The 288,358-nt window shown below is 42.9% G+C and overlaps 1 protein-coding gene across 1 annotated transcript; it reads right to left on the bottom strand.

Moving 5' to 3' along the window:
- Positions 1-36,177: 36,177 nt before the first annotated feature.
- On the bottom strand, positions 36,178-185,206 carry LOC126482011 (venom carboxylesterase-6-like). The gene is made up of 9 exons (XM_050105979.1): positions 184,976-185,206; positions 164,103-164,237; positions 156,079-156,253; positions 132,736-132,921; positions 103,450-103,655; positions 75,388-75,571; positions 62,588-62,772; positions 62,328-62,451; positions 36,178-36,341 (listed from the first exon to the last, which is right to left on the bottom strand). Exons 1-9 carry the CDS (start codon positions 185,204-185,206, stop codon positions 36,178-36,180), a joined length of 1,590 nt encoding a protein of 529 aa, XP_049961936.1.
- Between the last annotated feature and the right edge of the window lie 103,152 nt (positions 185,207-288,358).

Genomic DNA, 288,358 nt, shown 5'->3' on the forward strand with positions numbered 1-288,358 from the left:
TAACTGATAGCGGTTATTATTCTACACCTTATAAAAGGACAGTTCCAGAGTTCAAGTATATCCATTCTGGATAAAATACTTTTAAGATTAGTTGTAACTGACATTGCTGGAGACGTGAAGATAATTTGAGTGATGTTTAGTGTGATAATATTAGCAAACGCTAACGGTTGGTTGATATGAAAAGCTGAAAAATAATTATATATCTGTCATTCACTAATTTTTCAGTCAAAAGAAAAGGAAGAAATTATTTATTGTGTTTTGTAATTATTATTTAGAATGGCATGAACATTAATGTTACTGCAGAGTAATAGGCAAATATAAACTAATAGGGACAAAAGTTTTAAATATATACGGATTAAGATTTGGAGCAGGACGTAACTAACTGTTGCTACATCTGAATGTCAAGATTCTTAATTATTTGTTATAATTTCGCGAGACTGATCTGCATTTTGCAGACTACCAATTATTGCAAAAAAGTTCGAAGTGGAAGTAGTTTCCGGTAGCTGCAATGTGGAATACTGCTCTGATTTAATTAGACAAGCTAAAACATTGTTTTAATGTTTAAAATGAAAGAAAAGTTCAAGAAAATAATTTACAAACCGCATTTCGAAATCCATACATATTATAAAAATTTTTGGAAGGCGACTGTCAACAGCCGTCAAGTGATGTATAAAATGCGTCTTTGACCAGCATCCACTATTATTTTAAACCCAAATATTGACCAATTTGAGCCATGGACCATCTTCACGGATGATGGTTAAAATGGTTTAAGCCACAAGATTACATTCGTCATTACTTACATAATGTGTAGATAATGTCATGATTATCACTATACGACACAGGACTTTTAGAAGCAGACATTCTAAAACAAGTGTACACACAGCAGTACTGAAGAGAAGATCTAATTGACAGTACAACCTCTAAACCTGGAGGGATTAGCGGAAGTGCCTTGGTGCAAACGCGTTGTTTGTTGTCCCCATTTCAGTTTATGCGATAATTACTTCATCGTCCCTGTGCTTTTATTCCATTGCTGAACTGTTGCAATGCTTGTTAGACGTGCTCCTTGAATATGAGATCTTGTGAATGTCTCACTGTATCACTGACAGTTACATTACATTGATAAATGCTTCTCGGATTTCTTGCCGTCCGATGTTTATGTAACCTCACGCTTTCAACAACTTTCTTTGTTGTTAATGCCACGAGTTATCGGTCGTATTAGCAGGTTGTGTGGCATTTTCTGTCAACTACAGGGTGCACTCGCGTTAGTGTGACCACCTCATATATTCGAGGTCAACGTGCAATGACCATTCACAGACGGCAGGTAGCAGCTCGAGCAATGGCGATTGTATCCACTGGCGGAAAAGAATCGCAACACCAAAAAATAATTAATGTAGAGCAATTTACTTATTTATTTATTTAATCGTATGGCTAGGGCCACTTTGGCGACCTGCAGTCGATGAGTATGATAGGATGACGATGAGGACAGCACAACACCCAGTCCCTGGGCGGAGAAAATTCCCCGACCCAGCCGGGAATCGAACCCGGGCCCAGAGGATTGCCAATCCGTCACGTTGCGTTTGTTCTGGGCGGACGCCACAAGACATCCGTTCAAGTTGATCGTTAATTCATTGACTCAGTTTTTTTTTTTTTATTACAGAGAGCGCACAGCCCTCTGACCGAACACGCTGAGCTACCGTGCCGGCGGGTATTCAGCTACCGGGGACGGCCATGTAGGGTAATGAAATTTTGGGAATACATTTGTCTAGGTAACATATTTAAGTGACTAACATCGCAAGATCACAGGTTAATGATAGCGCGGGGTAAGCCATTACAAATGTGAAATGCTGGTGGTGTAACCGCCAGAATGTTGAATGCAAATATGTAAACGTGCTTGCATTGTGTTGCACATGTGAAGAATATCATTTTGTGGCATGGCGGTGGTTTGGTATCATGGAATGCACGCTACCGAACGTCTGGTTCATACCTATCCTTGAAGTAATCCATTTTTAGCAGTTCATTGTGTCACTGTGGTGACTACTGCTGCTAGAATTGCTGCTGCAATACAATGCTCCAGAGCTATACGCCGAACACGATGGACTTACCTCTCGGTTGTGCCTTTCCCCGTCCGGAGCCGCTCCTCTTGCGATGGTGCATTCTCATGACCAACGCTGCCATCAGTCATGTGCAGTGGCTACGTTCCTGCCAAGTCTTTTGGCAGTATCGCATAAGGAACATCTAGCTTCTCATTCAAACTCAATGAGGTGTCGGTAATGGGGTTTTTGTCACCTTAAAGGCATTCTTGACTAAAATCAATTCATCACATTTAATCTCAAAGGTAATTAACATTCACGACCATTACAGCGTGAATTTGAAGTAAACCTGATTTGCATCCTCATCATGGCGCTAATAGTGCTGCTCTTATATGACTGGCGGGAAATTTGTATACACATCAAGCTTCAGATGTAGAAACACGCCTACCAACTTTGTTTCTATCGTCACTCCTTTTTGACGAAGCGATTTTTTTCCGTCATTGTATGCTGAGGTGAAAATACTGAAATCGTGTCAGACCTGATCTTGCCCTGCGTAATGTAACAACTCAACGTGGCGTGGGCTCAACACGTCGCTAGAAGTCCCCTGCGGAGCCATGCTGCACCGTCCGTGGAAGGCCTTGAAGGCCAACGGTACCAACCGGCCGCCGTTTCATCCTCAGCCCGGAGGCGTCACCAGATGCGGAAACGGAAGAGCATGTGGTCAGCACACCGCTCTCCGGCCGTTGTCGGTTTTCGTGACCGATGCCACTATTCCTAAACCAAGTAGCTCTTCAATTGACCTTACAAGGACTGAGTGCATCCCACTTGCCAACAACACTCGGCAGACCCGGATGTTGACCTAAGTGCTAGTCAAGCCCTACAGCTCGTAAGTCCTGTGATATGACGTGAACCGGTGTTACCACTGTGGCGAGGACATTGATACTGTCCGTATGATCATCCATAATTACGAAAGTGTTACCGGTGTAGAATTTTGTGCACCAACTGGTCTCTCGATGTCCCATAAATGTTCGATGGGTTTCATGTCGGGCGCCGTGGGTGGCCAACTCATACACTTGAACTGTCCAGAATTTTCTTCAAACAAATGGCGAATGACTGTTATCCATAAAAATTCAATCGTTGTTTGGGAACATGAAGTCCATGAATGGCTACAAATGGTCTGCAAGTAGCCGAATATAACCGTTTCCATCAATTATCCACGTGAACACAGCCCACATCATTATGGCGCCACCTCCAGCTTGCACAGTGCCGTTCTGTGATAAAAATACTGAAATAAGTTCGCTCAAGAATCTAATTTAAATCAGCCTATCCCAGAGACATGGAATATCAGTTCAGTATCATTCAGTCGAAGTGTTAATGAGGTTGCACCTTGCATTGCTATAATTTCGAACAATGTTTCTGATCATGGGGATCAAGTTATGTCGTCAACTCAATAATCTGACAAAACGCTGCAGAAATTAGCGGATAACCACTTTCATGTTGGTAGTTAGGCTGGTAATGTTACAGTGCAGGTACACGTGTAAAAACTGTTGCAACAGACGACGGCAGCAGTGCACCTCATTTGCATGCGCTGTTCGTGAAGCAATGCATGGGAATGCACACATCGGGTTCCCGTCACGGCTTGTCACACGCTCGTGAGTTCCATTACTGCAGCTGGGACTTGAAGCTAATTAACTTTTGGATATTGGCTGCCTTCTGCTGCTGATGCAGCTGTAGGACCTAGCAAGGTGGCTGCCTTGACGCGAGTTTCTGAATAATGGTGAAATGTATAGTACCGTTAGCAATACCGCTGTTGGTACGACACAACATATTTATGTTACGATTAAACGCTATCTATTTAATGCAGTGGAAATGTGTTTATTTGCTACTATCTCGTCAATAAGTGATATTTTACTATAAAAATACAGCGACCAGCCACTTTTTTTTATTGCGTTTTATTTATGCCAATATGCATTTCGGGTTTGCACCCATCTTCAGCTGGCAAATTACATGTATCTTCAGTTTCTACAGTGGTAAAATATCGACAGCAGTTTGGATGCTGCAGCTGGCATTCTCCTCTCCTTGTTTTTTCTTGGCCTTTCTTCTTTTTTGTAACACCACAAACACTTTTTGTCACGTATTTTACACAGGCACACCGCGTTATCCGCCATATGATTATCCACGGCCATGGAGCTCAACCGTCCAAATAAAATGGACAAATTGTTATCGTCAATACGTGTCGTAGATGTTAGGAGACAAACTGTTGCACGAAGGCAAACCAAAAAAGGTATTGGTCTAGCAGTGAACCATTATATTCTTGAGTTCACTTATTTTTGCAATATAGCCATTTTTGTCAAAGTTGTTCGTTCAGTATTTTTCCAGGAGTGGATAGCACTCTTGAATTGCGGTTTTGGAAGGTCTGCAAAATAACAATATGCAACTGGCTTGTCCTCTTTTTGTTTCATCCACGGATTCCATAGATGGAGGAATAGATGGAACTTAAGGGATGGCAAATGTACAGTAAATCATATTTAAAATCCCTCTGTTTTTTCCCTGAGAAAACACCTTTGTAGAAAGACGTAGTGCGTAGTGAAAGACAATTCCTTTCTTTTGCTATCCTGTACACATTTGAAGTATCTTTCAAAGCATTTGCCACTCGAATATTAGGATAGCACTCGCCAACTATTATTTTATCTTTCGAATGGTAACTGATAATAAGAATCCTTTTTCCATCCATAAAAGCTAATTTTCGTCAAATGAGAGTGTCCTCGGCTTCCACCCAGCATTCAATTTTTTCATTTCAGGTTGTGGATCCATGTCGGTTCTTTTGTAACAAAACAACGCACATAATTAGTAGTCCTAAAAGTGGAAGAATCGGTAATGACCAACCGCATGAGGCTGACGACGGCAATGTAAATCATTGCATTACTGTCATATAATGTTCATACATAGCAAATGCGGCTATGTTATTGAAGAAACGTCATGATGATCTCTCCACTGGCAAAACTTGCTATAGAATCCTCTATTTGGGTCTCCGACAAGCATTTGCCAAGTTATGGGTAATCACTAGAAAAAGGTAGAAAAACAATCGAAAAGTTAACATGTAACGAGTAGACTGTGAAATGTCTGAAGGCTAAATATGGTACTGAAGCAATAAAATGTGGAAAGGGAAGTACAAAAACTAAATCTACGTACAGTGTGAACATTAATAAGACCGACAAACTGCAGGGACGGATTCCTCTTTGGCAACAGAGGAAAAAAGATCCCATGAACATGTGTCTGGAAATGTACCGTTGCCACGGTATATGGCTCTGACGAATGAGTCTCCTCTGATTGCGTGCCATATTTTGCTTGTGTGTTGCAGGCTGTGTGATTGTCACAGGGTACTGTAAGCCGCAGAATGGACCAGTATTCATGCCAGAAACAAGCAAAGATGATGTCTGTGTACGGCCAAGCAGATGGAAGCGGGCGAGAGGCAGCACGGCTGTACCAAAACAAGTACCCTCAGAGACACCAACCACATTATACTATATCTCAAGCCCTTTCGGGGCGTTTATGTGATCAAGGGTCCTTTCAGACTGACGAACGTGCAGGGAGGCGGCGGACTGTGTGCATCAAATCTGGAGGACCGGATTCTACGAGACATTGAGACGTACCCTAGTACCAGCTCCAGGCAAGTGGCCCCCTAACAAGGGGTAAACCAAAGTACGATCATGTGTAGTATCCCGCATGACAACCGTTACTATCCATATCATCTGTTGTGAAGTGGATGCGATCCTGCTCTGTACTGTTTTCCGCAACCATTTGTTGTCGTTGCACACACACCGTCCGTTTCCGGACACATGTTCATAGGATTTTTTCTTCCATTTCCAGTCAGGAATCCGTTTCTGCAGTATTTTCAATGTTCAATTTGTACATCAGGAGTCATTAAAGTTAATGAAGAGAAGGTATGCACTTCTGGTTAGGTAAACATAGCATATTACTCTATATTAACAGGATCAGAAGATTGTACAACTGGAGTAGGATTCGTTATGACCAGGAAGGTAGGCTACAGAGTCTGTTGCTGTGAACAGATCTGTGATAGAAGTATTTTCATCAGAATCGACAAGAAAACCAGCCACAGTTCATGTACACAAGACGTCCCATGAGGAATGGATATGACAGGAATGATCTCAGAAAGCAAAAAATTCTAATAAACATGGGCTCTACGATGTATACCTTAAGAGCTATGAGCACTTCTTCTTCTTCGATACCGTGGAACAAATCTTTTCTACTGTAAGTTCTTTGCTTTCATATTTTGAGAGGAGATAATATGGACCAAAATAAGAAAATTATGTCCTGTAAACATAGGCTCTAAAGAGATATGAGCACATTTTTATCTTACCAAACGTGATCCACATATCTTCTACTTAAGACATGGCCATAGCTCTAGCTTATATTTTAGAGCCTTTTTTTCTTGTTTTCGTCCACAATACCTCATCCCAAAATACAGAGTACAAAAAGCTTGCAGTAGAAGAGATATGTTTCACAGTAGCGAAAATGTAAAAAGTATGCATTTTAAAGTCCATCTTTACTTGACGTTTTCGCTTCGAATGATCATTCCTGTCATATTCCTGAATACTGACCATTCTTCCAGGGACACCTTGTACATACGGATGCTATAAGCAGAAGATGAAGTGGTACAGAGAATATATGGGAGTGCTGAACGGATGGCTTATTATGAAAATTTCATCATCAAGGGGGGTTGGAATTTTGGGGAAAGAATAAAAAGAAGTTACGGGGGAATATGCGGTCGTTAACAGCAATGAGAGAGGAGAAAGTCTCATTGAGTTCTGAAATAAACTGCAGCCAGTAATGGCAAATACGACCTTCAAGTATCACGAGAGGGTGAGATACACTTCAAAAAGGCCCGGAAACTGGGGAAGATACTGGCTGAATTACGTCATATGATACAGGGATTTCGAGTTTAGGTACTGGACCGTAAGACGTAGACTCAGATCGCAACTCAGTACTAACGAAAACTAGGCTGAGTTTGAGAAGATCGTTAGGAAGAATCGGAGTGTAAAGAAGTAGGATACTGAAGTATTCACGAAAGATGTGCTTTTGAAGTCTTCTGGGGCTGTTGATATTGTTATAATGAATAGGTATACAACACTAGGAATGGATATCCCCCTAAAAGCAATCTCAGATACTGGACATACAAATATAAGTACAAGGAATATGCGACCATACCTTCCTCATGGGACTTTATACAGACATAGCTCTAATGGTTATTGGAGACTCAGAGAGGAGATGGTCGCCTTTACTTTCATGTCTATCAAGATCTAACAAAGTCATCGATCTCCACTCCATTTTCGACGTGGTTCAGCAAAAGCAATGCAATTTTCTAATAGAAACGTAGTGTCTGTTGCAGATGTCAACATTAGAATAAATAGCAGCAACAGAGGCTGACTTTTCATTTTCAGTCATCAGTCCTCGAAGTAGTGACATCTTTTGAGAAAATATAGTGAGATGAACCTTTAAATGAAACTCATAATTAACAATACTGTATTTATTATTTTTAGCGCAATAATATAATGAGAATCGCATGTAGTTTGAATGACTATGATCTTCTTGCTGCCACATTAACATTTACCGTCAAATATTCAAAGTCTGATTTTCGTCCTAAATATTTCAAAGCCCAGAGCTGCCTACATAAAATTGAATACTCGCACAAGCTTGTGTATTTGCACTCGACGAGTAACATAAATAATTCGTTTAAGCGATGGTCGGAAATGTTTCAAGGTCCAGATACACTCGAAAATATTTCAAGGTCCAGTTATAATCGGAATATTTCTGTCCCACAACCTAGTAACTATCACCGTTTCCCCAACGATATTTCAGAGTCCAATACCAGCAGGAATATTTATGATTCCCACAAGATTGCAAACTAGCAGGATTTGTCCAAGGTCACGCACGAAGGCATTTCACTGCTCATCTCTCGACTCTAATATGAGTGTCCACAATACTGCCCAGCAAATGACTGTCTGCAAGAGCGCAACTCTCGCCTGTTTCTTGTCGAAGTCACCGTTTTTCAGTTCCACTGAAGTTAGATGTTTCCAGAATGAAATTTAAGTCTTGCAGAGGAGTGTGTGCTGATATGAAACTTCCAGGCAGTTTAAAACTGAGTGCAGAACCGACACTGGAACAACTCCGTACCTTCATGACACGCCTTCACAGCATTACTTCCGTCAGTACCTCGTCTTCTACATTCCGGACTTCACAGAAGTTCTCCTGAGCACTTGGCCCAGACGTTATTTATTTTCTTAATTTAAATTACGAGTAGCACTACTATCTACATGTTTATGGCACTGTAGCTCCTAAACTAATGTTGGGCTACATCGTTCAGCATATACTTGTCTGTTTCAGAACGACGAGACACTTAATCTGATAGTTTCATCTCTCATATAGCTATGGTGCTTCATGCACTTTCTATTATGCTTGTGAATTTAAAACGGCTGTTAGATGGCCACTTGTTTTCGCAGCAGGAGCGAAGAACTGCTCCGTCCGCATCTTAAGGCTATTCTCTATAGCGGCATGGTGTAGAATTTACTTTTCAGCATTGCCTACTTCTGCTGAGGGTGAGGTGAATGTGTATCATCTTTGTTATCAATGTAACATGGGAGTGTGCGGGCACAGGATTAATAACTTATTTGGGGCAGTATTTCATTTTCTTCAATGTGCACTGCTTCCCCACGGGTCGAGCATTGCGATGGGCCGCTGTTAACGATCTCTTGGGTCTTGCGGAGCCCCAAATCCCTAATAAGGGGTTCGTCGATGCGACAGCCCTGGTGTAGAAATGGCTTGCAATGTGCTAGTGTTGCTGGAGCACTTCCAGCTCTTCAGCTGCTTCATGAAGGTATCGGTGTGGGAACTGAGGCTGCACATGGAACATCCAGCGTAGAATTTTGTTCTGCAACGACTGGAGGCGCTGTAGGTGAGTGTTCGCTGTGTCATCCCAGCCCTGTAGGTGTGAGGTGGCAGATGTACATCCCGAAGATGAGGAGTCCTCTGGCTATTGACAGGTCTGATCCCTCATTGATTATTGGATACAACGCCTCAATATGTTGGCTGACCTGGGCTCTGACGTCTTCTAAATAGGCCTTCCAAGTGAGATTCTTGCCAAGGAGCACTCCAAGGTATCGAACTGATGTTCTCGACTGCAGTTCTGTGCCATTCAATCGGAGGAGGCGGTTGGGCAAGGTGCGTCGTGTGGTGAAGATGATGGCCCGTGTCTTCAGGGCACTGAAGCACATGCACCACTTCATTGCCTATTCTTCATGGCAGGCGCTCTGGAGGTGTGGGAATAGGATTTCTCAGCAGCGACTGCGGGTGTAGATCATCTTGGTGTCCATGTGAATGGCCTTCTCAACCCCTGATGGTGAGGAGAGGGCAGATGTATAGATCGAGTAGAGTACCAGTCCAACCACTGAACCCAGCGGGACTCCTATGTGGATAGGATGGGCGGCGGAGAGTGCATCATCCACCCTGACAGCAAAGGTGCGGTATTGTAAGTATGAGGCGATGAGTTTGATGTATGCCCTCGGAAAGCCAACGGCATTCAGCTTCCAGATGAGGCCTGGAGCCATACACTGTCAAAGGCCTTCGTGACGTCATGAAGGACAGCGTGGCAAAACTCCTTTTTGTTGATGGCGGTGGTAATATATTCTACAGCTTGGAGAATTTGCCGGGTGGTAGAGTGCCCAGCACAGAAGTCAAACGTAATGGAAGACAAGATGTGTTGCAGGTCGATGATGATTTGGAGCCGCTTGACCAGGAGACTCTCAAACAACTTGCTGACATGGGGTAGAAGACTGATCGGCCGATAGCTTGTGGGATCTTACCTATTCTTGCCGGGCTTAGACACAGTCACCACAATGGAGTGCTTCCACGCTGCCGTGCATTCAGGGTTCAAATGGCTCTGAGCACTATGGGACTCAACATCTTAGGTCATAAGTCCCCTAGAACTTAGAACTACTTAAACCTAACTAACCTAAGGACATCACACACACCCATGCCCGAGACAGGATTCGAACCTGCGACCGTAGTAGTCCTGCGGTTCCGGACTGCAGCGCCAGAACCGCTATACCACCGCGGCCGGCCCGTGCATTCAGCCAAGATGAGTATCCAATTGAAGATGGCTACCAGTCGTGCCATGGCAGTTCACAGGAGATGTTTCAAGGCACATCCCATAATGTCATTGCATCCCAGGCATTATTAGCAGGTAAAGCCTGGATGCCTTCCTCGGCTTCTTCAACGGTAATTGGTGGAATGGTGTCATCTTCGTTGTCGCCATCTTCATCATGTAGGAGGGCCTCAGCTTCCTGTTCTATGGTAGCAACACGTTGAGGATCCACACCATCATCTAGAGGCAGGAAGTTGGATTCAACGTGGCTGCCAACATCTTAGCATTGTCCCCTGGCCTGTAGCCAGTGGGGCCGTCCAATGTAAGCAGTGGAATCCTGGTTCGTTGGTTAGTGAAGAACCGGATCGACTAGCAGTTCATGGGTTCAGGGGGAAGGACTGGAGCTTCGCTGCCCACTGCTGGTTTTTGCGGGCGATAATGCTGGCCTTGATGTCCCGCCAGAGTTGATTGTTCCGGCGTGTGAGGTCCCTGTTGTGGGTGAAGCGCGACTCGCGGCAATTTCTGTTTCTTGTCCAGATGGTATCGCGGAGGGTGGTGATACAGTCCAAGCATCAGGAGGTGTGGCGACTTTGGAGGGGGTGTAGCCAGTTCCAGTGCTTAGGTGATGGCAGCAGTGAGATGTTCCACTGATGCCTGTGTGATGTCATCGTCCGCATGGGTGACGTCGACGAGGTGGGTGACGTCGACGAGGTGGGCGACGTACTCGCTAAAGCGGTCCCATTTAGTGCGCCTGAGGTTGAGGCAGCCTGATTAGTGGTCTGGCGCTACTTGCAGGAGGAACAGGACCTACAGATGATTAGGGTTGAGGTCGTGGATCACCTTGGCTGTCATAAATTCTGGGATTTGGCCCAGACGAGAACCCCTTCCCCCCACCCCTCTGTTTCATGAATGAGCTTGTGCAAGTGATATTGCTCGTTGGCCAAGGGGCATATCGTCACAAAGGTAACTGCCAAGAATCTTGGATAACAGAAGGCATTGTACTGTATTCTATTGAACTGAGGACCGAGAAACGATGGAGAGGCTTCGTCCCCGCTGTAGCACGCTGTGGTAAGAACCCAGGTTTATTGTATGGTGCGGCCCCCAGAGCCCCCCCCCCCCTCCCTCCCCCAGGATCGTCTCACACCAGACAAGTGTAACCCTAATGTTTGCATGGTAGAGTAATTATGGTGTATGCATACGTAGAGAAAGTGTTTGCGCAGCAGTCACCGACATAGTGTAACTGAGGCCGAATAAGGGGAACCAGTCCGCATTCGCCGAGGCAGATGGAAAACCGCTTTAAAAACCATCCACAGACTGGCTGGCACACCGGACCTCGACTCTAATCCGCCGGACGGATTCGTGCCAGGGACCGTCACGCTTTCCCGCCAGGAAAGCAGTGCGTTAGACCGCACAGCTAACCAAGCTGGCTAACAGAATACATACTTCAATTAACCGACAAAATAATAAAATACAAAATTGTTCTGGAAAAGAAAGGAATACAGAAATATAGGTCTTTTATAAATGAAATCAGTGAGAAATACCGAGAGTAAAAGCCTCAGAAAAAATGTGAAGAAATCTGAGAAAGAAATTTTCGTAAGGAGAACACATTCAACAAAAAGGAAAGTCAAATCAACGTTCAGTAAAGTTAAATGCAAAGAATGCAAGAAGAGGTCCAGAGTTAATGACACAGGAGAGAGTAGTTAAGTAATGCATTGAAAGCCTCTACGAGAAATTGTAGTATGGCAAGATAAAAGAGCAAATGGGACATAGAAGACATAGGGGAACTAGTATTGCAGTTTAACATAACTTTCAAAGGCTAGATATTGAACAAGGCTTAGATAAAATTAATTCCAAATTTCTAAAGTAATTAGGGGAAGTGGCAACCAAACTACTATACTGGTTTCTTCAAAGAATCTGTGAGTCTGGAAATATGTCATCAGACTTCCGGAAAAATATCATGTACCAAATCCCGAAGATACCAAGAACAGAGAAGTACGAGAATTACTGCTGAGTCAGTCAGCTCAGTCAGTAGTCATACGACTTCCGTGTACGAGCAGGTGTACGTGATTTTCTTGAGTGTAAAAGTTGGCTTTGATATATATATATATATATATATATATATATATATATATATATATATATATATATATATATATGTGTGTGTGTGTGTGTGTGTGTGTGTGTGTCTGTGTGTGTGTGTGTGTGTGTGGGTGAGTGTATGAGTGTGTGTGCATGTACCAATGTATCAGTTACTGTTTTGTAGGCTGTCATTATTGTTACATTCACGTCTGTTTCTATTGTGGTGTGGTGGTGGTTTTCTTGTTGGAGGTGTTCTGTGAATGTTGAATTGCTGGTGCCTTATTTTCATGTTCATTGTATCTTATTTCAAATTATTTACTGGTCAGTTCTTGGTACAGAGCATCGCAATTGTTACAGTGAATTTGCTAAATACCAGATTTTTATATGGTAGTGTCATTTTCTTTATTTAAACATTTTTGTATAGAATTACAACTTGGTAGGCTATCTTTATTTTCTGTTTCTTTGAGATGTTATGAATTTCGTTATCCTGTTTGTTTGCTTATGTGAGTGTATACGAGTTTTTCTGTAGAGTTTTATTGGATTTGTGTTGTGTTTGGCTTTACTTATTTAGCTTCTTTCATTTTTGCTTTTTTCTGGATTTTTTATTCAATTTTGCAGCCAGAGATTCTTGGTATCAGCTGCTTTTCGCTGTTTGTGTTATTACGTCTAGCTTGCCTAGTGGTACTGTGTTTAATGTGTAGAGCATGTATGTATGAGACTCTTGTTTCTGAGACTTTGATGGTTCGATGATTCGTGTAGTACTATGTCTATTGTTGAAAGTTCTCCTTTAAATGCTGAATGTGGTCTGTTGTTAATCTTTGTGGTAATTATATCTATGGTTTTCATTGGTGATGCTCGTTCTTTCTCAAACGTGAACTTTATATTTTTGTGCAGTGTGTTTTTTTCTGTGTCAAGCTGGTTTACTTCATTTCTGATTCACCTATCAAGTAGAGGATGAAACTCATTTATATCCATCAGTAAGGTCTATTATACTTTCCTGGTATTGTTTTCTGGAATATGCTACACTTTTTTTGTCCGCAGAGATATTTTCTAACTTCCCTTCAATGAGGGATCAAGTTGGTACTCCTTCCACTTGTAGGTAGAATTCCTTATCATATTCAACGAAGTTTTTACTTTAATAAAGTCTTGGAATACGCTTGTTTCTGAGATACACTGAAGCGCCAAAGAAAGTGGTATAGGCATGCGTACTATAATACAGAGTTACGAAAACAGGCAGAATACGGTGCTGCTGTCGGCAACGCCTATACAACACAAGTGTCTGCAGCTGTTAGATCGGTTACTGCTGCTACAATGGCAGGTTATCAAGATTTGAGTTTGGGCGTCGTGTTATAGTTGGCGCACGAGCGATGAGATACATCTTCTCCGCAGTAGCCATGATGTGGGAGTTTTCCCGTACGACCATTTCAGGAATCCCCCGGGAATATCAGGAATCCGGTAGAACATAAAATCCCCGACGTCGCTGAGACCGGAGAAAGATCCTGCAAGAACGAGACCAACAACGACCGAAGGGAATTGTTCAACGTGACAGAAGTGCAACCCTTCCGCAAATTGCTGCAAATTTAATATTGGACCATCAACAAGTGTCAGCGTGCAAACCATGCAACGGAACATAATCGACATGGGCTTTCGGAGCCGAAGGCCCACGCGTGTACCCTTGATGACTGCACGACACAAAGAGTTATGCCTCTTTGGTGCCCTTTAACACCGACTTTGGACTGTTGATGACTGGAAACATGTTGCCTGGTCGGACGAGTCTCATTTGAAACTGTATCGAGTGGGTGGACGTGTACGGTTAGTGAAACAACCTAATGAATTCATGAACCCTGCAATTCAGCAGCGGACTGTTCAAGCTGGTAGAGGCTATGTATGGTTGTGGGGTGTGTGCAGTTGGAGTAATATGGGACTCTTGATATGTCTAGATGCGACTCTGGCAGGTGAGACGTACGTAAATGTCCTATCTCGTCGTCTGCATCCATTCATGTCCATTCTGCATTCCGACGGTCTTGTACAACTCCAGCAGGACAATGCGACTCCCCACAAGTTCAGAATTGCTAAGGAGTGCCTCCAGGAACACTTTTCTGAGTTTAAAAACTTCCGCTGGCCCCCAAAAATGAACAATATTTAACACATCTGGGATGTCTTGCAAAGTGTTGTTCACAAGAGATCTCCACCCTGTCATACTCTTACGGATTTATGGACAGCCCTTCAGGATTCATGGTGTCAGTTCCGTCCAGCACTTCAGACTTTAGACAAGTCCACGCCACGTCGTGTTGCGGCACTTCTACGTGCTCCCCGAGGCCCTACACGATATTAGGCAGGTGTACCAGTTTATTTGGCTCTTCAGTGTATGTCCCTGTGGTAATTGATTATAAGCATTTAGGTCTTTACTGTTATGTTGTTAGGTTCCTGGACTGGGATTGAGGAATGGTGGCTTCCTAGGTCAAATGAGAGCAGGATAGCTGTATTCAGGATCTGTATATCTTTCACTTGCTCTGTGTTTTCCACCTGCCATTTTGTAATTTGTACTGTTGTGCGAGTTTGTTTAACATATGCGTGGAAATGGTGAATGTGGGTGCGTTACTGTAATTCACAGTTGGTCTGAAAGGTGTGTATTTTTGGTTGGCTTCGCGTTTTAGAGCATTACGTTTTGTATGTGTTATATGAGCTGTTTGTCTGTCATCAAGTGTATGTTTTACAGGCTTCAGAACATTTTTCATTTTGGTGTCGAAGCTGTTTTTAAGGACTAACTTTAGTTGTAAGATTTTCTTCAGTGTAATGAATACTTGTGTTTGTTAATGTAGTCTTGTTTGTCCATGATAATCTCATTGTCTGCCTTGATTGTGATTGTGTTTGTGTATTTTTCCAACGGTTTTTAGAATTTTATATTCTGTAAGTATCTCTGTATGTTCAAGATGCTAGTGTCCTTCTTGAAAAATTACGTTCTCAGCTCTATAATCAAATTTTCTATGTACTGTTCATTTACTTTTAAATGTAGCCTACATTACGTTTTAAACAGACTTGCAACTAATAGTATATTCGGCCACACGTCAAATATCGAATAATCTCTTGGCTTTCTAGTCGAAGACACGAATATTAGACAAAATTATTCGGCCGGCGTTAAGCAGTAAAACTTTTATCGACGTGTTTGTTTCTCAATCGTTTGTTCACACGTACATATACTTCCCTCCCTCCCATGCCGCGCCGTCCCGCACAGTGAATCATTACCGCGCCCCGTGTTTTGTTGACAAGTTTAGTCTGATACACATCGTCAATACGTAAGCACATTTTATCGCACTGTCTACGTTTTGATTTGTTTAAAAGTGAAATTTTTAAGGTCTAACTAATAATAATCGATTATTGTTTCTAAAAAATTGCGTAGAAGGACATACTTCGAGGACGATGAACATAACTCGAAAAGTGTTGTCTGTAAATTGTACGAAATAAAAATTTCTCGGGGTGACGTTGGAAAGAAGGTGAATACATTAGGAAAGTTAAATCACTTGAAAAATAAACACCGAAACAAACGTCGTAAGTTACAGACTCCGCTTCCTAAGGGGCAAGAATTACAGATCAAGATACAGATGTAGGTAAACCTTCTACTTCACAAAAGCAGCTAAGTCTTGAAGAATGTGCTGAAATACGTAAACTATGGGATATTAATGATCCCAACGCTAAAAAATACCATTTCATAATTGCCGAAATGATAGGACTTAGAATGAGGCGGTAAACGTTGTGGAAACGCTGGTTGTAGAAGACTGCGCTTTGCTACAGTATGAAATACCAAGTTGGCTTTACTTTTGAGACAAAATAATTCCAGAAATATATCATAAGATGGAAGAGGCGGTTAAAAGATTGCTTTCAGAGACATTATATTACAGTGATATGCGTCACGTGGACGTGCTTGCTTATGAAAACAATTTTTCTAAAGTTCTACCACGAATTTTTATTGAAAGTGAATTCAGTCTCAAACATGCAGTATTGAGAATCAAATATTTTAAGGGACAGCATACAGCAGAAACCATAGTAATTAGTTTACAGGAAATTGCAAGTTTATAGGACTTCGAGCTGGCAAAAATTCATGTTGTTAATAATGCAGACTTAGCCTCACTGCATTGTTTCATTCATACTCTTCAGTTAATTGTTAACGATTCTTTGAAGGCTCAGTCAAATGTGACTCAAATGATAGCAACAGGTCGGAGGATAGTAACTGATCATTCTGGCACTGCACAAGAAGTATTACATTCTGTCCGAAAAGATTTGGATCTCCTTCAGCATGAATTGGTGCAAGACGTCACAAAGTGGTGAAATTCCATCTATTATATGCTTGCAAGGTTAGCGGAATAAAAACGGGCCGTTTCACTCTATCTCACGGGTCGTTATTTTATCAATCTGACTTCTGCACAATGGGAGCTTTTGGAGCAACTTTTGAAATTATTGCAACCTTTTAAGGAAATAACAAAAATTACAAGTTCCGGATACGGTTGCGTATCTGACATTATTCTGTATGTTGTTACATTAATGCGATACTGCGATAAAACGAGCATACCATAGCAAAGACCCACATTAAACCAGGTAGGCTTGCCATACAACAATGGTTGCAACTGTAGGGGTGTTGATAAAATATCGATATATTGATATACCAATATTTTCCACGAATTAACAATATATATCGGGATACTTTTTCACCGATAAACAGATACATCGATATCAAAATGGCAATATCGACTGCAGATATTTTATTTCATACCACATTTTTTTCGCAATTTTCGATAAGAATTTGAAGCTGTAGTAGAACATAACTTTAATTTGGCTGTGTGAAAGAGTCTTACTACTATTTTTTAACTTTCATTACGTAGAGTCTTTCTCTTTGACTGTGTGAAGCAAGTATAGGTGGCACAAAGAAGAAGCTAAGAAGAAGACCGATTGCACCGAGGGGTAGGAGGGGATGGCAGTGTGAATGGAATAATAACATATCCAACGTGAAGAAATAGCACATCAGCTGCGTTAAAAAACAATTTTTAACGCAGTTAGTGTGCTATTTTCTTCAAACCGGCATTCTTCGAAAAGAGTTGCTGAAAGAAATGAACAAAAATCAGGACAACAGGATTGGTCTTTGCGCTGTAAGGAGACGTGTGAGGGGAAATGCTGACGTAATCGACGCTCGATGCTACCAACCGGAACTGTAACGTTTAACTTCACCACACAATTTTTCCGAAATGAAAAAGCAGGGAATTCGACATGAAGTGTTGCAGACAAATCCGATAAGTGACGAAACCGAACGACAGACCCATCGGACACCTCAGCAAATGGTTATGGACAGGTGTGAACCTCCAGCCTCTTCCTTTCAATTCTTGTTCTAAGTGGAATAAGCAGGCTACTAGCGTGCTCGTCTATAGAATACCTAATGATAAATCAATGGGCCGGCCGCTGTGGCCGAGCGGTTCTAGGCGCTTCAGTTTGGAACCGCGCGACCACTACGGTCGCAGGTTCGAATCCTGCCTCGGGCATGGATGTGTGTGATGTCCTTAGGTTAGTTAGGTTTAAATAGTTCTAAGTCTAGGGGACTGGATTCCCGGCGGGGTCAGGGATTTTCTCTGCCTCGTGATGACTGGGTGTTGTGTGATGTCCTTAGGTTAGTTAGGTTTAAGTAGTTCTAAGTTCTAGGGGACTGATGACCATAGATGTTAAGTCCCATAGTGCTCAGAGCCATTTTTTTCCTAGGGACTGATGACCTCAGATGTTAAGTCCCATAGTGCTGAGAACCATTTTTTGATAAATCAATACTTAAATATATAGCTCTAAAACTGGCAGTGTATTTACAATGTGTAGACGATATGGTTTTTTTCTTTTTTGCCGGTACGTCGTTAGTTTCTCCGTCGATATATCGTAATTTCTTTTCGATACATCAAGGACCATAATGACTTTTTTTTAAATATCGATTTACTATATTTCAGTCCTAATTGCAAGAACGATTTGAAGAAGTCACAAAGAGTAAAAATCATTTGGTGGCGACCGCTTTAGACTCAAGCATTAAAATGAGTGTTTTCACCAGCCAGTTGCAAAGAGTAAAAGTCAGGCAGGATATTTTGATCGACAACCTAAAGATGAACTGTGGAAGGGGCAGCGACGATAGCGCGAATTCGTCATCTATTCGTGTAAAGAGGATGAGAACCGAAGAGTAGCGTCTAAGCTAGACTATTCACTCATCTTTTATGGATTACTTCGATGAGGTGGTTGCAGAAAAGAACCGCAGCTCACACCGGGACACTGAAAGAAAAAACGCAGTTCTAACTGAAATAGTATTAAGAACATACCACGCTATGGTAATCCATACATATGGTGGTAAGCAAGAACAGATAAGTTTCCGTATTTAGTAAACCTTGCACCAAAAGATTCGTTGGATCCAAGAAGTAGTGTGTATTGAGAGCGTCTTTTTTCTGAAGGTGGGAGTGTCTACGAGAAGAAAAGGAGAAAACTACTACCCATAAATGCAGAAAAATTAGTCTTTCTGCACCATAATGTTCCACTTCTAAATTTCAATTACGAGAATTCAAGTGCTTAGACGTTTATTATTTTCAGTATGTGCCCACAGAATATACATATGTATTTTATTTTATACCTGTTTTCTGTTAATTTTTGTAATTCGGAAGCTAGTTATGAACCTACGAATACTTTGATGATTACAAGAAAAGTACATTGTTATTACAAAATAAATCAATAGTTTCATTTTAGCAACTTTCTGACTACAACAAAACATCTTACTTAAGTATGCGCTATGCGGCGCAGCAGTACCTAGATTTTCGGTATTCGACCGAATAGGATAAAATTAGCCGAATAGTCCGAATACCGAATAATAGCCAAATATTCGTTGCAAGTCTAGTTTTAAATCTTTCTGTAATAGCTGTGTTTTTCATGATTAAGGTTGCCTTCTGATAAGTTTATAAGTCGTGCTAAGAATTTGTGTGTGTTTTTCTGCCTGTTTTTTGTTTGAGTGTATTTTTTGGGGTGTATGTGATTTTAATTTCTTTTTGCATCTTTATTTTGTCTTTCTATGTTATTACAGGTGTGGTCTACAGCTTTGTCCACTAAACAGAAGAACAGGGCTATTCCTACTGTGAGCTAAGTGCAAGAGTGTTTCATACAATTCACATTTCAGATAACATGCGAAAGTATACAGTTATCACTGTTACCAGATCACATGTTTGACGAACGCCTGTAAATGCATAGCATTTCTTAACTATATATCTCTCTGTATGTATTTCCATGTAGGGAGTTTATCTATTCTTAGTCCACTATACTTAGTTTCAGTTAACTGCTCAGTGTCTTTATTTTCAATGAGTGTTCGTTCTGTATATGTTGGGTAGTTTTTGGGTAATATTAAAGTCATATAGCTATTTTATCCATATTGTACAAAAAGCTGTTTTTGCCGAATGAATGTTAGACCCTTTCATTGTTGTCTACTAAGTTGCCTCTCACTTGGTAAGAAGAAATTTTGCAGCTAAAAGGTAAGCTACGTCAGTGAGGAACACAGGTATTGTTGACAGTTGGCTTTAGTGCATTAATGAACCGAAAGAAGATGAGTCACCTTATGCTTGATAATTCAGAGGCTCCTAAGGTGGTATTACTTTTTCTTGCATCAAGTATTATATCTATACCAGCTGCTGTGTGTTTGACAGATAGCAGATATATTCACTTTTGAAGTTACGTAGTTACGTATTACATATGAGTGGGAGTATGGTGCGACGCAAGAGCATCAATCGTCTCTGTGATAAGAGATAGATTCAATAACAGTGTATAATCAAATTTTTGTAATGGATATTAACATTCATATGCATTTGCATCCCATGTCGTCTGCCTGTTCGACATGCGAGAGTAGTGAGTAAGCTTTTCATTTCTCATAAAGAGTTTTTCACTTCTCGCTTGTAATCTGGCTATCGTGTTAGCCAAAGATGTAATGTTGACTGTGTGTCATTAAGACAAGTGATGATCGAACTGCGCAGGATCCACCTTGCGCGAGAGAGAGAGAATTAACTCTTTATAATTTTTTAATTACAAATCTCCTCTCAGATTAACTCTTTAAGTCATATTTTATAAATTGATTGATGAAATTAATAACTAGAATTTTTCTTAAGTGCTGGTTCTTCTCCGCCCACATGGCTCACGTATTGCCGGTTAGCCATCATGTTGTCGTGCTTATTCTTCACATAGATGCAATATTTTACAATAGTACGAGATTTCTGTATGTGTAATTCTTTGGGAATTAGCGTGCGAAGACTTTGATTGGAGTTTCTCTCCGTGTTCTCTTGTATGAATTCAAATGCAGTTATTGTGGCTAAATCTTGGCTGTTTAAATCATGAGGAATTCGTTACGTTGAAGTATATGGTCAGCTTCTCACATCTTGGAAAGTAATATGTCGTTGTAAATTGAAGATTTCACGTATCATATGAAGCCTTGTGATCACGAAGTCCTTTGCCTTCCAAGTTGTGATTAAAGCGGCTTGAATCCGTGTTGACTCTACAAAAGAGGGATGCTCTGTCATATGGCTTAGGAATTTCTGATTATTTTAGTCAATTTCGATATATTTGTGCGACTAACTTTTAGAAAATGAAATCTTAGTGGCCCACTTGTGTACAGAATACGATGTAGTGCCTCAGGACGCGTTTCATAGAATGACCAGTGTGTTACTAATCATTTCTTCTGTTATTGTTTCTATTACTAAATACGTATAAATTAATATACACTTCATATTTTGTTTCGAACATGAGAGTTCCCTTGCTCCCAATTGTTTTTGACTCGTATTACTCTACATGCGAGGTATGATGAATATGTGTAGAATTAAAATAATTGTAGTCTAAACATGGAGCGTGAGAATAACGCATTCGTATTTCCCTTTACTTGGATCTTATTAATCTGTATCGAAAACGATAACTCTTGCTCTTGTTCGTCACATACCGTCAGTGTCTGCAGCATCGATCCTTTTCGTCAAAATGGACTTCCTGTTTTAAGATTAATTATTATTGCGGGCAGAGAATTATAAGAGAATATTAAGATTAAAAGGTGCAAAATCTTACAGTCCACATGTTAAGGACCTAGCTAGTCCACTGCATGATAACTTGCTGCGAGAAACGACACTGTATCACTTTCCTTTTAGTATTTTTTAAGCGTGAAGCAGGCTCCAAACAAGACTGCAGGTAGACGTCAAATTCAGTTCCACTTTTCTGTTAAGATGTTTTAGACTTGGTTGGGTACCTAATCAGATAGCCCGGGTTGTCTGTGTGTGGTCCGGAGTGCTCCTTTGGTTGAAGCGCAACAAGGTAATTCCGTTGCGACTCATGATCTCATCTCTTGTACATCTTTATTGGGCTTTAATGATTAATCTTTTGAGGGACAAATTTTTTCCCGTTGCACTTACATAATCTCTCTTACATCTTGTTATTCAGATGCGATATTCCATTTTACTCTTATGCGATATACGAGGGGGCCCCCCAATGAACCATGGACCTTGCCGTTGGTGGGGAGGCTTGCGTGCCTCAGCGATACAGATAGCCGTACCGTAGGTGCAACCACAACGGAGGGGTATCTGTTGAGAGGCCAGACAAACGTGTGGTTCCTGAAGAGGGGCAGCAGCCTTTTCAGTAGTTGCAAGGGCAACAGTCTGGATGATTGACTGATCTGGCCTTGTAACAATAACCAAAACGGCCTTGCTGTGCTGGTACTGCGAACGGCTGAAAGCAAGGGGAAACTACAGCCGTAATTTTTCCCGAGGGCATGCAGCTTTACTGTATGATTACATGATGATGGCGTCCTCTTGGGTAAAATATTCCGGAGGTAAAATAGTCCCCCATTCGGATCTCCAGGCGGGGACTACTCAAGAGGATGTCATTATCAGGAGAAAGAAAACTGGCGTTCTACGGATCGGAGCGTGGAATGTCAGATCCCTTAATCGGGCAGGTAGGTTAGAAAATTTAAAAAGGGAAATGGATAGGTTGAAGTTAGATATAGTGGGAATTAGTGAAGTTCGGTGGCAGGAGGAACAAGACTTCTGGTCAGGTGACTACAGGGTTATAAACACAAAATCAAATAGGGGTAATGCAGGAGTAGGTTTAATAATGAATAGGAAAATAGGAATGCTGGTAAGCTACTACAAACAGCATAGTGAACGCATTATTGTGGCCAAGATAGATACGAAGCCCACACCTACTACAGTAGTACAAGTTTATATGCCAACTAGCTCTGCAGATGACGATGAAATTGAAGAAATGTATGATGAAATAAAAGAAATTATTCAGATTGTGAAGGGAGACGAAAATTTAATAGTCATGGGTGACTGGAATTCGAGTGTAGGAAAAGGGAGAGAAGGAAACATAGTAGGTGAATATGGATTGGGGGACAGAAATGAAAGAGGAAGCCGCCTGGTAGAATTTTGCACAGAGCACAACATAATCATAACTAACACTTGGTTTAAGAATCATGAAAGAAGGTTGTATACATGGAAGAACCCTGGAGATACTAAAAGGTATCAGATAGATTATATAATGGTAAGACAGAGATTTAGGAACCAGGTTTTAAATTGTAAGACATTTCCAGGGGCAGATGTGGACTCTGACCACAATCTATTGGTTATGACCTGTAGATTAAAACTGAAGAAACTGCAAAAAGGTGGGAATTTAAGGAGATGGGACCTGGATAAACTAAAAGAACCAGAGGTTGTACAGAGATTCAGGGAGAGCATAAGGGAGCAATTGACACGAATGGGGGAAATAAATACAGTAGAAGAAGAATGGATAGCTTTGAGGGATGAAGTAGTGAAGGCAGCAGAGGATCAAGTAGGTAAAAAGACGAGGGCTAGTAGAAATCCTTGGGTAACAGAAGAAATATTGAATTTAATTGATGAAAGGAGAAAATGTAAAAATGCAGTAAGTGAAACAGGCAAAAAGGAATACAAACGTCTCAAAAACGAGATCGACAGGAAGTGCAAAATGGCTAAGCAGGAATGGCTAGAGGACAAATGTAAGGATGTAGAGGCCTATCTCACTAGGGGTAAGATAGATACCGCCTACAGGAAAATTAAAGAGACCTTTGGAGATAAGAGAACGACTTGTATGAATATCAAGAGCTCAGATGGAAACCCAGTTCTAAGCAAAGAAGGGAAAGCAGAAAGGTGGAAGGAGTATATAGAGGGTCTATACAAGGGCGATGTACTTGAGGACAATATTATGGAAATGGAAGAGGATGTAGATGAAGATGAAATGGGAGATACGATACTGCGTGAAGAGTTTGACAGAGCACTGAAAGACCTGAGTCGAAACAAGGCCCCCGGAGTAGACAATATTCCATTGGAACTACTGACGGCCGTGGGAGAGCCAGTCCTGACAAAACTCTACCATCTGGTGAGCAAGATGTATGAAACAGGCGAAATACCCTCAGACTTCAAGAAGAATATAATAATTCCAATCCCAAAGAAAGCAGGTGTTGACAGATGTGAAAATTACCGAACTATCAGTTTAATAAGTCACAGCTGCAAAATACTAACACGAATTCTTTACAGACGAATGGAAAAACTAGTAGAAGCCAACCTCGGGGAAGATCAGTTTGGATTCCGTAGAAACACTGGAACACGTGAGGCAATACTGACCTTACGATTTATCTTAGAAGAAAGATTAAGGAAAGGCAAACCTACGTTTCTAGCATTTGTAGACTTAGAGAAAGCTTTTGACAATGTTGACTGGAATACTCTCTTTCAAATTCTAAAGGTGGCAGGGGTGAAATACAGGGAGCGAAAAGCTATTTACAATTTGTACAGAAACCAGATGGCAGTTATAAGAGTCGAGGGAGATGAAAGGGAAGCATTGGTTGGGAAGGGAGTAAGACAGGGTTGTAGCCTCTCCCCGATGTTGTTCAATCTGTATATTGAACAAGCAGTACAGGAAACAAAAGAAAAATTCGGAGTAGGTATTAAAATTCATGGAGAAGAAATAAAAACTTTGAGGTTCGCCGATGACATTGTAATTCTGTCAGAGACAGCAAAGGACTTGGAAGAGCAGTTGAATGGAATGGACAGTGTCTTGAAAGGAGGATATAAGATGAACATCAACAAAAGCAAAACAAGGATAATGGAATGTAGTCTAATTAAGTCGGGTGATGCTGAGGGAATTAGATTAGGAAATGAGACACTTAAAGTAGTAAAGGAGTTTTGCTATTTGGGGAGCAAAATAACTGATGATGGTCGAAGTAGAGAGGACATAAAATGTAGGCTGGCAATGGCAAGGAAATCGTTTCTGAAGAAGAGAAATTTGTTAACATCGAGTATAGATTTAAGTGTCAGGAAGTCATTTCTGAAAGTATTTGTATGGAGTGTAGCCATGTATGGAAGTGAAACATGGACGATAAATAGTTTGGACAAGAAGAGAATAGAAGCTTTCGAAATGTGGTGCTACAGAAGAATGCTGAAGATAAGGTGGGTAGATCACGTAACTAATGGGGAGGTACTGAATAGGATTGGGGAGAAGAGAAGTTTGTGGCACAACTTGACTAGAAGAAGGGATCGGTTGGTAGGACATGTCCTGAGGCATCAAGGGATCACGAATTTAGCATTGGAGGGCAGCGTGGAGGGTAAAAATCGTAGAGGGAGACCAAGAGATGAATACACTAAGCAGATTCAGAAGGATGTAGGTTGCAGTAGGTACTGGGAGATGAAAAAGCTTGCACAGGATAGAGTAGCATGGAGAGCTGCATCAAACCAGTCTCAGGACTGAAGACCACAACAACAACAACATACGAGGGGGAGTTGGAAAATAAGTTTCCCTTGTCGACTGTGGGCAGAGTTGTGTGATATGGGCGGAAGACGACACGGCAGGTGAAGGCGTACGTGCAAGACACCGATATACCATTGGGTAGAGGTCTACCGCGATCAAGCAGATAGTGCTGTCGCAGTGTCTGCGCAAAGCGGAGGCCAGCCGCTCGGTCTTTTCCCGGAGCTACGGAGAGAAGGTGCGTTGGATTCGTAGTCAAAGGAGGAAGTTAGAGCTGTTATCCGCTATGAATGAGCACGTGGAGTATCAGGCACAGAAATTCATAACCAACGTGTTGAGGTGTATGGGTCAGGTGTGATGTTGAGGCAAATGGTGCGGAGACGGTGCCAGCAATTCAGTGATGGACGTCAGCAAGTGCAGGACACACCGAGACCTGGACGGACGCGAACGGCCACTACAGATGGAAATGTCAGGAAGGTGGACGACATGATTAAAGCGAACCGGCTTATCGCCATCGATGGAGTAGCGGCAGAACTTGGAATCGGACGTGAGCGAGCTCACAAAATCATCCACGACATTCTTCGATAGAGGAAGATGTCAGCACGATGGGTGCCCCGCCAACTGACCCCGACACACATGGAACAACGCATGGCGTTCAGCCTGGAACAGCTCGAGCGTGACCATGAATCTGGCAACGACCTTCTGTTTAGGATTGTGACGCGGGATGAAACGTGGGTCCACCATTACACGTCCGAATCGAAGGCCGCTTCCATGGAGTGGAAACATCCGTCATCATCTGTCCGAAAGAAGTCCAAAAGCAGTCCGTCTGCAGATAGAGTGCTACTCACCGTTTTCTGGGACACCAAAGGAGTTTTGCTGCTGGACTTTCTGGAGGATGCAACGATCAATGCTGTGCGGTGCTGTGCCACTCTGTCGAAATTGAAAGAGGTGATTCGGAAAAAGCGGCCTGGCCTTCTCAGATCTGGCGTTCTGCTGTTGGATGACAATGCGAGACCACACACGGCGATAGCAATGCAAAACCATATTGCAACTCTTGGTTGGGAGCGCCTACACCATCCGCCTTACAGTACGGATCTCGCACCAAGTGACTTCCACCCGTTCCTGCTTTGAAGAAGACTCTCGGCGGAAGGCGCTTTGGCAGCAATGCTGACGTCAAACAAGCCGTTCAACGCTTCTTCCGTATGCAACGCCCTGATTTTTTCCTGGAAGGATTTTTAAAGCTTATAAAGCGGTGTGGCAAATGTCTCTATGTACTTGGATATTATGTAGAAATATAAGGACATGTCTTATCTTTAAAGCGGTGTGGCAAATGTCTCTATGTACTTGGATATTATGTAGAAAAATAAGGACATGTCTTATCTTTAATGTCTCGTTCTCATATTTTTTTTTTTTTTTCCTTTCACACACAACTCTGCCCACAGTCGACAGGGAAAACTTATTTTCCAACTCCCCCTCGTATATTGCGCTTCATTATTCAATATCAGACAAATGTACTTGTACACTCAATATCAGTCAGATGTGTCTACGTATTCAATATCACCTGGATGCAGCTGAATATTCCATGATAATCAGACCAACTTTCAACAACTTAAAATAAGTTCAACATTAAACTATAGAACTTTGAACTTAAAACATAAATGGAAACTTTGACTGTTTCAGTACCTTCGTGAACGTAGGCGTGCACAATTTAACCAAAATTTTCTGCGAAATTGTGCCGTGGGCGAAACCCTCCCGAATGTTATTTTGTATTTTCCCGACTTTGTGCCCCTCTGGTGGAGTTGGTGGCGGTATAGCTCCTCTTTGCCAGAAAGAAACTTGTGGTATGAACGTGGTAAGCTAAGCGGCGCGTGCGAGGCAGCGAAGAGTTTTTTTGTTTGTATCGGAAAATGTCTTGTCTGGACATGGAGTGACAGAGCAGCCTCGTTGTTGTTCTTGACGACCGATTCTTAGGAAAGAACCACCTCTTTTCGACTGACGTGTTCGCTGATCGCACTGTTCCGGTGTTCGTAGACGTGTTGGCAGTGAACGGTATCTACGCTTTCGGATCCTGTATCCGTTGTCAGGAAGAGATTGTCGGTCAAAGCAAAGCTAGAAGGTCTGTACAGCCTTCACTATACTACCGCTGCACCCTGGCTACATTTATGGACGACTACTTGTTCACTCCATGCGAAGCTGAGTGGTTCCACTATTCAATAGCTGGTGATCAGTTTATCTGTTCATTTGGTGAAAGTTGTCATTCGCCGCGCGGTATTAGCCGAGCGGTCTACGGGCGCTGGGGTCATGGACTGTGCGGCTGATCCCGGCGGGCATGGGTGTGTGTGTTTGTCCTTAGGATAATTTAGGTTAAGTAGTGTCTAAGCTTATGGACTGATGACCTTAGCAGTTAAGTCCCATAAGATTTCACACACATTTGAATTTGAACAAAGTTGTCATTGAGCTTGCCCTCGTGGGCGTCACTTGTGTTGTGCATATGTGTGGGATCGGTGGTAACTGATTTATGTTTCAGGTTTCATCGTGTGAATTTAGTGATATGTATGATTTATCACCAAGAAGTGCAGGATTGAAGTGTGAAACAAAATATGTTTGCAAGCTTGCGGCACTGTAAACTCGCCGAGGTAGCCGTTAAAGAATTCTAATGCAGCAGATCAGTCTTTGAGTTAAATAATCAGCTTTTGTAACTGAACAATTCGCGTTTCCTTATTTGGCGTTCACCTGAAGGCGCTCAGCGTCTAGTTTTGAAATTGTCTGGTACTTCTGAACGGTACTTGAGTACATCTTAATTTGTGCCACGAGTAAAATTGGTGTGAGTAAAACTTGTGAGTATGGGGTCCGCTGTAATTCTTACTGTGAATTTAAAGTTCTGTTGCTGAATTGATTTTGGCTGAAGATTGTTTTGAAATTTGAATTGATGTCAATTTATCATTATAAATTTTTCAATTTATCATTACAAATTTTGTTTACGAGTTCACTATATGCATTTTTAAGATAGGTTTGGAAATTTAAATTTTAATGTCAAGTAGTTACCTAGTTTGAGCCGAATGTTTTAATTGATGTCGTTGTAATTATCTTTAGCTTAAATTTGACACCATTGTATCACCGCTATTTGCCATCAATACTGGATCAGGATTAATACTTAGTTAAGGGTTTATAATGACTACATAAAAAAAACGGAGTTGGGCAACAAATGTTAATGTAAATGTTGAGTAGGAATTTCTTGTTTCTAAATTTATTTTAAAAACATGTCTGAATTAATGTTATCCCGGCATATTACGACTTCGTAAACCTTTTAACAAACCACATATGGTTTGAGACAACTGCTGCAAGTATTTAGTTGAATGTAACCTGTAAGTCACATTTGACATACCTTTTTCTTGAAGTGCACAGACACAGGAAGTTCTCGTTGGTAACTCTTCGTTGCTTTATAAAGGCCAAAGATTTCGATGTAGGGCACTCGGCTCGCAATAGTCGAAAGGCGCCTTAAATCTGGCTGTGAAGATACGTATATCTTACTTTTGTATCCCTACGGAAGGCTAATTCAAGATTAGAAAAGAATCAGCACCTGATTATGAATGGGCGGACATGCGTTTGTTTTACGGTACCTCAAATGCTATTGGATTCAAACAAGACATTAAACAGAAAGTTTCGGCATCGAACTCTCTCGGGTAATTATTAGTTCTGTGATGAGACCGATCTGTTTGCAAAGCAAGTAAATAAACAATACTTATCAGAGATATTTGTTCTAGATATGCAGTGGACTGGTTTTCATTACTTAGCGATAAGTATTGTCCTCAATGGGCTTTAGAAACAAACAAGTGCTGTTCCTAAAAGGCGAAATTTGAAGCATTTCGTGATCTGTCTCAAGTGCTGTGAACCATGAACTGTAACCTATTCGTCAGTTGTCAAAGAAGTAATATTTTGTTCGAGGAACTGATCTGTTTTAGTGCTCTGCTTTCAAATTACAGGAATATTTTTGTTACTTATGTGTCCCTAAAGATGAAAGAGAAAACAGCTGTTATGCGATGTAAATCAGTCAGAACGTATTATGGGTTAAACCTTCGAATGCCATGGCAACCAGTTTAAGAATGTTTTCAAAGTGTCAACTCAGTGTATCGCTTATCATAAGATATTTTCAAAAACTGTCATGTGTTATTTTGTTCAGTAGCTGGTCATATGCACTATTTTATGCTTATGACTAACTATTATGTGTGTTACATCTGCGAAAACAGCCTGTTTGATCATTTTCTCATAAGCCCAGGTACGATGGTTGCGACTAAATTGCGTGACTACCACCTGTTGTTTATACTTCATCGCATTCTCAGTTTGCACGCTACTCTGTCTTCCGTCGCAGATCAAGTACTTCTCACACACAAGTTCTCACAAGTACTTCTCACACACAAGTTCTCATCTAATATCTTAAACTGTATTAATCAACAAAGCAGAAACACTTTCAAAGTCCTTCTCCGGTGTTGTGGCACTCTTCTGTAATGACGGAGTAAATGCTCACCTCTCATTTCAGCTAGTCCTTTCTCTCGTACGTTTTCAGCCACTCACCTCGTCATCTTGGTTATCTTTCCACCATTCTCCCACATCCCCCCCCCCCCCCCCCCGCGCCCTCTACTGCCTATCCCCTCACGTCCATTGCTGCCGCAGCAATCAGACTAAACCATCTAACTCTAAATTATCTGTATCCTGTTTCAAACCATTAATTTTTTTTTCCTTTGTAGCTATTATTGTTCATGGGAGTGCAGAATCTCACGGCGACAACATTGAATTAAATATTATCGGGCCTCGACCCACACCATGTAGCTACAATTCCACGATCTTTAGACCAAGGACTCCTCAAGAAAAATGAGAAAGGCATACCAGCAGCTCAGAAGCAGACATTTCGCTTGATAATGGCCGAGGAGTCATCGTGGAAAGCTCATGGTATTTTAACAACATGATGCGGCTGGAGGCCAGAGAACATTTTATTCATTATTGTTTTCACTATTTCCATCATCTTTTTCTAAGACTGCATTCTAAATATAGGACCTTTTGCGAAACGTATGCCGAATTAATATAATACGAAATCGAAGAATAGTAATACGTAATAAAGACCTCATTGGCGTTCACATGCCACAATATATACATTACCTCAGTGCAGTCGTGATTGTCAGGCTCTTATGAACATTTTAGGTTTGTTTATAAATGATTTAAAACCCTCAAACATTGGCTCAGGTGCCTTTTTTTATGTATGTGAACTGAGTATCTAAGTTCTCACAGACAGAAATTTAGGACTGTTGATAGTTACCTCGCTTTTAATTGTAAAAGGTGGTACTAATAATAACACTCAGCATGCGCGTTGATACATCATACTACAACAGTCGTTTACAATAGATTTAACATGGAGTTGGCTTCTTCGAGAGCCATGAGATAATGCGGTTCTTTTGTCCTTGTTTTCACAGGGTGTTTGGGATGGAAACATCGTGTAATACACTGCCAACCTACCGCCGGCCACCTCATAGCATGGCATCACCTCACTTAGCATTTGCTACTTACATAGTGTGTAAAGCTTTCAGGTTCCACCCTGATGCATTTACATCAAAATGAAGATTCCTTATGAAAAGCGTGGCTAATTAATGTAGACATCGTTAGTAGTTTATTTTTTTCATTATACTGAAGAAAGTACAATTTCAATGGTCGCGAGTGGCATGGCTATGGTGATTCTTGCAAACTTTGTTTGTGTTTGTGACGATACATGATCCAGGTCATTGACCTTTCTATCACCTCACCTCCCCTCCCCTCCCCCTACCATCCCCCTCCCCTCCTCCTACACTCTCCTTCCTCACCTCTCCACTCAATTTGTTGCACAAAACGGGTTGTGCAGAACAGGTTAGAATATTACACACATTATCAACTAAAGGTTGACGGCAAATGTTTTAAATAGACTTTAAACTCTAGCACAGTAAAACACAAGAATCTACACTGTCCAGTCACACTTATGAATAATCACCTTTTGTAGCGCAAAACGAGCAAGAAGAGGGTCAATGATGTTCTGGAAGGTACCAATAGGATGTGGAGCCATGCCGACTCCAGTGCTGAACCCAAATGCACTAGGTTTCTCGGCTGAGGATACATGGCGCGAACAGCCTGATAGAGGTAGTCTGGCAGATTCTCGATTGGGTTTAAATTCAGAGAGTTTGGAGCCCAGAGGAGCACGGTAAACTCATGAATGAGCAGTTTGATACAGTTCTGCTTAACGTGTGAGCCAGCGTGCATGGCTGCTGTCTGCGACGGCGTGCAACACTGCAACACAAGTTGTGATGCGCGCTCTGTCACGGTACGCCTTTCATTTGGCGATTTTGGTGATATATTGATATGAGCTGATCAAGCTCGTAACAACTGTTTATGTGTTGAAATGCCACACTTTTCCGCAGCATACCTCCCAGCGACAAAACGCCTGCTTCGTACTTGGGTTTCACTGCAACTTTGCTATCAAGTCAGTTCTGTCTCGAAGGTTACAAAACGATTACAGTCCTTTCTGTGCAGAACATTCCTACTCTTTACTGAACAAAACAGGCTGTATCAGGTTTTACTAACAGTTATAGGCCCAATTAGACCATCTTCAGATTTGTCACTGAAATACTGGACTGTCGCCACTACCAGCGTCAGTTGATGTGCCACGCGAAAGATAAGAGAAATATTGAGGTATTCACCCACGGCCTCTTTGAGAGCCCTGTAGTTTAACACCTAGTGTGGTCAATGAAATAATAGAAATTTTAAGCCGGCCGCGGTGACCGAGCGGTTCTAGGCGCTTCAGTCCGGAACCGGGCGACTGCTACGGTCGCAGTTTCGAATCCTGCCTCGGGCATGGATGTGTCTGATGTCCTTAGGTTAGTTAGGTTTAAGTAGTTCTAAGTTCTAGGGGACTGATGACCTCAGATGTTAAGTCCCATAGTGCTCTGAGCCATTTGAACCATTTTTGAACAATTTTAAATGAAGATTCTTACTTTCCATTACCCAATCTACTTTTAAAAAAGCAGTTACAGAAAGTTGAAATTCATTTATATTTCAAAACAGAACCCTGTCTAGCCAATCTGTTGATGGTAATCAGTCTATCGGCAGTACGTTCTGCAGGACGTTTCACGATGTTTTGATGATTTGAAATTTGAATAACACAAAAATTAATTGCGAAACGTTAAGTTAAGCATTTTTCACAAGATACAACATTTATTCAAGTTTACTTATGACATACTACATCTGAAAAATGATGAGCACTAGCGGCAACACAATACTCGAGGCGCTTCACCAAGTTTATTAACATATCTTTCGTAACTACTGGAGGAATTCTGGTAATTTCATCTTGAATTCGATCTTTTAACAGTTGCAAGCTTCTAGGCTGGTCGGAGTTCACTCTCGCTTTCAAAAATCCAGTAGGTAATAGTCTAGCACGGAGTTCGGATGCTTTGCCGAGGGCTAGCTCACTTTCGATTCGATGCGCTGGCAGTTGCACGGAAGTTTCTTAACAAGTTTACTATTGTTCCACAAGCAGGAACTGGACGTCGCGGCTGGTTCTTGAAATAGTTTCGAAAGCCACGTTGCACACGCAGGACACATTCGCCGTAGCGAAAATAGTACTCCTTGAACGCACGATGTTGCTTAGAGCAGTACGACATGGTTACTGACCTGTATATGGGATGAAACTTGACACTCCACACTATTAATAGACGGTGCTATCGTCGCTGTATCTTGTTTTAGCGCGCGTTATTAAAATTTGATACTGTCAGAACATTGTGAAACAATCTGTACCTGCTCTAAAGTACAGATTCAAGCGGATTTATGCGGTCACTACGAGATTTACGAGACATAAGACGCTTTGAAATGGGAAAAACTGAGTGCTGTCCCTCTGCACAACCGGAAACCGTTACACACGAGTCCTGCTCTGGATTCCGCTATCATGATGCACTGCTTCTCGTAGGGACTGTTCAGTCAAACAATGAAAGTGAGAGAAAAAGATGCCTTCGCTTTGTTCATAAGTGTAAACGAAATATAAATCGTTTACATATTTAAAATTTGGCATCCCATCAAAATGAATGCACCTACCCTGCCCTATACACTTAAAATGGGGAGATTCATTGTAGGATTTCATTCCAAAGGAAGGTATGAGCTGCTTGACAAAATGATGAAAATAAAGAGAGACGAGGCATCTCCTCTGTAAGACCTGTACCTTATATGAGAAAGTTGTAGAGACATCTGCACGTTCACTATGCATCTTTTATAAAACTACTCGGACAATGTTAGCAATATGTACCTATCATCTACAATGTGCTTCTTACCTGCTTCTTACATGTGGTGGACTGCTGCTCTAAGATGTCCCATATAGCAAGCTGTAGAAAATCATACTATAAGCCAGTCGCCATTCCTAGACTAAATACAATAGTCCAAGATTACTAGATAAGTAGATTTTTGTGATTGTTTTGTAATATACCCCTCAGCATATCATTCTCACATGAATTACCCTTTAAGTCTGTTTCACTCTTCACAAATTCTCTTCCTGTCTCTTTAAGTCTTCCTACTGCATTCTTCCAGTTGATCTGTTTTCTAAATTTAATTATAGAAGTATTACCTTTTTCTTTAAATTTGTTGGCAGTGGATTTTGTAATGATTTTTTGCTTTTTTTTTAAATACTCCAATTCCCAATTCATATTGTTCATTTCCACTCCCTATATGATACATTCAAAGTCACTATTACACAATGATTTATTGTTAATCTCACGTATTTCATTCAAATGTCTTGTCGTTGGTAATCACGTTCCCCTACCACAAGGGTACTTTTGCACAAACAATGCACGTAAGTCTTAATTATTATCATGGACAACGTTGAAAGATTGTAACTCATTTAAATTTATGTCATTCTGTAGTGATATTCAACACATTAAATGTTTCTTTAGTTGTTTGTATAATTTCCTGTATATTGATCTCCCATGCGGTTGTGACGGTCACTCTGACGCTACAAATCCTGTGACATCGCCTGTAATGGACACAGTTGCTGACATCTGTGTATACTGTCCACGTGCCTATCTGCGAGGCTTAGTTGCCGCCCATCTGAGTACGCGGAATGAAATTTGCAAAGATTTTATACCCTGGTATGTACATGTCCCAAGTTTACTATCCTTGCCAGGTGCGCGGGAAAATTGCGCCGTAGTGTCACACGTTCATTCATCGGCCACCAAAGTTCACAACTTTGCATTTTCCTGTACCACTACTAGTCGTTTCCTCTCCTGTCCCATTCACAAACAGAACGAGTGAGAAACGACGGTATATTTACCTCCGTAACAGCTCTCATCTCTCTTATCTTCGTAGATCATAAGTGAAATGTACGTTGGGGACAGTAGAATCGTTTTGCAGTCAGCTTCAAATGCTGTTTCTCTAAGTTTTCTGAAAAGTCTTTTCGCGAAAATGTCGTCTTCGCACCAGGGATTCCCATTTGAGTTCAGGGACGAATCTCCCCATACTCGTATGTTGAGCTGACCTTCCGGTAACAAATCTATCACCAATCTTCTGAATTGCTTCCATGTCTTCCTTTAATCCGGCAATACTCAAGAATGAGTCACAACGGTGGTCTATACCCTGTCTCCTTTATAGAACTTTCTAAAACTGTCCCAGTGAACCGAAATCGACCTTTTTCCTTACCTACTGTCGCCCTTACGAACTCACTCTATTTCAAATCGCTTTGCTATGCCCAGATATTTAATCGACGTAACTATGTGAAGCAACACACGGTTGACACTGTACTGTTATGATACACATTCCCCCACATCAATTTTCGATATTACTTATGATACACGTTAGATACTAATGGTCCCAGAGTGGAACACTGTGACACCTCACAACTTTGTATCAGTTCGTGTCGGAATCAAATCTGTTTCCTATTTGTTTACATTTTTGAGGATCCTATATATCGTCACATGTCAAGATGTTTGTCATTATGTATAACATTCTAGAGTGAACTCATCAGTTTGCTTCATCGCAGAAGCTATGTTGCAGCCACCTCTGGTTTAACCAAGGCAGAATTCCAAAATGCCGGCCGGTGTGGCCGAGCGCTTCTAGGCGCTACAGTCTGGAACCGCGCTACCGCTACGGTCGCAGGTTCGAATCCTGCCTCGGGCATGGATGTGTGTGATGTCTTTAGGTTAGTTAGGTTGAACTAGTTCTAAGTTCTAGGGGACTGATGACCTCAGAAGTTAAGTCCCATAGTGCACAGAGCCATTTTTGAATTCCAAAATGATCGTTGCCCGCTGATAGTTTTGAATAATGGATAATTGTTTTTGCTGGGCGCGAGCACTTAGCGAGGCTGTCAAGGAGAGTAGAGTCTGCGGGTCCGAAGCTAGCGGTTGGCTTGAAACGATAAGTGGGCCGGCACCGTTCGAACGAAAGTGCTGACTGTTTGGAACATGATTACCAAAAATGTTCAAACGTGTGTGAAATCTTATGGGACTTAACTGCTAAGGTCATCAGTCCCTAAGCTTACACACTACTTAACCTAAATTATCCTAAGGACAAACACACACACCCATGCCCGAGGGAGTACTCGAACCTCCGCCGGGATCATGAACATGATTACCCACGCCTTGTTTGTTCACGTCAGAGTTTCAGTGTGAAAAGATGGATGTCATACAGTGGCGTGTGGAATATTGCTAAACTATGGATTTTTAAAAGCGTTTCCTATGAGTATAAGTAGTGTCTTCAGGAATAAACCGTTAAGTACGTGATCTGCTAACAACAACTAGAGACCGTCGTTATTCGCTTCCTTAAATTATCAGTCACTGGAATATGTGTCTTTAAATTAACGGAGTTGAGAGAGATAACAGCATCGTCGTAATATAGCACGCGTTCAGTAGTCGTGCTGTTCATTGAAGAGCAAGCTTCTGTTTTCTAATTTTAAATATGAAATGAATCATTCTTCAGTTTTTTTCTCTCCGTAACAACTACGAAGATTTTAAACTTTTTTTTTTTTTTTTGTAATTTTCTCTTCGGCAGCTCAAGACTGTTTGAAGCCTGACTGTACCAATACAACACACACAAAACCATTTCTTAACGCTGCCAGAGCTACGGCGTGGGAAGCTGGTGACGTCAGAGGGCGCCGTCGGGAACACTTGCGGCAGCGTCTTGCGCCCCCTCCCACACAGCGCAGCCGGCGCCGCCATGCATCACGGCCGCGGCGCTCCACCCCAGCCTGAAATATGCGCGCGTCCTCGGCTCTCGCGATCCGACGGCGACGGTGACGGCGCCTACACCTGTTACAGCCGCCCACATTAATCACGTCTCAAAAGCCACTCCGAGCGGAGAAAACTGTTTTCGCCGTCCGCGTAACACTTCCTCCTCTCTGGCTTCACTTTTTGTTTGCTCGTCCATCAAAAGACCACGAGTCCGACACAGCGCATAACATATATTCAATCGTGCTCTTAAATTCTCCTCATTTTTACCAATTTGTTATTACATTCTTATAATGTCCGTGTGCAAGGAGAAACTAAAGTTTAGCCTTCTTTTTCTTTTAGAGGGGATCGTCCATCCGGTTTGTCTCTCAAATTTCAGTCTCTCCACTTACAGTGAATGACCCTCAATTATTTGTTCCACACAGCGTATTCCAGGAGGAATAGTCCTCTCCCTCTCCCCCCCCCCCCCCTCCTCCCTCTTTCCGGTGCTTTCGGTAATATTTTTTCTCGTTCCATTAGTTCATAGGTTCCAGTTTCATTGCCGCGTTTTAATATGTGACTATCGCTTTTTGGAAAATTTCCGAATAGGAAGGATTGGGACGAGATTGTAAAAATGTTTTGACCACTATAATGTAAGTATTCAGTCTTGCAGACACTTTTTATCACTGTGATATGGTCTTTGCGTAATATCATTTACGGCTTCTTTCTTTTTTTAAATTTAGATTTGCACCTGGTGATGTGCATGAAACAGTCAGTATTAAGGGGGGTAGGACGTCAAACGAGCCGATTTGCAGCAGGAGAGGAACCACAGGACATTTTAATTTCTACTGTCTATACTTTTACAAATAAATTCATAAAACTTTGTCAGCATGACAAAGAAGGATTGAGGACTCACATTCATAGCAGTGGAAGTTCAAAAACGTGGCAAAATACCTTTTTTTTACATGTGAAATTTCATCATTTTTTCACTTACTACTGGCTGCATTTGTTTCTGTAAGTACACTTTTCTTCCTAAGTAAGAGAGATTCTTCGATGAATTTTGCACAGCATACAAGCAGTACTTACAGGTGTATAAAACTCTAGAATTTTCCAAATCTATTAAAAACTGTGGTAAAAATTGAGATAATTAACTATAAAATTTTAGTTTTTTCTGAACAAGAAGTTTAAAATGTAACAGTTCGTTCATTTTATGATAAATTAAATAAACTCTAGAGTTTCATACACATGTAACTATAGTTTGTATGCTGTGCAAAATTCATCGAAGAATCTCTCTTACTTAGGAAGAAAAGTGTACCTATAGCAACAAATTCAGTCAGTAGTAAGTGAAAAAAAGATGAAATTTCACATGTAAAAAATGTATTTTGTTATGTTTTTGGGTTTCCACTGCTGTGAGTATGAATTCTGAATCCTTCCTGATCATGCTTTCAAAGTTTTATGAATTTATTTGTAAAAGTATAGACAGTGGAAATTAAAATGTCCTGTGGTGCCTCTCCTGTTCCAAGTCGGGCCGTTTGACGTCCTACCCCCCTTAAGCAATATGACAGAAACGCTTATTTGAAACAAAAAACTTCTGATAGACGTATGTTCCTGTTCCGAGTAGTTTCCGAAATAGAACACATTTCAAGTACATTGTTATTTTCAGACCTAACTGGATAACGCACAACTGGTTTGAATCGTAGTTAACAAACAGAATGCGGACGTCGTATTCAGTAATTCAGACAATGTTGGAAAGATAGAACTTTTTAGTGACTGAGAGCAAATCACAAAGGGAGACCCACAGACCACGTTCAGCTCCCGCGAAACAGCCAGGCAGCCAGTCAGAAAGATGTCAAATTCCGCACATCGCGCTGGGCCAGCAGAAGGCAGTGATATCGCCAGCCTAGAAACGATTAACTCCACCATAGCCGCCCCCGCTGCTGCCGGCCAGACCGCCGCCCACCCCTGCTGTGCAACCAACACGTCTCGAGCGCGGGCACCGGACACTCAATAGCTCGGCGCGTCTCGACTGTGTCATCGATTCGATGATTGTAGCTAGGAACACTAACTTTTTCATTGCCCGTGCTTAGCGTTCAGGATAAATGTGCTCCATAGTGGCTTTTCGGAACTTTAACTTTCGTTCTACAAAAAAAATGGTTCAAATGGCTCTGAGTGCTATGGCACTTAACTTCTGAGGTCATCAGTCCCCTATAACTTAGAGCTACTTAAACCTAACTAACCTAAGGACATCACACACATCCATGCCCGAGGCAGGATTTGAACCTGCGACCGAAGCGGTTCCAGATTGTAGCGCGTAGAACCGCTTGGCCACTCCGGCCGGCTTTTGTTCTACAAGTTATATGGCACAGGGAGGGACTTGATTGTTTGTTTTCCAGTTACTGACGTTAGGCAAGATGCTGTTTTTTACTACAGTGTCCAAGAATAACTCTTCTCCATAGCAAATTTCCTGAGGAAGTATTTAATTTCTATGGCGTCAACTGATTAATTTTGAAATACACTTTAAGTTTTTTGTGTTGTTGTTAATAGTTAGGTGTATGTGTGTTTATGATGACCACGATACGGAAATTAGTGTGAAATTTGCCTCACAACTTCGTGTGATCCACCACGTTCCACATTATGTATGTATGTATTAAACAGGGGATCTACAGACGACGGAGATGCTTCGTCCCGCCGTAGCCCTCAGTGGTTCACAACGCCACAACAGGCCACAGCATTCCACCCACTCCACCACCGCCCCACACCGAACCCAGTGTTATTGCGAGGTTCGGTCCCCAGTGGAACCTCCGGGAACATCTCATACCAGACGAGTATAACCCAAATGTTTGCATGGTAGAGTAATTATGGTGTACGCGTACGTGCAACCGGGTTTGCGCAGCAATCGCCGACTCAGTGTAACTGAGGCGGAATTAAGGGAACTAGCCCGTATTCGGCGAAGTAGATGGAAAACCTCCTTAAAAACTATCCACAGGTTGGCCGGCACACCGGACCTAGACACTAATCCTCCGGCCGGCCGTGGTGGCCGAGGGTTCTAGCCGCTACAGTCTGGAACCGCGCGACCGCTACGGTCGCAGGTTCTATTCCTGTCTCAGGCATGGATGTGTGTGATGTCCTTAGGTTAGTTAGGGTTGTTGTTGTTGTTGTTGTCTTCAGTCCTGAGACTGGTTTGATGCACCTCTCCATGCTACTCTATCCTGTGCAAGCTTCTTCATCTCCCAATACTTACTGCAGCCTACATCCTTCTGAATCTGCTTAGTGTATTCATCTCTTGGTCTCCCTCTATGATTTTTACCCTCCACGCTGCCCTCCAAGGCTAAATTTGTGATCCCTTGATGCCTCAGAACACGTCCTACCAACCGGTCCCTCCTTCTTGTCAAGTTGTGCCACAAACTCCTCTTCTCCCCAATTCTATTCAATACCTCCTCATTAGTTATGTCAGCTACCCATCTAATCTTCAGCATTCTTCTGTAGCGCCACATTTCGAAAACCTCTATTCTCTTCTTGTCCAAACTATTTATCGTCCACGTTTCACTTCCATACATAGCTACACTCCATACAAATACTTTCAGAAACGACTTCCTGACACTTCAATCTATACTCGATGTTAACAAAATTTCTCTTCTTCAGAAACGCTTTCCTTGCCATTGCCAGTCTGCTCTTTATATCATCTCTACTTCGACCATCATCAGTTATTTTGCTCCCCAAATAGCAAAACTCCTTTACTACTTTAAGTGTCTCACTTCCTAATCTAATTCCCTCAGCATCACCCGACTTAATTCGACTACATTCCATTATCCTAGTTTTGCTTTTGTTGATGTTCATCTTATATTCTCCTTTCAAGACACTGTCCATTCCGTTCAACTGCTCTTCTAAGTCCTTTGCTGTCTCTGACAGAATTACAATGTCATCGGCGAACCTCAACGTTTCTATTTCTTCTCCATCGACTTTAATACCTACTCCGAATTTTTCTTTTGTTTTCTTTACTGCTTCCTCAATATACAGATTGAATAACATCGGGGACAGGCTACAAAACTGTCTCACTCCCTTCCCAACCGCTAATTTCCTTTCATGCCCCTGCCATCAGATTTCTGTAAAAATTGTAAATAGCCCTTCGCTCCCTGTATTTTACCCCTGCCACCTTCAGAATTTGAAAGAGAGTATTCCAGTCAACATTTTCAAAAGCTTTCTCTAAGTCTACAAATGCTAGAAATGTAGGTTTGCCTTTCCTTAATCTATTTTCTAAGATAAGTCGTAGGGTCAGTATTGCCTCACGTGTTCCAACATTTCTGCGGAATCCAAACTGATCTTCGCCGAGGTTGGATTCTACCAGTTTTTCCATTCGCCTGTAAAGAATTCGCGTTAGTATTTTGCAGCTTTGACTTATTAAACTGATAGTTCGGTAATTTTCACATCTGTCAACACCTGCTTTCTTTGGGATTGGAATTATTCTATTCTTCTTGAAGTCTGAGGGTATTTAGCCTGTCTCATACATCTTGCTCACCAGATGGTAGAGTTTTGTCAGGACTGGATCTCCCAAGGCCGTCAGTAGTTCCAACGGAATGTTGTCTACTCCTGGGGCCTTGTTTCGACTCAGGTCTTTCAGTGCTCTGTCAGACTCTTCACGTAGTATCATATCTCCCATTTCATCTTCATCTACATCCTCTTCCATCTCCATAATATTGTCCTCAAGTACATCGCCCTTGTATAGACCCTTTATATACTCCTTCCACCTTTCTGCTTTCCCGTTTTTGCTTAGAACTGGGTTTCCATCTGAGCTCTTGATATTCATACAAATGGCTCTCTTTTCTCCAAAGGTCTCTTTAATTTTCCTGTAGGCAGTATCCATCTTACCCCTAATGAGATAAGCCTCTACATCCTTACATTTGTCCTCTAACCATCCCTGCTTAGCCATTTTGTACTTCCTGTCGATCTCCTTTTTGCCTGCTTCATTTACTGCATTTGTATATATTCTCCTTTCATCAATTAAATTCAATATTTCTTCTGTTACCCAAGGATTTCTACTAGCCCTCGTCTTTTTACCTACTTGATCCTCTGCCACCTTCACTACTTCATCCCTCAGAGCTACCCATTCTTCTTCTACTGTATTTCTTTCCTCCATTCCTGTCAATTGTTCCCTTATGCTCTCCCTGAAACTCTGTACAACCTCTGGTTTAGTCAGTTTATCCAGGTCCCATCTCCTTAAATTCCCACCTTTTTGCAGTTTCTTCAGTTTTAATCTGCAGTTCATAACCAATAGATTGTGGTCAGAGTCCACATCTGCCCCTGGAAATGTCTTACAATTTAAAACCTGGTTCCTAAATCTCTGTCTTACCGTTATATAATCTATCTGATACCTTCTGGTATCTCCAGGATTCTTCCATGTATACAACCTCCTTTTATGATTCTTGAACCAAGTGTTAGCTATGATTAAGTTATGCTCTGTGCAAAATTCTACCAGGCGGCTTCCTCTTTCATTTCTCTCCCCCAATCCATATTCACCCACTATGTTTCCTTCTCTCCCTTTTTCTACTCTCGAATTCCAGTCACCCATGACTATTAAATTTTCGTCTCCCTTCACTACCTGAATAATTTCTTTTATCTCATCACACATTTCATCAATTTCTTCATCATCTGCAGAGCTAGTTGGCATATAAACTTGTACTACTGTAGTAGGCATGGCCTTCGTGTCTATCTTGGCCACAATAATGCGTTCACTATGATGTTTGTAGTAGCTTACCCGCACTCCTATTTTTTTATTCATTATTAAACCTACTTCTGCATTACCCCTATTTGATTTTGTATTTATAACCTTGTATTCACCTGACCAAAAGTCTTGTTCCTCCTGCCACCGAACTTCACTAATTCCCACTGTATCTAACTTCAACCTATCCATTTCCCTTTTTAAATTTTCTAACCTACCTGCCCGATTAAGGGATCTGACATTCCACGCTACGATCCGAAGAATGCGAGTTTTCTTTCTCCTGATAACGACGTCCTCTTGAGTAGTCCCCGCCCGGAGATCCGAATGGGGGACTAGTTTACCTCCGGAATATTTTATCCAAGAGGACGCCATCATCATTTAACCATACAGTAAAGCTGCATGCCCTCGGGAAAAATTACGGCTGTAGTTTCCCCTTTCTTTCAGCCGTTCGCAGTACCAGCACAGCACGGCCGTTTTGGTTAGTGTTGCAAGGCCAAATCATTCAATCATCCAGACTGTTGCCCCTGCAACTACTGAAAAGACTGCTGCCGCTCTTCAGGAACCACACGTTTGTCTGGCCTCTCAACAGATACCCCTCCGTTGTGGTTGCACCTATGGTACGGCCATCTGTATCGCTGAGGCATGCAAGCCTCCCCACCAACGGCGAGGTCCATGGTTCATGGGGGTTTAGGTTTAAGTAGTTCTAAGTTGTAGGGGACTGATGACCTCAGAAGTTAAGTCCAATAGTGCTCAGAGCCATTTGAACTAATCCTCCGGGCGGATTCGTGCCGCGGACCGGCACGCCTTTCCACTCGGGAAGCAACACTTTAAGACTGCGCGGCTAGCCGGGCGGGCACCACATTCCATTACCTGTGTATCAGGATGACAGCCTTCGAGTTCAAGGGCCCACACGATGAGATAGAGTTATGTTGCACTTTTGTTTAGTTAAAAGTTTGATAGAAAATGAAACAAGCAAATAATTTTTTTAGTATTTGCTATGGAATTATTAGTGTTGCACGCAATGTTACCAGGTGTTAATCTCTATGACCTCTTAACAGTGTCAAAAGTAAATGTAACTAGTCATTCTACAAAAGAGGAAACTCTCAATTAAGTCGACGATGAGGAATAAATCGACAAAAGAATAAACGCGATTTATTGTAACAAACTCTATACGGTCGATAGAAAGGAGATCAGGTTTCTCCAAGTAGCCCCGAAAAGACTCCAAGTACGAATCGAAAACTGTGATGTTTGATATTTCCAAATAATTCACCACTTTGTTTTTCTCCCTTGATAGAATGTCATTTGCACTGAGGTGAACAAGGAATTCATACTTGGAAACTTTGCGTTCTTTATAAAAGTAATTAATTTACCGAAAAGTTTACAGTGAACACAAATAATTACATGTCGTATCCCTCTTGGGGAATGTAACAGCAGAGAAATCACAGCTCCACTCTGAGCTTTTTCGGATCGACCTCTTCCTCCGTTTTGTTCTCAGCCTTTTTAAGCCTCTCTTCCTCCTCCTCTCGCTCCCTCCACGCTTTCTGCTGCTTCTCTTTCTCCGCCTTTTCCGCTTCGTCTTCTTCTCTCCTGATGTCACCCAAGATACTCTCCCAAAACTGCATCCGCTCAGGATACAATCCGCCATCTACTACTACCATTTTCTCAGTCAGATGCATGTATGAGAAATTGTTGTACAGGGCGTCGATCCACATAATGTCTTCCAGTTCTTCAAACTCCTCGTATGTTGGATCACTGTAACAACCAAACCATGAATGTAAACAAAGCGATTCAGATGCTTCTTAGTTACAGCGTAGGCTGGTATAGTAGCTGGCCTCTGGTAATCACGAAGCTTAAAATAAACTAAGATTTGACGACGGTGGGCATCAACCGCTCGCTGTAGCTGCTTCGAAATAATTACTGGTAATGAGATCAAAAGCATACATTCTTTTTTTTTTCAATAACTATAATAATGACGATACATGTAACCTCCAGAAAAACTGAAAGACCAAGTGACGCCTGAAATTCATGATCGAGCAGTTGAAAAGATACGGTAAGTCTAAATTTAGATGACTTGGCTCAAAATAGCAAACGAGCTTGGTACCGTAATGGTTAGCATATTGGAATCGCATTCGGGAGGTTCATGGTTCAAGTCCCCGTCCGGCCATCCAGGGAGTGTTCCTTCCTCATTCTTACGTAATTCGAGCTTGTGCTTCGTCTCTAGTGTCCTCATTGAGCACAAATCTTCCTTTTCCTTACAAACAGCATGCTGGAGATTTTTCATGAATTCTCAGGAAAGGCAAGGATTAATTATATGATGATCTTCGTATCAAAATATAGTGATACAAATGAAAAATGCTCCTGTCGTAGAACAACAAAAGGCGAACATCTCCTGGCAGAGAGGGGTGTGAAAGAAGGGAACAAGTTCATCGATTTATCTGACAGGTTCAGAGACATTTAAATCAAAACATCTTGACAATACGATGTGCTTCGTCAAGTAAAGTAACACGATTCATGATGTCGTCCTACCAGGACTCCCAGAAATTTTATACCACCAGAAAAACTTTTTTGTGATTACATCTATGTTCATCTACCATATGATCTCGTATACTGTTTACTGTGGTGACTCTTCTAGATTAGCGCACAGAATCAGGGACTTTAGAGTATAAATTGCAAGAAGCAGGTGTGTAAGCATCTTGCTGTTAGGTGACCTCGCTACGCCGGACAATAGGGTTAATGTGTAAATAAGCGCGTATATGTCATGCTGTATTTGATGTAAATGTCTTTGAAGCTGCCCGATAAGTTTGTAAAGCTACTTCGCTTCTTTCACATCCCTGACTCTGACCAGAACATACTCACCTTTCTTGTGCTATGATAGGAGCATTTTTCATCCTGGTTCCCACCCTTATTTTGACTTTAGATCGCCATTGCTTGGCAACCGATGTAGACTCGGATGACGACTGAGCATTTTGAACCTTGTTGCTTACATCGTGGCAATGGATAAATCTTTCACAAAGCAACAGGAAAATAATTAATTACATGTATCTTACTACCTTCTTGCGAAATTTTAGCCGATTCGCACAAGTCTGAAACAGATGTACCGCGCATAAACAGACTCACGAAAACCCGCGTGATTTGCACGTAAAATCCGAATGAAGCTAGATTTCTGAAAGCAAGTTTTCGATTTTATTGTAGGAATACGTTTTTTTACTTATTATTTTTTATTTACTTTTTCATTTATCTCAATCACTTTAAACCGTTTCCGTGCATTCATTTCTAATATGAATAAATTTTACGTGCTACATTTAGCTCGACTTTAAGCCATCGCATCTCGACAACGGATAAAGATTGACGGATAATAAAAAAATCTTTGGAGTTTATCCATTTATTCACCTTAGTGCAATGTCTTAATCGATTCCTACAAGTTTAAAGAATAGAAGTGGCCAGAAAAACAATTTTTTGCCCGTATTTGCACGTAAAATTCCAACGGTCCACATACAAATGGTGCCATTAGCCAAGCATTAATTTCAGCCCAATTAGCATCTCTTTCAAGAGTAAGAAAACGAGAAACACAATTTTCCTGGACGCCAGCTCCTATTCGTCGTTCAGACCTCGCTTAACACAGTAATATAGCTACAATAGACAAGTGTTCAAATGGCTTTACAAATGGCAGCTGATCCGGGCTAAACTAAAACTTTTCACCTCATGCTCCCACCTCCAATGGAAACCGAGCACTAAGATCCCCCCAAATCGCGATTATGAGCACGGCCTTCTGAAATACATTTGTTACAGCGCTTCCGCAATGTAACGACAAAAGAGTATGGTTCAAATGACTCTGAGTACTATGGGACTTAACATCTGAGGTCATCAGTCCCCTAGAACTTAGAACTACTTAAACCTAACTAACCTAAGCACATCCATCACACACATCTATGCCCGAGGCAGGAATCGAACCTGCGACCGTAGCTGTCGCGCGGTTCCAGACTGAAGCGCCTAGAACCGCACGGCCACACCGGCCAAAAGAGTATCTGTGTTCTGTCCGTGTTCATTCAGAATTTTGACTGTACGTTTTACGATTAACATTCATCTTCAAAAAAATGGAAGCTTGAGTATTCTATGACATTTCGCGAATGCAGCCGGATGATGTCGACATCTGGCAACGATATTTCGCCTGACAACCATTAAGCCATCTTCATTACAATGTTTAATACAATCACCTGACGATGCCTGAATGGTTGTCAACCGAAATATCGTGCCAAATGTCGATGTCATCCGGCTGCAATCTCGAAATCTCATAGAATAATGTGTCAGGAATGCATTACTCAATCACTTAACTATTAATCCTTCCATCAGATATTGCACAAGGTAGTAATAATACAGCGGTATAGTTCCCGCAAAGGCGCAGCGCGTAAAACAATGAATCAGTATTAAAACATTTTGAAAGACAGGAAGGAAAAAGTACGTCGCAGTCAGCGCACAACATACGCACATGCGTCGGTCAACCTACTGGTGTCAAATACACAACGACTTGTGCTGTAATGTGAGAGTAGAACGACTAGGTTTCTCCTTAGTGCGTTGCAGAGAGAATTCTAGAGGGAGGATAATGATAATACGTCGGTGAAATCTTTTCTACATCACTTCAGGAGCTCGTTGTTCGTACATCTTGCTTCTCGATTTGTGAAGAGTGACGTAAAAGACCGAATTAATTAGGCAGATTTGTAACTCTCTCTAGCCGTCCGGACACTAAATTATGTTTAATAGTGAGATAAGAAATAGTAACAAAATGCTCCTCGAAAACATGCTTCGAACGGTACTCGTGTACACCTATGAGGAATGAATCAGAGAACTGTTCTGGAGATCGAATGCTCCTATCGCCGCGGAAAATGGAATGTTATGTTATGTTATGTTATGTTAACTGGGGATCTGGGAACGACGGAGAGGATCCGTCCCCGCCGCAGCCGCAGTAGTCCACAACCCCACGACGGCTACCGCAGTCCACTTCACCCCTCCGCCGCCCCACACCGAACCCAGGGTTATTGTGCGGTTCGGCCCCCGGTGGAACCGCCAGGGAACGTCGCACACCAGACGAATGTAACGCCTATGTTTGTTTGGTAGAGTAATGGTGATGTACGCGTACGTGGAGAACTTGTTTGCGCAGCAGTCGCCGACATAGTATAGCTGAGGCGGAATAAGGGGAACCAGCCCACATTCGCCGAGGCAGATGGAAACCGCCTAAAAAGCATCCACAGACTTGCCAGCTCACCGAACCTCGACACAAATCCGCCGGGCGGAATCGAGCCGGGGTCCAGCGATCCTTCCCGCCCGGGAAGCCGTGCGTTAGACCGCACGGCCAACCGGGCGGGCGGAGAATGGAATACTTCGATGTGCCACGTTTCTGGAACGTCGCTGGACTCTTTACTGGCCACACGCGAGACGGTGATTGAGATAACGTGAGGGGTGCAGGCACAGGGCTTTTCACTCGACACAGTGTCAAGTAGTCCCTGGGATTCTGGTAAAAACCGTTACTGTTTGTAACAAACGGTATGGGCAATAATACAGTGGTGTGCAAAACTGAATGGCGAAAGCAACGTTCGAGTGATGTGGTATTACGAAGTAACGTAGCTCAATGAGACTTCGACCATACATAGAAAGAATTGCTACAGTATAGTACAGAGGATAGTTGTAACAAATGCGCAGTGATACGAAGAGAAATGACTTTTTTATAAATACGCAGTGATACGAACAGAAATGACATTTTTATTGAAAGACAATAATTCCACAGAACTCTCTGAGATTCATATTGGTCTCCTGGACATTACGAAAGGTGGAACGTCGTTTTAACAGGATGTGTAATCACAAAGAACAACAGTGACTGCTCTGAAATGTGCTGCTATGGTTCAAATGGCTCTGAGCACTATGGGACTTAACAGCTGTGGTCATCAGTCCCCTAGAACTTAGAACTACTTAAACCTAGGATATCACACACATCCATGCCCGAGGCAGGATTCGAACCTGCGACCTGTGCTGCTATGCTGGCCTCATGATCGATAAGGAGTTTTTGTGGTAAGGCGTTCCATTATGTCTTCCAGCCGGACGCTGTGGCCGAGCGGTTCTAGGCGCTTCAGTCCGGAACCGCGCTGCTGCTACGGTCGCAGGTTCGAATCCTGCCTCGGGCATGGATGTGTGTTATGTCCTTAGGATAGTTATGATTAAGTAGTTCTAAATCTAGGGGACTGATGACCTGATATGTTAAGTTCCATAGTGCTCAGAGCCATTTGAACCACGTTAGGTCTTCCAGTCCTCCACCAGCGCAGTTGACGACTGTTGGATGGTCGTTGGTGGATGCTGACATGCTGCAGTACGACTTCCCATCGCATCTGTCACATGCTCGATGGGATTTAAGTAGGAGAAAAGATCTGGGCAGTCCATTCGCTGAATATCCTCTCGTTGCAAGAGCTTCTCAACCTACACTGTTCGATATGCGGTCATTCACAGTCATCCGTAAAAAAGAAGTCAGCGCCGAATGCACCCCTGAAAAAACGCACATGGGGGATGGGTACACTGTCATAACAATGTTGACCGGTGAGATTTGGAAGACAGTGAACCCACGCAGCATTATTCCGCCTCACACCTTAACACCGGGATCACCACGATCATATTCGACAATGTTGCTGCGTGCATTACGTGTTCCCATCTTTCACCAGAATCACTACTCAGATTGATGTGCTCTCGTTCGAGAAGAGCACATGACCCAGTCCTCATTGGTCTAGTCCCCGTGCTCTTGGCACCATCGCACACTGTGCGACCAGGGTGTTGGTGTCAACGGAACACAACGTAATGGTCGTCGGGAAGAGGTACCACTACCCTGCAGTCTCCGTGTCACTGTGGAGTCTTGTTAAATGTGTTTGCATCTGCATCGCAGATTTACATGAGTACGTTCTTGCATATTCCACAATGTAGCGGTCACTTGCTGCTGCAGTTGATCGCTGGTCGCAGCAGCGCCTGTGGCTCGGAACGCTCCCAATACACGTGAAATAATGCTGTGAGTAATATCGAAGTCCTTGCTACACTCGTCACACTTCTTCCTTCTTCCACTTCCTCGATGACTCTTATCGCGTGTGAAGTCACCAAACGTTGTCTCTGGGCCTTGATGTAATGAAGAACACCGGCACTGCGACTGGTCGCTGATTGACGTACACTGTCTTCTCCCGTTCGTTCAAGTGCCAGTGTTGTGAGGCCAGCCCCATTTGGTGCTATAGTCACACTGACCTCACGGCGTGCGATGTCCAGCTTTCTGTGCGCGGCTGGGGAACCTCCGGGAACATGCTGTAGCACTTTCATTCATTACCAATGTTATGGTACTTTGTTTATCTCGTCCCTAAATTTCGCAGAGCAGTGTAGAGCAGTGTAGCAGTGAGGAGGATCCCTGTTGATTAAGATCGAATGTAACAGCATACAAGCAGGTGAGAGTGCAGAAAATCAATCATCTTTCAAAGCCTAGATAATAACAATTAGTGAGCAGTTATTCCATCAAGAATCACTTCCTCGTTTTGGTTACAGAAGTCACCGTCGTATAACTCAGAGCAGGGCACAGAGATTCTGATCAGCGTAACACCATCCCCAACCGGCGCCATAAATTGTGAAACAGGCCGTCTTAATTGTGGAGTGGCAGTATACGTTGCTGAAGACCTATGCTCCCAGCTTGCCACCGTACACTGTTCGTCCTGGCGTGGGAGGTGTTTACACAGGGTGAAATAGGGTCTCTATTATGACTGTCATTGTTTCACAGCGGTGGGACATATAGCAATCAAGAATACAGGTATCTACCTATCGGATCATCCATTTGTTCGTCTACAGATCCCTGCAGACCACCTACACTTTCAACAAGATACTGCATCGTCTCACCGCTCTCGTACTGAGATTGGGGAACACACATCACGAAAATATTGGTGCTAAAGTGGCATCGCAAATTTATTAAGCTCATGTGGGACGCCGTTGAGCGAAATGTACTCTACTTTGACCCACGTCTGACCGATTTCAGTGAGTTCAGGACGATGGTACAGCAGACATATGAAATCCTTGAGACTACACGGCCCTGCCAGCATCAGAGCGAAACGGGGTGCTAAATCTTACCAGTCGTATACCTGTGACTTATTGCTTACACGGCGCATATCGTGACAATCAACGTGTCTTTGGATTCCAGTTCTTGCAGTTTACGTGGGCGGCATACCCAAAGCCTACAATTTAATTATAACGCTATTATACACTCTAAGTTACTTTCTCTCTCTCTCTCTATCTCTCTCTCTCTCTCTCTCTCTCTCACACACACACACACACACACACACACACACACACACACGCCCGCGTGCGCGCATACACACACAGAACACCACGAAAGAATTATACCAATGGGACGTGATTCTGGAGACGTGATGTATATGTACAGACAAACAGATTTTTATTATTTCAGAAAAATTGGATGATTTATTCAAAAGAAAGAGCTTCACAAATTCAGCAAGTCAATTAGGCGTCGGTCCACTTCTGGCCCATATGCAGCCAGTTATTCGGCTTGGTGCTTATTGATAGAGTTGTTGGGGGTCCTCCTGAGGGATATCGTGCAAAATTATGTTCAGTTGGCGGATTGTATCGTCAAAATCAGGAGTTGGTTGGAGGGCCCTGCCCACAACGCTCCAGATGTTCTCATCTGGCGAGACATTCGGATATCTTGCCAGCCAAGGTAGGGTTTGGCAAGCACAAAGACAAGCAGTAGAAACTCTCACCGTATGCTGCCGGGTATTATCTTGCTTAAATATACACATCAAAAAAAGTTTTGCATCACCCCAGTTCCCAGAATTCCTGAAGACAGGCGTTGACAGTGGATATTGTATAACAGACACAGTCCCTCCAACTGTTCAGAGATGTCACTAAACCAGCCCAAAGACGTAAACAATGATGCACGACCAGCATCTATTAGACGTAGGGGGTCCGACAGACGATCAGTTCCAGTCATTCCACCAGGAAGCAGGTACACGGCTTGTGTTGTTTGTAGTTCAACCATGCCTAGACGGGCAGTACCGTGGTTCGATCGCGTCCACATTGTTAATTTGAGCCAGGAAGGGCTCTCAACAAGGGAAGTGTCCAGGCGTCTCGGAGTGAACCAAAGCGATGTTGTTCGGACGTGGAGGAGATACAGAGAGACAGGGACTGTCGATGACATGCCTCGCTCAGGCCGCCCAAAGGCTACTACTGCAGTGGATGACAGCTACCTACGGATTATGGCTCGGAGGAACCCTGATAGAAATGTCACTACGTTGAATAATGCTTTTCGTGCAGCCATAGGACGTCGTGTTACGACTAAAACTGTGCGCAATAGGCTGCATGATGCGCAACTTCACTTCGGACGTCCATAGCGAGGTCCATCTTTGCAACCACGACACCATGCAGCGTGGTACAGATGGGCCCAACAACATGAAGAATGGACCGCTCAGGATTGGCATCCTGTTCTCTTCAGCGATGAGTGTCGCATATGGCTTCAACCAGATAATCGTCGGAGGCGTGTTTGGGGGCAACCCGGTTAGGATGGCCCGCATCTCGTGGTCGTGCGGTAGCGTTCTCGCTTCCCACGCCCGGGTTCCCGGGTTCGATTCCCGGCGGGGTCAGGGATTTTCTCTGCCTCGTGATGGCTGGGTGTTGTGTGATGTCCTTAGGTTAGTTAGGTTTAACTAGTTCTAAGTTCTAGGGGACTGATGACCATAGATGTTAAGTCCCATAGTGCTCAGAGCCATTTGAACCATTTGAATCGGTTAGGATGAACGCCTTAGACACATTGCCCAGCGAGTGCAGCAAGGTGGAAGTTCCCTGCTGTTTGAGAGTGGCATTATGTACGCCGCTGGTGGTCATGGAAGGGGCCGTAACGGCTGTGCGATACGTGAATGCCATCCTCCGACCGATAGTGCAACCATATCGGCAGCATATTGGCGAGGCATTCGTCTTCATGGACGACAGTTCGCGCCCCCATCGTGCACTTATTGTGAATAACTTCCTTCAGAATAACTACATTGCTCGACTAGAGTGGCCAGCATGTTCTCCAGACATGAACCCTATCGAACATGCCTGGGATAGATAGAAAAGGCCTGTTTGTGAACGACGAGACCCACCAAACACTCTGAGGGATCTAGGCCGAATCGCCGTTGAGGAGTGGGACAATCTGGGCCAACAGTGCCTTGATGAACTTGTGGATAGTATGCAACGACGATTACAGGCATGCATCAATGCAATGGGTATTAGAGGTACCGGTATGTACAGCTTTCTGGACCACCACCTCTGAAGGTCTCACTGTATGGTGGTACAACATGCAATGTGTGGTTTTCATGAGCAGTAAAAAGGGCGGAAATTACGTTTATGTTGATCTCTCTTCCAATTTTCTGTACAGGTTCCGGAACACTCGGAACCGAGGTGATGCAAAACTTTTTTGATTTGTGTATAAGATCAGGATGGATTTCCATGGTGACAAAAAAAACGGGGCGTACAATATCGTTAATGTACGCTATTCTGTAAGGGTGTCGTGGATGAAAACCAGAGGGGCCCTGATGTGAAAAGAAATCGCTCCCCAGACCAGCACTCCTGTTTGTCGGGACGTATGGTGAGCGACAGTTAGGATGGTACCTACCGCTGGCTGGGACGTCTACAGGCCCGTCTTCGCTGGTCATCGAGGCTCAGTTCGAAGCAGGACTCACTACTGAAGACAATTCTACTACAGTCAATGAGATAACAGGAAGAAGACGTTTCTGGAGAGGCCCTGGACAACGATGGGGTACCAACCCGACTGTCAAACGCCGTAAAACCCTACATCCCTACAATCAGGGATGATGATCTCGGATGCCATTTCTGTTAAATTATCCAGTTTTTCCGAAATTGAAGCCATATATTTGTACATGTACTTCACATCTACTGATTCCCGTCCCATTAGGATAATTCCTTCGTGGTGCGTCTATTTTTTTTTTCTTTCCTAAACTGTATTATCTGGAGTGACAACTGAAATTTTCTACCCGGATCAGGACTCTGATGTCTGATGTCATGTTTCATTTAGAGTTTATTCGAGGTGTATCACTATTATATTGCTAATCCACCGTGAGTAGATCTCTTGGGACAACGAAATAGGCAAGCGTGCGCATGTATACCATCTACGGTCTAAAATTATATTTGAAGGAAATGGGCACAACAGGATATTCTGTCTTGAAAGTGGTTATTCAACGATAATACAGGCAAACTTTCATAAGGCACGCTAGCACACAGCGCGGTGTTACACTGTACAGATGTAAAATGTTTGCCTGGACAAGTCAGGCCAAGAAGTGGGCTTCCTTAGCAATTGTGAAAGCAGAAGGTGAAATGGACGAAGGGTAATGTTTCATTCCTGTACGATTTCAAACAGGGCCTGACCGAGTGTTCTTTTATGCCGCTAGCCAGTCTTGGGGGCCAGGAGGTGGTCAAATGAAATGAGTTACTTTGAACATACCAAACCAGGTTCCAAATAAAAGAAGAAGCACGCATTCCTGACAAATTTTACTTTGAGCACGCACCGGAAGTAGCCGCGTTTCTAGCTCGTACTTGTGTACAAAAATATGGAAAGATCGCGAATCTCAGGATATTACGACGTCCAACGCGGTGTAGGAAAACCGTTGGTATTCATAATTGCTTCTAGACGCCTCGGAATATGCAGGTCCTGTGTAGTTTTCGAGGGAATCCTATACAATTCTTCCTGTAAAGTAGTGACAAGTTCGAGTAACCATGATAAACGTAAATAGCGATTGTGGATAGCGATCACGCACCCTTCTTTTGAAAGTAGACCATAAAGGCTTAATAATAGTGAGGTCTGATGACTGTGCTAGACAGGGAAGATGTGACAGTGCGTCCTCTTCGTCGCAAGACCAGTTCTGGACGATACAACAATGTGCGCAGAGGCCCTCTAGACTTGGAATACAGCGTCACTATAGGGGAGCCACCATTGTACGAGGAACGTACTCGAGCAACCAGATTGGTCACATAATCCTTTGCAGTAGAGCGACTTTGCAGAGTAACCATGGGGCTGACGGTATACCACGACAGGGCTGCCCGTATCATCACCAAATTCTCGGCACGTTTCACACTTCGGGCGTAAGCTCGGCCAGAAGTTGTGAACAATGTGAATCAAGATTGATCCGACCAAATGGTTCTTCCATTGCTCCACAGCGCAGGAGCACCACGTTTTCCTGCTACGGTCATTTGCGTATCTGATGAAAGGTTTGGGAATTCTAGCTCGCTCAGCCTGCAGAGCTCCCTTCGTGTTGTTTTGGTTTTGATAGGGTTCGCTACTGCGACATTCAGCTCTGCGGTGACGTTTGCATCTTTTGCCCCCTTCTTTTCGTCATTCCTCTTCAGTGGCCGTACGTCACGTTCACAATTTCGTCCGCTTTGTGGCTTGGCGAGGGATGTTTTTACGATTTTCCCATACGCAATATAAATTTTCGATAATATGGGCACAATGCTCTCACAACTACACAGAACACCGTTCTGATAACAACAGACATTACAACGTACTGAGGACATTGCACGAGTGCCCTTCGTGGTAAAAAAAAAAACACAGTCTACAGGCCGGGGCAGCGTCTCCTTTTATGTCGAAGTAAGTATTTCTCGCGATATTTACATATTTATGTCCAACCACTCTCTTTGTCAAGAATCTCTTCCACATGAAACAGTCCCACGATATAGTAAGATCACTCACAAAAAGGGTAAAATAAATAACGCACGGAATTACGGACCAATTCCACCAACTTACGTAAGAGTCCCACAGTACATTTTAAGCTGAAACATTAAAACATTACGGAAAGAAAGAGCGCAGATTCAAGAATAATCAGTCTTTTGAAGCACCGCTTGCACTAATCACAACTTGTTACTGGCAGGACGCTGGAAACCTACGCAAATGGTAAAGATAAGAATGCAATGAGCGAAACGAATGAAATAAATGTTCTGGCCTCAAAGAAATTGCGGGGACGCCTGGAACAAATCAGAGCAGCTTCGTTCATATTTTGAGTGTAAACAGTCCTCCATTGTCATATGTCACTTCACCATCAGATTACCCAGCGGTATTACAGAAGCTGTATGGAATTCAGTCACTCAGGACAACTGGTTCTTTCTTCAAACAATTCTCTGTATCGAAATACGTAGGTGTATGTGGTACCAGCACGATGGGAGCCCGTCTCACCGCTCACCTGTAGCTAGGAAATCGCTCACCCAGCTCTTCCCCGATCGCTGGATCGTGAAGGTTAGCTTCCACCTGCATGTTCACTTGAGTTGACACAGCTGAACTTTTCACTGTGGGGTAAGCTCAACAATGAATTCAGTATACAACTTCCGACGACCCAAGACCCAGTCTCTCCTGAAATTCTTTCACCAGTGACTGAAAACGTGTAGTGCAATAGACATAGGGTGTTCCGAGCACTTGATGAAATAAACGTAATTTTATTCAAATTGGGCTCCAAGCACTTTCTTTTCAGAGTTCATTATCCTTACTATTTATAAGTGAAGTGTGTACCACGTAATCATGTGAATCTTCATGTGACGCTATTACGCAACAATCTTTATACCTCACATTCCCGTGTCACAAATCCATTGTTTGTGGCATTTACTCTTCCTTTCAAGGTTTCGGTAGAAGCATGAGCAGAATTCGTGCCGCAGACAAACAGTGAATCAGCTTTCGCTCCACGTCAGCTGCCTTCCAGTTGCAGTGGCAATCCAACCACATACAGGCAACTGTGATTATCATGTTTGCAACTACACTTTTCGCAACTATTCCGAATTTGTGAGTAGCGTCTCTAAGATTCCCCATCAGCTGGACGTGACAATTCCCTATGATAACACGCTCTCCCGTGTAAGACGCCAATTGGGTTTGGTCCAAAACAGATAAACGCAAAGTTCTAAATATTGTAGCTTCTCCGTAACTACTTATCGAACTTCGGACAGTGCAGTGCAGTTGAAATCGTCTTCTCGAAATCTACTGGAATAATAGAGCAGAAATTTCACTGAAGCGCCAAAGAAACTGGTATAGGCATGCGTATTCGAATACAGAGATATGTAAAGAGGCAAAACACGGCAATGCGGTCGGCGACGCCTATATAAGACAAGTGTCTGGCGCAGTTGTTACATCGGTTACCGCTTTACACTGGCATGTTAGCAAGATTTAAGTGAGTTCGAACGAGGTGCTATAGTCGGACAAGAGGCATGGGACAGCATCTCCCAAGTACCGATGAAGTGGGGATTTTACGCTTCCACCATTTCATGAGTGTACCATGAATATCAAGAATCCAATAAAACATCAAATCTCCGATATCGCTGCCACTGCAAAAAAAAAAATCCTGCAAGAAAGGGGCCAATGACGACTGCAGAGAATCGTTCAACGTAACAGAAGTGAAACCCTTCGTCAAATTGCTGCAGATTTTAATGCTGAGCCATCAACAAGTGTCAGCGTGCGAGACATTCAACGAAACTTCATCGATGCGGCTATCGGAGCCGAAGGCCTACTCGTGTACCCTTGATGACTGCACGACACAAAGCTTTACACCTCACCTGGGCCCGTCAACACCGACATTGGACTGTTGATGAATGGAATCATGTTGCCTGGTCGGACGAGTCTCGTTTCAAATTGTATCGGGCGGGTGGACGTGAATCTATGAACCCTGCATGTCAGCAGGGTACTGCTCAACCTGGTGGAGGCTCTGTAATGGTGTGAGGCGTGAGCAGTTGGAGTGATATGGGACCCAGGTACGTCTAGATACGACTCTGACAGGTGACACGTACGTCAAGCATTCTGTCTGATAACCTGCATCCATTCATGTCCATTGTGCATTCCGACGGACTTGGACAATTTCAGCAGGACAATGCGACACCCCCACAGTCTAGAATTGCTACGGAGTGGCTCCATGAACACTCCTCTGAGTTTAAGCACTTCCACTGGCTACAAAACTCACCAGACATGAACATGATTAAGCATATCTGGAATACATTGCAACGTGCAGTTCAGAGGAGATCTCCATCCCCTCGTACTCTCACGGATTTATGGACAACCCTGCAGGATTCATAGTGTCAGTTCGCTCCAGCACTACTTCTGACATTAGTCGAGTCCATGTCAGGTCGTGTTGCGGCACTTCTGCGTGGGGACCCTGTACGATATTAGGCACGTATACCAGTTTCTTTGGCCCTTCAGTGCAGTGTAGCTCCAGCTGAAAAACCAAAGTTGCTAACGGTACTTCTATAATTAATACGGAAATGTCAAGAGACGTTTAGTGAGAAATGGATGCAAACAGAATCTGGTCATCTTGAATGGTACCGCAAATATTGGGAAAAGATCAGCTTAGTCAAATCACAAAATAGAAACACCACTCCACATGTAAAATAATGTAAGCTTACATGAAAATAACCTGACAGACAGAAGGAAAAACCCCAAAAACTCGCCTGAGAGACAGAGCTGCCTAGATGAGAGAGGAACGCACACGTAATTATTGACTGACTAAAAGAGTTTGAAACAATAACAATTTTCATAACCATACTACAAAAAAATATATATACAGAGTAATTCGTACCTTTCTCCTGCAAAGTTCACAATGAATTGTACAAGCCGGTCCACTTGCTTGTACTCCTCCTCCGTATACGTCTTTCTCGATCCATCGGAAACTTCTGGGAACAGGAGCCGTACGTCGGAGCCGCGAGGTACTCCTGCGACAAGACATCCACAAACTTTTGTAAATCTGTTGTCGTTATGAGTATAAGCGATGCACGACGGGTTAGAGACAGATACTTTCAAGACGACCGTAAATGTAGACAAAAGAAATACGCATGTTACTGAGTCTATCTCATTTCAGTACAACGAAGCGTAACGCTAAAAACAAAAAAAAAAAACAAAAAACAAAAAAAAAGTACGAGATTCAATGAGGTTGCAAGTAGTCCAGCAAACAATCTGACAACATATCGCTAAGAGAAGAGAATCCAGTGAATCAGATCACACACACCAGAAATCATCGTCGATGCCGAAAGTTTGCTTCTTCCGTTCCAAAGTCCTCAGCTTCACCGAGGTTATACACATTCGCGACTGCTTCGAAACCCTGCTTGGATTCCATTTTAACGCCCCTGTTGCAATTACTGTGCTCTTCGTATGTCTCGTGGCTACAGCTCGTGACAAAGAGCTGATTAATGTGATCTCTGTAGCGTTTGTATTCGACAACTGCAGTGTGGACACGCCGTAAATGATGCAGCATCTCCGCAAGCGGCGCCTGTCAGGTGAGTATACTGCTCCATTCCGCTTTGTTTTAATCACTTCGCTGAAACTCTATACTTCCACTTGAATAAGTGAATTTCTTTCAACATCACAGGAACTTCTATTTTCCGGAAAATGACTATAAGTACTACATGTGTGGACATAATTTGTTGTAAGCGAATGTTTCGCTTTTGTCTGATAATACACCATTTATGAATCTTGTGAATCTGCTAGTCATAATTGGCTGATACATGGGTTTGTTTCTTCATTGACATGTGCTTCCCAAGTCGTTATATTCCTTTGTCTTCAAACGTAGTCGGGACTGGTGGTCTAGCGATAAAAAAAAGAGCGCTTGACTGGAAACCAAGAAGTGACGCGATCGAACCCCGGTCGGATCTTGGATTTTTTAGTGTGCTTATTAACCCAGCCTTCATCCTCCAAAGACTCGTGGTTCGGATTCCACGTTAAACTGTAAGTCGCCTTTCCCCGTTTGGATAACTGGGTAGGCGGGGCTACACAAGTCGCCGAAGTGGCTTCTAAGTGTAAGACTCGCACCAGGCCAGTGAGAAACACGAAATTATTGTTATTATTATTATTATCATCGTCAAACATCAGTTGTACACAAATGCAAAGTTTTGCAGAATGACGACCTTGATGTGTGGCATAACAAACGGATTTTCGTACTTTAAAATGGTTTTTATTTGTTTTATCCGTTCGGGTTGTGCTGTATCCCTTAAACTACAGCGGAACAAGATACTTTTGCGACGACTTTAAACGAAATCGCTGCCTTATTTTTGAAGACTGTCATGACCAATGAAATAATCAGTCTTCTCGACAAAAGGTACTGCCAACAAAAGTTATAGCGAATTCTTATGGCTGGAATATGCCTTTCTCATAATTACCCGAGATTTAGAAATGTGTGTGAAAGAACATCACCAGATGTTCCAAAATTATCGGATCAAAATTATACCGAATCTGTGAAATCTTAAATTGAGAATTTTCAGATGAGGAAGTAAAAGCTAAAAATGAATATTTAGATTTTCTGTTGGAATAAACAGCTTACACCTTGTGGCAACAGCTTAAGCTCATAACAATTGTTCAAAGTGACGACTATCAGTCTCAATGCGTGCTTTACGACATAGGCAATCGGTAGAACTGACCTCTAGGTTCAGATTCGTTCGTCCTTGGTACTGTTTATGACAGGAGGTGTAGTCGCTATTTTCACCAGTGCTCTCCATAATCTGTTCTTCGAAGTGACATGAAACTTCTCCCACGCGATTCGAGACCATTTCGTCAAATTCTTCTCACTAAAGCATTAGTCGAGTTGGTCTATTGCGACTTTTTGATCCATCAGTCTTCTCTTTGGTCTACCAATGTTCCTTCTTCCTTCAGGGACGCACTGTAGAAGTTGTTTTGGAATGCTGTCGTCGCCCATTCATCCTACACCCTCTTTCCGTTGTTTACTGTATTGCTTAGTCTTTCCATTTAAGTTGTAAATTTTTAATTTCTTATGGATGATCTCTTTTTTTTTAATCTATCTCTTTTTGATACTCCCTGGTCAGTTCTCAAAAATCTCATATTACGATTCTAGATTTGACAGTTCAGTTTTCACTTTCGTACAGAAAGGTATGGGTAAACTTTCAGAAAACATTCCTCACACTTAGAGGAATAAAACATTTCATACATACATTAGTCTAGAGAAGCTTTATTTCTTTGTTATACATCATTTTCTATTTCACTTCATAATCATGGAAAACACATAGAAACCAAACAAACCAGTATCACATGAAACGTTTTCTCATATGAAATGTTCCAAATACCCTCTTTGTTGCCGGCTGGGTGGTTCTAGGCGCTTCAGTCCGGAACCGCGCTGCTGCTACGGACGCAGGTTAGAATCCTACCTCGGCCATGGCTGTGTGTGATGTCCTTAGGTTAGTTAGGTTTAAGGTGTTCTAAGTCTAGGGGACTGATAACCCCAGATATTAAGTCCCATAGTGCTCAGAGGCATTTGATCTGAACCCTCTTTGTTACGTTTAGTTAAAATGTACAGTAAGTTGTAATTCTTTGTTTCATCGTCAGTGTTTGTTGTTCCAAGTGGACGATGGTAACGTTCACATGCCACTAACTTCATTGCTTGCACGGACATGCGTCTGTCTCTAAATACAAGATACTGTGAGAGATGTGTAGCTACAGGTGGATCAATTCCTTGGGCTCCGCGCTCTCCGGTCCTAAACCCACTAGACTTTTAACTGTGTGGGCGCCGACCGCTGTGGCCGAGCGGTGCTAGGCGCTTCAGTCCGGAACCGCGCTGCTGCTACGGTCGCAGGTTCGAATCCTGCCTCGAGCATGGATGTGTCTGATGTCATTAGGTCAGTTAGGTTTAAGTAGTTCTAAGTTCTAGGGGACTGATGACCTCAGATGTTAAGTCCGAAGTGCTTAGAGGCATTTGAACCATTTGAACTGTGTGGGCATTTGAAAGCTCTTGTGTATGGAACCCCGCTACAATTCGCACGGAGCCTATGTGTCCGTACTGTGGAAACCTGTGAAACAGTACGCAATTCTCCAGGGATACATCACCGCACCAATGATTCAATGAGACAGCGAGTTGATACATGTGTCCACGATAACGGAGGACATTTTGAACGTTTCATTTAGGAAAATGTTTCTTACTGTGCTGATAAGGTTCTTTTTCTGAGTGTTCCTCGCTATTAATGCAGTTATGAAGAGAATTGGAAAATGAGCTCTAACATGGAAATAAAGCGTTTTCAGACCCATATCCATATTACATACTTTCTTCCCCTATACCTTTTTGTTACACTCTGTATAGTTCACGGGGAACTGACATATCTTTATAAAATTTTAGCACTGTGATCATTCGTACTTTTCTGCTTGACGTTCTTCTGGTGGTGCCACACATTATATTGAATCTCTTAACTCTCTGTTTCCTCAGTATCAGCTTCGCTGAGAGATGATATACCACAGCCCAAAAAATCCGAAGGTGTTAACGTTTTCAATAGTTATGTTTTCTGATATGAATTTACATCTTACGTATTAAAGGTTGTGAGCTGTGCAAACAGCTATTTGTCGAGTATCTTGGTCAGCCCCAGTTTCTCGCAAGTGTAAGTTTTCTGATTCTGTTGAATATTATTGCTATGCCCTCGAAATTATTATTATTCTTAGTAACCTAATTCACAAATTATTTGACATGGATTCATCAATACGTTATTTTCGTTATCGAGTTCTCCTGCTGGTGGAATCCGCTCATGCCGGACAAGACTGGTCGCGTCATAACATTCAATGTATTTGCGCGTTTCGTGGTGATACGAACAAGAACGATACAAAGGTTGTAAACCCTCTTTGCGCAGTGTAAAAATCAAAATGTTGTTTGCGTATAAGCGTGGCTGAAAGACGAATAATTTTTTCTCCCCGCAGCCATACACATATACGATGAAATGAAACGTATTCCGACATCGGCCGCAATTGGGCACTGAAATAAATTCCATGGCGACAAGCGAAAATTTGTGCCAGATAGAGATTCTAACACGGGTTTCCCACTTTAAGAGAGCGGTCGTCGCCTTAACTGCTTCGGCTATCCAAGCACGCTGTCCGTTTGACACAAATTCCCAACTTGTCGCACACTATTAACATAGCGCCCACTGTCCTCCATAGTCACTGATCGCCGCATCACGCTGGATTCCCGCAGAAGTTCAGGGGAGAAGAACACTCGTATATAAATATGTATATGGCTTGTCACCCATTAAGATTATTTGAGTGCGAATGCACTCCCACTCCTGAACACCTGCTGGAATCCAGTGTGATGCAGCGAGAGAAGTGTGTGTTGGATAGGGGACGCAATGTAAATAGTGCAGCAAGTTGGGAATTTGGGTCATACCAAAGGTGTGCTCGGATAGTCGAAGGGGTTAAGGTGACCGCTCGCATGAAGTGGGAAATCCTGAGTCGATTCCCGGCCTGCACTTTTTGCCATTGAATTCATTTCACTGTCCACTTGCAGCCGATGATAGAATTTATTCCACTTCATCACGAACAAATCTGATTTAATATTTCAGTGGTTCTTACATGAGAAACTTACCAAGCTCTTTGCTATCCTTCGGCTTCCAGCCAAAGTTGTACACAAACATTGGGGTCTCCGTGTGGTTGGTATGCAGTTCAATGCTTCGGCTCACGCCGTACAGCGTCTGGTAGTCGCCTATCATCTGGAAACGGAAAAAGGCACGTTGCAGCCCATAGGTAACTAACAGTGAAGTATAGTATCCGTGTCAGGGAAACTGTGCAGTCGATTGTGTACCAGCAGTGTAGCCATAGCGATCAAAGAACAGCGGAAGCACTTACGTCGACCAGTCTGCCGACTGTGGTCTGGTCCAGCGCCGCCCCCTGCATGTAGAAGTCCCAGATGCGGTGGCCGATAGACGCTGCCCTGTCCTCGCCGCCCTCGATCACCATACCCAGGTATTTGGGCAGGAACTTACCCGGCTCTTCGTTCAGCTGAGACGTCAGTTCGGGTGAGTCGAGTATCGCTGCCGGAAAGAAGAACGAATAACAATGAAAGCAGAGGCAGTATTCAGTTTGAGAAATAAACTACTGTGTACCGAAGGTGCCTTACGTTTCACGCGGAAGATGCCACGTGTTTTTTTTTTTTTTTTATTATTGATTTATTTTTTCCGTCCCTCACACGGACAATGGAGTGAAGTAACTTGATGCCTGTTATCAGACAAACGGAACTTGAAGTTTAGATTGGCTTGAACAGCCAAAAGCTTTAGCAGGTGTGGTTTTTTGAGACACAGTATGCTCTGAACTTCATTGGACCATAGAATCTACTCATCCGGCCAATCACAGAAAATTCGAATTAAGGCCTTCATAGGGTTTCGTACAGCAATATTGGAAAACGGAACCCTTAAGGATCACCTTCCATAACAAATTTTGCTTCAAGTACCGTTAATTTCAAAAGATTTCTAAATGCTGCTGAAAAGAAAATAATAAAGGATACAAACAGCCCATCTCCACGTGGCGGGACACGGACAGCGGTGAGAGTGAAGACGGGAGCCGGGGCTTCACTACTTAACTGTCTCGGACCCAGCAGCGAGTCACAGCGGCCAGTTGTCTTAATAAAGACCCACCATAAGAAACCATTAGGTGGTTCAGAAAAACTGGCAGCACGTGAACAAGAAAACAACAAAAAGTGTCCGTCTGTCTTTCTGTCTGCCCAATTGTTTACAACTCTTTTTCTCGGGATGGGATAGATGTACCAAGTTCAAATTTATGTCACATACTAGGATCTACGGTCTCTTTGTAATATAAAACACTTAATCTTGCAAGTCAGTGCACTCAAAATGTTCGTTTATTTACGTCATATATTCTGATAATCGCAAACTCACACATGAAAACCTAAATGCCCTTCCCTTGATCGCGACTCATATACGAGGGTTGGAACTTGAATAGTGGCAACTATTTATTCACAACAGATACATAAGAGTTACATGTTTGCACCTGTTACTGTTCCTCAAAGTAGTCACCAGCGTTGTGTAGAGCCCGTTGCCAGTGGTGTGGAACGCGTAGTATACCGTTAGCAGAGCCTGTTCTGTTGCTGGTGCGAATGGAACGGTCTACCGCCTGTCGAATCTCTGGAACAATACTGAAACGAATGCCACGAAGTGGTTCCTTCATCTCCGGAGTCAAATCAAAGTCACAAGGACTTAAGTCCGGGGAGTATGGTGGATGGTACAGTACTTCCCAGTCCCATCAACCGAACAGAGCAGCCACAGCTTGCGCTGTATGCGCCCGCGCATGGTCGTGCTAAATGATGGGTGGCTTGCGCAGAAAGTGTCGCAGCTTCTTTCGCAAAGCTGTTCGCAAGTGATGCTCCAAAAACGAACAGTAATACTCTGCATTGAGGGTCTGCCGTGGAGGAACATAATGCGTCAGGATAAAACCATCACAGTCGTACACGAGAATCACCATAACTTTCACCCCACTCGGGCTCTGACGCACTTTCGACTTTCACGGCGACCCATAATGACGGCATTCGTTGGATTGGCATTTCAGTTTTGGCTTCGTAGCGTTCGCTTCAGAACTGTTCCAGGGATGCGACACGCAGTAGACCGCTCCATTCGCACCATCAGCAGAACAGGCTCTGCTAACGGAATACTACGCCTTCCACATCGCCGGCAGCGGGTTCCACAGAACGCTGGTGGCTGCTTTGAAGGACAGTAAGAGGTGCAAACATGTAACTCTTTTGTATCGGTTGTGAATAAATAGTTGCCACCAGTCAAGTTCCAACCCTCGTAATTTGATAAGAAACAAGGTTTCACAGTACAACTAGAGGAAAAAATCCTAAAATTGTTGATTTGTAATTATATGACGCGGAAGCGTTTGAATTCCCTGGTCCCTTATATTGCCATCATCGATATCGATAACAAGCCAAACTCGTCGAGGTTCTCGATTCCCGGGATGGGTGAGCCAGCAGTACACATAACTAAGTTTGTACGGAACCCTCAGAGGAAGAGCTCTACTCGCACTTGGTCAGTCTTTTGGTACTTCATGTTCGCTTCTTCTGCCTTTTCTAGCAGAGTCTGAACTGTTAGACTAGGAGCTGGTTTCCGTATGCATACATGATACTACTCTCTCCGCTGTCAGATTGTCTCCCGCTAGATCGCTTATATCGATCTCTCGTTCTGTGCGCTAAAACCCTATAGATTTATGGCATAACCCAGCGATCTGCTGGAGAATAACTGCCAACCTTTTTCCACAATGAAACAGTTTATGAGTATTGCGTCTGTATTTACGGCCGTACTTTACAAAATACGGGACTGCGAAGTGCATGACCTTCTCATTGTACTACGTGTTAGCATTTTTTCCCGTTGTATTTCCTTCCTGAGCGTCAGAAAACTTACTCCTTAAACGCATTTGTGTGAATTGTGTAATCTCATCTCCACAGACCCTACGGTCACGATTTGATGGGGGCGAAGCATAGCGCATTTGAGTCGCTCATTTCCGAAACGTCCTTTATCCAATTTTTGTGGAAATTGAGTTATTGTTACCATAGCACTCATCAAATTTTTTTACATCGTATTAAACTATATTTTTCGTTCAAAACTTCCTTTAAACCATTACAAATTAATAATAAAATCATGAAATATGCCTATTTAGTTTCAGAATGTCCATTATTCTATCCAACATGGCGGACTCATCTACCGTTAATTTTTGTAACAAAACGACCTATATCCTTTGCCTTTTTCTAAGCAGTGTGTCATTTTTTTTCAAAAGTGACTTACACACAATGCAACTACCAACCATTTTAAAGAATAGGGTAATTTAAAATCATTATATAAGGTATTTTTCTAGTGAAACGTGTTGTGGTAGAACTGGCGGTCAGCTGAAGCTAAGTTTTGTTTACTGTTGACGATAGGTTACGTTTTTTGTTTATTGTGAAGTTGGTGCTTGTTTTGTGTGTTCACCAAGGCGTTTTTTCTAGTTTTTATTGTCAAAATTCTTACCAGTAATTGAAATTAGGCTGTTTTTAAGCGTCCTTCTGCGTTTAAAGTGAGCTTCTTGTTTTAAAAGTGTACTGTACAGGCAGTTGATAAACTTTGTGGTTAACCAGTGGAGGAACTACAACCTCAAACTACTGAATAACAGGTTATGGAGGGACCGAAGATACTCTATGCCAGAAGAACAAAGAAAGGAAACGAATAAAGGATCCAGACAAATGGAAAAAGACAATAGAGAAGCGGAAGCTCTACACGTCAAAGACTTTGCCAAGACTACCACATTGCCTTAATTCTGATCAAGTTTTTAAGTGTAATCAGCATGCAAAGCAAGATGTTCGTAAGTTTCGTGGATGCTTTAATTCTTCCAAGAATAAAATTGTTCGGGATAACAATATACTTAAATATACACCTAAACGGAGGAGAACTAATGAAGATGAACGGAAACAAATCACTGAAAATTGTAATCGCTATCTAATCCCACATATCAAATCTGGAAACACTTCTTTGGTTCGGGTATGTAAGAAATCCTTTTGTGGTGTACTTGGTGTTAGTGAGAAAAGAGCTCAACGAGTTTCTAAGAGACATTTCCACTCTACTAATCTAGCTGTAGAGAATAGAGGAGGAGAGAATAAGTCTAAGCTGTTTGAGGCTTAAAGTCATTCTGTAAAGTCATTCATAGAGAGCCTCCGCACACTTGAAAAACATTACTGCAGAAACATTAGAATTACAAGAGAGTATTTTTCGAGCCCTCTTTCAATAAGTAAGTTTCACAATTCAAGAATGGAAACTGATCTTCAAGTTCCATATTCATATTTTTATGAAATATTTGTCAAAGATTTTAGCCTAAGCTTTGGCTTTCCTGCTGTGGACAAGTGATCCAAATGCATCCAGTTTCAGTTGAAATTAGACAGTGGGAACAAATCGGTTGAAATTGATTTCAGTTTCCACAAAAAAAAGGGCAGAAGCATTCTTTAATTTACTGAAAACTGAAAATGAAATCACCCTATCCTTTGACTGTCAAAAGAATTTGGTTTTAGCCAAAATCCCTGACCAGGCAGCTTACTATAGTCGACAGTTCTATTTATTTAACTTTACTATCTGCCAAGGTACATCTAAAGATAAGCAGACAAAAGACCCTGTTTTTATATATCACTGGACAGAATCAGACTTCAAAAAAGGTTCGAATGAAATTGCATCAGCAATTTTTCATAGGCTAAATAATACTTGCTTGGAAGGAGTGACCAATGTAAGGCTTTTTGCGGATGTTTGTGAAGGACAAAACCGGAACAGCTCAATGATGATTATGCTTCAATACTGGTTGGTAAATGAAGCGCAACCAAATATTAAAGTCATTGTTTTAGTATTCCCTGTACCAGGTCATTCGTATATGCCGCCTGATCGTGTATTTGGCAGAATTGAAAAGGATAATCAAAATTATGACACTATTATTAAGCCTGAGAAATACACTGAAATCTTTAAGGAATGTGGAACTGCTTTCAGTATGACTGAGACCTGTAATATTTTTGATTGGAAGAAGGTGCGCGAAAATTACCAAAAGAAACCTGGATATTGGCACTTTAAATTTTCAACTGCTAAAAGATTTATTATAACACTAGGCAATGTGCCAACGTGTGAAGTACTTGTTGCAGGTGAACCTTGGTATAACACCAATCTCTGAAAGGCGAAAAAAATACTCAAACCTGGATTTAAAGTCCAAAACTTTGAACTACCGTTATTACTACCAGGAGTAACAGTAAAAGAGTTGAAAGTGAAAGAAGTCAACAATCTTCTGGCTCTTCACTCTGGGGAAAACTGGACTCAAAATGAAGACCTGGCCTCCTAAAAAATTATTATATTCAATCTAGTACAGAATAGACCTGAAGAACAACCTGATGATGAAAACGCTGGTGGACACATGGGCGATGAAAATGGCTTTCAATTACTTCACAGCAGTTAATAGGACAAATCCAGATTTAAATAAATAAAGGACTACCCTTAAGGCGCTTTTAAAATTATGTTTCCTGTAATGTGTGTAGGTTTAATGTAATGTTATTTTTTAATAATTTTCTGGTAAATGTATGTTTCTGTCTGTTTCCCAAACTTATCCAGAAATCATTTCAGTTGGTTTAAAAATACCTACAGACATGGATTCCACAAAAATTAAATTATATACGTTTACTAAACAAACACTGTTTATAATTTTCCCCTATTTTCTTTTTGAAACTGTCTCTTATCCAATGTTTTTATTTTCAAAATGTCTCTTCTCCATATTCTGGTTCCAAAACGTCCCTTCCAAGAGTTTTTTATTTACAACAAAATTTTGAAATAAGTTATTTTATGATTTTTTTTAAAAAATAGATAACTAAGAAACATGCAGAAAAAATATCAAGTTTATAAATACAACAAAAATTGTTAAATACGTTTTTTTTTTCTGCCGGCCGCGGTGGCCGTGCGGTTCTAGGCGCTACAGTCCGGAGCCACGCTGCTGCTACGGTCGCAGGTTCGAATCCTGCCTCGGGCATGGGTGTGAGTGATGTCCTTAGGTTAGTTAGGTTTAAGTATTTCTAAGTTCTAGGGGACTAATGACCACAGCAGTTTAGTCCCATAGTGCTCAGAGCCATTTTGAACGTTTTTTTTTCTAATTGCCGAAATTTATGCCGATTGGATAAAGGACATTTAGGAACTAAGCAACTTATTTGTAGATTCCTTACTTGATAGAGGTTCTTGAAACTTTGTAAGTAGACTTTCGATGGATACGTGAAATCTCTTTTCAACCGTCTGCCAATTCAGGTTTATCAGAATTTCCGTGACTTCTCCGTGAGTCATACGGACTTGTCACCGCTCTTCTTTGTATACGTGCAACATTCCTTGTTAACCATATTTGGTAAGTACTCCACACAATTGAACAATATTCTCAGGTGGGACGCGCAAGTATATTGCAAGCAGTATTCTTTGCAGAGTGAATATTGCCAGTTACCAAGCAACGAACAGAAGTATGCCGCCTCCTATGAGCGCTGATACGACAACCCAATCATTCCTTTATCTGCCCCGATAATATACTGCAAAGACGATGTTTACGTCTCAGGTACTTTCCACAGACCTGAGGTGACAAAAGTCATGGAATAGCGATATGCACATATACAGACGGCGATAGTATCACATACACGAGGTACAAGAGAGCAGTGCATTGGCGGGGCTGTACTCGTTCATGTGAAAAGTTTTCCGATGTGATTGTGGCCACCCTAGAGGAATTAACAGATTCTGATATGGGGGAAATACCAAATTTCAGGCATTACCTCTCACCACTGACAGCGCAATGGCCTACGACCGTCACTTAACGACCGAGAGTAGGGCCTTTACATAGAGCTGTCAGTAGCAAAACACAAGCCAAACTACATGCAATAACCGCAGAAATCATTTTGGGACCTACGACGAACGTATCGGTTGGAACAGTGTGACGAAATATGGCGTTAATGGGTTATGGCATCAGACGCCCGACGCGAGTGCCTGTGCTGACATCACGACATCGCTAGCATGGCCTCTCTTGTACCCTTAACCATATAGGCTGGATCCTAGACGACTGGAAAATAGTGCCTCGTCAGATGAGTCCCGATTTCAGTTGGTAAGAGCTGATAGTCGGGTTCGAGTGTGGTGCAGACCCCCGGAGCCATGGATCCAAGTTGTCAACAAGACACTGTGCAAGCTGGTGGTGGCTCCATAGTGGTGTGAGATGTGTTTACATCTCATGGACTCTGTCCTCTAGACCGACTGAACCGGTCATTGGCTGGAAATGATTATTTTCGACTACTTGGAGATCATTTGCAGCCATTCATGGACATCACGTCGGTGATGTTCGGCTACTTGCAGACAGGCTATTTTCAGCCATTCATGAACATCATGTTCCTAAAGAAAGGTAAAGTTTTTATTGATAACAGTGCGCCATGTCACCGGGTCACAATTGTTAGCGATTGGATTGAAGAACATTCTGGACAATTCGAGCGAATGATTTGGCCACCCAGATCGCCGGGAATGAATCCTATCGAACATTTATGGTACATAATCGAGAGGTGAATTCGTGCACAAAATCCTACACCGGTAGCTCTTTCGCAATTATAGATATCTAAATATGGCTTAATATTTCAGCAGGGAACTTCCAACGGCTTGTTGAGTCCGTGCACGTTGAGTTTCAGCACTACGCCGGGAAATTAGACGTCCAATATGATATTAGAAGGTATCCCATGACTTTCGACACCTCAGTGTATAAAAAGCATTGAAAAACATGAAATGTACGTTAAATGTAAAGAATACGTAATGAAGGACCAATTAACTCTTTAAGGTTCATTTAATCCCCTCTGCTCTACATTCAAAAATGTTCAAATGTATGTGAATTACTAAGGGACCAAACTGCTGAGGTCATCGGTCCCTAGACTTTTACAATACTTAAACTAACGTATGCTAAGAACAACACACACACACACACATGCCCCAGTGGATTCGAAACTCCGGCGGGAGGGGTCGCGCAATCAGTGACATGGCGCCTTTAACCACGCGGCCACTCCGAGCGGCTGTTCTGCATTTTTAACGTGCTTGCTGATCAGCTGCAAAGATAAACAGCAGATACAAACTGCAAGTTGTAGGAAATATAACGTGAGAGTAATATCTAGGTAGAAAACAATTATAAGACAATGATGTGTCACAATTGGTTTCTTATTTTCATGCAATTCATTGGTTTATTAATTTCAAGTGACGAAATTTATTAACAGTTCACGAACAGAGATTTGTCTTGACAAGAGCAGTTACCGTTCAAGCAGTATCGGAGAGGAATCGCAGCAACTCCCAACCATCGACTTGGAAACTGGTTCCCATTCAAAGAGAAATTAGCAAATTATGACATAACAAGGAAAAAGCAGCGAACTTTTTTCGGAACCATGTTGGATAAATTTAGGCTCTTGTAAACGGGAAAGATTGCATGACCAATTTACTGATAGCATCGCACATTTTGCATGGTTATCACTAGAATAAGAGATATTAGGAAGCATAATGACGCATATAGATAGTATTTTCCCCTGACTCAACACGTTAATTGAGTAGAGCAATACTGGTACGAAATATGCTCCGCCATCCAATTTACAGTAGGGTGCCGAGTGTGTACCAAAGGGAGAGCCTCTGAATGCAGAAGAACGGTTTACTGACTTTTTGTGAAATATTATAACCAATAAAGCAAACAGATAAACTGAAGAAATTCAAGGACTGACGAGTGCTACCGATATTACATCACTAGCGTAGAGGGCACTGGAACTTGTTACTATGACATACCTGTAAGTCACAAGTCCGTGGCAAAAAGTAGTTTAGTATATAAAGTGTGGTGATGTTGAAGTTAATTGTTTGTTGCAGTTGTCGAAAACTTTTGTCACTTTTGTCAGAGATATTAATTGTTTAATTTTGTACAAATAGGAAAATATTTATGATGTTAAATAATCGATTTGAAATTGGATTGTAACTTCACTGAAGAACTGACCTAATCTTGTATGTGAGGGTAGACTTTCCCGGCCTATACTGCTGATGAAACCTTTTCGAGTTTCCGTCCTGGTGGGTGCGTCGAAATTCTGCGACGTGAACTCTATAATGCACGTACATATGGAATGGCCAACTGTCTAGTCTCACTTCTGAAACCCATATAGGGACACTGCAGGCATCACATGAGGAACTCTGAGCAGTATATGGCCTTACTGAAGGAGATGCAGCTGCCGAAGTATGTTCCGCTGGTGATCTTCGACGTAACATCTCTTTTCACACGAGCAGCATTTGAAGAAACCTTGGTAGTGTTAGCACACCATTTTGAGCCCCAAACGGTCCAGTCTACTTCAAATTTGGTGGAGAGTTCTACGAACAAGTCAATGGAGTAGCCATGGACTCACCACTTGCTCTCGCAATTGCTAGTTTCTATATGGCGCTCTTCGAGGGGATAGCACTAAAATATCTGCACGGCTGAAACATAAATACTTCTTCTGTAACGTCTAAGATACCTTCGTTGTGTGGGACCATGGGAAAAAGGCCCTGAACGAGTACCTGGACGACCTGAACAGCATCCATCAAGACATACTGTTCACGATCGAAACAGAACAGAATGAATTTCTTCCATTTTTGGACATTTAATAAGAAGAAAAGCAGACGGTAAACTGGAACACGCAGTCTACAGATGGAAGGCTCACACGGATCTGTACCTTCGTGCAACGCGCTGCCGGCCTCTGTGGCCGAGCGGTTCTAGGCGCTTCAGTCGGGAACCGCGCTGCTGCTACGGTCGAAGGTTCGAATCCTGCCTCGGGAATGGATGTGTGTGATGTCCTGAGGTTAGTTAGGTTTAAGTACTTCTAAGTCTAGGGGATTGATGACCTCAGATGTGAAGTCCCATAGTGCTTACAGCCATTTTTGCAACGCGCTGTCATCATCAGGCGAGGTGGTACACGGATTCGGTAACGATTCTAGTACACAAGGCACGTTCCATTTGCGACAAAGACAGCTTTTCAGCTGTGCTTCAACACCTTAAAGATGTGTTTCACCAAAACGGGTACAGCGAACCGCACATTATACGTGCACTAGAGAGAACGAATTATACGGTCGTCCGCAAAGAAGAGGTAAAGAAATAGGAAGAGAAACCCGCCTTTGTACAGTATGTTGGGCTTCCCTTAGAAAAATTGAGAGAATTCTTGGAAGAGACGACGTTAAGGCCATCTTCCGACCACCAAGAAAAACGAAAGATACGGTTGAGTCGGTAAAGGACAAACTACAACTGCAAAAACCAGTATATGTATATAGCGTCCCTTGCGAGAGTGAGAACCAATAAATCGGGCAAACACCTAGCACATGGCAACGCTGCAAGGAGCACATTACATGCGTACTTCTGGGCCATAAAGATAAATCAATAGTGGTAGAACGTTGCCTCAACGAGGAGCAAACGTTCGAATTTGAGAAAACAAAAATGTTGTGCCGAGCTAACGGCTTGTGGAAGCGTCGTAAAAGTAACAATCTAGATAAGGCTCCATGACTATCTGGTCAACAGGGATGAGGGCTACCAACTAAATTTGGCGTGGTACCCTGCAATAGCAGCTATGCGCTATGAGCGCACTCAGCAGCCAACATTCGCCAATCTGAGCAGACTGAATGCTCCGAAAGACGTATGGCGGTCCGCGTCCTGACCTCCTCACGATTTCATCACCTCTCCTTATCCACGTCGATAAAATAACCATCACCATTATTTTACCGACAGCCACCCACTGCAGGGACACTAAAGCATGTACGTCACTACGAAAGCAGATGGTGCCTGCTATACATCGACTCAGGCGATGTAAGTTTCCCATGCTCAAATTCATTTAATATGTATACTCCTAAGAACTTCTGTGTGGTGTGTAATCACAGGTTACGCATAAATGAATTAACGTCTGCACTGAGCTACCTTGCGAAACATTACAATGACTTTGTTAAAGAATAGTTTTGAGGAAGACAAGCACAATTCTCCTCCTTTTCAAGCATCACTTCACCTACCAGTGGTTTCCATTCTTGCTCACATCATTCTTCATAGAAGTGGAATTGGTTCTGCCGTTAGCTTCATCACGACTCAACAGGGTGTGAAGGGCGTACATGTGTTTTCCTAACAGGAAAGTCTTGACATTATCTTAAAATGTAATTCCCTGTTCAGACACTGGAGACCACGCGCTGCTCTACACCTACATCTATATCTACATACAGATTCCACAAGCCACCATACGGTGCGTGGCGGAGGGTACACTGTAACACCACTAGCTTCCTTCAGTGCTCCATACGCAAACAGAGAGACGGAAAGACAGCTATCTGTATGCCTCCGTATGAGCGCCAATTTCTCGTGTCTTATGTTCGGGTCCTTGCGTGAAATGTATGTTTACGGCAGTAGGATCACTTTGCAGTCAGTTTCAGATGCCAGTTTTTTTAAATTTTCCCCGTAGTATTCGGCGTAAAGAACGTCGCCTTCCGTCGGGGTATCCTCATTTGACTTCCCGAAGCATCCCCGTAACTCTTGCGTGTTGTTCGAACGTACTGGTAACAACTCTATCGGCTCGCCTCTGAATTGCTTCAATATTCCCGAAACACTCGATCAGTACTCAAGAGTAGATCGCATTATCGTCGGAAATGCGGTCTCCTTTACAGATGAACCACACTATCGTAAAATTCTCTGAATAAACGAAGTCGACCATTCGCCACTATGTCACTGGATGCAATACTAGGAGCATTTGGTCAATACATCATCCTACCAACCATTGTCAGTGTTCGGTTCTCGAAGCAGCGACTTCATTTTCAATTGATCTCAATTGGTCTCGTGATGCTGATTTCACCTCGTTCCAATCCTCCCAAAAAGAATAAACTCTTGGGACTACCGGGAATTGTACTCACATATTCTTCAGAATGTTAGCCACTACAATCATTCCGCTAAATAGATGGATCTCCTCATTACGTAGCCTCGAGAAAAGAATTCTCCAATGTCGAGTCGACTGCCCTGTAGGCATCAAAGTGCAGCTTTATCTTATACCCGTCTCTGACACTAGCTCAGAGATAACGGATAGTGAGAATCAGGCGTTGTGATCAGTAGCACGCTGCGCTACCTTACAGTATAATGTACAGCTGTGTCATCAGCAGTGATGGCTCCCGTCTCGAAGTTTCAGAACAGCTTGGGGAAGAAACCGTTGGAATGACAACACCTTTGGAAACAGAGTTCCATCTGGGGAGTAGAGTGCAAGGAGCACTGTGACTTACGGCGTGTAGGCCATTCTACTGTAATATACAGCATACTGCATATGTAGCACATAACATTCTATACTTAAGACTGCGAAATGCTGACCAGTGGTATCAGCGTTGAGTTGCTGTAGACTGGGCTGACGTAATTATCAGTGATGTGGCACCTTACACGTGACAGCAAGGTGACGTGAAACTGAGTGTTCGTGTCTCATTGGCTGTGAGGAGTCCTACAATATATGGAAGCAAAGCGAAGACCCTGATTGGTGGAGAGGATTCTTTTTGCGGCTTGCAGGCCAAAAACTCGGTTGCGGGGCAACAGTGAGTCGAGCGGGGACATACGGTGCTGGTAGATGCATGCCGAACGCGGTCGTCACAAACTTCTAAAGATTAGTTAAATCTTAAAATACGACGCGGTAAATTGGAATCCAATCGCGATGATGTCGAGAGACTTGGTCGTGAGCGTGTATTAATGTTTGTACGATCGTAGTGTATCATTTCATTTACGTGTTGGATTTAGGAAAATGGTACAACATCTACGTACAGTGAAGTCTGGAGTACACCTGGATTAATATCCAGCACCAAAGTGATTTATGACGTTATTTAACAGCGAATAGTTAGGTCCTTTCCAGACTCCTCTTGGTATGACTTTACAACACACAGTACATCAGCGCCACGAGCCAGCGGCCTGCGCTACATACTGCGAAGGAGGGACAATCATCTACACAAGATTCCAGGTAGGAGTTAATATACATACAGTTTATGTGATGTGTAAATGACTTCCAACAGGAGCCTTCCGTGTATTGTCACTATAACACAAATATACACCGTAGCGTGCCTTACTTGGTAATACTGGCGCCTCGTGCTGAGGGCGACACTCACCCAGCGCCTGCTGGAGCCCCTCGTGGCTGGTGGTGCCGATGAGCCAGGGCGGCTGGTCCTGCAACTTGCGCCTGCCCAGGGCCTGCACCATGTCGGTGACGGGCTGCGGAACGAACGAGATGTTGCGGCCCAGGAACGGCTCCGTCACGGGCACGAAGGGCCACGCCGGCCGGCCGAACCCGTCCTGCAATCAGGCACGCGCACCTCCTGTAGCGTCAGAAAATTTCTCACAGTTACAACGGAGCGACGGATAGGAACTCGACATCGTAGCCTGTCAGGAATTATCTCAATAACTCACTTTCGACTAGAGATATAACGATGCATTTTGAAAATAAACGGGTATTCACTGGACAAATATATTTTACTAGAACTGACATGTGATTACATTTTCACGCGCTTTGGGTGCATAGATCCTGAGAAATCAGTACCCAGAACAACCACCTCTGGCCGTAATAACGGTCTTGATACGCCTGGGCAATGAGTCAATCAGAGATTGGATGGCGTGTACAGGTACAGCTGCCCATGTAGCTTCGACAATATACCACCGTTCATCAAGAGTAGTGACTGGCGTATTGTGACGAGCCAGTTGCTCGGCCACCATTGACCAGACGTTTTCAGTTGGTGAGATATCTGGAGAATATGCTGGCCAGGGCAGCAGTCGAATATTTCCTGTATCCAGAAAGGCCCGTACAGGACCTGTAACATGCGGTCGTGCATTATCCTGCTGAAATGTAGGGTTTCGCAGGGATCGAATGAAGGGTAGAGCCACGGGTCGTAACACGTCTGAAATGTAACGTCCACTGTTCAAAGTGCCGTCAATGCGAACAGGAGTTGACTGAGACGTGTAACCAATGGCACCCCGTACCACCACGCCGGGTGATACGCCAGTATGGAGATGACGAATACACGCTTCCAATGTGCGTTCACAGCGATGTCGCCAAACACGGATGCGACCATCATGATGCTGTGAACAGAACCTGGATTCATCCGAGAAAATGACGTTTTGCCATTCGTGCCCCCAGGTTCCTCTGAGTACACCACCGCAGGCGCTCCTGTCTGTGGTGGAGTGTCAAGGGTAACCGCAGCGATGGTCTCCGAGCTGATAGCCCATGCTGCTGCAAAAGTCGTCGAACTCTTCGTGCAGATGGTTTTTGTCTTGCAAACATCCCCACCTGTTGACTCAGGCATCGAGACGTGGCTGCACGGTCCGTTACAGTCGTGCGGATAAGATGCCTGTCATCTCGACTGCTAGTGATACGAGGCCGTTTGGATCCAGCACAGCGTTCCTTATTACCCTCCTGAACCCACCGATTCCATATTCTGCTAACAGTCATTACATCTCGACCAACGCTAGCAGCAATGTCGCGATACGATAAACCGCAATCGCTATAGGCTACAATCCGACCTTTATCAAACTCGGAAATGTGATGGTACGCATTTCTCCTCCTTACACGAGGCATCACAACAACGTTTCACCATGTAACGCCGGTCAACTGCTGTTTGTGAATAAGAAATCGGTTGGAAACTTTCCTCATGTCAGCACGTTGTAGGTGTCGCCACCGGCGCCAACCTTGTGTGAATGCTCTGAAAAGCTAATCATTTGCATATCAGAGCATCTTCTTCCTGTCGGTTAAATTTCGCGTCTGTAGCACGTCGTCATCGTGGTGTAGCAATTTTAATGGCCAGTAGTGTACTTCTGTCACTGCTTCACGTGTCCTCAGCGCCGTAGGCATCATAAATCTCGCGTTGGGCAGTGGTCACAATATTTGACTCGTCAGTGTATTTTGGCCCCTCTAGAGGCGAGCTATTGTATTTGGCGAGAGGATTTCAACATATAGAGTCTACTAGGACTGCAGATATGTATCTACAAACAAATAAAGAACTAATTACGTAACTTTATTTTTTGGAGGTTACAATTAAAATTTTAAAACAACGCTCTTAAGGTAGCTGAACAACCACGTTATTCCACTGTTTGGGAAATTCAGCTGTTTCGTTACTGTAAGTAATATATCGATTTCAACTCTACTTGCGCCGCACTCAAAAAGTGTTAAAATCTTCACATCTTTCCGTGGCGTGTTATCTGTCAATAACTGCTTTGATTAATTGGTGTTTTCGGGGGACAAACTGACATTTACCGTGGATGTTATAAGTATTAAGATAATTTGTCAGTTATTCATGTCTGTCTCTAAGCCGTTCTCCGCAAATACCCTTTTTCTCAGATGCTTAGGTCGAGTAAGACATGCGGCGAAGTTTGAGGATATTTGAATGTAACAGAGAGCTCCTGGAAAGTTGAAGAACAGAGTCGGTCGGTGAGTCGTTCCTGGGGAGATCAATTGAGAATGGCGTTGCCCAAAAAGCTGGGCTTCGTAGTCGAGTGCCAGTATGGGTAAACTATTAAGTTTTACAACAGCAAAAATATTGCTGCAGAGTGAAATATTTATTCTATAGACGTTGTATCTGCTTATTATTAATTCACAAAGGAGATTATGAAAACGTAGTGAACTATGTACGACTTACAGTATATTAAAATAACAGCTCAATAAACGAAAAAGTTATTTACGCTAAATAAACAGAGCATCGCTTTTCACTGTTGAATGAACGGTAATAATTCACAAAACTGGATTCTCACTCTTTTTTATACTCTCCGAAACATCATGCTTTGGTGAAATCATCTGTATCTTATATGATTCACTTAGTACCTCATGAACATTCCTCTTTGGGGTCCTTCATGAAAGTCCTCACATTATTCATGTACTTCGCTATCCTAAACCATTAGACAGCTATTGTACTCACTACATTCGCGCTCAGCAAGAACGTGGTTCAAATTTCCTGATTTAGGATTACCTTGGTTTCTCTTAATGACACAGTGAAGAGGGGGAAGTACCCTCCGACACACACCGTAAGATAGCTTGTGGAGTACAGATTTATATGTATATCACATAAAGCTGTCGTCCATGCACAGTTAAGTCTGTATTCGCAGCTTGCTACACGAAGTTTGATTAAACAGAAATAGAGAGGTATACACAGTTACTGTGTATCAACTCTTTTTTTACTTACAGCTGTTAGACAACGACCTTTAATACGAACTCTGTTAGCTGCTCTGCGAGCAATGGACAGATGCATGTTGAGAATTGACCCAAGAGACGGACAGTGAGATGAGGAAGGGGTGGGGTGTATGTGTGTGTGTGTGGGGCGGGGGGGGGGGGGGGAATATGCAGCAGCCACCAGGTAAATGAGTGGTATGTGGACCAAGGGCGTTCTTTGGTGGATTCCAAAAGATAAGAAAAGACAGGGACGTCGACATAATACAAAGTGGATAGATATTATTAGATTAGTATGGATGAGATCGCAATGCATAGAAATGTACATAGAAGACCTTTATGGCTATCAAATGGCTGCTACTGCTTCTGCTGCAGCTGCTGCTGCTGCTGACTATGATGGTATGATGATGTTAGTGGTGGTGGTGGTGCTGGTAACGATGCTGGTTGTGGTGATGGTGGTGATGAAGATTTAACGGTCGTAACAGTAGTTACCGTGATTATCTGGTCGACCTCTCTAACAACGTGAAGAAAACGAGTTACTGAGAAACTGAATTTCGCTACCTCTGTTGCCTTAAGGCAACGATTTTCGCGAACCAATCAAGGAAGATAAAGCAGTAAATTTGTGATGAGTTTGTGCAGCGATCGACAAGCTACGACTTGCGGGCAGGATCCAGCCTTCGACGTCAGTTCATCAGACCTGACTGCGGTACTCGCATTTGTTTGATAAAACGTATGTAATGCGAGAAGTTGTGATACAATTTACATTTAAATATTGTGTTTAGAATACTAAGAGATCTCCCCACAACACTGCAAATCTCCAGGCTCCTATGTTCAAAGCTCAGGAAGCAGTTGGCTCAGTTGCGGTAAAGTCCTCTAAGGAGTTTTTTTACAATCTCCGAAACGAAATATTTGTTTTCTCATTGAAAAAGATAGAGCTGATCCATACCTGTCAGATCCTGCTTGACTGTCAAAATTCTCATTTTTGGTCGACATCACACCCCGTATGAATGAACTAAACTTGATGCTTCAGCGAAAGGATAAGCACTATGTGATCTCTACAGAATCATCAAGGGATTTAGGAGAAAGCTGTCATTGTCTGTACCACAATATGTAGGAAAAAAATTTTCTCATTTTCTCTGTTTCAAAGGGTCTCAAGCTAAAATCCCAGAAAGTGTCAACCTTGATTTTTCGAAAAAAATTATTCGTAAGTTGGAGCACTTTTTGGAGAACCTTCCAGATCTTGACAGAAATTCTTGTGTTCCAGAATCCATTTGACACTAATCTTAATGAAGTGCTAGCTGAACTACAGTTGGCGCTGGCCGATTTACAAGCAGATGAATTGTTGAAAGAGAAGCGCAAAGAAAGACAACTTGGCGAATTTTACTGATGCGTATCCGATGTCGAGTTTCTAAACTGAACAGATGTCGCTGCTCCCGATTCAGTGTTTGGAACAACTTATGTCTGTGAGTAAATATTTTCAAAAGTGCAGTATGTTACGTCTGCGCATCGAACGAGAGTTTTTGATGAATTGTTGAAAACAATTCTCTTGATTGGATGCAGCAATACCAAACCAAACATTGATGATATCTAGAAAGCCAAGCGTCAGTTTCATAAATCTGCCCCTTCCATCAGGATCCCCATACTTCATGTAAATTTGCAAGAGAAGCGCTTTCTGTAGACAGCGCTGACCATTGACAGAATGTGTAACGACACCGTAGTTTGAGAGATTCGGATGAAATGAAAGGTCGTGTGGCTAGGGCCTTCCGTCGGGTAGACCGTTCGCCTGGTGCAGGTCTTTCGAGTTGACGCTACTTAGGCGACCTGCGCGTCGATGGGGATGAAATGATGATGATTAGGACAACACAACACCCAGTCCCTGAGCGGAGAAAATCTCCGACCCAACCAGTAATCGAATCCGGGACCTTAGGATTGACATTCCGTCACGCTGACCACTCAGCTACCGGGGCCGGACAGAGATTCGGATATGAGCACACTACATCCGATGCAACTATATTTTTTGCTAATATCATCTTTGACAATTTTCTTAGTAAGTAAATATGTTGGTTGTGCTTGTCTTTTGTGTATTTCATGTCACTCACCTTTGATTAAGATAAAATGCTAAACTTAGTTTCTCGTATTTCCTTTCTTTTTTTTTTTCTCAGAGCGTTCGTTCCCGCTTGCAAGTACTGCACAGAATGACAATGCGGCCAGCACTCGTCATTATGTCCGTTGTCCGGCCCGCTGTGAAAAAAGGTAGGTAACTTCTGAGTTAGTGGAAAACGTTTCTACGATACTTCAGGTACCTAGGTTGCAAAATTGCCAATAACGTGGCACGTAATCAAGAAATAACACAAGGATAGTGTTTGCAAAAAAAATGTTTTTCAGGATGGGGGCGGTAAGTTATATAAACCGTTAAGGAAAATGTTTCCAGGACACGACGTACTGGCAGAATTAGAGCTGTGCGGACGAGTCGAGATTCGTGCTTGGGTAACTCAGCCGATGGAGCACTTGCCCGCGAAAGGCAAAGGTCCCGAGTTCGAGTCTCGATCCAGCTCAAACTTTTAATCTTCCAGGAAAATTCAATTAAGGAAAAGTTTAGTGAAGTGTTTTGTATGGAGTGTTGCCGTTTACGGTGTCTATACATGAGACGTGCGTCTGGAGAAGAACTGAAGGTCTGAAACGCACAGATAAAATATGGACTGAGGCAGTGTCACAAATGGTGAACGAGAAAAGATAAATACTGAAACCAATTTAAATGAGGAAAAGAAACGGACTGGGACGCTGGGTGAGAAAAGGCTGCATTATGAAAGAAATACTAGGAGAAATGTTGACTTGAAAGAAGGCCAGAAGTAGAAGAAGATACCAACTAAATGATAATATCAAATAAGTGCATCACACGCAGCTACGAAAAGGATGGCGGAAATCCGGACGGACTGGAGAACGACGAGATCGTTCCGATGGATCTGCCTAATGCGTAGACTACATCATAATTATCATTGCCCTTTTCGACATCCAGAGGATTAACTTCGACTTACATCTTCAACATTGTCTTCCTTAGAAGTCACAAAATTTCTGTCATAGTTCTGGTAACAATTCCACAGCAGTTAATTGTTGGATTTAAGTATAGAATCTTAGGGGACATTCCCTCTTCCTGCGACCAGGTAATTACCAACTGCTGTAAAAGGCGATCCATTTCCGTTCTGTGTGGCTCATGTACTGACAGTTTCTACAGTATGACTAGTTCTACAACATAGCGGCATGTCCTAGAAGCTTTACTATTCGCTGTACTTCTCAACTATATCGTATACCTGACATCATGCATCCAAAAATGTGCTCCCCAATTATCTTGTTATTTTTCGCAATGATGCCTACGAAAGCCTCCTACAAACTACTACAAGAAATATGGTATTAATCCCTTCACAGTCGTCATTTTCCCTGCTTTATTTCAGGTGAGGCAATGATGTTGAACACCATTTCTGTCATACGTAAGTCCCCAGAAGAAATTGCTACCAGTAGAAAGCCCCAGGATGTAGCTAATAATTTGTTCACGTCTACATCTTCGAAGTCTGTGGTCATAGAACACCATCGTAGTCAAAATATGAGAGAGATAAACGGAAGGTCTGCCTCGTGATGACTGGGTGTTGTGTGATGTTCTTAGGTTAGTTAGGTTTAAGTAGTTCTAAGTTCTAGGGGACTGATAACCATAGATGTTAAGTCCCATAGTGCTCAGAGCCATTTGAACCATTTATTTTTTTTTTTTTTTAACAGAAGGAAGAAACTGAATGTTATGGCTTAACGACCTGTCAGCGGTAAGGTTATGCCGACAATTACCTTAAGGGATTTAGGGAAACCACAAAAAGCTTAAAACAGAGTGATAGTTTCACTGGGAATCAAACCTTTGTTCTACCGGATGTGAGAGTGACGACAGGACGCTTATAGACACTACATCATCTGCTCAGACTAACATGAAATTTGCACCAGCATTAACAAATAATACATACCCTATATGAACTGTTGCAATACAGTAAAAAAAAAAAGTACCGGCCGCTCTTCGGAACTGAATCGTAGCCCTCCAGACCTAGAGTGTAGCGCTCCACCCGCTCGACCCCCGCGGTTAAATGACTTCCCCGTATCGCATTTAATTAAAGTTTTGGGGACCCTGCTTTAAAAATGTGCGAATAGGACCCGCGCACGAAGGTTTCAGTACTAAATTACGCATATATAGATAGTATATTCGTCCCAATAATCGAGAATTTCAACGATTTTTGGCTTTTGTCGATACCGATAATGGCAAAATATGAAAATATGTGACACAAATGGCCGCATCTTTAGACTGTATTGGCGTAGATGCTTCAATTTTTTCTCCCACCGACGGACCAAAGATTTTAGCACGCAACATAAATTTCGGCTTGATACGTCCACCCGGTCTTGGCAGACAGACAGACAGTTGGATAGCATGATACAAAAAAAAGAAAAAAATTGGCGAAGTGCGAGAAGGACGCACGCACTGAGGGTTCCGCGTAGACTAGTTCAGCCATTCCGGGAAACGAGAATCTCTACGATTTTTTGTCTGTTATCGACATCGAAACTGGCAGGATACCTGTCCCAGGGTTTCCAAATCTATCGAGAAAGTTTCATTTTCAAGCTTGAAGTCGGATAACCAATGACATAAGAAATATTTTATAGTGTGATATAATTGTAAATTAACGATTTTCTATTTTCTTGTTTTACTTGTACAGTGAACCCTTGCTTCTTGTCAAATGCCATGATTCCAGATCAACGGGAAGTAACTTCCAGGTTTTGATGAGTGAGTTTCAGAGTATCAAAATATGCGACATAAATGGCCGTATCTTTTGATTGCATTGACTTAGAAGCTTACATTTTTTTACACCATAGAGCTATTCCAGATCTTAGTAAGTGACATAAATTTCACCTTTTTGCGTCTACTCGTTGCTGAGGAAAGGGGTCTTTTTTCAGTTGGACAACAACACAGATGGACGGACAACAAATTGATCCTATAAGTTTTCCATTTTTGCCGATTGAGGTACGGAACCCCAAAAACTATTAAATTATCAGAGCGCAACAGTGTTTTGTAAGGCTATTACATGCAGTGATAAGTACCTCTTTATTCTTAGCATCAAATTAAAACAACCTTGAATGTGTCCCTGAGGAGTGGCAATCCAGATAACTTCTATCTGAGTACAAAGTTTAACTCTATCGTAAAAAGGATAAATGTGAGCGAAATATGCTCAGTGGATGTATATCAGGTGAGTGGGTACGACAGAGAGATCTTGAAGGTTAAGCTGATCAGTTATGGGTACTATAAAACCTCGTAATTGTATATTAAACGAAACATAAATACAGGTAACTGCGACCAGCGGCTTGTGATATATTTCTTTATTTCCACGAATTGCTTTTAAGTCAAATGGTTCAAATGGCTCTGGGCACTATAGAACTTAACTTCTGAGGTCATCAGTCCCCTAGAACTTAGAACTAGTTAAACCTAACTAACCTAAGGACATCACACACATCCATTCACGAGGCAGGATTCGAACCTGCGACCGAAGCGGTCGCGCGGTTCCAGAACGCAGTGCCTAGAACCGCTCGGTCACTCCGGCCGGCTAATTTTAAGTATTTTCGGGCTAATCTTCAGACGAGGCATATAGTAGTTTACTTATTCAACTTTTAGCATGATTCTGGGTAATGGTGATTTGTTTCATTGTGGCTATAAGATGGGAAAGACTTTAATGTGTCGTTTTATGTGATGGTTATACGACATACTGCGTCAAAAAAAACACGTTTTCTTCACTTGATTTTCGACAAAATTTGTCATATAACGAACACAAACGGCGGTAAGAAATTTCCAATATTCTAACCACAGTGAACCATCCTCCAGTATCAATCATCATGCTACAAACATGAATATGTTATTTTCTGAATGTTTCTTCTGAAGATGAGCCTGCTGGACTCGAGAACTGGACCGTGACTATAAAGTAATATTTCTGTTGTGGCTGGACGGAGTATAGTGGTTCTGTGGCTTGAGATTTTTTTCAGTATCAAGTCCAGCCCATTCTGAAAAAAGGCAGCTGACTGAGGAAAAGATTTAGTTGGGGTCTCTTTTCCATTGCTACTACGTAGAAATAGTCATTTTTTTTTTTTTTTTTTTGCTAATGTATAATGCATACATTTTGGTAAACTCGATTGTACATTTTGCTCAAAGGAACTAACTAACATGTCTTATTCCTTTTTTGAGCCATTAAAACAACTATCCGCTGTGATCCATAAAAACAACTAACAACAGTTCGTTGCTAAAAATTCTACGCTGCGTCTTATAGCTCGTGCTCTTAACATCTTTGGGCAGCGGACGAACCCCAGTCGGCAGCGTCGCTCATTCGCCTCACGAGAGGAGAAACACCTGAAGGTTGTGGAAGAAAAGATTAAATATATTAAATAATAGTCAATTAAAACAATGCGTAGCCAAATTAGACATTACCTATGACTACGCCTGCTGTAGGAGTCCGCTTTGTAACACTAAAGGAGCTACATTTACGTACATTTCATCTTGAAGATTCTTTGCAATAGACAATATAGACGAGAATTTCCTCTTCGGAACATAGAAACGCGTCGAATGAAGTCTATCGCTTGGAAATCTTCGTTTCCTTTATGTAACGTTAGGTGAATACTATCCGCAATTTGGTCTTTCCGCATATGATACTAAACGGAACATCATACAGTAGTGTTTATACGGGCACTGACTCATCTCCTCATATGGACATGAAACTGGTTAAGCAACAGAGACCGATAATCACCAATGAAACAGAAAACAATGTGATTTGGACTGAAAATTTTTATTTATAATAAATAACAAATATGATTCATTAAGTCTTAATAGTTGTAAATAAGTGAATGTGTGAAGGCATCGAAGACGTTGCTCCATAGAATATGAGCAGACAGTGTGGTTAATGAATTATTCAATACGGAAACTTTAAACCTTTTTTGACATTCTCGTGTTGAAGAGGCCACTGACCGCTGGAGACTGCACGAGAAGTCAGTTCTTATATTGACTCAATAACGAGAAAGTACTGATACTGAACAGATTAGTTTACTCAAGATACACTGGGTTTACGCAAGCAGTGCGCGCTCTATCAGCAAGTTGATAATACGAGGGTCTGAGGGATCCTCTTAAACCTCGGCGGCGCTCTGGTTTTAAAGTGATTGACAACCATCGCAAGAAATATGTGAAGAACACCTATCTAAAACGAAATGAGACGGGTCATTTGCCGTGCATTTTCGTCGCAGAACTTATGTATATGACTAGTTTATTCTCTGTAATAAAGAATATAAAATGTTATTGCTTCTTTATTTTGCGAGTGCAACTTCGGGTAAAGAGATAGCGTAATCATTACCGTTCTACGACCAATAAAATGAAAACTATCTCTAATAAGACCCTACGCTTGGGTACTTTAGTACTGGCTAGGATTCCAGAAGCAAACACCGACAGAGGAAAACCACAGTGTCCCGCTGATATGAAAGTTACTACGTACGGGGAACTAGCTAATATGGGCAAAAGTTGGGAATTAAGTCGTGGAGGATGAAACCATCCTAGAAGCCACATAAAGAGGTTTAAGGAAAGAAGGGAAGCCGAATCCTCGTCTTCCTGAATGCAGTTTTCTTAACCGCTGCGCCACAGTGGTCGTTTAAAGCGTGGAACCCGATTCTGACGTTACTGAAAGCACGACACGGTCCGGACATCTACGTACACAGATCTCAGAGCTCACGAGCCGTATAACAGCGATCCTTCCGTGTACCGCCGCCCATCACTCCACAATCCTCACAATGGAGTTGGGAATATGGGGAGAAGGGAGGATGAAACAGCGGGAAAAATTCGCAAAACCGCTATCCAGCATCAGAGGCTGGTCTGCCAGAAAGTACCTCAACGGATAGTAAAAATTGATTGTTAAAATAAGTGCTCGCCGAACGAGTGTATTTGCCGAAATAGCGTGTGGTTTTCTACAGCCTGCTTAGTGGAACACTCAAGTGGCCCACAGGTACGTTCCATTGTGTTCCAACAACCAATTACTAGAATGTCCCACGGTTCTTTGCCGCAACGTGACGTTCACTTCTGCAGCTATTTTAAAGAGGTGTCGTTCAGCCGTCAGTTGGCGTAATATCTCATCTTGAAGAACCTTATTTCCATCGACTCTTAGCCTAGTAAATCGATTCCAGTCTCTCATGGCCTGAAACGTTTCAGCAAACATGAACCGAAAGAAGCAGTAAAACATGGTAGGACCTCGGACCTAATATTTTATCGCCAGATTTCATCCCGGAAATATTTCACTCAAGCACGTAACAATAAGTTGGCATTTGCCAGGTCATAAAATCTACCTGATTGCCATAAGACATAACTGTATTTACTACTCTACATGCACTACATTTACAGGGGTTCCAAAAACTGATTTCGTAAGCCCATTTGACAATACCGTTTCTGGTTGGTCATGTAAACAATCTAAAATCACAAGCTGCGACATTTACTGCAAATGATGTCACGCGCCCTTACACTAGACTAAAGAACCACATAACAAACAGCTGACGCACACACACACACACACACACACACACACACACACACACACACACACACACTCCATGACTCTGGAGTATGCAGGATTAATTGCAGTAACCGTGACATGTATTATATCGGTCAAACGGGCCGCTCTTTTAAAGAAACGTTTAAAGAACATTCACAGCCACGGAATAAAACTTCTTTGGCGCAGCATTTATATGAAACCGGTCATTCTGTAGGGAACAGTGAGAATAGTATGCCTATCTCCACATGGTGGAAAAAGGCCGTGCTATTAACTTGTTAGAAAAGCTTGGAATTTATAAAGAAAAAAACACTAGCCGACAAAACTGCTTAATTAGCAAAACGATTTCATGCCCAATGCCTGCTTCGCTTTATTTGACAATGTTCTACTTTAACTACTGATTTTTTTTCTTTCCTTTATTGAATTTCGATTCCCCCCGAAGGGGGCGGGCTGGCAGCAGCTTAGTACGCCGCTCTTTAGCCTGCAGAATTTGTTTTAAAAAGATGAAGATAATAAATAATAAAAGCTGGCGATAAAATCGGTGACTTAAATGGTAAAATGGCGGAAAACTGTGGAACTTAAAACATAAAACAAAGGGTTGATGTTAGCAATAAAATACACAGAAAGCAGAAAAATGATAGACAGACAATTAAAAAACACGGCGACAATCTGGTTTCTATTCGCAAGAGATATAAAATTTACACCCAGCGACAGCATGACTTCTGTTCGCAACACTTTGGAAAGACGCACCACACTGAACACTCACTTGAACACTGCACTAAAAAGTTGGCACAAATATGACACACCACAGCCGAGGGCAGACGGGGAGAACCTGGACAGATGATAGGAAAGAAAAGGGGGGAAGGAGAGGAAAAAACAAAGTGGGGTGGGGGGGGGGGGGGGCGGGGGGTAGCACTGAACGCCTCTGTTGTACACGTTTTGCTGATGCCTTACACATTTACTTCGTGTTCTTACGTTGTGCGCATAACTCTAGTGTTTTCTTGCTTTTCTCTGTTTATATAACATACTCCATTAACTAGATAATCTTGCTCATCTACTGGAACGGGGTTTTATCATTCTTTTCTTGGAATGTGTGACGCAGTGTACATGGGGCCCTCTGGGGGTCATGTTCCTCTTACTACTTCTCACCTATGCGGCGTTCTGGCGTTAGCGCTAACAGAGGGCGCTCATTAATTCATTGGGCTTCTTTATCTATTTGTTTTGCAATTTTTATTTTAATCTGTGTGGTCGGAAAGCTGTTTATTTTTTATGTCTTTATCTATAAGATCAGCAACTGAGCGTATGTCAATTACTGTCTCTTAACTTTTTCCTTTTTACCAATCTAACTTCTGTCATATTTTATTTCATTGCCTTTTATTACTGTAATGCCTCCTTCACCTTATAGCTCATTACAGACTTTAATGATTGCATCACCCCCCGTTATTTTACATCGTACAATTAATCAGTGAAGAATATGTGTACATCTACAGTAGCAACATCTGGCGAACTTGCCACACAAATATTTTGTGTCTACTGGACGTCAGTTTGATTTGAACAGTAGTGCTATCGATAAGATGACTTGTGTATTCCATTAACTTTTGAAGATGCTGGCGCTGATTTTGTATTTAGCATTTGACGACGCCACTACGGCTCCAAAATTTTAGGACATGTCTTTATAAAACACATAAGCCTCTTCATATTTAAATGGCACAAATGCACATGTATGTCAATAATACTTTTCATTATGATCTATTTTATTTTTTTTTATCTGTAGACAATCTGCTAATGTTGTATTTGTTTTTCTCATATTTTGTTGCAGATCTGAAGATAATTATAGACCGAAACCGGTAGTCTGATGAAAAAAATTTCTGACCATAGACGTGAAGTAAAGGAAATTTACTCTAAAATCATTTCTGGAAATCCGTTAGTAGCTGCCAGTTTTCCACATGCACAACCGATTTTTGCTCCCACGTAAGCGCACAACTATTTTAGAAAAGTGTCAGGTTACGTTTTGTTTTCAAAATATTAGACTAATTAACGGGGTGACTTATTGCGCAGTGAAGGAGAAACAGAAATATACTGAGCCTAAACTGTCTACAGCAAAAAACGGTTTCCGAAATTCGTTTTATATCTTTCGGAAGATGTGTCGCATGTAAACGTTGCGATAGAGTTTTTCTACAGGCCTACGATCGACGAGAAACGTGCTTTCCACACTGAAGTCTGTAGCGAGCATTCCTTTTGTGATGGTTGGTTTGAAAACTTCACCTGGTCTGTAGAATCCGGTACTGGAGACCTATCGACTAATTTTAATACTACTGGTGTCACTTTCAGTAGGTAGCCTAGGTTGTTTCCGATTATTCTCGCCGATTTGTCTGCATCCTTCTGTGAGATTGCAAATATATAAATAAAACTATGTGGTGGTTTCCTTAAGCGTCATTGTCTTCATTATAGTGTATGTACGACTGCACTTCATTTTCACACAGTTGTCCTGTTTTGGATGCAATTAAGCTTTCTGACAGACTCTCTGGCATCCTCATCTGACTGAAGTTCCGTACACATTTTTCACTTGCATGCTGCATTTTGTTGCGATTACGATCGCAGCAGTTTATCTCACACTTCTCCAGTTAATTTTTGCTTTAAGACTTCATTCGTCTCGGAGAAGATAACCTTAAATACTTTTTAGTATTTCACTCTCCTCGAAGAAGGAGGACTTTAAGCATTCCATTCTAGGACTTCGTCGTTTATGTTTACGAGTCCGTTTAAAGACCTTTGTTAAACTGTTGATACTGATCTTATTCAAGATTGTGGTGTTGGCTACGTCTCCCTATTTTTCAGGGTTTTTGCAATCTTCTTGTTTTTGCCTTCATATTGGGTGTCTACACCGTTTCCGGCTTCCATTCTCTTCGCATTTCCTTTGCAGTTTTTAATACTCTCGCTGTATTTTTGTTGGTGCAGTTGACACTCGTAAACCGGTCTCGCGGTCTTGTTTATGACCTGCAGTACCGCGTGAGGTGCCGCCGCGTAATATAAGCAACGTGATTCCGGAAATTTTTCGCGGACCGCCGTAACTGCTGCTGTTTGAATTACTGCCGGAGAGTTACCTGAGTGGCGGGGCTTTCTTCTGGCATTGCAGAGAATTCTAGAATTTGGAGATGTGGTGCTTCCTTTGTGTTTGTGATAGAAGTCTCCTCTCTTTAGTTTCTTGATATTGGTGAAAATGTGAAAATTCATTTCTCGATGACTGCATGTTTCACATATTCAATCCCAGCAAGCTGTGAATTTCGCATAATTCGACTTTTTGTCACCACGAAATGTATACGTATCTTCAACAGTTCTCGAAAGATATTTTGTGTCCGGTAAGTATCCATTCCTACATGGTTTTTGGTGGACACTTAATTTTGGAAAAGGTCATGATCGTTATCACTGTCAGAGATTATTTTAGATCCTTGATGAATACATAACTTGAATGCAGTCTTTGTTTTGTAATAAATTAGTCATGGATCACAAAAAAAATTTACTATCTAGGGAATTAATTTCGCTCGGCTATAACCATATTCAGACCTAAGTCAGTTCAATAAATAACATAATTCGTGTCATTGCATATATAGATGGTACATTCACATTAATCAGTCATACAAGCTTCGTCATAAAATCAAAAAATTTTAGATTTTATAACGCAGCTAGTAGGGTTGATTAATGTAATTGTAATTGTACCACCTGTACACGCAATGACACGAATTATGTAAAGTTTTGGATTTTGAGATCTGTGACTAGATTTATAGCAAAACAAATGTTACCTATCATAAGACTGCGTAGTGTGCACTACTGAGAAACATCTTGAAAGTGTGCCGGAGCTGAACTCGTGAGTAATGCCCTCCCAGACTGAGTTATCCAGACTTCCCGCCTTCACAGCTTTACAGTCCACAGCCCGTGGTCTAGTGGTTAGCGTTCCCGGGGTCCCGGGTTCGATTTCCGGCCGGTTTGGTGATTTTCTCTGCCCGGGGACTGGGTATTTGTGTTTTCCTCATCATTTCATCCTCGTCATCATCATTCGTGTCAGTGACTAGATTGAACTGTGTAAAAAAAATACGACTGTGTAAACATTGGGACTTTGTACGGGCGCTGATGACCGCGCAATTGAGTGCCACACAAACCAAACGTCATCTTCACAGCTTCTGTTCTGCAAGTGCCGTTCCCTCAAGTCGTTCCTTTATAGCTCAGCCTGAGACAGGTGTTTCGAGTCCCGGTTCGGCGTACACTTCCAGACTGACATGGCAGAGAACACTCTGCTGCATAGTGACATGTGCATTCTGGGTACAGCCCCTATGCCGAGACTAAGCCATTCCTCCACGATATCCTTTCTCCCAGGAACTCACACCCTGCAAGTTACGCAAAAGGGCCTCTGTGAAGGAAGATATAGGTACTGAAATGGTTCAAATGGCTCTGAGCACTATGGGACTCAACTGCTGAGGTCATTAGTCCCCTAGAACTTAGAACTAGTTAAACCTAACTAACCTAAGGACATCAAAAACATCCATGCCCGAGGCAGGATTCGAACCTGCGACCGTAGCGGTCTTGCGGTTCCAGACTGCAGCGCCTTTAACCGCACGGCCACTTCGGCCGGCATAGGTACTGAAGTTTTGAAGTTGGACGCAAATGGTGATTGTTTAGATCACTGTCTGCGACATGCAAGGCTTCGGAATTTAGTTCCGCTCTGACACGCAGATTTCATTTCTTCTTCCGGGAAGTTTCATATCACAAGACGGTATGAGCCATTTAGTCGTTTTCGAATATCGCACCTCTTTTGGCCACATCGAGTTCACGTTCAGTGACGTTTTCGACCGATGTAAACAGTAAGGATTTCTGCTACACCCGCAGAACCATCATGACTGCAGTACAGCACCAGTTTACTTCCCTGTATGGACGATACTAGTTCAGTGAGGATTAGACGGTAATCAGCATGTGATAGTTTGCTATACACAACGTTTATTTTTTACCTGTTTGAGGATTTGTTGATCCTGGAAAGATTGGGGCAATCAAGGGCTCCCTTACAATGAACCAGGCATTCTACATATTTTGCAATACATTCATTACGACACACATTACAATAAGTTTTACGTCTAATAAGGGATGTAACATTCAGAAATGGAACAAAGACACAGCTTATATTACTTCATGAAAACTTAACAAAAATACAGATTACAGTAGGAGATTTAAATGGAAAGCAGTGGCAACAATGGACGTGAGAGAAGAGGTTGGAGAAAAAGTGAGCGAACGAGTGAGCGAGCGAGATAGAGAGAGAGAGGAAAATGATAAACGAAGAGAGAAGGGAACGAAGTGGCATGACTGTTTAAAAAAAAAAATTTAAAAAAATAAAAACAACGAAGCATAGCTGGAAGAACTGAGAGCATTCCCGCTACTCTTTGACAGACGGAAACTAGTTATATACGTTAATTTTTTGGGGGGAGAAGTGCTTCGGCTTTTTCGTAAAGGCAAAAGGGAAGAAGTTTGCAAATGGTTTTATTTTATGGATAGGCACAGATATGACACCAGATAAGTGAAGTCTTGTGTAGTGATCATAATGAGATAACAGAAACCTGTGCTCTTGGTGAGTTACAAATGTCTCTGAGCACTATGGGACTTAACATCTGAGGTCATCAGTCCCGGTGAGTTACAGATCGCAGACTCACAGAGGAGCTGATAAAGTAGTCGCGTAACTTGCCTTGCTTCAACCATGTTAACTGGACGTATAAAGCACTGACATTGTGAAATAGGCGAATAATATTGCTGAAGAAAGGCACACAAGCAATCGTGGTTACTTCAGTAGTTTATGTCTTGTTGGACTACTTCCACAATATTATGGGGGAGGGGGAGGGAGGGAGAGAGGTGTCGTTATGAGTAACTGAACAATTTAACGTTTTATATCTTGTGGAGATGTGTTCCCAAACTTCTAGAGAGCCTACAGCCAAGCAGATGACTTTCTGCACGTGGTGAAAGCACAGTCTGACCAGTTGAAGTGCTCATCTAGTCCAAAGTTACGCACAAGATCTTCTCCTCTTTCTGATACAGCATTATGATGCAGTCGAATAGAGTAAGAGGTGACTGTTCGTGGCGTTCAGAACTAAATGACAGGATATTAAAATTGCTTGGGATCCTTAGCATTGAGTTTAGTTTGAGTTCCAGATTATGGGCCCGTCTGAACACTGAAACCAGATCATCATTCGTCTGGACGGCGGCAGATCTGGCACTTCAGTAAATATAAAGCTCGTCGCAGAGAAATTATATTTACTGAAAGTAACAAAAGGGGACCATAATGTCAAACAAGAAGAACAGTAGCGTGCCTAGATTGATCCCTGTGGTACTCCTGAGAAGAGTTGTTACCAAAAAGACTTTTCATTCCTACAGACAACATGTTGCTGTCTGTTGTTCCTCAAGTAGCTTTCAAAACACTTTAGCTCACTACATATTTTAACTGTCGCAGTATGCCAAAGTTGGCGGTGGGGGATCAAAGGCTGTGCTGGATCTAGTACTGTCAGCATTGTGGCTTCAGGTTGTCTATGGCATTTTTAAGGTCCTTTAGTGCAGTGCTCGTGCTAGGTTTTTACAAAGACAGGACTAATATTTGCCATGTAAGTTGAATTTGCGTACGTTTTCAGTCAGTTGATCATGCACTATATATTTCAGGGCTCATTCATAAGGGCATGGGGTGTGTTACCGAGGGCCAACTCTGTACAGCTTTTACGGATGACTGAAGTGTGTGTAAAAACGTTTTCTTGCGTTACGAAAAACAACTGAAGCGGGGCTTTGAAACGATAACAGCATTCATGTACATGAGGATGGCAGTCTCGTGGCACATCACCACACGCTACGAACGTTAACGACACGTCTTTCTAAGCCAGGAAAAAATAATCTATGCAACGAGCAACACTGAGATGTTTGCTACAATTCGTATCTAGCGTAAATCGGGAAAAGTAACTTTTTCATCGAGCACTTTACCGATGAAGTAGGAAAGCATGCTCAGAATGTTATTTTTCTCTGGTTTTTTTGTGTTCGCCGTAAGGTAATCTGGGTATGAGTAGTTACAGGAAGATGGTCAGTATGCTGTCCCAACTATCAGCAGATCTCTCTCTCCTATGTTCTTTCAGTGGCGAATTTATAATTCCTGCTAGTGTTACCAAATATTTCACTCATCTATCATTTCTATTATCCGCATCCGTAGTTGTGTGGTCAGCATAGAAGACTGCCATGCACAGGACGCAGGTTCAATCCACGGTACTAACAAGAATTTCTCCTTGGTCGTAGACCAGTACTGGGTGCTCTCAGTTTCATGATGTTAACTGAGGAGCAACTTGAATGGGAAGTAGCGGCTCCCCAGAGGTGAAAGCCGACAAATCGACAGGAAGAGGGGAGTGCTGACCACACGCCCCTTCAACCGCATTAGCATGACGCCACAAGGCAAAGGATGTACGCATGGGCTCTTCCTCCCATGATGGTACATCTGAGTTTGAGTGTACAGTGCGAGAGGAGTCACTGTCCTCCCCTTGTTTCCACTCACAATAATTAGACGGAACACGATACCTGGTATAAATGTATATTCTAATAAACTTTATAATGTGCACAGGCAGCACGCCAACCGCGGCTCATGGCTTAGCTGAGAGACATACACGCCCGTCCGCTACGGCGTCTCCAAGCTACCTGCTCGGCCGTTACAATGGTGCTAATCTAACCCGCGCGCAAAGGACCTGGGAGATCCACTTCTGCACGTACGTTGCAAGGTCTCCCGACAGCGAGCAAACTATACTGGACAGTCTGACCTGCCGCTACATGGCAGTTGGGGTGAGTTGCAGAGCTCAAACATAATCCCTCTCTAAAATGAGTCTTCTCATTTTGCAAATAACAATAATTTTAACAAACAACATATCCAAAACAAGGAAAACAATAAAAATATAACTAGACACAATATCAACGCACATAAAACATGAATACACCAACATTTGGGATGCCCACACCACCAAAACGCCACTGTCACACCGCATGTGAAACACGATGGGTACTAACATGTAGGACACAAAACAATAAAGTATTAATGTCATACTACATAAACACATGAAAATCAGTACTAACAGCAGTCAGCCCATAAGAAACCATCCACAGCTTCTCAAGCTGATCTTATGAATTAAGAGGTTATTCCTGAAATGGCAATTTGGCAGTGCGCCTGTATCATGTACCATTACACAGATCTGAGAGAACACTTAACTGTTGGCAACAAAGGTTTTCCAATGACCAGGACTACGCTGCAGAGAACTATTGTGGAGTCCGTCCACAAATGGATGTCGTCACTATTTATGGTATCTAAGGCACTGGCCACCTTCCGAACGAGTCGGGCAAGAAGCAAAGCACTACGTAATTCCAGTCGCAGAAGAGACTGTTGTTTTACAGGGGCAACACGATATTTGGCGGCAGCTAATGAGACTAACACATTGTTATTGTGAGGAACACATCTGACATCTCCCTCCCTCTATCCACTTATTGGAGGGATACAGGCTTTTTCAAATGACCAGCTGCTCAGCCAAGTGCCTCGTGGCACGTGCTGGCCGTTGTCCACATAAGGCTTCCCGCTCCGTCGTTTTTCTGCAACCCGTCTGCGGCCACTGGCCCGATCAGGCCCTCTGCTGCCCTCTGCGGACACTCGAAATACGCAGCATGCCTTGAGGTGACGGTCTAGGTAACACAAAATGGAAATATAGTAGCACAACCACGACCATCCGAAGAATTCTCCAGATGGATTTTTTCAAAAGTCGGCTGCTTGCAAAACAGGAAGCTCCTTCCGCCTCAAGCGACTGCATCCTCACACCGCAATGTCTTCAGTACAAAGAGCTTCAGTGAGCACGCTGCTAGATGGTAAGCTACTCATACAATAAAGAGCGATGCCGGCATTCCTCAGAGCAAACACATGATTAATGAGCGCTATCCCGACCGCGGGTTGTTTGTCTAAAGGAAGAGCCGCGGCCTTTTACGGAACTCGCCCACACGCCGTTCTGAGCACTGGGCTGTAGAAAACACAATCGCGACGATAATAAATGTCCTCTTTCCACGAAAGTAGACACAGCCCATTTTCTTTTAGTTTTATGACCACAATCGGTATATCATAGTATGAAAGCTTTCACGACCGGATGACAGATCTTCTGGTAAACCTTCCGGGATGTAAGGTCGAGGTCCATGAAACTCTTCAGCTCCTAACGTTTCGTCCAGAGCTGCGCTGGACATCTTCAGAGGGGCGTTTCTCCTCCGGTGAGTCTTGCCGGAAAGAAACGTTAGGAGCTGAAGAGTTTCATGGACCACAACCTTACATCCCGGAATGTTTACCAGAAGATACAATCGGTATAGTTTTTACATTCAACTGCAGGATACAATTCGCATCCCACTATTTAGCGACAGCCAGCGAAGTGCACTGCCAATGATCACAGACGATCACGTGTGTATTACAGACATTTCACACACGTGAAATAACATTACAGAATACAATTTTTCACGCCATTAGCTCGCTTGCAAGGAAGAAAAAACACATTCATTTTACATTCGACAACAACAAGCTATAATTCAAGGGGATGTAGCTGTTTGTACATTGTGGCAGCTCCCGTTTTACCAGTGCAATGTTATATCAAACTAGCATTTACGAAGCAAATCGTCAGAGCATGTCTCACCCTGTGTAGGTGAGAGACTGAAATTTTGTTAAATATATCGCCGCAACGAAAAAAAGAAGAAAGTAATTCCTGTCAAGAATCATTCCATTGTGTTCTAGCCATCTCCTCTACCCACCAGGTGGCACGTCATTGATATCACTTTGATGTTGTTGTTGTGGTCTTCAGTCCAGTGATTGGTTTGATGCAGCTGTCCATGCTACTTTATACTGTGCAAGCTGCATCTCCGAGTAACTACTGCAACCTACATCCTTCTGAATCTGCTTAGTGTATTCATCTCCTGGTCTCCCTCTACGATTTTTACCCTCCACGTTTCCCTCCATCACTAAATTGGTGATCCATTGATGTCGCAGAACGTGTCCTAATAACCGATCCCTTCTTCTAGTCAAGTTGTGCCACAAATTCCTCCTCTCCCCGATTCTACTCAGTACCTCCTCATTAGTTACGTGATCTACCCATCTAATCTTCAGCAGTCTTCTGCAGCACCACATTTCGAAAGCTTCTAATCTCTTCTTGTCCAAACTAGTTATCGTCCAAGTTTCACATCCATACATGGATGGCTACACTCTATACAAATACTTTTAGAAAAGACTACCTTACACTTAAATCTATACTCGATGCTAACAAATTTCTCTTCTTCAGAAACGCTTTTCTTGCCATTTCTAGTCTACATTTTATATCCTCTCTACTATCACAATCGTCAGTTCTTTTTCTCCCCAAATAGCAGAACTTATCTACTACTTTAAGTGTCTCATTTCCTACTCTAATTCCCTTAGCATCACCTGATTTAATTAGATTATTATCGATTTTCCTCGTTTTGCTTTGCTGATGTTCATCTTATATCCGCCTTTCAAGACACTGTCCATTCCATTCAACTGCTCGTCCAGGTCCTTTGCTGTCTCCGACAGAATTACAACGTCATCGGCGAACCTCAAGGTTTTCATTTCTTCTCCATGGATTTTAATTACTACATCAAATTTTTCTTTTCTTTCCTTTACTGCTTACTCAGTATACATATTGAATAACATCGGGTATAAGCTACAACCCTGCCTCACTCCCTACCCAACCGCTGCTTCCCTTTCATGCCCTTCGATTCTTGTAACTGCCATGTGGTTCTTGTACAAATTGTAAATAGCCTTTCGCTCTATGTATATGACCCCTGCCACGTTCAGAATTTGAAAGTGGGTGTTCCAGTCAACCTTGTCAAAAGCATTCTCTAAGTCTACAAATGCTAGAAACGTAGGTTTGCTTTTCCTTAACCTATCTTCTGAGGTAAGTCGTAGGGTCAGTATTGCCTCATGTGTTCCAAAATTTCTAAGGAACTGATCTTCCCAAGGTCGGCTTCTATCAGTTTTTCCATGTGTCTGTAAAGAATTTGTGTATTTTGCAGCCGCAGTTTATTAAACTGATAGTTCGGTTTGATAGGCTAAGTAATTGAATTGATCATGAGAGTCAGTTTGCAAGGCGAGTAATTTTTTTTTTTTTTTTTTCAGTAGCAGTACCTCACTGGGTAGGTCAAGTGGAAATCCATGGAGGGAAGACGATGTTCTTTTTTAGTAACACTATCGAAAACCGACATCTGAAGCTGACCATAGAGGGATTCTATACCCCACACCACACATTTTGCGATAAAAAAGAAAACAATGCATTAAACCGTTTATGAAGGAATAATAAGGAATTCCCCCGTGTGATTCATAGTCTGTTGGATATGCTCCTCCTACAGTACAGGTGATGAAAATTTACACCAGTCTGTGGAAGCGACTTCGATCATGATACACCTGTTCCAATGAACCAATACCTGTATATTTAATAGGATCGCCACATATGGTCAATGCTGGAAAGCAGACTGTATCTGTTTCAGATATATCAGAAGACGGGGACGTGGTAATATGTTATCGAGTTCTCTGGCGGATGACGTTAGTGGGGTATTTATAGTTTGTACAGTTTCTCTGTTGGATGGTTCAAAATACTGAGGACGAAGAAAGTGTTTGGGTTATAGACGTGAATGCATCCTGAGAGACGCAGATCTCCTTCGGACTGCAGCACCAGTATGTAGTTTGGAGTTGCGTAGCAATGCAGCAGCAAAATCCTCGACCTTCCTCCATGCCATGTGTGATGTGGAGTCTTCCTAATTTTCCCAACAAGGAACACCACCATAAATACTCGTACTGTCTTCTCTACTACATCGTGTTGCAGGGGACAGCTTCGTTTGGTGCTGGCCTTACACATTGCACACGGTTGTACACGCTTGGTGAGGCTACGACAGCATGTTCCCATTTCCATCGAGTGGTCAAAACGTGGTCCTGTTGCATTAACTCAGCTCACCCCGTCTCTCCACGAGATACAGAAGGTCTTAGATATAGCGTTCTCTGACTTTCGACAGGTCCGTGTTAAACTGGGACGACCGCATGGACGAAGCTGCAGGAATGGCGGGGCAGAGACGAAGGAGCACTTACAAGATGCAGAGGGACTGTCAATAAAACAGCACTGGAGTTTTAGCTGTATGGGATCCTTAGTAGATAGGTTCGAAAAAGGTGACTTGTTTCGAGATATGAGAGTGGCATGAAGATGATTCACCAGTGGCTTAATTATTAAAAGATATATCTACAGGTTCCACCGCAAGTATATGGTAGAATGGACAGACTTGATTCCAAATCACAGACAACATTTCTACCAGAGAGCGAAATGCTTTCAGCGCCTAGTGTGTGCCTGTAGACTCAAGACCGCTTTTAATGCAGGGTGACGGTAACATAGTCGCTACGATCATGTTTTGTAATAGCACGGACCTTACGCAAAATGTATGATGTGGTGTGTAGATCCCTCTGCAGTCAGCTTCAAATGTCGTTTCTCAATAATGTTCCTCAAAAATAACATCATCTTCCATCCACGGATTTCCATCTGACCTACCTGGTGAATATAATCCGGCTTATTCGCCATGAGAGCTGACTCTCATGATCAATTTAATTACTTAGCCTATTAAATTGATATCAATGACGTGCCACCCAGTGGGTAGAGGAGATGGCTAGGGCACCATGGAATGATTCTTGACAGGCATTGCTTTTTTTCTTTCTTTTGTTGTGGCGATACCTTTCAACAAAATTTCAGTGTCCCAACAGGACAACACCAGTTGTATGGCATCGCCAATTTTTGAGTTGTATTGCAATTTTATGCTGTCCTTGTGTTGTGCTATGCATTTAGTTGTGTAATTAGGCCCAATATTTATGATTAATTGCGTAATTAGGATCGATCTTTGTGTCAGGTTCCCGATCAAAATAAGTGAAGGACACTAACCTAACCTTCCTCTCCTGCATCTGGACAGTTTCCATGTGCTGGGGGGTGCACTTGGGCTTTCCATCCAGTAGAATCAAAGTTCGAATCCCAGAAAGGGCACAGCCATTCTTAATTTCCCCTCAATTCCAAATGCTTCTGATGGTATAGGGTCCCGGGTTCGATTTCCAGCCGGGTTGGGGATTTTCTCTGCCTGGGGTCTGGGTGTTTGTGTTTTCCCCATTATTTCATCATCATCATCATCATCATCATTCGTGACAGTGGCTAGATTGGACTGTGTAAGAAACTGGACTGTGTAAGAATTGGGAGTTTGTGGTGCCGAACGTTATCCGAGGTCCAGGCCGACCACATGGCTGGCAACTGTGACACTGTGGTGACGAAAGAGACTTGTATGCCGAGAATGCCAAAGGTGGCGGACTTTGTGAAACCATCATGGCAGACATTTCACAGTTCGTATAGAAATTAATAGCAGCCAGATGAATCATGATACCTCAAAAAGAAACATGCACGTTACCATTATTTGCACGACGATTCTGATGGTGTAATCACATTTTCAATATCATTATTAGTTTAAAGTTAAGTATCTGACGATAAATTATGCAAGTAACACCCAGCAACGAATTTCCAAAATCTGAACGATTCATCCGATTTTGTCGATCGACATGTCTTTAGAAAGCTATTAGTGTAAACCTGAATTGGTATGAATTACGGGCATATAACTTGAATAGTACATGCGTTATTGAAGGTCAAAGTGGCCGATTACTGTCGATCGAGTCAGGCCATAAGTACTCCACAGTTACACGAAAAAACGGTAGCAGCATGCTTATAAATATATTTATTTGTGTACGTCTTTGTTTATATCCTATATATACTATTCATGAAGAAATTGGTTAAATATTTACTGTGTTTTAGAAAGCACAGAGACATTAGTCTACTGGCTTACCTTCTGTTGCTATTCTTTTGATATGTGTTTATTTAATTTGTTTATGTATTTAATAATGAGTGATGGAGCGTGTTTATGATCCAGCCGTAGGAATATTTATTTTATTCCAAGTTATTTAAATGTAAATCCAGTATTTCGAATGCGTTTCATCATGTTTGTGAGTGTGTGTTGGCTTGGAGGCAGGGCGGGAGCGTTCTAGGCAATCACAGCGATCGTTCCAAAAGGGACACGTGCTCGACAGTATGGGAGAGGACACGAGATAGTCCTGGACATAATTTATTTGCCTTCGAAGTCTGATGCTTCATTAGGTTACGCGGTGTAGATAATTTTTGCAATAGATATATAAATTTAAGAGCCAAAGAAAGTGATACATATCGTCTGTGTCCCCGCGAGTACGCAGAAGTGCCGCAACACGACGTGGCATGGACTTGACTAATGTCTGATGTAGTGCTGGAGGAAACTGACACAATGAATCCTGCAGGACTGTCCATAAATCCGTAAGAGTACGAGGGGGTGGAGATCTCTTCTGAACAGCACGTTGCAACGTATCCCAGATATGCTCAACAATGTTCATGTCTCGGGAGTTTGGAGGCCAGCGGATGTGTTTAAACTCAGAAGAGTGTTCCCGGAGCCACTTTTTAGCAATTCTGGCCGTACGGGGTGTCGCATTGTCCTGCTGGAATTGCGCAAGTCCGTCGTAATGCACAATGGACGTGAATGGATGCAGGTGATCAGAAAGGATGCTTATGTCCGTGTCACTTGACATAGTCGTATCTAGACGTTTCGGGGTTCCCATATCACTCCAACTGCACACGCCCCACCTCATTACAAGCCTCCACCAGCTTGAACAGTCCCCTGATGACATGCAGGGTCCATAGATTCATGAGGTTTTCTCCATACTCGTACGCGTCCACCTGTTCCATACAATTTGAAACGAGACTCGTCCGACCAGGCAACACGTTTCCAATCATCAACAGTCCAATGTCGGTGTTGAAGAGCCCAGACGAAGCATAAAGCCTTTTGTCATGCAGTCATCAAGGGTACACGAGTGGGCCTTCGACTCCGAAAGCCCATATCGATGTTGTTCCGTTGAATGGTTCGAACGCTGACAGCTGTTGCTGACCCAGCATTGATATCTGCAGCAATTTGCGAAGGCGTTGCATTTCCGTCACGTTGAACGGTTCTCTTCAGTTATTGTTGGTCCCGTTCTTGCAGGATATTTTTCCGGACGCAGCGATGTCGGAGATTTGATGTTTTACCGGATTCCTTATATTCACGGTACACTCCTGAAACGGTCGTACGGGAAAATCCCCACTTCACTGCAACCTCGGACATGCTGTGCCCATCGCTCGTGCGCCGACTATAACACCACGTCCAAACACAATTCTTGATAACATGCCATTGTAACAGAAGCAGCCGATCTAACAACTGCGCTAATCACTTGCTGTCTTACACAGGCGTTGCCGACCGCAGCTCCGTATTCCGCCTGTTACATATCTCTGTATTTGAATAAGCAGCCGGCCGGAGTGGCAAGCGGTTCTAGGCGCTACAGTCTGGAACCGCGCGACCGCTACGGTCGCAGGTTCGAATCCTGCCTCGGGCATGGATGTGTGTGATGTCCTTACGTTAGTTAGGTTTAAGTAGTTCCAAATTCTAGGGGACTGATGACCTCATAAGTTAAGTCCCACAGTGCTCAGAACCATTTGAACCATTTGAATACGCATGCCTATATTAGTTTCTTTGGCACTTCGGCGAATTTGAAATGCAACCACACAAGTTTAAGCTACTCAGTAACTTTGGCTTGAGCACAAAGCAGTGTCTTTTTTCTTAAGCATGAAAGTAATTGGATCCAGATATGAGTAGAAGGCAAAAAATTATATGCAGTCTTTGCTAATAATTCAAGACTAAACTCAGAGATATTATTTAAGTTACATAAGCATTTATGTCAGTTGCGACCTTAAATGTTAATATAACTTTCTTGTAGAGAGATAAATTCAAAGAACAGTCAACTATAGACCTCATCTGTGGTTGCTCAGCCGCCTGATACAAGACTTTCTATTTGTCGGTTTTCGCCTAGAAGAAGATGAGCTGAAATGATTAGGGTAACACAAACACCTAGTCGGGAAGAGAAGCATACCTGCGACCCGACAAAGAATCGAATCCGGGACCCCGCGATCTAGAGGCCACGACGCCAACTACTAGACCGCGAGGTGCGGAATCGGGAAACTGTAGAAGATGAAGATGACGATGATGATGATCCTTTGTTCCGAGAATGCTCTGAAAGTCCTGCAGAGAACGCTGGGCAACTTCTGTGAAATCTGGTAAATAGGAGAGAGTTGCCGGCAGAATTGAAGCTATGGGAGAGAGCAGTGACTCGTGGTTGGATAGCTCAATAGGTAAGAGGTCTGCCAGTCCGCACAGTTTAATGCGTGAGGCGATCTCGAAGGGAAATTATCGGCGAGTGGCGAAAGCCGGGCGCCACGTGGCGGCCGCGCTGCACTTACGAGTACTTTGGCGGCCTTCCGGACCAGGTACTTGGCGCGCTTCTTGGAGAGGCACTGCCGCAGACCCTGGCCGTCGTGCAGCTGCTCCGGAGGGCACTCGACCAGCTCGCCCAGCCGGAAGGCGCGCCGCCGCGCCTCCGCCGTCGACACGTGCGCCCAGGGGCTCAGCGCCGTGCCGGACAGCGACACCGAGCGCGCGAACTTGCCTGCAACAGCGCGGGACGCTCTTCAGCGCAGCGGGAGGCTACCACAAACCGTCGAGGAAGTACATACCGGCCATTAAAATTGCTACACCACGAAGATGATGTGCTGCAAACGCGAAATTTAACCGACAGGAAGAAGATGTTGTGATATGCAAATGATTAGCTTTTCAGAGCATTCACACAAGGTTGGCGCCGGTGGTGAGACCTACAACGTGCTGACATGAGGAAAGTTTCCAACCGATTTCTCATACACAAACAGCAGTTGACCGGCGTTTCCTGGTGAAACGTTGTTGCGATGCCTCGTGTAAGGAGGAGAAAGGCGTACCATCACGTTTCCAACTTTGATAAAGGTCGGATTGTAGCCTATCGCGATTGCGGTTTATCGTATCGCGACATTGCTGCTCGCATTGGTCGAGATCCAATGACTTAGCAGCATATGGAATCGGTGAGATCAGGAGGGTAATACGGAACGCCATGCTGGATCCCAACGGCCTCGTATCACTAGCAGTCGAGATGACAGGCATCTTATCCGCATGGCTGTAACGGATCGTGCAGCCACGTCTCGATCCCTGAGTCAAGACAACAACCATGTCCCCGCACAGTTCGACGACGTTTGCAGCAGCATGGACTTTCAGCTCGGAGACCATGGCTGCGGTTACCCTTGACGCTGCATCACAGAAAGGAGCGCCTGCGATGGTGTACTCAACGACGAACCTGGGTGTACGAATGGCAAAACGTCATTTTTTCAGATGAATCCAGGTTCTGTTTACAGCATCATGATGGTCGCATCCGTGTTTGGCGACATCGCGGTGAAACACATTGGAAGCGTGTATTCGTCACCGCCATACTGGCGTATCACCTGGCGTGATGGTATGGGGTGCCCTTGGTTACACGCCTCGGTCACCTCTTGTTCGCATTGACGGCACTTTGAACAGTGGACGCTACATTTCATATGTGTTACGACCCGTGGCTCTACCCATCATTCGTTTCCTGCGAAACCCTACATTTCAGCAGGATAATGCACGACCGCATGTTGCAGGTCCTGTACGGGCCTTTCTGGATACAGAAAATGTTTGACTGCTGCCCTGGCCAGCACATTCTCCAGATCTCTCACCATCTGAAAACGTCTGGTCTATGGCGGCCGAGCAACTAGCTCGTCACAATACACCAGTCACTACTCTTGATGAACGGTGGTATCTTGTCGAAGCTACATGGGCAGCTGTACCTGTACACGCCATCCAATCTCTGTTTGACTCAATGCCCAGGCGTATCAAGACCGTTATTACGTCCAGAGGTGGTTGTTCTGGGTACTGATTTCTCAGGATCTATTCACCCAAATTGCGTGAAAATGTACTCACATGTCAGTTCTAGTATAATATATTTGTCTTATGAATATCCGTTTATCATCTGAATTTCTTCTTGGTGTAGCAATTTTAATGGCCAGTAGTGTAAAAACCTCTGACGAGTTATTGTAACACCGTGGCGAGGCTGCCATTTCGGCAGCCCACTGGCACTTCTGCAGCGGAACAAAACCAATAAAATAAAACTGAGGTTGGCAAATACAGGGTGCTTTGTTCCACATTATATTCCGGTATTAACATAGAAAATTGTTAATTTTGGCTTGATATCAATTGATACTAAACTATACCAATCTTACGATTAGTGGTCAATGGCCTACCTACGTCTTTGAACGCATAGCGCCACTTACTTGGATCGTGTGATCTACATGTAACATTTTTAGTGTTCCATTTATTATTTCACTAAAATAACTCATTACGCTCTATTCCCATGTGCGCTGATACACCACTTTTTTATTTTGTCATTGTATGTAACTTATTATTATAGTACAGGGTGGCTACAGTCAAACTTTTTCCACTTGAGAGGGCCCGTGTGAAAAACGAGTGTTCTACATCTACATCTACATTTATACTCCGCAAGCCACCCAACGGTGTGTGGTGGAGGGCACTTTACGTGCCACTGTCATTACCTCCCTTTCCTGTTCCACTCGCGTATGGTTCGCGGGAAGAACGACTGCCGGAAAGCCTCCATGCACGCTGGAATCTCTCTAATTTTACATTCGTGATCTCCTCGGGAGGTATAAGTAGGGGGAGGCAATATATTCGATACCTCATCCAGAAACACACACTCTCGAAACCTTGACAGCAAGCTACACCGCGATGCAGAGCGCCTTTCTTGAAGAGTCTGCCACTAGAGTTTGCTAAACATTTCTGTAAAGCTATCACGGTTACCAAATAACCCTGTGACGAAGCGCGCCGCTCTTCTTTGGATCTTCTCTATCTCCTCTGTCAATCCCACACTGATGAGCAATACTCAAGTATAGGTCGAACGAGTGTTTTGTAAGCCACCTCCTTTGTTGATGGACTACATTTTCTAAGGAATCTCCCAATGAATCTCAATCTGGTACCCGCCTTACCAACAATTAATTTTATATGATCATTCCACTTCAAATCGTTCCGCACGCATACTCCCAGATATTTTACAGAAGTAACTGCTACCAGTGTTTGTTCCGCTATCATATAATCGTACAATAAAGAATCCTTCTTTCTATGTATTCGCAATACATTACATTTGTCTATGTTACGGGTCAGTTGCCACTCGCTGCACCAAGTGCCTATCCCCTGCAGATCTTCCTGCAATTCGCTGCAATTTTCTAATGCTGCGACTTCTCTGTATACTAAAGCATCATCCGCGAAAAGCCACATGGAACTATATAACTATGAAAGATTTTGGAATAATTTGTAAGGATATGCGGAATAAACATAACTAAAAAAAAACATTGAAAGAAATGTATTTCAGTTTCCACAAGAGAAGTAACATTTGTTAATTGCGTACCAAGTTCACGTTCGAGGCTACAAACGATGTTCACAGTCACGACCTTCCGCGATAGCTGATTGCTCTACTGCTGCCCGTAACAACGTTGAACCAAGGGAAGTTCAGCTGTCAGCTCGTGCACTGCTTGAAGATCGCACATTGCTTCCAGCACTCTCCGTCATGCCAACAGCAACTTATTCAACAATCTGTGGCGCAATTGGCCTTCAGCCTGTCCTATGAGCAGTACCCAAACCGCCAGTTAATTCGAACTTCCGAATCATGAAACTTCCTGGCGGATTAAATCTGTGTACCTGACCGAGACTCGAACTCGGGACCTTTGCCTTTCGCGGGCAAGTGCTCTACCAACTGAGCTACCCAAGCACGACTCACGACCCGCCCTCACAGCTTCAGTTCTGCCAGTACCTCGTCTCCTACCTTCCAAAATTCACAGAAGCTGATCTACCAGGAAGTTTCATATCAGCGCACACTCCGCTGCAGAGTGAAAATCTCATTCCGAATCATGTTTTTCGGTCCGGGGGAGGAACGAGGACCTCTTAGAATTCCTTTAACGTGTCGATACTCGCGAAGATCAGCAGCACTATTGCTGTTCTTTTGGTAAGACAGCTTTACGAGTAAAGCCCTGCTCATCTCCTCCAGACCCATGTTGACTGTCTTTCAACCGTAATGTACACGAAGCTTGTGTCAACCGTACGTTGCCGTACAGTAGCCGGCCGGTGTGACCGAGCGGTTCTAGGCGCTTCAGTGTGGAACCGCGCGACCGCTTCGGTCGCAGGTTCGAATCCTGCCTTGGGCATGGACATGTGTGGTGTCCTTAGTTTAGTTAGGTTTAAGTAGTTCTGAGTTCTAGGGGACTGATGACGTCAGATGTTAAGTCCCATAGTGCTCAGAACCATTTTGAACCGTGCAGTAACGGGCCTAACGGCAGGTCTTGACGTTAAAACTACTAACAACGCAAATCCTTCAGTGCGCGCTCTGAACATCATTCCTATAAAGTTGGGTTCCCATACGGTAAATAGTTTTCCTTCTACAGTGAATCAAGTAGCGGAAGTTTAATTATAACCACATTGTATACCTGAAACGGTGGCAACATCTTTATTCTGCTGCAACCTGTGGCAATTTTGTCTTCTTATCATGGTTTCTTGGGAACTACCTTAGCAGTCTGTCACCTCATGTTACGTACACAACTGGTAATGCTATTGTCCTTGTCGTACATTTGCACTTGGGTAGGTAGGAATGGAACCCTGTTTGCACTTTTGTTCAATGTTGCTTAGTTATTACTACTAAAAAGATATTATGTACTTCTGTATACCAGTTCGTGTGTTATATATCTATCAAGATTTCAAACATGGCTGATACAGCAACTGTTGAAATTATTCACGGTAAAGGTTGACTGGTATCCTGCAACTGTTTTGGCTGTCATCCTTTATCGTGAATTATATATCTGATTTAGATATCTTACGATGGAAATAATTCCGAAACTTTGCATTCACACTTTGTGATCAATAAAGTCGTTCTTCACTTGCTGCATGACTTTTTACGGAGCGTGCCAGTTTACCTACAGATCTACACATTTTTACGAGAATAGTCGCTAGCTTCCTACGTGATCGTGATCGTTCACACTGATGGTGGCGAAGAAATCAATGAAACACACAGGCGGTCCCTGCTGTTGATGACGGCGGAGTTCAAGAGAAGAATTGGCCAGAAGCTAAGTCCAGAGTGTAGAGAAAGTCGTCGTAAGCATGTTCAAACGTAAACGTAAATGCAGGAAGATCAGTCACTCTGTTACTATCAATGGCGCGTATCGAAGGCTTAAGAGAGCAGCGGTAACAGCAGGACAAGTGCTGGGACACTATAGCGGCAGTGGATGGACCCACGTGACATGTTAGCTTAGCGGCAGCGCCCTCTATATAAGATGAGACCATGGTGTGAAACATGAGTATTTCTGGCCTTTCCTCTGTATGGGGCTGGGAGGATCTGAACCACTGTCAGATACTGAAGAAAAAGCTACTAACAAGCGTCAGCCCTCGAAAGCAGCAGGAAAGTGACGTTTCGTGACAGCAGTTTCTCATCCTGCAATATTGCTACTCGGTATCTTATGACTAGTGTACGAATATTGAATCAATGGCTTCAAGAGGGCAATACTCTAAACAAGAGTTGTAAACCTACTGTATGCTTCCGTAAATTACCACAAGTAAAGGTAAACTACGGTAGTTTTCTTAGTAGCTTTGGTCAGTTAAGGTGGTCATACCTGCATCACCTGTACATTTGGTGTGTTGCATTCATATCGGGCACTACCTCAAAACGATCGCTTTCTTACTACGTTCCCCTAAACCGGAAGTGGTGAACGGTCTAGAAACAGAATGGGGATATAATAAAGGACCAGGTAACCTACGGAACATTTTTGTTCCACATAGTTTCACTCCTGTGTGTTCCTTACTAATAAACAGTATTTATAGCAAAACTGAAATTTTCAATATTTAATTCAGGTTTTATTCGAAAACAGATAATTTTTGGGTGAAACAGAGGGGTGTTGTAGTAAAAATAATGAAAGCAATACAGATCTATCATATAGCGCTCGAAAATGCAATTTCCTCAACAAAAAAGAAAAATAAAGAAAATCAAAACAGAAATATATCAAACATCGCTCCAGTACTTCGGTAAACGGTTGCAGGATGAACATCAATAAAACGAACAAACTACAGGAACGGAGGATACCTGACTGATAATGGATGAAAAAAGGTCTTATGGATACGTGTCCAGAAACGCATCGTCACCACGGTAGATGGCGCTGACGAATGAAAGTTTCTCTGACCACGTGCCGTGTCTGTAGACCACAGATAACGATTATGCAGACTGATGATGCTAGTTCTCGTAAAGGCTGCTACGTCGGTCGTTGTGTGACTAGGGCCTTCCGTCGGGTAAAACGTTCGCCGGGTGCAAGTCTATCGATTTGACGACACTTCGACGACTTGGACGTCGATGGGGAGGAAATGATGATGATTAGGACAACACAATACCCAGTTACTGAGCGGAGAAAACCTCCGACCCAGCAGGGAATCGAACCCGGGCCCTTAGGATTGACATTCTGTCGCACTGACCACTCAGCTACCGGGAGTGGACGATTCGTCGGTAAAGAGACCTAATGACAGAAATCCCATAATTGTGATGGTCTGGTGCAAAAACCGTCGACAAAATCCTTTCCGTAGACGGAAATCAGCTGCTGCTAATCCTTACACTTGTTGCAGGCGATACGGATAGTAGTGGATGTCATGCAGGAAACAAATAATCGTACTTTGGCTTACACCATGTTCACGGGCCATTTGCCTGGAGCTTGTTTTAACAGATGGCAGTACCCTGTTTTCGAGGTCTCAATGTGAATATCTATCAACGAGGTACCGCAAGATAGGACGTGTGTATTGATCTATTTCTAGACAGAGGGGGTTCAGCTGTTACCCTATCCAGCATTTCTCATCCTCTGAAATCAGCTAAACGTGGTCTGCCGACTCATCAGTCACCAGCCACTACAGGGATAGAGTTGAAGTAGGATGGAATGACGTACATTTATCTGTCTGTCATCCAAGCTCTCTTCAACTCGATGCCACTACTATAGCCATTTTTGCTGCCAGAGGTAGTTGCTCCGTCTACTACATTTCGCAGTCGGGATACTCTCAAAAAAATGGTTCAAATGGCTCTGAGCACTATGGGACTCAACTGCTGTGGTCATAAGTCCCCTAGAACTTAGAACTAATTAAACCTAACTAACCTAAGGACATCACACACATCCATGCCCGAGGCAGGATTCGAACCTGCGACCGTAGCAGCCCCGCGGTTCCGGACTGCGCGCCTAGAACCACTAGACCACCGCGGCCGGCGGATACTCTCAAGTTACCTATAAATATAAAGATATATTCTTCCTGCTAATCTTGTATACGCACGATAGGAAAAACATTATTTGCTATCATACCTGGTGTTGCAATTTTCATGATCAGCAGTGTATACATTTACTCACTAAAGCTTTCTAAAGCGCTGTAGAAGCATCCAGAAAAGTAATATTTATTTCCGATTAGAGACAAACGTGTCAATTAGCAGTTTATTGCGGCTAGAGTAATTTTGTCTAACAAATTCGACCGAGCGAGGTGGCGCAGTGGCTAGCACACTGGACTCGCATTCGGGAGGACGACGGTTCAATCCCGCGTCCGGCCATCCTGATTTAGGTTTTCCGTGATTTCCCTAAATCGCTCCAGGCAAATGCCGGGATGGTTCCTTTGAAAGGGCACGGCCGGCTTCCTTCCCTAATCCGTTGAGACCGATGACCTCGCTGTCTGGTCTCCTCCCCAAACAATCCAAAATCTAACAAATTCCCTATAGCGCGCCTCTCAGAGACGCAGTCAGTTCCCTCTGTGACCCACCACTATTCTCGTTGCTAATTGGTGGACGACGTACCTCAGTAACTATCTTTGCTGTGAAAGTTTCACAGACCATAACAGAATACACTCCTGGAAATGGAAAAAAGAACACATTGACACCGGTGTGTCAGACCCACCATACTTGCTCCGGACACTGCGAGAGGGCTGTACAAGCAATGATCACACGCACGGCACAGCGGACACACCAGGAACCGCGGTGTTGGCCGTCGAATGGCGCCAGCTGCGCAGCATTTGTGCACCGCCGCCGTCAGTGTCAGCCAGTTTGCCGTGGCATACGGAGCTCCATCGCAGTCTTTAACACTGGTAGCATGCCGCGACAGCGTGGACGTGAACCGTATGTGCAGTTGACGGACTTTGAGCGAGGGCGTATAGTGGGCATGCGGGAGGCCGGGTGGACGTACCGCCGAATTGCTCAACACGTGGGGCGTGAGGTCTCCACAGTACATCGATGTTGTCGCCAGTGGTCGGCGGAAGGTGCACGTGCCCGTCGACCTGGGACCGGACCGCAGCGACGCACGGATGCACGCCAAGACCGTAGGATCCGACGCAGTGCCGTAGGGGACCGCACCGCCACTTCCCAGCAAATTAGGGACACTGTTGCTCCTGGGGTATCGGCGAGGACCATTCGCAACCGTCTCCATGAAGCTGGGCTACGGTCCCGCACACCGTTAGGCCGTCTTCCGCTCACGCCCCAACATCGTGCAGCCCGCCTCCAGTGGTGTCGCGACAGGCGTGAATGGAGGGACGAATGGAGACGTGTCGTCTTCAGCGATGAGAGTCGCTTCTGCCTTGGTGCCAATGATGGTCGTATGCGTGTTTGGCGCCGTGCAGGTGAGCGCCACAATCAGGACTGCATACGACCGAGGCACACAGGGCCAACACCCGGCATCATGGTGTGGGGAGCGATCTCCTACACTGGCCGCACACCACTGGTGATCGTCGAGGGGACACTGAATAGTGCACGGTACATCCAAACCGTCATCGAACCCATCGTTCTACCATTCCTAGACCGTCAAGGGAACTTGCTGTTCCAACAGGACAATGCACGTCTGCATGTATCCCGTGCCACCCAACGTGCTCTAGAAGGTGTAAGTTAACTACCCTGGCCAGCAAGATCTCCGGATCTGTCCCCCATTGAGCATGTTTGGGACTGGATGAAGCGTCGTCTCACGCGGTCTGCACGTCCAGCACGAACGCTGGTCCAACTGAGGCGCCAGGTGGAAATGGCATGGCAAGCCGTTCCACAGGACTACATCCAGCATCTCTACGATCGTCTCCATGGGAGAATAGCAGCCTGCATTGCTGCGAAAGGTGGATATACACTGTACTAGTGCCGACATTGTGCATGCTCTGTTGCCTGTGTCTATGTGCCTGTGGTTCTGTCAGTGTGATCATGTGATGTATCTGACCCCAGGAATGTGTCAATAAAGTTTCCCCTTCCTGGGACAATGAATTCACTGTGTTCTTATTTCAATTTCCAGGAGTGTAGATTAACATCTGAACGTGATCTGAATCTGGTAACTCACTGTCGAATACTTCATTGCGCTTGGATTCGCATGCTGCACTGGCGCAGCCGCAGCTATGTGTCGAGATAGGTCCTCCTCATACGTAAATATGATGATACAAAGCTACCCAACTGTGGCGTGTATATCTACGCACAGGAAATCAGTAAAGCTTCTAGAAGGTTGCAGAGAGTTCTGAAACATACTCGCAGTTCAGGAAAGTCTTGGAAATGCGTTTCCTGTCCCTCAAAGTGCACTTCGAACCAGTGTGATTGTAACTGCCGCATGGCTTCAAACACTGTTTGAGCTGGTTCAGTATGGTGCTACCTTATCTGCCGCCTGGGCAAATGTTAACTGAAAGCTGTGAATGTTTAGATGTCCTATCAGCTGTCCCTTTTCGTCTTCCAGCATTGATTGAGTCTCTGAAATCTTGTTAGTGGGACAATGCTCTATCGAAAATTTATATTCATTAATATTCCGTGACACCTTTGATTATTAAGCTACAAACATTGTTATATGACAACATATTACACGGCGTACAGGGTGTTTATAAATTAGTTATTAAAAAGTGACCTATGACTGTGAAAAAGCTATTGTAACACAACCAGTGTCCCATCAGTAATCAATTTTCCGCCAAATCCTATGAAGTAAATCTTGATGCATGCTGGCAATTGCTTGTTATCAGTTGTCCCAGCTCGCAGGTGTTTCCCGGACGCGGAAGAACACACACACTGTCTTCAAGGTAACCCCAGACACAGGTGTCCACTGTATGTAAATTAGGTGATCGTGACGGCTCATATACTGTCCCACCACGTCCAGTCCAAGTCGGGACAGTCCTACAGAGATATGCGACTACTGCCAGATAAAAATGCGTGACGAACTATCTTGGTGGGAAACAAATTCTGTGCCCATACCTTGTTGTAACTGAGGCATTAGATAATGTTCAAGCATGTCCAGATACGATATTCCAGTTACAGATGACGCGGCAAAAAAAGAAAATATCGTAAATCTTGTTACAGCTTCCACCGTAAAAAACAACTTAGGCGAGTCCCGTACGAGTCCCGTACGTGTTCGATTTCATGACGTGCTTTCTGCTCACCCCGTATCCGAACATTATGCCGATTAACTTCACGGCACGTATGGAAGCTACATTCGTCAGTGAACACAATTTTACTAAGAATGTCACCTTAGTCTGCATTTTTTTTCTACACAAAACGCAGCTCGTTTTTCTTTGTCACTTTCTCTTAAAGCTTGTAACAGTTCCAATATGCAGGCTGTGAATGACAGGCATTTCCGTAATACCTTCAACACTGTAACAGTAGGCGCATTCAATTCTAATCTAGCTCACCTTGTTGCTTTACCTGGACACTTGTTCGGATGCTCCGTCAGAGACTGCTGGCCGACCATGACCCGGTGTCTTGCGTGGTACACAGCCAGTTTCGCTGAGACGATTGTACCAATTAAATAAGTTTGTCTTTGAGCTGGTGGCTTGGGATATTTAGCCCTGAATTGTCTCTGAGTTGTAGAAGTGGATATGGATGAGTGAAACCAGAAACAACAATAGCGAAAACCCAAATACGTTATAAGACTTCATGATGACTGCAGGAATGCCACCTACCCGGATACCGGCAACTAACAGTGTGAGGTGGGAACAGAATTTGAAGATGCATCAAACATTTCTATTAGTTATTTACACTTTCACAATTAAAAGTTACTTTCGTATAACTATTTTATAAACACCATCTATATGTGATAACATGGAGAATCCTTCTTTGCTAACATGGTTGTAACGTTATACCCCAGACAGCCACATATGCTGAGAGGTGAAAAACTATTGACATGTAGGGTCTGAAATAGTCCAATTAATACCTTAGGCTAAGCTTTATTTGAAGTTAGTTATAACCAATCGTGGAATTTTAAAATCCAATTTTGCTGCCTTTCCTTCCTAAACAGAAAAATTTGAGATATTCTGAATTATTCGTAATTTACTGGGTTATACAACCATAGCAATATTTTCGTGATGATAAGGCCGATTCGTGATTTAATCATTTTAATTGAAATGTCGAGAGACAGTGGTCAGTCGTAAGGCACGGGACAGATGTTCAGGACAGATTTAACCCCTGGCCGACCATCAACATTTAGTTATAAATAACGACATTGTGGAATCACTTGAAAGCGTTGTAATGTACATCTCTTTCCAGAAAACTAGTTTCAGTCATGCAACCACTTTCAAGTCACAGCTTAACACAAAATAAAATCAATTTTTTTCACAGCATCTGTAACGTACGAGAGTGTCTATAATCTTATACGTTTTTCCGCAATCACCTACTGCAAAAATCGAGTTTATGACAGTGCCAAGCAAAATGTCTGGTCACAGTAGTACCATAAACTCGGCACACATTTTATTTATATATTACCAGCTTAAAAATGTTCTTATAGGAGCTAATAAAGAAGGCCAATATACTCTTGTTTCAAAGGCTCTGAGCCGGCCGCGGTGGCCGTGCGGTTCTGGCGCTGCAGTCCGGAACCGCGGGACTGCTACGGTCGCAGGTTCGAATCCTGCCTCGGGCATGGGTGTGTGTGATGTCCTTAGGTTAGTTAGGTTTAAGTAGTTCTAAGTTCTAGGGGACTTATGACCTAAGATGTTGAGTCCCATAGTGCTCAGAGCCATTTGAACCATTTGTAAAAGGCTCTGACTGAAAAGGGTACCTGCCACCTCATTCTACCTACCTCAGCATCTTTAAAATTTTTTCCAAAAATTCTGGCATCCGAACATATTCATGTTCTTTTTAACATGCAACTCACCTCCCACACCCATAGCTTCCCAAACCGTAACTCGCTCACAATCACCAGCCCATCACTGTACGTCGCTGATAAGCATCCACTCCCACTTGCCCGCTGTCACTCACTCATTCACCCCAACTCATTGACATTGTCTCTTTGCATCACTCTGTCACCGTCCCCCATCTCACGTCTTACAAACAAAGTCTCCTTCGTTCTGTCCGACTACTACTGTCTCCTCTCCATTGTCACCGGCTCCCTCTTATTCTCTTACTGCTAATACCTCATTTATTCCTTTCCTGCGGTCTCTTCTCACTGTCAGTATCAATCTCTTCCTCGTTGTCACTGTCATATACTCTATCTCTCATTATCACTGGCTCTCATCCATTTCCACTTTTTTCTTCTCTTTATTTTTGTCCCACTGGCACTGTCTCCTTCATTCTTTTCCTAGCACCGTCAACTATGTTCCACTACCACTTTATCCCTCTCTTTCTCTCACACTGCCTTTATCTCCTTCGTTTTTTCTACAACACTTCAACTCTCTACTGTCTTCCAGTATTTGTTACTTTTCCGACTCTTCCGCTCTTCCCCTGTCCATTTCTCTCTCTTCCTCTCTCTCAGCATAAAAAAGTGCGAATGCGAATGTGTTGGCATGCCAAAATTTTTGGGAACATTTTTAAGGTGTAGAGGAAGATATAATGTGCAGCCGGAGCCACACTTTTCAGTCAGAGTCTTTTAAACAGGAGCATATTCGCCTCTTATGTGCTCCGATAGCAGCATTCTTCCGCTGATTCTCTTCTTTTCCCTGCTACAGCAAGACATGTGACTCATATGAAACGAACTGTAAGGGTTAGTAAAATTTTAATAGTTTACTTACGTGAAACTGAGATAACGCAAAACTAATTTTACACCTAAGACAGAATTTTACGTGCACAAAACTTTTGAAGTGCTTCCGTACTACAACGTGGAGTCACCAGAAAACTTCTGATGACAGCGGAGAAATATTACAGCATATTTCTCCGTGCCATGTCACTTTATAAACTACATCTTTGCCTCACACCGTATTCCACCTGCGTATTTTGCGTGTACACTTCTGTATCTCAAAAACGGGTGAAGACATTAAGAAAGTTTCTAAGGAAGCTCGATATATAATGTAAAAAATATAGTCACCTGCTGTCCATAGCCGTCTTGAAATCCGCGGCTCGGTTTTGGTATCCAAAACCCAGTTTTCGTGGTGTTTCTCGATAACGAATACAAATTTTTGAAAACCGAAACATTATACTCCTACATAAATGTCTAGAGAATATACCGTTAAAATTTGAGCAATTTGCTACGGTTAGTTGATTAGATATCTGCTGCGGATGGCGAAACAATGGCGAAAACTGTGCGGTTCTAGGCGCTGCAGTCAGGAACCGCGTGACTGCTACGGTCGCAAGTTCGAATCCTGCCCCGGGCATGGATGTGTGTGATGACCTTAGGTTAGTTAGGTTTAAGTAGTTCTAAGTTCTAGGGGACTGATGGCCTAAGATGTTAAGTCCCATAGTGCTCAACGCCATTTGAACCAATGGCGTAAAATTCGGGTTTTCTCAGGAACCGTCCATGAACTAAATAGCATCTCCATAAGCCCCTTAAGGCCCACCATAGACCACACCTAATACAAAAGAACCATATGATTTGCTCCATTTGCCTAAGCTGGAGAGACTATGAAGTACACATATTTTGAACCTTTACTGTAGGATAGTTACAGTAAGATAGCCATTTTGTTGAATATACAAATGGTCCCTAGACCAAGGGCTATCCAAAACACTTGACCCTATCTTTCTATCACCAACAGAACCGGAGGCATGAGCCTCGGAAGAATACACTCCGAGGCGACAAAAGTCATGGGATACTTCATAATATCGTGCCGAACCTCGTTTTTCCCGGCATAGTGCAGCAACTCGACCTGGCATGGAATCAACAACTCGTTAGAAGTCCCCTGCAGAAGTATTGAGTGATGCTGCCTCTATAGCTACCCATAATTGCAGACGTCTTGCCGGTGCAGGATTTTGTGCACCAGCTGGCATCTAGATTATGTGCCATAATGTTCCATTGGATTCATGTGAGACGATCTGGGTGGCCAAATCATTCTCTCCAGTTGTTCAGAAAATTCTTCAAGCCAATCGCGAACAGTTGTGAGCCGGAGACACGGTGGATTTTCATCCCTAAAAATACCATCGTTGTATGGGAATATGAAGTCCATCAATGTCAGTGAATGATCTCCAAGTAGCCGAACACAGTCATTTCCAGTTAAAGATTGGTTCATTTGAACCAGAAGACCCAGTCCATTCCATGTAAACACACCCCACACCATTATACAGCCACCACCAGCTTGCACAGTGCTTTGTTGACAACTTGAGTCCAAGGCTTTGTGGAGTCTACGCCACACTCGAACACTGCCACCAGCTCTTAGTAACTGAAATCGGGACTTATCTGACCAGGGCACGGTTTTCCAGTCGTCTAGGCTCCAACCGATATGGTCACGAGCCCGGGAGAGGAGCTGCAGGCAACGTCCTGCTGTCAGCAAAGGCACTCGCGCCGGTCGTCTGCTGCCATAGTCCAGTATCCCCAAATTTCGCCGCACAGTCCTAATGGATACGTTCGTCGCACTTTCCACATTGATTTCTGCGGTTATTTTACGCAGCGTTTCTTGTCTGTTTATACTGAAAACTCTAAGCAAACGCCACTGCGTTGACTGTGGTGAGAGGTAATGCCTGAAATCAGGTATTCTCGGCACACTCTTGACATTATGCATCTCGGAATATTAAATTCTCTAACGATTTCCGAAATGGAATTCCCCATGCGTCTAAATCCAACTATCATTCCGCATTCAAAGTCTGTTAATTCCTGACGTGCCGTCCTAAGAACGTCGGAAAGCATTTCACAAAAACCATCTGAGTACAGATGATGGCTCCGCCTTGTACTGCCCTTTTATACCTTGTGTACGCAGTACCGCCGTCATCTGTATAATTGCGTATCGCTATCCCATGACTTTTTGTCACCTAATTGTAAAGTTTATAACAATGCAAATCGTTACACAAGTGAAGAGATCGAGTATGTTCGTAGATAAATGACGGTAAAGATGCGAACAAGGCGCTGGTAGGCAATACGCCCGTTGCGCACGATGTAGGTGAGAAGAAAAAGTTCGTTAGGACTGCCAACTAGAGGGATATGTCGGATAAAATGGGTAACTAGCTGAGGGATCTGGATAACATTTCAGCGTCCTGTATATTTAACACTAATGGACAACGGCTGACACGGTATGAATACGGAGCTCCACAACCATTAAACAAAACGGGGATTTATTTTATTAAGCGTCCGCAGTGCGATTGTAAGTATGTGGGACAAACTGGTAGAAGCTTTTACACCAGGTTCAAGGAACGCTGAAATATAAGTAAACCCAGATCTGCATTATCTATGCGTCTTGCACTTAATATTCACAGGCTAGGTGATATCGCGGACAGTCTTTCAATATTGCGTGTCTATCCTAAAGGCCTTGGGAGAGCCATTCATGACAAAACTCTACCATCTGGTGAGCAAGATGTATGAGACAGGCGAAATACCCTCAGACTTCAAGAAGAATATAATAATTCCAATCCCAAAGAAAGCAGGTGTTGACAGATGTGAAAATTACCGAACTATCAGTTTAATAAGTCACAGCTGCAAAATACTATCGCGAATTCTTTACAGACGAATGGAAAAACTGGTAGAAGCGGACCTCGGGGAAGATCAGTTTGGATTCCGTAGAAATGTTGGAACACGTGAGGCAATACTAACCTTAAGACTTATCTTAGAAGAAAGATTAAGAAAAGGCAAACCTACGTTTCTAGCATTTGTAGACTTAGAGAAAGCTTTTGACAATGTTAGCTGGAATACTCTCTTTCAAATTCTGAAGGTGGCAGGGGTAAAATACAGGAAGCGAAAGGCTATTTACAATTTGTACAGAAACCAGATGGCAGTTATAAGAGTCGAGGGGCATGAAAGGGAAGCAGTGGTTGGGAAAGGAGTGAGACAGGATTGTAGCCTCTCTCCGATGTTATTCAATCTGTATATTGAGCAAGCAGTAAAGGAAACAAAAGAAAAATTCGGAGTAGGTATTAAAATTCATGGAGAAGAAGTAAAAACTTTGAGGTTCGCCGATGACATTGTAATTCTGTCAGAGACAGCAAAGGACTTGGAAGAGCAGTTGAACGGAATGGACAGTGTCTTGAAAGGAGGGTATAAGATGAACATCAACAAAAGCAAAACGAGGATAATGGAATGTAGTCAAATTAAATCAGGTGATGCTGAGGGAATTAGATTAGGAAATGAGACACTTAAAGTAGTAAAGGAGTTTTGCTATTTAGGGAGCAAAATAACTGATGATGGTCGAAGTAGAGAGGATATAAAATGTAGACTGGCAATGGCAAGGAAAGCGTTTCTGAAGAAGAGAAATTTGTTAACATCGAGTATAGATTTAAACGTCAGGAAGTCGTTTCTGAAAGTATTTGTATGGAGTGTAGCCATGTATGGAAGTGAAACATGGACGATAACTAGTTTGGACAAGAAGAGAATAGAAGCTTTCGAAATGTGGTGCTACAGAAGAATGCTGAAGATAAGGTGGGTAGATCACGTAACTAATGAGGAGGTATTGAATAGAATTGGGGAGAAGAGAAGTTTGTGGCACAACTTGACTAGAAGAAGGTATCGGTTGGTAGGACATGTTTTGAGGCATCAAGGGATCACAAATTTAGCATTGGAGGGCAGCGTGGAGGGTAAAAATCGTAGAGGGAGACCAAGAGATGAATATACTAAGCAGATTCAGAAGGATATAGGTTGCAGTAGGTACTGGGAGATGAAGGAGCTTGCACAGGATAGAGTAGCACGGAGAGTTGCATCAAACCAGTCTCAGGACTGAAGACCACAACAACAACAACAACATCCTAAAGGCTTCTCGCTGAACATGCTGTGGGAGATAGAGATTTTCAAATGCAGAACCAATAATCCTGACATCGGTCTGAACGAACAGGTAGAAGTTAAAAATATTTTGAGAAACTTTTTTTGCAATGCTTGCAATAGCTAATTAGTGTCTTAGGTAATTCGTTCTTGTTGTTCCTGATCCACAGTCCTACCACGGTCACTATTCCTAGGGTCCTTTATCTGTTTTGTGCTTGTTGGCCGTATAGTGCCATGTTACGTGGACACTGGTTTGGTTATTCATCGCAGCTTCCACGTTTTTGGTCCTGCTGCCATGAAGTGTTAGTTTACGTCGTAGTAATGGCGGCGCCTTGGGAGTATTCTTACTGCAATTTATTACTTTATATGTTTTAATTATTTGACATAGTGTTTTATGCAGTATTATATGTCCTTCTGTCGATGTTTACCTTTTCAATTCTTCTGTCTTGTGTTTTTATTGTTACAACTGCTTCCGGGCTGTTATTATACCAGTTATTTGCTTAAATTTATATGCGTCTTGCATAGAGCTTCGGTATGATATTAGACGTGATCTGCGTAAGTTTTATGTTTCCTGATTTTATTTCTTTTACTTCAGACTTTTTTTACTTTTTTCTAGTTTCTTTGGACTTGATCCACTATGCTTTTTATGGCGTGAGCATTTCTCGTACAGATGGCGGAAGATACACGTCTGCAGAGCACGACAAAGTAGAAGTTCTGCAGCATTATCATCTTCAGCGAAAGACGCTGTAACTAAAAAGTGCACACAAATGTGCGCTAGGAACCTGCGCCCATTTACATTAATATCTGGTGGAGGGTTTTGCTCTTCATATCGGGAGCTTGTAAATACCGCTTCCAAGTTTACACAGGTGGATGCCTCCAACATTCTCCTTCATCCTGCGACGGCGGCACGAAACACTGAAAGACAAGCCAATGAAATGTGAGCGAATTATGATGACAAGCACTGTGAAGGCCACATCTTTTAATGCCTGTATATGTACATCGAATTTGTAGACCGATCCATATCGGAAAACCTGTTACCTATCGGTTTCTGCACAAAATGGTTCAAATGGCTCTGAGCAGTATGGGACTTAACTTCTAAGGTCATCAGTCCACTAGAACTTTGAACTACTTAAACCTAGCTAACCTAAGGGCATCACGCACATCCATACCCGAGCCAGGATTCGAACCTGCGACCGTAATGATCGCGCGGTTCCAGACTGAAGCGCCTAGAACCGTTCGGCCACCAGCAGCCGGCGTTACTGCACTCTTTGTTATCATGATAGGACACTCAAAAGCATGTAGTTGGAAAAGCTCACTTTTCTGAGAATAAAAAATCCGGGGAATTTAATTTAGCACCATGGTGAGATTCCTTTTGTCATCGACCGAGGTGCTAATATTTGCATGGCACTGAAATTCTTTCTGCATTACGCATGTATTCCACATCTTTCGAATACAGACCTAAAACTCGTTTTCGATTACGATTATTTGAAAAATGAAATTGCAGTCGTTTATTCGACGTTTTATGCTGCCAGAGACAGGGTTCGTTTCATGAAGAAATTCGTTAGAGACAAGCTTAAAGCAACAAACCGAGGGCTTTGCCGCAATGGTAATACCGGTTCCCTTCAGATCACCGAAGTTAAGCGCTGTCGAGCTTGGCTAGTTTTGGTTAGGTCACCGTCCACGTCTGTTGAGTGCTGATGGGAAGGGGGCTGCAATCAGCCCTTGTGAGGCCAATTGAGGAGTTACTTGACTGAGAAGTTGCGGCATCGGTCACGAAAACTGTCAACGGCCGGGAGAGAGGTGTGCTGACCACATGACCCTCCGTATCCGCATCCGGTGACTCCTATGGGCTGGGGATGACACGGCGACCGGTCGGTATGGTTGGGCGTTCAAGGCCTGTTCAGGTCTCAAGTAAGAAACGGAGACTAGGTGTAACAGGTTATTTAGAATGCTGCAGTCTGTAGTTAGCCAGTGCGACAAAATAATGAAGATACTTGTGGAGAAGGGTGTCACTGAAAATCTTAATGGTTACAACAACGAAAATCCAAAGGACCTCGTGACAGTTTTATGTCACTCAAACTGCAAGGCGAGAAATATCCTACAGCTCAGTCCGTTTTGTTATTGCTTCATAAACTGAAAAGTCTGTAACGCCGGTCCCGACAATTCAGAGGTTTCTTTAATTAGTATAAATCAACTTTTTTTGTTTAATACGAGCTTCGTGCCCGGCAAGTACAAATCGTAGTTAGTTTCAAAACACAAGTTTCAGTGTCATTGGTATTTGGCAGCAAAATGAAAATATCACATTTTTTTATATTAACTGCAGGTACTTGGTGCGCTGAAAGAGCATTGTCTCCCCCTCATGGTGGCGAAAGTAGAAATTCGGACGTTGCACAGAACAGCTAGAGTTTTGTGACACCCTACAGCCTACTGAAAATGATTTCCGTTGCTAATTGACACGATACGTTAAATCAGTGCCGAAATATCAAATGGCTCTGAGCACTATGGGACTCAACTGCTGATGTCATTAGTCCTCTAGAACTTAGAACTAGTTAAGCCTAACTAACCTAAGGACATCACACACATCCATGCCCGAGGCAGGATTCGAACCTGCGACCGTAGCGGTCTCGCGGTTCCAGACTGCAGCGCCAGAACCGCGCGGCCACTTCGGCCGGCGCCGAAATATCGGCAACAGGTAAGCAGGAATTGAATTACAACCTGACACTAATGTGCTATTCTGTTTCTGTCTTCTTCTTTATCTCGCTCAACCATTGGACCAGCTGATCCGTTGTGACTTCTTGATCAGTCATTATTCTCTTGGGTTTACCACTGTTCCTTCTTCCATTGGGGATGCACTGTAGCAGTTGTTTTGCAATGCGTTCATCGCTCATTCCGTCTATATGTTCTTCCCGTTCTTTTCTGTATTTCTTAACCTTTACATTTTGGTCGAAAATTCCTCCATTATTCTGCATGGAGTCATTTTTTAATCTGTTTCCTCTCGTTACGCCCTGGACTATTCTCAACAGACTTATAGCGGGACGTAGGAGTCTACAAAATGTTCATAATCCAGTTTTCACCTCCATATCGCCCACGTGGAACTTTCGTAACTTTACACCGAGCGAGGTGGCGCAGTGCTTAGCACACTGGACTCGCATTCGGGAGGAAGACGGTTCAATCCCGTCTCCAGCCATCCTGATTTAGGTTTTCCGTGATTTCCCTAAATCGTTTCAGGCAAATGCCGGGATGGTTCCTTTGAAAGGGCACGGCCGATTTCCTTCCCAATCCTTCCCTAACCCGAGCTTGCGCTCCGTCTCTAATGACCTCGTTGTCGACGGGACGTTAAACACTAACCACCACCACCACAACTTTACAAAATTTTATCATTGGCCCACTCCTACCTTCCTCTTGAGAGTTCATTCTGATGGTGTCTCATATCATATAGACTCTCTCAATCTCTTTTTCAGTATCCACTTCGAAGGGATATGGTATTCCACAACCAAAGACTCTGAAGGTGTTAAGTTGTTCAGTAGTTTTGTTTTCCAATATGAACATATGGGGAGGAGGGGTTATGAGCCTTGGAAAAATGGACTACGTTTCATTTGTTGATATACTTAAACAATGTTGCTTTGCTATTTTACATAGTTGATGTAAAGCTCTCTGTAAATTATCTTCGTTATCGACAACTACAATCTGGTGGTCAGAAAACATAGTTTTCATAAAATTCTTTCTTTGAAGCTGTCCTCTATACCAAATTTCATAACTCGTTATTTCCATTCCCTCACAACGTCGTCTACACATAGATTAAAACGCTTCGGTGAAATACACCCTAGTCCGAAACATTAATTAATATTTTCTTGGCCAATATTTCCAGATTCTAACTTCAAATTTATCTCTGTTCCTGTTTACATACAATTACATCGGATAACTTCGATAGATGTAATGATATGCCTCTTGTTCCATAATAACATAGTTTTCCTCTGCGCACGTGACAGAAAGCTTTCCTGCAAACTGTAAAGACTATGCAGTATGTTAAATGGCATTCTCTTCTTTTTTCTCTTATTTGTTTTAATGAGAAAATTTTATCTTAGCAGCACCTTCCTTTCCGAAAAGCAGTTTGTTCTTCGAGTAATGTGCTGTCTACGAATTTCCTCCTTCTCTTTACTGCCATCGTCATATACGTCATGTACTGTGTATGCCGTTTTTACGAGACCTATACCTGTAATTTTCAAGGTCTGTTATTCATCCTCTTTTGAAAACGGGTTTTGCTACTGCTTTCTTCCATTCCATTGATAATTTTCTTTGCTGCCAGCATTGATTTACAAAACCTAAAGCCTTTATTTAGCTTCTTCTGGTAAGTAATAAAAACGTTCTGTAGTTAGATTCTCCGTTCTAGGAGCTCTTCGGATTTTACAATTCTTTAAGCTCCTTAAAATATGTTCTATCTTTTTACGAAAGACATAAGTTGATTTCTTCTACTTCCTCTTTCTCCTCTTCTTCCCACAACTGATTTTTACAGAACATCTCTTCATTTGATGTTAAATAAATCTGTTATAGATCTACAATTGCGGAAGTCCAGGAAAATTTGAGAATTTTTCTCTTTGAAAAAGTTATTTTCTATTCGCATTGAATTTAAGTTCCCAAAGTATCGTAACATTTATCCATTCTAATTAACCGCTGATTCTCCAGTTTTTTTAAGGTAGCATTCGTATCTCCTCCTACGACAATAAAGTCCTTGTTACTTTTGGAATCAATGACACTTCACAAGTTCTTGTAAAATTTATTAGATGCACCCTTTTTTCCTTCTTCAGAGGCATATACTGATATAATTCTCATATATCCAACAGCTACTAGAAATTTGCGCGTTACAGTTCTTTCATTTACGCAACTTTAAGATGTCATCCTGGTCCATCTGTTTTTGTGATAGTTGCGACATATTTAGTCTGGCCCGTGTAGATAATGTCAGCAGCTCTCACAAGTCCATGTCTTCAGAGTGGCTGGACTGTGGGCTACCCGATTCTCGCTTGTTTTTAACGCGAATGGATGGTGGTGATGACGACTATCCGCTTCAGAGGTGAAAACGTAACAATAGTCTTTATCCCAACATAGTTACACTAGCGAAAAGTATGCCGGCTGGAGTGGCCGAGAGGTTCTAGGCGCTACAGTCTGGAACCGCGCGACCGCAACGGTCGCAGGTTCGAATCCTGCCTCGGGCATGGATGTGTGTGATGTCCTTAGGTTAGTTAGGTTTAAGTAGTTCTAAGTTCTAGGGGACTTATGACCTCAGCAGTTGAGTCCCATAGTGCTCAGAGCCATTTGAACCATTTGATTTAGCGAAAAAGTATGTGTTGTATACCAGCCTCCAAATGCAGCTTATTTCAGACAGACGAAATGGATTTAAAACGAAATGAGTCGATGATATTCTAACAATTCATTGCAGTTACATTTTTTTTAGATTTCTGGTTTTTAGGTGGGAACATTCACATATGTAAATTTCAACGAATAAAGCAGATGATGCTATGGAAAACAATGAACTTTTTTCACTGCGAGACCGACCATCTCCACAAAAGTGGGTAGTTCCTTGGCTTTTCTTCGAAATTTTTAACTGTTTTCAAATTTTTTTTTTCGGATCATAAATGATGTCGTAATTGGACACTGCCGCGCAGGAATATTCGTCTATAGCATAACTAAATTGATATTTGGGTAGTTCTACCAGTTGAGGTGAATAACGCCAGCCCAAAGACACGCAGAGCTACTACAACGTTTATAGCAGCAAAGTGGTGAGCGCACCAGACCCGCCGACCTCTGAACTCCCTTCTCACGGCGCCTCGTTCAACCACAGCCTGTCCCCCACCCCCTCCCTCCCACCCTCAGAGCTTTCAATTTGTAGATCTCTGCTGCTCTCAATAATAGCCCTGAGCAAACTTAGCATCGAGTGGCAATCCTTAAGTGTAACTACTTACTGCTCAGTTTTAGCCTTATTCTTTTAGTCTCTGACTTTCGTACACACTGAGCCGGCTCTGTTTGTGTTTATTTAGACTCTAGGCCCTCGTCGGCGCTTGCAACATATGGCTGACTTCCGTCAGGCGCATGTGTGAGAAGATATAAGCGCGGTCAAACTTATATGCTCCCTCTGATGAGCCATGTACGGCAGATGTGCTGCCTTTTCACCTTAACTTGGACATATACACTTGTTTTCATTTTAGGTATGTTCATTGTTGTTTATAAATTATCTGACCTTATATGCTGATGAACTACTTGAAGCTTTATCATAACTCGTACTGTTTGGACATATTGTTTCATTTTTTAACTCTTCGTAACAACTGAAGATGAGGATGAGACCCGGAAACCGGTTGTGTAAGACATAATAAATGCAAATGTTGTACGCTGTAGCAGAGGTTTCACTATTGAACGGGATTAGTCATTGTTGCTGCCAGAAGTCGCAGTTCCGGCAACTAAATTTCGCACCCTCCATGCAATATGCATGTGCGATTAGAGACAAACCTTTCACAGATCAGAACAGAACAGACAAGCATCTGAACGTGATCAGGAGCTGATTAACTCATTCTTGAATACTTTACTGTACTGGAATTCCAAAAATATTGCTCGGCCCCTCCCGTCGGAGGTTCGCGTCCTGCCTCGGGCATAGGTGTGTGTGTTGTTCTTCGCATAAGTTAGTTTAAGTAGTGTGTAAGTCTAGGGACCGATGACCTCAGCAGTTTGGTGCCTTAGGAATTCACATACATCAGAACTTTTTTTTTCAGTAATACTATACTGGGGCAACCAGAATCTGTGTCGAGGTCCGCCCATCCATAAACTCTGAACTTGCACTCAGAACCAGTGTTGTGTTACCTATAGCTGTCACATGACTTCACACACTGCCTGTGTTGGTTCAGTTTGGTGCTACTTTATCTGGCGCCTGAGAAGATGTTGGCTCCTAGCTGTGAATGTTAAGACGTTCTCACAGCTGTCTTTTTCATCTTCCAGCACTGACTGAGTCTTTGAAATCTTGTAAATGTAACAAAACTTCATCGAAAATTTATATACATTAATATTCTGTTACACGTTTGCTTCTTAAACTACAAAAATTTAATTTGACAACATACTGCATTACCTCTACACATTTTGAACAAAAATCTGGAAACGCATAGAGAAATGCGTGCTTCAACATAAAAATCCTGCAGGTAGCACAGTTTTACTTGACCACGGATGGCACCTATGCAATGTCATCAATGCTTCGCAAGTGCCAGTAGTGGACAGAACAATGTTCTTTGTAGTTGTGAGTGCATTACATTAGATCAAATTGCATCAAATTGTTGGTGCCTGTATGGTGGGTTCTTCAGTAACCAAGGTAATCGAAGTATTTAGTGCTTCAAGAGGCACCGTATCAAAGATTCCCATCACATACAATGATGGCGGAAAAAAATCATCTTCTAAGTCACAACGTGGACGAAAGTGTGGATTGAGTGATCGTGGCAGACGCTCACTGAAGAGGAATACGATCAAAAATAACAGGACAACAGCTTCAAAAGTCACCCCAGAACTGGAAGTCACAGACACGAACCCTGTAAACAGCAAAATAACACGAAGGGAGATCAATACGCAAACAGGGCGAGCTGAAATTCCAGGACTGCTCATCAGTGTTGCTAATGCCTGTGACAGGAGTATGTGGTATCGAAGCCTTGAAACCTGGACTATGGAGCAACAGAAGAATGGCATTTGGTCGCATGAGTCTTGATTAACTCTGAGCATAACTTTTGGTCGAGTTTACATCCCAAGAGGGGAACATGACATGTGATGATTTGGGCAGAAATATCGTGGTATTCCAAGGAGGCCAAGGTCAATCTGCTAAGTCGATTACTGTCAAGGATTATGTGACCATTTGGCTGAACATGATCATGCCATGATACAATGTTTGTTCCCCAAAGATAATGCTGTGTTCCAAGATGAGAGGGCCCCTGTTCACACAGCTCGAATCGCAAAAAACTAGTTTTGTGAGCACGAGAATGAGCTGTCGCATCTCCCCTGACCGTTACAGATACCAACTCTCAATATTATGTAGCCCTTGTTGTCTGCTTTGGTGAGAAGAAAGATACGAGGTACCTTCAAAAACCATACAGGAGCTGTATTTACCCATTCCGAGACGACTGGAATCTGTTTTGAAAGCCAACCAGTTTAGTCATGTGTTTTTGGTGTCCACCCCAAGTGTATGATAAATTAGACAGTGCTGCAAGCGTTGTTGTAAAACTTCAGCCACATAGACTGACAGGTGAATAATTATTGAAATTTATGACGTTCAAACAATCTTAATCAGTTAAAATCTAAGGCCAAGTTTTGATTCAAATTAGTTATTAGCACTTTTGCTGCCTTTGTTCTTAAACAGAGAGATGAGAGCTGTACTAAATTTATTCGTAATTTTTTAGATCATAGGTCTGTATCAATAGTTTCCGCTGACGGGAGCGTCTCCAGACACGTCTTTGTCATGGAGTCTCGTTGACTGGAGTAGAACTGTCTTCAGTGATCAGTTCCGCTTCGAACTGAGCCACGATGATCAGCATATACGTGTCTGGAGATGCCACGAACAACGGTGGGATACCACCCTGACTATCTCCCGCCATACCGGTCGACAAACAGCCATGATGGTCTGGGTTGCCATATCATTTCACGGCAGTACCCCTATAGTTGTCATTCGAAGCTCCCTTACAGCGGTACGTCGACGGTATTCTGCGACCCGCTTTGTTGCCCTTCTTGGCAAACCATCATGGGCTTACATTTGAGCAAGATAATATCCGCCCGCACAAGCCGACAATTTCTACTGCTTATCTTCGTGCTTACCAAATCCTACCGTGACCAGCAAGGTCACCTGATCTCTCCTCAAACGAGAAAGTTTGGTGCATTATGGCCTCCTAACTAGCTTTGGATTTTGACAATCCTACGGGTCAATTGGAAATAATTTGGCACGATATCCCTCAGGAGGACATTCAACAATTATAAATCAACGCCAAGCTGAATAACTGCTTACATAAGGGCCAGAGGTGGACCAAAAGTGTTACTGAATTGCTCAATTTGTGAAGCTCTTTGTCTCGAATAAATCATCCAATTTTTCTTAAATTGTAATCGTTTGTTTGCTTATGTTTGTACATGTACATCACATCTACCGATTTCTGTGTTATTCGGATAATTCTTTCGTTGTGAGTCGTTTTTCTCTTATGTGTAACAAATCGAAACTCTTACTGTGTTAAGCGTACTGCCTGGTCAAAGTTGTACAGTAAAGTCTCCACTTTTTTTATTTACATTTTTTCAGTCCACTTGATTTTCAGCATTCTTCCGGTTTTCTTACCGTAGCCCATGACTCAATTCCACACAATCTTGCATCATTTTGTGTATCAAACGCTTTTCTATGTTCACAAATACTACGAAAAATCTTGCTTTGATTGTCAAACCCAACTTCAGGACGGCCTCTCTGGTGCCTTTACGTTTCCTATAGTGAAACATTTCAGCCAACAGATCTTCAGTTTTCTTTCGCATTCTTCTGGCAGCTTGGAAATATGAGCTGTCAAACTGACTGTCCCATTGTTCTTACATTTATCTGCTCTTGCCGTCTTCGGGAATGTCGGGATAATATTGTTCTAAGAGACCGATGACTTGTTTCCAGTGTCATAGATTCTGCACACCAACTTGAATAATCGTTTAGTTACCTCTTTCCCCAATGATTTTAGAAATGCCGAATAAATGTTATTTTTTTGAGTATTGAGGGAGAAAGAGATAAATGTTACAGCAAGTATGCTAATTTGTTTTTACACGAAACTGCTACACATTCTTCTAGTTATATTATGACTTCCATAAACTCCAGTTTAAACACTGCATGGATACAGTGCTCTTGTCTGACATTGAATCCACGGGATGGATTGCCCCTAATACAAAAAAAAGAAAACAAACCCCCTTTTAATGCACATCTATCTTTGTAACTATCGCTATCAGGCGTCCCTCCTCACGTAGAAGATCATACATTATTTTGTCCAGTTCATGTAGGTCAGACAAAGAATAACACAACAACGTGCAATGCTAATGTGCACACTCAGTAAATGATATGAGCACATTATAATTTATTAAAAAGTTCATGATAATTCTCCTAAGCTGTTGCATTTTCTGCTGCGAGGGCGTCGTAATACTAGTGGTACATTAATGTTGCAAGTTTTTTAGTCTATGAAAAAAAGTGATTTTCTGGGCATAATACCACTCACACGAAAGGAATAGATCATTTAAACCAGCCTCTGAAGTCGAGCCACAAATTGAAGTTGGGTACCTCTGCCGCCTATCTACTGGAGCCAGGTAGGGAAGTTCCCATGATGGAAGCAGGTAATTATGTTGCACGTTAGGTGTCGTCTACCGCATTTCCAAGTCGAAAACACCGATCTTCCAGGATAAGGACACTCATTATAGTAAAGGTGGCATCTTTGTTATTGTCTGTTTTTTCACTCTCCTTTCCGCGCGTTGTAAGGCTTCGCTTTAAATCTATGGTCTTGGTCGGACGTAGTGAAATCAGGATTAGGCGGATATCAGTTGAGTCTAAGCGTCCTCTGCGCAGAAACCCCATACTCGTTCTGTAATTAGGCTTAATGGCCTTGTATGCACAGGAAGTTTAATCATCTTGTGCACTGTGTTCATAAGATGAACGTAGTTTTCTGCCAGTATAACAGAAGCTAACACTTGACGACTCCGACTTGCGGCCTGACGAACTGGACAACTTGCATTAAGTGATTTTGCTTCTGCCGCAAAGAAAATGGACTTTTTTGCACTATACTGCCCCTAACACAAAAAAGAAAACAAGTCACCATTTAATGCACACCTATCTTTGTAACCAATCGCTTTCAGGCGTCCCTCTTCACATAGAAGATCATATATTACTTTCTCCATTCCTTGTAGGTCAAACAAAGATTAACACAATAATCTGTTGAGAGTATTACGTAAGCTAGTAAGTTAGTTAGTTAGCTAATTAAAGTTTCCGTATATCAGTTGCACAATCTATTATTATGTAAAACTACTTCGTTTACAGGCGGTTTATGCACGATTTCTTTGTATGTGTAATTACACGTTGGTCATTTGCACATTACTAAATATCACAGAGGCTTAAACGTAACAAAAATCAATTATTTTTATTTGTCCCTAAAGGGTACTTATATTACAAGTAAAACAAAAATTTAATAACAAAGGAAACATATTTACAACATGTACAACTCATGATATCAACGTTTAATTAAATTTTCGTCTACAGGATAGGATAAGTTCTTCAGAAGAAATGATCTCAGATTACTTTTAAAATTTGCCTTAAACCTGTCAGATATGTTATGATGAAATGTTTTCGTGGTTGGATACTGAACTCCTTTCTCAACCACTGAGAGCTTTATTGTTATCCCATAAATTTGCGTAATAAAGCATTAACGAGTACAGATATGCAAAATGTATTAAGATATTTATTTGTTTTCAAAACCAGCAATTAAGCAAAGAGCAAAAGTTGTTAAATTTGAGAAGTTCACTAACATGTTTCTCCCATTTCAAATTTTTACCAAAATGGACTATCGAAAATCCAGAGGAGAAAAAGCTGGAAGCATTTAAAGTGTGTAAATATACTAGAGAAAGTTTGAAATAACTAAGTGCTAAAAGGTACAGTTGAACAAATATGTCTACGAGGGAAACTCGTCACTAGAAGAAGGATCAGTTTAGTGACACCACTGCTGTAGCAGCCATCAACAGCTAATTTGACACTGGAAGGGGAAAAACGTTAGGAGCAGACAACCACTAGAATGTGTAAAATATTTAGAGAATTTTGGATGTAGCACTTACAGCGACATTGAAAGCTTAGAATAAGGTATGGAAGGATTGATGGCAGCGCCAAAACAATCGAAAAACTGACACCTAAAAAAAAAAATTGTTCGTCCGACAATCTGTAGCATTCTACACTTTACACTAACACACGTTCACCTTCTACATTTGTTGTTGACCTTCTGTTTGTTATGCAGAAGTGAATATAATTCGTTTTATCGAATGTAATGGAAAATCCATTTGCAGAGAAGCACCCATCGATTCTCCTAAAAACATTATTTACATTTCTTTCTGTTGCTGCCTCTCTCTAACAGATTAATAATAACACTTGCAACGGCATTTCAGGTATGTTAACTAAAGGTTTTTCACGTATACAAGGAGTATGACTGGACCGAAAATTGATCCATCTGGAACTCCAACTGTGAGTACTCGACCTTCGCTACAACTTCGACAGTTCAACTGTCTAATTATTCAGCACCACTTTTTGCTTCACTTTTGTTAAATACAATTCAAGCTCGCTGTATATAACACTAGAATTTCATTAAATGTAAGTTTTCTAGAAGAGTGAAACGATCAAATGTTTTGGCGAGGTCACAAAAAATACCAATTGGTGATCTTTAGTGATCCGAGAAGTAAAATACGTGTATTACAGCGTCGATATTTCAGCTCGAGAAGAGCGTGAATTTATAGAAACAAACAAATGACATCTGTCAGGATGTCCATACTCACGGAAGGAGAGGTGTGTGAACATGTGGTAGTGCGCGCTGGCGGCGCCCGCCTCGACGCCGAGCAGCGTCACGCTGTGCGGGTTGCCGCCGAACATGGGGCCGTTACGCAGCACCCAGCGCAGCGCCATCGACTGGTCCTTGAGGCCCACGTTGCCAGGCAGCGACATATCCCCAGCCGCCAGGAAGCCTGCAAACAGTCGACGGCAAACTCACCGTTGCAGCCTGAGCGAAAGGCGAGAAACCTGTGGCGGAAACGGGATGGGACGAAATTAAGCAGCAAAATTACCGACAGAGAATTCCAGTCCGAAGTAGACAATTAACAAACTGAAAATGAAGTGAGTGATCGAAACAAACTGCAGATCGAAACGAACTGGAGACTAAGTGTTTTGATCCAATTCTTCTTTCAGTCTTCTGACAAGTTCGATGCAGCCCTCAATAAATTAATCTCCTGTGCGAACCTCTTAATCTCAGAGTGGCACTTGAACCCTATGTTCTCAGTTATTTGTTGGATGTAGTCCAAGTTCCGTCTTCCCCCCCGTTTCTTACCTTCTCTACAGCTCCAATACCATGAAAGGTAAACCCTGATGTCATAATCCATGTCCTACCATCCTGTCCCTTCCTCTTGTTAGTGTTTCCCACGCCTTCCTTTCTTCGCCGATTCCGCAGAGAATCTCTGCATTCTTTATCACTCCACCTAACTCTCAACACCTTCCATTTCACCACATCTCAAACGCTTTCATTCCCTTCCTACAGTCTGCGACTCATTGACATCAATGCTTTGCTCCAAACGTACATTCTAAGAAATTTCTTCTTCAAATTAAATACCAGCCAGGAACGCCCACTTCGCAATCGCTTGTCTACTCTTTTATGTCCCCCTTACTTCGTCTGTCACGTGTCTCTTTCTTCCAAGGTCGCAGAATTTCGTAATTTAGTTTACATCATGGGCATCAAATGTGACATTAAGTTTATCATTAATCCCATTTCTTCTGCTCCACATTCCCTTCCTCTTTTTTCGGTTTACTCTCAATCCATGGTGTGTGCTCACTCCATTCATGAGGGCTTGCAATTTTTCCTCACTTTCATTAGAGATAGCAATTCCATCGGCGAATCTTATCATTAATATGCTTCTCATTTAATTTTAACCCCACTCTTCAACTTTCGTTTACTTCCTTAGTACTTGCCGCACGAGGTAGCCGTGCGGTCTTGGGCGCCTTGCCACGGTTCGGGCGGCTCCGCCCGTCGGAGGTTCGAGGCCTCCCTTGGGCATGGGTGTTAGTGGTGTCCTTAGCGTAAGTTAGTTTAAGTTAGATTAAGTAGTGTGTAAACCTAGGGATCGATCACCTCAGCAGTTTGGTCCCATAGAACTTACCACAAATTTGCAAATTTTCCGTAGTACTTTTTCGATGTATAAGTCGAACAGTAGGGGCGAAAGGATGCGTTAAGGGCAAAAGACTTCGTGCCTGTCCTACACAATTTCCAATGGGAGCATTTCGTTCTTGGTCTCCCATTCTAATTGTTTCTTCTTCGTTCTTACACATACTGTGTATTACCCAAATTTCCCCGTAGTTACCCACTATTTTTCTGACTTTCCAACTTCTTGCACCAGCTCTTTTTCCAAGCTGACAAATTCCATGAACGTCAAATCTTGCATCCATCATCAGGGCAGCGTCGAAACTGTTTCTCTGGTATATCATCCTTTCCTACGCCCAAACAGTTCGCAAATTTTCTTTTCGATTTTTTGTGAATTATTATTGCCAGCAGCTTGATGCTTGAGCTGTTAAGCTGATTGTGCTATAGTCCACGCACTTGTCTGCCATTGTCAACTTCGGTATTTTGTGGATGATATTTTTCCGAAAGTCTGAGCGTATGCCTCCAGTCTTCTATACATATACACCAACTAGAATAGTTTCGTTCCACTTCCCCCAATTATTTTAGATATTCTGAATGACTTTTGTTTATCGCTTGTGCCTTATTAGATACCTGGTAAAAATGGTTCAAATGGCTCTGAGTACTATGGGACTTAACTGCTGAGGTCATCAGTCCCCTAGAACTTAGAACTACTTAAACCTAACTAACCTAAGGACATCACACACCTCCATGCCCGAGGCAGGATTCGAACCTGCGACCGTAGCGGTTGCGCGGTTCCAGACTGTAGCGCCTAGATACCTGGTATTCCAAAGCTCCGTTCAGCACTGAGTCTCGTTCTGCATCCCCATGCATGCATATCCAGAGGAATATTGCATCATAATTCGGAATAACACAGGAACTGCTATATCGTGCGGGAATATACACAATGGATGTACGAGTACAGGTTGTAGACACGTGGTTGACGACACGCAGAAGTTTGAGGCTAGCCGTGAGTCGTGCTGGCATAGACTAATGATAAGGCGACCGCTGGCGATAAGGGGAAATCCGGGTTCGAGTCCCAGTCCCGCACAAATTTTCATTGTCGTCATTCCATTCTACAGGTGATGGTTGAACGTACTCGCAATTGCGAATACATTTAATGTATTTCATAACGGCTGTAGTCGTCACAGTGCTTGTTCTTTTCGACAGGCATGCATGTCCAAAGGAACCCTGCATCATAATTCGGAATGATATAGGCACTGCAACATCGTATGATGAACCCCGGCTGAAATGTTCCCTTGTTTCCGGGCCTTTTCCAACTAGAAATCTTCCTCTTCTAATTTTTGAACAGCGTATTCGCGGTGACCATCTGAAATTTGTTGCAGCGCTCAATTAGTCTTTCTCCTATCTCATTCCTGCTGCCAAACCCATATTTTTCGTTAACCGTTCCTTCTATTTCTTCCCCACTACCGCGTTCCAGTCCCCCATGACTTTTAGATTACTACCGCACTGAATTACCCGTTCACTGTCCTCGTATACTTTCTCTCGCTCTGCATCTTCTGCTTGTGACATCGGCATGAAGACCTGAACTATTGTTTTTGGCGTTGGTTTGCCAATGATACTGATGAGCTCTGTGCACAGTAACTCTCATAACGAAGTAACTTTCACAATAAATCAAATAATCCTACACCCCTCATACCATTTTCTGACGCTGTTGATATTACCCTTCTCTTCACTGTCCCCCACTATGTCTAGGCTGTGCCTTTGCATTTCCCCTTTCAGATTTTCTAGCCTCCCTGTCACTTTCAGACATCTCCGACTCGTAGAAGGTTACCCTTTCTTTAGCTTTCTAATCTATTTTTCTCCGCCCCCCCCCCCCCCCCCCTCCGGATATCTGAATGGGCGAGTAATCAGGAATCTTTTGCCAGCGTGTAAATCGTCATGATACTATTTCAGTTACAGGTCACACCACGTGTCCTGTGGATACACGTCATATGTCTTTAATGCTGTGGTTTCCATTGCCTTCTGCCTCATGATGTCGTTGATCACTGCTGATTCTGCCGCCTTTTAGCAGCAGTTTCCTGAAACTCTGCACACTCCTAGGCCCTCTTTCAAAAAGTCGTTGACAGAACGAGGGTGACTCCTTATACTGGAAGTCTTCCACCGCCGTTGCTGATGGTTTTTGTTAGAAATTTAAGCAGTGGATGGGATCGAACACAGAACGCAAGGCGTTTTGACTCCTAGTCAAAGATATCACCACGGATACAATGATTATCACCGTGTTCTTTTGTTTTTATATTTTATACGATACATGCCTGTATCCAGCGGAATTTATCAGAGTAATATGTTATTTTTTAAATATCTTTGATGAGCTTTAAAAATATTTAAAACAATTTTTAAATTTCAGCATTTGTAAAAATGTGGGACATTCTACAAAGAAATTACTGGATAGGAGAAATACATGAATGGATGCATAAAGAAACAACAAAGCGATTTCAATCCCTCTATAATACCTCGACCTCTCACTAATGTTGTCTTCACTGTTGTTGAATACAACGGGGACCATGATGCAGTATGTGACTTTAGTTATCATATTATTCTTTTTTATCATTGAATTTGTAGTTGTTTCGCAGATCTTGTAGAATATATAAAGAATTTTTTGTCTTCTCTTTTTATCCTTAACTGTCTAAAGACGATCACTGGCTGGTCGAAACGACGACAGTACCATTTGAGTTGTAAGTATGCTGCTTATGTTTTCTTATTGGCAACACTACGTAGCGCACTGTATGAAAATCACTGGCTGTGCTGTGCGCAGTCTGTGGCTAGTTTGCATTGTTGTCTGCCATTGTAGTGTTGGGCAGCGGCAGCTGGATGTTAACAGCGCGGATGTGGGGAGAGAGATGGCGGAGTTTTGAAATTTTTAAGACTGGATATCATGAACTGCTATGTATATTATGATTTTTCAACACTATTAAAGTAAATACATTGTTTGTTCTCTATTAAAATCTTTCATTTGCTAACTATGCCTATCAGTAGTTAGTGCCTTCCGTAGTTTGAATCTTTTATTTAGCTGGCAGTAGTGGCGCTCGCTGTATTACAGTAGTTCCAGTAACGAATATTTTTGTGAGGTAAGTGATTTGTGAAAGGTATAGGTTAATGTTAGTCAGGGCCATTCTTTCTTAGGGATTTTTTGAAAGTCAGTTGCGTTGCGCTAAAAATATTGTGTGTCAGTTTAAGCACAGTCGTGTCTAATTGTTCTAAAGGGGACGTTTCATATGTCGACCCTTAGCCGAGGATACCTCACTGGAATCTTCTGATTTTTTTCTTGTAGTTTGTGTAATTAGTGTAGCTATTGTTTATTGCTAGCGCGTAATTGTAGAGAGAATCTCCTTTGTAGTTGCAGTCTTTCATTGTTGTACAGTAAAACAGTTGTGGCATGCATGTAGGTTTGCACCAAGTATTTCGCAGCTGCGCTTGCAATTAACTAGATATTATTTTCAGTGCTATGTTAATGTGTTCTCTTATTTTTGCTCTTCAAATTGTGTTTTTCTGTGTTATCGTGTGAAATATTGTGACAATAATGGCGTGTGAAAAACGTAACACTAGGCTCCAAAGTAAACTGAGAAATAATAGTGACGACGAGCGTAGCTTATCAGCACCGCTGTGTAGTGAATTAACAGACATTCGAAGTAGTAATTTGGTAATTGTGCATAGGGAAATGGAGCGGGCGGCAAATAATGGTGTAGACAGTGAAACAGGTAGTGAACAGGGTCGCATTATCGATCGATCGGTCGGCAACAGCTCGCCTCAGGAATCCGAAATGACAGAACACAATATTGCAAATACTGTAGACTTAGGATTTGGTTCCTCACCGTTTTCTCAAATGAGTCAAGACACATTTTCTGCTTGTCAAAATGTGAATGTTGCCGGTGAAAATGCACTGCCAAAAAGCGTAGACAAACAGATTCCAGACACTAATACATTATTATTGCAATTAATGCAACAAATGGAACAAAATCAGAGACAAACACAGCAAAAGCTTCAAAAGTTAGACACAATGCAACAAAATCAGAGACAAACACAGCAAAAGCTTCAAAAGTTAGACACAATGGAAGAAAATCTTCAAAAGTTAGACACAATGGAACAACACCAGAGACAAACACAGCAACAGTTACACGCAATGGAACAAAAGCTTTAAAAGTTAGACTCAGTGGAACATAAGCTTGAACAAACACGTGAAGATTTAACTACTGAGTTACATAACATTGAATCGAAATGTCAAAAAGTCTGTAATGATGTAAAAACACAAATTTGTGAGCATTTTCAACCTATTTTTTCGCGGCATGAAAATGCATTACAGAATCACGAAGCAGCCATAAAAGAACTGCAAACTATTGTTCATGAAAATCATGAGACCTTGCAAGCTAAAATTGACTCAGTTGCATCTACCGATTCGGTTACGCAACTTGCAAAAACTCAGGAAAACTTAAAGGACACAGTAGATACTCTGAAAATTGGTTCAGAAAGACACATGGAGGAAATTAGTTCATTATCAGAGAAAGTAGTTGAACTTTCGGATCAGCTAAATAATTTATCTACGAAGGTAGATGATAATCTGAATGACACAAAACCGGTAGTCTTTAATGACACAGAAGAGTGCGAACAAATTAGGAAATTCAAACAAAATCAGAATCAAATAAATACGCAACACCAAAGAGAAATCCGGGAAGTACAAGATCAGCTGACACAGGTAATACAAGAATTACGTATTTCAGAGGACACTCGCGCCCCAATACGGGAAGAGGGATATAGAAATATGGAAAAACCACAAATTAATAACACAGGGCATTTCAGAAATTATGAAAGAAATTGGCAAGGTGCACCGAATTTTGAAATGGAACCGCCGACACGACGTAACAATGACCGACATGCGACTCGCCGACATGATGATTTTGACTATAAGCTGTTCATTACTACACGTAAATTCAAAACGTTTAAGAATTCTGGCAACGACATTCATCCACAAGCGTGGCTCCATCAATTCTCTCATTGTTTTCCTCCCAACTGGTCATTAGAGCGCAGATTAGAATTTATGTGTGGCTATTTAGAGAATGAACCAGCTGTAAGAATGCGATCGGTCATTCACGATTGCCACAGTGAAGGAGAATTTTATCATGCCTTCCTCTCAGCATATTGGTCTCAAAATACACAAGACCGAGTAAAACATAGCATCATAATGATGAAACATTTCGAACAATCTGAATTTTCCAGTCTTGTGAAATATTTTGAAGACATGTTGCACAAGAATCAATACCTGTCAAACCCATACAGTCCCTCAGAACTCATCCGCATTCGCTTAATCAAATTACCTGAACATTTACGACATATTATTTTGGCAGGACGTTGCAAAGACGACATTGAAGCTTTTCAGGGACTCTTACAAGAATTAGAAATTGACACTGACAATCGCGGAACGCGAAAACAGGAACACAACAATTATAGGTCACATCCGTCGCAATTCCGCGATGAAAGAAATAATAACTGGACACGACAAGACTATTCTCACAACACAAATCGTGACCAAAACAGACACCACCCGTATGACAACCGTTGACAGAGCAGTAATAATTACAGGGAAAGATCACCTCTACGCGGTAGTGACTATCACAGAGACAATCAGAGAAACAGACAATATTGGAACCAAAATAATTATTATCAAGGGAGACAGAATAACTTTAGACGCAACGGTCCAGCGCGCAGTTACGATTCAGGGAGAAATTCTCCACCACGTGACCGACAAGAAAGAAACTACGGAATCTACCGACATGACGACAGACGATATGATCTTAACGACAGAGCTGAATTGCATCAGAACTGGCGGGATTCAAACAGAGCAGGGCTCTCTCGACAAGACGAATTTGTAGAAGTTAGGTCTCCAAATCCCAATAACGACGCGCGCGAACAAAGAGACAATAGGCAATGACTCATACCGCTGGCAGCCACAAAACGTACGTATGAAACTGACGACGCAGCTGCCGTAGCTAGTAATTACGTAAGAATGGAAGACATTAGAGACACCTTACTCCAGGAACACGACGTAAAACATAACAACATTGCATATCCTGTGATTCACATTACAGTAAATGACATAAAATTTACGGCAGTACTTGACTCTGGCAGTCCCATTACAGTAATTAGTGAAACAGCCTTTAGCAAATGCAACAAATCGAACGATTGTCCCACACTTCCGTTACGTAAGATTAATACAAGGTGCAATCTTTGGAAAAAGTGTAGATGTGCGCCAACAAACCAACTTAGAATTCTTTTGTCAAAAGCCACAGCTTCTCTATGAACTTTCTTATTGTTCCATTATTGTCGACGGAAATTATATTGGGAGTAGACTTTTTTAATGAATACAAAGTAATCTTAAACTTTCACGATGCTGAAATAAGTTTAGAGAAAGAAGGTAGGTCAATAGCTTTGAAATTTGAAGATTGGCTCTCAAACCATGACGAGGAAGTTAATCGGCTTTACCTTCTGTTAGACAACAGTTCGGAATTTTCTACGGAACTAGACACTAACAATCACTCTGCAAGTACTGACAGGGATGATATCGACGGCATATTTGAAACTAATGAGTTAATTCAGAATAAAATTCAAACAATTGAGAATTGTAATGACATTGATAGGCAGGACCTTTTTGAGATTTTACAAGCACATTCCACAGTTTTTACTCACAAAACAGGAACAATCAAGGGATTTCAATACCAATTTCGTGTTCGTGAGCATACTAAATTTTGTGTTAGACCATACGTAATTCCAGCACATTATAGGGACCGTGTTAGAACAGAAATACAATCCATGCTTGACGAGGGCATTATTGAGCCTGCAGTAAGCTCATACAACAATCCATTACATGTTGTTGAGAAGAAAAATGGATCGATCAGGCTTGTCTTAGATTCGAGACAAATCTATACTATCATCATTCCTGAAACAGACAGGCCGCAAACGATGGAAGAACTTCTTCAAAATTTTAATGGCGTAAAAGTGTTGTCTTCTATTGATCTCAGATCCAGCTTTTATCAGATCGAACTTCATCCAGAATGTAGAAAATACACAGCTTTCCTTTGTTTCGGCGTTTGTTATCAGTTTCGGAAACTTCCTTTTGGTTTGAACATTTCTTCAGCAGCATTCATTCGCGGGCTAAATTCCATATTACCTGAGTTCTTAAAACGTCACATCCCCTTATATGTGGACGATATTCTGATAGCAGAAGCCTCATGGGAACAACACAATCGCATCCTCAACAGCGTGTGACATATTTTTGCAGAATCTGGAATTACAGTTAACTTGGAAAAGTCTGAATTTTGTAGGACAAAGGTGAAGTTTTTGGGACATATTATTTCTTCTGAAGGTATTCAGCCGGATCCTGAAAAGTTAGAAGCATTAAGAGTCATTCCAGTTTCATCCACAAAAAAACAAGTCCGAGTTTTCTAGGTCTTGTAAATTTTTACCGTCGTTTTCTGAATATGCAAATTCTAGTTACACCAAAACTTTGTTCTCTCACTGGAAAAAATAATATTTGGAACTGGGACGAACAAGCACAGTTGGAATTCAATTCTTTGAAAGAATCGCTACTTAATGCGCCAATACTAGCTCATCCAGATCTGTCTCAAGATTTCTGCCTTAGCACGGATTCTTCTAAAGTCGGTCTTGGTGCCCATTTATTTCAAGAAGCCATAGAAAATGACACTACTGTTCAGAAAACCATTGCTTTTGCTAGCCGAGTGCTAACAAAATCTGAAAAAAATTATTGCGTTACTGAATTAGAAGCTTTAGCTATCGTTTGGGCATTTAACAAATTCCGTTTCTTTCTTTCTGGTAAGCACGTAAAAGTATACAGTGATCATTGTGCATTACAATTTCTTATGTCTTCAAAATTAAATCATGACAGGTTAAAACGTTGGGCATTGTTTCTGCAAGAATTCCGCTTCACAATAGTCTACATTCCCGGCAAGGAGAATATTGTTGCGGACGCACTGTCACGCGCACCGGCTGGGCTCGAGAAAAGTAACACAGAAGGCAACCTCGAGAAAAATTTCAGTGTTCTTTACATTCAGAAAGTCACCTTTGAAAACTTCATCACCACATCTTTAAAGGACATTGCTCATGAACAAGATAAAGATCCGATTTGGAAAGACATCAAGAGCAAATGGCATGAAAAGACACACACTCAGATTCGGCATTATTACCTGGTTAGAAACAACATACTCTTCAAACGCTGCACTGTTGATGACAAGCTATGGGTACTTTGCATTCCAGACGATTTTGTTAATAAGCTCATTTGGTACATTCATTTCAGCTACGCACATTTTGGTCCACCAAAATGTTATTATATTCTTCGAACGACTTGTTATTTTAACAATATGGAAAAGAGAATTCGAAGAGTCTTGTCTATTTGTAAACTTTGTCAAAAGGCGAAACCATCTACAGTCTCACATCATGCTCCGTTTTTTCCTATTATTCCTTCTAAATTAAAAGAATTTACTGCTGTTGATCTCTTGGGACCGCTTGTCAGAACATCTAATAGATTTTCGTACGTTCTAGTCGCTGTTGAACTTACTTCAAAATTTGTTTCTTTCACTCCGTTACGTAAAGCCACTGGACGGTCTGTATCCAACGCCTTTGTTAAAATTTTCTTACGTGAAGTTGGACACGTTAGTAAAGTCATTTCAGATAACGGACCGCAATTCAGATCTGCTGTTTGGTCACGCATGCTTCGGAAACATAAAATCAAACCTGTTTTTATTTCATTGTGCTCACCACATTGTAACCCGTCTGAACGGATTATGAAAGAAATGAATAAGCTTTGCAGACTTTATTGTCACAGAAAGCATCAGCATTGGGACAGATATTTACACTTATTTCAAAACGTGCTGAATGAAATGCCTCACGACTCCACTGCTTTACCACCTACTCTTGTACTAAAGAATGAAGAACCACCGAACAGAATCAGAGAGCTTGTACCTTTCCCGAATACACGTAAACTTCGACACAAAGACATAATTGATTTGGCTATTATAAATATAAAATCTGCAGCAGACAAAAGGAGAAAACTACACGGTAAAGCAAATGCAAAGAAATTATATATTGGTCAGAAAGTTCTCATTAAAGCTCATTCATTGTCACATAAGAAGAAACACTTGAGTCACAAATTCTTTCTAGTTTACAATGGACCTTACAGAATCCGACGTATACCACATGATAATTGCGTTGAAGTTGAAACTCTGCGTAGTAGGAAGAGTAAAGGTTTACACCACATTTCACATGTAAAACCGTTTATTGAAAGATAATCTGCTTTTTAACTTTGTCTTTGCCATAAAATTTTTCACTTCACATTTCTAGTATGCTTTGTCAGACTTAAGAAACTGTTAACATGCAACAATATTTGAAGTTAAATATTCAGTCAAGAACCAAGAAAACTTATTTAAACAGAAATTATGGATGCATTGTTATTGCGAACAGACGACACAGTGTAATTGTGTGTGTACATTCTTGCTTGTTAGTTGCACGATTACATAACGACTATAAGGCTCACATACTTAGAACATTTACCAGTACTGCTAATGAGATTTTAATGCAACATTTTGGTTTACTTGAAAATACATTCTGGATTTAAAGTACTTTCTGTGAGATACCAGATGACACAGTGGTTAGTTTATGTGACAGCTACACGATTTTATCACGACACTACTAATGAGTGACAATTTACAATGTTGCTTTTGCGGTGTTTCTGTTTTATATCTGCACAGTTTTTCTGAATTATTCTGGAAAGTAAAACATGTTTTAGTAGTAACTTTTGTGGTATAGCAACACTGAGACAGCCTTTTTCGTGGCGCAACAATACGTTACTGTACAGTACTTTCTTCATCACGCCAATAAGCATAATAACTACGATATCTATACGCAGAACATTTCACTTTTGTTTATCATGAGGTAAGTACATAGACTTCTGCAGAACGTAGCTTTCAGAGGACGATAACTACGACACTTCCACAGAGATTATTTTGCAACAAGATGCACAGTTTAGCGCTACAGGACACGCATTTGAGTGATTAATTTTGTACTTAAACCATTTATTTTTCAAGATTTTTGAATTACAAAGAAAGTTTTCCGTGATACATTTCATTCCAGTGCTGTAATCTGTAACACCTGAGGGTATAATTACATTAATCCTCAGGGGGTACACGCTTACTTTGTGTATCATGTGTTTGGCAAGCACAAGGAGCCCTAGCTAATATGGTATTTGCTTACACAACTTTGCACATCGGTACCATATTTCTCTAACACATAAATTACACAGATATCTGATCATTTAACTGAGAGAGACAAACATTTATTTTAATACATCAGTGACAGATGTTTACGTAATTACACAGTTGGATAACTTCACACTTATGAAATTGAATTTTGTCTGTACTTTGTGAACTGTTCATATTTTTTTTGGAACCATTGTGATACTACAAGAGCTTTGAATGATGTATTTGGTATGGGATCATGATTTTTAAAGTACGTTTGAGGTAGATGACACTTTTGACATGAGCAGAGAATTTTTTTAGGTTTTGAAATTATTGAAGGAAGCTACGACGATTTTGAGATTTGACTGAGGTGTTATGATGTTATTATTACGATGACTATGTGTATTATGCTGTTGCGGTATGTTTATGATCAATAAGCTGATGCTATATGAGTTATTTGATTATGCCACGTGTCTGTTATGATGAAATATTGAAGAAGTGTCGACGAATAAGGTAAGGAATAATGAGTAGTGGTTAGGGACTCTGGTTTGTGAAAAAGATTGTTGGAAACCAAGAATCGTACTTTAAGAGTTATGAAATGTATGTAAATGCGTGAATGTATTACAATGCCGACGAAAATTTTTTGGACACTGTTATATCAATAGGATTTTGTTTCTACAGATTTGTAACGCAAATTCTTGACCTGTGAAATATTTTTATATGAGACTGTCACTGAAGCGGAAACTGCTGTCATAAATATTTCAGTAAGAAAGGTAAGTGACCTTGACGTAATGCGTTTTGGGCGCCCAGCTGAGAGGTAGTTGTCTGACAAAAGAAAGCCATTAGGTGCAAAAAAAAAAAGGCCATTATCCTTGCTATTGACATTTCTTTGTCGAATGCATCACAAATACGACATGCTCAAACTTGAAAACATATGATTACACTGTGGAGCTCTTAATTTATGATATTTACTAAAATGCCTAATGAAATGATGAGAAACATTTTATATCTATTGTCTTTGTAGTTGAGAGATTGCTCATTTTGTTTAATATCTAGTTTCTAGCTGCACTGCAGCATTGGTTAAAATAAAATTTTATGGATGTACTAATATATTTTATGCCTACAGATCCAGTAAATAATAACTTAAAAAAAAACGAATGAGCACAAAAAGACATTTCCCTTCACAGGACTTGCGTACATAATTTTCTTTTCAACTACTTGGTAATATTTTTCGTAGAATAAGTTGTGGTACACCACTTTAATTACATAGACATTAAGATGTGATTATACATTTCCTTTATCTGATTTGTTGTTTTTAGTGTACTATTTTTTCTGCTTGACCTTTGTCATGCTTAGGTATAAGTTATAGCATTTACTGCTGCTGCTTGCCAGGCATAGTGTTACTGAATTTGACTTTGTATTACTCTGTTAAGCCAGTTTTGCTACTGATTTATTTTTATTGTTTGCTGCACATTGCCTTATATTAGATGTAATTTTGCAATTGCTCTGCTAATTTATGCTGCTTGCTTTGGCATTTGCATTTTTTATCATTGCTGTTTGTGTTAATTGTTTTGTGCTGCTGCATTGCCTCGTCCCTTAGTTTAGCATCTGAGCTGAGTAGATTTAAGTTAGCTCAAGAGGGGGTAGACTATACAAGAGAATGAGTTGTGATGAATTGGAAGAAATGCATTGAGAAGTCATACGAAAAAAGTACAGAAAGCAGGTATAGATAGGACTTTTTGGAAATAATGAAGAATGAAGGGAGATCTCCGAGAAGTAAAGAAAGTTTTGTTTGCAAAATACTGCAGTAAAAGAAACCCTGTCCTTTCCTTGTGTTATCCTACTATGTGTTTGTGTTCCCTTGTGTATTTGTGTTTTCCTGTCTTTATGTGTTTATCTGACAAGACTTATGTTGTAGAATTTTTTTAGTACTAAGCTACATTCACTATGATGAGGAATACTGTTATCCTCAAATATAAATTGCATTTATAATATGTTATTTACTTTGTAAAGATGTTTAGACATTATTTATTTATTCTGTTTTGTTTTAATTTTCATGTGTGAAGGTGATGTTGCAAAAGTTATTCTCATCTTTCATGTATGTACTTACGTCATAATTCCTGTAACACTGATGTACATGTTTATTTCTATTCTTTTGTAAAGCCTGTATTACTACAAATGTTATCTATATTATTATGTTTTAATGATGTTTTCTGTATCTTTGTAATTGTATTCTCATGTTATAAAATTGTAATTCTCACCAGTTCATCATATTATTAACTTGTAAGTTACATTTCACTGCACACGTTTCTGTTGGTCATAGTATATGGACAATATTTGAGAAGTAGGGACTGTTAGTGTTTGCACGTGTGTTAATAATTCAGCAAGGGACTGGATAACAGCATTGCTGGTTCTAAGGACAATTTCAAAAACTTTGTGAGTGCACAAGTGGTGGTTTATGGACTTGCTATATTCTCCGCAAGACTCTTCGATGGTGATTGTGCACCTGCACAGTCGCAACAGATGGCTGCTGGCCGTCTCTACAAGGACTACAGTGGGTCTGCATCTTTGATGGCCCACCAGTACCATTATCTCTACAAGGACTACAGTGGGTCTGCACGTTTGATGGCCCACCAATACCACAATCTCTACCAGGACTACAGTGGGTCTACTCTGTGATGACCTACCTACCAGTAGTCTTCAAAACTTCGACTGACTCTGTGGTGGGTTTGCTCTGTTGTGGCCCATTACCTGTCAGCATTGTCTTTCTGTTGGAAGGACAACACTACTTCTTCAAGACTGCGTGGAAATCCACTACTTCCGTGTGCATTTTCTTTTACTGCTCAGGCTTTGAGAAAAACACTGCAATTTTCCTGTGATGAACAATCTGGACTGTCTTTATGGACTGTGAGAAAATTTTAGCTTTTGACCAACATTGTATCAATAAGTGCGTGCGTTTGATTTCTTTGTTATTGTAATTATGGAAAATTTTATCAAATCATTATTGGCCACTGCCCAAAACAATTTGTAAAATTTTTTGTGGGGAGCATGGGGGCTATGTAAGTAGGCTGTTTATGTTTTCTTATTGGCAACGCTACGTAGCGCACTGTATGAAAATCACTGGCTGTGCTGCGTGCAGTCTGTGGCTAATTTGCATTGTTGTCTGCCATTGTAGTGTTGGGCAGCGGCAGCTGGATGTTAACAGCGCGTAGCGTTGCGCAGTTGGAGGTGAGCCGCCAGCAGTGGTGGATGTGGGGAGAGAGATGGCGGAGTTTTGAAATTTTTAAGACTGGATGTCATGAACTCCTATGTATATTATGATTTTTCAACACTATTAAGGTAAATACATTGTTTGTTCTCTATTAAAATCTTTCATTTGCTAACTATGCCTATCAGTAGTTAGTGCCTTCCGTAGTTTGAATCTTTTATTTAGCTGGCAGTAGTGGCGCTCGCTGTATTACAGTAGTTCCAGTAACGAAGATTTTTGTGAGGTAAGTGATTTGTGAAAGGTATAGGTTAATGTTAGTCAGCGCCATTCTTTCGTAGGGATTTTTTGAAAGTCAGATTGCGTTGCGCTAAAAATATTGTGTGTCAGTTTAAGCACAGTCGTGTCTAATTGTTCTAAAGGGGACGATTCAGAGTATGTGAAATACATGGAGTAAGGAAGCTGCTAAATTCACTAGGCAAGTCGGCGAGGAGAGTGCCAGAGTTAACTTACAGATCATTCAAAAGCCCATAACAGACCAAAGTCGATGTGAGCCAAAAGTCGTAGTACCAGAACCAAAATTCACAAGCGTGAAAGAAACATGAGAACCAGGTAGAATAGCAGGTAGCGAGTCGTCACCTTACTAAGAGCTTCACTCAGTACATTACAGTAACGAATAGCGAGCATTGCCGGCTGTTTAACACATCTTCTCCAGCGCCGGACAGTGCTACCGTTTCCTCTGCCAAGGTGGAATCGATGTCGGCATCGTAAGACACCAAATGGTTGAAATGGTATCCAAGGAAAACTAGTCTTAAGCCAAATGAATCCGTTCGAAAGCGGCAGAATAATTAGTGTCGAGGAAATGCGTTTCTCGCGCTGCATTTTGTCTTGTACAGGACGTGTTGCTACGACTGTGCTGCACTGTGTGGAAACATTGACTAGAAAAAACTGGTATTAACAGCAATGAGTGGGTACTGGACCTCGCAGTGTTACCACGTCAGTGACCATTGACATCTTCTGCAGTCCACATAGCTTCTTCTACAGATTTAAGAAGTCATTGGATCACCTGTGACGTGTGTGATCCGGTTTAAGGTGCGCTGCTCTTAACTTGAGTGCAGAGACGACAGGAGCCATGCAATTTCCGCTGCAGGAATTCTTCTTCCCAGGCACTCATCTGACATATCAACCATCGAACATGTCTTACCGGCTTTATGTTACCCTGATCATCATCGTGCATCTAATCCGCCGAATAAGCCAAAACCAGGTAATGACGATTTTTGAGAACAGTGGAATCGTATTCGGAAATAATTGTGCTTCTCTGTGTACGTTTAAGGTTCTCTCGACGTCATGGGAATGATGGAAACAAAGTAAACTTGTACACCTTGATCGAACGTCATTGATATCAAACAGAAGAAGAAGCATTTCAACACCCATATCTGTCATGAAAGCGGAACTGGCAATTTCCCCACTCCTAACAAGAAGAAAGTTCGAAACCACTTATGTGCCTGTACATGTTGAGTGTCAGATCCTCTATAAGTGCCCGCCGGAGTGGCCGAGCGGTTCTATGTGCTACAGTCTGGAACCGCGCGACCGCTACGGTCGCAGGTTCGAATCCTGCCTCGGGCAGGGATGTGTGTGATGTCGTTAGGTTCGTTAGGTTTAAGTAGTTCTAAATTCTAGGGGACTAATGACCTCAGAAGTTTAAGTCCCATTGTGCTCAGCTCCATATGAACCATTTGAACCTCTATAAGTCAACCACTACTATGGAAATTGCGCTGGTTACTAAGTTTCATACAGACTGTCATACTGAACGAAAAAATCCAAATATCCACATCTATACTCCACAAACCACCTTGCGGTTTGTAGCGGAGGGTACGTTGACTATCACTGTCACTTCCCCCTTAACTGTTCAAGTCACGAATAGTTCGCGGGAAGAACGATTGCCGGTAGGCCTCCGTATGGGCTCGTATCTCTCTAATTTTATCTTCATGGTCGTTTCGCGAGATATATGTGGGACTCTTCTAGGAACGCACACTCTCGGAACTTTAATAATAATCAACACCCTGACGCAGAGTGCCTCTCTTGCAGCGTCTGCCACTGGAGGTGGCTGATAATCTCTGTGAAGCTTTCGTCCTCACTAAACAAAACTGTAACGAAAGGCGTTGCTCTTCTTTGGATTTTCTCTGTTTCGTCTAGCAGTCCTGTCTAGCAAGCAGCCCGTACTGACGAGAAATATTTAAGTATTGGCCGAACGAGTGTTTTGTAAGCTACGTCCTTTGTTGATGGACTACATTTCCTGTGGATTCTTCCAATAAACCTCAGTCTCCCATCTGTAGTAAGTTTTATGTGATCATTCCACTTCAAATCACTCCGTAGGCATACTCTTGGATAATTTATGGAACTAGTTGCTTCCAGTGATTGTTCTGCAATTGTGTGATCATACAACAAACGGTCTTTATGTATTCGCAATACGTTACATTTGTTTATGCTGAGAGTCAATTGCCACTGCCTGCACCTAGTGAAGACGCTCGGCAGGTCTTGCTACAGTTTTCTAGCGTCCTAACTTCTCTGTCTACAACAGTACCATCTGCGATAAGTCTCACAGAACTTTAGACATTATCTACTAGCTATTTATACATATTGTGAAAAGACCTTTAACGCTCCCTGGGACACGCCCGAAGTTACTTTTGTGTCTGAAGTTTTGTCTCCGTTCACAATGACACGCTACAGTCGCAGGTTCGAGTCCTGCCTCGCGCATGGATGTGTATGCTGTCCTTAGGTTAGTTACGTTTAAGTAGTTCTAAGTTCTAGGGGACTGATGACCTCAGAAGTTAAGTCCCATAGTGCCCAGAGCCATTTTTCACAATGACATGCTCTGTTCTATTTGCTAGAAACTCTTCTATCAAGTCACACAGTTGGTAGAATATTTCGTAAGCTGGAATTTTCTTCGTTAGATAGCAGTGTGGAACTGTATCGAACGCCTTCCGGAAGTCAAGGAACACGGCATCTACCTGGACGCCTGCATCTACTGCTTTCTGGGTCTCGTGGATTAACAGAGCCAGCTGGGTTTCACACGACCGTTGTCTTCGCATCCCATATTGATTCCTGCAGAGGAGATTTTTGGTCTCCAGAAATGTCAGTTCGCGAATATAAAACACGTTTCAAAATTTTATAACCGACGTCAGAGATAAAGAAAGGCCTACAGCTTTCTGTGTGTCTTCGGCGACCCTTCTTCAAAACGTGAATGATGTGTGCTTTTTTTCCAGTCGTCGGGAATACTTGACATACGGTACACTGCTGTCAGAAGAAGGGTACGTTCTTTTGCATACTCTATGTAGAATCGTATTGGCATTCCGTCATGTCCAGTGGCCTTCCCTCTCCTGAGTGGTTTCATCCGCTTTACTATCCCATAGTCACTTATTTAGATATCAGCCAGTCGTTCGTGAGACGGTTTAAGGTAGGCACTACAGTGCGATCTTCCTCTGTGAGACAGTTTTGGAAAAAGACGATTAATATTTCGGCCTTTTTGGCGCCGTCCTCCGTTTCCGTGCCATTATGGTTAAAGAGTGTCTGGACAAATGACTTTGATGCGGTTACTGATTTAACATAAAACTAAAACTTCTCAGCGTTTTCTGTCAAATCAGTAGACAGAATTTTACTTTAGAATTTGTGTGAATGCTTCACGCACTGCTCCCCTTACCCTAATTTTGGTTTCGTTTAGTTTTTATCTGCCTGTGAGGTTGTGGCTAAGTTTAAATTTGCAGCGAAGCTCTCTTTTGCTTTCGTAGTTGCTTTCTGCCATGGTCATCGAACCACAGCGGGTCTTTTCGAGCTCTGACAACTTTTATTGCCACATACTTGTCTAAAGCGTGTTGTACAATGCGCTTCAACTTTGTCCATTGATTCTCAACGTTCTTAGTGCTGGAATTGAAATTTTCGTATTGACCACTCAGGTAATCCGAAATTTGTTTCCTGTCGCTGTTGCTAAGCAAAAAGATCTTCCTGCCTTTCTTTGTATTCCTATTTACAGCCCTATTCAGTTATGTTGTAATGACCTTATAGTCACTGATTCCCTATTCAAAGTAAACTGAGTTGAAAAGTTCAGGTCTATTTGTCACCAGCAGGTTTAAAGCGTTATTTCCACGGGTCGGTGGTCTGGTTGACTGCCTCAAGATAATTTCGGACAAAGAAAATTTCACATGATCCTCTGTCTCTACCCCCGTCCTAATCACTAGAGTCAACCTGTCTATAGCTTGTATGTTGTAATTTCCTCTTAAATCTGTAACGTCAAAGACACACAGCACATTGAGTGATTCAGCAACGGATTCCACGCCACACTTGGATTCTCAGCTCAACGCAGGCGAGAAAAGAAACTTATTATTAACAGAGTAAGAGCGGACAACATGAATAACAATAAAACAAAACATTTGTTAAAATTAATTCCCTCTTCAGGCTGTGATTCATGCCTCATCTAGGAGGTATTGCACATGTACTAGTAGAATAGAACAAATACAATTACTCAAGAACAATTACACTGTACAATATTTTAAAAACCAAGGATTATTTTTCTCTTAAAGTAGCTGTTAGGTCCGTGGATAGGGCCATTGCCATGTATTTACCATTTCATACGTCTTTGTAAAAGAGAACTTTAAAATATGAGGATCTTATGTTTCATTACCTCCAAACATAACTGAATTTCATGTAAAAAATGTGACTTTTATTATGATAGAACAGCCAGACTAACGTGCTTTATAGACTAATCATCTCGTGCAGTAATATTTCATACTTGTAATAAAGTCAGATAGATATTCTCTTTGTATTATTATGCCACATTATTGTATCTGGTGAAATGGGTTTTGCCTGAAACCAATAAAATAAAAAATAATCAGCATGAATGGTGCAAAGAGGAAAACATTATTTGTTGAGGTAATTTAGAAAACGGACGAAATAAGCTCTGATGAATTAGGAATGTATATACGCAGAACATAAAATCATCTCTTTAATCTACTTGTGTTGTTGTTGTTGTGGTCTTCAGTCCTGCGACTGGTTTGATGCAGCTCTCCATGCTACTCTATCCAGTGCAAGCTTCTTCATCTCCCAGTACGCACTGCAGCCTACATCCTTCTGAATCTGCTTAGTGTATTAATCTCTTGGTCTCCCTCTACGATTTTTACCCTCCACGCTGCTCTCCAGTACTAAATTGGTGATTCCTTGATGCCTCAGAACATGTCCTACCAACCGATCCCTTCTTCTAATCAAGTTGTGCCACAAACGCCTCTTCTCCCCAATTCTATTCAGTATCTCATCATTAGTTATGTGATCTACCCATCTAATCTTCAGCATTCTTCTGTAGCACCACACTTCGAAAGCTTCTATTCTCTTCTTGTCCAAACTATTTATCGTCCATGTTTCACTTCCATACATGGCTACACTCCATACAAATACTTTCAGAAACGGTTTCCTGACACTTAAATCTATACTCGATGTTAACAAATTTCTCTTCTTCAGAAACGCTTTCCTTGCCATTGCCAGTAGACATTTTATATACTCTCTACTTCGACCATCATCAGTTATTTTGCTCCCCAAATAGCAAAACTCCTTTACCACTTTAAGTGTCTCATTTCCTAATCTAATTCCCTCAGCATCACCCGACTTAATTCGACTACATTCCATTATCCTCGTTTTGCTTTTGTTGATGTTCATCTTATACCCTCCTGTTCAACTGCTCTTCCAAGTCCTTTGCTGTCTCTGACAGAATTACAATGTCATCGGCGAACCTCAAAGTTTTTATTTCTTCTCCATGGATTTTAATACCTACTCCGAACTTTTCCTTTGTTTCCTTTACTGCTTGCTCAATATACAGATTGAATAGCATCGGGGAGAGGCTACAACCCTTCCCAACCACTGTCTCCCTTTCATGTGCCTCGAATCTTATAACTGCCATCTGGTTTCTGTACAAATTGTAAATAGCCTTTCGCTCCCTGTATTTTACCCCTGCCACCTTCAGAATTTGAAAGAGAGTATTCCAGTCAACATTGTCAAAAGCTTTCTCTAAGCCTACAAATGCTAGAAATGTAGGTTTGCCTTTCCTCAATCTAGCTTCTAAGATAAGTCGTAGGGTCAGTGTTCCAACATTTCTACGGAATTCAAACTGATCTTCCCCGAGGTCGGCTTCTACCAGTTTTTCCATTCGTCTGTAAAGAATTCGCGTTAGTATTTTGCAGCCGTGGCTTATTGAACTGATAGTTCGGTAATTTTTACATCTGTCAACAGCTGCTTCTTTGGGATTGGAATTATTATATTCTTCTTGAAGTCTAAGGGAATTTTGCCTGTCTCAACCATCTTGCTCATCAGATGGTAGAGTTTTGTCAAGACTGGCTCTCCCAAGGCTGTCAGTAGTTGTAATGGAATGTTGTCTACTCCCGGGGCCTTGTTTCGACTTAGGTCTTTCAGTGCTCTGTCAAACTCTTCACGCAGTATCATATCTCCCATTTCATCTACCTCTTCTTCCATTTCCATAATATTGTCCTCAAGAACATCGCCTCTGTATAGAACCTCTATATACTCCTTCCACCTTTCTGCCTTCCCTTCTTTGCTTAGAACTGGGTTTCCATCTGAGCTCTTGATATTCATGCAAGTGGTTCTCTTTTCTCCAAAGATCTCTTTAATTTTCCTGTAGGCAGTATCTATCTTACCTCTAGTGAGATAAGCCTCTACATCCTTACATTTGTCCTCTAGCCATCCCTGCTTAGCCATTTTGTACATCCTGTCGATCTCATTTTTGAGACGTTTGTATTCCTTTTTGCCTGCTTCATTTACTGCGTTTTTATATTTTATCCTTTCATCAATTAAATTCAGTATCTCTTCTGTTACCCAAGGATTTCTACTAGCCCTCGTCTTTTTACCTACTTGATCCTCTGCTGCCTTCACTATTTCATTCCTCAAAGCTACCCATTCTTCTTCTACTGTATTTCTTTCCCCCATTCTTGTCCATTGTTCCCTTATGCTCTCCCTGAAACTCTGTACAACCTCTGGTTTAGTCAGTTTATCCAGGTCCCATCTCCTTAAATTCCCACCTTTTTGCAGTTTCTTCAGTTTTAATCTACAGTTCATAACCAATAGATTGTGGGCAGAGTCCACATCTGCCCCTGGAAATGTCTTACAATTTAAAACCTGGTTCCTAAATCTCTGTCTTACCATTATATAATCTATCTGAAACCTTTTAGTATCTCCAGGGTTCTTCCCTGTATACTCCCTTCTTTCATGATTCTTGAACCAAGTGTTAGCTATGATTAAGTTATGCTCTGTTCAAAATTCTACCAGGCGTCTTCCTCTTTCAGTTCTTAGCCCCAATCCATATTCACCTACTACGTTTCCTTCTCTTCCTTTTCCTACTGTCGAATTCCAGTCACCCATGACTATTAAATTTTCGTCTCCCTTCACTACCTGAATAATTTCTTTTATCTCATCATACATTTCATCAATTTCTTCATCATCTGCAGAGCTAGTTGGCATATAAACTTATACTACTGTAGTAGGCGTGGGATTCGTGTCTATCTTGGCCAAAATAATGCGTTCACTATGCTGTTTGCAGTAGCTTACCCGCAATCCTATTTTTTTTTATTCATTATTAAACCTACTCCTGCATTACCCCTATTTGATTTTGTATTTATAACCCTGTATTCACCTGACCAAGAGTCTTGTTCCTCCTGCCACCGAACTTCACTAATTCCCACTATATCTAACTTTAACCTATCCATTTCCCTTTTTAAATTTTCTAACCTACCTGCCCGATTAAGGGATCTGACATTCCACGCTCCGATCCGTAGAACGCCAGTTTTCTTTCTCCTGATAACGATGTCCTCTTGAGTAGTCCCCGCCCGGAGATCCGAATGGGGGACTATTTTACGTCCGGAATATTTTACCCAAGAGGACGCCATCATCATTTAATCATACAGTAAAGCTGCGTGCCCTCGAGAAAAATTACGACCGTAGTTTCCCCTTGCTTTCAGCCGTTCGCAGTACCTAAACAGCAAGGCCGTTTTGGTTAGTGTTACAAGGCCAGATCAGTCAATCATCTAGACTGTTGCCCCTGCAACTACTGAAAAGGCTGCTGCCCCTCTTCAGGCACCACACGTTTGTCTGGCCTCTCAACAGATACCCCTCCGTTGTGGTTGCACCTACGGTACGGCTATCTGTATCGTTGAGGCACGCAAGCCTCCCCACCAACGGCAAGGTCCATGGTTCGTGGTGGTATCTACTCGTGTAAAAAATTGATTTTATGTTTCAAATACCTCATTACTTAGAATAATAAGGGGAGGTGACATGTAGATAATGTCTTTCAGGGCTACCCGCGGGTCTGCTAGAGACAGATACGATGACGGCCACATCTAAATCACCCACTTCAATTCCGCCGAACTTAATTTCGTCTGTGGTAATGGAAAAATCCCTAATGCATAACCGTTATTGACAGACACTTAGAAATGAGTCTCACCCAGCGGGCCGAGCCGATAGTTGAAGGTAACGAGAACGACGTTGTGGTCCATGAGGTGTTCTGGAGAGAACCTGGTCAAGCTGCCACTGCCCGTTGTGAAGCCGCCGTCGTGAATCACCACAATGACGTCCCTCATCACCTTGATAATGTCGTTTACGTCGCCATCATCAGGAACCTGAAACAGTTAGCGCAGTTCGTATGTGTAACTGTGATTCAAGTGGCGAGATAGTACTTTCGTGTCTAGCCACAGATTAAACTGCATATACAGTAGTGGAAATCAGTATTGAGGCGGGATTCCACGAAAGTAAGAGTAAAATGTCTGAAACATACGTGTATCGAATTTACCATAAAAGTAGTAGATACATGTAACGCATAAACTATCATGACGTAATTACAAAGATTCTTTCCAATAACAAAAGGAGGTGTTTGCTTTTTCTGGGTGGAAACTGATATAAAGATACTCTCCTGTTATGTTATTACATTGTTAGTACTTAGTCCAACCTCTGTTCTTCCCAATTATCTCGAAAATTCTCTTCGGGATTGGTTTTGTTAGCATTGGTTGTTCTTGCAGTGAAATTGTCGTCTACTCTTCTCATACTGGTCTTTTCAGCTCACATGCGGCCTCATGTTCGATAAACTCGTCTTACACTTATTCCTCAAAGGTTTCCCACGGTGTCCTGATCCGGCCTACGTGCAAACCAGGGCATGAAATCAATATGTTTTTCTTCAAACGGCTATTTAGCTCTAACAGAAACATAGATTGATGCATTACCTTGTTGAAATATTACAATTTCGTCCCCTAGGTCTTTATATATTCTATTCAATTCTGTTTCTAGCATCTCAGTGTTCATTCTAGTGTTCATCAAAGCAATGGGTGATTTAAGTTTAGCACACCAGAAGACTGCCCAAGTGGCACTTCCGCCCCCAAAATTTCTCCTCATTCTTACCTGCTGCTCCGTTCTCAGATCACGTCAATACTACTGAAATCCATTCTACCCATTTAAATTAAACGTCTTCTCATCACAGAAGATCACTTTATCCTATTGTGAAATCCATGACACGTTTTTCAGCAAACTCCAACCTAGCCTGTTCATATTTGGATGTTAATGCGAGTTTTTGCAGTCTTTTCTTAAATGCAAGATGTCTGTCATGTGGCAAAATCTGTGGTGCACGTCTGGTAGTTACTGGCATCTGTATGTCAGCAACAAGTTGAGAAGAATAACGGTTTGTGGCCCTTAATTTGCGCGAAAGCAACCCTTTGTATACCTCAGATAATTTTATACTTTGCCCATATTTTCCGTTCTGTTAACATCATGCTCCCAGTCTAACGAAATTATCGATCACTCTACTTGAACAGCTCATCTTAAAGAGAGAGTTCCATTTCGTTGTACGTACCGTTTTCTGCTATTTGATGATATGATAACAGTCTATCGCATGGCATTGTCACAATCGTGATTTATGTCACTAACTGTAACGGTGTCTGTTTCACATCTGCAGTAGAGACACACATTAATGCCACGCAGAGTCGTCTATCTTTATACCGAGTTCCAACCTTTACCACCAGAATCTTTGATGTCTTGTTATACGAGTATATTGTACTACCATTCGATTGAATTTGTCAGTATATTGGATTTCATACTATTGCATGCATATTCATTGTGCACAACTATTCCAACCGACAATGTTAATTCTCTTGCAACTATCCATGCCTTTCTACTGATTTCTACTATTGTATCTTACAAATGCGAAACTTCGTGTGTGAGTATGTTTGTTACTCCTTCACGCTGAAACAGGTGGCCGGATTTGAAAGAAATTTGGAATGGAATTGGCTTATACCTTGGTTTCACACATAAGCTACTTTTGAAACCGTGTAGTACAAGATATTTATTGATCTGAAGGCTATAACGTGATATGAGGAACAATAATCACTCTTATAAAAAGCTATTTACTCCTTGACTTTTGAACTATATCGTATTTGCGAAAATTCTTTTTTTTTTAATATGTTCTACATAATATGATTCAATGTAATGAATACAACGCATATACAATCCTCAAAGTGTTTAATCCATACTTCCATAAGAGCCCGTTGCATTTTAGCCTTGAGCGTCACGTTTATTGTGTATCTTCTGAGACATTTGAAGACCCACAACAGTGTCATTTAAATTCTGTACGACAGAAAGACGTAGTGGCTTTACATGCAGAACGTGGTAGGCTTTTAGTCAGACTGGACTTGATTATGATATATGAGCATATCGGCTGGTAATAGGCACACACATAAGGACAGGTGACGTTGTATTATGATATATGAGCATATCGGCTGGTAATAGGCACACACATAAGGACAGGTGACGTTGTTTCACGTACAAATATTATGAAATTTCCGCTGCGCCGAACAAAAAAATTGTTATTTTCCCTCTTCGACGAGTTATTATGTGTGTTACTTCTACACGCTGAAGGGACTGGACATATTTGAATGAACTTTGGATTAGAGATAGCCAATAAACTGAATTAACACACAGGCTACATTTATTCAGGAAAAACTCGCTGCCCCCATGGGATGGTCAATATAACTAGTGTTCCCGTAGGATGGATAACGTGACTATAAACTTATCCATGAAAGTTAATTATCAAATGAATGCATTAAGTTTAGCGTAGGACTTGTTTTTAATTGTTTTGACAAATCAAATAAGTACTTACATGAATCTAGCATTGCATAAATATTCTTGTAGGATAAAGTCGTTGTAAACTCAATAGCAACATAACTTAAGTACATGAAAACAATTCGCAGTACTTATAATGTTGGGAAGTATATTGGATTATGCTATCATCGGGATTCTGAGAAAATGACTTGACTTTTCCGTTTCGATTTGTAATTTTTTTGTAGATATCGTTTGCTTCTAAGGTATCGATTGTTCAGAAGAATTAGTGTTAAGAACTTAGATTTTGGGAGTGTGTTGTATTGTGATATTATCGTGATTCGTGAACACTGACTTTGTTTTTCTCTTTGGATTTCAATGATTTGTAGTTTCTTTGATGATTTCTATTGTTTGTAGCATACAGAAGGTTTGCTTTTCGGACAATGACGTGGCTTTTCTGGTTAGATTTGAGTGATTCGTTATAAATAGCTATATGACACAGCCACTAACATCCTAATGCACCGTCCTTGAGGAGTGCTGAATCCGACATCCCCGTGAGGGAGGACGGGAAATGCGCCAAAAAGTAGTATCGGGCACTGTTAAAAGAGATCCAAAAGGTTGTTCAGAAGCAGAGTGCCTGATGACCGGTAACGTACGGTCGCAAAGCGAGAGGCGCCGCGCAGGGCGTTGTAGTGATCGACTGCGGGGTGGTCCTGTACTCACAGCTAACGGCCTCATTAATGTGGAGTTTTGCAACTCGTTTCAGACAATTAAATATATTTGCAACTACATAAACAAAGGCACTGACTGGGCGATATTTATTGTGCAACGGCAGGGGTACGCTAATATTGACCTAAAAGATGAAGTGCAGACATTTAAGGCGGATCGGTATGTGAGCAGCAACGAAGTGGCATGGCGGATGCAGGGTTTGCGGCTTAAAGAGAGGCATCCGACAGTGACACATCTTGCGGTGGGACTTCTCCATTGCGGGCACATGTACTTCACGGAGGCCAACTTGCGCAATCGAGTAATGACTCCGCCCACTGCTACCCTCACCGGATTTTCCGTCTATGCCAGATGGACGATTTTGCTCGAAATTAGTGTACGCAGAAGTGGCAAAATATTCCACATGGAACGCGTCACGGAAAGAATGGTAGCGTCGTGTGTAGGACACTCCCGCCAAAGGTTGGCACTGTGTGAAGGCATGAGATGGCCTTGCGGTGAATTTGTACCGCGCATGTAACACACATTGAGTGTTATTGTGTGCGACTGCTGCTGACCCGTGTCCGGGGCCCCCTTCAGTTTTCAGACGCTCAAAACAGTAGATGGACAGTAAAAAGCCCCATTCCAGGAAGTGTGTGAGGCGATGGGACTTTTAAAAGATGACGACCACTGGGACGCTTCGATGTAGGATGCCGTATTGTGCTGGACATCGGTCGAGTTGAGAGGGCTGTCCGCTGTCACGCTGAGCACCTGCGGACTTTCGAATCCATGACGCTTCGGAACAAATATAAAACCGCATTATCCAAAGAGATCGCACACCGGTACCACAGAACAGTGCAGACCAGCGACGACATATATTTCAACGAAGCGCTAACGCTTACTGAGGAGAAAGGCTGTTCAGTGGTGGGAAAACGGCCGTCTTTTTTCGGCATACCCACGCCACAACTAGCGGGACAGTAGCTCACTGATTTGTTCAAGGAGCTCAGTTACGACACCGCAGCCTTGGGGGCTCAGGTTGCCCAAACTGAGCCCCAGCTTTTACCGGAGTAAAGGCGCATTTTTAATAAAATTTTGAGTCGCGTGGAGAACGGAAAAGGGGGTCCTTATTCCTTGGACACATATGGGGCTACCGGCAAGACATTCCTTTTGAATTTGCTACTGGCGCAATTGTGCAAGGACAGGAATGTCGCGCTGGCCGTTACGTACTCTGGAATAGCAGCGACCTTGCTCAGCGGAGAAAGAACTGTCCATTCGGCGTTTAAGCTTCCTCTGAACCTTGCGAGTGAGGAAACGGTCATCTACAATGTAAGCAAGCGCACTGATTGCGCCGCTACGATGCAGCAATGCAAATTGATCTTGGGTGACGAATACTCGATGTAACATCCGCGGTATCCGAGTGTTGATGAGTGGAGTGGTTGTCTTGCTCGAAGGCGATTTCCGACAGATGTTGCCGGTCATCGAGCGTGGCACTCTGGCAGTCTAGATCATCGCGTGCCTCAAGTCTTCGCCATGTGGGTAAACGTTTGACAATTAAAATGACAGTCCAGTTCTACAATGACCAAGAGTCTGGGCTCTTCGCTCAATACTTCCTCGAGATCGACAAGTGCCGCATAGCAATGGATGCGGAAAGGTTAATAAATTTGGTACCCACTTCTGCAACATTGTAAGCTCGGAAGGTAATTAATGAACTTTTTCCGAGGTTACAGCAAATCGTGAGCAACGACAAATGGTTATGTAAAAGAGCACTATTGACGGCCAAGAATGATTCGGTGAGAAACACCAGTAAAAGAATTATTGATCGAGTACCTGGTGAGATGGCCAACTATATGTCTGCCGATACGATGACGAAAAAAGACGACGCTAAAACATATGCTGTAGGGTTTCTAAACATATCAGAGCTGTCGGGGATGCCGTCCACAAGTTGGACCTGAAGGTGGTGTGCCTTTCATACTGATGTGTAACCTGGATGCACCAATGGTACCAGATTACGCATCACGGAGCTGAGAAGGCATATCGTGCAGGCCCCATCATCACCGGCGGAGCCAAAGGCGAGGCAGCATTCATACCACGAATTCCTATCATTCTAACAACCTTGCCTTTCCAGTCCAAACGCTTACAGTTCCCTTTGAAAATGGCCTTTTCTATCACTATAAATAAGAGTCAAGGAGAAATGCTAGAAGCGACAGGTATTCATCTGGGCACACCATGTTTCTTTCACGGGCAGTTCTAGGCTGGCTGCGCGCATGCATCGAGAGTAGAGAACAAGAAATCTCGGAACGTTGTTTACAGAGACGTATTACAGTGACTATCTGGCTCTCCAAACACACCAAGACAATTATAATCTTTCCCGTGCTTGGCATGTCGCAAATAGTTGTGGAATTGTTTACTCTCTTTCCTGGCACGTTTTGTAATTCGCTACTTGACCGTGTAAAAAATTTCTCCTTAAGAGAACGGGTGACTTGTAAGCGATGTGTATTCTGTCAGTTTCTCCCATCGTCTTTCTTTCCCGATGTCGAGCGGTCTGCTGGGCCGCAAATGGCTCCGCCTCAAAACGTCCCAGAGATAACTTTCGTCATGGCACATATCCGTGGATACTGAGTTTCAGCATTAACCTTTCTTTATAAATTACTGTTTAACCGTGGGTAATACCGCGAGGCGCAGATATTTATGACATAAAAATGAAATGGATACAACCACACCATAACAAAAATCAGATGAACTTATTTATCCATCCAAAAATGCTAAAAATACATAAGTCTCTCATTTTGAATGATTTGAAAACAGCATAATAAATCGATCATCGTTTCATTTCGCACTTTACATCAACCTCTTGTGTGGACGCACGTTATTTCCTACTGAATCTGAAAGCTTATCAGAGGATGAGTTTGCAATGCTGACTAGAAATTTTTTATTTCAATTATTTTCGGACATATAATCACAAGAATAACGAGTTACCAGAGAATCGAAGAAATAGTTACGTTCTGTAAGACGATAGTATATGAAAAAAATCCTTATAAAAGTTAACGTAGTTTTTTAAGGCTAGATCGCGGCATTTGTTGAACCACAAACCTCTGTAAACAAACAACTAGGTACAGTTGAACGTCAACTCATATGACGCAAGCTTGCTATATATATTATTTTCACCACACCATTATTCTTGTTCGTACAACCAAGCTTTTGTCTATCTTTCTCTTTCTCTCTCTCTCTCTCTCTCTCTCTCTCTCTCTCTCTCTCTGTGTGTGTGTGTGTGTGTGTGTGTGTGTTCTCCTGTCTTCTCTCACAGTTTTGGTGAAACCTGGGTGGGGTGTGACTACTTGACTGGCCATCTTGTGTTTCCAGAGCACCATTCGAATTATTTGTTAAATATATTCTGCACGTTACGTGACATACAACTACCCACTCTACGTTCCTTCTCGCACAGTGTTCCGAGTGGCTTACAATAAAAATTTGTTTCTCCAGTGTTTTCCTCCAAGATCAACATTGTATTGTATCGTAGGTTAACCGGGTACCTAGAAACGACGGAGAGGCTCCGTCACCGCCGCAGCCGCAGTGGTCCACAACCCCACGACGACTACCGCAGTCCACTTCACCCCTCCGCCGCCCCACACCGAACCCAGGGTTATTGTGCGGTTCGGCCCCCGGTGGACCCCCTAAGGAACGTCTCACACCAGACGAGTGTAATCCCTATGTTTGCGTGGTAGAGTAATGGTGGTGTACGCATACGTGGAGAACTTGTTTGCGCAGCAATCACCGACATAGTGTAACTGAGGCGGAATAAGGGGAACCAGCCCGCATTCGCCGAGGCAGATGGAAAACCGCCTAAAAACCATCCACAGACTGGACGGTTCACCGGACCTCGACACAAATCCGCCAGGCGGATTCGTGCCGGGGACCAGGTGCTCCTTCCCGCCCGGAAAGCCGTGCATTAGACCGCACGGCCAACCGGGCGGACAAGATCAACATACTTTCACTTACCTTCAGGTCTTAAGATTTACAGCCGACGCTTTTAGCTGAGGGCAGATGGCTCAGGGTACCTTTTATAAGGTTCCTTGTCTCCAGTGGAGATAGTTGACCAGTCATTTGTGGCAGGTGTGCTGGAGCTAGTGCAGCAAGTTCGGGCTATCATTGTGTGGCGAGGTATAGTTTTCTATACCTTCTGAGCCTGCCCCGGCACAGATGCATTACAAATCAAGTACTTGCATTACACAGTTATTAAAAGCATAGAAAATTCAATAAGTGTGAGGATTACGCGTAACTGAACATTGTGAGGCTTTCCCTTGAGGATCATCAAGATGAGGTTTTCTCGAAGTCTTTTGTGGGTGAGTCTAATGCTAGGATATCATTTCTCAGCGGATATTTTAACGAAGTGTCATCACTCATTCTTCTGCTTTAACAATGAATTTGCCATTTACTATTTTTTGCACATTACGCGCCTTATCCCTGGCCGGGCATCATGGTTTAGGTTTCCTATGGTTTCCCCAGATCGATTAACATGAGTGGTAGGAAGATTCCGGCATGCTGCCAAACGTGTCATAGTCATTTCTTTTTAGTGTAGAAAAGCATCTTCTGCTTCTGTCAGCTATGAAAACAAAGAAATGGCATGGGAAATTTATGTTGTTTGTGCTACTATCACTATTACTTCTCCTGCTACTACTTTATTATTACCAGATGTGTGAAAATGTTGATGTACAGGCAGTCTTCGTTCCCAATGTACTTCCCCTCTGCATTCAGCTGAGGGCAGGGACTTCCTTCTTTCGTTGCGTTGAAAACGTCGTCCCAGTTGTCTGGCTTCTGTGCAACCTGCAGACCCAAAAAAATGTTTACCATTATTATTAACATATCAAATGCTAAATTGGAGAAAAAAGAGTTTTGTGTCGCGAAATTAAGAAGTACAGATGGCTACATTATTTGTTTGATCATTTAGAATGAGTTCGTACCGATGTTGATCGATTTCTATTATTTTTAGAAAATAGCAAACCCTAAAAGTTTATAAATCACCAGACTTAGTTACTACAAATTGCTGGACTTATCGAAGCATGACAGTACAGTTCAGTTTTCCACTCCAGAATTAATACAGCATTGAGAGCAGTACAATTAATAGTGATTATGCGTTAATTACTGGCCCCTCGGTTCTATGCCGTCTAACTCCGAAGCCGAGAAGTCAGTGCATCTGACTGCCACGCGGAACGGTGGGGTTCAGCGATTTTTCCTACGTGAGAAGACTGGAACACGGTACGCTCTGACTTGCGAGGCCGACTGAAGATGTAACCTCCCCATTGCTAATCGGTCAATATGAATTTATGGGCGCGACTGCGATCATGTGAAACTAATCATAAAAAGACAATTTTTGGGGCAGCCGTTAACGCAGTGGCTAAGTAATTACCGGGGAGAAGCGTACAACTACACTATACGATCAGAAGTATCCGGACACCCCAAAAACATACGTTTTTCATATTAGGTGCATTTTGCTGCCACCTACTGCCAGGTACCCCATATCAGCAACATCAGTAGTCATTAGACTTCGTGAGAGAACAGACTGGGGCGCTCCGCGGAACTCACGGACTTCAAGCGTGGTCAGGTGATTGGATGTCATTTGTGTCATACGTCTGTACGCGATATTTCTACACCCCTAAACATCCCTGGGTCCCTGTTTCCGATGTGGTACTGAAGTAGAAATGTAAAGGGACACGTACAGTACAAAAGCATACAGGCCGACCTCGTCTGTTGACTGACAGACTGCCGACAGTTGAAGAGGGTCGTAATGTGTAATAGGCAGACATCTATCCAGACCATCATACAGGAATTCCAAACTGCATCAGGATCCACTACAAGTACTATGACAGTTAGGCGGGAGGTGAGGAAACTTGGATTTCGCGGTCGAGGAGCTGCTCATAAGCCACACATTACGCTGGTAAATGCCAAACGACGCCTCGCTTGGACGATTGGACAATGGAAAAACGTTATGTGGAGTGGCGAATCACGGTACACAATGTGGCGATCCGACGGCAGGATGTGGGTGTGGCGAATGCCCGGTGTGCGTCATCTGTCAGCGTGTGTAGTGGCAACAATAAAATTCGGAGGCGGTGGTGTTATGGCGTGGTCGTGTTCTTGTTGTTTTGCGTGGCATTATCACAGCACAGGCCTACATTGGTGTTTTAAGCACCTTCTTGCTTCCCGCTATTGAAGAGCAATTCGCGGATGGCGATTTGGATCTTTCAACACGATCGAGCACCTGTTCATAATGCACGGCCTGTAGCGGAGTGGTAACACAAAATAACATCGCTGTAATAGACTGGCCTGCACAGAGTCATGACCTGAATCCTATGGAACACCTTTGGTATGTTTTGCAACGCCGACTTCGTGCCAGGCCTCACCGACCGACATCGATACGTCTTCTCAGTGCAGCACGTGGGCTGCCTTTCCCCAAGAAACCTTCCAGCACCTGACTGAACTTTTGCCTGCGAAAGTGGAAGCTGTCTTCAAGGCTAAGGGTGTGCCAACACCATACTGAATTCCAGCATTACTGATGGAGGGCGCCACGAACTTGTAAGCCATTTTCAGGCAGGTGTCCGGATACTTTTGATCACACAATGTAGCTATTTTTAGAAATAACTTCCTATACTTTCTGCATAGTTGAATTTTGAGAATGTATGTAAAACAGTGCATTCACACACACAGTAAAGTACGAAAAGAAAATGGATACAACGAAATTTCGAATGGCCCACAGAAAAATCAAATGAAATAATATGTAAAAATCAGTTGTCGCCAGTCCAATTGGACAATATCTGTTCATTACCTAATCGATAATAAGAACAGTAACATTTATGTTTTTCTTTAAGCAAATGTGCGGCAAGAGATTGCTCACGCATGTATAAGCAACACAACAACCTGGTACAAAATAACTGTGAGAAAATGTTATCAATTACTATAATTCGTTAATAAAATCAAAAGTAATAATTTGAAATAACAAATAAATTATCATTACTGAAATTATAGACAGGTGAAAACTTTCTACACTGGTACGGAGAAATCACAAGATGGAGTTGTCTGACATAAACGAAAGATGGTAGGCGTGTTTCTACATCTGAAACATTATATCTATTCACATTCCCACTAGTCACATAAGAGTTATACTAGTACCGCCACTATGCGGAAGCAAATGAGGTTTTCTTTCAATACAAGCCGTAACGGTCGTAAGCTTTGATTACCTTTGAGATTGGGCTTGGTGAGTTTATGTTTAGTCAAGAATGCCTTTAAGGCGAGAAAGATGCCATTATCAACATTTCACTGAGTTTGAACAAGGTCGTGTAATAGGGCTACGAGAAGCTGGATGTTCCTTCTGCGATCCTATAGAAAGACTTGGCAGAAATGTAGTCACTGTACGTGGCTGCTGGTGGCGGTGGCCACGAGAATGAACGGTCCCAAGAAGACCGGGCTCCGGGTAGCCATGTGGCGCTACCTAGAGGGAAGACAGTCCTGCTGAGGGTATGGCTCTGGGCATCATACTGCAACTGCAACAGCATTTTGAGCAGCAGCAAGCATCACACTGACACAACGAACTGTTACAAATCGACATAGTTTCCCTGTAGCGTGCATTCCACTGACCCCAAACCACCGCCATTTGCGACTTCAGTGGTGTCAAGTGAGAACTCATTGGAGGGCAGGGAGGAGGTATTCTGAGAAAGCTGGTTCTGCCTCGGTGCCAGTGATCACCGTATGTTGGTTAAGAGGACGCCAATTGTGGACCTGCAACCAGGGTGTCTGCTCGCTAGGCACACCGGACCTACACCCTGAGTTATGGTCTGGGTTCATTTCGTATGACAGCGTGAATCAATCTCTTGGTTATCCCATCCACGTTAACTGTAAATCTGTACATTAATGTGGTGATTCGATCTGTTGTGCTGCCATTCATGAACATAATTTCAGGGGCTCTTTTCCAGCAGGATAATGCTCCCCCACGTACCGCTGTTGTAATCCAACATCCTCTACACAGAGTCGACATGTTGCCTTGGATCCCAGATCTGTCTCCACCGAACACATGCGGGACATCATCGGACGACGACTCCAGCGACATCCACAAACAGCATTAACCGTTTCTTTATAGACCGACGAAGAGTAAGAGGCATGGAATTCCGTGCCACAAATGACACCCGGTCCCCGCGGAAGACAATGCATGGACGTTTGGGTGCTTTGAGTCAGCTTTCCGGCGGTTACATCGGTTATTTTACCTAGATAAATATATTACTTTTTGGTGTTGCGACTTTTTCCGCGAGTTTATCATAGCAAGAATTACGTAGCCTCAGAGTAATGTTTACGTACATGCACAGAACTCAAGAAATTTGTAAATGAAGCTCATTAAAATTTCTTATCTTAAATACGTTGGAAGTGACGTGCGAACAAATAATAATGGATCTTCAGCACTATTGCGACGCCAGAGTATGAACCACTAAGCCATCACAAAATAACACCCTGATAAACAGCAAGAAATGAAATGTGCAAAATTTGTATACCTCTAGATAGAATCTAAACTTGCCAGCAATACTTTAATTAAATTTACTTTACTGTAACTTCTATCAGGTTATAATAATGAATATTGCCTCTATTATTGAATGGAATAAAAAACTTACTGAGGCATCATTTATTATCATATTTTCAATAAAAAGTCAAAACCGTCAGTATTATCCTTTTTAATACGGCCTTTCGTTAATCAAAAACCCTCGTATTTTGTATAGCAGGAAAGGTACAGAAACTGCGCGCTGGTCCTAAGGTGTCGGATGAAGGTAGCTCTGATTACTCTTCTCCAGTTGCGCCGTAAGACGGATGGAAGTTGATACCTGCTTTCTAGGTACGTAGCGTCCGTCTCGTTGGCCAGAGGGTTTACGTCGCAGGTATAATCCCGGCAGTGGCCTCTGTTGTTTGGCCGTAGTCTTAAGTGGGAGCCATCGGGGAGCTGAGAGGCGAGTCAGCAGAGGGAGCTGGTGGATAGTCGACTCGCAAGCGACGCAGAGAGCGCAGCGCGATCTGCCGATGGAACGGCTGCGTGTGTGAAGGGGCAGGACGCCTTGGTGGAGCGTCGCAGGCAAAGGTGCACCAAGGCTGGAGTGGTGACTTTGGAGCGGCCAGTGGCTCTTGCAACGCTTCACAGGAGCTGCGCGCTGTATGGCATAACTGGATTTCGACGGTGCAGTGCGTGTAGCTTCACTGAAATGCTTGGGGTCAAATGGCTCTAAGCACTATGGGACTTAACATCTGAGGTCATCAGTCCCCTAGACTTAGAACTACTTAACCCTAACTAACCTAAAGACATCACACACATCCTTGCCCGATGCAGGATTCGAACCTGCGACCGTAGCGGTCGCGTGGTTCCTGACTGAAGCGTCTAGAACCGCTAGATCACAGAGGTCGGCAAATGCTTGGGGCATTAAGCTTGTGCGAGATACTCTGCTGACCACTATCCTACTTGGTGACCCGCTTTATTTGAAAGTTACAATTTGTCCTTCGGTTTTCACCGTCAGTGACTGCTTTTAAGATCTCCTCCCCGCTGTTTACTATGTTCCTGGACCACAGCAGCGTAGTTGTTATTTGATATGGCTTGGCTGTGCCCGCTCTCTTAGCCCCTTCCAGCGTCTCACGGTCTACGAAACTTACAGGCTGCTAATTGGCTGTTGGTATTGCAGTCCTGGAACTTCTGTCTCCGACCTGAGGGTGGATCTATAAGATTAAGTGCTCGTCATTTCAAATTGTGTCACCGTAATCTTACTAGTTTGATTAAGGTCTGAAAAATTGTTTTCTCCCTTTAGAGATTGCTCTTTGCAGCCACACTGTTTTCAGTTGTATACATTTTTTTTAAAGGTGTAAGTCTCCCTTGAGTTGCTAAAGTTTGAGAGGTTGTTTTTGAAATGGTCTTTACAGGGGTTCCAAGATTTTTTTTTCTATTTTAATCCACCTTTTAAAGGTGGTTGAGAGTAATTTTTACCTTGATTGCCGAAAGCCTTTTAATACACCTTTTGAAAGGGTGTCAGTCTGAATTGAGCCCTTTGTAATCATTAGTTTAAATCAAGCTTTATGTTCCCTTTGTGTTTTTTTTAGTTGTCTTATAGTTAAGTATGAGTCTCCATTAATTGTTACCAACTAACTTGCTGATTAGTAGAACTATCTACATTAATTCCGGTTTAGATCGAATGAACCTACTTCTGTAACAATGCTGAAATTACTCCACGCATAGCACGGTGCCTAGATCAGTTAAGGTGAACGGCATGTGATAAACATGTCATATTTTGTTAAGAGCATGGTGAGTAAGTTGTCTTCCATTAAATTTCGATCAAAGCTATAGATTTATATGCAAGTAATTTTCAAGTATCCGAATTTTTCCTAGTTTTACTGCACTGAAAATTTTTAGTTAAATTTTGTTTTAATTAAAATCTGTTTAGTCAAGAGTTTGTAGTCTGTTTTGCTATTACGACTGCTGAGCATTTCTACAAAATTATAGTTTGCTTAACTGTTTCAAGTTAAATTCTGCTTTAATTAAACCTCTGTTCAAACATTGGATGTGAACTTTTGTACTATTTAGATTGCTGAGCATTCCTGTAAAACCAAATTTTGCTTAACTGTTTTTGCTTTAATTATTCTATATGTGAATAGTTGTTCGAATGTTCCGATTGCTGATCTTGTCTGTAAAACAATAAGCTGATTAACTGTTCCGTGCATGTTACCAATGTAAAATCCCCCAGGTGACTCAGTAAATAAAGAAAAAAACTGTATTTTAGGTGCATTCTCGACTTGGACTTAGTCTTTCTACTCCAGCAGTCCGTATCCTGCTAGTCTTACACATCATAAAGGACTGAATTGAGGATGATGTCTGCCTCCCACACTCTTTAAGGTGTCCGTGGAGAAGGTACTGGATCTCTGGTGTAGAAAGTGTGTGGGCATGGAGATCAGATTAGGGAAGCAGTGTGTGTACATATGCTCACGATCAGGTCGTTGCAGCAGAGGATGTAGAGGATATATCTTACTTGCTTAGGAAGTTGTTGGAAGAATATAGAACCTGCTGTTCCAAAATCAGTTTTCAGAAGACGGACCATCTATGCTGTGGGGTGGTGGGAAGTGACCTCGTCATTGGTGGACATCAAATTAAAGTTTAAGAGTATAAGTGCATGTGTAATATCCTATCACGTGATGGAAGACACGACAGATATACCTAACAACGGATTAGACAGAAAAACGGAGGCTATCCAAAAATTAAATCCTGTACTTTGGTCCTCAAAAATTAGTTTGCAGGTTAAAATGCGATTATACAAATCCACCGTGGAACCAATAACAAGTTGTGGTAGCGAGTGCTGGGAACTCTCAGAAAAAAAATACAAAGATACTTAGAGCTTTAGAAATGAACTGTTTGAGCCGGCCGAAGTGGCCGTGCGGTTAAAGGCGCTGCTGTCTGGAACCGCAAGACCGCTACGGTCGCAGGTTCGAATCCTGCCTCGGGCATGGATGTTTGTGATGTCCTTAGGTTAGTTAGGTTTAATTAGTTCTAAGTTCTAGGGGACTAATGACCTCAGCAGTTGAGTCCCATAGTGCTCAGAGCCATGAACTGTTTGAGATCATGTAGAATTTCCCGACTTGGCCGGGTGAAAAAAGAGGAAACTTATTTTCTCATACCAGGACGCAGAACTGTTGTAGTATTACGGATAGAATAGAAGAAAGCCACCTAGGACTGTTAGGGCAAATGAAGAGAGTGGAGGAGGACAGATAAGCAAAAGGAGCACTTTTATGGGAACCCCCTGTAGCGACAACGAGAGGAAGACCATGAAAATGTGGTACTCACTCCGCACAAGAAACGATCCAACAATCTATGCACAAAAGAAGCTTGTGACCCTACCAAACGAATGGTGAACTTGATTTCATTTGGCGAAAAAATTATATCCTGTGTGTTTTATGATTGTTATTGTTACCTTGCAAAAGGTAAAACAATTACTACTGATACAAAAGTCATTTGAATGGAGTAAGAATGTGAAAAAAGGCCTGGCAGTAAAAGAAAAATTCAGGACAGCTTGCTTGCCAGCTGAAGCGCAATGTCAGTGCGAAAACTTGAGGATCACAGAATGGATTGTTGGAACGTCTGCCCCATTCACGAGATTTGGCATCATTCGACTTATATCTATTATCACGTATGAATAAGTTAAATACTTTGACTCCAATTGAAGAGTAATCTCGCACCTCTTTACAGTAGGCGAATATTGAAACTCGACGGATTTCCTTCTCGCTAAGCTTTGTGACACATACACTGCGCTACAAAATTAAAGGATCGCTTTCTAGAAACCTCGTAATTGTCTCCCGCTTCGACGCATAAGTTTGAAAGTTCGCTCAAAGATGCTCACAGAGTTCCTTAGTAACGATGTCCTGTGGCGTCACCCTCGGGCTCGGCAAAGCTTCAAACAGCAAGGTGTCGCCACATGAGAGGTAAAGGTGCAGCTCTAAGCGTTCATGTGATATGGAAGGTGGGTTAATGATGTCAAAAGTGCACTAAATGTTTGTCTAAGTGATGATCGAAGGGATCCCTGTGTTAAGGAGAAATCTACGGGTACCAGTCACTGAATGACTGGACCAGAAGTGGAATTCATCCTACACCTCTGTCAGGGGGCCTAATGTAGCGCAGAAACTGATTGCACAAATAAAATAGCAACTATACATTTACACAACTGAAGGTGTTTTAATTTGACATTTTATACTGAACAGCCGAGGTCCCGAAACCATCTGTATAAAGATGGACCTACAGAGATTAAAGAGGGAGGTTGAGCGAAATTTCAGACTTATGCGTCGCAATGGGAAACAGTTATGGACCTTCAAAAAAGTGATACTTTAGTTGTGTTGCACAGTGTATATCGTTGGTTGTTCGGTGGTCTAGTGTCTTTGTGGTGAGGATCGCACTAGTATTATCCTTGGCGGTGAGCTCCCGGTCGCGGCTGAGCGGATAAATCATGTGTTTTGTAATTTGCTTCCTGAGCCTAGTTGAATGTTAAGATAATTCTCATTTATTGTCCCGTCAGTTGCACATTTTTAATTGGATTACATGTTTCGATCACTCAGGGTCATCTTCAGATCCAAACACTTGCTTTAGCAAGCCGTCATGTCTACTCAGAACCACATATCAGAGTACTGTAATGGAGTTTTCACGTCGCCCGTTACGCTGAGCTGCAGAGCTGCAGAGTGGTCTGAAGTTGCAAGTATCGGGTGAAAACTTCTTTTAATAGCCTTATAATGGGTTTACACAAAGCATAGAACAGCCAGAAAAAGCTGTTGAGCCAAAATATTATTTCCATTGTTCAAAGCCAGACTGTATGCTGCCTGATGGCATTGCGGGTACATGAAGCGGTTAGGAAAGTACAGAAGACGAGCAAAGATGAGTGTAGAATACGGGCCCTAAAAGGAGAAATCCATTAACGTAGTGACTTTAACAAATGGCAGATTGTTACGACCGGCGCCTCAAAAACGGTGAAGCTGCTTGGCAGTTCGCGTGATACAGTCGTAAGCATCAATGGAAAATGGTTGAAGGTTGGTGAAACCACGATTAGGAGACAAGGTATTGAAAGCCAACGCTTCCTCTCTGCAAAGGACAGGCGGCGGCGATCTGTGGCACACCTGACGACAGAGTACAACGCTAATGGAGGCACAGGTGTTTCGGAGTATACCACTCAGCGCATATCATCGAACATGTACCTCCGCAGTAGACGACCTCTAGGCATTTCCATGCTGACTCAGCGGCAATGTCACTTACGACTGCAGTGAGTACTTGATCGTCGAAATCACTCACAACAGACGAAAGCCGTCATCAAAAACTAAGTTTGTGCATAAGTTCTTTGCGTTTTCGTTTTGCGTGTTGATATTCCGGTTGCTAGAGGTTTCTTTATCGACTGTCACTTTTTGTTTGAAGTTCACTGTTGCTATTTGATGTTACTTATTATCATTTGTTATATGGAGATGGTGAGTGGAGATGTGGACGCTAGAAAATGGAGTACCAAGTGGAGAAATCGCAACATTTCCGACATGTTCTTCTGTTTGTGTTCAATAGAGGGATGACAACAGCGGAGCCAGCCGGAAACATTAGCGCCGCGTATGGGGATAATGCGACTGGACAAAGCACAGCAAGAATATGATTTTCTCGTTTTAAGGGGGATCGTTTTCACTTTAGTGACCCTACATCTTCAGGAAGATCTTCAGGGTTGGATGAAGTTCGTTTAAACGGATTAACCCATAATGCCCTCGAGAACTGGCAAATGTGCTACACAGCAGTTCCTAGTGGCTGTTTTGTGTGTGTTGGTGTAGTCGGTCTTGAGGAGATGCTGGCTCGCGAACAGCGATCAATTGGACTTAAATCTCCGGCAGCCAGGTTGTCGGCAACTTAAGCCATGTAAGTTCACGTAGTTGGTGCGCTCTGTTATTCCAACAGCCTCTCTTTTTCAGCTGATGCATCCGTGGCTACCGGGCAAACATACAGATCTTGGCATTTGGTGAGTCGACCACAGTGTGGGTGATGTTCGTCTTCTGCTGATCTTCGGTGTTGCTCCAGTCGCACGTAACATTCATGCTCCAACAAGTGAGTCACCACAATCAAATCGGACTTCCTCAACGCGTGTAGAGCGTTAGTGGAACCGTTCGTGGTCCTCAACAGATCTCTGATCTTGCCACCACTATGAAATATAGGCTTCAATCCATCAGCGACACAGCACACAGCCCCTATGCCGTAGCTCATACCTCTCACTTGATGAAAGCAAGCAAGAGGGAGTTGTTCCTTTATTTACTTTCGCTTCACTGTACCTCGCAGCTCGTTGTACCAGGCTGCGTCAAAAGGTATCTACACATTTTTCTAATTTGCTACAACAGTACAAAAATTACGACATATTTTTTCAACAGTCACCCTATTTTTCAGTGCACTTGGTCCATCAAAGAACAAATTTTTCAGAACCCTCAGAAAAAAGTCGGTGAAGCAGCATCACTTCATTCATCACTTCATTTCGTAGGGGTAACGGTAGCATTTTATACTACTTTTAAGTGGATCGACAAGTAGAAATCCGACGCAGCGATATCAGATAGATCAAAACTGGATGCAGGGTGCTCCAACAACTCGAAATGCACATTCTCATGAATATTTACTATTAAAAACAGTCTTGATCACGGTTTATTTATCAAGGTGACCGGTTTCGACCACTACTGTGGTCATCTTCAGACCATTGAGTAGGAACCTCTTTCTGTCAGCATTTTATACTACTTTTAAGTGGATCGAACAAGTTGAAATCCGACGCAGCGATATCAGATAGATCAAAACTGGATGCAGGGTGCTCCAACAACTCGAAATGCACATTCTCATGAATATTTACTATTAAAAACAGTCTTGATCACGGTTTATTTATCAAGGTGACCGGTTTCGACCACTACTGTGGTCATCTTCAGACCATTGAGTAGGAACCTCTTTCTGTCAGTAGTGATTCTCCAACAGAAAGAGGTTCCTACTCAATGGTCTGAAGATGACCACAGTAGTAGTCGAAACCGGTCACCTTGATAAATAAATCGTGATCAAGACTGTTTTTAGTAGTAAATATTTGTAAGACATTGATCACTGCCTTTCCCGTAATGTATTCAAAAGTAATACATTCTCATGAGTTAGAACGATGTAGGTGCCAATATGTGAACATTGGCAATAGGCCTCGGCGTATGTAGTTGTAATGTTAACTATTGGCTATTGACTCCTTTGCCATGTATTGTTCTAGAACTGGCCCTTGCGCGTCCCAAGAACTGTGATCAGTCATCCGGCAGAGGGGTGACTCTTGAATTCCTTTTTGGCTGGAGATTTTGGGCGTTTCCATTCCATGCACAAACCTTCATTCTCTGTTTCAAAGAAACAAGCCATGTTTCATCTACAGTGATAATTCGTTTCAAAATCGTTTCACCTTCATTAGACCGACGGTCTAGTTGCTGCCGACTGATTCTCAGACAATTGGACTTAAGCTCTGGATTGTTTAGGTTTGGGGCCCATCTCGCACATATTTTATGGAATTATAGCCTGTTGTAGAAGATATTATGCAGAACCGTGCCTAATTTCCCTCAGTTTGATACTTCATCAACAGACACTCGTTGGTTATTCAAACTCAGGTCATGGGCTCGTTTGCTGTTGGCAACAGTAGTCGTTATGACTGGACGACTGCACTTTCCGTCGACCCTAAAAATAACTCGGCCACATCTACCGTATACAAGTCTGCACCAGACCTATTAAACGATGTACCTAACGTGTAAGTCTGCAGCAACACCCCAACGGTACCTACTCGGAGTCGCCGCCTTGTTTATGTCCTTGGGTGTGAAAATTGATGTTTCTTCAAAGCTGTATTTGTTCATATAGAATCTTCTGATAGGTCTAGCAGGCCGCGGTGGCCGAGCGGTTCTAGGCTCTTCAGTCCGGGACTACGCGTCTGCTGCGGTCGCAGGTTCGAATCCTGCCTCGGGCATGGATATGTGTGATGTCCTTAGGTTAGTTTGGTTTAAGTAGTTCTAAGTCCCATAGTACTTACAAGGGGAGGCCGCCAATTGTGAAATTCAGATTCGATTCATACTGCGCATAATAAAAGCTCATGGCCAGAGGTGTAATGTGGCAAAGCACCAAGATGCACTTCTCAGCCGTTGTCGAGAAAATCGACAGTTAAAAGAAACCGTTGCGGTGAAATACTCTCGACGATTAATAATTTTCTACAGCGTCGTGGCGCAGCGGTAAGCGCTCGGGTTCGTAATCCGAAGGTCGCCGGATCGAATCTCGCGCCACGCATTTTTGTTTTATTATTAGTTTTTAAGCTCTCCCGTCCGCACTGATTTTCGACAATGTTATAAGTTGCGCTAGGGACCGCATCTACCTTTTTCGAAGTTAGCAGGCAACTACGCTGTTATGCGGCGGCTCGTTTCGGCCCATTCAACATCTGTCATTCAAGTGTAACGAGCGAGTAACGGAGTTTATATTTCATACCTGCCACAGCAAATTTGTGTTCGTGGGGTCTTTATTCTAATTCGAACGTTTGACTTACGCTATACGTATTCGTTTCGGAATATCGTTTCTACGTCTTCCGTTAACTATACGTGGTTAACATTATGAAGACAATTAATAACATTTGTGAAATACAACTTTGTTTGCGGAAAACATAATGATGTCGCCAGTTTTTCCACGACAAACGACTTTCAACAACTTATTATATGCATACTAAAAAAAAAAAAGGTTGCATAGCGCGAGATTCGATCCGGCGACCTTCGGATTACGAACCTGAGCGCTTACCGCTGCGCCACGACGCTGTAGAAAATTATTAATCGTCGAGAGTATTTCACCGCAACGGTTTCTTTTAACTGTCGATTTTCTCGACAACGGCTGAGAAGTGCATCTTGGTGCCTTGCCACATTACACCTCTGGCCATGCGCTTTTATTATGCGCAGTATGAATCGAATCTGAATTTCACAATTGGCGGCCTCCCCTTGTTAGACCCATTTGAGAGGTCTAGGTTCACTTTTATTAAGCAGTTGATATTATCTTGGGCAGCCAGGATGAAACTGCCTTATGATTTTACAAAATTGTGGACCAAAGTGTTTGTTTTATGTCACACGGATACAAGAAGATGATAACGTTTCACAGCATTTTGGACATGGAGGACGCAGTTATCTGCGCAGCATTTGCTGTGGGAATGGCCGCCGTAGTCGTTAGGAGAAAGACAGAACGACACCGAGCGAGGTGGCGCAGTGGTTAGACAGTGGACTCGTATTCGGGAGGACGACGGTTCAATCCTGCGTCCGGCCATCCTGATTTAGGTTTTCCGTCATTTCCCTAAATCACTCCAGGCAAATGCCGCGATGGTTCCTCTGTAAGGGCACGGCCGACTTCCTTCCCCATCCTTCGCTAATCCGGTGAGACCGATGACCTCGCTGATCTCCTTTCCTAAACAACCCAACCCACCCACAGAACGACAACGGACTGCCAGAAGCAGGAATTGGATTCGACCTTCTCAGGGAAGAAGAGCTGAAGGCAGCGACATATACTCCTTGTTAATGAAATAGTCGAAGCCCGAAGATACGCAGGAATTTAGGAACTTAGACAGAATGGATGTGTCTTGTTTTGACAACCTGCTCTCGATTTGCATGACGAGATTCGCGCAAATAACACAGTAATGAGGGAATCACCACACTCGGTTTATGCACTTTTATTGTCCCTGTAAAACTCCTCTATCTCTCTTTTTTAGCTCGGCACAACAGAGCGACAGCAAAGATGCATAACGGCCTTTGTTGTCCTCACTGGTCGCGGCCGGCGCAATTGTACCTCGACTCGTATGGCTATTCTCCAGAACTCTCCTTCCTGGCATGCTGAAATAATACAAAAGATGCAATCAAATCAATCAGATGCCAGTTGAGATAATACTTACACATCGAAAGTAATATTACATTCACATTTTGGTAAAATATATAAATCCAACTCAGAATTAAACATTTGTTGACGTAACTTATTACGGTACAGTGTATTTAGGGAATCATATAGACACCTTTACACCTTTCCTTGCCGTATGCCTCATTAAGCACGCTTATACTTTCTTTATTCTATACCTCTTCTACAATAAGAAACTATTATTAGATATACAGCTTTTCTCAACCGCTAACGCAAAAACGACTATTGTCATTTTTTTCGTTATTGAATTAATAAAAACTTACTCACTGAAAAATGTGACGAGTATCTCACGCAATCGCCAAAAGACTCCTCAAGAGTTGACATATATCTCGTCTGCTAGCCACAAGTGAAAACAATATCGAGCAAAAATTCCGCTTGAAAAGCTACGTTTCGCGCATGCGCCTTTACACCTCCTCTACTTTGCCTGCTCGGATCCATGGCAGAACAGAATGCCTCGTATTTCTCCACGACGAATGAACCGTCTGCTAAAATTGTAGCTTCCCCAGTTCTGCCACTAGGTGGCAGGTCAACTGCACATGACTAGTACACGTCAGGCGTGTCGTCTAATACCGGTTAGACGCTTGTTGGGCGGCTTTTGAATCATCAAGTCCGTTGGTAAACACTTTTTCACCGTAAAGTGTTGCGCCTGTATCGTGCTGAACCTCTTCAATAGCCTTTAGCTCCTAGGACACCTTCAGACCACAAAAGAAAGGTTGAGGAACGTTGTTTTCTAATGGTGGAAGTGGAGAATGGTGTAGCCAAGTTAACTTGGCAATGGCGCAGAACCAGATGAAGAGAAAGTTTTCCATTCATTCATCAAAACATAGATCGCAAGAGCAGGGAGCTAAGAAGACATCGTATTGACACAGTGTTTAACCGACAAGAAAGGTGCGTGAATATTTGAACACTGCGAAGAACCAGCGCCCGCCGCTTACCACAGCACAATATATGAAAACCCTTGTACATGCCATCAGGTGTACATACGAACTACTAAAAGAAGAAAGGAAGATTAGCGTTGAACATCCCGTCGACATCGAGGTTGTTAGACATGGAGTACAAGATCAGAAATATTCAAGGATGGGGAAGGAAATCGGCCGTTTTCTTTCTAAGGCACCATTCCGGCATTTTCCTGGAGCGATTTACAGAAATCACGAAAAACTTAAATCAGATGGCCGAATGTGGATTTCAACCGTCGTCCTCTCAAATACGAGTCCAGTCTGGCAATTACTGCGACACCTCGCTCGCTCGTACTAACATCTGGCTTGAAGAACATAAGAGCAATTGTGTGGGAAACACGGATAAGTCGGTAGTATGACTTCAGGACCTGGGACCAAGGAACCGTCAAATTCTTTTCTCAGATACTATAGTATTATCGAGATCCAACTACTACCATGCTAGATTCTGCAGAGAGGCCACACACATTCAAAACAAAAAATAATTTTAACAGAGAACAATAACGACTGAAATTTAGCTAGTTTGTGGGCCTTAGTACTAAATCAGCCAGCACAGTGCCAACTCTTGCGCACTGTAAGCTCCATAATCTACATCTACATCTACGCGATTACTCTGTTTTTCACAATAAAGTGCCCGGCATAGGGTTCAATGAACCACCTTCAAGCTGTCTCTCTACCATTCCACTCCCGAATGGCGCGCGGGGAAAACGAGTACTTAAATTTTTCTGTGCGACCCCTGATTTCTCCTACTTTATCGTGATGATCATTTCTTCCTATGTAAGTGGGTGCCAACAGAATGCTTTTGCCAACGGAGGAGCAAACTGCTGATTGAAATTTCATGAGAATATCCCGTCGCAAAGCAAAACGCCTTTGTTTTAATGATTGCCCCTGCAATTCGTGTCTGTAGCACTATCTCCCCTATTTCGAAAATAATACAAAGCGAGCTACCCTTCTTTGTACTTTTTCGAAGTCATCCTTCAGTCCCATCTGATGCGGATCACCACACTGCACAGCAATACTCCAGAACAATGCGCACAAGAGAGGTGTAAGCAGTCTCTCTAGTAGACCTGTTGCATCTTCTAGGTGTTCTGTCAATGAATTGCAGTCTTTGGTTTGCTCTATCCACAACATTATCTATGTGATCGCTCCAATTTAAGTTATTTGTAACTGTAATCTCTAAGTATTTAGCTGAATTTACAGCCTTCAGATTTGTGTGACTCATAGCGTAATCGAAATTTAGCCGATTTTTTTTTATTACTCGTATGAATAACTTCACACTTCTCTTTATTCAGGGTCAACTGCGACTTTTCGCGCCATACAGATATCTTACCTAAATCATTTTGCAATTAGTTTTGGTATTCTGATAACTTTAAAAGACGGTAAATAACAGCATCATCTGAAACAATCTAAGACGGTTACTCAGATTGTCTCCTATGTCGTTAATATAGATCAGGAACAATGACTTTCCGTCTATTACTTCTAACTGTGACTTTTCTGAAAGGAAATCACGAATCCAGTCGCCCAACTGAGGCTATATTCCATAGGCACGCAGTTTGGTTAGAAGACGCTTGTGAGGAACGGTGTCGAAGGCTTTCTGGAAATCTAAAAATATAGAATCAATCTAACATCCCCTGTCGATAGCACTCATTACTTCATGAGTATAAAGAGCTAGTAGTGTTTCACAAGAACGATTTTTTCTGAATCCTTGCTGACTATGTGTCAATAAGTCGTTTTCTTCGACGTGCTCCATAATGTTCGAATACAGTATATCTTCCAAAACCCTACTGCAAATCGACGTTAATGACATGGGTCAGTAATTCAGCGGATTACTCCTACTTCCCTTTTTGGGTATTGGTGTGACTTGAACAATTTTCCGATCTTTAGGTACGGATCTTTCTGTGAGCGAGCGGTGGTATATAACTGTTAAATATGGAGCTACTTGTATCAGCATACTCTGAAAGGAACGTGACTGGTATACAATCTGGACCGGAGGCCTTGCCTTTATTAAGTGATTTAAGCTGCTTTGCTTCACCGTTGCTATCACGCAGTGAAGATATTCATTGCGACTTGCTAATTGCCATAATAAATGTCGGCGTGACTCTGCGATCTTCGAAAGTGGTCTCATGACGTAACGACTCTTTTTCTTTACTGTTCTGTCATCTCCCTTGCCTCATGTGGCCTGCGGATGAGCATTCAGAGCAACAATTAACAATCTGCAGACAAAAGGTATGCAGTACACAGAACGACTTAAAACAACAAATTAATAGGTAAGATATTTTCAAGGGATTTTACAATTTATAAAGATGTCTTTAATGAAGGTTTCATATAAAAGAAACTTGGTTTCCGTCGTTGTTAATTTTAAAACAGAAATATTAAAAGGTAATACTAAAAAAGTAGGATTACATTTGCCACACGATGTAGAAAACTATCTTAAAAATGAAGCACTACACTGTCATTAAAAGTTGAAGGACCTGCTCTGCGAAAATTCGTGTTATTGGAGGGAAAAATGTTAGGCATTTTGATAGGTTAGGAGAGTGTGGGTGTAAGCTGGAAATGTGATGGATACTACAGACAGAGGAGGAGTGGACGTTAGAGACACAGGGAAAAAAGTGCATTTTGGGCCTAATATGAAGAAGAAAAAGTGGTAGGGGAAGTGGGGGGGGGGGGGAGAGTAGGCAAATCACTACTCGACCGTTGCATGACCTTGAGTTTGAAATTATTATCTGAGTCTTCATAGCCTCTGATAATGTTTCCAGCATCTGGAGACGAAGTTTAGGCACATAAACATACCTTAGACGAAGGCGTGATGCCTGTTAAACAGAAAATCATCAGTGGTGTGACAGCGCTGAAAGCTATTACAAGTTAAGAAAACGGCGTCTCCTATCGCTGGGGAGGGCAGTAAGGCGTAGTCCCAACACAGAAACGATTAGAACGAAATCTAAAATACTTGAAGAATTCTCGGGTGTCCTTCCGACGGTAAACAGACGCGTTGCCATCTTCAGGTGGTTTCTGATGATTGCTTCTCCGCTGTCCCTCCCCCACGGCCAAAACACCACCGCCCACCGAGGCGGAAGCACGGACAACGAAAGGAGTGGGATGATGGAGGGGTAATGCCAACGTATACAGTACGTCGACAACAGCAGAGCAGCAGTCGTCAGAAACCACCGAAGATGTCAACGAATCTGTTCGCTGAAATACCGTGGAGAACATACGAGGTGACCTGAGCGGACACTCGATAACACGACGGGAAAACGTCAGATTGCAGAAAGCGCAAATACTTATTGACTTGCCCTCGTATGTTTTCATTAGTGTATCCGTTCTCACGTAATGTTATCTGCAGTCCATTTAAGTCATGTTCGAGGTTATCATTATCGCTTATCCGGTGTGCCCATGCTGTCGGCTTGTGTAACACAGTGTCCTTTCGTTCTGGATGCTGGTGTGACCCTCCACCTTCTTCGGTTTGCTATACGCTTGGTGCCCCATTTTTATTATTTAGTTCATTTCCTGTGACGAAAAACGGTCGAGAGCAAAATCCTTTCTGGTGAGATGGCTATTTCGATTGTACTGGAAACGCCAGTGATTGTCCAGATTTTTTATTTTCGGCACTGTCATACAAGTTAGTACCGGTTTCGACCGTAATTGGCCCCTTCAGGTAAATGACATGTACACTAGCTCGCGTTGAGAGAGACTGACAGACAATACGATTTTCTCAGTGGTTGGACCTAATACTGTATGCGTCTTGCAGTCTGAAGATGGCCGGTAATTTCTTATTGAAATTCTGTGCGTTTTTCCCTCAAAATAAAATACAGTGCTCAAAAGAATTATGGGTTCAAATGGCTCTGAGCTCTATGGGACTCAACTGCTGTGGTCATAAGTCCCCTAGAACTTGGAACTACCCAAACCCAACCAACCTAAGGACATCACACACATCCATGCCCGAGGCAGGATTCGAACCTGCGACCGTAGCGGTCGTGCGGTTCCAGACTGTAGCGCCTTTAACCGCTCGGCCACTCCGGCCGGCAGAATTATGGGAAAACGACTTTGGGCGTCCGCCACACTCCACTGAGCAATAATTGAGGACTGGATGTGTTACCCAATTATACTTTTACTTTTCACAAATTAAGTACACAAAAAAACATCATTACATCACCGAGAGTTTATACAGGGCGAGTCAAAAGTTCTTGGGCACCTTCATAAGTTGGAAGATTAAAGGGAAAATTAAAATGTGATGATGGGAACATAGGTTTGATGTGGGGCCGCAACTTTTGGAGTGAATGTCATTCATGGCCGCCATATTGAAATCCGCCATTTTGGATTCAAGTCATTTTTTTTTAATGGGAAGGGGGGGGGGTGTATGACACATCAAATAACACTCGCTTGAGCTCTGGAATTTAGTGGTGTATTTTGTTTTTGTCTATCTTGTACAGTAGCGGATATTAATGTTCAAAGTTGAAAATTACCTTCATACCGACTGCTACAACAAATGTTCTACGTGTTGTCCATCCTGTGCAATGCACAACTGTAGTCAGTGCAACCACTCTGACTTCTAAACTGTACAAGATAGACAAAAACAAATTACACCACTAAATTCCAGAGCTCAAGCGAGTGTTATTTGATGTGTCATACACCCCCTTCCCATTTAAAAAAAAAATAGACTTGAATCCAAAATGGCGGATTTCAAGATGGCGGCCATGAATGACATTCACTCCAAAAGTTGCGGCCCCGCGTCAAACCTATGTTCCCATAATCACATTTCAATTTTCCCTTTAATCTTCCAACTTATGAAGGTGTCCAAGGACGTTTGACTCGCCTGTACAAAAATAACAGAAATGTCCGACAGGTGTCGAAAAGAAAGTGGAAACAATCATTCATCTCATCATCTTAGGTGCTTTTCATTGGACTTTGAGAGCTTCAATAACGTGTCTACCCTCCGTGAGCGTTTATCACTGCTTGACATGGCATGCTCCATACAGGTCTACAGACGTCACCTTGTGGTACCCGTTCCCATTTTTCAGTGAGATCCCTTAAGCGTTCTTGGAGAGTCTATGGTGGAAAAGGAGACCACGTACATGTGTGTCAACCGTGCCTCACATATGTACGATGGGGTTTAGGTTGGGACTCCCCGTCCCGTCCAGGCTTCGCACGACATCCTGCTGACGCTCGCCACACAGTCTCTGGCCTCAGAAGGAATTCAGGGACGCCACCGTACGCTGCAGCCGCCACGTGGTCCAACAGAATCTGTTGAATGTACTGCCTGGCGGTAAGGTGACCATGGATAACAGCAAGATCCGTACGGCTGTCAACACTGAAGCCTCCCGATAACATCACAGAACCTTACTCCACCGGACAACATTTGGCAGGTACCACACACCACCGATCTTCGCACACGAACATTCGTCTGCGAATAGCACGTGTGGCCAGTGACTAAGTTGCCCGTTGTCATGCGAACGTTAGAATTGAAGACGGGCAAGGTGTCATGTCAAGGTGGGGTACTCGAACAAGACGTCTGAGACGAAAGTTCCTGTTCATTAGAGTGTGATAGGACACAACGGCTCCAATGACCCTTCCGAGATCTTCATGCTGTGCTCTGGTGGTATTCCTACGACACTGAAACGCAGAGACGGCCAGATATCTGTCTTCAAGTGGAGTTGTAACGCGTCGGCAACTTTGTACACTCTCCTGGTGTACTGACCCACCTCCCTGTAAGTGCCCATGGCACCGAATGACACAGGAGAGGCATTGTCATCTACAGCAACACGACCAAAACCCAGCCTATTCGGATCAAACAGATCGTTTTTGCAACTTGCATTGTATTAAGATGTCGCATTGCATGTGCTTGACTGAAGACAATGTCCACAAATGACAACTGCCATCTATGTACCTCACAAGAAAACAGTGGGACACCGGTACTCGCTTCCTACTGAGGGGGACCTAACACTTTAATGCTTAACACAGCGAATGATTTGTTGCCTACATCGAAAGCGAGCATCTCAAGCCATGCAATAAGATGACAGGTACTGCCTGCATCAAAACAGATTTAACATACCTGATATTGATACACGTGTTCACCTAATTCTTTTGAATAGTGTATTTTCAAAACGAAGTCTTTAATGGCTGTGCAGACTGACCTGGAAGCGGAGGTCCCAAAGTGGAGGCTCGGCGTACGGAATGCCCACGTAGGCAAAGAAGCGCTTCCCACGCCGGGACAGCATGGTGGACCCCGCCACCTTTCCCTGCTCGACGTTGACGACTGGCGCCAGTTCCGTGTCCTCCGCGGCCGTGGCCGCTGACGCCGGCGAGGCACTCGCCAGCAGCAGGCAGGAGAGCGCCAGCGCAGACGCCACTACCCGGGGACCCATTTCGCCGCAGTGGCGGCCGGCCGCTCCTCGTCAGATACCTGTCGCCCGTCTCCGTCTTATCGCGGCGATAACGCCGGCGTATCGCTTGCCTCCACACCAGAGGACACGTCAGGAGTCGAACTGACTGCCACACATACTGCAGATTACGCAAATAGCTCTTCCAGAGCGTGACAGTGAAGAACTCATTCACGCCACAGCATAAACAAGTTACAACTTGTGATACTGAAATATCTCACAGATGAGTAAAGCCACCAACGTTTATGGAGAAGTTCCCAACGCTGTGTTCATACAAGACTTGTAGGACATGTAGAGAGGGGGGGGGGGGTGAGTACATGATATTTTGAGTAGGAACCTGTTTCCGGAAACGTACCGCTCCTGTTCTACGACGGTTTCAGTTGAGATGTTTAATTCATCCTTTTCTACTTGGGAAACTGAGTTAGTCGTGACTCAGCACGATTATTAGATAACAATTCGAAAGCAAACAAAACGAAACATTTATTTTTTTACTTGAGCAATTTTTTTTTGTATTAACACATAAAGTGCTTTTTTTTTAAAAAAAAAGTTTGAGGGTACTCCGACATTGGATATAATGCAGCGAAATTACTTACACCTGAAGCATGGGATACCACCCGTCTGCTTTTAGCCATGACGTCATCAACATGTCATCAACATGCATACGCATATCCGTTTAGCACTACCATTGCACACTATTAGCGGGCGAGGGCCCTACATGCCTGTCGAACTGGCTGCCAGCGTTCAAGTTGTCGAGAACGATTGACACAGCTTCGAAATGCTTGAAACACTCAATGGCATCGTTTTTCCCACGAAAAACTGCACTGGTGTCATTCGTATTGCAATTACCAACACTAAAAAATTAAATAAAAAATTTACGTCCGTGAAATAAATCTTTGGCACTCTTCCAAGTTCTCAACACAGTAAAAAAATTAATTTATCAACGAAAAAGTTTAGGGGTACCCATCCCCCAGCGTTCCCCCAGAAAAACAGCACTGCACATAAACATTACATGTTTACATTATTACAAACCAAAAAAGAACCCAACGTACTGTACGTACAGAACAGTACTGATGCACTCCAACAGCGGCTCGGTGTGGCGACCACCAATGTCGTTACAGAGATTGCACCTATGGTGCATGTTCTGGTACACACTCCGCATCCCACCTGATGTCTCTTGAGTTTCTAGTGCAGCGGCCAGAACTTGTGCCAATAGACTTTCCTCTGTCTCTTCAGAAGTATTGTAAATTGAACTTTGCATACGACCCCACAAGATGTAATCCGTAGGAGATTGATCTGGCGATCGTAGAGCCCACGCGGTTGGACCAACTCGGCCAATCCATCTTACACCGTATCGTCTGTTGAGATGTTTCCTAACCGCAAGTGAGAAGTGAGGTGGTGCACCATCACGCTGGAACCACGTGTCCTGACTGAGTTTCAGTGGCACAGCTCCGAAGAACGGGTCCAATACGTTTTGTAAGAAGATCAATTACGCAGGACCAGTTAGCTTGAGTGGAAGGAAGTATAGCTCAATCACATGACCGTCCAGAATACCTGCCCACACGGTAATACCAAACTGGTGCTGAAATCCCTTTACATGCGTGGTACGAAGGGTTTCCGCTGCCCAGACATGGCTGTTTCGCGAATTCAGGACACAGTTCATAGTGAACTTACATTCGTATGTGAATAGAGCTCTACATGGAAACAGGGGTGTGTCGATTCTGTAGTTCAGGAACTCGTTGTGGAAAACCGGCTCGATCCATAACATGTACTCTTTGTAAGCGGTAAGGATGTAATTGTTGCTCACACAGAACGTCCCAGACGATATCGTGACTAACACCCTTGCACGTGCAACTGTTCGAGTGCTCGTTGAGGGGTTCTCTTCAACACGATACAGCACATCTGCTTCACACTGGGCGTGCGGCGTTGCCGTGGAGCACCACAGTCCTGCCTCCTTCCGGAGAAAGTAGTTTTTCTCGGAGCCGCTGCGTAACTAGGGCAAAACGTTTGTGCGACAGCGTGTTACGCTGCGGAAAACGTTTGTGATGCAGCCGACTAGCAGCTCTTCCGTTACCAAGGGCTTCGCCGTAGCCGGCTGCTGTGGCTGAGCAGTTATAGGCGCTTCAGTCTGGAACCGCGCTGCTGCAACCGTTGAAGGTTCGAATTCCGCCTCGGGCATGGGTGTGTGTGATGTCCTTAGGTTAGTTAGGTTTAAGTAGTTCTAAGCCTATGAGACTGGTGACCTCAGATGTTAAGTCCCATAGTACTCAGAGCCATTTGAACCATTTGAGCTTCGCCGTACACAAGAAGCATGTCTGTGTCTTCCGAAAACGTCTACCGAACCATGTTTACTATATCGCATACTCACATGCATTGAATAGGCCTCGCTGCAAGGCAGACGATAAATGACATCAGTTGACCGTCTGACGGAGTTCACGTCATCTTGCTCACCCTATAAGTTCTAGAACACTGTAACGGGAATTTCCAAACACCCTACATAACAACTTCCTGCGACGTTGTCAGGACCTCTTATGGAAGAAGAAAAAAACAACTGTCCGGATCGCTAAATAAAATGTCTTTCGTTGTTACAACGTTTCACCATTTGTCACCAACACATATGTGCAATTAAGATGAAAGGAACATAAAGAGCATCAGGCGTTTGTTATGCAACATCAAGCTCCAAAAATTTATAACCCTCCTCAACACAAAATCTGAGCTTGCGAAACAAGGATCAGTATCAATATTAAAATCTATATCTAATCGGACTGTCAACTACCAAAAAAATTATACAATGATATTTGTTATATAAAGTATTTGTGTCTTTTTATTACTGCAAACGAAAAGGAAAATAGAACCATAATGAAATATCAGGGTCGTTCAGTAAATAATGCAACACTTCTTTCTCAGCCAATTACAGTTGAAAATATGCGGAATTTGTTGTGGAACATCGTGGAATATTCCCGCTTCAGTCCCTACAGTTTCATGAAGTTTCGATAAGTGGCGGCACTACACGTACCCTTCAAAATCGTGTCCGTAACGGGGGTCCATTCCAAACAGAGAGCTGTCATTGAGTTTCTTTCGTACTGTGTAAGGGCACAGCCCTTTTGGACCATGTTTTGGGAGGTCTTAATTTCAAATCCATTTATAACTATCTTTACAGCGCCACGTTCGCGGAGCATTTGGACCACCTCGAAGAAGTTTTCTTACGTCTTAGGGAGGCCGGATTTACCGTCAAGCCTTCTAGGATTACCTTGTCTCGCTCTTGTATACCCTTTTTGGGTCACATGTTTCGGCTCGGCTCAAGGGGTCAGCATTGATCAGGAGCGGACACGTTCCTTGCGCGAATCGCCCCTCGCCCATGCCACCCCCCCCCCCCTCCCCCATCCAACAAGAGGGAAATGGTCAGATTTATTGGAATCGCGAATTCCTTCCGGAAGTTTGCTCCTAATGTCGCCCAACTGGCGGAGCCCCCAAATAACTTTCGCAAGAAAGGTGAGCCCTTCTCTTGGGGAAGAGAGTAATCAAGCTGTCTTTGAGGCAATTACAACCGCCCTTAGCAACCCTCCTGTATTAGCTGTCCAGAATTTCAGCAAGGCCTTTATTGTCCAGGCAGACGCATCCAATTCTGAGATAGCGGCGGTACCCTCCGAGAACATCTGGGGAGCAGCGTGCAGTCGCCTACGTATCGCACTGCTTATCCCTTGTTGAATGAAAATATTCAGTGTGTGATTGGGAAGGTTTAGCAATTCTCTTCGCCTTGCAGCACTTCAATTTCTACTACAGCATAGGAAATTTGTTCTCGAGACTGATAATCAGGCTTTGAGGCGGTATTGGACCGTCCCAGAAAAACTTAGAGTTGGTCGTGGGGCATCTCTGCATTACGTTTTAAAGTGCATCCTGTCATGGGTCCAGACAACAAAGTAGGCGACGCTTTAAGTCGCATCTAAGGAGATTGAGACTCCCCGCTATATGCTGAGGATGGCGGTCAACTTGCCTCCGGCAGGGCAGTGTTGACGAAAGTTAACTCTTTTGCGATCTGAAGTGGAGACAGAAAGCATATTTCCGTATTTTTGAAACAAAAAAAGCGCTTTTAAATGGCCACCACATAGATGGGTATGTTATTAATAAAGGTACCGTATGTCAAAAGGGGAAGGCCGACCGCACATTCAAATCTGTTTGGCGCCGGTATTGGTTCCCGCTGCTTTTAGGTATTTTCATAGCTCTATGGTGGTCGGTCATCTAGGTTTCCATAACACCTTTGCCACAGCTAAACAACATGTGGTTTAGCCTTCTATGTGTAAGGATAAACGTCGGTTAGAGGGGGGGGGGGGGGCGTCAGTTATTCAAACAAGGGACACCCAATTCTAACTCACGCTAGGGTCTTCTCGAATCTAATCGTGCCAGCACACCCATGGACCGTCTCTTTGTGGGACTAGAGGGACGACATTTTCCACGTAGCCGGAGATGGGGGGGGGGAAAGGGGGGAGGCTATATCTTGGTGGTGGTGGACGGGTTTCCCTGTATTAACTAGTTAATTCCCAGCCACGGGTTACTGGTGGCCAATCTGTACAGCATCTTATCAAAATCTTTGCCATCTTCGCACCAGCGAGCAGCCTAGTAAGTGATATAATGCTGCGACATTTACATCTAGGAAATTCCAGAGATTTCGTTTCGATCGTGGTGTTAGGTATGTCATCACTACTCCTTGCTACCCTCATCTGGCCTTTGCTGAGGTCATGAATAGCAATCTGAAGAGCACGTTGATAATCTTTTATGCTAGGTCCCAAAAACGATAGGACCTTTCTACCCGTGATTAAATCTTGCTTTTAATAATGCTTAGCATTAGACCATCACTCTGACCTTATTAATCCTGGTCTATCCTTGAGTAATCTTTGGACCATTGACAAGCTGCTTCCTGTGCGACTCACCCCCAAACCTGTCCAACATGACTGGGAGAGAGCCAAACGCAATACAAAGCTCGCACGTAGGCGTCAGACGCGCAGATACAGACGTTGAGGCGCGAGTTAAAGGGGAGGGTTGGAGACCGTGTATTTGTGAGTAGGTTTAACGTAGGAGCCAAGATTGGAGCAACCCCTTCTAATAAACTAGTTCACCTTTTTTAGGCCCCTGTAAAATTTTAAGATTTCTGAGTCCAGTTAGTATCTTGGTCCATAATGAATTGAACGGGAAGATCTCTAGAGTATATATTAGTCATGTTAAGGAGGGTAACTAGCCCTACACTTACCTTCTGCCCTTGGTGTCGAACCGCGGCGGAGCTTATGTGAGTTTCATTGGGGGGGAGTTGAGCCGCGAGGGCTGAGCCTTCTACCGAATTCGCCTCTTGTTGATGACCTTCGCCTGGATAACTTTGGCGGTTCGCCAGTAGCGCCATCGGTGGGGACAAAAGCCGCGAAGCAGGAAGGTTTTGGACGGTGAGTGTGTGGTGTACGGAGCGAGGCGGCCGGGAGTGCGAGAGGTTTGGAGTGCTGGGTGCTACACGACAGAACGAATCAGCTCCTGTTAATGTGCAGAGCCTGGATTTGACCGTCGGTAATCGCCTGCCCTGCGAAGCGGTTTCCGTGATTGGGCATGACATTTTAGAAAACACATCAGTGAACTAGAGTTAATTTGGGCGATTCGACGCTAGTGTAAGCGGTCCGGTCTCTTACAGGCTTTAGGAGTGGAAGGACGGCGGGTATTAAGTAATTTCCGTGTATGAACGTATCTCTTGCTCCCCCCCCCCCCCCCCCCTCGTGGCGGGGTTTATGCAATCACCACTCATAATTAATAGCAGATGGTTAAAAAGTGATCAGTGGTTTTTGACTAACTGTAGCTGCTTCTCCAGGGACTGTTAATTGTTTTATAATTCTGCACCTTGAGAGTGTCCTGAGTGATAGTGGGTTCATAATTAATAGCAGCTGTTTAAAAATGAATTGCTTAGTGTCTGATCAGTGAACTCTGGTTAACTGTAGCCGGTTATTCAGTGACTGTTAATTGTTTTTTCTTAATTCTGTATTTTGCTGCGTACTGAATGACAGTGGGTTCCTAATTAATAACATGTTTAAAATAATTTGTTAAAAATCTAATGAGGTAATTTTGGTTGACTGTGCCTAATTATTCAGTGACCATTAATTGTTTTTAAAATTCAGTACCTTTGTTGTCTACTTAGTGACAGTGGGTTCATAATCAATGGCTGCTGTTTAAAGGCCATTTATTTAATAAACCTGCTCAGTGAATTTTGCTCACTGTGCTTAATTGTTTTTGAAATTCTGTACCTCTGGTGTATAATTAATGGCTAGTGACTCATGATTACTGACAGCTGTTTAAAAATCGTTTTTCTAAAGTCTGCTCAGTCAGTTTTATAATTGATTGTTTTTAAAACTTGTTTAACTTTAATAAAGGCACGTTATGTATTAAAGATGATGAACGCTGAAGTAGTTATGTGAGGAGCCCAATCCTTTTATTAGGATGAGTCGATCCCAAATCTTCCAGTCCGAATTTGTAATTATCACTTAGGTTTTAACGTATGCATTTTAGAGTCCATGTTTACTGGACTTTTTTTTTGTTCTGGTCCGTAGAAGCTTCTCCCAAAATAAAGAAAGCAAAGAGCTTGCAATAGAAAAGGTCTTCTGTCAGAGGCATCAGAAATTTTTCGGTTATAGCTTTCGACTCGATCGTTTCCAGACTGGAGTCTCACGCCTCAAATTAATACATGTAGCCTTCTCCATCATCGCTGAAAGTTTGTAATTTCACCGCGAAATTAGCCTGTATACTGTAAAAAGTAACGATCTTGTCACAGTTCCTTTGTGGTACTCACGGAATTTTTTCTCAGACACAGGTCTTCATCTGTTAGTCAGATAGGTACTATAAAATAAATAAAAAAATAAAATAAAATATAAATGTTAATTATTGTATATTTATGATAGTGATTGGATGTAATTAATATTTGCTTATCTGGAACGTGGACGTTTAATTATTTGGTATCAGACGCTTGACAATGGCTTTTTCGTAAATGCAATGTTATTCGTAGTTGACCGTGAAATGTGATTCAAATAATCGGACTTCGTATTTAAATCGTTTCCAAAGACTGCTGCGGTAGGTGCGGACTCAAATCTAAATCTCAATATAAGAATAATTTGCCAGCCATGTCAATACGTCGTACAGAGGTGACTGTCTACTAAACATAAAAAGTTTACACAGTTAGTTAAATCAGATATATTCAACGAATAAGCCTACAGTTAAATAATTCTACTTACTTTCATAAATATAAATTCTTTACAGAATCGAGTGCCTAGTAAGACTGCAACTCGCAGTGTTCTTATATAACATCAAATATGGCGGTGTGCCAGTTAATAAAATATACGTGCTTCCCGCACCAGTTGTTCTGCAAGACCTCTGCCTTCTTAATCAAACATAAGAGTGTCGTAATTGTATTTTGTTTTATCAGCGGCATAGCGCTGTAGTTCTGTGCCATAGGCTTTATTTATTTGTCAGAGATTAATTATTTAATTAAGATTTCGCGTTTCCGAGGAAACTCACGCACGGCATGCAAATGTGCCTTTATAGTGCCAAATATTATGTACCGACAGAGTATCAACCAAAACGCCGATTACTTTTTGTCATGTGCTGTCGTCTAGGAGAATGTGCGTAAAAGGTATGTAAGAAGTAACACATGCCTACAGAACATAAAAGAAAGCGTAACTGTAAGCGTCTGTCGTGCAGAGCTTCTGTAGGTAAGTCGCTACAATGTTAGTCTGCCGTACCAAGGGTCCCACGTTCGAGCCCTCGTCATGATTGTTTTTTACTGTAGTACATGTGAAAGTGTTATATGAGACAACGTGTTCCAGAGGTGTAAAAGAGCTGTTCAGAGCTTATAGCAATGTTCTATTGGCAGTCAGCTTTCGGTTGTGTATTTGAAGAGACTAAACCTATATCGAACATTTGTAGTAGCACAGAATAAACAAACTATTGAAACAGAAGAATAAAAAATAATAATAATAATACTTACAATAAAAGTAATAAGCACAATAAAAATAATAATAATAGCCTACTAATAATAAATAACATAATAATATTATCATTATTATGCACTTATTATTACTAAGTGCATAACTTTCAGGAATCAATACAGACACCACCACACACTCAGTGTCGTTCATTCAGAAATAAAAGTCTCACAATAGTGTTTCAGCACAAAGAAGTGTGGGTGAAACATTTGATGAATCCTGTAATTGCGCATGGAAGCTGTAGATTACTATTATTACTTCCACACGCGCGTTGCAATTGGTTTCTTATTCTTTTATTCCGATTGTTTACGTTTTTTTCTGTTAAACTACGAATGTACTCTATAGGATTCCTACTTTCAATTAAACGAAGCTAAAGCGGGCTGCCAATAGAACGTTGCAATAAATTCCGATTAGATTTTTTTTCGTGTAACGAACATATTGTCTCATGTATCAGTTTCACACGTACTATAGTACAAAAACTGGCATGACCAGGGCTAGTTCGTGCCTTCTGGGATACTGCTTCCCGCGCAACGCCGGCATGCGTTCGTGAAACACTACGTAGAACTTGTGAGATTGTATTACGGCCATAATTAGCGATAAAAGATCATGATATATCACAGTTATGGTAGTCATGAGATGTGATTCGCATTGATCCTTTTTCTGTAGGTATGACTGTAATAGTATCCCAAAGATTTATCAGATGTTATTGACGGCGTAGATAATACTATCTTAAGTGTGCTCGATTGACATTTCATGATATCTCCTATTCATCTGTGCAATCTAAAATGTTCTTCAATAAAAAAACTTTCTTCAGTCATCATTTTATCTTGGTGAATGTGAAGTTATTTAAATAGAGGGTATTATAGGAGGAATGGTCAGATATGATAGGAAAGCTCATGTGACGCTAAAAACTCATATGGATATATGCCCTTTGCGAATGGTTTTCGAGCTAGAACACATTTAACGTACATTTATATCTTACACAGCCAGCCTCTCTGACGTTTTAGTCTAGCCCAACATACTTCATTGCTTTCCACCTGTTTGCTCAGGATGTGTTTCTGCCACCAAATTAGCCCGATGAAAGCGCAGAGGCCTGTGGTGTGTCGTAATTGAAGTAGAGCGAGGGGTCGAAAGTGCATCAGAGAGAAGTATTGGTTATCTGTTTGCACACGCGCTGGCTACAGTGCCACACATCCACACTAATGAAGAATATGGAAATACGGTGTATGTTTACGGCTTCTGCAATGGTAGTGCTCCTGCTGCTGTCGAACAATACCGTCGAAGTTTTGCGACACTTTAATTTCTGATCGTAGAGTGTTTACCAGAGTTTTCAGCATACTGTGCGTAAGAAGTAGTCTTCCAAGTTCCCATTTTTCTTCTGAACATCTAGTTCGACAACCTGATCGGGAGTAGCAATATATTGTTCGAACAGTCCACAGGTATACTGCCGGTTTATAGTGTCCATTGGGCACAATATTACGGCGATCAGACATGTCGCCATCGTCAAGTGCGCTGAAAAACTGAGCTCCTGCGGGCGGGCACCCATCTTAAATCTCCTCCCCCTGCGAGGCGTTCTCTCCGCGGTCCGCGCCCGCGCCCGCGCGTCGGCGGTCGTTGAGACGCTGTCGTCGGCGTCTGTGGTGGCGTTGGTATAATTGCCTCGATGGCCCTCGTCGGCCGTTGGTTTTCTTTGCCGAGCGTCTTTTTAATTAGACTCAGTGCTGGTTCCCATGCCTTGCTGATACAGCCACAATCTCGGTTGATGAGTCCGTCCCTGGTACGAATTTCGATATCCTCTCTAACGATGCTCTCCCAGTATTTAGATGTCTGTGCCGAGACCCTTGTATGTTGGTAGTCCATTTCGCGATTTTCGGACAAACAGTACTCTGCGACCGCCGACTTGTTGGGGTACCCAAGTCGAGTGTGCTTCTGATGTTCTCGACAACGATCTTCGATAGTGCACACTGTCTGTCCAATATAAGTCTTCCCACACTGACATGAAATCTGGTATACGCCAGCCTACCACAAACCGAGATCGTCTTTGACACTTCCCAATAATGCTCGTGTTTTATTGGGTGGGCAAAAGACAGTTCCTACTCGGTGTTTCCTCAATATTCGTCCTATTTTCCCCAATAGTGCGCCAGTATACAGTATATAGGCAGTGGCTCTCTCTTCTTCACCGAGCGAGGTGGCGCAGTGGTTAGCACACTGGACTCGCATGCGGGAGGACGACGGTTCAATCCCGCGTCCGGCCATCCTGATTTAGGTTTTCCGTGATTTCCCTAAATCGCTCCAGGCAAATGCAGGGATGGTTCCTTTCAAAGGGCACGGCCGACTTCCTTCCCCATCCGCCCCTAATCCGATGAGACCGATGACCTCGCTGTCTGGTCTCCTCCCCCAAAAACCAACCAACCTCTCTTCTTCTGTGACTTCTTCAGTCTACACACGCTGTACTGTAGAGGTGGGACGGAGAGCGCATCTTGTCTGCCATTCCAAGTATCCGTTTTTCCTTAATACAGTTTTGAGGTGTTCCAGCTCATAGGGCAGACTCCGTGCGTCAGAGATGGTGCGCGCCCTGTACGCCAGTACTTTTAGCACCCCATTTCTCTGTGAAGGGTGGTGGCAGCTATCCGCATGCAAATACAGGTCGGTGTGCATTTTCTTCCTGTATACCCCGTGGCCCAGGGTGCTATCCGCTCTTCTTTTGACCGAGACAAATGGTTCAAATGGCTCTGAGCACTATGGGACTTAACTTCTGACGTCATCAGTCCCCTAGAACTTAGAACTACTTAAACCTAACTAACCTAAGGACATCACAGACATCCATGCCCGAGGCAGGATTCGATCATGCGACCGTAGCGATCGCTCGCTTCCTTACTGTAGCGCCTAGAACCGCACGGCCACTCCGGCCGGCCTGACCGAGACATCAAGGAATGGTAATCTTCCTTCTGATTCAGTCTCCATAGTGAATTTGATGTGCGGATGTATGGAGTTCAGGTGTGTAAAGAAACCTAGGAGCTTGTCCCTTCCATGGGGCCAGGTCACGAACATGTCATCCACATAACGGAGAAAACAAGTAGGTTTCCATTTGGATGACGCCAAAGCAGAAGGAAGATTACCAGTCCTGGACGTCATGGCCAAAAGAAGACCGGATGGCACTCAGGGCCACGGGGTATACAGGAAAAAAATGCACACCGACCTGTATTTGCATGCGGATAGCTGCCACCACCCTTCGCAGGGGAATGGGGTGCTAAAAACACTGGTGCACAGGGCGCGCACCATCTCTGATGCAGAGAGTCTGCCCTATGAGCTGGAACACCTCAAAACTTTAGAAGGAATATAATTAACAATACAAGTACTAATCATCGATGGTCGCAAGAAATTCCGCACACAACAGTAGAAACAAATTTCCAAGTTCGTTTTTCGATGAGCGTTTGGTGCGGCATGGTCGGTAACCTGTTGACAGGTCCAGTCGTTTTGAAAAACAGGACTGAAGTATTTTTTAGAAAATTCAGTTGAATTCTTTGAGGAATTTACTTCGGCAACACGGACTGAAATTTACTTCCAACATGACGAAGCCCCTCCACATTTTACCAGAGATGTGAGGTAACATACCAACTGCACCTATCCTAATTACTGGACTGGTCCTGGTAATGCAATTAACTGGTCACCAAGATTGCTAGACCTTAAGCCATTCAATATTTGCTTACGAGCTTGGACGAAGTCTGAGGTGTAGAACTGAAAGGGGAACACTCAAGATAAACTGCTTGTATGTATGTACGTACGTCTGTATTATACCGGGGACCTAGAAGCGACGGAGAGGCTCCATCCCGTCGTAGCGCTCAGTGGATCAGAACCCCACAACAGGCGACAGCAGTTCACTCACCCCACCGCCGCCCCACACCAAATACAGGGCTATTGGCGGTTCGGTTTGCGCAGCAATCGCCGACCCAGTGTAACTGAGACGGAATAAGGGGAACCAGCCCGCATTCGCCGAGGTAGATGGAAGACTGCCTTAAAAACCATCCACAGGCTGGCCGGCACACAGGACCTCGACATTAATCCTCCAGGCGGATTCGTGCCTGGGACCGGCTCACCTTCCCGCTCGGGAAACAGCGCGTTAGACCGCGCAGCTAGCCGGGCGGGCTATGGACTTCTTGGTCGCATCGTGGAAGCCACTGCCGTCATTAGGGAAAGTGCAGAGGCGTGCAAACAAGCAACACAACAATTTTTCCCAATATGCACAAATGATTGAAGTTGATGGTGGCATATTGGAAAATTTATTTTGAACTGTACAGTAGCTGTAATGTGACGTGTACGATAATGCTTAGACGTAAATGTCATGAAAATACGTATTTTTCAATTGTTGTAATGTTTACTAACTTCTGTGCATGCATACATGTGTAAACCTGGGAATGTACTGAAAAATATAAAAGATACATAAGAATGAACATGACACCATGGCAAATATAAATGTTGTTTATTCTTAGTGTGAGGTTTCAAACCAAATGCTGCCGTATGTAAATCCTGAGCGCTTCACCAACTCGTTCGGTAGAGTTGTTAAAACTTCAAATCTACGCTCAAGGTCATAGGAAATGGAGGAAGGGCAGTGTGGACATTTCTTTCGACAGAGAACCATTTATGAGGTCACCTTAAGTTAAACGTAGGAATCCTAAAATAGCTTGCCATTTTTCTAAGAAGTGTTCTAAAAGAAATAAGTGAAGCGAAAAGCCAAACCAAAACCTACAACCAAAATTAGGACTTTTCCACGAATCCTCTACCAAGTAAATACTACAATACTCGATTGCGAAAGGACGGAAAATCCACATTCCTTCGTTGTAGAGTGCTTTATCTTCCAAGCCTTCCCTAATCCGTGTCTACATGAAGTGGTCTGCCTCTAACACTGAGAACACGTTGAATTCTAAGCCTCCTCACTTCTTTCTTTCAACAAATCTCCGGATAACTATGTCTCCAATTGCGTTACTGAACACAAAACTGAAAGCATGTACCTCTAATAATTTTACAAGAACCGATCATGACAGCGCAGATCTGTCGAAACCGGTAACAGTAATAAAGATATTACTGACGGTCTTGGCAAACTTTAGTCTTCAAGATTAATATTCCCTTCTTTGATGTTTCCGCAAATTCCTTTGAACTGTCGGGTTGGGCTCTACTTCGTTGTCACACTCCATTCTTTTCTGTCTTATTCTAATCCTTTTCATGTAGTTCTACCTGGTGGCATTACATCGGTGCCGAGGACGGTAACACACACCAGCGGGTAGGCGCTACTGCTAGTGGCAAACGCTTCTATTGCTACTGGGGCGAAAAGTTTTTGTCTGCGTGATTTGGTCGACAGTGGAAGGAGAGATGATGGTTTGTAGTTTGTGTTCATCAAACTGTGCGCCAGTTTCCGGGATTAAGTCACCAATCTCCTCACATTGTTTCACGGAGTGATGAAATATGACAGTCTTGATGATGCTCACTGATAGTACGAGTGCATTGAACTCCGAGACCCTTTTCTACATCTGCATAGATAGTCCGCGTGCCACCGTAGGCCGCGTGGTGGAGGGTACCCTGTACCACCACTACTCACTACCCTTCCTGTTCGCCGGCCGGTGTGGCCGAGCGGTTCTAGGCGCTTCAGTCTGGAACCGCGCGACCGCTACGGCCGCAGGTTCGAATCTTGCCTCGGGCATGAATGTGAGTGATGTCCTTAGGTTGGTTAGGTTTAAGTACACTCCTGGAAATTGAAATAAGAACACCGTGAATTCATTGTCCCAGGAAGGGGAAACTTTATTGACACATTCCTGGGGTCAGATACATCACATGATCACACTGACAGAACCACAGGCACATAGACACAGGCAACAGAGCATGCACAATGTCGGCACTAGTACAGTGTATATCCACCTTTCGCAGCAATGCAGGCTGCTATTCTCCCATGGAGACGATCGTAGAGATGCTGGATGTAGTCCTGTGGAACGGCTTGCCATGCCATTTCTACCTGGCGCCTCAGTTGGACCAGCGTTCGTGCTGGACGTGCAGACCGCGTGAGACGACGCTTCATCCAGTCCCAAACATGCTCAATGGGAGAAAGATCCGGAGATCTTGCTGGCCAGGGTAGTTGACTTACACCTTCTAGAGCACGTTGGGTGGCACGGGATACATGCGGACGTGCATTGTCCTGTTGGAACAGCAAGTTCCCTTGCCGGTCTAGGAATGGTAGAACGATGGGTTCGATGACGGTTTGGATGTACCGTGCACTATTCAGTGTCCCCTCGACGATCACCAGTGGTGTACGGCCAGTGTAGGAGATCGCTCCCCACACCATGATGCCGGGTGTTGGCCCTGTGTGCCTCGGTCGTATGCAGTCCTGATTGTGGCGCTCACCTGCACGGCGCCAAACACGCATACGACCATCATTGGCACCAAGGCAGAAGCGACTCTCATCGCTGAAGACGACACGTCTCCATTCGTCCCTCCATTCACGCCTGTCGCGACACCACTGGAGGCGGGCTGCACGATGTTGGGGCGTGAGCGGAAGACGGCCTAACGGTGTGCGGGACCGTAGCCCAGCTTCATAGAGACGGTTGCGAATGGTCCTCGCCGATACCCCAGGAGCAACAGTGTCCCTAATTTGCTGGGAAGTGGCGGTGCGGTCCCCTACGGCACTGCGTAGGATCCTACGGTCTTGGCGTGCATCCGTGCGTCGCTGCGGTCCGGTCCCAGGTCGACGGGTACGTGCACCTTCCGCCGACCACTGGTGACAACATCGATGTACTGTGGAGACCTCACGCCCCACGTGTTGAGAAATTCGGCGGTACGTCCACCCGGCCTCCCGCATGCCCACTATACGCCCTCGCTCAAAGTCCGTCAACTGCACACACGGTTCACGTCCACGCTGTTGCGGCATGCTACCAGTGTTAAAGACTGCGATGGAGCTCCGTATGCTACGGCAAACTGGCTGACACAGACGGCGGCGGTGCACAAATGCTGCGCAGCTAGCGCCATTCGACGGCCAACACCGCGGTTCCTGGTGTGTCCGCTGGGCCGTGCGTGTGATCATTGCTTGTACAGCCCTCTCGCAGTGTCCGGAGCAAGTATGGTGGGTCTGACACACCGGTGTCAATGTGTTCTTTTTTCCATTTCCAGGAGTGTAGTTCTAAGTTCTAGTGGGGCTGATGACCTCAGATGTTAAGTCCCATAGTGCTCAGAGCCATTTAAGCCATTTGAACGTTCCTGTTCCACTCGCAAACAGAGTGAGGGAAAAGCGACTGTCTATATGCCTCCATATCAGCCCTAATTTCTCGTATCTTATCTTCGTGGTCCTTACGCGCAATGTATACTGGCGGCGGTAGAATCGTTTGGCAGTCAGCTTCAAATGACGCTTCTATATTTTTTCTCAATAGTGTTTCTCGAAAAGAACGTCGCCTTCCCTCCAGGTATAGTCATTTGTGTTCCCGAAACATACGTGTTGTTCGAACCTGCCCATAACAAATCTAGCAGCCCGCCGCTGAATTGCATCGATATCTTCCTTGAATTCGACCTGGTAGGAATCCCAAAGAATCGAGCAGTACTGAAGAATAGGTTGCACCAGCGTCCTATACGCGGTGTCCTTTACAGGTGAACCATTCTTTCCTAAAATTCTCCCACTAAACGGAAGTCGATCATTTGCCTTCCCTGCCAATGTTCTCATATGCTCGTTCCATTTCATACCGCTTTGCAATGTTACGCCCAGGTATTTAAGAGACGTCACTGAGTAAAGCAGGACAATAGTATTACTGTATCTGAACATTGCAGGTTTGTTCTGCCTACTCATCCTCGTTAACTTACATTTTTCCACATTTAGAGCTAGGTGCCTTTCATCATACCAACACGAAATTTTGTCTAAGTCCTCTTGTATCTTCCTACAGTCACTCAACATCGGCACCTTACCGTACACCACAGCAACAGCAGCAGACAACCGCAGATTGCTGCCCACCCCGACCGCCAGATCATTTATGTATGAAGAGAACAACAGCAGCCCTATCACACTTCCCTGGGAAACTCCTGCCTGTTTCTGACGAACCCTCGCCGTCGATGGCAGCATACTGGGCTCTCTTACTTAAGAAGTCTTTGAAGAACTCACATATCTGTGAACTTATTCCACATGCTCATACCTTCGTTAACAGACTGCAATGAGGCGCTTTCCGAAAATCTAGAAATATGGAATCTGCCTGTTGTCGTTTATCCATAGTTCGTAGTATATCATGTGAAAAAAAGGCCAGCTGAGTTTGGCGCGAGCGTTGCTTTCTAAAACCATATTGATTCGTAATCATATGCTTCTCAATCTCAAGAAAGTTTATTGTATTTCAACGGAGATTATGCTGAAGGATTCTGCAGCAAAGCGAAGTTATGGAAATAGGTCTGTAATTTTGCGGCTACTTTCTTCCACTCTTCTTATATACTGGAGTCAACTGCCATTTTTTTGAGTCACTTTTGTGATGTGATGTTATTTAATGAGAACAAATTGCGTACTGTATTGGTGCGGAGTAACTGGCATTAACAGCAATATAGGCTGTGGAGTGGAAGTGACCGATGGTTGTGAAGCAACGGTACCATTCACTGTATTAATTGAAGACAACCGCTAAACTATTGTGTTTAATCGCCTTAAAACCGTTATTTTAAAAGGGCACAATAATATAAGCAAAATATTTTCAATTCAAAATCAATAAAATTACTTCCCATAACGATCATACAAAAATTTTAGTGAAGGGAATAGCATTACCTTACTTGCATACACATATATCACCCGACAATATGAATAATATCATATCGCAAGAGTATGACAAGCCCATAACAGAGCTAAACCTCAATTCATAAAGGTTGTAAGTAGGCTGTTTATGTTTTCTCTATGTAAGTAGGCTGTTTAGGTTTTTTTATTGGTAACGCCACCTCTGTATGAAAATCACTGGCTGTGCTGTGGGCAGTCTGTGTCTGCTTTGCATTGTTGTAATACTCGCCATTGTAGTGTTAGGCAGCTGGCTGTGAACAGCGCGTAGCGTTGCGCAGTTGGAGGTGAGCCGCCAGCAGTGGTGGATGTGGGGAGAGAGATGGCTGAGATTTGTAATTTGTCATGAACTGCTATATTTATATATGATGATATCAAGGTAAATACATTGTTTGTTCTCTATTAATATCTTTCATTTGCTAACTATCCCTATCAGTAGTTAGTGCCTTCCATAGTTTGAATTTTTTATTTAGCTGGCAGTAGTGGCGCTCGCTGTATTGCAGTAGCTTGAGCAGCGAAGATTTTTGTGAGGTAAGTGATTTGTGAAAGGTATAGTTTAATGTTAGTCAGGGCTATTCTTTTGTAGGGAATTTTGAAAGTCAGATTGCGTTGCACTAACAAAATATTGTGTGTCAGTTTAAGCACAGTCTCGTGTAGAATTGTTCAAAGGGGACGTTTCAAGGTATTGTGATACAAAACTCAAAACTACAAAATTTAAGAACAGTGTTTTGTCAGTACAAACAAGAACTTGCCCTACGGCCTTCCCGCAACAGTAACAATGGGACTGGACACGGTAAGCAAGGCGGCTGTGCTAACGGTGCTGAGTCTGTAATCGCCTTTAGTAGGTAGAGTAATCAGCTTCACAGTTTAAAAATACTAGAAGCACACAACTGAATCAGTCCACCGTGGTAAACCACGAAATCCATCGCACGTATCAAAGATTGATAATTGTACACTGCAATACTTAGATTCATCCTTGATCAGTCCTCTGTATAGGACACACAGTACTGTACACAGTCATGTCTGTATCCTCGAGGTGCAGCGAGACTGCATTCAGCCCGCTATTTTTATGTTTAACGCAACTGTCTCAGAATGTACAGCCACCAACCGCCACTCAGCTCCGAAGGCGTACATTTCTAGACTAGTTTTTGTATGTCCTTCCTTTTGGCAGGAGGTCTCTGGGACGACGGCCGTTTGCTATAGAGACAAAATAAAACACCTACAGCCGTTCTTACGATTTTATTTTATTGTGTTGCAACCAGTTTCAACGCTTCAATGCGCCATCTTCAGGCTGTTGTTGATGCGGTACGGGTTGGTAAGATCCCTATATATGTCACATCAGTTGCCAGCATAATTGGATACGCAGATAATGTGTCAAACGGCCCATTTTAACATGGGTAATGTATCACGAACCAAATACCGTCCGCACTGGTGGAATGTTACGTGATACCACGTACTTATACGTTTGTGACTATTACAGCGCCATCTATCACAAAGCGAAAAAAAGTGGTCCATCTAAAACATTCATATTTCTTTACGTACTACACGAATATGTAATAAAAAATGGGGGGTTCCTATTTTAAAAAACGCAGTTGATATCCGTTTGACCTATGGCAGCGCCATCTAGCGGACTAACCATAGCGCCATCTGGTTTCCCCCTTCAAGCTAGACAAGTTTCGTTCTTTGTAGTTTTTTTTTCGTTTGACGCTTATTTAGTGAGATATTAGGTCCGGTCACGATCAATGGACCACCCTTTATAGGGATCATATCAACCCGTACAGCATCAACAACAACCGAAAGATGGCGCATTGAAGCGTTGGAACTGGTTGCAACAATATAAAATAAAATCATAAGGACGGCTGTAGGTGTTTTATTTTGTCACAATTTCTAGACTAGGCTGCACCACTGCTCCCCAGCTGACTCCGTATATCAAGGTAATACCGGCCGCTCCATCCTCCAAGTGTAGTGGGCGCGCTACGATCAGTTTAAAACAGTCAGCTGCCAATCATCTCCCAGGGTGCCGCTACCCCTCGGCGTACCAACGAACAGTAGAGCACCACCATGCTCCTTGCAGTACGGTGCCTCTCATTTGCAATGTCACCTGGCAAAAGCAAATCATCTCCTCAGGCGCACGCTCTAAGGCTCGGCGGCTTTGCTGCTCGCCGACAGGCATCCCAGGCAGCACACCGTCCATGCATCTGGCACTTAACGTGATGTGTTGTGTTGTCAGTCCGCTGTGGCACAAGGAGCCGGCATACCTTCAAGTCCCGGCTGATCCGCTGTCACACACAAGACTCCACAACGCTGTCGGGCTCGATTACTCGCCCATTCCCGGTGACACTCCACTCGGCCATTTTGATGCCCCGCACGCCCTCTGTAGTGCACGCCGACTGCCGAGTGGGGCAGGGCTTTATCAGAATGAACACCCATCAACATCAAAAACACTCGAGTTCACTCTAAAAGAGAGTTGGCATACATGTTGGCACCGTCTTCGTCTACACTACATGCTACATGCACATATCTCAGTTACCTACAACAAATAGATGCGCTTAAGACACAGGATCCACACAAGCAAAGGAAAGGTGACGGAGTACAAGAAGGGAGAAAACGTCTCACACATTCCTTCACGACCTCCTTACTTACACGTCCTATGAAACTGTGCTTTCTACTAAGTGTTTTGCTAAAAAACAACTGTTTTGCGACTGTTCTCTCTCTCTTCTCCAATAACTTTGAGTTTCCATTCAGTTTACAGTAAACTATGTTTACGTCAAAATGTACTTCAGTGCCTCTTGTTTGTTGTTTTTCGTATTTTGCGCTTCCAATGTTCACTTTGAAAATCACATCTGCTAGTAGAAGTGCACTGTTGATTCTAGTCCCAAAAAAAAAAAAAAAAAAAAAAGTTCAAATGTGTGTGAAATCTTATGGGACTTGACTGCTAAGGTCATCAGTCCCTAAGCTTACACACTACTTAACCTAAATTATCCTAAGGACAAACACACACATCCATGCACGAGGGAGGACTCGAACATCCGCCGGAACCAGCGGCACACATTCTAATCCAAATCGTTGACTCAGCATCCATCAGAAGCTTTTGACCAATGCCATATTACAGCTTTACTGAAGGCAATTATCTGCATGTTGCAAGGTCTGCCAAGGGATGAGAGAGGATGCAGAGGGGAGAGGGATAGCTCGTCCAACGTCAATCTAGCTCCATTCCGCCCCCTTCCCGCGCCCCATTTGGCTCTCGTCCACTATCAATCATTCGAGTTCTGTGCTCTGCACGGAAAAGACAATTTTTGTTTTGTTTTGCTGTGAGCGCGTGCTGCCAGACATAATCTTTTCCACAAATGTGGTGTTGCACAGCAGTTCTTTGACGTACCGTTGGCGAATGGTTTTGTGAACACTAAGAGAGGATTACTTGGCATCGCGATACGGGCATGTGCTGTCTGACTGCTGACCTTCGCGGAGAGAGAAACATTAAAAAACCTATCGCGACAATCGAGATGTATAAATACAAATGAAACTTGTGCGCATTTTAGTTACATTGCTTGGAACCACTGTATTTGCGTTTCGGCGCCACAATAAGCTAGTCCAGCCATTACCTGAGAAGAACATGCGCTATAATTTATTAGAACCTACTCCTGTTTTCCAATATACAGATAACAGACATTTATTGCGAATCACGAACACCTCCGGCCCTTCCACAAGATGGAGGAGGTACAAAGTTATTCAACATTAATAATAATAAAGCCATAATTTTCCATCAAATTACATGTTATTAACGGATATCTATAAATCACCCCCTCCAGTCGCTTGAGAACTTTCAAAGGCTAACCATGTCATCGCAAAAAAAACGCTATTTACAGTCAGTTACAACTTAAACAAGAGTGCCTGTAAATGTGTCAGTTTGGGTGTGGTTCTGGATCGTGAGTTTCATCCAGTGATTGTATTCGAAAATCCACAATATAGTGACGTTGAAGTAATAATATCCCTAGATGAGTGATATCGTCAATGTGCTGTCTCAATGCAGATCGCTGTTTAATTCCATGGAACTCCCTCCCTTCAGTGATACTAGGTGACCAAACTGTCACAGTGGATGACTTCCCACAAACTGTTAAACTGTTTAACTAGAGAGAGAAACTTGCTTACAGGAGCAAACTTTAAGAATTTAATGTATTACAGTCCTGGAATCAACGTGTTCTAGACTATCGAAAAAGCTGGCACCCTTACGTCTAATTCACAAGAGAATGTGAAACAAACTGCTAGAGATGGCACAAAAAACTCCTTACCTGTCACAATAAACCACCGCTCAGCCTTACGAATTCATGTTGCACACTGGTGCAAGGAGAAGAGAAATTAGGTATAGATACACAATTACAATCTTACCTAAGTACCTTTATACATCCTGCTGCATGTAGGAGTTTATAAACAAAGAAACAGAAATATAGCTTTAAACGACCCCTGTATGCTAACGCAACCACACAGTCCTCCCCATGACTGAGTGAATGAATTAAACCCATCACAAGAGCCTTGTAGTAGCCAGGTGCTCCTGCAATAATATTGGGCACCAGAAGAAGAGAAATGGTTCACTACCACGCAGTAATGTATATTCTTTGATTTCTGGCATAGTGACTGCAGTAAGACTAATGTCGTTCGATCAGTGTTAACAAATCCTGAGGAGATTCGCTTTGAGCATGCGTATACTCGTATATTTCCAGGAACTCTATTCCAATCCGAATACTGGTTATTACACAAGATTTTACATAGTATTGATGAAGTAACCTACAAGACATTTAGCAAGGGTAGTGATATTTCACAACCTGAGAAAGCAATGCGAAACATTGTGTTCATATTTGATGAAGCCGTAATGGAAGACAAGGATCGAATAAGCAAATATTTTTGTTTTGGTCGTTATATGTAAGCTGAGGTCGTTTAATTGAGCCAGAATTCCAAAGCAGTTGGTGATTGTAATGTGAATCACATCATGACATTGAAACAGGACAATATGAATTTAAAACTTATTTACCCAGCACTTTTAGCTACCGACATGGCGTTCAATGAATTTGTTAACATATGTGGGGATTTCTCGAATCATTCAACTTATGGCTTTCTGATGATGGATAAAATGAGGAGACAGAGAGACTGTTGATACAGGCGAAATTTTCAGGAGATTCTGCCTAAAAGGTAGTGTACTAGTAGATAAATATATCAGTATAATGTAGACTGTGTATAAATTCGTACATGTATCACACACTCGTTCTAGAGTTGTGAAGCACATGCATCTGTACTTAGATAGAAAAATCGAGCTAAACATGAAGTCAATGGATTAGAAAGTCTTATCAAGCTAATAACTAAAAAAGGTGAGACACAGAACGATGGAATTGAAGACATCAAGAGAGGACTAACAGGTGTGCTAAGCTTTATCCACGCAAAAGGAACAGAAGTTTCAACCCATCACCCCCCAGTAGTTTCAGAGTATATACAGAGTAAATCACTTTAAACTTGCACCGCAGATATTGTGGAAATGGAAAGTGCTGTTGACGTGTAGTTTTCACAGAATGGATTGGCAGTCAGGGCCACGTATTGTTAGCTATTAAAGAAAATGTATTACTTATAAAGTGTACGTACTTCTTGTGCAAACAATCACTTTTTAAATGGAATAGTGTTTATTGACATTAACAAACGTAAAGTAGGGTAAATCAGAACATCAGTGGTGTTTTTTTGCAGTATTCTAGTGCAAGTCGTTTACGAGATACCGTTTTTTGACCAGTTTCCGTACCAACACTTGTTTGCACCATTCAGCTTGCGTAGTTGCTAGGTACGATGTAATGTTGCCTTAAAGTGTGCTTGTGTGCTCACTAAGTGCACTACGACTTACTGGTCAGTGTGTGACAGTCCAAACAAGGGGACGTGAGTGGACAATAGGATTTACCAACACAGAAAAAGCCTACGTACTCATGGTGTATGGAGGGTGTAGGAATAATGCAGTTCATTATCGTACAGTGTACGTGGCATGGTATCCCAATAGGCGTCAACCATCTCGGCTATTATTTACAAACCTCTTCAACCAGTTACGTGGAAGTGGTAGTGTTGCACCTAAACAACATAACAAAAGGAAACAAGTGACGATAGAAGAGAGGGAAATTAATTTTCTTGCTGCTGCTGCAGTTTATTCGAGCATCAGCTCCCACGCAATCGCACAAAGAAGTGGTAAGAGTCTGACAAGTGTTCTACTTATTTTCCACCGACATAGGTTCCATCCCTATCAAATCTCTCTCTCCATCAAGAGGTGTATGAAAATGATTATATGATTATGAGAGTCGTGTTAACTTCTGTACATCAGCATTAAGAGAGGATACTCCAGATGTACAGATGTACCATCTATCCTATATCTTGTTTAGTGATCAAGCCGGTCGTGGACAGGTAAACCGCCGAAACATGCACTATAGGTCTGTTTAAATCCGCATTGGCTTCGTCGGGTGGAAAATCAGTGTCCACAGAGTGTGAACGTGTGGTGTGGGATAGTGAACCATCATAGGCCCGTTTTTCTTAGACGCAACACTGAATTCGCGCAAGTGTCGCAGCCTCCTAACAGAACATTTTCCACAGATACTAGAAGACGTTCCCCTGGAGACATGGGGAACCTATGGTACCAACATGATAGCTGCCTAGCCAATAGTGCACGGAGTACTATAGCATGTCTTCACAAATTGTTTCCAGATCGTTGGATTGGACGCAGAGGACGTTTCTCTTGGCCGGCCTGATCCCCGGATTAGACGCCTGTAGACTATACCCGATGATATATAACAACGTATTACTGTAGCCTGCTCAGACATCTCCTCTGATATTCTAGCATTTCGGTACATATAAACAACAAATAAGTATGCGTAATACACTGAGGTGGCAAGTCTAGTGATACTTCCTAACAGCGTTTAGGACCTCTTTTTGCCAGGTGTGTTGCAGTAACTCAATGTGGCATGGACTCAACAAATCGTTGGAAGTACCCTGCAGAAATACTGAGCCATGCTGCCTCTGTAGCTGTCCATAATTGCGAAAGTATTGCCGAGGTAGGATTTTGTGCGAGAACTGACGTTTCACTTATGTTCCATGAACGTTCGATAGGATTCACCTCGGGCGAACTGGGTGATCAAACGATTCGCTCGTAATATCCAGAATGTTCTTCAAACCAATTACAAACATTTGTGGTCCAGGGACATGGCCATTGACGTCCATAAAAATTCCATCGTTTTTTGGCTGCAAATGTTCTCTAAGTAGCCGAACATAACCATTTCCAGTGAATGATGAGTTCAGATGGACCAACCAAGCGTGGTGGCGCAGTGGTTAGCACACTGGACTCTCATTCCGGAGGACAACGGTTCAATCCCACATCCGCCCATGTGATTTAGGTTTTCTGTGATTTCCCTAATTCGCTTCAGGCAAATGCCGGTGTGGTTCCCTTGAAAGGGCACGGCCGACTTTCTTCCCTAAACGAATGAGACTGATGACCTCGCTGTTTGTTCTCGTTCCCCAAATCAACTCAAATCAGATGGACCAGAAGACTCAGTCCATTCCATGTAGGCACAGCACACACCATTGTGAAGCCACCACCAGCTTGCACAGTGCCTTCTTGACAACTTGTGCCCATGGCTTCGTGGGGACACATTCGAAACCTAACATCACCTCTTACCAGCTGAAATCGGGACTCATCTGACGAGACCCCGGTTTTCCATTCGTCTAGGGTCCAACTGATATAATCACGAGGCCAGTAGAGGCGCTGCAGGTGATGTCCTACTAGCAAATGCACTCGTGTCGGTCGTCAGCTGGCATAGCCCATTGAGGCCACATTTCGCTATATTGTGCTGACGGATACGTTTGTCGTACGTTCTACATTTATTTCTGCGGCTATTTCACGCAGTGTTGCTTGTCTATCAGCACTGACAACTATACGCAAATGCCGCTACTCTCGGTCGTTAAGTGAATGCTGTCGATCACTGCGCTGTCCGTGGTGAGATGTACCGCCGGAAATTTGGTATTCTCGGTACACTCTTGACACTGTGGATCTCGGAATACTGAATACCCCAACGATTTCAGAAATGGAAAGTCCAACACGTCTGGTATCAGCTACCATTCCACGTTCAATGTCTGTTAATTCCCGTTGTGTGGCCACAATCACGTGGGGAATCTTTTCACATAAATCATCTGTACACAAATGTCAGCTCCTCCAAAGCACTGCCCTTTTATACCTTGTGTTCACAACACAGCCGCCCTTTTTATATGTGGATGTCGTTATCCCTTATCGTTTTGTCACCTCGGTGTATGAGTACAAAGTTTGGTTGAAATGGCTACAATGATTTAAAAGTTCCCACCAGCACTCCGCATTCTAGAGGTGCTGGGAGTACATTATCCGCACAATAGAAATTCATGTGTGTGCCGTGTTTAGGTACAGTTCTTCCAGTCATTCCAGAGTTTTTCTGGAACAAACATGCCCGCCTTCCGACGAAAAATACATCCTCGGCGCCAACCTGTGCCTTCGTGGTCTTGTTCGATTCGTAAGTAGCTGGTTCGAAATACGACTGTAGAAACAATTGTCACTGCCCGAAGTAGACCACAACGGGAGGAAAATAGTCTCGCCTGTAGTAGAACACAAGAGATTATAATTTAGAAAGAATAAATGTGGCTTAGAAACAGTTTTCGTTTCTGACACCTGTCTTCCATATCACATAAAATATTACTTGCCTGAAAGCAGTTATCATGTAGTGGCGGTATTTTGGAAACGAAAATCTGCTTCCACAACAACAAAAAATTGCAAGAGCAACACATTTATGAGATGATCATCAATGTATAAGGTTTTTAAATGGGTCCGAAACGTTTAAACTTGCACCATCACATTTTTGGAAATTACTTACATTACAGTAGTGTCGGTTGTTACTGCACAAGTGGTGCTTAGTCTTAATGACTGACATCAAATCTTTACTCAAGATTACCTCAGACTGCACCACTGCACCGCCTTACATGATGCTCTTTCAGTAGCAGTGTGGGGACAGGGTTTATTCTCATTCTTCTTGAAAATATCAGATTTTCTTCCCGCCAGTACGTTTGCAGTGTCACAGACAGGGATCCTCATTGTGGAACTTACCAGTAAGACAACATTGACAGAAGTTGATGCTAGTTTTTAGAGTGCCAACAGCATCTAAGATATAGGAGGAGTACGGAGAAGAAATCCAAAAATGCTGATCACACTTTGGTGTTACATCGGCGACGAGGTCGTTAAATACGAGGAACAAATTTGGACTGAACAAAGATGTTATGCAGAAACCACGGAAAACCTAAATCCCTCCGAAGTTGATCGCGGTGGCTCAACCATTGCGCCATCTCGCTCTCCATAACAATAAGAGACACCTATTATTCTTGATCGAGATGCCTCGTCATTCATCTACATTGAAGGAAAGCAAGCCACGGACAATCTAATTAAGTGTGCTTGCTTCAAGATCTTGAACGCTCGAGAACTTTCAGGCGCAGTATTCGCAATGCACGCTTCCTGGGTCTCTTAGGAAAGTAAACATGCTTCTGACATCAGGTTTCCGCGGCACTGACGTGAATGTCCATGGATAGCAGGCTCGGTCTCTGTGAAATGCGCCGCAAGCCTGCCATAAACGGAGCCAATGGCCTTGTAAAAATAGCTGGTCTTCCCGGTGGCGCTCGAGGCGCGGGATAATTTGAACCTTCGGATGGACTCTATTTCAGTGGTACGAACCTGGTAAACTCAAGTGTACTGTGACTTTTAAGGGCACAGATGGAACATTGTATATTTATTGGTGCACACATACACTATTCGTTAGTGGTAAGAGTCGTATCTACACATACCAGTTTACGTAAAAAAAAATGGTGAACAGTTGTGCAGCCTCTTTTCAGTAGCTGTCATTTTTTACAGTGGCCGTTTCTGTTTACTACTGGAGGACATGAAGGCTCAAAACTTTTGATTTTGTGGTTCTCTAAAATATCTCAGATTTTGTTGAAAACGTGACGCAGCCAGGTATCAGGATTCGCTGGCATACGGCATATGGCACGAAACGGTCACAGCGTAATTACCAGATGCCGGTATCGTAAAAATCATATGATGATAAATAATCTTATATCAAAAAATTTGGAGCACTTAACAACGAAATACCACAATTTGCACTCGTGCTAACGTAGTACTTGAGAAAAAAAAGTTATGGCAAATTTCTTGTAGTACGTAAAACAGGTCAATAAGCAGTGACTAGTTGCTATTTGTTCATAAATTAAGTTACTCTCTTGTAGTCACATGTCTAAATGAGACATGTCTGTCTGGAATAACTGAAAGTAAGATGAGTTATAGCCGAAGCCCCGTAAATTTACCATCGCAGCCGGCCATTGTGACCGAGAGGTTCTAGGCGCTTCAGTCTGGAACCGCGCGACCGCTACGATCGCAGGTTCGAATCCTGCCTCGGGCATGGATGTGTGTGATGTCCTTAGATTAGTTAGGTATAAGTAGTTCTAAATTCTAGGGGACTGTTGACCTCAGATGTTAAGTCCCATAGTGCTCAGAGCCATTTGAACCATTTACCATCGCAATGGCCGCCAAGGTGCCTTTTAACTTATCTGCTGTTCATAGTAGACCACATACGGGATTGTGGGGCCTTGAACCTAGCTGTGCCTTATCATCTAACATGTAACGTACATACAATCTACTACTATTAGTCCTGCACGGAAAACAGCACAAGAGGAAAATTCCATTACTTCATTCTTAAAGAATGCCAGTCCTTTTGAGACTGAACTTGTGTGTTCATATAAGGTTATGAAACCTGTTACTGCCATGATATATACTCCCAGACACTGAATATGACCCATTAATAACGCATCTTGATTGTAATGAAGTCTTTTTTGGAGATAGAAAAACTTTCGCAAAGTGCAATGAAATGGGGGTGGTTACTCGGAAGCAACACAGACGAACTATAACTTTCAACAACTGCTGCAAAAGTCGCATTGTACTGCTTCAAGTACGATACGTAGATCCTTATAGGTTCAATAGATGTACTACATTGAAAGGAGTTAAGAGTGGTGCTGAAAAATTCCTACGTAAGAAAACTGCGCGCGCTGAGTGTTTGTGATGTTACTCCTGTGTTAATTGGGTTGGGTTGATTTGAGGGAGGAGACCAAACTGCGAGGTCATCGGTCTCATCGGATTAGCGAAGGATGGGGAAGGAAGTCGGCTGTGCCCTTTCAAAGGAACCATCCCGGCATTTGCCTGAAGCGATTTAGGGAAATTACGGAAAACATAAATCAGGTTGGCCGGACGTGGGATTGAACCATCGTCCTCCCGAATGGGAGTCCAGTGTGCTAACCACCGTGCCACCTCGCTCGGTCCGTGTTAATTGCAAAGAAAGTGAATTGGGCGCATTTTTCTGAAGCAAATGTTAAGAATGCACTTTTAGAGATTTGGGACACTCGTGTACAAGGGAATGTGTGCTAGATAAATTCACGAGTGGAAAATGCAATATATTGTTTGAAAGAAGCAAAGTACTCGAATATAAGGTTATCCGTCATTGTAGATATGAAGTATCAGATCAAACCGTTTACGATCCCCACAGAACATCACTGAAAAAAAATATTCAAAATTGTATTAGAAGTGTGTGAAACATGACTTATGAGTAAGAGAAACTGTACGTCTCTTGAATTCACGGATAGTTCTTCTAGAATTGGATATCTATTGAATCTTCCCCTTTGAATGTAAAGAATGACTGTGCTGGTAAAACTTCTACGTTACTTGATTTTCAAACTCCAGAGTGAAACTGAACCTACTGAGACTGTTTTTCTTTACTTATTCTGGTCATTTCTAAACTGACACACAATATTTTAGCGCAACACAATCTGAGTTTTAATAATCCCTACAAAAGAATAGGCCTGACTAACAATAACCTATATCCTTCATGAATCACTTACCTCACTAAAATCTTCGTTACTCAGACTACTGCAATACAGCGAGCGTCAATACTGCCAGCTAAATAAAAGATTCTAACTACTGATGGCACTAACTACTGATAGGCATAGTTAGCAAATGAAAGATTTTGATAGAGAAGAAACAATGTATTTACCTTAATAGTGTTCAAAAGTCGTCATAACAAATTTCTTTTTTCTAACGGACACGCGTCCAGATCCTCCGCTCATATTAACATCTTAGAACTCTGGCATCTCTCTCCCCACATCCACAACTGCTGGCGGCTCACCTTCAACAGCCCAACGCTACAGGCTGTTCAAATGCAACTGCCCAACACTACACTGGCGAATAACTTCCAAAAACGTCCAACCAGCCACAGACTGCAGACAGCGCAGTTAGCGATTTTAATAGAGAGCGCTACGTGGCGCTACCAACATAAAAACCTAAACCGCCTACTTACACGATCACCACGTGTTCTGATCAGATCTAAGGATAAAACAAACACATAACGTTCCCACAGCAATTTCTAATGCAAAGTGCAGCCTGAAATAAACAAAATTCTGCATAACCCTCAAAGCAAGCGCAAAATCCAGTCACGTAAATTCAGCCTGAATACAACTCATTTGCTGCGATCTCACCGTATTGCAGACAGATGTCGCTTAAATGTGCCCACCTCAGAAGTATAGGGTAAGAGTCTAAATCACGTTTATTCGATGTGTTTTCCATAAAAAAAGGAGTGTTTTGCGAATAGCTGCACGAGGGGTCTAAACCTAAATACACACGCCCAACGCTCTGATTGGCCGACAGTGGTCGAAACTTGCGTTTACGTGTAAGGCCCTGCGCTAACGGAGCGACTCAAGAGTCACTCGTTGCCGACGTGAGCTGGTAACGGGTCGGCAGCGAATCACTTTCTGTGTAGTTAAACAGGCGGCAGGACTGCAGAGTGACCCATCAATCAATGGCTTGCAACGCTCTGCGAAGCAGTTTCCAGGGCTCAACGCCAGCGTTGCCAAGCGATCTGAGTTGCTTCGTATCCTCCAACACAGCGTTGGATGACCGAGCAAGTTCTGAACATTGGATTTGCACAGGAAGACGAACAACATCCCATTTTATACAACTACAAGCTCCTAGGCTACTACAGAAGAGATTTCCTATCCCAGTTTTTCTGTCAAGACGGAAAAGAATTTCATCTAAGACATATAGCGTATTGCACATCTATTGTTGAAAATAAAATTACCAGTATGTCAATGGAAACATATCTACAAAAGATCGTAAATAATTTTGTGTGACTAGCAGCACTTGTCGTTTTGTAAAATTACATTGTCAGTTGGAAACTAACAGTGAAAAACCACATATCTCCTATACTGTTAATACACTGGTGTTCCATTAAAAACCATTTAATGAGCACAGAATAGCAGCGTCAAGTTTGCGTGTACAAAAATCAAGATATTTGTGTTTTCAAATTAAAAGTAACGATACGTTACGGCGGAAAAAATTAACAGCGCCTAATCGCAGTAGTACTGGTTAGTCGTTCTATAAAAAGCTATGAATTTCGAATTTGTCTGTTACAGCTTCTTGGCTGCTACATATAGCCAGCAGTTTATATTTCTATTTATGTGCGAATGAATCCATAATTTTCATTTTCTTATCCGTGTGCAACAATAAGACAGACACACATTCTCCTCAGAGCCTGAATCTATGCTCGACGTGCTCAACGTAACAAAAACTACAGTTTCTCATTTCTGAGTTGCCTCATGTGCGAAACTGCGTTGCCAACTAGTAGGCAACCAGTTGCCGATGTAGATCGCTTGCCCGTTGGGTTCGTAATCAGTCGCTCCGGTATGTCGACGGCCTAAGAAACACTTCGTCACTCCTGCGCAAAGATGCACCACTCTAGAAGACAGAGTTGACTGACTTCGGATAGTCTTTGAGTTGACTAGTGACTTACACACGGTGTTTTATTTTGGGGTGACACTGTTCACTTACCCTTGGAGAACATATCCTTAAGCGTTCTACAGAAAGGTGTGCACTATTCAGCATGTTTCATTTCCCATAGAACTGAAAAAAATTGAGTAATGAACCACAACTATTCACACCTAAGTTCAAAGGTTTCTTTGTGGCACTCTCCTACTAGCACTGGAGTTCCTCACAGATGTCGAGAACTTTTCTGTTTGATATATTACTTTTTCGTAGCCGGCCACTGTGGCCGAGCGGTTATAGGCGCTTAGTTCGGAACCGCGCTGCTGCTACGGTCGCAGGTTCGAATCCTGCCTCGGGCATGGATGTGTGTCATGTCCTTAGGTTAGTTAGGTTTAAGTAGTTTAAGTCTAGGAGACTGATGACCTCAAATGTTAAGTCCCATAGTGCTTCGAGCCATGTGAACCATTTTGAACTTATTCGTAAGCTCTCTCACAATTCTATTCGTGTTTGAATAATCCTTCAAGACAATTCTTTATTTAAATTTCTGTCACTGTTGCGTGTAATGTATAGTTGTTGTGTACTAATTCATACACAATCGTAAGGACAGGTGGGCTACAGAGTGGTGCTGCATCTACCGTCGTAGGAAAGCTGGACAGGGCAAACATGACTGGCGAACGTGTAAACGCAGTAAACAGAAGTTTTACTCAACTCATATCTTTCTCCAAGCGTTGCGACGAAACAAACAACAATGAAGTCCTGCTGTTATAAGAAGCGAAAGAGCTCGTGCAGTGTGAGGTGCCCGCCACTAATGCAATCGCGAACTGTCGAAGGTGGACTAACAAGGGGAAGGCCTCAGACACGGCCAACCGATTCGGCTCAAATTTGGCAGATCGCTTGTGTACAACCTACAACCAAGGAATCTAAGATATTTTGGGTCAACACCCCCGCAGTTTTGAGAAAATCACCCCTAAAAGTTATGACGAGCAATCGACTCAAAATTGGAGGGATCGATAGATAGTTGTAAATAGAGCATTTTTCATCATCAAGTATGGGGTCCACAGACGCAAACTTTTCCAGAAATCGAGGAAAGAAACTTTTACAACTGCCGCTTCTGTACGCATATGGTAAACGCTTTTCGCCGACAGCGCCGATTGCGCAATGGCCACGGTAACTGGCTCGGAATCGGAAAACCCGGGTTCGAATCTCGAAGAAACCTCGAGGATGTTATTCTTTTCGTTTGTATTTTGCCATATTTCAATTGATAGGGATAGGAGGGTTAATAAAGTAAGTAAATCAATAATGAGTGATAATAAGGTAGGCAAACTAATTTCCCAAACGCCGTGAGTTAGCAAAGTATTAAACTTTTAAGCCTTGTCACACGAAAACAACTCCGAGTAAGAGTGCTGCGAATTCTTCACGAGGGATCACAGATAGCTAACCGCGCGACGCTTGTTTACAGCGAGGCACGGGACAGAATGCACGCGGGGAGAGAGATGTTTCCCGGTTGCCTCTTCGTCATATCATAGTTGTGAACCTGGAAGAGTGAAGGTGTCCAGCACGAGCGTTATAGAAGTCAATCGGAAAGAGTTGTTTCTCGTCATTAGGCTGCCACAAACTTGGCGGATACATGTAGTGATTTTTCCATCGTTAATGCGCCGAATGAAATACGTTTTGTGAATGAATACAATGTTCTTTCGTAAGTAACATATGACAAGTACTGTATGTAGTTTGTAGTAATTAGCTCATCTGTTTATGCCGTAGTAATTAGTTATTGTTTGTCATATCTTTCAGGTGCATAATCCGAATAATGGAGGATGTATACCCATCGACTAACGCTGTAATATACAGGGTGAGTCACCTAACGTTACCGCTGGATATATTTCGTAAACCACATCAAATACTGACGAACCGATTCCACAGACCGAACGCGAGGAAAGGGGCTAGTGTAATTGTTTAATACAAACCATACAAAAATGCACGGAAGTTTGTTTTTTAACACAAACCTACGTTTTTTTTAATGGAACCACGTTGGTTTTGTTGGCACATCTGAACATATAAACAAATACATAATCAGTGCCGTTTGTTGCATTGTAAAATGTTAATTACATCCGGAGATATTGTAACCTAAAGTTAACGCTTGAAACCTCCGACGTTCAGTTGCGTGTTGTATTAAACATGGGCCACGGTCGGCGAGCAGCATCTGCAGGTACATGTTTACGATGACGACCGTGTTTACGAGTGTGGCTGTAGTGCACTGTTGTGGTTTGGTCTAGCTGTCGCAGTGTCCGCATGTAGCGCTTGCTGCTATTGTTATTCTGCATTCGTCTCCGCACGCAGACCAACTGTAGTACACCGTGTTACCAGACGTCTGTGATAGTGTAGTGTTGTAGAAACTGTGACCATGGTGTATTCGAACTCTGAAAAGGCGGAGATGATACTCATCTATGGCGAGTGTCGACGAAATGCAGCTGAAGCCCGCAGGGTGTATGCAGAAAGGTACCCGGACAGAGAGCATCCAACGTGCCGCACATTGCAAAACATCTACCGCCAACTGTATGCAACAGGTATGGTCGTAGCACGCAAACGGGTCCGTAACAGGCCCGTCACAGGAGAAGCGGGTGCAGTTGGTGTGTTAGCTACTGTTGCCATGAACCCACACATGAGTACACGGGACATTGCGAGAGCCGGTGGACTGAGTCAAAGTAGTGTAATGCGCATACTGCATCGTCATCGCTTTCACCCGTTTCATGTGTCGCTACATCAGCAATTACATGGTGATGGCATTAATCATCGAGTGCAATTCTGTCAATGGGCATTAACAGAGAATGCGTTGCAGTTCTACCTGTTTACCGATGAAGCGGGTTTCACAAACCACGGGGCAGTGAATCTACGGAACATGCATTACTGGTCTGTGGACAATCCTCGCTGGCTCAGACAGGTAGAGCGACAGCGACCGTGGACTGTAAATGTATGGTGCGAAATCATTGGCGACCACCTCATTAGTCCTCACTTCATTGCAGGAGCCCAAACAGCTGCAACATACATCGCGTTTCTACAGAATGATCTGCCAACGTTGCTCGAAAATGTCCCACTGGAAACGCGTCGACGTATGTGGTATCAGCGTGATGGTCCACCTGCACATTCCGCAATTAACACTAGGCTGACACTTGACAGGATGTTCGACGGGCGTTTCATAGGACGTGGAGGACGCATAAATTGGCCAGCCCGTTATCCTGATCTTACATCTCTGGACTTCTTTCTGTGGGGTACGTTAAAGGAGAATGTGTACCGTGATGTGCCTACAACCCCAGAGGATATGAAACAACGTATTGTGGCAGCCTGCGGCGACATTACACCAGATGTACTGCGGCGTGTACGACATTCATTACGCCTGAGACTGCAATTGTGTGCAGCAAATGATGGCCACCACATTGAACATCTATTGGCGTGACATGTCGGGACACACACTATTCCACTCCGTAATTGAAAACGGAAACCACGTGTGTACGTATACCTCATCCCTCATGGTAATGTACATGTGCGTCAGTGAAAAAGACCAATAAAAAGGTGTTAGCATGTGGACGTAATATGCTGTTCCAGACTCTTCTGTACCTAAGGTCCATCACTGTTCCCTTTGGATCCCTTCGTAATTCGGTGCTCTCTGATACACACGATCGAACAGCGGAGGAGTGGCACTCAAGCGTCAACTTTAGGTTACAATATCTCCGGATGTAATTAACATTTTACAATGCAACAAACGGCGCTGATTACGTATTTGTTTATATGTTCAGATGTGCTAACAAAACTAACGGGGTTCCATTTTAAAAAACATAGGTTTGTGTCAAAAAACATACTTCCGTGCATTTTTGTATGGTTTGTATTAACCAATTACACTAGCCCCTCTCCTCACGTTCGGTCTGTGGAATCGATTCGTCAGTATTTGATGTGGTTTACGAAATATATCCAGCGGTAATGTTAGGCGACTCACCCTGTATAGTTGGGAGCCTGTCACAGACGATGGCAAGCGGGAAGTTACCGATGCTGTGTTTTGGTTTGTAAGTGTTGCAAGACAGATGCATTATCAATGTACTATAGGACGCAGGCAATTCTGTTTCTCGGCGTTCCAGATTGATAGGAGCGGCTATCGTCGAGCGATTTTTTGGAGCTGACGAACGAAATGACTTTTGTTGATACTGAAGCACTATACTATGAAGACGAAGCAGAAGGTGATTCAGTGGAAGATATCCCGATTAGTGAATCGCAAAATAGTCATAACACTTTCGAAATCTCCACGTCATTGGGAATATATGCTTCATCTGTTCCCGATGAGTATTACGAACCGGTTACTAAGCCGGCCGCGATAGCCGAGCGGTTCTACGCGCTTCAGTCCGGAACCGCGTGACTGCTACGGTCGCAGGTTCGAATCCTGCCTCGGGCATGGATGTGTGTGATGTCCTTATGTTAGTTAGGTTTAAGTAATTCTAAGTTCTAGGGGACTGATGACCTAAGATGTTAAGTCCCATAGTTCTCAGAGCCATTTGAACCGGTTGCTAAACGACTGAACTACGGCGCTATACCCCTTGAAGTAAAAGTAAAGGCGGTAGCGCTAGCCAGGAATCATCCATATTGGAACTTACAGCCACTGCAAAAGAATGGAGCAACTACAGCCCTGAAAAAGAAGGAGGACTTGAAATTTTGGGAAAGTGATATCGTTTAAAGGAGGGACAAGATACGACAAATACCAGGCGATAAATAAGTGGACATACGACCGATTTGTCGAATCTCGTTGTCGTAACGAGAGTGTAACAACGAGAATACTTCAGAAGTGGGCTGCAGGTGCAGCGCTTCAATATACGGCCAACAAGGTTTTTCCGTTTGCTGCATCATTATCTTGGGCAAGAAATTTCAAATCGGAGTATAAAATTCGTCAACGGCACGTCACTAAATACGTCTCTTATAAGGAGGTACAAAATAGAAGATATACAGAAAGTGGCGGCTCTTTTCAACACGCAAACGGCGCCACTTATGACCGGTTTTAATGGTGTTTAACACCGATCAAACAGGATGCGAGTATAGGTGAAGATTCGACGCACGTTATCGCGTAAGGGAGAAAAACGAACCCTTGTCGCAGTTGGTAGTAAAAACAAACCAACACATTCGTACACGGCGCAATATGCCATCACAGCCTCTGGAAAAGTGTTACCTAAGGTTTTCCTGTGTTTACAAGAAACTAATGTTACATTTGGTCCTCGGGTTATAGAAGAGGTCAATCGTTTAACCGACTCGAAAAATGTTTACATTACCTGCTCCAAATCTGGGAAACTGACGAATGCGATTTACAGAACATTTCTTGAGAATGTTTAAAAACCATACGTTTCTGATAACAAGTTTTGTCTAATATTGGATTCCTGGAGTGGACAAATTAATACTGCAATATATGGCACAATGTTTATAGATGGCGAGGGTTAGCCAACGTGCACAGTATAAGTAATACTGCCAAACTGCACACCTGTGTGCCAGCCGTGTTATGTTTATTTCTATCGCCTGGTTAAAAACTTCATTTCCAGGCTTCAGAATTGCAGTGTGCTTCTGGAAACCCAGCGGGAATTGCACAATCGCATGGATGCAATAACTATTCATAGCATAATTCATAAGCAACTTTCAGCACCGATTTTTCAGGCAATGATATCGTATGCGCGGTACGCATCAAAATTAATTCGCGAAAAAGACATATTCTTAAATGTAAATCAAGTTTTTTTCCGCCGACTCTTCGGAAGGAACAGTGTAGCTGTCGAAAGATTGCATTCATTAAATGTTGTTGGTGCCGTGAGTATATTTGTTTCGATTGTTTATAAGACAAGTACCATCGATCCAGTTGTACTAAGAAAAGTGAGGACACGTAACAGTGACTGGAAGAGCCATGTAAAGTGACCTGGAGTAACATTTTAGTTGTTTACTATGCCACGAGGTTTGAGAAATTTATTTGCCTACCTTATTATCATCATTCCTTATTGATTTACATACCTTATATACCCTCCTACCCCTATCAGTTGAGATATGGAAAAATGCAAACGAAAAGAATAACATCCGCTAGGTTTCTTCGAGATTCGAGGTGGACATCCAATGACACCCATTTACCGTCTTCCTTGATCCATCCACTCTTTTTTTTTTCCAGAGGGTAGCTAACCCTCTGACGGGACTTGCTGAGCTACCGTGCCGGTTGTAAGTATATGAACCTATCATTAATCCAACAGACCACCAAACCCTCTTCATTCCATAGACCGAATGTGAGGAGAGGGGCTGATGAAACTGGTTAACACAAACCATTGAGAAAAGTACGGAAGTATGATTTTCCACACATACTTATGTGAAAATAGAAAAAAGTACTCAATCGCTTCCGTTTCATACATTGTAAAACTTTGTTAAGTACATCCGGAGTAATTTGTAACGTAAAGTTGACGCTTCAATACTCAGACGTTCAGTCGCGTGTTGTAAGAAACAACATCTGTAGGAGTATGTTTACGAGTTTGGCTCTCTCAGTGTCTGCATGTAGCGCTCGCTGAATGAGTCCTTGTAGTCAGAATAAGTGTAGTACACTGTGTCACCACACGCCTGTGATAGTGTACTGTACACTAGTAAGAACAGAAGAACGCACAGTAGAAACGTGTGAAGATCGCAAGTACAAAAGTGTGTACAGTGTTGTAAGAACTGTGAAAATGGTTTAGTCTAACTCAAAAAATGGAGAGATGATACTCATCTATGGCGAGTGTAGATGGTTCAAATGGCTCTGAGCACTATGGGACTTAACTGCTGTGGTCATCAGTCACCTAGAACTTAGAACTACTTAAACCTAACTAACCTAAGGACATCACACACATCCATGCCCGAGGCAGGATTCGAACCTGCGGCCGTAGCGGTCGCGCGGTTCCAGACTGTAGCGCCCAGAACCGCTCGGCCGCTCCGGCCGGCTCGAGTGTAGACAAAATGCAGCTGCAGCCTGCAGGTTGTATGCAGAAAGGTACCCGGACAGAGACCAACCAAAGCGCCGCACATTGGAAAACATCTACAAACAATTGTATGCATCAGGTATGGTGGAAACACGCCACTGGGTCCGTAACGAACCCATCACAGGAGAAGCAGGTGCAGTTGACGTGTTAGCCGCTGTAGCTGTGAACCCACACATGAGTTCACGTAACATCGCTAGGTTAGTGCAATGAGTCAAAGTAGTGTAATGTGCATACTTCATCGTCACAAATTCCACCCGTATCATGTGTCGCTGCATCAGGAATTACATGGAGATGACTAACAATCGAGTGAATTTCGGTCCATGGGTGTTAACAGAGAATGCGTTGTAGTTCTACCTGTTTACCGATGAATCAGGTTTCACAAACCACGGTGCAGTGAACTTACGAAACATGCATTACTGGTCCGTGGACAATCCTCGCTGGCTTCGACAGGTAGAGCAACAGCGACCGTGGAGTGTAAATGTATGGTGCGGAGTAACTGGCGACCTTCTCATTGGTCCTCACCCAGGCAGCTGCAGAATGCATCGAGTTTCTACAAAATGATCTGCCAACACTGCTAGAAAACGTCCCGCTGGAAACTCGTACACGTATGTGGTATCAACATGATGGTACTGCTGCACGTTCTGCAATGAACACTAGGCTGACCCTCGGGCGTTTCATAGGACGTGGAGGACGCATAAATTGCCCATCCCTTCTCCTGATATTATACGTTCAGACTTCTGTTGTGTGGTACGTTAAAGGAGAACGTGAACCGTGATGTGTCTACAACCCCAGAGGAAATGAAACATATTGAAGCAACCTGTGGCAACACTACATCAGATGTACTGCGTCGTGTAAGACATTCATGACGCGGTAGATTACAAATGTGTGCAGCAAAGGATGGGCACCACTTTCAACATTTATTGGCCTGAAATGTCAGGATACACTAGTTTACATTCTGTAATTGAAAACAAAAAAACAAATTTGTAAGTTTAACTACATTCTCATGTTAATGTACATTTTCTTCTAACAAATCTTCAGAGAAAAAGACTAATAAAAAAACTGTTAGCATGTGGACGTAACGCGCTGTTCATGTCTCTTCTGTATCTACGTTACATCACTGTTCTTTTTGTATCCCTAATTACTTCGATTCTCTCCGATACACACTATTAAACTGCTGACAAGTTCCTCAAGAAACTTTATGTTGCAAATTACTCTGGACGTAATTTACATTTTACAATGTAAGAAACGGCATTGATTAAGTACTCTTTTTAGTTTCAGTTGTACTAAAAATAACAACAGGTTTCCATTAAAAAAAACATAAGTATATGCTGAAGATCATACTTCCGTGCAATTCTCAGTGGTTTGTATTAACCAATTACACCAGCCCCTCTCCTCACTTTCGGTCTGCGGAATTGGTTATTCAGTATTTTTGGTGGTTTGGGAGGTGTTTCCAGTGGCAATGTTAGGTGACTCACGGGTACAGAGGAAGGAGAGGGCGCTCACTGCCGGAGCCGCTGAAAGCGTTGCTCAGTGGGCGTGCATCATTGTATCTGCCGGGTCACCATGCGCCCGCTGCTGGCGTCTGTGGGATAAGTGCGTTAACGTTGCCAGCTGTGAGACGCCAGGAGGATGGTATCAATCTATTATACCACAATACCGCTGACTAGTTTCGAAAATAGCCGTTCATCACTAAAGTGGTTATCAAAGCAAAACTCCCGTGACAAACTAGGGCAATGTCCACACAATACATAGTCGTACAACAGATACTAAGTACACTACGAGCTGTGTGAGACGTTGTATTGTCCTGCTGGTAGGTACCACCAACCTGAGGAAAAACAAATTACATTTAGGAGTGGACATAGTCCCGAGGATAGATGCATACTTGTGTTGATCCATTGTGCCTTCCATAATGACATCATGAAAACATTTCCCAGACCATAACATGGTTGGAGGGTGTTTGCATTCAGACGTTTCACGCCATACACGCCAACGGCCATACGTCTGACGGAGCATAAAAAGTGATTCATCTGGAAAAGCCGCAAGTCGCCACTCAGTGGACGTCCAATTCTGGTACTGGCGTCCAAGGTCCAGCCTTCGTCACAAATGAACAGCAGTCAGCGTGGGTGCATGAAACAAGCGCCTGCCGCAGAAGCCTATATGCAGCGACGTTCGCTGAATGGTCGTTGAGGAGGCACTGTTGCTCAACCCGCCCATACACATCTCCGCTGTCGTTAGCCCCCGTCATCTATAGCCTGGGGCGCACCACAATTGCCTCGATCCCAATTTTGGATAGCGCCATTTTGCCATGCGCGGTGTACGTTAACCACAGCAGCACACAAGCAGTTTACAAACTTAGCCGCTTCGTACATGCTTCCACCCTTGGCCTGATAACCAATGATCGTTGCCCTACCCGGCCGAGGTGGCCGAGCAGTTCTAGGCGCTTCAGTCCGGAACTGCGCCACTGCTACGGTCGCAGGTTCGAATCCTGCCTCGGGCATGGATGTGTGTGATGTCCTTAGGTTAGTTAAGTTTAAGTAGTTCTAAGTTCTAGGGGACTGATGACCTCAGATGTTAAGTCCCACAGTGCTCAGAGCCACTTGAGCCATCGTTGCCCTGGTAGACGCCAGTTGAATCGCTCCGTTTCCGTATTATGACAACGACTGCGCTGTTTTTCGCGACTCTTCGACACTCTTTACACACACCACTGCTAGTCCTGCCACCCGTGAGAAAATATCCGACGTTGACGTCAAACATAGGTGGTGGTCATATTAATAGGACTGGATTGTGCATTACAGGCGTGATACATTTACTAGATGACACTGAAGTCTTTCATTGGTGGCACAGGAAACAATGCAGTTTATTATTTTGGGTTAGAGACTCGGGTATGAATATCCAGTTACAGAATCATGATATGTTCTAAGGCAATCAGATAAAGTACAAGCTATTCTTATTTGTAGTTTTTTTTTTTTTTTTTTTTTTTTTTTTTTTTATTTTTTTGGTCATCAGTCTACTGACTGGTTTGATGCGGCCCGCCACAAATTCCTTTCCTGTGCTAACCTCTTCATCTCAGAGTAGCACTTGCAACCTACGTCCTCAATTATTTGCTTGACGTATTCCAATCTCTGTCTTCTTCTACAATTTCTGTCCTCTACAGCTCCCTCTAGTACCATGGAAGTCATTCCCTCATGTCTTAGCAGATGTCCTATCATCCTGTCCCTTCTCCTTATCAGTGTTTTCCACATATTCCTTTCCTCTCCGATTCTGCGTAGAACCTCCTCATTCCTTACCTTATCAGTCCACCTAATTTTCAACATTCGTCTGTAGCACCACATCTCAAATGCTTCGATTCTCTTCTGTTCCGGTTTTCGCACAGTCCATGTTTCACTACCATACAATGTTGTACTCCAGACGTACATCCTCAGAAATTTCTTCCTCAAATTAAGGCCGGTATTTGATATTAGTAGACTTCTCTTGGCCAGAAATGCCTTTTTTGCCATAGCGAGTCTGCTTTTGATGTCCTCCTTGCTCCGTCCGTCATTGGTTATTTTACTGCCTAGGTAGCAGAATTCCTTAACTTCATTGACTTCGTGACCATCAATCCTGATGTTAAGTTTCTCGCTGTTCTCATTTCTACTACTTCTCAGTACCTTCGTCTTTCTCCGATTTACTCTCAAACCATACTGTGTGCTCATTAGACTGTTCATTCCGTTCAGCAGATCATTTAATTCTTCTTCACTTTCAGTCAGGATAGCAATGTATCAGCGAATCGTATCATTGATATCCTTTCACCTTGTATTTTAATTCCACTCCTGAACCTTTCTTTTATTTCCATCATTGCTTCCTCGATGTACAGATTGAAGAGTAGGGGCGAAAGGCTACAGCCTTGTCTTACACCCTTCTTGATACGAGCACTTCGTTCTTGATCGTCCACTCTTATTATTCCCTCTTGTTTGTTGTACATATTGTATATGACCCGTCTCTCCCTATAGCTTATCCCTACTTTTTTCAGAATCTCGAACAGCTTGCACCATTTTATATTGTCGAACGCTTTTTCCAGGTCGACAAATCCTATGAAAGTGTCTTGATTTTTCTTTAACCTTGCTTCCATTATTAGCCGTAACGTCAGAATTGCCTCTCTCGTCCCTTTACTTTTCCTAAAGCCAAACTGATCGTCACCTAGCGCATTCTCAATTTTCTTTTCTGTACGTTACTAGTGCATTACTAGTGCAATATGTTATTCATTTTTTGGCATGAATTTTTGTACATGTAATTTAAAGTTATAACTTTTAGTCTCTTGCCATCAGAATGGAATGTATTGCATCGACTTCCTTCGTGGTAGCCTGACGTAACAACTACCTTACTTAACTACCTCTGTCTGTACGTACACTGAACGCAAAATATACTCGGCTTTGAGACACGTTCAAGTGACAAATCACTATGTTAACAAGAATGTACATTTCAAGCTATAGAGCCTGTTGTATTTATTTCACATCTCACGTACGCAAAATAGTTAATAAAAAACGTGTCTATTTTAGAAGCACAACAAGTACTAGGATACTTGGCGGTTTTATCTATCTATCTAAATGGCTCTGAGCACTATAGGACTTAACGTCTGAGGACATCAGTCCCCTAGACTTAGAACTACTTAAACCTAACTAACCTAAGGACATCACACACATCCATGCCCGAGGCAGGATTCGAACCTGCGACCGTAGATGTCGCGCGGTTCCAGACTGTAGCGCCTAGAACCGCTCGACCATTCCGGCCGGCTATCTACCTACCTACCTACCTACCTACCTACCTACCTACCTACCTGTCTATCTATTTATTTGTTTATTTTTTTGGTTCCGCTGGACACATTCTCGTGCTGACATCGACTGGATGTAACTTGTAACTATAAACAAAATTTTCTTGCCATGGAGACAATTTTTGACGATGAGCTTGTGGGAATCTATAACATTGTTGCAACAGTGTATATATATATATATATATATATATATAAGGCTGAAAACTGGAAATTGTGACTTAGGACTATTTACCAGAATAGGAACAGGAAACTTGAATAAAACCACAAAGCGTACATTGTGTCATACTAAGAGCCATGGTAGACAGATGTCTCGTGTCTTCTGCGTAAACGCTCTTTGGAAGCACTTGTTCATTAAATCTATCAGCTTCCATGTCTCCACTGCCAAGATTTTGCCCCGGTTCTTTGGAACTAGCTTCATCATATAGATTTTATTTGTTATTATCTGATTTCTGAATTTTAAAATGTTCCATAAATTTTCAAAATATGGAAATAAGGAGACTTGAGTGTCTTCAGCTGTTTTTGATTGTTGTACAGATAGGATTTTGGCTATGTGCATAATGTCACTACACTGTTGCAAGATGCTATATTTCTCATCTACACCTGTATTCCTCAAGCCGTTAACGGTGCACGGAGGAGGGTACTTCATGTACCACTGCATCCAATACAAACAACTGTTTCCCACTCACGCACGTTTGTCAATACGCCACGTCGGCCATCATTCCTACAGCGAAAAGCGGGATCTCGATTCCTATTCAGCTTCTCATAGACTACCAAAGAAGCATTGATTCACCACCGCACTTTTTGGGGGAATTACTGCACACATCAGGCAAGCAGCTGCGCATGGGCTAGGCGTAAAATTAACAGTATAAGGGAAATCAAATAACTATGTAATATCTGTTACTTAGAGCAAATTATATTGTTTTCATAAAGAACTGAATGTTCTATGTTCTTAAATTCTTTGTTTTTATTTTTTCTTAGTGATCATATAGCAAAAATGGCTCAAGTTTAGAACAATGACATATTGTCAGCTAATTCAATGGAAAAGCACATAGGAGTTCATTCAGTGGAAAACAATATATTTTATTTTTCCTGAGCATTATACAAACTGGGTTTAGTTCTACGTCATTTCTTTTTTGTAAATACGCTTTTGTTTCCGCATTCACTTAGAGCATTAAAACCAAAATTCTGCCTCTTCAAGCTGTGCATCGGTGCGCACAGCTGCCCTACGACAGGAATGGCCCCAATGTCTCCACGTACTGGATTAAAGCGCAAAACGACATACAGGGAAATGAGATCGCTGACACTCATGCTAAGGAAGCGCTGACCTCAGACATACAGGACTACACACATAATCCAGCGGACGATCTGCTATCTACTTACAGGAAAAGTATTCAGGAATGGGCGGGGCAAAGAACAGCAAGCTTCTTAGTTAGCAAAAAGAAAATACTACGCGCAAATACCATCGGTGCTACCAACCTGATTTTGGAACGATGGCCTCACTTGTAGATGGAATTTTGCTGTTACCATAGCATGACTGAATTTCAACCACTGCATCTTTGAAGAGCACCTACTCCGCACAAGCATAGCGTCATCTCTACTTTGTCGAAGTGGAAGAAAGGAATCACATTTTTGGACGCATCTACCAGTTGGACATCACGTTAAAGATGCAAACGGCTGTTGTGAGTAATAAATACCAGTTATTATTATTATTATTATTATTATTATTATTATTATTATTATTTTAATTTATTGGCGTTGAACTTAGTCAGTCGTCTTCTTGCGTCCGAATAAAATCGTGTTAAGTCTGAATTACAATCAGTTTTGTACACATTTTTAAACATCCTTTGCTCATGATGTAACCAATCTTGTGACACTTAACAAATTCAGGAAACGACATGGAGAGATACGTAGTAAGTGACGTTAACTAAGTAATTATGTATAATTTTAGTACGTTGTTTCAAGTTGTTTTTGCCTTTGCTTCCATATCATCAATGTTAGCGTTTGTTTTACCTGTTTTATTTACTTATTTGTACCACTTGTGTGTAATTATGATTTATTTATGCGAATGGTTTTTTAAAGTGCACTCAAAGATCAACAAACAAATTAAAAAAAAGACACTGCCGAGTGCGACTACTGTGTTTCCGATGGCGGCATCCGTGCCTGGTTGATACGTAGCTTACGCCAATACTTACATTAATAGAGCGTTGATTTCCATATCTCGTCAAGAGAGAGCACAGTTCCACACTTCTGGAGATGCTTTATACAATATTCTTGAGAGCTTGGTTATTTTTCACGAAATTCCCGAACGAGACAAATTCTCATTCATGGTGGTGGTGGTGGTGGTGGTGGTGGTGGTGGTGGTAGAAGAAGAAAAAGGAGAACTAGAGCATATAGCCGACGGTTAAGCCGCACAAGGCTCAAGAAATCGAGCAGACAGTTTCTAAGAATACGAGTATATTAGACACATGTTTTATAGCGGAGCCTATCTGCACATTGCTACCGTCATTAGGAAGTTACAGCCAACCATTACGGGAGTACTCAGAACTCTGTTATCTGAAATGTTATCGGAAGACAGCAGAATTTAAATGCTATATTCACTAAGTAATGGAATAGGTAGGGTACAAATAATTAATACCTATTATCGAATTCGAATATTTTCTGTCACTGGACAGAACATTATGGGTCGAGCTATGGGTCAATGAGTCATAACAGGATTCCTTGCATTTCCCGGTGAAGAATCTTTTTCTACTGTTGGCACACAACACTCAGTTTAGTGACTGCAGCTCAGATTAGTGCTCTACCTCCGACAGTGGCTCGAGAAAATAAGGATCTCAAATTGGAATCACGTGTTACCCTTCCTGTAAATCCTTAAGTCCTGCTTTCAACAAACATTTACGAAATGCAAACTTTCTCGCCGCTATGTAGAAGCTCTTACATCCCGGCACGAAGGACATCTTGTAAATAAATGAAGCATTATGGTTGGCTCTTACTGAATTTACCCGCTGAATCACCGATGCTGCCGGTGTGGAAGCACCATCCACCTTTTTTCATTTCTGCAGACGAGACTTTCAGTGGCAAAAAACTATTTTGTACAGATCACCATATTTCACCGACAATTGAACTCTGCAAAGTGGCCTACAGATCGTCAAATACGGAAAGACTCTTACTCAATTACACTGCTCTGCCACTGAGGACAAGAGCGTGAATATTAGAGCATGGAACCGATCTCCAACCCAACAATATATCACCACCTGCGACACATGCACATACACAGTCATACAGAAAATAAAGCAGTCGCTCTGCAAATGTGGAATGTGTGTGGTGGAGGCGACTGGATACAGCTGAGTACAGTGCTACACTATGCCTCCCAGTCAGTGGATTTGCGCTAGGGACAGGCAGCTGTACTACATTTACAAGAAATTTTAGAACATGGAACGTGAAGTTAGGTCATGATCACATAGGTAGAACTGCCATAAAAAAACCGATAGAACTGTGGACAATATGTATCAATTGAGGGAATATACACCGAAATGAGGGGAAATTGAGGAAGTAGTTGCATTTCTTCTAGTTGGCGCCGAATATTTCTTGTACATGGAAACAAGTATGTGACAGCAAGAGGAATCGGAGGAAATGTTGACATTGAAGTGAAGGGATCCAAGGAAACACTTTTTTTCTGTTGAGGGAGCATTCTACTGTATGTCTATTGAGGTAACAGTGCTGCACATGAGTTGAGCGTAGAACCACCTGCCTCTAAACTTACATGCATCTGCATTAAAGGATGACAAAGTGGATGGAGTGCTCAGTTGAGATGGCGTAACAAGGTATGATTTAATGGTAGACTGATGATGCACTCTAGAGAGTGGGGTGGTGAAGTTGCTGCAGGTCATTTGACAATTTTTTCTTGATGTTCTGTCAGGATGCATCGGTTGTGTGACATAGCCTCTATTCAACTCGTATACAACTGCGTTTTCTGTGTGGGCTTAGAGCAGTCTCTATTTTCAATCATTAACAGTAAAACACTCAGTCATCAGAGGAGTTCCATCTCATGTGTTATGAAATGTGAGACATTCCTCTAAACAAACGAAGATTGATGCGATGTACTCGATCCCCCTGTCGCATATTGGGTGAAAAATCAATACTTCAGTTTCATAACTAAGTTGGCGATAGGTGCATCTGACACACTACAATCCCCATGTGTACATCTGTTTGACAGATGTGCTTACAGAGTTAGTGGTGGCATGACTTGTAATTTCACATGTCGGATACTGCTGCTATGCGTTCATCTGTTTCCTTGTAAGAGGTATTCTCCATTACTAACGATCACTTTATATAGCACTGACGTGGGCATCGTATAATTTCTGAACCATGATTGGGTGCGAACAGTGGACGCTATACATCTCTGGAAAGCTATATTGTGCATGAATCACTCAGAGCCGTTATTTTAAGGAAGTAGTTTCTTTTGATTAACAGTTTGTTACCATAGCTTATCGTAGAGAAACCTGCAAGAAGGATGTATGTCATGTGCTGGAAGTATATTTCTTACACTGGAATATTGACAGCACTGCATCCCATACGACTGATAGGTCAGAAACTCAAGCTCTCTATTACCAATACCCTCCTGGTACTGATCCCAGACACTAGAATAACACTTCAAAATTGATAGGCTAGTTGATTTACATAAAATGCTTTGAACTTCATCCACCTGGAGCTAGATCATGCATAAAAAATCACCCATTTCATGTCCTTCTTAACCAGCTGCTATTACATCACAACACTCAAATCTGTTACTATGCATCGATGAGGAGTGCTAACCTCCTCGACATGAGCGCATCTGGAGAAATCTTGTGCATTTCGATGGGTGAGGACTCGGCAAGCTCCATTCATTCACGAAACATGGAATGTAGCAGTCTACTTATGGTCGGCTGCAGATGAAATCAGTAATGGTGCGGTTGACAGTGCGAGGGAGTCTTTTAGTCTCTAATTTTATCCTAAGATTGCGAGACTTCTCTGCGACTCCTATTCACACAGAGATAGATTGTAAATTAGGCACTATGCTCAAGGTGCTAAAAATATGTAGAGTGCTGTCTGGTATACTTTGATGATGTATATGTTCAAGAATTAATAATGATTGGATATACTGCAAAGTAATTTATCTAAATTCGCAATGACACTAACAAAGTAGAGAAGGTATGGTTTAGCTACGATACTGAAACTGGGAAACATGCTGTCACATCATTGGTCAGTGTTGAAATTACTGTAATATTGCTAAAATTGTTCGCACTATCAGCTGTGTTGCTTATTATTTCAGTACATCGACGGTGTCTTTTCCATCCCATCCATCCACTGGTACACTGCTGTTTACCCCAAAAGGAATGAGTGACATCGCTTTTTTGAGTTTGAGAAAGAGTTTTGGTGGAGGGGCAACACCTTCTGGGGATGGCTTGCACTGAATCAGTGATTGCGTACATGATTGCAATATGAGGAATCAGTCGAAATGGAATGCAGAACCATCAGCTATTGGGGCAGATGAGTTTAACTGCAGAGATCGTCAATCACCTTCAGAAAGCAGCTAGGAAACTCTCCACAACGCCAGCAAAGTTTTCCAGTTTGATTATGCTGTAGCTGTCTTTTATTTAAAATCATCCGGTGTGTGTGGTTTGTTATGGTAGGAGCAGTAACAAATGACTTATACCATGTGACATCCAGTTTTCTGTGAGAAGCAATGAATCAGAAGGTGTTAATGTCAGTTTACAACCTGACACAGACCTCTAAGTCGTGGCGGAAAAAACAAAATGTATGGCAGTGTACAAAGCTTTTTACATCAGAAAAAAGCAATGTTCCAAACAACGACACAGGGTCACAGGGATGGTCTCTTCGACTTATAGTATAGTTTGTGGGATATGGTCATCCTCTTACAGTACAGGATCGTCACATGTTGGAACGATCACATGAATAAAGCTGCAGAAATGGCAGAAGTTGCAAGATGTATAGGGAGTACCTGAAACGACATTGGAATTTTACTGTAGCAGATAGGTTCGAGAAAGGTGACTTGTTTTGAGATATGTGTGTGCCAGAAATACGATCCACTAGTGGCTGTAATCATTAAAGGACTTCTCCATAGGATCCAACGCAGTTATGTGCTTGAATGGAGATACCTAATTCCAAATCACAGACAGCATTTCTAGTGGATAACGTATCACTAGAGATCTGAAAAGCTAGTGTACATTTCTTACGACCTCAATCAGCACACCATCTACTGTTTGTGATCATTCTCAGCCAGCCATTGCCTATAACCCAGTCGATATATCACTGAACCTCTGACATGGCATCGAGAATGCATCACAAATACTGGAGAAATACCCAGCAGCAGCGGCGGCGGCGGCGGCGGCGGCGGCGTGAGAGTTGCAAATACCATTTTCATACCACGTCCTTAGCCGAATCACTTTCTAAATTCGGTAATTTTATTACGAGGTTGCACCGTCGGCAACGTGTAACCACACTGTTGGTCTGATACTATACACTCAGGCGATCACCGTCTATATTCAGTGTCACGGTATTTGTCTGGAAAACACCACTTCATTCAGAGGTAATGCAAAACCTCGATTTATGAAGCCAGTCTAGCTTTTAACATGGAGATTTTCATGCACCTGTAGAAGCAAGACCGCTTGCGATGGTAATATGGTTGTGGTTTTTCTTTTTTTTTTTTTTTTTTTACAACATATAGCGGTTTGTAAGACGATTATGCCTCTCCTAAGACACAGTGGTAGCACTAGCAAGAAAAACTTATGAGAAATGTCCACCCATCGTTGATTTTCGGTCAGTATTATTTCGTATCGCCTGAAATCAGTTATTGACAAATAATTATACTTAGTAGTAGGGGATGTGTGATAGGTTCACCTGGAGCATCAGGCTTATAAAGTATGTGTTTGTGTTTCGACATGTGCAAAGGAAATGACTATGTCCAGTCGTAATGAAGGTATGGATTTGACGCGGAATACAGTGATGGCAAATGGAAGAGTATGTCAAGTCATACGACTGGTACAGGTATTTCTGTTTCCTGAGCCACAGCCGTCAACAAGGTAAATTTCCGATACTTCACACATTGTCGAATGTCGTTCAACTGAGACTGCAATCTTAACATTTAATTGTAAGTACAGCGATCAAATATACGTGAGACCGATTTCCTAGGATGATAATTCTGCCTTTGCCATGCAGTGCCGGTGGCCTGTGGCGGGAATGATTCACGTTTCCTGTCAACGGCAGGAGCCATTAGACTGGAAAGGCCTGTTGGGATGCAGGAATGTAGCTGACTTATCCATGTCGTCCTCTAGAGGGCCGAATAGTGAACTAATACTTAGTGAGTGTCGGGCAGCGTTCGTGATCGCTTTGAAATTTGAGAAGGTTCAATATGGATGTGTGTTTCCCCTGGGCCATTATTCCTCCCATGTAAATTGTCTGGTTGACTGCTTCTGAACATCTCGCACGTTTATTTAGTTGAGGGAACATCGATTGTAGTGTACGCATCTAGCAGGTGAAAGACACGTTCACTGCTTCTCTAGACATGAACACCTTAGTTGACTTTGCAAATTATAGGGATGATTACGTCACCATTATCGGTATTCGCGAGTGGAAATATCAATTCTCTCTTTTTTTTTTCTTTGAGATTTCATGTAAAGATCATCGCAGATGGGATGAGTTTCTGGTTTCTCAGTGCTTTACAGCATGCTCCACCACGATGAAGTTTTGGGTTTCTAGAAAAATAATTTCCAGTCTATATCTTCAGAATTATGTTGCGTGAGCTATACAGCTGTGCAAACGATATTGATATGTGCTTGATATCGAGAAGTATCGCGGAAATCGAATGATGTTCCGGCAAACCAAGCAAAATTACATATGTTCTTGTAATCCCAGGGTCTGGAGACGGGGTGTAGAATGCCAAGCAAGCAGGTCGGGGCCATAAGCAGTAACGCTTTTGTGCCGAGGGGGCCAACCCCGAATTTGTAGAGCAGTTCTGGGAGCGACTTCGGTCATGTGTCGGGAGTGGATGACCGCCTGACCTCGCGGGAAATATGTAGTGCAGCGAGGAGTACACCAACGGTGCATGTGCTTATGCTGTCTGTCTTCGCAGTATATGTACGAGTGTCTGGCGGCCGATAGCTATACAAATTATGTAACAGGGAGCGATTTAGTATGGCGTAGGACACGAATTGTATGTTTACTAACTCGATATGGTATGCGGTGATGTATTGCTGGGTTGGAGAACTGTTTAACACACTAATATTGAAGCGTCCTGTCCTCAGCGGTAGAGCTGTGTAAGTGAGTAAGAATCTTTCCGTATTTAACGCTCTCTAGGCCACTTGTCAGTGCAATATGGTGATCTGTACAAAATAGTTTTTTGCCGCTGAAAGTCTAGTTCTCAGAAAGAAAAAAAGGCGAATGGTACTTCTACACCGGCGGCATCAGCGATTCGGCGGGTAAATTCCGCAAGAGCCAACCATAATGCTCCATTTATTTACAAGACGTCCTTCGTGCCGGGACGTAGGAACCTCTACATAGCGGTGAGAGCGTTTGCCTTTCGAAGACGTTTGTTGAAAGCAGGACTTGTGGATTTCCAGGAAGGGTAACACGTGATTGATGGGGTGGCACGTTAGGTCCATCAGGAGGAATGCATTCGACGTTATTCTGCGCTATTTTTGTAAACAGGTCCTTGAGCTGTGCTGCGGCTCACGTTGATGCTGTTTGTAGGTTTCCGTCCTCTGTTGGAGGCCAGACCATATCGTTTAGTTGACATGGTTGCGGTTGTTTGTCTTCTTCTCGTATTGACTGGCACCACTTGGTTTCGCAATTGTTGCCTATCCGCTAGTGGCAGCAGCAGCGGCGGTTATCGATATGTAGTAACTGTGGCGCTATCTCTGGGGTGACATCGTGGTTCTTCCAGGTCGTATCAGTGGGCAGTTCGATTGGGGACCGAGAAGGAGCGAGGCCTGCGCAGTGCACGAACATGCTGGGACTGCTGTCAGTGCGCATGGACTGCCGGATCGAAGGCCTGCGGTCACGAGGCTGCACGACCTTGTCATAAACTGGATCCTGGAAGCTTTAAGCTGAGTGCTTTTGGATTCAAGTAGAGAAACCTCCACCATTGTGAGATCTTGCGATTCTCCAATGACTTGGCTACGCGTTGCTGCTCGTAGCGTTGCCGAGGTGAAGAGCAGCGAATGGACTACATGGGGAAGGCGAATCTGATTAGCTTTCCTGGACTTCTAATTTCTATTTATGACGGTGAGTTTGTTACTATTTGTTAAGTTCATCCAGCGGTATTTTTCCTGTCTTGTGGCCGCTAACGCCCCCGTTATCTACCCTGGGGGTTAGCGTATGTAACGGCAGTGTACATTTCCTCGCCTTGCTGCTGCTGTCCAGTGAGGCTTTCTTGATCGTAGGTTGGTTGGCGATTCTTCTACTCTGGTGGTAGTGATTCCTTCTTCGTTCTGGGCGCTCTAGGCACAGTATTCTACAGACGTAGTCCAGACAGCCAGTTCCGGCTTTGGCGTATTTATGCATCTTGCATTTGGTTTATTGGACGTCAGGTAATCTCAGCAAGTCATTCGTTAGACTGCCACTAGTCTGAGTTACCATCTTGTGAAGTGAATGCTACTCTTTGCTGCCTATCTCATCGCGCGTGAAAAGGTTCTTTGCCAGACCTACTCAGATGTCCATTCCTGGTGCACCATCTGTGACTGACCCTTTTGTTTTATTATTGTATTTGCTGTTTTATTGTATGTTTCTAAAAATTTTTTATATAATTGCCATTCTTGGCGTTACAGCAGGTTTAAATGGTTGCGCTACCAAGTTTACCATCATTTTGTCTCACCCATTTGGTGATCAGTTGCATGTCTTGTTAAATTAGCTTTTGCCATTGCACTGCTGTTTCACATGATTTTGTTAATTTTTTTATAATTGCCGTTCTTGGCGTTAAAGGCTTCAGCGGTGACTGGTTACTTGCCTTAAAATTCTAACTGGCATCACATAGGCTTGTTTTTAAAACATTTGATGTGTCTGTATTTTACGCTCATTTGGTAAATTGTAATGCACTGAAAGAACTATTAACTACACACTTGTTTATTCTTTCATTAAGAACGTGTGATATCTTTATGCCAGTCGTGGTGGCCGAGTGGTTCTCACCGCTCCAGTCCAGAACCGCACAACTGCTACGGTTGCAGGTTCGAATCGTGCCTCAGGCATGTGTGTGATGACCTTAGGTTAGTTAGGTTTAAGTAGTTCTAAGTTCTAGGGGACTGATGACCTCTGATGTTAAGTCCCATAGAGCTCAGACCCATTTTTGATATCTTTATTTATTGCTGAGTCTGGAGTTACCATTTTCAAATAAATGTGTGTAATTGCAAAAGGGAACCAATAGTAAATTATTACAGCCCCATCCACAATCGTAACTGAACCTGCCTTCCTTGCCCACCAAGATTTCAGTTCTGTTAAGACAAAAATTTCCATACAGACAAGCCAAGACATCACAGAAGCTCCAACAAAAGCGACAATTAACTATTTCGGGGACACTGTACATTTTCCTATAAGTCGACTTGGCTCTTATTTTACATAGCCATGTGATGTCAGTATAACATTGAGAACCTTTTAGATGGTGAGTCGCCATGTGGAAATTTTGTGGCAATGTGTCAGCCACGTTGTGGAGGTAAACACGCATGTATGGCTAGATGCAGCTCACATGTCCCGTTAGGGATGCTAGGGAGAAAGCAGTGGATGTTATTCTGGAACATAATTCTATCGCGCAACCTGTGACATCAGTATCCATAGGTATCACACCAGCAATGGTAAACACGCGTACCCATAGGTGTCTCGCCTATGGGACCGGCGTATGCGCCTTGGAGTTCTGTAGGGGAGGAGTTTGCTGATACATCGCAGCTGACTATAATTCGTAAGCATTTTTTTTACATGTACTGAGTGTTTGTGCAATGCATTATTTTCAGCTCTTTAAGCGTTGTGAACATGTTGGCAGAGCGTTATATATGCGATATTTCGGTGATTTACGAGTTGTTTTCGCGTCTGGCGCTTTATTTTGTAAGCGGTCGTGCAGGCTGTGCAATTCATTATTTCCGACAGTTTATGAATTGTTTTCTTGTCTGAACATCAGTGCACTGCATTATTTCAGTGATTCACGAGCAGTTTGCAGGTCTGTAGGCTGTGAATTGCGACCCCAAGCATGTCGTGTTGTGTGTTTTGTATCAGTGTAATAAATAAACTACATGAAATCCGTCCCTAAATAAATTTTTCCAAAGTAAAGGACACTACTTCCTCTCTCCAGCAGACCAGCACAGGCTGAGTCATTTCCCACCATTTTTCCCCCAGACTGCCAAGGGATGAAAGTGCACTCTGGTGGCAGTACTGTGTGCTAGGTCAGTTGGATTCTGGACGCCATGGTGAAGACACTGGACTGAGCTACTGCCTCAAATTGTTTATTTAAACACTGCATGCAAAATAAAGACTTCATCCATTGTATCCAGCACAGGCTGAGTCCTTTTCCTGCCAATTCCTAGGAAGAGGTGGCAGTTGGATGACTTAGGTTAGTGGAGATAGCCCAAGTGATCATTTTCCCGCCATTTTCATAGGTTAGTGGAGGTAGCCTTCATGTGTTGCACTGTCCTGCTGCAATTTGGACTTCCAGCCGTTTTTGGGGGGAGGGGAGGGGGAAGAGGAGTGGATTCGTTATTGGAGATAGGTCAATTGGGCTACCTTCCTGCCAAAATCTGAACTTCCCACCATGAGGTCAATGTGATGTTGCCATATCTATCGCCTAAATCTACATCTACATTTATACTCTGCAAGCCACCCAACGGTGTGTGGTGGAGGGCACTTTACGTGCCACGGTTATTACTTCCTTTTTCTGTTCCAGTCGCGTATGGTTCGCGGGAAGAACGACTGTCTGAAAGCCTCCATACACGCTCGAATCTCTAATTTTACATTCGTGATCTCCTCGGGAGGTATAAGTAGGGGGAAGCAATATATTCGATACCTCATCCAGAAACGCACCCTCTCGAAAACTGGCGAGCAAGCTACACCGCAATGCAGAGCGCCTCTCTTGCAGAGTCTGCCACTTGAGTTTGCTAAACATCTCCGTAGCGCTATCACGGTTACCAAATAACCTTGTGATGAAACACGCTGCTCTTCTTTGGATCTTCTCTATCTCCTCCGTCAACCTGATCTGGTACGGATCCCACACTGATGAGCAATACTCAAGTAAAGGTCGAACGAGTCATTTGTAAGCCACCTCCTTTGTTGATGGACTACATTTTCTAAGGACTCTCCCAATAAATCTCAACCTGGCACCCGCCTTACCAACAATTAATTTTATATGATCATTCCACTTCAAATCGTCCCGCACGCATACTCCCAGATATTTTACAGAATTAACTGCTACCAGTGTTTGTTCCGCTATCATATAATCATACAATGAAGGATCCATCTTTCTATGTATTCGCAATACATTACATTTGTCTATGTTAAGGGTCAGTTGCCACTCCCTACACCAAGTGCCTAACTGCTGCAGATCTTCCTGCATTTCGCTACAATTTTCTAATGCTGGAACTTCTCTGTATTCTACAGCATCATCCGCAAAAAGCCGCATGGAACTTCCGACACTATCTACTAGGTCATTTATATATATTGTGGAAAGCAATGGTCCCATAACACTCCCCTGTGGCACGCCAGAGGTTACTTTAACGTCTGTAGACGTTTCTCCATTGATAACAACATGCTGTGTTCTCTTTGCTAAAAACTCTTCAATCCAGCCACACAGCTGGTCTGATATTCCGTAGGCTCTTACTTTGTTTATCAGGTGACAGTGCGGAACTGTATCGAACGCCTTCCAGAAGTCAAGAAAAATAGCATCTACCTGGGAGCCTGTATCTAATATTTTCTGGGTCTCATGAACAAATACAGCGAGTTGGGTCTCACACGATCGCTGTTTCCGGAATCCATGTTGATTCCTACAGAGTAGATTCTGGGTTTCCAAAAACGACATGATACGCGAGCAAAAAACATGTTCTAAAATTCTACAACAGATCGATGTCAGAGATATAGGTCTATAGTTTTGCCCATCTGCTCGACGACCCTTCTTGAAGACTGGGACTACCTGTGCTCTTTTCCAATCATTTGGAACCTTCTGTTCCTCTAGAGACTCGCGGTACACGGCTGTTAGAAGGGGGGCAAGTTCTTTCGCGTACTCTGTGTAGAATCGAATTGGTATCCCGTCAGGTCCAGTGGACTTCCCTCTGTTGAGTGATTCCAGTTGCTTTTCTATTCCTTGGACACTTATTTCGATGTCAGCCATTTTTTCGTTTGTGCGAGGATTTAGAGAAGGAACTGCAGTGCGGTCTTCCTCTGTGAAACAGCTTTGGAAAAAGGTGTTTAGTATTTCAGCTTTACGCGTGTCATCCTCTGTTTCAATGCCATCATCATCCCGGAGTGTCTGGATATGCTGTTTCGAGCCACTTACTGATTTAACGTAAGACCAGAACTTCCTAGGATTTTCTGTCAAGTCGGTACATAGAATTTTACTTTCGAATTCACTGAACGCTTCACGCATAGCCCTCCTTACGCTATCTTTGACATCGTTTAGCTTCTGTTTGTCAGAGGTTTTGGCTGCGTTTAAACTTGGAGTGAAGCTCTCTTTGCTTTTGCAGTAGTTTCCTAACTTTGTTATTGAACCACGGTGGGTTTTTCCTGTCCCTCACAGTTTTACTCGGCACATACCTGTCTAAAACGCATTTTACGATTGCCTTGAACTTTTTCCGTGAACACTCAACGTTATCAGTGTCGGAAAATAAATTTTCGTTTTGATCTGTTACGTAGTCTGAAATCTGCCTTCTTTTACTCTTGCTAAACAGATAAACCTTCCTCCCTTTTTTTATATTCCTATTAACTTCCATATTCAGGGATGCTGCAACGGCCTTATGATCACTGATTCCCTGTTCTGCACATACAGAGTCGAAAAGTTCGGGTCTGTTTGTTATCAGTTGGTCCAAGATGTTATCTCCACGAGTCGGTTGTCTGTTTAATTGCTCGAAGTAATTTTCAGATAGTGCACTCACTCAGTATAATCTCACTCGATGCTCTGTCCCTACCACCCGTCCTAAACATCTGAGTGTCCCAGTCTATATCTGGTAAATTGAAATCTCCACCTAAGACTATAACATGCTGAGAAAATTTATGTGAAATGTATTCCAAATTTTCTCTCTGTTGTTCTGCCACTAATGCTGCTGAGTCGGGAGGTCGGTAAAAGGAGTCAACTATTAACCCAGCTCGGTTGTTGAGTGTAACCTCTACTCATAATAATTCACAGGAACTATCCACTTCTACTTCACTACAGGATAAACTACTACTAACAGTGACAAACACGCCACCACCGGTTGCATGCAATCTATCCTTTCTAAACACCGTCTGTGCCTTTGTAAAAATTTCGGCAGAATTTCTCTGGCTTCAGCCAGCTTTCTGTACCTATAACGATTTCAGCTTCGGTGCTTTCTATCAGCGCTTGAAGTTCCGGTACTTTACCAATGCAGCTTCGAGAGTTTGCAATTACAATACCGATTGCTGCTTGGCCCCCGCATGTCCTGACTTTGCCCCTCACCCTTTGAGGCTGCTGCCCTTTCTGCACTTGCCCGAGGCCATCTAACCTAAAAAAACCGCCCAGTCCACGCCACACAACCCCTGCTACCCGTGTAGCCGCTTGCTGCGTGTAGTGGACTCCTGATCTATCCAGCGGAACCCGAAACCCCATCACCCTATGGCGCAAGTCGAGGAATCTGCAGCCCACACGGTCGCAGAACCGTCTCAGCCTCTGATTCAGACCCTCCACTCGGCTCTGTACCAAAGGTCTGCAGTCAGTCCTGTCGACGATGCTGCAGATGGTGAGCTCTGCTTTCATCCTGCTAGCGAGACTGGCAGTCTTCACCAAATCAGATAGCTGCTGGAAGCCAGGGAGGATTTCCTCCGATCCATAGCAACACACATCATTGGTGCCGACATGAGCGACCACCTGCAGATGGGTGCACCCTGTACCCTTCATGGCATCCGGAAGGACCCTTTCCACATCTGGAATGACTCCTCCCGGTATGCACACGGAGTGCACATTGGTTTTCTTCCCCTCTCTTGCTGCCATATCCCTAAGGGGCCCCATTACGCGCCTGACGTTGGAGCTCCCAACTACCAGTAAGCCCACCCTCTGCGACCGCCCAGATCTTGCAGACTGAGAGGCAACCTCTGTAACAGGACAAGCAGCCATGTCCAGCCGAAGATCAGTATCAGCCTGAGACAGAGCCTGAAACCGGTTCGTCAGACAAACTGGAGAGGCCTTCCGTTCAGCCCTCTGGAATGTCTTTCGCCCCCTGCCACACCTCGAGATGACCTCCCACTCTACCACAGGTGAGGGATCAGCCTCAATGTGGGCAGTATCCCGGGCAGCCACAGTCTTAGTCCGATCGGGGGATGCGTGGGACGAGCTGGCCGTCCCCGATATACCCCCATCCGGACCCCCACAGTGATGCCCATTGGCAACAGCCTCAAGCTGTGTGATCGAAGCCAACACTGCCTGAAGCTGGGAGTGAAAGGATGCCAACTCAGTCTGCATCCGAACACAGCAGTTGCAGTCCCTATCCATGCTAAAAACTGTTGTGCAAAAAACGTCTGAACTAATCTACAGAGAGCACAAACAATTCGACACAAAATTTAAATGGTTATTAAAATAAAAGGTTGCCTAGTAAATGCAGTAATGCTGCTACTTGCGCACTGCTGACACACTGCTCGGCGGCGGAAGGAGACTACGCGATTTTACACTATTCAGGTACTAAAACGCGATGCTACAACTCTCAAATACTATAACACGCGCGAAATTTATGAATTAAACAATGCAAATACCAAAAACACGCAAAGAAATTAAGAATTAAACTATGTAACAAATAAGTGAGCTAAGAGTATACGACTTGCTGCTGCAGCTGTTTATCCAACGGCGGCAGGGAGCCATCTTGGATCGGCCATCTATAATAAATTTGGCAACAATGGAGAGTGGCGACGCTCTCTTTGCTCCACTACCACTATTTTTGTCTGGTGATAACTGTTAGTTGTTTGTTCTGAGAGAACAAACAACAGCTTGATCACATGAAATATGTAATAGGGCAAACAGAAATGGCCCAGAGAACAGAGTTCCAAAGAAACACACTTACTACAGCTGATGTTAAAGTGACCACCATTCATCTCTTGATATTTTTGGGCCCTATTCAGCAAGTTTTTTCACTTGTTCAAAACAGAGCTATACTGACTCCGTTTTGGTACTAAACGTTGCATGACACTTTTTGCCAGCACTTTGACACCATTAAACTTTTCTCTAATTAACTGACCACAGTGTTTCCACGTCTTTGTTGTCATGTAACTTTCGGCAACATTGTGAGAACCATCGTCCCCATTGCTCTGCTCCATTCAAACTGACAGCCCATACTGCACACTGAACCTGTGTGGATCATACGACGACCATAGAAGTGGTGTGCGTGCTAAGTGATGCATACATTCGCATCCAGTCGTATCCACTCGTATCCACTAGTCTGGGCCACTTATTTTCCCCATCCTGTATTAGTTCACACAGTTCTTTTCCATAGGATTGCTGGATAATTTACCACTGTCATTGCCTATGTAGGCATCACTTGATGCACTAAGCAACAAACTGTTCTCTTGAGCTACAATGTTCATCATTTACATAGTAGAAGTTGATCTGAAACTAACTACTCGTTGGGCCTTTACAGTAACATTGACTTCCTTAGCTGAGGCGTCTAACTGGGCCGAGCTCTTGCTTGCTCTCCACTGTATTGACCTCAGCATGAGGGTGCCGCCATGCTGTGAGGCAGGACATGTCTTCTGGAATGTCTCCCACTGGTCTTTACTGATTTCAGCGAGTCTTCGATGATGTCTGTGCTATCGATGGGCGTTGCCGACTTTGGGGTGGACGACTGCACACAGATCCTTTCATTCAGCTTCACAGTGTATGCTGATTCCATACCAAAAAGTAGAAAAATAATTTTCATCTGGAAGATATTTTGCTTTGGTAAAATCATGAAAGACACAGACCACATTTACTGAAGTGAGTTTCGTACATAGCTTATATGTTATCGTTGGCTTAAAAGTATCTCCTTACTTTTCCAAAAAAATTTGACTCAAACCGTAGTAGTACAGTTTATCTAAATATTGCTACACTCTCAGTATGTTTTACTGATCTGTTGCCGCTAGTGGTCAAGGGGTCAAGGGAAAATTAGTCTTCTCCCAGTTGTGGAGTCGTGTACTGGTGGAACCGCAGTTTTAAACAAGTTACGAAATTCGGTTGTTGAGCAGATAAAAGTTGCTAAATTCGTGCGAGTCAAGTCTTTTGGAATGAGACAATCTGTTTCCTAGGAATACAACATTATATGAGCAAGTAAAACGTAACCTTTGTTATAAGAAACGTTTTATTACAAACAATATCCAGTGACATCAGTCCTTAGCGAGGGTCAGAGCTCGTCCCTGATGGGCTCGTCTGCGGCGGCCTCGTGCCGGTGGCTCTCTTCCCACTCTTGCTCCTGCTGCGCCCTCTCCCGGCTGGCCCTCTCGCTCTCCTCCTCTCTCAGAGGCGACAGGATGCCCTCCCAGAACGCCATGCGCTCCGGGTGCAGGCCCCCGTCCACTGACCGCCACTTCTTGTCTATCAGCTGGTATGTGAAGTGTCTGCCCTCGGCTCTCGGCCACACTACGCTTTCCAGCTCCTCACTCTTGTCTTTCGTTGGATCCCTGCGAAACACCAAAGTTCATTGTAGCGACATTGTGCAGTACCTGTCAACAGACTATATGTTTAAACTCTAATTACTGTTAAGTTGAAGAATGGCATCGTTGGACCATCAAAAGTCGTTAAGAGTATTTCCAGTCAAGTAACTACGCTTTAAAGAGAGAGAAAGGCGCATCGCGAAGAAATGATCTGAACGGGACGGATGCTGATGCAGATGTACACACAAACAAATGATTACATTTTCAGATGAATTGGATGATTCGAGAGAAAGAGCTCTACAAGCTGGACAGGTCATCTCTGGTCTTTATGCAAGCAGCTATTCTGCTTGTCGACGATCGATAGAGTTGTTTGGTGGTGTTCTGACGGATGTCGTGTCAAATTGTATCCAAATGGTACGTAATATGTCAAAATCCCGAGCTGGTTGAGGTATCCTGTCCATAACGCTCCAGACGTTCTCAATCAAGGAGAGATCCGGCGACTTCGCTGACCAATGTAGGGTGTGGCAAGCATGAAGACGAACAGTAGAAACTCTCACCGTGTGTGTGTGGGCGGGCATTACCGTGCTGAAATTTGCTCTCAGGATGGCTTGCCATTAAGAGCAACAAAACGTGCCGTAGAATATTGTCGTCGTACCGCTGTGCTGTAAGGGTGCCGCGAATGACAACTAAAGGGGTCTTACTATGAAAAGATATGGCAGCCCAGACCATCACTCCTGGTTGTTGGGCCATATGCCGGGCGAGAGATTGGTATTCAACTGCTGTCCATGGCGTCTCCAGACACGTCTTCACTAGTCATAGGGCTCAATTCGAAGCAGAACTCATCACCGAAAACAATTTTACTACAGTCAATGAGACTACAGGCTAATTGTGCCCGACACTGCTGCAAACGGGCTTGTTGGTGTGCAGAGGACAATGGTGGCCGGTGCAAAGGATGCCACCAGCTCAGCCCCATCACTGTGAGTCATGGTCGTGTTGCACGTAGGATGGACGACGACTAATCCGGGGCTCAGTCTCTGACGATTGCTTCGTCCTCTCGTGTCATCTCTGTAGGTCGAACGTTTCTTTCTTACGCTGTGTTCCGCCATGGTTGACCCATTTCTGCCAACATCGTCGAATAGTAGTATCATTACTATTCAAATGTCGAGCGATTGGCCGATTATTCCAACCAGCTTCTTTGAGCCCAACTACAAGTCCTCTTTGAAATTCTGACATATGCGTATATTGCTCACGAACCCGTCTGCGAGGCATAGTTACTGTCCAACTGAAACAACGAAATTCTCAAAAAAGGCTGTGCTCTGGCATCGATATATCTTTGCCAGCTGGGTGATGAAACTGCGCCAAAGTTTACTATTTTGCCTTTTCCGTCGATGCCCTATGAATATAAGTTTGTGATCAATTCGCCCTCTTAGTGCGTCATTTTTCGTCTTGGGCTGCACTTTGAAATCACGGGTTAATGCCGCCAAGTTTTATGAAGATTCCTTGTGAAATACCTAACTGTTTTTCAGTCGCAGCACATTTGCGTCTTATCTTTTGCGTTTTACAGCAATGTGACAGATGTACGTAAGCAACAACTGAAAAAAAGTATGTATATGATGCCTAAGAACCTTCCTTTACTTGTAGTTTCTATCCGCGACTACGTTCGCTTGACAAATTAGCCGTCTGAAAAATATTCAGTACAACAGCTTTTGTAGTTCCGCGATGCCATTTCTTAAACACACAGCCTGCAAAATGTTACGATTTAGTAAGCAGACGACGTGCAAATTACGGAAGGAGGGACAATTCTGATGGCAGAATAGGGCTCCCTCTACTGCTAAGCGTAAGGTGACTAACAAAACAAAAAAGAAAAATGTTAGCAGAAAGCACGAGGGAAATTCAAAACTTAAGTTGCACCTTACTAATCTTTTTGAGGGCTGTACAACACTTCCATTTGACAGATGCACGACACTGTTTCTCAACAGTCACGATGGCTCTTGAAACGACAATCGGAACGTTGAAACAATCTTTCAGTTTCTCGATAATACAAACCCGCTCACTGGTCACGGAGCCAAAAGAGAACCGTTGTCTGAAAGAGAACCGTTGTCTGAAAGAGAACCGTTGTCTGAAAGAGAACCGTTGTCTGAAAGAGAACCGTTGTCTGAAAGAGAACCGTTGTCTGAAAGAGAACCGTTGTCTGAAAGAGAACCGTTGTCTGAAAGAGAACCGTTGTCTGAAAGAGAACCGTTGTCTGAAAGAGAACCGTTGTCTGAAAGAGAACCGTTGTCTGAAAGAGAACCGTTGTCTGAAAGAGAACCGTTGTCTGAAAGAGAACCGTTGTCTGAAAGAGAACCGTTGTCTGAAAGAGAACCGTTGTCTGAAAGAGAACCGTTGTCTGAAAGAGAACCGTTGTCTGAAAGAGAACCGTTGTCTGAAAGAGAACCGTTGTCTGAAAGAGAACCGTTGTCTGAAAGAGAACCGTTGTCTGAAAGAGAACCGTTGTCTGAAAGAGAACCGTTGTCTGAAAGAGAACCGTTGTCTGAAAGAGAACCGTTGTCTGAAAGAGAACCGTTGTCTGAAAGAGAACCGTTGTCTGAAAGAGAACCGTTGTCTGAAAGAGAACCGTTGTCTGAAAGAGAACCGTTGTCTGAAAGAGAACCGTTGTCTGAAAGAGAACCGTTGTCTGAAAGAGAACCGTTGTCTGAAAGAGAACCGTTGTCTGAAAGAGAACCGTTGTCTGAAAGAGAACCGTTGTCTGAAAGAGAACCGTTGTCTGAAAGAGAACCGTTGTCTGAAAGAGAACCGTTGTCTGAAAGAGAACCGTTGTCTGAAAGAGAACCGTTGTCTGAAAGAGAACCGTTGTCTGAAAGAGAACCGTTGTCTGAAAGAGAACCGTTGTCTGAAAGAGAACCGTTGTCTGAAAGAGAACCGTTGTCTGAAAGAGAACCGTTGTCTGAAAGAGAACCGTTGTCTGAAAGAGAACCGTTGTCTGAAAGAGAACCGTTGTCTGAAAGAGAACCGTTGTCTGAAAGAGAACCGTTGTCTGAAAGAGAACCGTTGTCTGAAAGAGAACCGTTGTCTGAAAGAGAACCGTTGTCTGAAAGAGAACCGTTGTCTGAAAGAGAACCGTTGTCTGAAAGAGAACCGTTGTCTGAAAGAGAACCGTTGTCTGAAAGAGAACCGTTGTCTGAAAGAGAACCGTTGTCTGAAAGAGAACCGTTGTCTGAAAGAGAACCGTTGTCTGAAAGAGAACCGTTGTCTGAAAGAGAACCGTTGTCTGAAAGAGAACCGTTGTCTGAAAGAGAACCGTTGTCTGAAAGAGAACCGTTGTCTGAAAGAGAACCGTTGTCTGAAAGAGAACCGTTGTCTGAAAGAGAACCGTTGTCTGAAAGAGAACCGTTGTCTGAAAGAGAACCGTTGTCTGAAAGAGAACCGTTGTCTGAAAGAGAACCGTTGTCTGAAAGAGAACCGTTGTCTGAAAGAGAACCGTTGTCTGAAAGAGAACCGTTGTCTGAAAGAGAACCGTTGTCTGAAAGAGAACCGTTGTCTGAAAGAGAACCGTTGTCTGAAAGAGAACCGTTGTCTGAAAGAGAACCGTTGTCTGAAAGAGAACCGTTGTCTGAAAGAGAACCGTTGTCTGAAAGAGAACCGTTGTCTGAAAGAGAACCGTTGTCTGAAAGAGAACCGTTGTCTGAAAGAGAACCGTTGTCTGAAAGAGAACCGTTGTCTGAAAGAGAACCGTTGTCTGAAAGAGAACCGTTGTCTGAACGTCCTCAATCGTTGGAAAATCTTTCTCCCCTAAATGTTCTTCCAGCTTGCCGAGAAGGTGGAAATCGCTTGGCGCAAGATGTGGACTACCAGATCGGCACCACGTCTGCGCTGTCATGGTCAAATTGTTAGCACCTTTTCAGTACGGTTGGCCGCAACACGACATTCGATTCACATACCGTCAGAAAACCACGGTGAATGTGTGTAGAATTTCGACGTTTTGTCCACAAGAATCGTACCGCTCAGTGTAGTTCAACTTTGTAGTAAATTTCCAGTTGCCGCGACAACTCAATCGCACGCTGCGATGCACCTGTTATTCGCACCGCATCAGACTCTTCCGGCAGTGCCCTACTGTTTTTGAGCAATGGTCTCTGCATGGCACTATTTGTGTAGCTTACTTTCTACAGGCCCTGCGTATGGTTTTATGTTAACGATTTTGACCTCTGTACGCAGCGACGTAAATACAATTTATGTTTTACATTATACCTTCACATGAGTTTACTTGAATCATCAAGTAGTAGTGTGTTTGTGACACGACATACGAGCTTGCCTTTCTGCTGTAAAAGCGGTCTTGCTACCTGCAGCACTATATACTTTTGACACCACAGCAAACAAAATGTTCGCAACATAACATGGTGAAAAATTGTTTATACAGTTTTTGTGCCGATCTGGTGTCTGTAGAACAGCAGTTTCAACAACAGAAAAACTGGCATGTGGGTAGTGTAAAAACGCACTGCCACTTTATGATCTTCAAATAAATTTATGTGAAAGGTGTACAGGATAAACTGCATTTAATATGTTCAACGTTATCACCCCAATAATAATTACTATTTTACCATCAGCTGAGGATTGACAGGTCGACGACAAGAAAGGTTGGAAGTATGTGCTGTTAGATAGGAATGTCTGCCATATTGTGGAGATTGTAAGAATAATGATTTAGGTTACACAGAAGTAGACTTCTAGCAAAGAAACATCAAATTCTTAATTTGTCAGATAAAAACTATTAAAGACAGCCACATTAAACAATACTTATTTATTTATTGTTACACTTATATATTTTACATAGAAAACTCCTATGTTGGAATGTCATTGACCGATACTGTAGACCGAACATTTCTAAGAGTCTGTTTTCTGGTGTTTGCCGATCTTTCTTGGCTCATCCAGAATACATTCCCTCCAATTCTCAGTAAGTAACTCATGGTCCCAAATAGTTTCCGTCTTCCTTAAACTTCGTATGAGAAAGTACTTCTGATACTTAACACTCAATTACATAGAATTTATGAATACAGGAAAATAATGACAGTCATTAAAGTAAATAAAGGATGACATTCTTATGGTAATACTAGAACCAAACGACCACCGTCCTGCTGCTTTAAAACAGAAACAAACGTATAGTCTTTACCAGCCTTTTGTTCCCGCCTACTCTAGTGGTTGCGTTCGCTCTGGCACACGCAAAGTAGAACGCAGGAGACAGACAGACAGACAGACAACTATCTGAAGATGGGATAACGTTCATCCTGTTACGTACACCACCTCATCGAACATACCTGGACGCCTCCACGTAATGCTGAAGTGTCCTCTAGATGTCACGAAAGGCTGACTCGCCAGCGTAAAAGGGACCGGGAATTCGAGTCTTGCGTTGTCAGCAGAGAGACAACAGAGACAACAGAGACAACAGAGACAACAGAGACAACAGAGACAACAGAGACAACAGAGACAACAGAGACAACAGAGACAACAGAGACAACAGAGACAACAGAGACAACAGAGACAACAGAGACAACAGAGACAACAGAGACAACAGAGACAACAGAGACAACAGAGACAACAGAGACAACAGAGACAACAGAGACAACAGAGACAACAGAGACAACAGAGACAACAGAATTGGTCGGTCACGCGATCTCAGTGACTTTGGATGTCACCTGAGTAACAGATTAGTCAGCGACATTTCAACCCTTCTAAAGCTGTCCGATCAGACTGTTGGCGATGTGACGTAAGTAGAAACACGAAGAAACAACCAGAGCTAAACAAAGACGGCAGACCTCTTTTACTGGCTAACAGGGATCGTCGATAATTGCGGAGGACGATTGTGAAAGTCGCATGAAATCAGTTGAAGGCACCACTCGCGAATTTCAGCGTGCTACCAGCAGGCCAGCTAGCGTAACGACTGTGCGGAGGGAGTTAAAAAGGGTGGTATACAAAGGTCGACCAGCTGCTCATAAGCCACGCATTACCTTACACGATGCTAAGCGACGCTTCAAGTGGTGTAAAGGCTACTCCAATGGACAGTAGATGAGTGGAAACAAGTGATTTTGAGTGGTTCATCATGCTATACCCCGTGGCAATCCAATCGAAGGGCTTGGATTTGGCGAATGCCTGGAGAACATTACTGTCATCATGTGTAGTGCCAACAGTGAAGTAGATGGATGGATGGATATGGTATTATGGGCGCTCAATAATGTAGTCTTTAGCCCCCGAACGGAAACAACAACGGACGAGTGTCACTAAAATGCAGCAAGTGCAAAAATATGACTACAATTAAAGGTGACAGTCTACATAGGCAGTGTGCACGTCAACAGTAGCAAAGTGGAAAGCAGCACATAAAGAGGAGAACTGCAAGAGAACGTAGGGGAAGGGGTTAAAATGAAACACACAGCACATGTTTGGAACTGGCCTATTACAAGAATAAAAAGGAGTGGTTAGCCAATCGGCAATACACTAAAAATTCCAACCTAAAATTTTAGGCTGAAGCCCAGAAACGTCACAGTACTTTAAAACTTTTTTGACACTCGCCTCGTCATCGGTTAAAATCGAGGGCAGATCCCCACTAATATTAACTTCCGCCCTGACAGTGAAGTAGAAGAAGGCCGTGTGACAGTAAGGTGGTGGTTTTCGTGGTTAGGTTGTAGTCGCCTTATTGCGCTTGAGGAAAGGAATGAAGTCATTTTACAGAAATGTGTACTACTTACAGTAGAGGGAGACCTCTGAGACATATCAGCCTATCATGATAGAGCATCTGTGAGGCAATAGTTTATGAACAACAACATTACTAAACTAGACTGGCCTGCCCTGACCCAAATCCAATGGAACCCCTCTGGGATGAGTTAGAAGACTGACTTCTCCAGCCCCCCGTGCCCAGTCACTACTTTCTGTGGTCTCGGCTCTTGAGGGTGGAACGCTCTGCCAGTCCTTCACAGACATTCAGACACCCCATTAAATGTGTCTCCAATAGAGTTCCTGTAGTCATAAAGACCAAGGGTGGACACACTCCATATTTAGCTCATCTAACAGGTGTACAGATACTTTTGACCAGACCATGTATATGATTGATGTGGCCGGTGTCCAGCGTTTCTTAATGCAGCACACCAGGACACGCCCATAGCTCACACCTGCTGAAACCGCCCAGTATCCATGGTATAGCAGCTCCACAGCATTCCATGAGTAGTTCTCGCTGCAACGATTTAGAAGCACGTGAGAGCGGAAATACTCGTGCAGCGCACTCTTCGTGTTGTTAATGATTCCTGGATCAGTTCTAGAGCTGTTTTATTACATACCACTGCTGACTATTACATTCTAATACAATATCATCTAGACACTGAAATGTCTTTCTTCGTCTTTGGTTTACGGGTTCCACATAGCTCGGACATGGCTTATCTCCAGTCTTATAGCGAACAGCTGCCTGGATGAAGGGCTGCAGGCGGCTTCAGCAAAGCAGCCAAATTTTGGAGAAAAATACACTATTTTTCCTTTTGCTGCTGTGTCCCAGAATTGCTGACTTCTTTTGTTGACACAGTTTGGTCTCTTCCTCAACCAGTACTCTGCGTCGTCCTCCGAGTGAGCAACAAAATGTTAAGAGGTCCACACATTAGTCAGACTTTTACGGAAGAAACAAGCACCTTATTTCACACGGCCAGCGGCTTATTTAGACGAGACGTTGACATACATTACATTCTAAATAGGTTCAAACGTAATAACACTAGGAGGAGAATTTTCTGATGTTCCACCAGCATGAGTGACTGGCATTATCAAAGCTTCACATTCCATTGCTGACGGTGGACTGGAGCCAAGCTCGCGACCGCAGTTTGTTTGTACCTGCGCGCCAGCGTCTGAAGGCTTTGCCCTGATCATTAGCTTTGTGGTTTGTCTACATGGGCTGTCCACCGTGATGTTTCCGACCCTTTTCAGGTGCCATAGGTTCCACGGGACTTTCGGCCATTCAGTTTTGTAGTGTGGGTTTTCCGACCAGAGCCTCCCCTCCCACTGCTGATTTACGCCAGTCCTCCACAAGCAGCGGACGAGTTGTCACCGTAACTCAGGCAGTGCCGTCACCGGCAGCCCTCGTTTCCGTATAATTTCGTAGGCCTAAGCTACTCGGGTTCTATAACGAAAATAACTGCAACAACGAGACGGAAGCTCTGGCTTGTCTAGTTGGTCATCGCTATCGGTTGCACAGAAAATGCTATGAGTATACTGGTCGTGCGTGAATTCCAAACGGGTAGGTGTTGTGACCTTATAATTGCAAATGGTAGAATCCTGGCTTAACAGTAACATCGTTATTAAAAAAAATGGCTCTGAGCACTATGGGATTCAACATCTGAGGTCATCAATCCCCTAGAACTTAGAACTACTTAAACCTAACTAACCTAAGGACATCACACACATCCATGCCCGAGGCAGGATTCGAACCTGCGACCGTAGCAGTCACGCGGTTCCGGACTGAAGTGCCTAGAACCGCACGGCCACCGCGGCCGGCATCGTTATTCACCTGACGAAGCAGAAGGGCAGATTTGCAAATTAAGAAACTAATTCGTAACTGCAGGAAAAGAGTCCACGCCTGCATGTGCCTTTTTCGAAATTTTTAAAGAGAAATTTCGAGGTTTGTAAGATCAGAGTTTAGATTTCGTCAAAAACATGCCAAAATTATGAGGACTCAAAGACTGCTTTGTAATCCAAGAAGAAAGGAAGCACATGGGACGACACACAACCCTGGCACTAGTTCGGAGATGTAACTGGGGGAAGACATTTCAAAATGAACTGAAGGTATTTGTATTTTATAACCTGACAATTGGTCTGATCCTGACGAAATAATCCTGGTGTTCTGTTGTGAAGAAATGGAGGAAATCCTGTGTACAATGGGACTTATGGACTGAAGATTTAGTCACTCGAAACAGTTCAAACAAATGTCCACCGTACAGTGACGTCGTAAAACACGGAAGAAGCGACGAAGGCATTTTCTGTTTTATTTTATTTTCTCCCAGACAAAAGTCTAAATGTACGTGAAAGACTTTTGTTTTGAAAAGCGAGATTTGGCATGTAATAAATTCTTGGAGACGTCTTTGACAGAGACAGATTTAATTCTTTTGATTTGATTCGATACATGCTCTTATTGCCACAGTTTTCTGAAGAAAATGTGTCGAAACGCTTCGCAATAAATAAATTTGTCTGCGATGACGACGCCTCCGAGAGTTTATTACATGCCAAATCTGAATGATCACGTACCTTAAACAGGGATGACTTCACCAGTCAAACGGAAATCTAAGATGCCTGTATAGTCACCGAAAACCGCGGTGCCATACTTCGAAATAGCTAAAATTAAAGCTATGAAAACAGTGTTCGCAGGAACATGCCTTTCCGTTTACAATTTTCATTTCAACCAATATCTGTGGAAGAAAATACAATAACTAGGATTAATCTAGGAATACAGGGATAGAGGACTCCGAATGTTTTGATGCTTGTTTGCAGCAATGGTACATCTTCCGCCAAACAGTGTTGACGAAGCGTAGGTGGTAGTAATGGAGGAAATACCCGGAGGAGGAAAGGCCATGAAATTTGCAGACTGTATGGTCAAGCAATAGATGCAGAAACCGAGTACACTAATTTAAACCGGAATATTTTTAATCGGTGACACAGAGCCACGAGTGCTGTCGAAGAGTGACACAGAAAACTGAATTCTTCAACACACCAAAAACATTCGAACGTATACTCCCTGACAAGCTGAAGGAGCAAGCAATAAAGATGCATTTTAAAGTTTTCATTGGCCTGTCTCTTCAAAGCAAGAAGAAAAAAAGTCTATCTTGAGAAAAGGTTGAAAAATATAACGATATGCAGAGTGTCCATAAATTATCTTCACAGATTAAGACTGCAATAACTTTAAAACTATAATGTATATTAACCAGTGGTTTTCAACGTGTGAAAAGGTAAATCAGTTTTTTTTTCTTATCTTTTAGGTGACGCAAAATTCGCCTTATAGTTAGTGGTGACTTTAATTTACCCTCCATATGTTGGCGAAAATGTTTAATTCCGAAAGTAATGCATAAAACGTCATCCGAAACTGCTAAATGCATGCTTCGAAAATTATTTCGAGCAGTTAGTTCACGAGCTAACGCGAACAGTGAACAGTTGTGAAAACACACTTGACCTCTTAGCAACAATCCCGGGTTAATAACGAGCATCAAAACCGATTCAGGGGATAGTGAACACAGGGTTGTCGTAGCGAGACTGAATATTGTAATCCCCAAATCCTCGCAAAATAAGCGAAAAATATACCTATTCAAAAAAGCAGATAAAAATTCACTTCAAGCCTTCGTGTCAGACCATCTCCACTCCTTCCAAATTAACAATGTAAGTGTACACAAGATATGGCATGAATTCAAAGAAATAGTATCGGCAGCAATTGAGAGAGTCATACCAAATAAATTAACATACGACCGAGCTGATCTTCCTTGGTACACAAAACGGGCCAGAACACTTTCAGAAACAACGAAATAACATGCCAAATTTAAACAGACGCAAAATCTCCAAGATTGGCGATCTTTTACATAAGCTCGAAATTTAGAGCGTACTTCTATGCGAAATGTTTATAACAGTTTCCACGACGAAACTTTGCATCGAAACCTAGCAGAAAATCTAAAGAGATTCTGGTCGTATGTGAAGTATCTTAGCGGCAAGACAATATCTTCTCTCCGCGATAGCAATGGAGATACTATCAAAGACAGTGTTGCCAAAGCAGAGTTACTGAACACAACCGTCCGAAATGCCTTTACAAAAGATGACGAAGTAAATATTCCAGAATTCGAATCAAGAACAGCTGCCAATGTGAGGAACGTAGAAGTAGATATGCTCGGAGTAAAACGGTACAAATGGCTCTGAGCACTATGGGACTTAACATCTTAGGTCATCAGTCCCCTATAACTTAGAACTACTTAAACCTAACTAACCTAAGGACACCACACACACTCATTCCCGAGGCAGGATTCGAACCTGCGACCCTAGCGGTCGCGCGGTTCCAAACTGTAGCGCCTAGAACCGCTCGGCCACTCTGGCCGGCTGCTCGGAGTAGTGAAGCAACTTAAATCACTTAATAAAAGCAAGTCTTCTGGTCCAGACTGTATACAAATTCCTTTCAGAGTATGCTGAGGCATAGCTCCATACTTAACACACACATACAACCGTTCGCTCGAAGAAAGATCCGTACCCGAAGACTGGAGAGTTGCACAGGTCCACCAATATTCAAGAAAGGTAGTAGGAGTAATCCACTAAATTACAGGCCCATATCATTAACGACGATACGCAGCAGGATTTTGGAACATGTATTGTGTTCGAAAATTATGAATTACCTCGAAGAAAACGGTCTACTGGCACACAACACGGATTTGGAAAACCTCGCTCTTGCGAAACACAACTAGCCCTTCACTCGCATGAAGTGTTGAGTGCTATTGGTAAGGGATTTCAGATTGATTTCGCACGTCAATTTTCGGAAGGGTTTTGACACTGTACCACACAAGCGGCTTGTAGTGAAAGTGCGTGCTTATGAAATATCGTCTCAGTTATGTGACTGGATTCGTGATTTCCTGTCAGAGACCTCACAGTTCGGAGTAATTGACGGAAAGTCATCGAATAAATAGAAGTGATTTCTGGCGTTCCCCAAGGTAGTGTTATAGGTCCTTTGCTGTTCCTTATCTATATAAACTATTTGGGAGACAATCTGTACAGCTGTTATAGGCTGTTTGCAGATGACGCTGTCGTTTATCGACTTGTAAGGTCATCAGAAGATCAAAACAAATTGCAAAACTATTTAGAAAAGGTATACGATGGTACGAAAATTGGAAATTCACACTAAATAACGAAATAACGAAAAGTGTGAGGTCATCGACATGAGTGCCAAAAGGAATTCGTTAAACTTCGGTTACACGATAAATCGCTCAACTGTAAAGGCCGTAAATTCAATTAAATATGTAGGAATTACAATTACGAACAACGTAAATTGGAAGGAACACACAGAAAATGTTGTGGAGAGGGCTAACCAAAGGCTGCGTTTTATTGGCAGGAAACTTTGAAAATTTAACAGATCTACTAATGAGATACTTTACACTACGCTTGTCCGTCGTCCTACCAGATAGGATTGACGGAGTTCATCGAAAAAGTTCAAAGAAGGGCAACACGTTTTGTACACTCCTGGAAATTGAAATAAGAACACCGTGAATTCATTGTCCCAGGAAGAGGAAACTTTATTGACACATTCCTGGGGTCAGATACATCACATGATCACACTGACAGAACCACAGGCACATAGACACAGGCAACAGAGCATGCACAATGTCGGCACTAGTACAGTGTATATCCACCTTTCGCAGCAATGCAGGCTGCTATTCTCCCATGGAGACGATCGTAGAGATGCTGGATGTAGTCCTGTGGAACGGCTTGCCATGCCATTTCCACCTGGCGCCTCAGTTGGACCAGCGTTCGTGCTGGACGTGCAGACCGCGTGAGACGACGCTTCATCCAGTCCCAAACATGCTCAATGGGGGACAGATCCGGAGATCTTGCTGGCCAGGGTAGTTGACTTACACCTTCTAGAGCACGTAAGGTGGCACGGGATACATGCGGACGTGCATTGTCCTGTTGGAACAGCAAGTTTCCTTGCCGGTCTAGGAATGGTAGAACGATGGGTTCGATGACGGTTTGGATGTACCGTGCACTATTCAGTGTCCCCTCGACGATCACCAGTGGTGTACAGCCAGTGTAGGAGATCGCTCCCCACACCATGATGCCGGGTGTTGGCCCTGTGTGCCTCGGTCGTATGCAGTCCTGATTGTGGCGCTCACCTGCACGGCGCCAAACACGCATACGACCATCATTGGCACCAAGGCAAAAGCGACTCTCATCGCTGAAGACGACACGTCTCCATTCGTCCCTCCATTCACGCCTGTCGCGACACCACTGGAGGCGGGCTGCACGATGTTGGGGCGTGAGCGGAAGACGGCCTAACGGTGTGCGGGACCGTAGCCCAGCTTCAGCTTCATGGAGACGGTTGCGAATGGTCCTCGCCGATACCCCAGGAGCAACAGTGTCCCTAATTTGCTGGGAAGTGGCGGTGCGGTCCCCTACGGCACTGCGTAGGATCCTACGGTCTTGGCGTGCATCCGTGCGTCGCTGCGGTCCGGTCCCAGGTCGACGGGCACGTGCACCTTCCGCCGACCACTGGCGACAACATCAATGTACTGTGGAGACCTCACGCCCCACGTGTTGAGCAATTCGGCGGTACGTCCACCCGGCCTCCCGCATGCCCACTATACGCCCTCGCTCAAAGTCCGTCAACTGCACATACGGTTCACGTCCACGCTGTCGCGGCATGCTACCAGTGTTAAAGACTGCGATGGAGCTCCGTATGCCACGGCAAACTGGCTGACACTGACGGCGGCGGTGCACAAATGCTGCGCAGCTAGCGCCATTCGACGGCCAACACCGCAGTTCCTGGTGTGTCCGCTGTGCCGTGCGTGTGATCATTGCTTGTACAGCCCTCTCGCAGTGTCCGGAGCAAGTATGGTGGGTCTGACACACCGGTGTCAATGTGTTCTTTTTTCCATTTCTAGGAGTGTATTATCGTGAAATAGGGGAGAGTGTGTTTCTGAAATGGTACAGGATTTGGGATGGACATCATTAAAACAAAGGCATTTTTCGTTGCTGAGCAATCTTCTCACGAAATTCCTATCACCAACCAACTTCCTCCTCCGAATGCGGAAATATTTTGTTGAGGCCGACCTACACAGGGAGAAACGATCACCATGATAAAATAAGAGAAATCAGAGCTCGTAAAGAAAGATATAGGTGTTCGTTCTTTCCGCACGCTATACGAGATTAGAGTAATAGAGAATTGTAGGTGGTTCAATGAACCCTCTGCCGTACGAATGTGATTCGCAGAGTATCCGTGTAGATGTAGAAACCTGATGAAACGTAGACGCCACAGGAGAAAGCTCAGTGTGTGGCCTGGTTCAGACGGTCACCACACACCACTAGACTTCCTGTGGGTTTTGTTAATAATGTGGTGTACCAAGCCAAGGTTACATACAGGATGAAGGCACGCATTCGCAATGCATTTGAACATGTGATCGTGGAGATCTTTAATCGCACGTGGTGAGAAATCGAATTCCGACTGAACATTATCTGTGCCACTAAGCGTTCACAAATTGATTTTTATGAATTACGAAACAAGACTGAGTTATGGCATGTTGAAAACCATTTTTTATAATCTAGTATAGTTTTGAAGATATGATGTCTCAAGATGTAAAAGTAATTTATGGACCCTGAATAACGATTCGTGAGGACTGAAGATGATTAAAATCTCTGGATTTCTTACAAAACATTAAGTGATAAGTTAATTGTTCTAGGGAGAAAAAATCTAAAAATTAAACATGCCTATGTGCTGGTCTCCAATTTCTTTGGATACACGGGAGCACAACTGACCCTGCATAAAATGTGAAGGGATCCTTTACAAAGCGGTCGGCGAGGCTCCCTCACTGTTACGGCTTCTTTTGACGGTCGGATATCCCACGGTTAAAATATTTTTGGCCGGAAACAGCACGCTTTCATGGATCGCAAAGCCCGCCGTCGGAAACCCCACGACACCTCGCTTCACCTTGAGAATTTTCTCTTTTTTTGTTGGAGCTACTGCCACGGTTGTGAATCGGTTCACACCACCAGCAACGGAGATGAAGTTCTGACAGTACCACGCGTACTGGTGGAAAGTCAGAAAAACCGTCAAACGTCGGTCGAATAAACCGAGACAGAAGCCACCAAGTAATATGTCAAGAAGTGTGATTCTTGAGTTTCTCCCGGCGTATTTGATAATCAAAATATCCACGGGTATGCTGCCGGTCTATAGTGTCCAACGGGCACAATATTTCTGCGATCATACATGTCGCCATCATCAGGTGAACTGACGGACTGAGCTCCTGTGAACGTGCCGGCACGGAGATCCGTACGCTATGGCTGCTCAGAGGGAGCTGGGTTCGGTCGCGGCGGCGGCCGATTTAAATACCCTCCGCCCGCGGCCCGCTCCCTCCGCCGTCCGCGCCCCGCGATCGCGGTCGCGGGGTGGAACAGATTGCGACGGCGTCTGAGATGACGTCGGTGTGATGGCTCTGTCCGCCGTGGTCGTCACAACTATACGTTTGCTCGATTTACTCGAGATTAACCCGATCGCTGGTTCCCAAACCTTGCTAAGATTATAGATACAGTCACGGTTTATGAGGTCGTCATTGGTGCGAATTTCGATGGCCTCTCTAACAACGCTGTCCCAGTATCTCTACGTCTGTACCAGAATCCTCGTGCGGTCATACTCCATGGCGTGATTTTCCGACAAACAATGTTCAGCGACCGCCGACTTGCTCGGATACATCAGTCGAGTGTGCCTCTGGTGTTCACGGCATCGATCCTCGACGGTACGCATCGTCTGACCAATATACGACTGGCCACATTGACACGGAATCTGGTACACGCCGGCCTTCCTCAAACCGAGGTCATCTTTGGCGCTCCCCACCAGTGCACGAGTTTTATTTGGAGGACAAAACACAGTTCCGACCCGGTGTTTCTTCAGAATGCGGGTGACTTTCCCGCGAAAGCCTCAACAATATTGTACCATGAGTTGACAGACGCTCATGAAAATGTTCCACTTTACGATTACTGGAACATGCGCTGTTTTATTTATTTCTCACTCTTCTCAGTGTAAACACAAGGATGCTGTTACTTTGGTCTGGACTTCAAGGGACTTTGTCAGGTGATAGGATAGAACGAAACGTCCTGTTGACTTCGGCCCATTAGGGACGGTGCATTGGCTCTGCTGGAAGCAATTGAGGTTGTGAGTTGTTTATATACTACACGGTACATATCTCGTATCTACAGTGCCAACAACTATTTCCAGTGAACCATGAAGACTACTGTAATGCATTAGACTCCTGTTTACAAGAAAATTGAGGGTATATCGTAACAGACTGAATCAATAAGAATGAATAATTTAATGAAATCATCCCAGGTCTCCAACTTTTTTAGACTACACGAGACCATGAAGGAGCCTTTCCCAGCCTTTCAAGAGGTGACTACTGACTACTGTGTCACTGACAGAGGTTACTGGCCGTGACGTCACTGGTCTCTAATATAATCATCTTTGTTAGCCACAGTTTTCGAAAACGTTCCTACTGACAGTTCCATTTCGCGATGGCTGGATCCTCACGCACGCATTTACTATCCACCATATTTCAGTTTACCGGATTATAGCTTTATTATGCAGTATCACAAAAGTCACTTGTATGACGATAATTTTAATCAAATATCGATATAATCTGACCATTTTGGATATTTTGTTATTCTGTGTGTGACTTCTCGGTACAGTGTATCATTTCGTGTTCCTAACGGTGCTTGCTTGCATGACAAGACACTCGACAAATTTTACGCACATATATGACTCGCTCTGCTAAACTTTCTTTTATAGATTTTGAACCCCAGATGATTATTAAGTCCTTTGTAACTTGAGCTTTATCTTCTATGGATCCTCTTACACAAAATAGCTTGAATGCAAATATCGCCTCACGTCTCGACATGTTCGTTTTGGAGACTCTCTTCATGGTGGTACGGAAAGTCTATTTTCAGGCGTTTGCTTTTAGTATTTTTCATAGGCGCTTTAGTTCGTAGGATACGTTCTTTGTGTTCCTAACCACCTCTCATGATCTATCATGTTGCTCATATACAAGTGAAATTTAAATAGCTGACATCCCCAAAAAAGACGTTTTGCAGATGAATACAGAGTGGTGCCCAACCATCATGATTAGATTAGATTTACTGTCATTCCAATTAATCCGTAGTGAGGAGGTCCGCCAGGATGTGGAACATGTCAGAAAACAACAATACATGACAAATATTTACAACTCAAACAAATAAGCTAATGTACCATTCCACAGGTGTCAAGTGGAATGATTGTCATTTTTTAATGAACACTATATAAAAGAATCATTTTACAAATACTAATGCACTGAATTTAAATTAAAGAAAGCTTTTTATTTATTTATAAGGTAATAAATGTGTCATACAGCTACTATAATACTTATTTACAACGGCCACATTACTGCACTGAAATGGTGCAGAAGTTAAGACTGTTCTTTTACACACACACACACACACACACACACACACACACACACACACACAAAAATCAGTTGGTTCTACTGAGAAATTCATCAATGGAGTAGAAGGAGTTGGTCACAAACAAATCCTTTAGGCTTCTCTTAAACTGAATTTCATTGGTTGTTAAGCTTCTTATGGCTGCTGGTAAGTTATTGAAAATGTGTGTTCCTGAATAATGCACACCTTTTTGTACAAGACTAAGTGACTTCAAATCCTTGTGAAGATTATTCTTATTTCTAGTATTGATTCCATGAATTTAGCTGTTGGTTTGAAAAAGTGATATATTTTTAATGACAAATTTCATTAAAGAATAAATACGAGGGCTATCCACAAAGTACATTACGTTTCGGAATTAAAAATAAATAAAGTATTGGAATTTTTTTTATTATTATATACAGATGAAAGCCACACTTAAATACTACTTTTCTACATAGTTGCCATTTAAATTAAGGCATTTATCGTAGCGATGGACGAGCTTGGAAATTCCTTCGTCGTAAAATTCGGCCGCCTGCGCCTTCAACCACATGGTTACCTCTTCTTGAAGCTGTGCGTCGTCATCAAAACGCTGCATAGCCAACCACTTCTTCATTGCTGGGAATAAGTTGAAGTCGCTCGATGCCAGGTCGGGACTGTACGGCGGACGAGGAAACAACTCCCACTTAAAAGATTCGAGAACTTCACGAGTGGCATTTGCCGTGTGGGCCCGGGCGTTGTCGTGAATCAGCAAGATCTTTGAGCCCAACTTTCCCCTGCGCTTGTTTTGTATTGCTCTTCTGAGGTTGTGCAGAGTGTGACAATACCTTTGAGAGTTTATTGTAGTGCTTCTTTCCATGAAATCCACAAAAATCACACCTTTTCTGTCCCAAAAGACAATCGCCATCACCTTCCTTGCCGACATTGTCTGCATGCATTTCTTGTGTTTTGGGGGGGAATGTGTGAGCCCCACTGCATTGACTGCAATTTTGTCTCGCAGTTCACATGCTTAACCCATGTTTCGTCACCAGTAACGATGCGATCGAGTAATGAGTCGCCATCTTTCTCGTAAGCGTCCAAAAACGTTAACGCTGCAGCCATTCGCTGATTTTTGTGAATCTGTCAAGATTTTTGGTATCCATCTTGCACAAAACTTGTGGTAACCAAGCTTTTCGGTAATTATTTCGTGCAACAAACTTCGGGAAATTTGTGGAAAACTCAGAGAGAGTTCCGTTATTGTGAAATTACGGTTTTCACGGACCGCGGCATCGAATTTTTTCGACAAGTTCGGCAGTTACTATGCTGGGTCTTCCACTTCGCTCTTCGTCGTGAACGTTAGTTCGGCCATTTTTAAATTTTATGACCCATTGACGCACTCCACCTTCAGTGATTATGTTGTCCCCATACACTTCACAAAGCTGCCGGTAGATTTCTATCGGTGTACAGTTTTTTGCAGTCAGAAACCTTATTACAGCACGCACTTCACACTTCGCGACATTTTCAATTAACGCTGACATTTCAAACTGTCACAGTAACTCAACGGAGTACAGCACGAACCTCTCACTAGCACGGCAGGATGCCGACTGAGCGACGGAATGCCATGACACCAAGACGGCCGCGCTAGCCCCGCCCCTAGCGGACACAAACGAAAACGTAATGTATTTTGTGGATAGCCCTCGTATATTGGGAAGCAGTAATTAGTATCCGTAGTTCCCAAAACAGGCTTCTGCAGGATGTTCTTGAGTTCACACCACACATCACTCTTACTGCACGTTTTTGTGCCCGGAAAACTTTAGCTTGGCTTGATGAATTACCCCAAAAAAATAATCCCATATGACATTATGGAATGAAAGTAAACATAGTATGCCAGCTTTTTCATTTTTATATCCCCTATGTCTGACGTAATTCTCTTTGCAAATAGAGATTTGTTAAGACGCTTCAGCAGTTCTGTGGTGTGCTTTTCCCAGTTGAATTTATCATCAATCTGTGATCCCAAGAATTTAACCCTGTCCACTTCTTCTATCTGCTTGTCATCATATGCTAGGCATGAGAATTAAACGAACCAGAAACTGAAACTGGGACAACGGACAAGGCAAGAGCGACGTCACAGATAGCATGGCTGTAACAGAACAGTTTCTTTGAATTTCGCTGTTCTAGATTTCCGTAATTCCTCGTGTTGTGCACAAAAGTATCTTTAATATTTACAGAACTGTAATACTGGTTAGAAGAATGTTATTTAAATGAAAAATACCTTTTTGTTCCAAAATAAGAAACTTTTTAGATGTCCAGTTCTCTTGTTTTGTGTAGAGTAACAAACTACAAACTTTTCACTGTCCTGGCTACTTACAATCGTTCACCCATATTGATGTATTTAACACAAGGCTCCTCCGTGTAAGATAGAAGCGCTTGCTCCAACACCCACGCGAACGCTAAGAAACATGCAGAATAAAGAATTATTTACGCAACAGACGCTTAATACTTACCCGCCTTTCGCAAAGTTTACTATAATTTCTACCATTTTATCAACGAATTTGTACTCTTCTCTTGTATAGTTAAGTTTTTTCCCTGCGACAATATTGGGGAATAAGAGGTGGACATCAGCACCTTGTGGTACACCTGCAACAGAAAGGAAGGAACCATTGTCAAGCCATTATTGTTTACAAAGAAGATTAACGTTTAATTTCTATAGTGACTTCAGTGGTGACTTTTTCACTCTGGATATTACCCCCTTCTCCTCCATATCAAGCCTTCAGTGTACCTATGCGTGTTGCTCTTATATGTTGTCTAATGTCGTCTACTTACATTCCATAGGTTGTAGTCTTGGTCGTTATTCCTAGGACTTCAGCGAAGAATATCCGTAATTCACTTACCATCCATTCATCTGGCTACATTCTTGCCAACCTCCATTTCAAACCTTCATTTCATTTTCGTAAGACATAATAGTCTTCGCCTCTGTTCTGTTCACTGATCCAGTTATTCGTAATCCTTTACGTCTCTGCATTGTTTGCTGAGCATTCAAACTGCCAAAACTGGCAACAAACTGATAGTAAACAGCCGGTTTCAAACAACTCAACCATATTTTTTGTAGCTGTTTGTTTTGCTAAGAGTACCCCACTTGCTCTTTTACGTAGCTCTATTTATCGTCGTGTACTTGCACTGGCGGTAAATAGTGTACTGCATCAGCACGCACCAGTGACAAGTGCTACTAGTTCTTTTTGCCAGTTAAGGAATCTCTTAACTACTTACTTGACCACACAGATAGTAGTATATTTTATGAAATTTCCTTACTTAATTCCTCTTCCAATTCTGACTTTTCCTCTATGCTAATTGAGCCTACTGGCAGCTATTACACTGATGTAAGTGTAGTGTTATTACAGCTTCTTTTATTGTAAACTTTCCAATTTCCGTCTTCTAGCAATTGACATGTTCAGCAACTTAGGAGTCTTGCCACTACTGTTGTAAAACTCAAAATTTCCTCTATTAAGAATCCGATGTCATACATCAGATCGTAGAGCTTAAATACAAGTAGTCAAAGCCGTTTCCAAGATGTGTTGTCGAACTACAGTAAAAATTTCTTCTTTTTCTTTGATATTTTGTCCAATCAAGCATTTCTCACACCTGATTTATTTGTGCCGTAATATTTCACTACTCTAACCAGTGGAAAGAACTTCCTCAAAACGTCGCAGGCACTCTGCAAATTAACCCGACTGGAATCAGATTGCTTTTGTATCAGTAATGCAGATTTTATTTTTATGGAGCTCTTTTTTACAGTAATTAGCCTCACTAATGTAACTGTAGAATAACATGTTATTAGTCCATATTAAACACGCTTACAGTTAAGGTTATAAATCACTGAAGTTGCAAGAAGTAATTAACTGCTCATTGAAGTAACACAAGAAAGACATCACGTTAGACCTGAAAGTGGAAAATCTGCATTATAAAAAGTGAAAAATTGTGTGTTAAGACGGTAAGTTACACAAGACAATTGTTATAAGGATTTATGGAGTAAGGTAAGAAAACCATCACGTGAAAACGAAATAAACCAGCGACAAACACTGATCAAAGTTTGAGGAAGAAATTTTCCGTTCTTTACTCCTAAAACCATATGTAAGAACTAGAGGAGGACAATGAGAGAGCAAGAACAAACTTTTTGCAATAGCTATGTCTTGCTGCAGAGACTAAATTACAGTGGTGAAATCGTAATGAGACCAACTTGGAGATGCATATTCTAAGGTACGTAGAAGCATTTAGTTTATCAGTAGCGTGTAGAATAGGGTTGGGAGAAGAAATTTTAAACAGAAGACAAAGAAATCACAGATCACTCAGTATGAAGGGTTAGGAGGGAGGACTGTCGAGAAGAAAGGAAGTCAAATCAGAACATTTAGAAGATTTTACAATGAAATTCGAACATTTTAATGCACCATCACATATCCATTTATTTCATTGTTTAACTAAGCGGTACGGTTTTACCTCAGCCCAAACTTACCTAACACGATGGGACTTTTGTGCCGTTGCCATGCATAGTTGTAGACAAACATTGGCATAGAAGTCTGGTTCGTGTGCAGTTCCACACTCCTAGTCACGCCATAATACGTGTAGAAATCGCTCGTCATCTGCAAACGACAGTAGTCTCCGTGTGAGTACTGTTCTTGTCAGCACACGCTGCACATCTCCCCATTAAACGAGGCGGCAGCGGCAACAGCAGCTACTCACGTTTATGAGTCTGCCAATGGTCGCCCTGGTGAGGGGCTGGTCCTCCATGTAGTAGTCCCAGATCTGCCGGCCGATGGCGGCAGCCCTCTCGTCGTCGCCCTCGATGGTCAGGCCTAGGTACTTGGGCACGTACTTCCCAGGGTCCTCGTTCAGTTCGTTCATCATATAACGGAACACCAGCATCACTGTAACCAACACACCTTCACTCACTCTACAGAGACATACTTCATTGCCCACACACTTAAGGAACTGCCTACTCTATGACCCCGTCTACCTTATGTAAAACTAGTTTTCGATTGCAAGTCTAACACTTTGGAAAGAAAGATCTTAAATGACCCGCCACCAATCAGGCATAGAGAATGGGTGGAGAAACAATTACACTACAAGGGAAACGGTCGTGATAACTTTCAACCAGCCATTCGGGGATTCGCCAGAAACTAGATAAATTATGAAAAACCAACATCATCATAGTCCAAACAAGCTTTCAATTCCCCTTCATGCATTAACCTAATGCTATACGGGAAGGACACGAATTGTGTCTATGTTCTCCACGGGTATATTCGATTAACGTTATGTCGATCATTAAACTTACATTTGCAAGAATGTTCACGCCATTCATTGCAGTGTATTTGACAGTCATCAGGGAACGCAGTCCTGCACAGTTCGCTAAAAAATAAGTTTTACGAGGGGAGTTCAATAAATAACGCAAATTTTTTTCTGAAAGCAGGTTGGTTTCGTTCAAGATTGTAACGCACCACATTATTCCCTACTCTTGTGGCTACAAAACGCTGTTATTCAACATAATATCCGTTTAATGCGACGGCCTTCCGCCATCTTACTGGAAGGGCCCTCATGGTACCACTCTACTGGTCGACGTCGGAGCCAACGTCCTACTGGGTCAGCAACCTCCCCATCACTGACATACTGCTTCCCGCGGAGTGCAGCCAACCTTCTAGGGCCAAACAGATGGCAGTCGGAAGATGTGAGATCCGGGCTCTACGGTGGATGAAAAACGGCCAAATGAAGTTCCGTGAGGTCCTCTCGGGTGCGCAGATTTGCGTGAGATCTTGTGTTATGGAGGAGAAGGAGAAGTTCGCTTGCATTTGGCAGAGAACATGCTCAAGTCGTTTGTTCAGTTTCCCGATGGTAGCACAAAACACTTCAGAGCTGATAGTTGCACCATGAGGGGCGGACATCAAACACAATAACCTCTTCAGAGTCCCAGAAGACCGTCACCATGGCTTGACTGACTGAGGGCACGATTTTGAACTTTTCCTTTAGAGCAGAGGCGGTGTGGCGCCACTCAGCGAATTACCGTTTTGTTTCAGTTTCCAGATGATGAACCCATGTTCGATCGCCTGTGACGATGTCCTTAAAAAAATCAGCCTTATAACGCACAAGCAATTAGGCACAGATAGTCCTTCGTTGCTCTTTATGGTCATCTGTTAGGTAGCAGGAATCCAGCGGGCGCACAGATTTGAGTGCCCCAACTAGCGGACAAGTGAGTCAGCACCACCAGCAGAGACGTACGTTTGTGCAGCGAGGTGTTTGTCGTCCGTCCATCACTTCGAATGGTAGCGTCCGCACGCGCCAACATTGCAACAGTCACAGCTGTGTGCCTGCACGCGGGAGATCGGACAGATTTTCGCGACCCTGGGTGCGATGATAAACGCCTCTTCCTACGAGTCACCGGGCTTTTTTTCGCTGTCAGGTCTCCCTAGACATTCTGCAAGCGCCTATGAGTACCATCGAAGCTCTAGTTTACCGCCAAAGTTTACCAGATAGGACTGACGGAGTACATCGAAGAAGTCCAAAGAAAGGCAGAACGTTTTGTATTATCGCGAAATATGGGAGAGTGTCACAGAAATGATACAGGATTTGGGCTGGACATCATTAAAAGAAAGGTGTTTTCGTTGCAACGTAATCTTCTGACGAAATTCCAACCACCACCTTTCTCCTCCGAATGCGAAAATATTTAGCTGACACCGACCTACATAGGGAGGAACGATAAAATAAGGGAAATCAGAGCTCGAACGGAAAGATATAGGTGTTCATTCTTTCCGCGCGCTATACGAGATTGGAATAGTAGAAAATTGTGAAGGTGGTTTAATGAACCCTCTGCCAGGAACTTAAATATGATTTGCAGAATATCCATGTAGATGTAGAAACTCAGTGAGAGCTGTCTGCTTGGAATGCACCTCCGTTACAGACGCCAATTCGAAAGTTACCTACAGCGCCACTACCAACCTGAACTTCATGAAACTGTAGGAGATGGGTTCAAATGGCTCTGAGCACTATGGTGTAGGAGATGAGGCGGAAATATTCTATAATGTTTCATAACAAATTTCACATTTTTTTTTCAATCAAAACTGACCGAGAAAAAATGCGTTGCACTACTTATTGAGGGCCCCTCGTATAACGCAGCAGACAGTATGAAAGATTTGGAGGTCGAAGTCTAGTGGAACGATGCTTTCAAATTATGATTAATAATTTAGATAATTTAAAATAAATACTAAATAGAATATGTTGTCAAAATTAAAATCTGAGACTGTAAGGTACGACAGAATAGGGAGATAAAAATTGTTAGAGGTCACTTGAATTCTTCAACCTAAAATTACTGGAGTACCTCGTGAGAGATTTAAGACTGTCATTTCAAATCAGAATTGGCTATAACAAGATACCAGCTGAAACACAGGCTATCAACCTATATTAGAAAAAGGTATCAGCAGCAAATTGTAGGACTTCCTGGGTCAGAATTAGTTATTCTGAAACACGTGTTTTAGATAATTATGATGCTGAAATGATGATATTTCTGTGAAACAATGGGCTGAACTAATCAGAGTCCACCGTTAAAAACTGTGTTCAGTCCGTTTATTAATACTGATTTACACCATTAGAGCTCATCTGGGGGCATATAGATAGTCGTTTTTCCCTCGTTCTATTAGCGAGTGAAACAAGAAAGGAAACCACCAGTAGTGGTAGAGGTACCTCCGCCAAACACCGCACGGCGGACTTCGGAGTATCGATGTGGATGTAGATGAATAGTCAAGATATACAACTTAGTTGCAAGTAGTTGCTACTTCTAATAAATGTAGTACCTAAACGAATGAGAAAATCGTCTGTGGCCCAGTCAGAGGACATACACTTCGTCATTCTCCTGAAATGATACAGGATGTCTGAATTGAGTGGCCGTGTGGGATTCGCACCTCACTCCTCGACAATCTCAGTGCTTTGTGCTCCAAAGTACGTATTTCAGTAATCTCTAGAAATAAGAGTGAATGAACAAAATAAATAAGCTTCGACACTGACAAAGTCACTAACCTTGACTAAAATCAGTTTTCACCAGAATGTGGGAAAAACTTTATTTTGCAAGTGAATTAGCTGTCTTAACAAATGGTGAAACCAGTAATATCGGAACAGTAATGTACAACATTTGGCCGACTTATCTTTCGCAATTTCTACACTAAAATAGAGCAGTATACCAAAACTGTATTTTTAATTGACGAAGTAATTTTCAGTAATTGTGCCTCCCGAGCACTGAGAACCAGCACCTCCTCCTCGTCGTCTTTCCCTGCCTTACACGAGGTCGAATTATTTCTGCTATTTTCTTACTGTTACTCATGTCCTGCGTGGCACACCCCATCTCTGCCACACTCAATAGACTTCACTGGGCCTTTTATTGCTATCTCCGTCACCCCTGTTGCAATGCGAGTCTACTTTATTCTCAAAACAACAATAATTTAAGGAAATATGAGCTAAATCTGGCGAACAGGATGAACAAGGAACGAAGTCTAAGTAGGGTTCACAACTTCCGTCATTGTGACTGTTGCAGTGGAAGCGGTGCATTGTCCTGCTTAATGAGCATTTTGCTCTACAATCTTAGTCGCTTTTCATTCACCAATGTGGAACATAATAGCCTAAGTTATGCTTTTGTAGATTTATAGGCCGAAGTTTACACAGAGTAATGAATCTGTGCAGCCAGCGTTTAACCATTGACGGTATGTTGTAATTTCGTCCTTGTTTAGATTCTGTCAATAGTTAGCAATGGCGGCACACACACCGCAAAACCAGCTATCCATTTCCAATTTAGTGAAGGATATTATGAACGCGGTAAGTTAAATGCATAGCCTCAGCTATCTCGAGCATTTCCACCCACCCGTCTTGCATTAAGACGTCATGCGATATTTCAGTGATTTCCATTGTTCTAACATCTACTGAACAGCCAGATCACTAACTTTTCGTGCTTCTACGGCCATTTCTAAACTTTTTCAGCCAAAAATAAGTGGAATGGCGTTCAGTGCCGTTGTAGATCCCACATTAACTTAAGTAAGTGCTTCAAATAAAAATGACTGGGAACAGAATGAAGCGCCATTCTTTCAGTGCTTCGCAGTCTCTACTATAATGGACGCTTCAGGTGGTTCTGAACAGTTATCTCTTGACGCATCTGATTCAAACTGTTTACAATTGGTACCACAATCGTGCCTACCGACATCGACGTCATCTGGAAAAATTTCCACATGTTTCACGGGTTTTTATCAGAATTATTAATTGACCCTCCAAAGCAAATAAAGTAATTCGGAATACACTTATACGGTCTGATCAAAGCGTTAACGATACGCCACAAACTGCAATAATTTAACGATCAGGATGAATGAAATGCAATGACACGAAATGGTATGAGTGAAGTACACTCAGAAAAATTTGACCTCATTGTAATGAATACTTCTCGATAAATCAATATTTGTGCTGTACCCATATAAGTCACGGGAAATACCCAGGTAGTAGGATTCAGAAGTAACAGATGAAATCGTCAATGGCAGTGAATCTAAGCGAAGTCTGGACGTGTGCCCAGCTAGCCTTATTGTTAAGGTGACCTCGTGAAAAGCAAGAAATCAAGGTTCTTGTCCCTTCTTGAATAAATTTTCTTCAGCCTCCACGAACGTAAAGTCAGTAATTAGGAGCTTTTGCTTGGACAACTTGGTGTGACCATTTGGGGTCTCGAAACGTAACGAACACGGTTATGTCAGAGACGTGTTTTCACAGTAATTTACATAAAAAAACCTGTCGATCTTTTAAAGCAAATAGCGCTAATTACTCTGCCGGACAAGCCCAGAACCAAATCTGGCTAAACTATTATTTTTTGTGACGTTCGGATCACATCACAGTGCGGTGGGCGTTCTATAGATACCAATAAAGACTTCTGCTGTTCTATTTAAAGTGTGACCGTGGTGATCTAGCGAGTGCAGTATCTTTCCGTAGCAAGCAACCAATACTAATAATTCCGATCACTCTTATAAACCATTTAAAATTTAGATGTATTATTAACATTTGAACGTTAAACTGTTAACTGACGCTCAAAACATCTCGACAAGCAGCAAACACATAAGCTAGTTTATCTGCGACGGCCGTGTAGAACATTCAGGCTCTAGCTGTCGACTCGGTGAATAGTTTTTCCAGTGTGTTCATCCGTTCCACACATGGCGTTTTGGCGAAATTTCGGTTGCGACCAGAATTTCTTCGCCATTGAAGAAAGTGGCTGACACTGTACGGAAATATACTCTGGTGTTCTCGTTCTGGAAGGAAACTCGCTCGGTTCAACATACCGACCGGGAAACCCACGCTTGCCTAACGGAGGTAATTGGAATAAATTCCGATTCTGGACATACCACGGAGATTCTGACAGTTACTGTCCCTTCGTTGTGACTTTTCAGGCTTTCCCGACGAATCTGTTGCAAATACACTTCTCAGGTTTGTCGCTGGATCGTATTGTGCAAATCCAGAATACTTCGTCGATAGAACCGTCCAACATCTTCAGTTTTTGGTAGTTGCTGTGTGCACTGCTGTAAGACGCGACTGTGATAATCACGCGGCAGCGCTGAAATTTATCAGGTCAGGAGCAGGAAAAACTTGTGCGCTGGAAGATGCAGAAAGTCTTTAAGAACAGAAAGAACCCTCAAGAGATGGATCAAGAGTGTTTCTAGGCCACCAGTAAAATTAAGGAATTTGTTGCGTTAAGTCAAAGACGACCTCGGAACTAGGAAACGTGATTTATGTAAAGTCCCATGGCGATATGGGAAATCTTATGCTGGGCGAACGTGCCGAACCGTGCAAGAACATTATGTTGAACACCATCGTCTTTACATGCTTCAGGCAACGTGATAAATCAGCGGTAGCGGAGCTCTACCTGGACATGGGGAATTTCAAGTCTTAGGAAAGACTGAAGTTTTATCCACAGTGTTTTCTTCCTAGGGTTGTCTTAAGGGGCCCCTATGCATCTGTAAAGCGGACAATCTTACCAGTGATCCAAGTTTTCAACTAATTGCCACCTGGAATCCAGCAGTGGCTGCCATTGAATTAAAATAGAAGAAAGAAGAACCTCTGATCCATCACTCGACGCAGCACACTGCTGACAAGTAAAACTCCCCATTGCGCCCCCCTCAGATTTAGTGGTAAGAGGGCCCATCAAAAACTGAACACAGCTCAAGCATGAAAACGGGAAGAAGGTGCACTGTACAGTATACCCACAAAAAAATAGGAACAGTACATGGTACAATATGTGGAAATGCAATATAGAGCAGCCAGAAAGACAAACGGCGCCGCGCTCAAGCTCCACGGCGCCGCGCTCAAGCTCCACGGCGCCGCGCTCAAGCTCCACGGCGCCGCGCTCAAGCTCCACGGCGCCGCGCTCAAGCTCCACGGCGCCGCGCTCAAGCTCCACGGCGCCGCGCTCAAGCTCCACGGCGCCGCACTCAAGCTCCACGGCGCCGCACTCAAGCTCCACGGCGCCGCACTCAAGCTCCACGGCACCGGGCTCAATAGTCACGGTGTTTGACTACTACGCTCACAAGCCATGTTCAAATTTCCCTCGTCATAACAATTTTGCCAGCACGGTAGATCAACATGTTTGGTCACAGTGCTGGTTACCTTCTGTAATAAAAATCTGAGTAAGGAATCAATGATCAGCTTTAACGAATGACATGTGACGTCCACCCAGACCAAACGCAACAAACAATACCAAACTAAATGACAAAGTGGTTATGGTGTTGAGCTGCCAAGCGGCCCAGCTTCAATCAAACCTGCATCGCGCCTTTTTCTTTATGCTGTTTGTTTAATACAAATTTGTGTCTGCATCGTGATGTAACGTCCGTTTGCAACAGCGAGGAGTAAGGTAGGGACCTATAATGACAAGTGATGCTACACAACTACTCTATTAGCAGGTGAAAGTAAGTGGCTTTCGAGCGGGAACCACAAACGTTTGGTAACAAGGCGTCAAATCAGCCGCATCTTCCAATGGAAAACACGTTTGGCGTGTCACACACGGCATTAGTGATAGTACGTGTGTGTCATATGGTGGAAACCTCTTATCGATGCACCTAATTTGTATGAAATAAGTAAGGGAGATGTTCTTCCTTGCCCGATATTGGTGTTAGTATGACTGAAGGTCATCACTCCCAAGGGAATGATGAAAATAGTAGTTTGTCACACAAGGTGCACCAAATGAACGCAGCAGCTTCACAAACACAGTTTCTCTGTGCTCTGTCAAAACATATCTTAACGTTTTTGATGTTGCCTTCCGTTTCGGAAGTCTGTTCTGGAATTCCTTTGTTTTAACATAGTTCACAGCCACTTATTTGTTGTTTTCATTTCTGTGAGAGGTCTATGCGGCGTCTCTCCCACTGGTCATCAAATTTACTTGCGACGGCAACTCTTCCTACCAGATAACTCAAATTCTATAACCAATATATAGTATAACAACTGCTAAAACTACAGAAAGAGAACAAACATTTCAATGACCGGACGAACGTTTATAATGTTTTATAAATAAATAGATAGCATGAGGGAATTTTAAATAAGGCCTTGACCGTTTGGCAGTCCAACACCATGACCACTTACCCACGACTTCGTTGCTATTTCATTCTACTCTGTATTGAACTTCCTGTTCCTGGACCGTTCACTGTTTCCATTTCGCTTCCTTTTTTTCGCAGTTCAAGTACACCCTGTTTTCATGCTTGATATGTGTTCAGCTTTTGATGGGCTATCCAGTGAGCCATCTTACTAGTAAATCTGAAGGGGGTTCGACGGGGAGTTTCTCTTGTGAGATTTAATTCAGCTTTTAATCACAGGAGCGTCTGGAAGCATAGACATTGCTCGCAGCACACGCGCGGAAAGCCTTTCTGTGACTCTCGACCGGAGGCATCTTGAGCTCCCTAAGCCCTGAATAAATAAAGCAGCGACAGCTTTTTACGTATGGATTGCCGACAATCGAGCGCTGCCATTAGTCAGTTGAACGTCACGTAACAAAGCAGCCATTTTGGACCCACGTAGTACGTGAGGGAGTGAACGGAATAATTGATCTAATTAGCGGTTATCTAAGTATATACGGATGCGCGAAACACTCATTTTATATTAAATTAAGTACCTAACGAAACGTGTCAACTTTTCTGCTGAAGAACGCCATTAACTGCTATTTGAAGACAGTGCTTGATAGTAGGTTTTTGCGAATTCCACAAGGCGAGAAGAATGCGGAAGTATGCAAAATATGGATACATCGGATTGGAAGGAAATATGTATTTCCACCAGAATCTGCCAAACTACGTGAAATGAACAAACATTTATCTCGTGCATTACGTTAACAATGATGTATACAACATTATTTGGAACTTACAGGTTATCATTCCTTCTAATGCAACTGACAAGAGTGCTGTATTCATAATCCAAGTTCACAAGATCAATCCACCCCACAGGTTTTTAATATTACTGTCTTCTTCCGTTTCCTTGATGCATAATGAAGTAGTGCAAAAGCTTTAATTTCAATTTAGTATTACATTTCTATATCCATTTCCTTTTTTAGCTTCATTTTAGACCTGATCAATTTGAGTTGAATTGAAATGACAAGAAACTAAGTTTCATGTCTGATGTAGCTCACATTCCGATTAAGCTTAGAAACCACTTAATTTCCAAGCATATAACTCTTCCCAAACATGTCGTTGAACACAGTTTATCAGTTCCAACTGTCCGTTGCGAAACCGTATGATTTTGACAAAAAGAAAATTTTAAACATTGCCTGGAAACTACGATGAAAAATAATAAGACCAGGGCATTGTGAAAGAATGAATGTTGGTCATCCTTAAGCATTTTTAAATCTTAGTGTTTCAGCAGCGATTAAGTAAGCAGTAGAACAAAAGATAATTTACAGTTCTGCTGCAACTTAATAGTTTATACACTACGGTTATTTTCCGGTGATTTAAATTAATGACCTCGAATAGAAAAACTGTAAAGTGTAAAGCTGTCGACTGCAAACAAGATGATTCTGTGCAGTTACTCAGGAGTGTTATTACGCTGTTAGAAAATCTGGAAGTGAGATACCTGGACATTTCACAACAATCACAGTAACTAGCAATCAGAATTAACTTGCACAGTAGTTTTTTACGCAGGCTATCACGAGATATGCTGGAAAAACTTTGCAGCGTGATTCGAGTGGGTAGTCACGTTGCAGAGTCCCTATGTATTACGACAGTTACCGGGCTTAATGCCGTGTTGCGGTATTCCCGTCCCACTCGCCATGGCAATTATCGGACAGAAAATGCTCGCACCTCGTCTACTACACAGAACCCTGTCACAAAGCAACAATGCGCAGTCAGCCTGTCTGTGTAAATTTAGACATAAGCGACGTAGATGAGATTTCACACCGTGGAGAGCAGTCTGCACTATCTAACCGGGAGAACTGTAGAACAAGCAGAAATATGTCCTAAACGATGTGTGCCGTGTATCACTTTCTGCAAGTGTACAGCCCAGGTGTGAACGAGTTCGTACATTTACCCATCTCAAAAATAATATATTACATGATCCAAGACAGCATAGAAGCGTATCGGAAGCAGCGTTGAACATCGTTCAAACGGCAAAACAAGTTCTCCGTTTCAATGAAATTGGAGTAGAATTGATACTTCAAGTACTGGAAGCAGATGCATGTAAAGCTGTCATACTCCCTCCCAGTATTCCGCTTTGTCAGCCTGTCACAGAAAAATGTACATGTATTTTTGACAAAGATTGTATGTTTTTTGAAGAAACATAACCGCTAGACGGAGATGCACGCCTCAGCAAAACGTGGCAGTGAAAGTATAGACAAGAGAAACGCGATAACGTTACTGTAAGTAGCAGTCGCCGGGCACCCAATTTACAGTCTACATTTTTTTGCTAATTGAGTTATGTTGCTAGTTATGTAGAAGATGGAGTTATAATCTGCAAAAGAAAGAAGTGCTGAAGACGTTAACTTGTAAACAGAAGTACGTATATGTTTTTCAGTATGGTATTCAGTTCCCAAACATCTCCCTCAAACATACGGAATGGCCATCATACATAATGCCATTATATCTAAAGCTTATACTACTTAGAACAAAAGTAACTGCGATGAAGTTTTACGGTACTGTGAAGAAAACGAAATGACATGATTTCAGTGACGGAATTACGAAAATAATCATTTTATTCGCTCCATATTTTCAGTAGAAACGAAGAAACTATTGAAAACCGTAGTTGATTCCTTAGGCACTAGGTTATCACATGCACGTGTAGTCCCGTTTGCCTCTTCAAGAATGAGAATTTAGTAGTTCTATCCATGGCGTTGCTGTAGCCGCTTAGGCCCAAAATTGCGGCCGCCCCAGAGTTGGCGGTGCTTACTTTATTCAGGGCTATATGCTTTCCTCCAACTGCGGCACTCTTCCTACGCACGTGCATTTCCTGCTCATGGCCAGACAAAGTTCGACGCCGCAGCGCTGTTTACATCAGCCGCTTCTTGTAGCAGTGACAAAGGCAGCTACAACCAGCTGAAGATGAAGTTGTATCGATAAAATACTGTGGGATTTGCACTGTATCATCCACCGACGTACAGTAGTAATAAATTTACATATGCTGGTAATATACAAAACTGTAAATGGCTCTATGATAAGCTAGCTTTTGTTAGAGGATTTTCATCAGACAATTTTGTACCTACAATGCTCCTCAGGCAGCAGGCTCGGTACTTTCCCATATAAAAAAAAACAAAGCAGTTCATTAGTTAATGGGACAATGCGTGAACTACGTTACGTGAGCTATGTCATTAATAATTTGGGAGCTGACAATATAATTGTTCGTCATATGTATACTAAGTACGAATTACATAAAAATAATCAAGTGCTCAGACCACCAAAAAGTATGGAAATACGCTTAAATTTGTTTTGAATGAATGGACACGATAACAGCAACCATTAAAAAATACAAATGTTATGTCACAAGTTCTGCGGCGTTTTCTTTTATATTCTATTCATTAATTTACACATAAAATTAGTTCAAGGAACACAACACAGCACAGCGAATATGTCGTACAAGTAGTAGTTAAAATCGTTTGATGCTGTGGATACTTCATAGTTTGTTTATCTCATTTAAAAAGATTAATTCTTCAGTTAATGTAACAATATGAAGGATGGTTTGATAGTGACTGAGTTTGTATCAACTATTGTGTAACATAGTTCATTGTGTTTTAATACAATAAGACGCTGAAGAAAGCGGGTAGAGCACTAGACTACGGTCCTCGAGGTCCCAGGTTCAAACACAGGAAGGGGTGAGGATTTTTCCTTGTTCCAGGGCTTCCAGGACGGCCTTCAGCCCACTCAGCCTGCAGTTACATGAGTAGCAGGGATCTTTCCCAGTGGTAGACCCACCACCCTCCTCCTACTAGTGCCGACGCGAAGGAATGTTGTACTCTGCCCGCAGTCAGGCCAATAGACTAGTCGGGGGCTTCCATTATAGACCTTTTATTTACTGTTAGAAAAATATACAGTTAGAAAAATGTGAACACCTTTCTCCATAGCTTCTGATGTTCGCCATAGCAGCAGACGAAATGCAAAGTCTAGAACTTGGGACTAAAGCTGTAAACAGATTTTTTTATTGTCCGCCTTTAATGCTTTATTTCTTTAAAATTATCGGTTTTGGTTCAACGTAAATGACTCTCAGATCTGGCTGTATCTGTTACAAGAGTAACCCGACCAACCAATTGCAAAATTTACTTGCTACGGAATCGAAAACACGGTCATATTGTCAGGCAGACAAACAGTAGAGTAAAAAAGACTGGAATGCTATCGGTGAAGTAAAAAAACTTTTTTAAATCTAGCTTCCGATGTGTATGCAAAGGAAAGCTTACAATCAGTGGGCGTTATTATTTGTGAGTTACGGTAGTCACACGTGGACTTCCAACGCAGAAATTATTCACAGCGGAGTTTCTCAGTCGACATTGGAGAGACGGATTGTTGGAATTATAGGAGAGAAAGAAAAACAAATTGATCAGGGAATACATCACAGAGAATGACATGACTATGGCTGACGAAGTGAAGTGGCGGTGCCGGCCGCGGTGGCCGAGCGGTTCTGGGCGCTTCAGTCCGGAACCGCGCGTCTGCTACGGTCGCAGGTTGGAAGCTGCCTCAGGCATGGATGTGTGTGATGTCCTTAGGTTAGTTAGCTTTAAGCAGTTCTAAGTATAGGGGACTGATGACCTCAGATGTTAAGTCCCATAGTGCTCAGAGCCATTTGAACCATTTTTGAAGTGGCTGTGGGTGGAACATTTAACTAGACGAATGGATGGCAGGTAGACCAACGAACTGCTATGATGGATTCCAAGAAATAGAAAACGAACGAGACAAACTAAAGTACAGTGGGTAGCGACATCTGAATACATGCGGGAACACCATGGATGAGTACAGGCAAGTTCGTAACACATGGGAAATTCCACATATGGCCTTTACGCAATAGAGGATATGAAATGGCTGATAATTTACGTCGCTACTAACATCGTAACAAACTTTTCTTTTTACTTAATTTCTATTTTTTTGGGGTTCCGTACTTCAATCGTTAAAAAACGGAACCCTCATATAATAAGATATTTTGTTGTCTGTGTCTGTTTAGACCTTTTTCTCAGGAACGGAAAGAGATATCCAGTTGAAATTGGAGTCGCTAAGGTCTACAATCCCTTTACGGTGTGAAAAATTTGTACTTTTAAATCTATAAAATCAAAAGATACAGAAATATGGGTCACATTATCATACTCGCAAACTCACTCATCAAAACCTATGTTGCGACTGATGGTCTAGCAAAGTGAGAGCTTGGAAACGCACAGATTGCGAGATCGAATCTCCGTCGGACCACAGATTTTTCAATATTTCTTTTAACCTAGCCATCACCTCTCAACCATGCGAGGAGTAGCCGGATCAACACGAGGCTCGAATTCCACGTTAAACTGTAAATCCCCTTTCCCCGAATGAGTTATGGACCCAAGTCGCTGAAGTGACGTGTGACCAAAAGATTTCCATCCGGTCATTCAGCCACACGAAATATATATACATTACAAAGTTTGTACATAGCCCCCAGAGCGCGAATCCTACTTGCACTTGTCTTTTTTTTTTATCTGTCGTATCTGCAGCACAAACCCTCCTTTCCCAAAACATTATCTCACCTAAAAATCACATTTGTCTCATATCCCTTCAATTGCAGTAGCAACTTTAACAGCAACAATATTAGGTGGCGACCTACCACCGTAAGTTAAATGAAAAGCAACTCCTCATGTATTATGTAAGACTGGAGAGATCCAAGTAAATGCGGAATAGAAAATATTCGTTGTATCATGCGGTGGGAGCGCTGGCCACTGGCAAAGCTGAGCTGGGCTGCGGTATGCCGACCTTGGTCTCCACGTGTTCGGGATGACACAATCACCTCATGTCGTTTAGCTGCCCGTAGCATTAGCCAACGTGTTTGTGACAGAGTGTTAAACTGTAATAACCACAGAGCTCACTCGTTTCGTTTCTGCAGGCTGCTGGTCTGTTGCTATCTTACACCAAGCAGTTATATTCATATCTGTGTCTACCTTACGGAGCGTGCTTCACTTACCGCCCCCTATTTTCCTGTTCTCTTCCCGAATAGTGCTCGAAAAACAACGACTATCGACAAACCTCTGCATGAGCTCTACTCAAAGGATAGTCTTTTAGCTTCTTTAACTTTGCTGTCCCTCAGACTAGTTCCTTATCCCTAAAAAGATAATTATGTCAATGACAATTTCATTGATTTGCTTTTGTCGTCAGCTTATAGATATGCTTTTATGGTTTTCACATTTCCAAACACACCATTGACTCACCTAAATTGTTCGTATGGCTACATCGGATGGCTTAACCCCAAATCTTTTTCCAGTAATGTTTACACAATTTCATTATCAGCGGCGTACGAATATAGTGTTATCTGAAACGTCTGGGGAGAAATACGTTCTCATCCATTTCTCAGCACTTAGAGATGTGATAGCACACCAACACCCCGCTCCTCGACATTTTTCTTCCTTTCCTTTTTAAGTTGAGTTCAGTTTTGGAAATAGTTTGTCCATTCATTGTACGTGCCCGCACCTGGAATTGCGACGTTTGGTTACTCTGCTTTCAGTTGGTTCTACCTTTAGTTCTTGTCGCACTGTTTCATTTTTTACGTAGCTTGTTCTTGAGTAGTGTTTGTTCACAGAACTTTCATTTCTGGACTTGTTATTTTACCTAATGCTGATATTGTAGATACCCGGCATCCACTCCCATGGACTGCTAGAAAAGCCATAGATTTTACAAAATTTTAGTCTTGTTTATAGTCTGGTCATATTTTTAAACACACATATTTACAAACGTAACCAATTTTACGACTGAATCATTGTTATTGCATAAGCCAATTTGACACTCCAAATAACTGAAGAATGACTTGTTCTAAAATCAAATTACCCACAATGATTTTGTTTTAGAAATCTCAGCATCATTTTACTTAAAAAGGTAATTCAGATGGTTCAGGGCATGAATTGAAACATTAACGTGGTGTCTTGATATTTTAATATCTTTTCGTATGTGTTGCCTGCAATTTAGGATGTCATTAATATACATATTAGAGTAGGTGATATTTTGCATCCTCGTCAGATACTCCTGTATTTATTAGAATGTCTTCCTCTCTTTTACCTATGATTTTTGTAATTTTTTATTCTTTTTCCTTATGGCCTTTACTAATTTTCTTAGATATCTATAGAGTCTCGTTATGGCCCAAATTTTGATTCTGTTCACGTTGTCGAATACTTTAACCAGATGCTTAAACGCAATTTTACTATAAAATGTTAATTAAAAAACATCTGGCACTACTTTAATCAATCAATGTCCTGAAACATGTATTCACGGGACAAACTACCAAATATGGCACGTAACCTTCGTTAAGCCGCATTTCAGTGGTTTATGTTCTCTTTTAAGAGACACTCCAAGATAGCCGTGCGTGTTAAACCACCGCTTCCGGGGCAGGGAGATGCCCCTGTCCCTTCTTCTAATCCGCCTGGCGGATTCACGATGAGAACCGGCGTGCCGGCTTTCCCACAGCCTGCTAGGTGAATACCGGCTGGTACCCCGCTCTCCTAAACGCACAAAGTTGGGGTACACGCATACCATCCCGGGGAAGGGGATAACGTGGTGGCGACAGGAAGGCCATCTGCCCACCCATTAAATTAACCATGCCGTTTATGACCATCCTGATTGCGCGGATGCGGGACAAAGGGACAAGAAAAAAGTGTGTTTTTGATTCGCATTGGTTCATATTTCGTACAATGTTACATAAATTCGTTGGAATTCATTCTGTTGTTCATGCTTGTAAATCATCCGCAACGTGAATTTACGCTTTTCGACGTCATAAATTTCGTTTTGCTCCATGTTCTAGTTCTCTCTTCGAATGAGGAGGATTAAGATGTGTGCACGCCTTGGTACATTAAGTGCTCAAAAGTATCCGGACACTCCCACAAAACATACGTTTTTTTTAATATTAGGTGCATTGTGCTGCCAACTACTGCCAGGTACTCCGTACAGCGACCTCAGTAGTCATTAGACATCGTGAGAGAGCAGAATAGGGTGCTCCGAGGAACTCATGGACTTCGACCGTGGTCAGGTGACTGAGTGTCACTTTTGTCATACGTCTGTACGCGAGATTTCCACACTCCTAAACATCCCTAGGTCCACTGTTTCCGGTGTGATAGTGGAGTGGAAACGTGAAGGGACACGTATAGCACGAAAACGTACAGACCAACCTCGTCTCCTGACAGAGACCGCCGACAGTCTAAGAGGGTCGTAATATGTAACAGGCAGACATCTATTCGGAACATCACACAGGAATTCCAAACTGCATCAGGATCCACTCCAAGTACTATGACAGTTAGGTGGGAAATAAGAAAATTTAGATTTCGTGGTCGAGCGGCTGCTCATAAGCCACATATCATGCAGGTAAATGCCAAACGACGCCTCGCTTGATGTAAAAAACGTAAACATTGGACAACTGAACAGTGAAAAAACTTTGTATGGAGTCATGAATCACGGTACACAATGTGGCGATCCGAAGGCAGGGTGTGGGTATGGCGAATGCCCAGTGAACGTCATCTGCCAGCGTGTGTAGTCCCAACAGTAAAATTCGAAGGCGGTGGTTGAAACGCCTGGTTGAATCCGCAGGACATAACAGGTAGTTGGAATTGTGGAAAGGAGCCGAAAATGAGCGGCTGTCAGTCACACTAACACACAACTTTATTTAGTTGCCCAAACTTTACAGCGAAAATTTCCGACCTTGACTATCGACTGAATATGTCACAATATTATGGCTTAAGGGCACAACCTCTTTAATTTTTAAAACACAACTACAATAAATTTTCAAAAGGTGGAAAGCGCAAGGTTTTATCCTTAAATAATATTTCAAATGAGGCTGAAGGCCCCAACAATGCAAGACTTGACAAGTAATGAACTTTCAATTTTATAACTGCTGAAGGCCCATTATTTAAAACCCAGTTGAAAGCATACAAATTCAAACCATCTGCTATGAGTCATTAAAATACACAATAAAACACTAAAAAGAAAAGGCAGTACAGTCAGCGGCGCTCAAAAGTTTCTGTGGTTCGGTCTGCACTTGAAATATTAACGTTCGCTTAGGGGAGACTGGTAGTCGGCCCATCTATATCCGATCCACCGGCAACCCAACCTAGAGACAGTCAACGGACGACCTGCTTTCCACCTGACCAGTACACAAGGAATACCAACGCCAAAACGTAAAAGGCGTAGCCGCCCACAACCAAGTATGCATAAGCTGTCAAAACTACACACACGTGTTGGACAGCGACATCACCGTGAGGAAAGGACACTGCCTGAAGTTTACGTCGGCGGCCAGGGCAGGTAAGAGAAACGCTAACGGCCACAAGGCAGAAAATTTCGATGGTGCACTTGGGCTTCAAATAACCAAAATACAGTTAAACTCTACCAGATGGTGGCCAAACTTTCGCCAACTCTAACACCCGCTGTTGCTCACTGGAATACCCCCAACAGCTGACCATGAAAACCAACAGCACAATGTGAACAGACTGGCTTCGGTAATTAAATCACCACTCATCTTTGATGTTCTGGGTCGGTGAGCCACGAACCCCGTAGCAATCTGAACAGCTCCCACGCACTCCTGCGCTGCGCAGAGACCGTCAACTGGCCCGGCCCACTGCTCCGCTCGAAGATTTCCTGGCTGATCGACACCAAACGACCTACTGCCGCACACGGGCCAGCCAGAAACTATAAGCACCAGACCAAAGATAGTACAATATCGATACATACCGCTGCTGCCTCAAGTACAAAGAATCACGGCATAACCAAAAACCAAACGCAGAGTTACACTAAAGGTTTAAACCATCGCAAAAGCAGGGGCCAGCACGGCTCAGTGGTGTCATGGTGTGGTCGTGTTTTTCATGGAGGGAACTTACACCCCTTGTTGTTTTGCGTGGCACTATCACAGCAAAGGCCTACATTGATGATATAAGCACCTTCTTGCTTCCCACTGTTTAACAATTCGGGGATGGCGACTGCATCTTTCAACACGATCGAGAACCTGTTCATAATGCACGGCCTGTGGTGAAGTGGTTACAGGACAATGTTGTTGTTGTTGTGGTCTTCAGTCCTGAGACTGGTTTGATGCAGCTCTCCATGCTACTCTATCCTGTGCAAGCTTTTTCATCTCCCAGTACCTACTGCAACCTACATCCTTCTGAATCTGCTTAGTGTATTCATCTCTTGGTCTCCCTCTACGATTTTTACCCTCCACGCTTCCCTCCAATACTAAATTGGTGATCCATTGATGCCTCAGAACATGTCCTACCAACCGATCCCTTCTTCTGGTCAAGTTGTGCCACAAACTTCTCTTCTCCCCAATCCTATTCAATACTTCCTCATTAGTTATGTGATCTACCCATCTAATCTTCAGCATTCTTCTATAGCACCACATTTCGAAAGCTTCTATTCTCTTCTTGTCCAAACTATTTATCGTCCATGTTTCACTTCCATACATGGCTACACTCCATACGAATACTTTCAGAAATGACTTCCTGACACTTAAATCAATACTGGATGTTAACAAATTTCTCTTCTTCAGAAACGCTTTCCTTGCCATTGCCAGCCTACATTTTATATCCTCTCTACTTCGACCATCATCAGTTATTTTGCTCCCCAAATAGCAAAACTCCTTTACTACTTTAAGTGCCTCATTTCCTAATCTAATTCCCTCAGCATCACCCGACTTAATTAGACTACATTCCATTATCCTTGTTTTGCTTTTGTTGATGTTCATCTTATATCCTCCTTTCAAGACACTGTCCATTCCAATTTAACTGCTCTTCCAAGTCCTTTGCTGTCTCTGACAGAATTACAATGTCATCGGCGAACCTCAAAGTTTTTATTTCTTCTCCATGAATTTTAATACCTACCCCGAATTTTTCTTTTGTTTCCTTTACTGCTTGCTCAATATACAGATTGAACAACATCGGGGAGAGACTACAACCCTGTCTCACTCCCTTCCCAACCACTGCTTCCCTTTCATACCCCTCGACTCTTATAACTGCCATCTGGTTTCTGTACAAATTGTAAATAGCCTTTCGCTCCCTGTATTTTACCCCTGCCACCTTCAGAATTTGAAAGAGAGTATTCCAGTCAACATTGTCAAAAGCTTTCTCTAAGTCTACAAATGCTAGAAACGTAGGTTTGCCTTTCCTTAATCTTTCTTCTAAGATAAGTCGTAAGGTTAGTATTGCCTCACGTGTTCCAACATTTCTACAGAATCCAAACTGATCTTCCCCGAGGTTGGCTTCTACTAGTTTTTCCATTCGTCTGTAAAGAATTCGTGTTAGTATTTTGCAGCTGTGACTTATTAAGCTGATAGTTCGGTAATTTTCACATCTGTCAACACCTGCTTTCTTTGGGATTGGAATTATTATATTCTTCTTGAAGTCTGAGGGTATTTCGCCTGTTTCATACATCTTGCTCACCAGATGGTAGAGTTTTGTCAGGATTGGCTCTCCCACGGCCGTCAGTAGTTCCAATGGAATATTGTCTACTCCGGGGGCCTTGTTTCGACTCAGGTCTTTCAGTGCTCTGTCAAACTCTTCATGCAGTATCATATCTCCCATTTCATCTTCATCTACATCCTCTTCCATTTCCATAATATTGTCCTCAAGTACATCGCCCTTGTATAGACCCTCTATATACTCCTTCCACCTTTCTGCTTTCCCTTCTTTGCTTAGAACTGGGTTTCCATCTGAGCTCTTGATATTCATACTAGTCGTTCTCTGATCTCCAAAGGTCTCTTTAATTTTCCTGTAGGCGGTATCTATCTTACCCCTAGTGAGATAGGCCTCTACATCCTTACATTTGTCCTCTAGCCATCCCTGTTTAGCCATTTTGCACTTCCTGTCGATCTCATTTTTGTGACGTTTGTATTCCTTTTTGCCTGTTTCACTTACTGCATTTTTATATTTTCTCCTTTCATCAATTAAATTCAATATTTCTTCTGTTACCCAAGGATTTCTACTAGCCCTCGTCTTTTTACCTACTTGATCCTCTGCTGCCTTCACTACTTCATCCCTCAAAGCTACCCATTCTTCTTCTACTGTATTTATTTCCCCCATTCCTGTCAATTGCTCCCTTATGCTCTCCCTGAATCTCTGTACAACCTCTGGTTCTTTTAGTTTATCCAGGTCCCATCTCCTTAAATTCCCACCTTTTTGCAGTTTCTTCAGTTTTAATCTACAGGTCATAACCAATAGATTGTGGTCAGAGTCCACATCTGCCCCTGGAAATGTCTTACAATTTAAAACCTGGTTCCTAAATCTCTGTCTTACCATTATATAATCTATCTGATACCTTTTAGTATCTCCAGGGTTCTTCAATGTATACAACCTTCTTTCATGATTCTTAAACCAAGTGTTAGTTATGATTATGTTGTGCTCTGTGCAAAATTCTACCAGGCGGCTTCCTCTTTCATTTCTGTCCCCCAATCCATATTCACCTACTATGTTTCCTTCTCTCCCTTTTCCTACACTCGAATTCCAGTCACCCATGACTATTAAATTTTCGTCTCCCTTCACAATCTGAATAATTTCTTTTATTTCATCATACATTTCTTCAATTTCTTCGTCATCTGCAGAGCTAGTTGGCATATAAACTTGTACTACTGTAGTAGGTGTGGGCTTCGTATTTATCTTGGCCACAATAATGCGTTCACTATGCTGTTTGTAGTAGCTTACCCGCATTCCTATTTTCCTATTCATTATTAAACCTACTCCTGCATTACCCCTATTTGATTTTGTGTTTATAACCCTGTAGTCACCTGACCAGAAGTTTTGTTCTTCCTGCCACCGAACTTCACTAATTCCCACTATAACTTCAACCTATCCATTTCCCTTTTTAAATTTTCTAACCTACCTGCCCGATTAAGGGATCTGACATTCCACGCTCCGATCCGTAGAACGCCAGTTTTGTTTCTCCTGATAACGACATCCTCTTGAGTAGTCCCCGCCCGGAGATCCGAATGGGGGACTATTTTACCTCCGGAATGTTTTACCCAAGAGGACGCCATCATCATGTAATCATACAGTAAAGCTG

Source organism: Schistocerca serialis, chromosome 5 (assembly GCF_023864345.2).
Source record: "Schistocerca serialis cubense isolate TAMUIC-IGC-003099 chromosome 5, iqSchSeri2.2, whole genome shotgun sequence".
NCBI lineage: Eukaryota > Metazoa > Arthropoda > Insecta > Orthoptera > Acrididae > Schistocerca > Schistocerca serialis.

Coding starts and splice junctions, on each gene's coding strand:
- LOC126482011 (XM_050105979.1), bottom strand. CDS start 185,206: ATGGGTCCCCGGGTAGTGGCGTCTGCGCTGGCGCTCTCCTGCCTGCTG. Junction 156,254..164,102: donor TCAACATTTTCACACATCTG/GTAATAATAAAG, acceptor TAACTGTTTCAG/GTTCCTGATGATGGCGACGT. Junction 132,922..156,078: donor CTATCGGCTCGGCCCGCTGG/GTGAGACTCATT, acceptor GACTGTTTGCAG/GCTTCCTGGCGGCTGGGGAT.